The sequence below is a fragment of the Streptopelia decaocto genome (assembly GCF_964273445.1).
Source record: "Streptopelia decaocto genome assembly, chromosome: 1".
In the NCBI taxonomy this organism is placed as follows: Eukaryota; Metazoa; Chordata; class Aves; order Columbiformes; family Columbidae; genus Streptopelia; species Streptopelia decaocto.
Genome location: NC_138663.1, coordinates 75049522 through 75266264, shown reverse-complemented (window position 1 = coordinate 75266264; position 216743 = coordinate 75049522). Strand labels below are relative to the sequence as shown.

General features: G+C 39.6%; 7 protein-coding genes across 11 annotated transcripts; 2 read left to right on the top strand and 5 right to left on the bottom strand.

Annotated features, from left to right (window-relative positions):
* Positions 1–9907: 9907 nt before the first annotated feature.
* ARFGAP3 (ARF GTPase activating protein 3) lies at positions 9908–45253 on the bottom strand. The gene is made up of 16 exons (XM_082069759.1): positions 45069–45253; positions 39325–39443; positions 38048–38120; positions 34340–34471; positions 32061–32144; positions 29980–30067; positions 29517–29573; positions 27745–27791; positions 25410–25555; positions 21740–21865; positions 21078–21200; positions 18033–18170; positions 16653–16776; positions 15543–15633; positions 11722–11843; positions 9908–11021 (listed from the first exon to the last, which is right to left on the bottom strand). Exons 1-16 carry the CDS (start codon positions 45135–45137, stop codon positions 11004–11006), a joined length of 1557 nt encoding a protein of 518 aa, XP_081925885.1. The 5' UTR covers positions 45138–45253; the 3' UTR covers positions 9908–11003.
* An 8977-nt stretch (positions 45254–54230) lies between these two features.
* PACSIN2 (protein kinase C and casein kinase substrate in neurons 2) lies at positions 54231–116112 on the bottom strand. 3 transcript variants are annotated; one of them, XM_082050782.1, is made up of 11 exons: positions 115962–116112; positions 82035–82146; positions 69590–69746; positions 68636–68871; positions 67971–68126; positions 66692–66867; positions 63824–63944; positions 61593–61717; positions 60812–60928; positions 59761–59957; positions 54231–55421 (listed from the first exon to the last, which is right to left on the bottom strand). In XM_082050782.1, exons 2-11 carry the CDS (start codon positions 82092–82094, stop codon positions 55309–55311), a joined length of 1458 nt encoding a protein of 485 aa, XP_081906908.1. In that variant the 5' UTR covers positions 82095–82146; positions 115962–116112; the 3' UTR covers positions 54231–55308. The 3 variants fall into 3 exon arrangements, with proteins under 3 accessions (XP_081906908.1, XP_081906910.1, XP_081906909.1); XM_082050784.1 differs by having other exon boundaries at positions 60812–60925; XM_082050783.1 differs by lacking the exon at positions 115962–116112 and adding an exon at positions 100965–100984.
* Positions 116113–124895: 8783 nt separating this feature from the next.
* On the bottom strand, positions 124896–148830 carry TTLL1 (TTL family tubulin polyglutamylase complex subunit L1). Of its 2 annotated transcripts, XM_082065567.1 has the most exons (11): positions 148698–148796; positions 140639–140692; positions 139981–140113; positions 137990–138198; positions 136335–136515; positions 135153–135287; positions 134881–134989; positions 131485–131628; positions 129623–129709; positions 127660–127823; positions 124896–126114 (listed from the first exon to the last, which is right to left on the bottom strand). In XM_082065567.1, exons 3-11 carry the CDS (start codon positions 140091–140093, stop codon positions 125985–125987), a joined length of 1272 nt encoding a protein of 423 aa, XP_081921693.1. In that variant the 5' UTR covers positions 140094–140113; positions 140639–140692; positions 148698–148796; the 3' UTR covers positions 124896–125984. The 2 variants fall into 2 exon arrangements, with proteins under 2 accessions (XP_081921693.1, XP_081921692.1); XM_082065566.1 differs by lacking the exon at positions 140639–140692 and having other exon boundaries at positions 148698–148830.
* A 3590-nt stretch (positions 148831–152420) lies between these two features.
* Positions 152421–165226, top strand: LOC309449039 (uncharacterized protein). 2 transcript variants are annotated; one of them, XM_082070949.1, is made up of 6 exons: positions 152421–152431; positions 152523–152568; positions 161679–161815; positions 162997–163098; positions 164015–164126; positions 164679–165226. In XM_082070949.1, exons 3-6 carry the CDS (start codon positions 161685–161687, stop codon positions 164778–164780), a joined length of 447 nt encoding a protein of 148 aa, XP_081927075.1. In that variant the 5' UTR covers positions 152421–152431; positions 152523–152568; positions 161679–161684; the 3' UTR covers positions 164781–165226. The 2 variants fall into 2 exon arrangements, with proteins under 2 accessions (XP_081927075.1, XP_081927076.1); XM_082070950.1 differs by lacking the exon at positions 152421–152431 and having other exon boundaries at positions 161654–161815.
* Positions 165227–170157: 4931 nt separating this feature from the next.
* On the bottom strand, positions 170158–173028 carry MCAT (malonyl-CoA-acyl carrier protein transacylase). The gene is made up of 4 exons (XM_082075938.1): positions 172447–173028; positions 172192–172279; positions 171492–171709; positions 170158–171220 (listed from the first exon to the last, which is right to left on the bottom strand). The coding sequence occupies exons 1-4, from the start codon at positions 172888–172890 to the stop codon at positions 170798–170800; spliced, it is 1173 nt and encodes a 390-aa protein (XP_081932064.1). The 5' UTR covers positions 172891–173028; the 3' UTR covers positions 170158–170797.
* On the top strand, positions 173028–185252 carry TSPO (translocator protein). Its single transcript, XM_082075939.1, has 4 exons — positions 173028–173204; positions 180400–180600; positions 183507–183645; positions 184520–185252. Exons 2-4 carry the CDS (start codon positions 180413–180415, stop codon positions 184694–184696), a joined length of 504 nt encoding a protein of 167 aa, XP_081932065.1. The 5' UTR covers positions 173028–173204; positions 180400–180412; the 3' UTR covers positions 184697–185252.
* A 1773-nt stretch (positions 185253–187025) lies between these two features.
* TTLL12 (tubulin tyrosine ligase like 12) lies at positions 187026–215057 on the bottom strand. The gene is made up of 14 exons (XM_082075937.1): positions 214910–215057; positions 208173–208348; positions 205997–206195; positions 204469–204628; positions 203650–203783; positions 200418–200494; positions 195482–195598; positions 195180–195374; positions 193497–193608; positions 192427–192578; positions 192260–192341; positions 191732–191800; positions 189561–189699; positions 187026–187550 (listed from the first exon to the last, which is right to left on the bottom strand). Exons 1-14 carry the CDS (start codon positions 215027–215029, stop codon positions 187399–187401), a joined length of 1884 nt encoding a protein of 627 aa, XP_081932063.1. The 5' UTR covers positions 215030–215057; the 3' UTR covers positions 187026–187398.
* Between the last annotated feature and the right edge of the window lie 1686 nt (positions 215058–216743).

The following is a 216743-nucleotide window of genomic DNA, read 5'->3' as shown; positions in this document are numbered from 1 at the left end:
CATTTTGCTTAAAATTCTGTAAGGTTTCAGAAAACTTCTCATCCCTTCCCCCAGTATTTCTGGTATTAAGTCTGCCCTAGGAAAGGCTGCAGCTGGACTTAAACCACCTTTATGTGTCTTCTCACAGGAGAGGGGCTTCTCCTATAGACCGGGACCTCGTTTTGTGCTGCTCATCTGCCGCCGGTGGGGCAATGGGGGCTGCAGCTCTTCTCCCACGTAAGATGCTCACAGCATCTCATCGACGCTCTGAAATCAGTGAGGCAGCTTCTCCCCTCTCATTGGTGTCAATAGGTCACTGTGGCCAGGGGATGAGTCAGAGGAGATGTCAGTTTTTTTCACTTCCCAAGGTGTCTGGACTTGTTTTACCTTCCTTTGAGGGGAACAGAAAGTGCATTAATCTAGAGCGGTGCAGGAGGCAAGACTGAAGAAAACCAGGGTGCAACACAGGCCTGCTCGCTCTGCCTGGCGAAGACGAGCAGCTCCCCAGTCCTGCACGCTTGGTGCCTTCACTGCTGCTCGAACCCACCTCCCAGGCTGCAGAAACCCACCGCAACCTGGGGGGATGTTCACAGATCCAGCTTGTTGTGGGATTCTGCAAAAGGTGGAGCACTGCAGCTTTCACTGAGGGGAAAAAAGAGAAGAAACTATTAAAATATATTTCCATAGATGCTTAGAAAACTCAAAAAAAGAGAGAGAAAGAGGCCAGACTGATGTTTGAAATGAGGCAAAAAGCTACTCTCAATACTTGCTATTGATTTGCTGTGTCAGCTCTCTTCTTAGCCACATTTGATCAGAACAGCAGTTACATCAGAGTTATGCAGCTATATATCAGTTATATACTTAAATAATGCCTTACTGAACATTTCTGCCCATTCCCCATTTTCTCAAGCCTTGGGTGCTCTCCCAGCTCTCTGGCCTGTCATGTTGACCCATGTCATTTTATTTGCATTTGAAGCCTGCAGACTGGGTGTGTAAATAGCTTCCAGAAACAACCATTGTTTTCCATCAAAGCCGAGGGAACACGATCCCGAGGCAGAGCGGCTTCTTCCCTGCCGGGCTCGGCCAAGAAAGCTTTCACACCTAATGCCGTGGCTCCATTCCTGCATATTGCAGCGGCCATAAAACAAAGCTCGGATCGCCTTAGACAGACACGAGCGCCAGTGTACATATTGCAAAAGCAATTACCAGTGAGGTAGAAGAAATACGGACAGGAAGAAGCCAGGAGCAGCAGGGATGGGCTGATTTGGGGAGATGGGGTGCAGCAAGCAGCAGTTTGGGGAGATGCAGGATGTCCCAGCCATGCCCATACTTTATCATGCCATGGCTAAATAAATCTCAGTGCCAGGCACCCTGTATGATTCTACTATTAATTCCTCATGGAAACATTTACTGTTCAAAGCAGTACAAGTTAATGGCCATGCAGGAAGAAACTAAGGGGTTTGAGGAAAGGGGATTGGGGCAGCAGTGTCCTGGCTCCCTCTCCAGCCAGAGGAGACGCAGGCAACACCAACCAAATGCAAAAGCCCCATGGCTCGCTGGCCGGCCGCTGCTGTGGGGCCAGCACCTGGGTCTCTGCCAGCTGCAAGGGGAACTCAGACACCAACCTGAGGCACCAATCTCAAACCAAATCCCAACAGTGATGCCCAGTCCATGGGGCACGTAAGTGTGAATGATGCCCACAGTCACAGTGTCCAAGAGCTCAGCTCTTTATCCATCCCTAGCGCATGGAGGAGGTCACCTATGAGAATAAATTTCAATTAGCATTGTAACATCAAAATAACCATCAAAAGGCATAGGTGAGGGAGCAGCAGGTGTTTTGTATCAGGTATCACCTGCATCTGCACCACCAGACAAAGGACCAGCCTCAGCCAGAATCTCAGCCCGTAGTGGCCACATGGATGACAGGAATACATGTCCATAAGTCCAGGAACAGGGAGGGGAATCACTATGACTAATATGTGCTGGAAGCCTCCTGCTGCCGCTGTGGAAATAGCCCTGGTATTTCTGAGAACTTGTAAACAACAATCTTCATGAAGAAATTTTGCACTCATCTGTTAGGTCTCAGAAAATGAAGACAAATTGAGCACAGGACTGAAATTGCTATTAGTAAGTGGCATTAATGTCATTAAAGAATGTAAGAAATCAAACCACTGTAAATACATAAGGTGCGTTAAAGGGTTGGCTTCCAAATATTAGAAATAGCTGCAAGGCAAATCACTTGAGGGGAAACAAACAAAGTAGAAAAGGGTGAGCGACAGAAGTGCTGAGAACACAAGGTCAGAGGCTACAAAGCCAGCGTTGCCGGAACGGAAAAAATGATTGCTGAGAGCTGAGCACAGATAGCTCTAGACAGAAAACAGACATGGGGGGAGAGGAGGAGAAGGCGATGTGAGCAAACATGACAAAGAAAGTGAAATTTCTAAGAGTTACAGGACATAGTTAATCCTGTCCCGTTAGGAAGGATAAAGATGTTGTAAAGTGAAGAGGATGACCACAGAATTATGTGGAAGCTGTTTTTAGCCTGTGGTGCTGTTTCTGGACCTTCTGCTTTTGGAGATAAAGGTTCAGGTTTGGTGGGTTGATGTTCACCACTTGTTTCTGCCTGTCCTCATACTCCCTGGGTTTCTGCTCAGTCACCCCTCCAGCAACTTCTGGCAGAAACCAACTCAAGCCTGGAGGCTCTCAGGCCCTTTTTTTCCTGTGTTTCCCAGGCCAGGATGGTGAGTCCTTCCCTGACGTGACGCCCTGTTGTGGTTTCCAGTCATGGTCTGTCTTCTTGCTGTGACAGAAAGCCCGAGGCAGGGAGGCAGGAGGACACAAGCCCAGGGTGGCAGGGCAAGAGCTGCCAGAAAAGCTGCACATGATTGCCAGGGCACAAAGTCTTTTGTCCTTACCTCCAGGGTCCTCCCCTAACTTGGCACCAAACAAAAAGTTCCTCTGGGGAGCTCCCATGACAGACACCCCCATTATCACCCCAGCCAGGTGCAGGGAGGACAAGGTACCTCCTTCTAGGAGCGGTTTTCTTCCCTCCAGTCCTGGCAGCCCAGAACAACCCCAAAGACCTTCTGCAGCACAGCCCACTCCGGCCACAGCCATCACTTCCCAGCACTTGCATTTAGAAAACAAGCAGCTGTCAAAACCCCAACCAAAACAAGAGAGGCTTCATAAAACCCGCACCGCTCCAAGGGAAGGAAAGCGAAGCGGGCGCTGGCAATGCCATGTGGTGACAGAGAAGCCCCTCGGGCAGGAAAATCATTGCGCAAGGGGGTGAGACGTTCACCAAGCAAAAAATGGGATGCCAGGGTCAGGACAAGCTACCACACACACCTTCTAATCAACTATTGCCCCATTTTGGCCAGCTGACTGCTCGGCCCTCATTTGATAGAAATGCCAGTAGCATCAAAGACACAAATAAGGTGCACATTTTTTGGTGGAAAAAAAAATAAAATCAAATAACATTTGTTTTTATGTATTTTCAATCAATTTTCCCCACTTTTATCAATAATGTTTCACAAGTCATAAAGCAAGAGAAAGATCCTAGTTATTTGCATGCTGTTGATGTATTTTGTTTCCTTTGTTTTTCAATTTGTTCATCAGAGCAGACTGGTTTCATTTTGTGGTTTTCATGAATTAGCATAGTTAACATTTTAAACAAATTTTTAACCTCAAATACTGCTGAAGTAAGAAGAAATAGTACTCGACCGATTTCCCAGACTTGGGGCAAACAACTTTGTAAGGCTTTAACATCTTTATACCACACAGTGCATTACAGAAAATAACCACTGAACGACTTTGTAATAGAAAACTTCCTTTAATTTTTTGATGTGGTTGGACACAGGTAGGTAATAATGCCATGACTTAAATAATTATTTTGGCAATTGACTTAGCACTTAAAACTACCACAGCAGTTTGTAGCTCTAAGCTACAACACAGGCAAACACAGGCACAATTATCTAAACTGGAAATTTCCTAAAAATCTTTTAATAAACTTCTTAGCTGTAAGAATACAAACAAGCACCACATCACCACCACAAACCACGCAAAGCAGAAAACACCTTGTGCATGGTGGCCCTTCACCCCCCTGAATGAGCACCCCCCACCTCCAGCAGTAGGTGACACACACCTCTGCTTCCACTTGAGAACTGCCAAGATGGGTCTGAAGGATTTAAGGCCTTCTACTCAATAAAAAGAAATAATTTCAACATTATTCTACCCAGATGTACCCAAACTCCCTTTTCTTCCCCTACATTTTTTCTTTCAGAGATGAGTTATTTTGCAGAAAAGCGGCATTTTCAAAATAAACTCATAGGCACACATTTTTTTTTCCCCAAGAGCAGGATGTTTGGGTTCACTTTATCATTGTTATGTGCCTTAATCCATAATCACAGCTTTCCTTCACATTTCAAGGACAGCTGAAAGTATTTAAGGGTTTGGGAATGCTACAAAGTCCTATAGAAGTTCTTCATTTGGCCTTCCCAAACCAGATAATGGTGGTGGTGGTGGTTACTTCAGCACTGGTCCTTGGGGATGAACTGGAGCTCTCATCACATCTCAGAAGAGACTTCTCTCCCCACAGAGAAATCAGATTTTCAGTTGGATTTATAGAAGCAGGACAACAATGTGCAAGTTTCCTCAGATCCACTGGACAACTGGATGTTGCAGCTTGAGTACACACACGTTAGTCAGGCCTAATAAAGAGAAGACCTGGCAGGCTGGGGCATCAGAAAACTTCCTCAGACACTTGGTCTCCATGTCTGTAATAGCTGCCAGGTAGGTCTGTGGAGGATCTTTAAAATACAGCTGTCCTGAATTTGTAAACCTAAAATAACTGGGGGTGGCAGAGGTGGTGTCAGTAGTCTCATTTTCTCCTCAGTGAATTTAGCAAAGGGTTTCAGACAGCAAAGAATTGTGGAGACAAACATCGGCTTATTTTTGAAACTGAGACAACCTTGTGCTAATCAGAATAGAAGGAAATTGTTTATGCCTCAATTCAGCGAAACTGGGGAAGAGAGGAAGAGATCTTTCCTCTGAGAAAAACCCAGCCGTGGGGCGCATTCCCCTGGGGCTGAAGCCAGGTTGCTGCAATCACCCTTCAAGGGCCAAGTCCCAGACTTTTGGACAAACTCTCACTGAACACAGCCATGAGTTCATTTTACCTGGCTGTGAAAGCCCACTCCAGCAGATGGCCCGTCAGTCCATCACCCTCCACTGCAGCTACCTGGTTCTGAAAATGTGGTTCACTCAAATGATCAAAGCACCTGAACCAAACCCATCCCTGACGCTGTTTTGCCTCTCAGTTTTTCTTACCCAGCTTGTTCTGACTTTGAACAGGAGGGCAGGGAAAGAGGGTGATGAAGTGTAGCCCACGTGCAGGAAAGGAGCACATACCAATAAAAACCACCATTAAATCCATCATTAGATTGCTATCACACAAACAGCAGCATCTGCCTTATCGTAGCAAGGCTCTCAGCTCCATGCCAGTTATTGCTTGTCATAATCAGGTATTAAAAAATGCATTCCTCTTTGGTGGATGATCTCTGTTAATTAAGATGCTAGCTAGAAAATTCACCTATAGCTTTGCATTTCCTTTATTTTCTGATGTTCTTGAATCCGAGACAGAAAAGCATGCTGTTCAGTATTATAGAATATAAAGTCATCTTCATATATTGAAAACAAGGAGCTGCAAGTGTGGACTGGAAAATACACGCAGCCCAGCCCATTACAAACGCAATACAGCTCATTCACTTCAAACTGGTCAAGCTTCTCATGAACTGTGCATCTCCAAAGCATCCTACTAATGCTTCTGGATCATCCAGCATTGCACGCATTTATAATTGCATTAATCATAAATTATTACTGCATCAAGTAATTTTGATATAAACAGGAAAGGACTGTCAGGCAAACAGAAGACATTATGAGCACATTATGTATTACCAGAAAGGAATGAAGAAATTCATACCAATATGAGAAAAGTGAAAAAGAAAGTGAGTGCTTCTTCAATGGCTGGCTGCTCTACTTCAGAAATCCAGCTCTACATCAGCTTTTAAAAGGGATTCCTGTGCAGAGTTGAAAGAGCTATCTCATGCCTGAGCACTGTGAGCTTCACAGGCTGCCTTCCGATGGAGCAGAGAGCGGGGGGAGTATGATGTTTGGATAACAAATGAAATCTCCCTCTGAGGAAACACGAGCAATCTCCATTTCCTTACCCCTTAATCATTTTCAGTAATAGGTCCTAGGTCTTTTCCTGCTACAGGCACACGTTTTGTCACACAGCTGGTCTTTACAGAGCATGACAAAGGAGCTTCTCCAAGCAATGTTACTGTGTCAGTGCCTTCCCTCTCTATACACCAAACCTCTGGAGCACTGGGGGGAGGCAAGTAATAGAATGGCAACACATTCATCAGTGGAATTCAGGAATATACATACATATATATATATATATATTTATATGATTTCTGATCAAGCTTTTCTGCTAGCCTTCCTCACATCCACAAAGCACTGTGGCATGTTCACCTCCTTAAGGGTCTTGTCCCCTTGACCACTACAGCAACAGAAACCAAGAGAGAAATCACATCAATTTATAAATACAGATATAAAAGCTCTTTTACACCGATGGGCTCAAGAGTTGATGAACCAATAAAGCACTTGACTTAAACTTCAGACTGCGGAATCCTCTGTTCTCATGCTATAGGATCCTGCTGTTTTAAGATGGGAACATCTCCATGTCCCCATCACCAAGCCTGCCTCTTGCATACCCAGATCTTCTGCACTGTGTCTCATGGACACTTCTGTATGCCTTCTCAAACCAGTGTGTCAACAACATAGCTATTTTCTCCACCCTTCAGCAAGGAAAGCCACAGCTCTTGCATTCCAGTCTCCCAGTTAAAAGAAAATGTAGGAGTCCTGCTGTAAACATACAGAGCATCAGTACAGTGGAGAGTGGATATCCATATTGCTCCATGTAAAGCAGCTGCACAGGGTCCAAAAGAGATGCCCACTTATAGATACCTTAAATGCCCTTGTGTTCAGGATTGACAGGTGCAAGGCCATAGGTGACTCACACCTTCTGGTGTCTCAGCCAGCGATCGGGCAAGGTATGCGAAGACTTCTAATGGCAACACATGTCCGTAAGCAGGCAACTGATTTGAATTCTTACTAGCTAGGGTACAGAAATAGTTACCTTTAAGATCAGAACCTGCTCTCAGAGAGAACTGAAGAGAACAGGAAGTTCAAACTAACCACACAAAATCCAAAGCTACAAATGAAGAAGCAGGTGTTGCAGAGCTTCAGCATGGAGCTGCAAGCCAAGCTGAAGGTGGAAAGGAGTTCCACGTCCTCTATTGCTCCTTTTCTCTCTAAAAACGGGGAGGTTGTTGAAGAAAGTGCACACTTACAGGCTTGCAAACTGGAGGCCAAACTGTTCTTACATAGTTTGCAAACAGGATGAACACAACTCTCTAATTACCCACCAAGCATCACAAGACTCTATGGACTGCTGCAACAGAGCTATACTTCTCTATTTTTGCATCTTTGCGGGAAGAAAGTAACATTGCCCACCATAAAAAGGGAAGGAAAAGTCTCACAAAAATTTAAGTTGAAAATGAACCATGAGATCATATTGCCTTGTGTAGGAGGCCATGTAGCTTTACTCCCCTTGAAGGTTTCAAAAAGTAAACACCAAGAGCAAATTTAAACTGAAAGCACTAAAATTAGAAGTAACATATTCTGATAGTTGCAGCTCATCTTGCAAGAAGACAAAGGCAGTGCTGCTGTTTGTCTTTGAAACTATGAGCAGCTGGACAAAAGACTGCAATTTTTCTGCTTTGTAGTCTGTAGGACCCACTGGTTTGGCCATTGCTGATCAAAGAGACTTCAGTCTCATATGTGTGAATTACATATGCCAAAACCCGCTGATTTACACAGAATCCCCCCAAAACCAAAGCAAGCATGTGGTCTTCAGCTTCACCATTGATTTCCAAGGACAGATAGACTTCTTTTCACTCAAGTGCAGGACAAGAGCAGTGTTCACAGACTCCTATGCTGTGGAGTCACTCAGCCCACCCTTGCACTACGAAATCCTTCTAAAACAAAAGCTTAAATAAGCACCAAAACATCTCTGGCATTGTTTCTCCCAGCAATGGAACACACTGATGTGAAGCAGATCAGAACAACAGCATTGAATACATCCTATTTTACAAAAAGCAAGAGAAACAGACAGTAACAAGTATTAAATAATCCCCTTTCCCCTCTGCTCGTATGCAGTGTCCTTACAGGATTGTAAGAGGAAAGTTTAACTCGAACAGTTCAGAGTTAACTGCTGCCATCTTTCAGCTCCAGCTTTGAAAAAGCAAGATGTACAATGGTACTAAGAGAGGACTAAGGGAAGAAGAACTGCATCAAAGCACAACTGATGACCAGTGCCAACTTCCACCTTGTGCGTGAACTTTCGCTAAGTGGGAACTTGTTGGAAAACCAGATCCGATACATGGTTTTCTCATGTACTCTAAAACCTGTGAAGCTTGTAGCAGCGCCATTCATTTGCCCCTCTTATCAGAGGCTGACAAGTGCATTTGAAGCCAAAAGATGATAAAAAGGACAAGAATACACAAAAAAAGCAGGAATGCAAACCTCATTTTAGGTTTAGACTTCTTCTCCCTTTGATCCAGTCCAAGCAAATCCTGCAGGATCTGAGGTGCCGTGGTATCCTGAAGCCCCAGAAGACAAAAAAGCTGGCTTTTTTTAACTAAACTTCAACTAGAAGTTAAAGCTGGCTCTTCCAGTCTACATGGCAACCACTCCTCACCTCTATTTGACGAAACAGAGTGACACCTCATGGGTTTATCAAAAACACAGGTGTATTCGGGGTCAAGAGCTATTCATCCAGACATTACGTCAAAAGAACATCTCACTGGCACACAGGTTGCCATAGAGAACCTGCAACAACAAACACCATTTATGTTGAACTGCACAATATTCCCAAAAATACTAAATTGTTTTTCACCTGTAGGAGACCTTTGTGGTGTAATCTTCAGACTGCAGCAAAGAGGAAAAAGTTTATACATCTCTTAGAGAGTTTCACATGTTTTATAGCCTTTTAGATAAGCCCAAGATGTTTCATCCTAGAATTTCTTCTTATTTTGTACTGAAGATTTTTTTTTTTTTGGTATTTTTCCATCTGGGAGTGGCTCATTGTATTGCTACGATGCATAAAAAACACAGGCAATTATTTCAGTGTAGGTGATTCACGTATATCGTTATATACTTCACTGCCTTAATTTAAGCAACTGCATCCACACACACACGGCTAAATACACAGCCTAGTTATCCCACAAGTCATTGGATGCTGTTGGTACATCGCAACTCTGAAAATCAGACCACTTACTGCTTGTAATAAATTTACTACTGTATGTAGACTGAACCAAAAGAGCAGTTTGAAAACTGAGAATTGCTACTTGCAATTAGAGAAAACCAAAGCAAGCCCTGACCAGGGCTTGTTATATTAGCAAAATCATCTCTATAGGCTGGGAAAAGAGAAAACAAAGCAAGTTGTTGGTTTTTTTTCTACTGTAAAGCTCTACCGTTAAGCAGAACAAATACTCACCTTGTACTACTCTCAAAAAAAGAAAGATCATTTTTGCATTAATGAATCTAAATGCAACAGAATTACCAAAGTTACCAGAACTAAGATTTAAATGTAAGAGGCAGCTATAAAAATGCAGCTATACTGTGAACTGTATTGCAACACAGTAGCTTATTTTCTATGCCAGCCTTAGTGTTTTGATTTCTAAATCACTATAGCAATTTAATAAGAAAGCTAGTTTCACTAATTGAAATGAAAGGCTAATTTTACCACACCATTGTATAGACAGAACACAGATGGCAGTATTTAGAAAGCTGGAGACCGGTGTCTGCACACAGAAATTTAATTAAAAAATGAGTTTATATCAATTGTTTTTATTAGATATCAGCAGTTTACAAATTTGAATTAAGAAATAAAGTTACAGAACAGAATTAGCTTGAGCTCATTCTTGGTTGAGAGGTTTTTTTCTTTAAGGTCATACTCGTTTTTATACAGGATGTCCTCAACAGTAAATTCTAGACTGTCTAAAACACAGCCCCACTATTTCTTCATTCAATATTTCATAATTTATCAAAAAACTAAGATTGTTCTAAACATTTTTAACAAGTACTTAATTAACTACTCTGTTAGGCCCTTTATTTTTTTTTTTCAATTTGTACACAATACAGATTTTTAAAAAGCACTTAAGGATTCTATATTGCAATTTTTTGTAACTTTCAAACTAGGAATAAATAGATTGTTTCCATGACAAGATGAAATCCACTATTCAATATACCACATCTTGTCTTCTTCATATCTCACATCTAAGCACACAACTTTCTATCAGGAATATTGTTTTAAAACACTAATTCCTCACCATTTTAACGCACATCAATTCATACCTGCAAGAGCTTCTATTTTCCCATAAGCACAGGTTTAACTTTAATTCTTTATTTTGCTACAGCCCACTAAATACCACCTCAGCATATGCTTAATTTACATTTTCTTCTCCACAGCTCCTAAGACAGACAAGTTATGCCTGGCAAGTCAGGAGGCAACTGCACTGAGGTTTCTATTAGGAAGCCTCATTTCCATGTATGCGTTCAACTTTTCTTTCCTGCCTCACAGCCAAAACCAGTAATAAAATAAAGCTTCCAACATCTAACATTAAGGTCACTAAGAAATACAAGACCATAAAGGAGGGAAAAGAAAAAAAAAAAGCATACGGAATGTAGCAAGTTGCACAAGATTTCTACTCTGCAAAAATGAAATAGCAGTAAGAAGAGGCTGAGCCAGAAAGCTGTACAAAGAAAGAAATATGTTGGAACAAGTAAAAACATCAACAGTCTTAAGGCAACCTTCACTGGAATCAGCAGTGTGATTATTTGTATATCTGAAGAGAAATCCTTCTTCAGCGTACTTAATTGTGTTGATACAAAAGATGTTATGAACCATATCGATCCTAGAAAAGTACAACAAAAAAGACAGACGTGAGTAAGTTTTCTGTTGAAATAAATTAGTTTTACTTGCATTTGTGAAATAAATCATAATTTAATTCTTAAAGACTAAAAGAAAGTTGACCAGTGCTTCCAAGAACTAGAGTTTGCAGTTCAACTCCAGAACAATTAGCCTGATTTTCAAACACCCGAGAGCTCCCACTGAACTCATGTAGGAAATGCAAACTAACAGGAGCACAAAGCACACTTTACGCTAGTGAGACCAGGTTCTCTTAATCTTGTGCACAGACATGGATCAAAGGTATTACTGTCAAGTTACTTAAAGAGCTAATACAACAGCTGGGCTAGATGATTGCTATAGGTCCCTTCCAATTAAACGATTTTGTTCTGACTTACGAACTATTATTACTTTAAAAATACAGTGACAGCAAATAACTTCCATGATGGAATTTTTGTTTCAATTGTAAGAAAAGACATCAACTATATAAGGGAAAAGGCAAAATAATATTCTAAGGAAGGTGAACTATCAGCTACAGGTTTATTTTTAAAAAGACAAAGGTCTACTTTCTACCATGAGAGGCTACAAAGCTCAAAACCAAATTCATTCTTTTCTCCCTAAAGATGACGCTCCAGCAGGATCCATGATACTAAAGCCCTATAAAAAGACTTCAACTGATGGTTAATATACTGCAATTTTCTACTAACCTGTATAGATGTCATGACCCCATTAGCAAGCACGGAAAGTTTTCCAGCCACTGATTTCACTCCTTGTTTAAACTGAGCTATATCAGGAGCTGAAGGCAAGACATTTGTAATATTGTAGCTTCCTAAAAGGAGAACACACACACACAAGAAGAAAACAGAATTTTATATTAAAAGCAGCCTTTTCCCCCCCCTCAAAGTATAATATACTACTAGTAAAACTAAATACCAATGTCTGATTGACACTAAAAAGCACTAGACAAAGACCTCAAATGTCTTAAATGTATCTTCCTTTTAATTTTTTTCAGTCGTTCATAATCCCACCTGTCACCTTCTACACTTTGTATTCCCAGATAAGCAATTAATGTTTGGATAAGACATGATTTATTCTGCACTTTCAATCTGCTGCAATGTTATTTGTGTTTGTATCCCGAGCAGCTGTTACTACCTTGCAATTAAAAATGAACGCACTGCAGTGATGACCCTTATTTGTGTGCATGTATAGGCATGCTTTGCATGCTGTATATACACACATATTTTGCATTACTACACCTGAGACTTGGAAAATTCTACAGAAACTATAGTAAAAGCAAGTATGTTTTAAAACTCTAAAACAAAGCTGGCAAGTAGCCTTCCTTAAAGCCAATATAGTTTGGCCAGGGTTTGCTCTACTGCTACTATGAAAAGTATAGGCCTAAAGGTAACAGAAATCAAAGCTGTTTCAAAACTAACAGCATGGTAAGTATTAACATGCTAGCAATTGCAATCACCCACTCATTTGCAAAAAGAATTACTGGCATGTCTTAATATTAAATACCTGATACTGTGAAAGGCACAAATAGCAGTAAACCAGCATCACAGAGCTACGTATGAGCTCAGGAATAAACGGGGCTCCTGAGAAGAAGCATTCCAAAACAGAATGTTTTCAAAATCGGGACTGCAATCTGTAGCCTTAATTTAGACACATCATCAACTGATAGTCATGACTGGTCAGGTAACTTGTGAGCAGCTACCGAGCCTCAGGGAAGCAATTCCAGCCGCAGACTCCACAACCTGCAGCCCTGTACCTCATGTTGACAGCGGCACCGTACAGAACCTCACACTAGCAGCTGTTTCTTCTCTTTTTCTCCCTTGGAACAGGGGTGGAGGAGGAAGGGAGAGAGAACTTGCAGCCCCTCTTTTCATGGGTAATTAAAGGCCTTGTTAGGAGGCCAAAGCAGACAGTACCATAGATCATTTGATCTACCAAATCTAAGAGGCTGGTTTGTGGCGGCAGATGCACGGTCACACTCAGAGAGCCCCCACGCCATTATTTAAAGCGGCTAGTAGCTGTTTCTACAATGCATGGGGCACACTTGTTTATAAATTATTTTCAAAAATTCGCTGTCATTGAGACAGCCCTATTTCTGAATTGTAGTTTTGACTTCCTTACCATCTGTTCCGCTTATCAAATGCTTCAGCATTTTTGTTATTAAAGTGAGAGTCACGGAAATAAAATTTGCAGATATAAATAAACCAAGAAAAGCTCTAACCACTTTGCAGCCACATGCACTTTCTCATGTTTTCTCTGATTATGCATGATTGTCTGCAAAACTTCTTGTACGTGAGACAGGAAAGCAACTCCTTTTCTTGTGATTTCCTTCAAAATCAGCATCTACAAGTCAGTCATCTGACATGCCATCTTTCTTAACCAATAGGTCTGACATAACACAAAGTACAAGCATTTTCTTGCAGCCACCTCTTTTTCGGTAAATAGCTCCTACGGCATTCAGTACAAAAGCAAGCATCCCAAAATTGTTCTACCCTAAAATCTCAGCAGTGCTCATAAAAACAACTTTTGATTCAAAGAACATTGTATTCTGGCAAGGACCCTAGAATTGCAGCAGCGTTTTTGTTGCCAGTCTCCGCTCTCCTGATTACCTTTAATTTATGAAACTAATGATGGCCTTGGCATTAATTCAACACCAGACAAGCTAAAGAAAAACATGCAGGAAAGGAACATTCTGTAGACTGAATATAGCGCAAATTTGTAATATACAAACTAATAATTCCTGGTGCATTTCTTTCCTCACTATTATTTTAGAGCAGTTGACAAACCACAACCTTTAGCAGAAGTTTAGTCTTTGTAATATAACTTTAAATTTACTGTTGCGTTAGATGCCCCTCAAGACAGAACTAACCTTGAGTCACAGACATGCATTTTTATCCCATTATTAGGAATCTCTGCATTCCTCCAACAAGCCCCAAAAACCTTTCCAAGTGGTAAGTGATGAACAGTTGTCTGTGCACAACTCATGTACACATAGTAAACACAGAATTGCCTGTAAGTACTCTTATTTAGAATACAGGGAGAATTTTATCACATATATATATGTATGCATACACAGAAAGGTGCATTCATATATATATATATATGCACACGCAGATATATATCTACCACATCGCACAAATTGACCCATCTTTAACTTATATTTACCTTTTCTTAGTTCATTCTCCAATTCATTACTGTGTAAAAGCCCCACACATATTACACACGTTACAGGAAAAATTAATTCTATATAAAATAATTTATATGCAATAAAATTCAAAGAAAAAGGACAAAGAAAGTTCTAGTCAAAACCAGATACATAACGAAATAATGTTTGTTATCATGATCCCGTGTATTATTGAAAACATTGTTTACAGATTCAGAAAGAAACACGACTTCTTTGCTTTTGTTCCCCACATCTTTTTAAGCACAAGTATGACACCATGTTGAAAATATTCTTTCAAGTGGCTAAATTAAATTACTAGAGTTTCTGCTTTATGCCTCCTCCCTTCCTTTTTTTTTTTTTTCCATTTCAATTAATGGAAGTCCAGTTTAAGTAACTGGTAACAGGAGTTATTTCTCTACTAGCCAGTGTATTCAAAACCTGCTTTCTGGGGATCGACACTGAACAGTCGCATGTTGGTTGTTTTCCTCCAACTTTTCCAAAGTAAAATCAGATGCTGCATTCTGTTTGCTTTTCCAGACTGTTTATATAATTACTCACAGATTTCAAGTTCTTCAAGAATTCTTTTTTTTCTATTTCTTCACAAGTTAAGGAATGAAGCCCAACTGACCAAGTCAACAAAATGTTCCAGTATTCCCTACATTATTGCACTATCCAAAAAGGGTGTTGGAAAGGAAACAGGAGAGATTTTTGATAGCCTAAGTGGCTACTTTTCAGTCAATCTTCTTTTCTAATTTGATGAACTATACTCTCCAGTGTAAGGTGTTCCAACAAATCTTTTAAATATACAAACCAATTGAAAAATTTCCTTAATTTGGCAAGATCAGTCTTAGAAGCAGATATCCTGATGAATGGATATGCCATGCAATAGATTACATGGGAATTTCATGGCCACTAACATTTTATTAAAGATTCTTCACATATATGAATATATAAGTTACTCATGGTAACTTATCAAAGAAGCCACCTGATATAGGTAGGTGTTATCACATTTGTTTTTATAACAAAGTATATATAATGGTTATAACAGTTTTTCTCGGATAAAAGTTATTTACAATATAGTTAGCCTATTATTTGTAAAAAGTCACATAAAAATGCAGTATAAAATACTGAACTTACTAAACTGAAAATACAGAACCTGAAATGTAGGAAATTATTTTTTAAAAGTAATTACTACACCTGTTCTGTTTGACCTGTTAGCAACAGTAACACAATACTGCACTTTGCACTTCTTGCAGAGTACAGCGACAGTCACTTGACCGTGGAACTAGAAGTAGCATATGGGAGCGCATTCACTGCATGACACAGTTTCCCACTCCGTGCAATATATACCTGTTGGTTGTTTTTTCTGATCATCAAACAAGTCAGCTGAACTTATAGATGAGCTTCCAGAAAGTCTTTCTAGTCGGGCCCTTGCTTCATACTAGAAAGGAATTGAGAAGAAACAGCACTGTAACACTATGTTGTCATCTTTCGAGGTCGTGTCAGGTAATTAATGAGATTATAGATACAGTTTTAGAACACACAAACCCACTCAAAGCTGATCGCTCTGAAAGCTGTTCCCATTTTGTAGTTTTCACACGACTTAGACGGTGTGAGTTGGTCATCATCTCAACTCATTTCTGAGTTGATCAAAGAGCGACCTTTACCATTGCACCACCAAGAGGCCTACTCACTGTTAGGCACCCTAAAAAGGGGGGTTGCTGAGAAGGCAGAGGAGAATTAACTACACAAGAATTAAAAACAACTGAAATATGCGAAATGCAGTGGCTGGGTACGATAAAGAAAAAGCACTGCAGTTAGCATCACGTTAACAGTTCTAATCATATGATGCTTTTCATTCAACTTTTTCCGAGTTCCTTGGGAATGGTAATACATCTATTATTTTTTTTACATTACTGTCTCCATTGTTAATATTTCATTAAAAACAGATTTTTTAAATATGATGCCTTGCCTCCAAAACGCAACATAATTTTATTCTTGGGCTGATTGAAATACATGGCGTTTGTTGAACCACTTACCTGCTTGCTTAGCCTGACAATAACAATGTTTCCATGTAACAAATACAAAGGGGACAGCTCCTTTAACAATGGTTTGTTAGCATCAGTTTGGGTGTTCAGAACAAAAAAAGTAAGCCTTCATCCAACATCAGGCTGATTCTTTTAAAAATAAAGAATGCTGTCTACCACTTCTTCCAGAAAGGGATAATATTGGGAAGTGAGGTCCTACTTGCAGCTGCAACTCCTTAGAAAACAGTAAACTACAAGCATTATCAGACTTGTACACTTCTATCAAACAAATATTCAAGTGGACATAATTCTATAAGCTTACTAATTCTACCAATCTTAACTATTTCTTGCCTTCTCTTTACAGAAGAACACTATGCTTATAGTCAAAGAATATTTTAGCGTTAAAAAATATTTAGCACTGCTTTCTACTTACATCAGCGTGATCTTGCCTTCCAAAATACATGTCTGATGATATTGCTTTTACATTGCCAAATTTTTTTTGTGCCTCATCTGTGTTTAAAGATGGTTCGTATTCAGGCTTACGACGAGATGTAGGTCTAAAAGAAAAATAAACTGCATTAGTGGACATAACTTTTATTTCTGTCATGGCAGGATGCAGTAAATCAAACAAGAAGCACTATCATCTTAGTTTTGTGAAGCCTAAAAGTATAATTGTGATTTTTTTTTTAATAAAAATTAAATCAGTATGAATCCAGGATAAAGAAATTCAGATAACTAAGTTGATACAGCAGCAAACAAAATTCCAGTGACAGTTTTACAAGATGGTGAATATACAGTATTTCAAATTCATTAATCCTGTATATTTATTCTCAGAGTTAATTTAAAAAGCAAGCCAAAATTATGTCAACAAGAACTGAATATTTTTACAAAACCTCAAAAAAAACCAAAACACAATGTCAGTGAAACTCAGATTTAAACATACCAGTACAAAAAAGTACATCTTTTGCATTGTCACTGCCTTCCACCTCAAACATACATATTCAACACATTCAACTTGCCTCTTTTTCTCTTTTTCTTTTTTTTTTTTTTTTTTTTAAGTAAATATACTCAAATAAGGAAGTAATAGCATTATGGACATGAACCCCCATTTTGTGTAATATGCATCACTGCTTCAGTCTTTAGGGAACAAGAGAACATGCTTGTGTTTAAAAAACAATTGTAATTAAGTGCGTAAACCACATTGTGCAGGTAAGGGAAAATACAGGTAATAAGAACAGAAGCAGAAATACCAAGCAAGCACACAAAACTGCACATTCTTATGTTTGCTACTTGATTACAAAGATAAAAACACAGCTGTCAGAAAAGAAATGTATTCGTTTTTTATTATCACAACAATCAGACCTGTTGTTTGTGAGTATCTTCAACACCTTCACCCTGAAAGCTGAGTACACTAAAGTTTCAGTCACTTGGTAACTGGGTTCTGCTTGCTTCATTAGGCAATAAACAAAGCAAGTAAAGCAAGCAGGCTCTCAGAACAGTGTAAATATTTGAATTTCTCTCCACATCTTTTGTCTAATACTTGTTTTGCTGAAACACTTGGGAAATTACCTCCAGTATGTATACTGTACAGCACTGAGCAAATTAGTGCTTAAAATATAAATAACTAAACAGGAAATTCAGCTTACAAAAGAAATTCAGCCAGGAAGTCCCTTGACTGCTGATGAAAGCTATGGCCAAATTTTCTGAAAAAATTTTAGACTGAAAAAAAATCCAAGTATTACGACCATGACTAAAATCATATTAACAACCTTGCGCTTGCTGCACAAAAATCAGTTAGGTTTTCTTTGCATACCTGTCTGAAAATCCTGTACTTTTTGAAGTTAACATTACATCAACATCTCTACTGTTATTTTCTTTCTTCCAAAAAGAATCTGTATTGTCATCCCATTTAGAGAAAGTGCTGCTCCTCAAATCTGAAGAATCATAGTACCTAAAATAAGAGAAAAAGAGTATTGAAAAAGCAGGAACTTTATGTTGTTAAATCAATACTGCTTTAATAAGTGTTCACTAGCAAATAAGTTTTCAGTGGTAGTTGTCAGTGAACCATTTGGATTTCATCATATTGGCTAGCAGCCTTGTGCAGTTGAAGCTCACAGATGCTGGGGGTATTTTTGCACACGTATTTAAGCGAATGAAAAGTCTGCCGTTTCTTTAGGCCGGATTTGGTCACGGATATGCAGTGGACTACCTGAAAGATCTGGTCCCATCAAAAAGAGCAAAGTACTCATTACTTCAAAGTATTATTTCTTCTTTAGTGTCAGACAAAGCACTGGGAAGAAGATTGTCAAGATACCTGGCTGGTTTAAGAGCTTCAGAAGCTAAGAAAACTGCAGGATGGACCCTGTGAGCAAGGCATCACGATGATCCTACAAGGTAAAGTAGCCTGCTCATAAAGACGTGGTGCTCTTGAGACCTAGTACAAAGAAACCAGCTATGAAAAAAGCCACCACAACTTTCAAGGCCTTTGAACACTTCAGAGATCCAAGGGCACCCAGCTAGTGTCCAGCTGTGCTGTGGTTCCACACAAGACAAAGATTTCTACCCAAGGGGCTGACCATGGCTCATCTCACAGTTCCATACGAGTCAATCTATAAGCTACACAAGCAGGGAATCTGCTCCCATTTTGAAACATAGTTCAGAGCAGTAAGGAATGCCCCCGTCTCTGGTTCTGTATATATACATTTTTTAATAAAAGATATTAGTATTAAATACTTCTGACCTTTGTAATGTTTTTATTAAAACACTGCTAAATAACATCTTTCTTAAATGTGAGTTAATAAGACAATCTACTCTTACCTATCAAAACTGCCGGGCAAACACAAACAGAAAGAAAAGGAAAAAAAAAAGCAACATGTTTGTCAGTTCCAGTGGTAACTTATCTTGACCTTTTTTCCCCTTGGATTATCTACACGTATCTAAACTTTAACAGATTGAGTTTTGAAGTATTTTCCATATAAGTGCCAAAGATTAAGAATTTCCCATTGTGGTTAAATATTCTTAAAAGTTTGGATCCAACTAGGATAGGGCCTAAGATGATCAAAACAACAGGAGGCCAGCAGAATGGAATCATTCAATAGAACACGCACAGGATATTAAAGTCTGCATCTGTATTATGTGAAAAGCACTTTTAAAAACGAATATTCTCCACGTCTGTGTTAATGAACAGTTGGGACATTGTTTTTGCAATTTATGAGAAATGGGACAAGGGCTACAAGAACTTATTTGAGTAAGATGAGTTATTTACACCATCCTTCCCTTTCAGATTTTCATAACTTTGCAAAATACTTCTTCAGCATTTGGGCTGGGCATAAGGAGAAAGAAAAACTGCATTCAATAGAAAATAAAATTTTAAATTGTAGCAAAAAGAAAAATTAAAATCAAAGGATTTTGGGAGGTTTCAATTATGTATCTAAACATTGAGACATTTAGCTTGCTTAGTTTACAGATACTTATCAGTACTCTAATAACCAGCAAGATTATTTTGCTCTTGGGCATGTACTAAGATGATATTAAACTTACCTCTATTTCAAAGTCACAGCCTGGAATAAAGGACAATAACCACCTTACAAACCTTAACGAGTCCAAAAAACTGATTTCATACTTTTTTTAAAGAGAATGGATATGTATTCCAACTCCAATTAGATTCTACTATTGCTATAACTAGAACAAGAGCTGGGAACAGCTAGGTTACAATTTATCTTCTAATTATTATACTAAAACACATTAAAATGCCTCTTCCATAATTTATGCTTTGCCTGCTAGTAGGCTTATGAATAATTTGAGAGCAGTAACAGTGCTTTCCAAAGAACAAATAGGGAAGCACTGAAATGATACATTTTATTTTACAAGACTGCTGCTGCTAGTTTACTTGGTACCACACTTGCATTTCTGCCACTAGTAATTACACTACAAAGTAATGACACAAAACCTTTGTGTTTTTATTTGCTTGTCTACAAGTAATTAGGTACAATTTTTCCTGTTTCTGTGGCACCAATCCAAGAAAGGCAGTTTATAAAAGCAACACCTGTTTCTACCTGTCAGTCCAGAAACAGCTGTTTCATTGCAGTTAGTGCCTGTAGAACTCATTAATTTTCCTCTCCCTTCCAACAGCAGTATTTTATAATTTGCATTGCATTCATTCTCTGATCAAAAATCCATCAATTATTTTTTACTTACATTTTATGTTCAAATACATTAAAGTCTGTCAAATAAGACTGCAAACATCTACACAATACATCCAACACAAAATACTTCAAAAAGATTTATGTTTTTGCATTTTGTATACATCCAGTTAAAAGACTGATGCAACTGTAGTATATCTAGTATCAGACTTCCATACTTATTTAAAGTGAAATCTGAAGACAGTACCAGAACATGGGGAGAAAACAAAACAAAACAAACAGCCAAGCAAACAAACCACCACACCAAACCAACCAATCAAAAGCAAACACAGGACACAAGTCATTCTGACAAAAAAAAAAAAAAAAAAAAAAAAAAAAAAAAATCACTGGATTTAGTATACAGCAAACAAAAGCTTACCTGGCAACTATCTGTGCAAGTAGAGACTTGAACTTGAACAAGACGAAACCTGTGAACGCATAATTCTGACTTCCTTCTCAGGAAGGAGTATTTCTTCTCAGGAAGATGTATTTCTTTAGAAATACATCTGTCATCAAGGTAAGGTCAACTATTTCACTATTTTCAATGATGCCTGACAATACGCTACGTGTATAGACAAGTCCAATTGTCTTCTAAGTTTCAAATGTATTGTGTATATTTGAACACGTGACTTGCAGATATTTCTACACTCACTCAAAATAAAAAGCTTATACATTACCTTGAACTAGAAGAGAAATATGAGTCTTCTGCATCATCGGTGTATTTCTTCTTTGACTTTGCAATTGTAGGTGTTTCTTGCTCTATCGTTTGCATGTCTGAGATGACTGAGTGAGAAACACCACTGGGGACAGGAAGTAAATATGTATGTAAAGAGATGACAAAGCTCATAGCCTAAAAAACCAAGAAATGAAAGACCAACTCTAGTTTCTGAAACTTGCTGATAAAGCCTAGGCTATGGAAACTTCTAAGGAAAAAGTAGGAATGAAAAACTCAACTGTAGTTCTCTGAAGTAGTGACAGAACTTCTGAACACACAGACCATTCCAGCAGCTGGAAAACACAGCAATTTGACTTTTTTAGTCTTGGCTTGTAAAAGACAGACTATACTTAGGTTGGTATACCTGACTGCCTTCCTCACAGTCAGCTAATGGAGGCAAACACCCAACAGACATCCTACAATTTAAGTTAACAACTGTCTGGCAGGTTAGAACTTAAATCTATCAGAAGCAATCTTGCCCCTGACAAATACTAGATTATTTGATGACAATGTTTAAGTTTACATAACACACTTAAGTATATTTTTTCATTTCCTACTTAAAACAAAGGATAACTGCATAAAAACACGGAGTATTTTAAATACAGCTCACAGAATTTCACATACCTTCTGTTGCTGCCAAGACCCATGCCAAGTCTCTCCAATTCACTTTTCTTCTTACCAGATAGATTTAACTTTTCTTCTTTTGTTTTAATATCAAGATCTCTGTAGGCCAGCCGTAAGGATGATACGCTACAACAAAACATACAGTTAACATATAGCTGTAAAATGCCACACTGAACATCCAACCCAACAATACCGGTATAAAATTAACAATAGCATAGTATTGTGTAGTGTATTGTGTATGTTCTGTGCTTACTGAAAATATTCAGTACTAATTGGATTAAATTCCAACCACAAGGATGGGAGAAAGCCAGTAAGAAGACTGTCTGAACAGTCTTTTTCAAAATGAATGTGAAGCATGCTCCTTCTAAAGTTCAGGACATGGTTTTGCACCACCATTAACTGAACCTGAAAAAGTCTCTTTTCCACCGTCTTTATTCTATGTCAGGAGTAGTTACATTTATACAGTCCTAAATTACATTCAGCCTTTTGAAAGCAACCACGAGGCTGAGTTTCACACCCCTGGTCTATGTAATACCAAACAGTTATCAAAATTATCCAACTCTCACAATACTACAGTACTGTGGAATTTGTGATATAACACTAGTGATGTTCTCCCCTAATGGGCAGCTTGGCCCTGGTACATCTCCTGCCCTTCACTCCCTTCATGCTCCTAGTGGATTTACCAGCTGCTATACACACACTCAAAGCAAGTGCTAGAGGTAGGCCACATGTCTCCTTTATTGCTGCTGCCTTTCCCTGTCCCAAAATGGAATATATTCTGTATTATGGATACTATGAAGCACCCAAAACTTATTTTCTGCACAGCTGGCAACACATTTTGTCATCGAAAACATCCTCCCAGTTCAGATATACTAAGCTGTCTTTCTGAGATGCCATGAGCATTCCTATACCTCAAAACTATTTTCCAGTAATACCAATGTAGCACAGACAGAGGGTTTTACTCTTGATTACAGAACTGTAGAAACACTACTTACATTTAATTTGTTAGGTTAAAATGGCTGTAAACAGTAATTTTAATGAGCAATGCAGCAATATTTTAATTCATAAAGTACCCAAAGTATAAATGAACCCTATGAAAAGAAGGGTTAATGGGATTTAGGATGCTGCTGGTAGACATCCTGCTGCAAATAGAAAGGAAGTGCTCAAGTCTGAAAACCCTCATAACTTTCCATGCATTTTGTGCAGAAGCAGGAATGAAAAGAAAACAAATTTTTGACCAAGGAGTATTTTCTTCCAGTGTCTCTCCTAACTATTCGATTACTGAAACAAGTTCTTCCTAGCTTGATTTTTTCTGGTCCCATGCATACTTTACTTTAACCAAGAGTACAACACGTCTCTACCAAAGTTCACACTCTGCTGCTTAGTGCACCTCCAGCAAGACACGAGCTGTGTGCCTGCAAGTGCTGGAATGAAAAGGGCACAACATCTGGTCTCCTTCCTTCACAGACAAGGGATGGTGGTACCAGCCTGCTATAAGGAACGGGAGACCACTCCTCCACTGATGAGGCATTTCAAAAAGGAGGAGAGCCGTCTCAGTTTGGTGATTAGGCATCCTTTGATTGAGGCTTTCAGAGGACCTGGAGCCAGAACTAAAAAAAAAAAATCACTACGTCTTATGTTCAGATGCTCGTAACAATAAAAGTCAGGTACAAACCAGGATGCATCTGTGGAATGGCTTCTGAACCCAATAAAATCAGAAAAATATATCTTCAAAGCACAGAGTATGATCAGGCATGTTTTAAATCAATCCTTGACATTCAGGATCAATGGTTACACAGAAAATGGAAAATGTTCTCCAAAATTCAACTTAAGACTGCTACTGATAAAATCTGTCCAGCATTTTAATTAGAAAGATTAGCAGCCAATCTTATGAAATCTGTTTTACAAACATCAAAGATCTTATTTGCTGTTGACTAAAACAAATAGGGATACTGTTTTTTTTAAAAAAAGGAACTCCAGTTATCTATTCTCTTGTCAGTGCCCAGCATAAAACAAAGAAACTGTGTACCAATTATAAAATCACATTTTAAGTTTCAAGCCTCAGGACTCTTTCTCCTTCTGAGTACTAGACCATAAAAGCATCGCTTCCAGTCCTGTCACATAACAAAGCCATATTGAATTAATTTACTAAAGCTCATGACTCAAGCTTTTAAAATTAAAACCATCAGACAAATTAGTTGGAAGCAAATGCAATTTTAAAAGTATTCACCCTTATTTGATTTTGGTATATGCTGCCATCTACAGTTAAAAATCTAAAAAGCTAATCGTAAGGGAAATAGCTATCTCACCTCTACTGGGATTGGATCCATAAACTGAAGTGAATGTTCACCTCTTATGTTTGCAGCGATTTTTAGAAGGTTCTAGCCACTGCTCAAAGGTTACAATGAATTTATACTAAAGGTTGCCTTGAATCTATATAGGTTGATACATTTCTGATTTCTGATACAAAAACTGAATGATTACAGTTTCTTCCAATCTGAATTATATCATTGAAGATACTATCATTAAAGAATAACAATGAACAATTGTTTTTTCTTGTTATTTAGTAGTCTGTTCCTCTGGGTCACTCTACTGGTAGTTTTTGGCAATCACTGGGAAGCAGGACTTTGTGGTAAAAATACTTCAGAAAAATGAATTATCCCCTTGTGATTACTATTTTTGATGCACACAAAACATCTATTTCTGCAGAGGTTACATAAAAGTGAGCAAAAGGAGTAGGGAGGATATTAATAATCCAAAGAGCTTGGTAGTATGACCTCTGTGAAATCCTGTAACAATGTAATAATTCAGAAGAATTCTGAATAGGTTATAAAAACTATGCATATTAGCATGTTAAGCTTTACAACAGTAAAAGTGTACAATAACCAACTCTTCAATAGTCTAATAGTCTAATTTTGATTACAGCTATCAGAAAAACATGTAGCAAAGGAATGTAGTGGAAGGAACCAGGAACAGCACCCTCTGAGCTTCAGGGCTTAGTGTTTCTTAATTAAGATGGACTAAGAGATTTGAGGCCTCAGACAAAAATATTCAAAGGGTTTTAGTGAAAATACAGGCAGTTCCAATATAAAATAGCTGAAATTTTAGGAGGCAATTCTAGCCATACCTTAACTACCTCCTGCCTTCAGCATAGAAACCCTTACCCAATGAGTACAAATAAAGCTGAATATTTGTATGTTCCCTTTGCTCTTAGAAAAACTGTTTTAAACACTATTCAGTTCACTACACCAAACCAAAATAAACTAGGTAACTAATATGGGGTAAAGGAAATTCAAGAGGCTAGAGTCTTCAGTGGTAATACTTAAATTTAACATAATTTAGATTTATTTCACATTTTATTCATACGTATCAGTAGAATGTCTCCATATTTTCTGTGTTAAATAACACTAAGGTTGTTTTTAAATATAGCATTGGGCTATTTCTACAGTAAATTATCAACTGTAGGAACATACACTTAACAGCAAAAAAAGGGCAATGGGGGAATTACTGTTTGGCTCACTTCATCCGCATTTTGGGATTTCTTTAAAGCAAGAATCGAAGTTTTATTTGCATGAGCCAATCTGTGGTAGCATTTAAAATGTTGACAGTTACTTCATTAGCATGAAATTAGGCTTCATGTTTTACCATTGTATATACAATTCATACTCACAGTGGTTCTTCCTTCTCAGTTTTCTTATTGCCATGAAGATCCTCTTGTTCCTTCATTTTATCTACAGCTTGTGCTTGTTTTTCAATCTCATTAAAGCTTTGGCTGCTCACTTTTTGTGCCCCCAAACCACCTTTTTTGGCACCGAGCTTGATTTATTGAAAAACAAAAAACAAAAGCCCCAACATTATAACTGAGACAATCACCTCAACTGACTTAACAGTCAACTTTGAAAGGAATGGCAATCCCTATACTCTGCTCAGGAGCACACGCAAACAGCAATGCAACTTCAGAGCAGAGATTATATTTTTTCATGTTTTGACTCTCCACGTGCTGCTTCTACTAACTCTTCCAAATTTAGTTGGCTCTGCAGTCAAGTACCACAGGGCAATGGAACTATTATAGTTTAAATTGTTCCGAGGTCAGCATGTCAAATAAATATAATATACAGCACAACTTGAATTTCTTAATAATTATTTTGTTGCATAGGAATAACATAATAAAATTTGTTGCAATGGAACCACTTGGTACTCATTCACTTAATTCACAGTTCACATTCAGAAGTAGCAAAGATTCTTGAATTCGTTCTCCCTGGCCAGTGCTAGAGTGTTATCTTAAGTATTTATTTATTCATATTTTTAACTAACATGTACACAGGTAACACAAGTATTTACTGACTTATGGTAGAAGAGCAATATATATGTTTTCTACATACGTGTATGCATGATTAGCATTCACATGTGATAAAGCATTGTAAACTTCTTTTAGATAAACACATCAGCTGAGAGGTTCCAGTTTTGCACTCATTCTTTTAAAATAATTCTATTCCAAGCTCATATTACTTCAATACAGGAATACATACTCTTTCATTTTGATTATCAAAGATTTAAAAACCACTTTATATTACAAATACTAAGAGATACAATGATGATGATTCAGATAGTGGTGCAGCACTCAAACTACTGTTCTCAGTCTCCTATGTGTTTAATTCCCTATCTGCAACACTGCAGCTGTATTAATTTTCACAATATATTTATCTTAAACTTTTAATGCTTTAAAGTCTTCACATAAAAGCTCTGCCCTATGTACATACAGCTTTAGGCTCTAACACTACAGTTCACCAACTATAAGTGCACTTGTGAACCCAGTTATATTCTTCTTAATGTAAGGGAACATACCTGCACATACCACTTAGAACAAGAAACTCCTCTTGCATATTAGGGCCCTCTAGCGGGAGCAAAAATAATAGGTTTCAATCTAAATTAATCTGCCCCAATAAATCTTCAAAATCTTTTGCCAGAAAACAGCCCAGAGTTAAAAGAAGTGATTCCCTGTAACATATTGTCACCCTGATAGTCTAATATTAGGGCTATTTTCTTGGACCTCAAGTGCCATACATTCAAAATGTGTTTTTTTTCCTAGCTAACTTAACTTAAGCTGTCTTACTTAGTTTTCAGGTTCCTTGAACTATCGCTTTGAGATACTCAACTCTCCTCATGCCTTCTTTACAGAAGCCAGATGCCTAAGAAAATGCTACGACCCCATCCAGAAACAAGTCTCTAAACCATGTTGAAACTACCTTGAACTGAATGCAGCTGCAACTTAACTATAAATGCAACCAAATACCATACTGCTGTGTGGTATGAGATGAGGACTGCTCCAGAAATACATGTCTCAAACTCACCTTATATTGTCAGATTATGCCACACATACATACTTAGCGACTCAGAAGTGTTACTGGAACTCCCTCTGTTTTCAGGATTTGCTACAAAAAGATCTCACTGCCAACTAACTATGGTGAAAGTCTGAATAAGCCCTGCAACCCAGTATCAGCAAGTGAGAATAAAGGTTACAGGGCATCAGTGGAGTTGCAGGGACACTAGCTGTGAAAAGAACTGAAGTGGGACACAGACCTTGACATCAATATATGCTTTGACATTTTTATTTTACTCATATTTTTAAAGGCATCACCTGCTGTTCAGGCCCAGACAGCAAAAAAGAAAATGACACTCAGATATGCATGTGCAACTCTAGACGGTTCGGTGAGCTACACACATGTAAAACAGCCTTAGAATTTATCTGATTTCAGAAAACAACCCACAGATCTGAAGCACTCTACTACGTAAAAGCAGTGACCTGTTAGACAAATTCATCTTAACAAGAATCCATTTTCAATCAGACTGTTGGCTGTTTTCAATTCCATTTTAATTTCATAAATTGTTACCAATATAAGCACTGTTTAGTGCTAACTTACATGATGCATTTCCATATTGCAATGTAGGTATTTCCAGAAATCTATAGTACAGATAAAAATATGTATATATACATATACACTTACCCCCTTCTTAGCTTGATTTGGCTTCTTTTTTATGAAGGTGGTGTTCTCTGCAAGAATGAAAGGTATGTTACTTGACAAACAATTTAATTCATTCCAGAGCTGCAGAGATAACTACCACAATATCAGCCTCAAAATAGTTTTTGGAATTTATTTTAATGCTTTGAAGTATTAAAGCTACTACACTAAGAGAGTTACAGGGAATGGAGCTGTGAATATCTCCAAGAAGATGCGGGAAACCGCCTCTGATTGAGGATATGGTATCTCTTGCAAATGCACAACGAAACGAAATTACAGCTCAGTTTTCAGTTGTGGATACCTGCTAGTAAACAGAACAAGAATGCAGGACTTGCTATTCTGAATCAGGCTAGAGATCCACCTGATCCCATTCGATTTCCAAGATCAATTGTTTCCTGGATAGAAAGGTATTGGCTATGTTTAAACCCACCAATGATACAGATGAAACATATCTGTATTATCACTTTAAAAAATCACAAGTGTTATCAGACATCACAAGATACTTACTAGACTGAAGAGCTTTATTCTATTGCCTAAGTACAGCATGGGGATTCTAGCTCTATACATAAAGTTTGAAGCTCCAGCCTTAATGCTTTGTATTAAATCTTGAAACATCAAAATGAATGTACATTGTTCTGCATGAAGTCTGACACAACCCCTAATCTTGATACTTTTAATGACACCCTAATAAGACTCATTACATTCTGCCAGGTGCTATATTGTGCTTTCTTGACAGCTACCCTGAGCCAGGGTAAATCTTCCACAATCAAATGTCAACAACTCCTACTGGATGCTTGTAAATCCAGAAAAAAAACGGTTTGAGACAAAATTTAGCTGGAAACAGGCATACACAGAACAGAGATTGTTCACATAAGATAGAACTTGTGATGTCCAAAACAAACAAGAAAGAATTTTTTATGTTTTATGAGATGTTTTATGAGAATGTATGTAAAAAGACACAAATGATAAAACCAGGAAGTGTATTCAGTTAACTATTCTTCCTAGTCTCCAGCTCCAAAAAAAGAAAAAATTCTAAACCCCAACTAAGTGAATATAAAAACAGTGAAGTACTGAGTTAGTCCCAGACACCACTTCTTTACTACTCCTGTGCTGCTGAAAATCAATAGTCTCCATTCTCAGAAACCTGCTCCTGCAGGATGACCCTCAAAATGATAAATTCCTGATCTATTTTATTCTATTTTCCTCAACTTCTATTTACTTATAGTAAAACACTCTGCAGTGCTAAGTAAATTAAGACTCTGGACATTGAAGATACTGTACTACAAATACAAGATTTTTCTAGTCTTAATTTTTATGTTCAGTTTTCTAAAAGGAGAGCAAAAACTGTATCTAGATAGAAAGACTGACCTATTAGTACAAGACAGCTGGCCATTAATCAGAGCACAATGCTCTATTCCACCTGTGTGCTTTACATGCAGAACTTAAAGCAGCCTAACAGGAGATGTAAAACGTTAACAGTGACCTTTATTAGGTGTGATTCCTGTGGCACTTAAATTCATCAGGTTGGCTAAGGTATGATAGATAAAATCAGAACAACATGGACTAAAATTAATTTCTTAGATGGAGTACACTGAGTAACAGAAGTTGTAATATGAATTCTGATATTTCAACTTATTCATGCACACTGATATTAAGAGTAAGCATTCCACATCTCTTCTCAGTTATACATTCTCTGTACAAATGAATACTTAAGTATACTATACTGACTGCTACTTTCTTCTGCTTTCACTCATTACCTAATGCAGCTTTTGGTGATGTACTAAGGCAATCAACACTTGGTCCTTGTTCTGGTCCTAAAACATAATGAATAACAAGGGTAAGAATAACAGAAGGCTCTTTAGGAATGCTAAATATACCAAAACGCAACTTACCCTACTCAGGGTACTGGCTGATACATACAGCAAAATGTGTTATTTGTAACACACCTTTACCAGTTACTAAAAGAGCAGCAAACACCCAAAGATTCATCTGAAGTCTTTAGAATCAAATATTCATTTGGATTTCTATTTAATGTTATTAAAGGAACATGCCATGCAGCCCCATACATTCTATCATAACCTTTCTAAAAAGTCCTTCCCCTCCAAAGTTCTTGTGTTATTATCATTATTCAGTTATTTAACTACTAACGTAGGGTAAAAAGAGCCTAAACAAGGAGATGACAAGAAAAATGCAGCTTATTTTTGACAAAGAATGTCATACCTTCATAGCATTCTGGCATATTTTCTGAAGTTTTCTGCTGTAGAGAAATTGGCTCTGGCTCTGATAACACCCACTCTGTATTCTTTGCCTTGAAAAAAAATCACAAAATCAAAAGTGTGCACAAAGTAGTGTACAACAAATAAATACGAGCACTGAGCTCAAAGACTGCCTTAAGCACCACTGATGAGTTAATATTGGATTCTTATGATCACAGCTTCTAGGTTTAAACCCTGTTCTCAGAAGGGCAGTTTAATTAATGTTACAAAGAATGCTTACCTTCATTAAAAGTGAGCTGACTTTAAACCAGTCCTAAGTACCTGTATTTCCCTCTCAGGAATTTCAATATGTTTACCATCCAAAAATTAATATGCTTGGTGACCTGATCTCAACAATATCGGCTTAGTATTATCTTTCCCACCAGTGCTGTGCCACTGCCAGTTCATGCTGCTTCTTCCCTAAAACTTCAATCTCAAAACTTCCTGCCACATCTCTTAAAAATCCATATCCAAATAATCTCTTGCCCTGAGGTACATAACACAGTCTATAACCTCCTGCCTTTTCAGCTACCCAAAAAGTTTCCTGTGAAAATTCACTTTATCTTACACATACGTTCTCTTAAGAGGGTTTGTATCATGTTCCTACTTCTTGTCCTCAACCACAAAAATATTTACAACAGCTTGCTGCTTAAACTTCTTTCTGTTTAGCTTGCCTCAGTTTATGCCTTCCCCATTCAACTGCAAGCATTCTTCCAAGCTGCCTTTAGCAAACAGAAATACTCAACTTATTTTTCTACTATCAGGGCAGATGATCTTCTGGCGAAGACACTAGACTAGAATTCACAACAACTGATTTTTCTGGTCTTTGCAATGAGCATTTCTGAGTAATACAGAAACCTTCACAGTCCATAAAATGTAAATATCTTTAGCTGTTTCAAAAATGTTGAAATTTATTTTTATAAGACATTCAAATGCTGGCTTCAGTAGAAGTTCCTAAAATAAAATAAAATAAATAAATAGCAAAAAGGTTGAATTTCCCTTTAAAATGCACCATTTCTGAAACCTCACAAATACAACTAAAAAGTTAAATTTTTAAATGTCACGAATAACCAAAAGGAAAAAAAATCATTTAAATTACATATTTTTTCCTCCTTAAGCATGGCATATACACTAGAAAGTCACTAAAAAGACATGTCATTTTTACTATGTTCTTTACCCAGGTGCAGATACGAGCAACTTGCAGAAGTTTTTATGACTTGCTGCTAATGCACATGGCACAGCCAGAACATCATGACATAGGAACAAACATGCACATGAACTGGTGAAAAGTTTTCACAACAAGGGCTAATCGGATATACCCAAAGCTCTTCGAATTCTTCTCTACTTCAAAACATGCCTTACGATTATACTTCTGTTTTAGAGGTTCAGAGACTGCAACTACACCAGAAAGCAATTATACTAGAACACTTAATATTGTTGCAATATTTATAAATACTAGGTGTGGTAATAACGTAATTGCTCTAAGATCACAATTGCTGAAGTTGTTTTCACTGGTATTTTTCAAATAACAGACTCAAGAAAGTCTCTGAAATAAATACAGTACCTACCACCTTAAGGAAGCAGGATCAAATAAACAAAAACCAACAGTAGCAAAAGCCTTCAGAAAGTTACTTTAACATTTTCAAAGAGGATGTAAGAATTTTGGAGGAAGAAAAAAACCTTATGCTTAGCAAATGTTTTAAGAACTCTTAAGCTTTACTGATGAAAACCCAAAGCTATTACGTAGTATATTTAAATCAGAGCACTCCCAAGCAAGGAACAAATCCGAGTGGAATTGCATGCCTACAAAAAATAGAGTTTCATTCCACATTTAGCTACTATTTGGGTCATTCTAAATTATCACCTTAGAAAGTGGTTCACACCCAGGAAGAATTTTGAGACCCACAGAAGGCAAAGCAGATAAATGTTAACTTCCTGACCAACCCTTTACAAGGTTTTCTTTCAGGGTTTAATCTTCGCCACAGAGCACACAGTTAACCTAAGTGTTTAGAAAGCTAACAAGAATTAAATATGGGTAATCTATACCTTGGGAGAAACATGGGATGCAAAAAAATCTTCCTCTTTGGTTTGAGGTGACAAAGGTGGCATTCCACATCCATCTGTCCACAGCTAGAATTAAAAAAGAGAATTTTAGAGGACAATTGCATGAATATATTTTTTTCAAATGTGCCAATATTAAAACTACTTCTTTTTTTCAGGTTAAAAATTTATTGATTTTTTTATCCTTGTACATAATCTTTCCTTACAAATTTATTCAAGCTTCAACATATGACATTCCTTTTTTATTTTATACATCTTTGATGTGTTCCTTTGCATTATTCATTTCCTTCCTAAAAAAAAATGCTCAGTATAAGCTCTGCTGCAGTAATACTGTCAATATTTAGTACCACTAGAGCTCTATAATAAGGTTTTTTCATATAATATAATATAATATATTAATATTATAATAAGGTTTATTCTCATATAAGGTATTTTCTTTCAAATAGTCTTATTTTGTCCAAAGCAAAAATAAAATTAAAAATAATATATATATATATGAAGGGAGAGGAACAAAACTAGCAGTCACTGGAAATAGTTTTCAGAATTTTATCAGTGTGGTCTGATACTCTGATGGATTTCCCCACCTAGCCTCAAAGTTTCCAAAGCTTTGCTACAGTTAAAGCTTGGTTTTGCAAATGGCGAGAGCTTTGAGCAATGCCTGATCTCAGGGTGGGCTGGACAGCCCATGGTGCAACAGGTCATGCTGAGCATCGTGCAGGATGGGACTGTAACTTGTGATCTGCTCTCCAAGGCTACTCATAGGCAAATAATTTCTCATGGTTCTTTCTACTATGTGCAAAAGATACACAAGCAAAAATAATTACTTCTGTCAAAAAAGGTTACTGAATGTGCAACAAGCTTACCTCATCATTCACCAATCAACTCTATCACTAAGGTAGAGAATAATTTTTTTTAATGAGATGAGGAGGGGCTGGTTGGTACTAAATCTAATTACCTGAATAACTTACTTCAGGAATTTAGATATACATATATAATTAATATTAAACAACTGGATGGAATCTGTAATTGAAGCAAGATAATGACAATTCTTCAAAGTGTCATTTGGGGAACCTAACATCAACTTAAATTTAAATTGTATTTACTTGAACATGTTTTACATTGAAAGCTGTTAAGTCAAAAGAAATTCTCTGAAGTGAGTGAACTATATTGTCTATAACATTTATAATACAGAATTATTATAATCCATTCACTTTCATGCTATTTGATGCATAGATTAGAAAACCCCACCAAACAAGCTTTCATGCTTTTTCTTTAATTCCCACTCATCTGATTAACATCAAATGAATCAGTCACCGACTTTAACAAGCTGAATTAAACAATCAACACACGCTTTCTGTATATGCAGAAAAGAACTGCTGTCAAACTTATTTAACACCTCAGCAAACTAATTCTGCATACTCTGCTAATAACTTCTTCCTGTCAACAACCTAACAATGTTTTGACAGCATGCATGAACAGTTTCAGAATAGCAAGATCTGGATATATATAACTTGCTAATTTTTCAAATATTATTTTTGTAGTGAAAAAAGCAAATACACACATTTGCCTGTTTAAATCAAATTCCACTTAAATCGGAAATATTTTGTAGCTAATTCTATTAGCACTTTTACATTTTTAAATGCTGTACTTCTCAATAATAATTCAGTTCCAGATAAGCAAAAATAAAAACACTATATAGTTCACCAAGAAGTGCTGACATTTTTGTTGTGCAATACCACAAATACAATTTTGGAGCACACCTGCAAACAAAGAAGTTTCCATTTTGAAGAATAGTTGAAGTTTCTGCCTAGAACTCCTACAAGTTACTGAAAATGTTAGAGTTATTGTTTTGAATAACACAGAAATGGTCCTGAAATACCCAGTCAAGCTGCATCTCGAAATTTTTTCCCAAACAAAAAAGTTCAGCTACAGTTTACTCCCCAGCTGGCCCATTCACTGCAATGTGTATCAGTACCTCCTAAAGACAGATAATGTCTTGCACTACTGATTAGAAACTTAAAATTACTCTAGGACGGGGTGTCAAACTCATGTTCGCCAGGGGGCGCATCAGCCTCGCGGTTGCTTCAAAGGGCCAAATGTAACTACTCCTACATTTATACAGTCCTAAAATTACATTTGGCCCTTTGAAGGCAAACGCGAGGCTGATGCGGTCCCCGACAAACATGAGTTTGATGCCCCGTTCTATGAGGAAAGAACATAATGTTTTTCAGAAATCATAAAGACACAGGGCATACGCTACTCACATCAGTACCGTGCTTTCTTGTTGCCTGTGTTGCGAGAGATTTAATCTTCTCCTTGTAAAGCTGAGCGGCCCGACTGTTGTACTTTGCATTGGTATCATTTGTTGTGCATCCATGTTGATGGAAAAAAGCAGACTACGAAGTAGAACACAGAAAATGCTATGAGAAACAGGTTTAAAAACTAATTACATTAAACATAAAAATATATTGCAATGCAGCAAAATACTCTGCTCCTCTACCTAAATCTAATATTTTAAACTACGGAGGCTACATAGATCTCCAAACAAAAAGAAAACTCCATACTGGCAACCTCTTTATGTATAAATAAAACCACAGAAAAAACAAATACATTAGTGAGATGTTTTAAAAGCATGTACAAATGCAAGCTTGCCATCATATACAAAGAAACCTAGTCCTGAAATTAAGTGTAGAAAGGAAGAGGCAAAATTGATTGCCAGTACCTGTGCTTCAGAGGACATTCCTGATATTCTAAAAGGCAATTCTTGGCTTCATCTCTAGCAGGCTAGAGAGAAAAATGTATCTTCAATAGCATCCAAATGACTGTATAAAAATGGTCTTCCTTTAGAAGAAAAGTGTGCGTATGCATATATATGTACCCATATGTATTTATATTATTGGGTATTTATATAAAAATATAAATATATAAAAGAAAAATTTTCTTCTGATTTAGGTTTTCAACCAAAAGCAAATCAATACATTTATATCAAAGTTCCACAAGTTGTTTGAAAGATAGGAAAAAAACCCAATTGTTTTCTCATTACCTAGAACTGACTAGCAAATCATAACATACATTCTTGCATGGAGGAACACGTCAGAGTATTCCCTAAAACATAATAAACAAGTTTCTGACAGGATCAGCACATCTGGATAACCTAAGGTTATGACCTCATATGCTGCAATTGCAAAGCATAAATCCAGTATGTAAGTGCCAGGTTTCGTATAAAAATTAAGCAACAACGATGCAGGAGAGAGATAACGAAAGTCAACTTCTGTGATTACAACAGAAACAGTTGTAAACATCACAGATGCCAAAAAGGTGCGTTTTTGCATTTAAATATATACACCCATTAACCTCATATTCAGAGCTTTTTTTTGTAAACCCTAATTGCAGTTATCATTGTGATTTATTCTGAAAAAAAAAAAAAGGAAGTAAGGACAGTTCAGATTTTTTAGCAATCTGATACATAACTACAAAGCTCAGGACAGCTGTTATCCAAGATACAGAATCATCAAGTAATTATAGAACACAAAAGATTAATATTAATCTGATAGCGCTTCTAAACAGTAGTTAGTAAAAACAGGATGTGGCATTTAATTGGAATAAAAAGGGAATATTTTTAAAATGCAATTAGAAGAAAGTGTTAATTTTACTTTTAAAAATCTTCAGATAGTTTGCTAAAATGGTCTTTTAAGTTTCAGGTATCTTCCTAGGTAATCCAAAATGGGTCATTGTGAATTTGAGGGCTGGCTGTGGGTATATTACACCTCTTGGTACAATGTATGACAGGAAAAAGTGATATCCAAGCAGAAAGACAAAAACTCATAAAATTAAATTATAAAGGCCTACTGTTATTCTTCTGCCTAAGATTAACTGAAGAACTTTTCAAATTTTGACATCTCTTCTTTCCATCTTCCTTAAACCTTTGTATTGCGAAGTTTTATATAGTTTAACAAAAGTTTGTAAACCTTTGGTTAAAAGGAAAATATTTCTCATGCAAAATCTCCCTATTGCGATAAATCAAAATTGTGATTTTTATGTACTAAGTGGCATAACCGAAATTCAATGAGTAAATTCCTATAACAGTAGTATTAATACAGAAAGGTGTAACTTAGAAAGGACAGGCAAAAAAATAAAGACAGAAAAAAAAAAAGACAGAAAAAGAGGGAGAAGACACCATGCACCTGCTCAGATCTGCAAGCCAGAGACAGTGACCTGCTGTCCTGGTTTTGTTAAAAAACAAGTTTCTCTTTTAGTGAATTTGCCTGTCAGCTAAAGCTTTCATATTAGCTGCATTTTCCTGGAGAACCAGATACATGTTTTGGTAAACATAGCAATGGAATGCAAAGTTATTGATAAGCATGGATGGACATCTCGCGAGAGGGGCAACGAGAAACAGGTGACCAAGAAACTGACCAACTGTGTATAACATTCCATTCACGTGAATACTTCATATAAAAGTGGGGGATCACGAGGATCTCGTCCTCCTTTGCCCTTCTTCATCCCTTTTGCTTATGGCCAACATTAGGAGAGGACCTTACTAGTCGTCCCTGTGAACCGGGGCCTAGTGAGAGACTGAATCCAGCTCCAGTTGGCTGCAGAGTCCAGTCCAGGACTTTGGGTGCCAGCTCTGCAGTTGCTGAGACTTTCAAGATTGGTTTTGTATATTTTGTATTATTTTCTCTATTCTTATTAGTAGCATTAGTAAAACATTTTTAATTTTTCCAACTCTCTTCTCTCTGTCCTTCTTTTCCTCCCGATTGCCTGTCCTTAGTGGGAAGGGGGGGAGAGGGAGGGGCAAAAGGGGGAAGGCAGGGGGAGAGGAGGTTAACAATACATCTGCCAGGGTTTTATTGTCACCCCGCTATCTAAACCCTCAACACCTGCTGAATGCTAAATTCAAAGAAAAATGTTTGATTGGAAAATGTAGAAGTAGAAGATAAATAATAATGATACTGAATTAATAATTTTTGTATGGAAATAGTTCCTAAAAAAGGAAAAAAACATCAGAATATTAAGTGTTAGACTTAAGGAAACAGATTGTTAAGAAAATTGTGAAGAAAGCGCCTACGGAAAGAAAGTTTGGGTGAAGTTTCTTAAAGAAACAACATTAAGGACAAAGCACAAATGAAGAAAGATAAGGGGTAAGCATTCAGGGAATTACAAGAAAAGTAGAAATTGCTTAGGGAAGTTGCATGTTTCCACACTGGGTGGGTCAACTTAGGGAAGCCATCTCTGTTACTGGTGGTCAATCTTCAAAAAAACAAGGTACAACGGGCAAGATTCTAAAAAAGCTGACAAAAGAAATAATCCTGTTTTAAAAAGGAGATTGACAACTATACAGCTGTCAACATAACTCCAATTTAAAAAAACATCGTGTAAGAAACTTATTTTTAAGTACATAAAAAAATCAAGTTGAAAGTAACAGCTAATTTGAATCGGCCCTAACCAAAACACTGCTATTTCCTCTCTGACAGTGTAGCACGTCTTACCTTGACCTCAGTTGTACCTGAGCTGGAAGTCAGATCTTGACTTCAGTGTCACTTTTGACAGTGACATGATTTTTGGCAGGATATTGTCATAAACCATGTAAGGAAACACAGTCACAGGAAAATGCCCATTAAGTAGGTTTACAAGCTGTTGGAAAGCTATTTTTCAGCACCTGGCAATGTTTCCCTGTTAAATTAGACACTTATTGACAAGGAACCTGACCTGGCCCTTTCAGCGATTTTTGTTACCGACTTGTAAGAAAAAAATAAAACATTTGCAGATAATACCAAGACGGAAAAGTTGCAAGAAGCATAGAGGATGCAATCAGCATTCAAAGGAATTCTTAAAAACAAGAGAAAAATAAAAAGAGAAATGGAGTGGAAAAATAAAAATATCCCCAAGATGTGATCCAAGAAGGACTGACAACAGCTTCCAAGCCTTCCAAGCTTCAATGTGTAAAGCAAATACTCAGGAGTACATACAGCATTGGCATTTCCTCCAACTTGCATGCATCTCAGCTGAAACCAAGACCAATTGGAATCCAGTTCTGTCGATCTAAGCAGAAGAAAACATTTTTAAAGTTATCTCCAATGCTACTTAAAATGTCTCTTCCTTTTTTGTTTCGTAAAATGTTTCTCTCCCACCCTTTTTTTGTAAAGTGAAAAACATGCACCTATAGAAAAAAAAATCTGCAACAATACACAACATGCAAAGCAAATTAATAAGGCCATGTAGAACTGCCACAGTTTTTCAAACTGTAAAAGCTTGAAAAAAATGCACCCTCTGGCTGACAGGTTTTCCCTTTTAAAAAGCACCAATTTGACACATTTTCAGGAATCGCATTTGAACTCCATCAACAGCAAATAACAATCAGATGCGATGGACAAAGTGACCATCCGGATGTCATACCACAACAAAAGCTCAGTGAGTATGAGGAGAATTAATACTGTGATCATTAGGAACGGATTCCTGAGAAGCCTCTTGTAATACTCTTGTATACAGTGAAAAGGCGACTGAAGAAAAATTTTAGTTGACAAAAACCAGTTGCTTTTATCTGCAATCCATTCGTGCATGCATTGTTCTCACTTGCTTCAAGCAGAACCTTACATTTCAAATATGTAACTATTTATCAGACCAAAAAGGCCCAGAGGCCATCAGCTGCGATACTCACCTAAATGCGACAAGCTCAGGGTGCAGATCTATGGCATCAACTGTTTGAGTTAAACAGCTGCCAAAAGGAGTAGGTAGCTCTTTACACTACTCCAGTACTAACCCTTAGGTGACACCATAAAGAACTACTTTGGGAAGCAAAGCTGGCAAAATGCTATTTAGCTGTCCAAACTGGCTTGCTGGGGGTCAGATTATCTTTATGAGAAAAACACTGTAACACTGTTGAAGATAATAAAGTAATAGTTGCCTCAGTCTTTATTTGGAAAAGTGATAAAACACTTTAGCATGCTTACTCTGTTCTTTATTTTCATCATGTTCTATGTAGAAACAAATCTGCCAACAAATGTGCACCAGAAACACAAGAAGCAGGTGACAGGAACAGGTGCCGGGAACAAATTCTACTGAACCCTTCTTATTTACCTAGTTCTCAAGCAGCTATCAGACACATCAAAGCCAATACAAGTATTAAAAAGGTCTGAATCAGTAGCTGAGAGAATAATGGGTTTTCCTCTCTAAGCAGGTATCTGGACAAACAAACAAAAACGTTAAAAGATGCAATTTTTATTATAAAAACATACAAACTACTTACCGAATGAAACTCAAATGAACACCAAGAGATCGATGGGTCCCTGAACAATCAATACAGAGAAAAACTCCATATGTTATGCTTGCCCAGCTAGGGTTCTTCGCTCCACAGTCAAAACATACCTTAAAGAAAATAAAGATCAGTAACAGGACTTCTTCTAAGTTGTGTTGCAGGTCATGCTAACACCCTTGCAGCAATCAAACTTACTTAACTCATCCCTAGTGCATCTGCTGATCTGATAACTTCACATTATTCTAATTTTATAAATATAAAGAGGAGCTACACAATCTGCCCATGCTTCTGTGTCTTTGCCCTAACTAGACAGGACTACGTGTCTTCTCAGTTTCTGTCTATAACCTGTGTACACATGGACCACAGGCTGAGAAGCCATGGGACGGAGAACCCCCATCAGTCTAGTTCAAACCCATATTTAACACAGAACATGGAGCACTACTGAAACATGAAAGCGTTCAAGAAACATCTTCCCAAGGGCAGGATCTCTTCATGACGTACCAGAGCCTACTCTTTCCTCAGAATGTACTTGTGTCTGCAGTTACCGGCACTAGTAATGAGATCTTTATGTACTTTCCTATATAGAATGCTTGGCCCTGAGAGTAAACCTCTGAAATGCACCTGTGTGAATAAAGCCTCCATGCTGTGTATTGCCCAGCCTAGCACTCTCTGCCAGACATGACTATTTGTATGATGTAGCTCACATGTATTGCTGTATCAACCTTTTAATTGTCCATAACTTGGGTAAATAAACAAATATGCCTATAATTACTGCATAGACAAAAACCAAGAACTTCTTATCCTCTGCTACCTCATTAGACTCCTAACATTCAGCCAAAAATACATGAGGTATCTGTGTCTACATCTCATATACCCTGCAGGTCTGCAGATCACAACTTCCAAGTCCTGTCTCAGTTATTCTAAATTTTGTACTTCTTTAGTCCAGGAAAGCAAGAACAAAAAATTTATCTGATACAAATCAATTTTCAAATGCAAGGAACACCTATCCTAGTTCATGCCATGTGCACACGTCTATTCTTGTATTCTTGCACTTTATTATCTGAAAAATGTTTTTTCAGTGGTATTTATAAAGGCTTCAATGAAGTACTTCTACAGTAAAAGCACCCATCTATAGGTACAGTAAGAGGCATCTGTTAAGAAATAATTCCACGGAGAAACAAGCTTTTATACACAAATTGATGAAGTTCCAATCTGCAATTTTATCCATTAGCATGCTCCTAGAAATATAATGCATCCTCAGATAGTGAGTGGAGTTCTAGCTATATGCAGAAAGAATAAAAACAAGTTTCTTCCCAATCAGCTGGGGACATATGGTATACCCTACACACAGGGCACAATGCTTCCAGCACCTCCTCATCAGACTGGAAACGTGAAAAGTTAAGAAGTCCCCTTGCTCGAAACTCCGTTCGTACAACTAAGTAGAGATTTTTGTCTCTACTTTTTGTACAAACCCAGTCAAACAAGACCTGAGTTCACACTCAACTCAGCTCTGCTGTCATTCACCCAAATTAATTTAAAGTACACTCCCAGGAACTAAACTCCTTGTTTTAGTGTGGGTCTGGTTTAGCTTGTACAGTCCGAATTTATCAGGCACAAGCAAAGTTCACCAGCGGATACAGCATTAGCTCTTCCAAAACATGAACATTTTATGTCTGAGCTTCAATTAGGCTAATGAGCAGTAACACAAACAGAAATCATAGAGGTCACAGTTTCTGCATGCGCGAATCCTCTTTTTCTCTGTCAACAGAGACTTAACATTTATTAATGTTGTCATTTATGCATCCCACTAGTGTATGTGGAAATGGGGTCATTCACTGGCATCTAGCAGAACGAAGAAACAAGATCAAAGCTACAGAGGATGAGCAACAAAAGGAGGGGGTTAGAGAAAGTCCCTGAAACAAGCACAGATGGAAGAACTATGTACAGGGAGTTGGGGAAATTAGTCAGTCTTCATTGATGCCATATTCTAAGAAAACACATAGCCTTAGTAGTCAGCACAGATTATCTTTTTCCCAATTTTCTCCAGTCTTTGAAGTCGCTCCTTAAGAAAACAACATGAGCCTCATCTTCATTTTAAATTGGCTGTTTTCCTTACAAGGCCAAAAGGAGGATGAGGACAACAAAACAGGAGAAGATTCTGATTGAAACCAAAGCTAACAGAACAGCCCTGGTCTTGCTCCCCTAACACAGAAGAGCAAAGCAGACTTACAGACGTAAGTCTTGTGCAGCTTCTCTGGAGTACAAATGGGAAACAAGAATCTCTACTATCAGTAGGTGGTTAAAATAAAAATCCCATGTTTGGAAAGGTTCATTTATAAACATCCCTAAAGATTCTCCTCCCCAGTACAATTATAAGCACTTCGTAATTTCAACATCTTAAAAGGCAGTTGCATCACCTTGGAAGCTAGCTGCCACAAAGCAGTACAGCTCAATATCTCCACTCATGCAGGACTCTCTATCAGCTATTTACCAGACACTTGTAAAAACTATTCATCTGCATTAAAACTATAGCTTTCAGGATTGCAATGCAAGTAGGAACATCTAATTTTCTTGTGGAAGTAGTGTAAGAACTGCCATTTCTATCATGTTATGCAACAGAAATAGAAGCATGTTTCGTTAATATTTACACTAATTCTGCTAAAATATCTAAATAATTATAAAAAATCAAATTGAAGGATATGCTTAAGCTATTGCATTATTTTTCCTTATTTTATGCTAAAGCATTTCAGGACAGCCTCACTTCAGTAACAGTTACTTTCAAAAAAAAAATTAAAAAAATAGCAGAAGTCCTGTTTGTGTCAGAACAAACACAAAGATTTGGGTATAATCCACAGCAAGCAGTCAGTAAAGCATACAACACCCACCTTGCACAAGAAACCTATGTTAATAAATACATACACAATATATATTTTTATTGGATATGGAAATTATGTTAGTTGTGGCACTAGAGAAGAGGTGTGCAGGTTCAGCAAGCTGACCTACCCCTGAGGTCACCGTTACAGACACTTCCAACCTTCCATGTAATGGGGCCACCACCACAGGGCAGCTCCGCCTCTCCTTGTTCTTGTCATTCCTACCGTGGCAAGTCTACGTACAGCTGCACCAACACTAAACCAGCTGAAACCAAGGAGGCAAGTTTTACACTTGGTCAGTGATCTAAATCCAAGCAGCTGCTCCCTTAGAGACCAGCCACCATGACCCGTATCAGCAATAACAATCACATTTGTTGATCCTACAGGAAGCCAGCTTTGACTCAGAGCAAAGGTAGGTCCAACTCATGTCACAGCCACATGACCTGTAATGCCAATACAAGGGAGGGAACTGAACAGCTGATAAACCACCACCACAACACACATACTTAGTTTTCAGGTGGTTCAGATCTTTGATCGAGGTCTCCAAGCAGAGACATGGATAACATAATCAACAAAAAAAAGAAAAAAACGGAGAGAAGAGAATCAAAAACTAACAGTGTCAAAGAAATATATATGCCAGGTTAAAAAAAAAAGACTATCCAGCACAGCCTCAGGGTACAAGTTTTCACTTTTAAAGGTGAGCTTTACAAACACACAAGTTAACAACACCAGGTAGCTTAAGGACTAGGAACATTATTATACATACAAAATACATCCTATTTAATAATTGTAACATGTCTGTTAAGTGTCATCAGGCAGCTCTATATTATGTAATACCCAAAGACACACAACAAGAACTCAAAAAAGCCATTTCTCATGCTAAACAAAGTAAAGTAAACTAAGATCAAATTGTAGATATGTAAATTTCATTACAACTATTCAAATATCAGTTTCAACACACTCTAATCCACAAATTAAACCGCACATTTAAACAAGCATTATTTTACTAAGCTCATGTGCACTCAGAACTACTGCAGAGCACCTCGCATGGTGTAAATGTACATGCCTGCCTATAGTAGGCACTCAGTAAGCCCAGATGATGCACAGAAGAGACACGAGTTCTTCCCAAACCATACATAACACAATTATAGCACATTACTAAGCTTTTAACACAGAACTCTTCCCACATTTGCACATTCCCAAGTCTTCGTTTCCAAGCAGAAACACCCTACAAATAAAAGGGGCAAGAACACAAGAGAAAGGAGACAAAACAAGATGTAATCAAAGATGAGAGGATAAACTGATGGCAGCAACAACTTTTACTTAAGAAGACTGGTCAGATACATAGGCATTGGAGAGTTGGGAGATTTAAGATGTTGATGTTTCCACTCTCTCCTGCCTGTCTTTACAGGTCAATAAGACTGGGTGTCATTGCAGTGTTAATGTGACTTTTCTGCACCTGAGCTACTTTTTTCAAACTGACCTAGTCTGAATGGCAGCACACACTGTGCCAGTATTTCTTTGCCAACATCAGCTCTGAATTTCTGTGTAGCACCTGACATGACTGCAAGGAGAGACAGACATGCCTGAGCTACCAGATGCACCTCAACCACCTTACTAAGGCTAGTACAGTAAGGACAAGTTCGGAACTGTTCGAGGCACTCCATCCTCAGGTTTTCTGTCCTCACCAGCCATGGGCAGTACCTTCTGATTCTCTCATGATCCCAGTAGAGACAAAGCATCACAACAGCATTAAAGAATTACTCAATCTCCTAGACACAGTGCCGGTGTATTTCAGGAGCCTGTAAAAAAACCTTCTCTCTGACTCTCCCTGTTGGGATTAGGACCTTTCCTTGATGAACTTTTCACCTCATTGCAAAGGCAAGTTTTAGTAATGTTTGCATTAGAAACTTGTTGGCGAGCATTCACATTTGAGGTACACTTTCTGAGAAACCAGACATGGGTCCATCAAATACAAATCATTAAGACTTTATGGAGCAAAGTGTGGAAGTCAGTTCTGGACCAAAGACAGACCTCCAGGTTCATATCCCAGAATACAAAACCAAGGTGTTTCTTCATTACACTAATTCAAAATTTCCTAGTGTATTTTTCAGACATGTTCACAGTCCATATCATAATACCAATACAATGGAGTAGGTGGCACTAAACAGCAGCACAGAAGCACGTATCTCCTGAAGGTAGTTCCGCCACCCAACACTTCTGCCATGTCACCTCGCAGTCTGAGGGGCACCTGTCCCAGTTCCCACCCAGCCACCACACACCTTCGTAGGTAATGAACACTAAATAAAAACAACAGGGCTTTACAACATTGAGAAACTAAAGTCGCCACTGGACGAGCTCCAACGTGATAAGAAAAGATCGAACTTGTATCACCACAGAAGCAGCTGTGCCACAACAGGCTTTGCTTCTTTAAAGAAAAAAAAAAAAAGGAGAAAAAAAAATAAACTATTTTCAACACTCTAGGTTGTTACTGTTTGGGAACCTGCTTTTTATTTTTAGCTGAGCTGACCCTCCTCCTAGCAATCCTCAGATACCAGGTACCCGAGAGGAGCGGCGCTTCCCTAATGAAAGGCCGAAGGCAGAACGCCCGGCGGAACACCGCCTGCGGGTCGCCCCACAGGCCGGCAAACCTGCCCCCGCTTGCGGGCCGGCCGCGGCCGGGGAGCTGCCCGGCCCTTCCCTCCTCTCACAGGCCCCCCGGCAGCAGGCAGCCGGGCCGGGGCGATCGGCGGGGCGTGCCGGGCCGCGGGCACTCCCCCTCCCTGCCGCGCCGGCAGTGCGACGTGTCACAACGGCGGGGCGCAGCCCTCGCCTCCCCCCAGCCCGGCCCGGCGCCCTTACCTTGTTGGTGGGGACGGAGCGGAGGCGCTTGAAGATGGCGGCAATGTCCTGCTTGCTGGGCTCGCACATGGCGCCGGGCGGCAAGTGGGGGCGAGGCGGGAGAGCTGCGAACGGGAGCTGCCGCCGCTACCGGCCGCTCGCACCGCCGGGACGCCCCACGCCGCCTCGGGACGCTCCGCCCCGCCCCGCCCGGGAGGCGGTCACGCAGCGGGGCGGGGCGCGGCCTGCGGTCGCCGGCGTGGCGAGAGGGGGCGACCCTCCCTCCGCCTCCCGGTTGCCGTGGAGACGGGCGGCTCTGCTGCGTCAGCGCCTTCCGTTGGGCGCTCCAACCGCCGCGGGGCGGGAGGAGGGAGAGTGGGGGAGCGGGTGAGGGGCGTGAGGTGGCTGGCTTGGGGCGGTGGGCGTTTCGCCGTGAGAGGGCTCAGGCACGGGACGTGGCGGGGTGGGGACGCCCCGCCGGCCTCGCTTCCTCGGGGCACCTGAGGAGAACAGCACCACCTGCTCCATTAACCGGGTTTGGGAAAAAAAATGATGAAGCAGCCACGTTCGCCTCAGGACAGGTGATAAAGTACATTATTATGGCTGTGGAGAGGCTTGTTTCTGCTCTTGGACTCAACAGGTAGGTTTCAAGCGTCCTGTAAAAATTTTACTTCAAAGCAGCGTTCCCTCTCTTCACTAGCATTAAAGCACATGGCTGGGGACAAGTGAGTCAGTGCCAAACCAGAACTAAAAGACAGGTTTTAATTGCTTTCAAAAGCAGCGTGTTCAGAGCATAAATCTGAAATCATAAAGCCTCTCGGCACAGGAAACAGAATAATGGAAATATAATCAGGAATTGTGTAACTGACTGGCATCCCTACTTCAAAAAACCTGGAGTGCCTGAACCACACTGCACTGAATGCAGTTCCAAGCAGAGACCTTCTGTCACAGCTCTCCACCTTACAGGAGGATTGTCACTTGGATCATGAAGCTCAGCAAAGCAGAGATGCCAGACTAATGAAGCATTTTGCTGGAACACCAGCCAGGATGCTGCAGAGGACCTGCAGGAGCCACTCCAGGTCCCTCATGGCCAGCACTGAACTAAAAGTATGAAATCCTTAAGGGTGGCCCTCGCAAAACAGTGCCAAGACAACTTTGTGGCTTTGCAGAACTGAGCAGCAGTAAGATGATCCATAACAGGATCTTCAGAGCATGGCATCTTGGCACTGTTCTTCATCAGAGACCATCAGGGCTCACAAGGCAGCATCACCTTCTCACTTACTCTTCTGACATAGGTAAGACTGCATAGTTATCCATATCCAGAGTTAGGGCAAATTTTCTATAATTCTGTCATTTTCTTTCAGAAAAGTCCAGTTTGGAAAGGCCTTCAGGAGGTTGCCTGCTCTAACCTTCTGTTAAGAACAGGGCCACAGATTGAGTTACCTAAGGTCCAAAATAGACACATTCAAGGCTTTGCATTACAATCTAGCTTGAGCCCCTCAGCCTCAACCCCACGTCACCTTCAGTGCCTTAAGTACGAGGTTCACCATCTCCCAGAGAAGCTAACAACCCCCAGTTCCTACCAGTCAGTGGGGAAGTCATTCCAGGTGACGAGACCTGTCACTGCCTCGGTTCTGGCCACGCTGCGTGCAGCAGTCACACGGTGAGCAGAGCCATGACCACTGGTTCAGGGATTTCTGCTGGAGCATGTGCTGCATGCTGTCCCCATGCTGGGCCCTCAGCACTGCAACTGAGGCACACCGTGGGGCCATAGGGCCTTTCTGATCACTAGGAGTCAGTCACTAGTTATCTGAAGAGTCAGCTAAATGCATTAACACTTTTCTTTTCAGAGCGTGGACATTTGCTGGCAGCGGGCCAGCAGCCTCTTTATTCCCGATTAATTTTGTTCGGCCTGGTACTATTGCAAGTAGGGGGCCTGATCAAAGTACAGTCCAAAAATCCATCTGTATGCATACAGCCAAGTAACGGGGACTAGACACAAAACATCTGAGCTTGTAGAGGCAAAATTGTTGCCTGTTTCATACCATCAAGTATCACCCTCCTTCACAATCACTTGGGATCAAGAATGCCTAGCAAGAGACCTCCCCTTACAAGTGAAGTTTACATGTCAGGAAGACATTGTTCGTGTGGTTGTAGGTGCTCCCTACAGCACACTCCCCCCCACAGATGCTCACCAAATCTCATCTGACTGCACAAGGATTGGCATCCTAGCCTGCAGACACTGGCCTCACAGGGAGAAAGAGTTGCCATATTTCCACAAAGGAGAGTCCATTATGTCACCTTTATCAGTACCATTTTAAAAATAAATAAATAAATAAATAAATGGGGTGCTGCAGTCTTGCTGGTTAACTGGAGCAATTAACATCAGAAAAACAAGGTCATCCTGAAGATGGATCTTTCTGGCATGAAACGGATGATCTTATTTATCATCCCATACTTTCCCCAGCTGCACCAGTGCACACTCTGCACCATCCCTTCCTGGCCTCACACAGCACCTCTACCCTAAGGCTGTACTTTGCAATTCAACTATGTGGATGTGCATGCTAAACAGATTCCTGTTGCAGACTGCAAGCTCAGCTGATTGCTAGGAGATGAGTTGTAGACAAGATGGAAGAAAAGCATTTAGCACATGCTTAATGAACACGATGGAGGTAAGCAGGTCCTGGAGGCAATCTTAGACCACACTCTAGATTGTGGAAGAAAGGTAATATAGTGAATGGAGGTAAGAGCAGAAGGAAGGGTTGAACTGGTCCATCTCTGCCAGGAAAAAAGGCAGTGTTGATAATTCACTGGGTGCTCTGCACATGGAGCAAATAAAAAAATGCAGGTCCCTACTCAGACCAGCACTGTGAGCACAACTGACTTCCTGGGTCTGACATTGCTTATGTCCTCAATCCTCAGCAAATTTTATTGTTGACAAAAAACTGTCCAAGGAGCACAGATTGCTTCCCTGGCGCCATTATTCACAGCATCTTGTGCTGCCACTTTCTTTGTTCATGAGAAAGGATGGCAATTCGTTGAAGTTATTTTGGAAACAGCCTGTGTGTCCTATTCTTCCCTTAATGGTGACCTAGCCCAGTCCCAGGGCAGAAGCAAACTGGACTCTCAATAATGGAAACCATCAGAATAGGCCCCAGAAGGCAATGTTTCCAGAAGATAGGTGGGCATTTAGTTCTTCAGCAAGTCTGTGGTTTGAGTAGATGGCAGAAAGAGGGAACGCACAAAGAGAATAGCAGCAGTAGTGGGAAAGCAGACCACAACTTCTGCTTTGTCAGTTTTGCCTCAGTGTAGTAATGTCATGTCTCACGAGGGGTTTCCAAGAATGCCCCAAATACACATTTCTATTCCTAGTGCACACAGAACCATTTAAAAATTGCTTCCATGCCAGCTAGCCTGACAAAGGTATACATGGAGGAAGACTGCTAAATGTGTACGCTCAGAAGCAAATGTCAGCCAAGTACAGTTCTCTAGAAGGGTTGTACTACAAGCCCTCTAATTTGGTGCAAATGCAGAGCAAGTCACTGCCAGCATGCTGGAGTATGACACTGGGTGTTGCCGTTCCACAAATCAAAACCCAAGGGCTCTTGTTCTTACTAATAACCCAGAATACACTTCTAATTTGATATGAAGAAAAGATTTCATGATGAGGAGAATCAAACATTGGGAACAGTTTTCCCGGAGCAACTGAAATCTCTGTCCTTGCAAGTTTTCAGGACCCAAACAGACAAAGCCCTCAGCAACCTGCTTCTAGTTGAGTGTTGACTTCACTTTCAGCAGGAGGCCGATCTGGAGATGTCTTGAGGCCCCCTCCTCCCCAAATGATTCTGTGATAATACCCCCTTCTCTGCATGCCCAGTCTAGACCTGAAGTGGATGGGGTCTCCCTGTAATACTTTGTTGACACCCAGGTTTTGGGTGCCAGAGCTACTCTGTGAGCTGATGCAGCATCGGCAAAGCAACCTGTTCCAATGCTTTCTCCTACACTCACCTATCCAAATGCCACAACAAAAGTCTCAGGCTCCTGAATCTTGCTGAACAGTCTCACCAGAACAATTGAATACCAAGAATGATAACCATTCAGGATGATCTCTCGAGGCCTGTGTTCTAGATCTTTGGCTGATTTGATAAATGGAGGTAAGCACTTGCATCTACATGGAGTTATATGGAATTAAAAGTTCAGCAGCCACCTACTGTCTCACAGCTCTAAAATATTTGGTGCCATTCCCAACTTTCAAAGCTTGTAGTTCTGTAAAATTTTATTAGTGCTGTCCTCCAGTTATTATCAAGCCTCCCATTACTTGCTTTCTCCTCACATTGCTGCTGAGAAATTATGGAACATAGGTATAGTCCCAGGTCATGCTAGCTAGATCTACATTACCCTCCCAGTGCCAAAGGTTCCCTTACAGCCAAAGGATATGCATCAATTGTGCTTGATGTCCTTCGGAAAACTTGGTCACACTGCAAAAAATTTGTCACTGCTCACAGCTATATTGTTGATAATGAAAATGTTGCCTCCTGAAAGTTGTAGCTCAAGAATTTTTAGGCCAGCCTCCCTCTCCACTTGATATCCCCAAAGACAATAAAATCTTTGACATGTATCATTCCAGTACAAATAATCAATAGAGAAATCTCTTCTCTAGAACAGAAAGATCAAGCATCCAAATGCCTACTCCCACACCATGGAAATGAAGTTTACTAACTAGATTAAAAACCAGTTGAAAACAATTCAACACATTAGTAATACATTTTTATTTAGTACTAATGCATTGCTTGTACTGATAACATCAAGAAGCAATAACCACTTCAAACAGGTGAGGTTTCTTGGAACTTTCCACTCTAGTAAGTGGTCTACATCTCAACACAATGGCCCAGTACAAAGCCAATAAGTTACTATACTGTCATTTACAGACAAACCCTCTGCAGACTCAATCAGCTGTGCTTAGTTAAGCTTGTTTGTATTAGCAATGCAAGGACCTTGGAAAGATACAGCTAGAAGTAACATCTCATTGCAAAACCCACCTATGTTTGTCACATGATAGCATTCCAACTATGCCAGGGCAATCAATTTTTAGTGTTTTCTGCATAAGGATTCTAGGAATATCTATCATAGTACTTCACAATTGATATGGTTGTTTACCTCACAGGGCTGGAGAGTTCATGGGTCACGCTATTAATAGCTGAAGTAATAGGTGACTTTGATTTTCAAAAAGTTCTTGCTAATGTCCCTCATAAAAGCCAAAGTAAACAGCCATGAAATAATAGAAAGCGATCATTTAATAAATCAGTTACTGACTACAGTAATAAGAAGTGGGAGGTTACCCGTGTGTCCCCCAAGAGGGATTCATGCTTGGACTCTAGATTTGAGTACTTATCTACAAGAAGGATAAGTGGAAAGGTGGCAGTTTATTGACATTAAATTACTTATGATCACAGAAGTGGAAAACAATTGCAAAAGGATCTTGTACAGGACTGAGCAGATAAAGGAACAAGGGAATTTCAAAGTCAAAAGCAAAATAAAAATATGGTCTGATCCTCTCTAATGGGGTCAGAACTAGCAACTGCTAAGAAAAAGCATTACTGGCTCTCTTTCTGGAACTGACTACAGGTTGCCTTTTCTGAACTACTTTATTTAGATCTGTATGAACAATAGTGTTGTGTTCAGTTGTTGCCAAAGCAGTGAACTGAATTTTTAAAATTATAAAGAATGCATTTTCTTATTTCATAGAACCAGACGCAAAACTGAAAATAATACATCCGAAGTATCACTATATCCCAGCCTGTTCCTACACTCTTCAGAAGGCACCGGCTACGCACCACTGGCACAGGCCTTGCCTGACTGACTACAGTTGTTCTTAGAGAAGAGGTTACACCTTCTGAAATGTGGACAGATGCACAGTAAAACTTTCAGATGTATGTAGGTACTCTCCCCTGACTGGAAGGTTCAAGCAGCACCTAAAGTATTTTTTAAATTTTGTGCTACAGGATAAATACAGTATCACACAAGGATGTGAATTTCTAACAGAAGAACGCAACTAAAGCAGGTTGATAATGATAAATACTGAGCATTAGCAGGTAAACTGCTAGGTGTCAAACATGCTGAAGGGATTGTCCATTGCAGTAATTGCCACAGGACCCTTGTTAGGTTCTGAAATTGCTCTTTATGTTTTAGTCCAAACCAAATAAGAAAGTGAAAGTATTCCAGCAAAACTGGGATTATCTTGCATTCTCTCACATCAGGAACACAACCTGCCGCTCATCACATTGACCACTAGGTATGCTTTCAGCCACAATTAGCAAGCTCCCTGTTGGTTTGAGGTGAATGAACAACTTTCTGCCAAAGCAGAAAGGTTAGAGAAAGATTATGTAATCTTAAAGTTATTTTTTAAACCTGATGCAACTCTTGGAAAACAGGAGGTACTGCTGCTGGATATCCAGCCTTCAGTATACCATTCTCTGTTCCATCCCTTCTCTTATTTGTTTTAAAAGAATATACAGCTACCAAACGTTATTAAAAAAAAAAAAATCACCCAAATCATACCAGATTAGTACAAAACCATCTAATTTATTGTCTCTGATTTCCTACTATAAGCGTATTTCTATTTATCTCCAACTGTGAAGTCTGCCTTAATTTTTGCTTTGCAAATGCTATGAATAAAGACAAAATTGGAAGAAAACAAATAAAAAGTAAAAAATAAAAATTAAAAAAAAAAAAGCTCAGCTATGGTGAGAACGGTAGTATTACATCAGAAAAACAGACATCTCAACAAGAGATAATAGCAATGGGTTGGTTTATTACACTGAGAGTATAGCTTTATATTTGACATCTAGTAGGTTTATAGCAAATATATATATATATATGTTCATATGATAGCCTACAAGTAAAATAAGAGCCAGTCTAGGGAAAGTGTGTTCAAAATTTTGGTGTCAAGCTACCTAATGGAAAAGTGTAGAGAAGATGGTGCCAGACTCTTAGAGGTGCACAAAGTACAAGAGGAAACATGAGAAATTCTGATGCGTATAAGGAAAAAAAAAAACAAAACCAAACCCAACAACTACTCATGGTGAAAGTGATAAATCACTAAGAGATGTTGCTCAGAGGGGTGGTTGGATCTTCATCCTTGGAGATGTTCAAGACTCAGCTGAACAAGCCCTGAAAAACCTGCTCTAACTGGACCTGCTCTGAGGTCCATGGCTGGGCAAGGTAGCCTCCAGAAGTCCCTTGCATTCTCATTCTAAATTTGGCTATGATGAGTATATGCAAACTCTGTATACTAGATAATGAGACAAGATCCATGTTCTTAAAGCAAAACTTTCAATTGAATTCATCTGTGCAATGTAAACAGCTGCTCATTCAAAATGAGGATGAAGTTAGTCACTTTCACTTGACCAAATCCAAGTCTGTTTCCCAAAGTTCTAAATGAAATTAAGTATAATAAGAGTTTCAAGCACTTTAAATTACCTATTGTTTGTATTTGTTTGTTAGCAGTTGAGTAAAAATATATTTTTTTTTAGTGTTTTATAAGTTTGCCATTAGCTTCTGCTACTCAGTATTATAGAAGACTTTGTACAGTTTTGGACACAGACACCCCACCCCCACCCCCGCTCAGTACAAGATCCTGATAAACTTGAGCAAGTGCAGTGGAGGGACATTGGGGGATGGAGCACTTGGCCTGTGAGAAGAGGCTTGTTCTACCTGGATAACAGGTTAGTCTGGGGATCCCAACAGCAGCCTTCCAGCACCTACAAAGAGGCTACCAAAACAACAGAGCCAGGCTCCATCCAAGCACAGCAGAATGACACGCAAAGGTCATAAATTGCAATAGGACAGGGTCTAACTGCAAATAAAATGGGGAAAAAAATATAATTAAGCATTGTAAGAGACTGAACAGAGAGGTTATAAAATCAGTCTTTGGAAGTTTTCCAGACAAGCTCAAAGGCCTGAGCAACCTGGTCTGAATGCAGAGCTGACTGTGCTTTGAATAGGGCACTGGACTAGAAGCATCTCTTGGTCCCTTCCCTCTTGGATTCTATAGTGCCTTCACCGAACTGGACATCCAGCATAAAGAACTAGTACTTTATTTAGATTAAAAGATGCAGTATGGATGGCAGAGAAGAGATAAAACTTTCAGCTAGCCAAACACTACTACATTAATCACTGCCAGTCAGCAAGAAAACTCAGAAAAGTAGAAGTTTCAGATACTCTAAAAAAACAGCTTAGCTGCTCACCCAAGCTGTATCAGGCTTGACTATATCACAGAAAGCAGCAGCATCAGTAGATTCTGCATACCCATAAAAGACATGGTCTCCTTCCATAAAGATTTTGCTGCAATGTCTTGCCAAGAGCCCCTGTGCACAGCACCCCCCCTTTTTTGTTAACAGCCCAATGCAATTATGTCATCCTCCACTTTATGGCTCTTTTAGGCAATGCAGATTTTGTCACCTTGAATTGCAATGAAATGCACAGATTATTTACTTCATAAGACTATTTTCACATCATTGAAATAGTAAAAGTACATTCCGTATATTTAAGAGATTAACGGATTTTATTGTTTTCTAAAATATTTTACAATACAGAGACCCAAACCAGTAATTCCTGACAACTTTAGTAACCGTCTTGTGGATGAACAATTATGTTGGTAAGTTTTCCTTGACAGACATATACATACATCCACTTTCTAAGCTTGCACATTTTGATTTATTGAAAATGATGACTAAATATAAGCTCAAAAAGCAAACGATAAAGTCCAAAACTACCAACAGTGTTTTATAGTTACCTCAAAATAGATTTGTTAGCTTCATTACAGTGTAGCTTACTAACATAGCATATTTACTTACCTGATACTTAGTTTTTTAAAACATAATCTGCTATAGTTTTACAACCCAGTTTTAAATGTCACAAATGCATATACTATTTGACACAATTACAGGTGACTGAGTTGTAACTGCAAACAAATGTAGATTTTACAGTGTTCTGCTACAATAATCCATGTAAGGACTAAAGCTAGTTTATATTTTGACCCACAAATTTATCCATAAATACTGATTTTGAGTATGCTAGTGTATTTACTGTACTTCTGCAAATCTAATCACAGAATACTTTGTCTATGGTACAGTAATGAATATGGCAGGAAAGCAGATTTAAATATGCCTATAATTTAAACTCTTAAAACAGTCTAAATCTTATTGACATCAAAAGGCTTGATAACTAATAGCCATGCTCTTTATATTTCGGAATATCAAATTATATGTACATATACACAACATAGACTCTTAATAAAAAGCATTTAGTCTATTTTACAGTCTTCTCTGTCCAAAAAAAGTGAGCCTTCACAGATTTGACATTTCAAATCACCCGAAAATATTTAGCAGTTTAAAGGAGATTATTTTTTTTTCCCTGCAAACATGTGCTGGAAATAGCTACTATTCTGGGACTTACGCATAATTTATCTGTCTTTTGAGTGCCATTTATGATCTAGATGGAAAACTCTTAGTTTAAGTGTCAAACCACATAAACAACATTCATAATAGAATTCCCACCCATGACACCTGCAGATCTCTCTGCTACAAATAACCTTCTGTAACAGATATTTATTAAATACAGTATTTGTTTTACAACTTCAAGCCATGCTGACAACATAGAAAGATTACTACAACATGGAAAAAGTTTTCGTTCAGTCAACTGGTGACTAAATCTATGTCATAATTTAAGTATTAATTGATAAATCCAAGCATACAAAAGGTGTTTAACTACATAGCATTTAAATAAAAAAATACTGCATCTTTCAGACCTCGCTAAGAACAAATAAAAAATTAACTATAATAATCTTTAAAATTCAAGTTGCAAGTTACTGAAGGTCACTTAAAATAACTGATTAAACAAAAGTGAGTATAAGCCACATACCTAGGGTAGGATGAGGCACAAGCATAGAAAATGCAAAAATGTTTAGGATTCACAATAACAGACCACATGGGAAGAAAAAGCTTAAGAAGTATTTTTCCTATCATACTATTTTTTCAACCTAACCCCCTTTCCTTTGCATTGTGCATAAGTTTTGAAAACAATGTCAAATTATTAGTTCAAACTTCTGTCTTTAAATCACCGTGATCTCAGTATCAAGCTCTCGCCTTTTCATTAAAATATATACACTCTATATATCACTCAGCTTCCTCTCACTTTAAATATATACTGTACAGGCCTACAGAGCTTCTGTAACACTTCTTTATTAACTTTGTCTCCTTTGTCACTGGATTGGTTCTACATAGTTCGCTGGATATAAACCAACTTGTCCATTGTCCAGACGTCCTTTGCACCAACCCTGCTCATCTTCATTCTCCATTTTAGTTAACTCATCCCCTGAAAGAAAGAAGGAACAGTGTTAACAAACAATAACCTTTAAAGTAACAACAGGAAGATAATATGACAGTTATCTACATGTCTACTTTTTTTCCCCTGTCCACCCCAGGCCCTGGTAGAAACCCCCCCTTCTTTGCTCATCATGCTTTTGATATTGAGACTACCGCTTGCAGATTTGCATATAGGATGAAAGGTCCCCAATTTCAAGAAAATACGAAGAAGCAAGCTACTTTGAAACTAAAACACTACATTGATGGTATTTTGAAAAGGTCATAACGTTTTTTAAAGCGCAATAAAAAATGCAGACTTTTGAAGTTATATACAAGTGCTATTTTGCTGTAAGATCAAAGACTCCCTTACACCTAAAGGGTATGAACAGTCAAAGATAATTGTGGGTAATACAACCACCCCTAAACAAGCAGAATAATCCTACATTTATGACCTTCAACAAAATGTCAGTGCAAGTGAAATAAATGTTTCATTAGGCTTACTGTTAATATGTATGTCTATGGAACATGAGGAAAAATGCTACAAAAATTAAGACATGGCAGAGAAATTCTCTTGAATTGCACTTGCAGCTTTTCAGTATACCACTATTAGGTTGTGATGCAGAAAGGTTTAAAGGAATCTTCTACCTTACACTTCATTACAGCTGTCTCTCTCCTTTCCTCGCTTTTTTATGATAAGAAATAAGGATTGAGATATAACTTCCCCTTCTAGTGCTCTAGCTTTATATTGTTGGAAACCAATGTACAGTTGTAGCTCCAGAAAAAGTAACTCAGTATTTGCTTCCTAACTTACACAGCAAAAGATGACACTGATTATCCATTCATACACACATTAACTATAACGTAACATCCTCTTGACAGTGATAGACATCTAATCTTCAACATTCTCAGGAAATACTTTGGCATTAGAGAGTCTGCAAATTCCAAGATGCTGGATATGAGCAAATGAATGTCCACCTCAGCCAGGCAAAAAGGGCCACATGGAATAACAATTTCCTCATGTACAACTTACTTGTGTCAAATTATCTCCCTAGATAAAACTGATTTGTATTTCATCTTAGTTAGCAATAGGAAATAACGTTCTTAAGGTATTAACCACTGAATACACTCCCCAATGGCTACAAATACACAGAGTCTTGATATCATTTAGGAGAACATGAACGAGCCAAGGGACTATAAATTCTTTGGTAAAAATGAACAAGCTTCATGATCTTCAAGATATTAATCTCCTGTAGTTCCTTTCTTAGATAAAAAAGGTTACAGCCTCATCTCTTCTAGTTCGTAAATTTACCACATAACTAATAAGAGAACATTATGAACAAATGTCTGGCACTGCAGACTGTACTCAGCTTATGGAGAAATTTTACAATTTTTCCCAGCATTTCTAGTGCTGCAGAATGAGGGTACAATTCTAAGCTGTCTCACCGCTTCTATGAAGTGGATGTTAATAAAGAATTAAAACAATGACTATCAAAAAGCCACACTGCATTAACAGTGAGCCCCAATGCAGGTGCACCAGTATTAACAGCTAGCACTTGGAATCTCAGTGATCTTGGAGGTCTATGAAAATATTACCACTTTTAGTCTCATCTGCACAACAGTTAAAACAAAAAAGTCTAACAATTGCAATAAAGACAGCATATACAATAACACCTTTTGACAACATTGCGTGGTCTACATTTACTGTAGCTATTTCTTCTCAGCCATGGCAGAGACATATTAGGGTGAGATATACACATGGTAGATGGTTTGTCCCATCCTGTTACACGATTATAAAACCTCTCATAAGATATGAATAAACAAAGTTGTTATTCCTCTTTGGAAGCTTCCCACAGTTGTTTGCAAAGAAAAAAACCCACAAGATATATAAAGTATTCCACTAATAAAAAGAATTTAATCTATTTCAAGCACATTTAGCGGACACTATGCAGAGCATATATTCTCCAGCATGTACCCAGAAGTAGTCATTAAAGATTTGTAGGCAAATTCTTTGAATACTCTTGGAAATCCCATATGAGAATATCTGTGTACCTTTAAACCAACTCGCCAAATGCATTAATCTTCTGTTGACAGCTGCTTAGGAGTCTAAGCATAGTCTACATAGAGCATGGGAGTGAGTACAATTTAAATTGGCTCCTGCTTGACCTGGTGAATTTTTATCCTTAGTGTTTGTATGTTCAGTGTAAACCTAGTCAAACTAATACTTCTGCCTAAAAAATGAGTATGTTTGACTCTTGTTATTCTACGATTCAGCTTCTGTAAGGGGATTCATAGTCTAGCATGTCATCCCTTTCCTACAATTGATATAATCGTACTTCGGTGTTATAAGATACTTTAATGCTCTTCCTTCAAAGGTATTAAGCTATTTTTAAGTTAAGCCTACGTACATCTCACAGTTCATACTTCCTGTACCTTATTTCTACAGTCCTCACACTAAGAACCACTTGGTTCAAGTAGTTTAATGCAAGTCACACTGCTGGTACTAAAGCACAGAATACCTAACTTTGTATGGAACCATTACATATGCATATAAACATTGCATACTTTGGCCACTGAAATGCTCGTTACGATAAGCCCTTGGAATGCCACCCTGTTGCTTCACAGGCAGAATACATATATTTCAAGAGGATTAGCATACTTCCATCCCCTGCTGAGAAAAAAGGAGCAGCTGAAGTCTACAGAATGAAGAATATTTTTATTGCTGTGCATTCCAGAGGAAGTTCCAGATGTTTTGTTACTACTGTCCTTCTGTCAGGGCACAATTCAGCAAAGTTAATGGACAGACCAACCCATTCCTCCACTCTGGAAGCCTACAATTCTTGCCTACTAAGAAAAGTAGTCAGGTATATAGAGTTTCACTACAAAAAAGGAGAGAGGTGAGTGAAACACAGGAGGACCATCGCCTGAGTTGTGGGAGTTTTGGTTTAAAAAACACAAACTGCATTTAGAATGTGACCTGGAAATACACTGTTCTGAGCAGCACTTTTCTCCATAAGCAGGGTGGTTCACTGATTAGCTACATCATTGACTTGTTTGCTGCATTAACTTTCAGCTTTAATGGCCATCTAAGGCCCATAGCAGGCGGTGCAGAACTACCATACTTCGTACAAACCCCAGCTGAAAGGGAAGGAGAACCACAAGTTCTCTCAAACAACTGAATCCTGTTGTTACTCTACAACCAAGTTAATCATTACAGGAGAAGGGAGTAAACTACAAGCAAACAGGAAAAGAGACAAAAACAATGAGCATGCCTACCTCCTTTTCACACAAACTGAAGTTCTGTTTGCTTTTGCTAAACTACTTCTGCAATTTTGTTCTGTAATTCCTGGTTAGTAAACTTTTCATGTGCAATTCAGGGCAAGACAGTAGTAAAGCGTGAACAGACTGTAGATTTCACCTTTCATCACCAGAGGGTGCTACCTCCAGGCTGGCCAGTTTACGAGACTCTAAATCTCCTACTTCAGGGGCTGAGTAGGATGCCCAGGCACTCTCTCAGTGCACAACAGCTGGTGGAACCAGCCCAGACAAACTGGAGGCAGCAGCATCCATGGCACGCAGCCACCATACCCTTGTGCTAACTTCATATGTGTGGAAACATACTGTGGCATGGGGCTCTCCTGTCAGTTGCCTCTCTTCTGTTCTCTGAAATCCCATAGCAGTGAGGTAAAATGTAAAAAAAACCAGAAAAAAATAGCTCAAGGAAAATACATCATCCTAAGAAGGGAGATGTATAGTTAGTGTACCATAATACCATGTAAGATGAAAAACCAAGTGAAGACACTTACTATGCGTAACATACACTGCAGGGGAATGGAAAGAGAGTAAGAAATTACCTGCCCATGACTAAGCTTTCAACCTTAAAAACTTTGCACTGTAGGAAACTGGAGGCCAAAAAAGGGATATTCCAGTTTAAACAGAAAAAACATCAGTTGATTAGATACTGGTTTGAGATAGCTGCTGTAGTCTTTCCCTTTCATAAAATAAACTTTGCAGAGTTGGCATTTCTAGACAACTAAAAGCAGCAGCTGTTACTGTCACCAGCTAAAAAAAGGAGATCAGATTATCAATCCTGCAGCTCATTTTGTTTAATACAAGATGAAAGAAAAGAATATCCCAGACAGACACATCCCAACACATTCCAAACAGATTAGAAGTCAGTGCTTCCAAACAGTGGATACTAAGAAGTTCGACTGGGGGTGTGTGTGTGTGTGTAAGATAGAATCCTGTAAGCAGAGTTGTATTTCGAGACAAACAGGTGACTTCAGAAAATAAAATATTTGTCAAAAGGGGAAAGGAAGGGAGGAGCTTTTAAGTGAATGCTGTAAACTTACCAGCTTTAAAGCTGAGCTCATCTTGCTCTTGGCCCTCATAGTCATAGAGTGCCCGTACTCTCACCTCCATTGCAGGAGAGGTATCTTCATCAAATGGATTGGTGTCTCCATTTGCATCAGTGGAAGAGAAAGGATTGTTCGACTCTTCATCAGACCAATCTGTAGGGTAGCTTTGGTTTTTTTCATAGCTGCTAACACTGAAAACAATTTTTAAATTATTCTTTTATGCTCTTAAAATAGGAGACTAATTGACAATACCTTATTAAAAAACAAAACACCACACATTCTTGCAGTACATTTACAAAGTCAGAAAAAGGCAAAAGAAAAAGGTAACAAAGACAACCTATCCGCAAAGTCCAGAAACTTCTCTATCAATAAACATATATAACCCATGGGATTATTTACTCTAGAAAGGTAAAAGGTGTGCAGGTAGTAGATGAGAGGAATTATCTGGTTTAGGATAAGACATTTAAATTGCTTTGCAGAACTTTCTATACACCTCTACAACAGCTTTCAATACTTTTTGTATGTTGCAATCCAGCAAAGAAACTTCATGATACTGCAACAACTTGATCATTTAAAGGAAAGTTCACTGTTGAGCATGCACATGCCATTTAAGAGAGTGGTATGACATCCCTAGGTGTGCATACTGAAGCAACAGGCAGCTGTTTGAGAAGGTCCTAAATAAAAAGAAAGCATTCGTAAAAGCAGATTTATTCAGCGAGAACACAGAGAGCAGTAAAGCTCCAGAAGCCGTTTCACCAGAAAAACGCGTCAGTTTTAACATTTTATAGGGCTGGTAAAGGAAGGAAAAAAGCAACAGCAGTTCTGTTAGCAACTGCAAATAACCCCAGTACTTTCAAACCAAAGATCAAGGCAACAGATATGGCATCTGTTAGGAAAAACAAGTTAAGTTACAGTGTTGCTTACATAACCGCTCAAAAGGGCGTCATGCACTGACCAGCACAGTGTTATAGAAACCAAAAACAGAAAACCCTGGACAGAGAAAGTGTAAGTGTGGAAACAGTTAAAAAAACAACATTTCACCAACTTTTTGATCTTATTGTCCTCCTTTTCACTGACAGTACTCCCAGTATCTTCTTCATCTTCAAATGGATTGTAACTTGATTGTACTGACTGCACTGTGTTACTCTGGACACTAAGACTGCTAATTTGGAAAAGAAAGAGCATTATGGTGACCCTATCTGTTTAAGAGTGAAACACTGTCACTGGTGTCCCACTATGTATTTTCTTAGCAGACCCCTTCTCCAGCCAAAAAAAACCCCAACCAAACAAAAAACCAAACACCTACTAATGGAGCATAAGACCCAAGAAAGTTTGGGAAGTCTCACATACAATACATTCCTCCAGAATAAGAATATCCTTCATGGACAATAATGTCTTTTTCTTACCGCCTGCAATATAAGGCAGTACAGTCTTCCTAGTCAGTTTCTAAAGCAGCTGATGTTAACAGTTTTGTATTAAACACATGAGGAATTCTGAAGTGACTAAACATTTTACAAGCCATGATTTCAAAGTATCATTGTCATTTACAGAAATGGTAAAATAGCAACAGATTAACTAACAGATTAGCTACAGGAAGTTCAGTTTCTCATGAAGTCTGGTTTCTTTTAATTCCCCATGGAAAGAGAACTGGAAAATGGAGAATAATTTCTAAAGTATTTTGTAAGTTGCAGAACCACATCACTAAAAAAGCTCACAGGTAACTAACATTTGGTTGGACAGTGACTTTTTTATTCTGTAGAGCTTAGTGTACTTGAAGATAACAATCCTTTACAATCAGTCTTTTTAGGCATGAAAAAAAAAAATACCTGCTATGTTTGTTAGGCTGTGAAACTTGATCTCCTGTCTGATTAATACCAGTCAGAGTCACTCCATCAGAAGCCTTCTTCTTTTCTCTTCTACTGAGAGTGCGATTCAGATCTGCAGACCATTCCTACAAATGAATGCAAAATGCGATTAAGAAAATTAACTGAACAAGTCAGTATCACACTTAATTTTCAGATTGAGTTATGGAACATATATTTATACATACAGCAGTACAATTATTTTTTAGAAAGATAAGTTACTCTAAATGTTTCAGTTCTAGTTCTCATCTAGTTACTACCCTAGCAATGCAAATAGATATCTGTGCTACTCACAAAATCCCCAGGTTATCTGTACTTCTAAACACCATGAAAAGACGTAGAATACCAGATATCTGGCAGACAATTGGAGAAATCAAAGGAGCTGGCCAGTGCAGCTTTTTACAAGTTGTACTCGGAGGGCTCACTGTTTCAAATAATGCCAACACATGTGGCTTTAAAAGGTAAACCTTACATTTAATTTAAAAAGATATTATAATCCAATATAAGACATGGCTTGCTTCTCAAGAAGTGCTCCAAGAATGACCTATGAAGAAGCTCATTGTATAACACTTCACCCCCTTTGAGCCCTTAAGGTACTTCGCTCTAGGTTTAGTGAAATTTACTGTCCTAAAAAGCCATGCATAAAAGTTAAGGCTCAAATCAACACAACTGTTGACAAGACTCATGACGCCATTTGTAAAGTATCTCCTCCTTGATGTTTTGAACCATTCAGATGTTTCAGAAGGCAGGCAGACAGGCATGTAAGTCACAAACACAACTTCTACCTATGAAATCGAACTAAGCTGCATACTAACACAAACCAGAGAACAACCTGCACGCAAGCAAACATCCTATGCTGGGACATGTTTCATCTCAGAAGACTTAAAAGTAAAAAAATGTCAGGACATAGTTTGCTATACAGAAGATAGCATTTGAGATAAATATTTTTAATAGGAAATGAAGATTTTGTGAGTTGCTATTCCTGCTGGTTTATACATGTAGCACAGTCAGTCAGTCAAGTCATTTCTGGCCAACTTTTCAGAGATACCTCATTATTTTTAACTTTGTACACACATATATTGGATTTCTGAGTTACCATAGTTTAAAGACCACTGACCTATGCATATGAGCAGTTTATAATGCAATTTCATATTCATTTGATTGTGATTTTTTTGGTACTTACGTCATCCTTGTAGCATGTAAATGAGAAAACACTTGATTAGAAAAATAGTAACAACAGTATTTAATCTGTTACTTATAATGTTTAGTAAAGTGATGGTAATTTCCCCACACAGAAGTAACTGTATTTCAGTGTTTCAGGCAAAGAAATTCTGCAGTATTATTATTAGTTTTCTTCCTCAAACCTTCTAATCTGAAGTTACTCATATTTTAAAGACAAGTGGTATTTTCCATTATGGTTAATAAGGGAGTAGTGAACACTCCAGAGCTGATGCTTCCACTCCATTAATTTAATTAATTTAAAGTTATTTTAACTAGACCCATGATTCTGGTCAGACAAACTCAGTTCCTGCCATTTGATACTCTGATAGTATGATCTTCACTGATACATTTTGGTACTTGTTTCTTATAAGCTATGCTGAAAAAAAAACACAACACACTTTCTTTTGAAGATGGCTTTCAACAATCAAATTACTAGCTGGTTAAAGACGAACCTTTTTCATGTAACACTATTGAAAACACTTGTTGGGTTTTATAAATACCAATTTTTTAGGGCTGATTGAAGTATTTAGTTCAAACTTTTTCAGAGTCTTTGCTGCCTACACTATAATTAGCTGCTTATAGCAAGGAAATTCAGATTGAAGTCTGACACCAAAGGGGAGAAGTAAAACCTACAGGATAACATATACAGGTGTCAGAAGTTTATCAACTAAACTATGGCTTAAAAATGACTTCAGTAATGCCTTTAGCTTAAAAAAACCCACCAAACCCACAACAGAGCTTTTGTTTTACCCCTTTTCTGGTTAAATAAATGCCTGATATAATCACCCCCAAAAGTTGGGGGATGAGGAGAACCCAATGAAAATCAAGGGAAGAAAACTACTATAACTCGTAAAAACAAAAAAAGTCCCAGCTAGAAGCCTGAATTTAAAAGTTACTCCAGAAAGGTATATGACCAAAAAAGAAAAAGAAAAAATAAACAAAACAAATCTGGGTTTTAAGTACTGTGACCTTACCTCGAACTGAGGCCAATTCATTGACATGCCTGGACCTTGATTTGCTCTAAACCACCGCAAGTCTTCAACAGCATCTGCTGTTTTGATATTCTGTTCCAGCTCACGGTAGATATTTTTGTAACTGCAAAACAAATTTGTCTTCAAATTTAATTTAACATTTAGAAACATGGCAAATCACCTAGTTAGATTAAAAACAAAAAATATCAAAGTTTACAACAGTATTGAAAATCTTACAGCAAGACAGACTTTTTAAAACTCTGGCAGACCTATTAAATGCCTGTAAAAAAAGGAAGAGCAGTCCAACACATAAGTGTGCTAAAAGTTCACAAAAACATTAAATCCTTATTTGTCAGTTTTTAAAATTATGACTCTTGTGTAAAGTAACTTAATTGGCTGTCATTAAATACAGAATTTACATAGGAATGTATTTAGATTACTGAATGCCAATCTTGAAGTTTCCTGAATTTAAAAGCTTGCCTACAAGACAGTAGAAACTGTTTTTGTGAGAAGTCCATAGTATTCTGTGAAATCTCCTGTCTTAATCCAATGAGAATTAAGTCATTATAAAAGTAAAAATCTCAAACCTGAAGCAGAATTAAATGGGTTAAACATTTCCCTATGCAGATGTAATATCTGCTAACTGCTTTTATTGTTTTAGGTACTCCATGATTTTACTAACTGCACTGTTTATACAAAATATCAAATACTACAAAAAAGAACTTCACTACTTATCTCGAATTCTTTTTCATTGAGTTTTCACAAATGTAAACGAAGTCATGTTGCAGATATAACTTTGATTCCCTGATCCTAGACCATGCACATGATGTATTCGCTCTGTAGCCTGTGACTACAAATAAAATTGTTTTACACAAAAAAACCTCAATATGATAGAACATGGAACTTGGAGTACAAAGAGATCTTAACACACCAGCCACAAAGCTTCAAATAAGACACAGAACTGCTAGTCTCTCTCCAAGCTAGAGTGAATTTGGAAGAACCCTGCCAGACCAAGTCACACAAAGTTTAGAACTAGAATTCATTGGTGCTACATTGTCAAGGACTCCAGTTACAAGGACTTCAAATTTCTCAATTTCTGTATGTTACTTGACTGCTTTAAAATGTATGTGGTATGGATATTTTTTTTCCACATCAGTGGTTCTTTGAATGTATTTAAGCAATAGAAAGGCATGTCTTTTGAGAAAGGGAATAATTTTGGATCACTCACTAGCCATCAGTTAAATCAACAATAAACTGGAGGTCTACATCTGTAGAAAACAGGGCAGGGCTATTTTCTGGACTGTCTTCTTCAGCATGATTAGTCTCAAGTTAGAAATCACTCTTTCTTATAGGCATTTTTTCTACACTTCATCTCTGTGTATTCAAAGAGGCAGAGATAAGCAAATAGATAAACAGTTACAGTTGCTTTATCCCTAGAGCTTTTTCCTAACAGTTATTTGTTTGTTTCTTATTAATATACCATAAGACACCAATCCTGAACCTCCTAAGTATCTTAAAAGCAATTTGTCATCTTCTGTAGTCTTCCCCCAACCTTGCCCTTTAAGTCAACTACTTATCTTTTTTTCCTCTTCTGTAGTTTCTTTCAAGCTGATTAAATGGAATTCAAATTGGCAGCAATTTTAACTATCTACTCTGATAGTAGAAAGAACCTGTCTTCCACAGTGGTTCCATAAGAACTTTGAAGCAGCCCAAAATTATAATGATGCTACAATAAGTGATCTTGCCCTTACCTATTGCTTCCTCTGTATTTGTTCTTGCCCCTGTGTCACCCGTTTCACTTATGCTAGCACTAACATTGGTGTGACTGCATAGCAAGTCAATTTGAAACACTGATCAGGGTTCAAACCAAAGCAGATTCTTCTTGCCCTAGGTTACCTTGATCACCTCCTTAATTGCACTTGTTTTATTACCATTAGAGTTTTGTCACTAGCAGAAGAGAGAACAGAAATGAGCTGCCAGGCAGGAGTACACTTTTCTCCTCTTAACTGAAGCACCAGAGTGCACATGAATCTCTGCTGTTACAAGTGGCATGCAAAGTTCCACTTATGGTACAGTATTTGCTGCAAGTATTCCAGTCTTCCCAAATGCAAGAGAAAACAAAAACTCTGTAAACATTGTTTTGCTGACATACTGAAGTAGCTTAGTATCAAAACAGCCTGTAGTAGTTGATGACGTGCCACATGGACTGACAAAATCAGCTGAATGAGCTTCGAGTTCCCTAGCAGAAGTTTAGATTTCTTGGAATATAGTGAGGAAGGTCATGCAGAAAGAATTGCAAGACATGCTTTCTATATACTTTGTAAAGTATAAAAAGCAGACTTTAAAATTAAGGTGGGCAACAGTTCAGCATCAGTCACAACCAATCATCTTTAACATTTATCCCCTAGTTAAGGTAATTCCTTTAGACTGAGCTCTCATATTTTAACTATAGATGTTTATGCTATGAAGTTCATGCTGCCTCACACTAATAAATTCTAGCTTGTTCTCCAAACATTCAAGACACATAATACACTAAAACCCTCCTTTTCTAGCCTTTGACCCAGCATTTTGTTGACTGCAAGCTCTGAATCCTTTCTAACTGGGACACATTTGACTATAAAAATACAAAAAGAATGAGGGTTTCTTGGTTCATTTAACCCCATGTTAAAAAAAAAAAATCTAGCAAATGTTAGGGATAGATGCTGATACGATCTTAGACAAAACAAAGAATGATTTTCTTTCAGTTACACTTTAAACAAATTGAAGAAATACAATAGAAACAAATCAGATTCCAAACTCTGATCTACTTGAAGTATGGATTACTTTTCACTAAAAGTATTAAGCATTAAGTTTGAAGGCTTACAGTTTTACCTTGCAACATTAGACAAGTCAAGGTGCTTTTGAACTTCCAGTAACACTTCTCGAAAGAAACGTAAGCGTTTTTCCTCAAACTGTTGACACTGTTCAAACACCTGCTCCATGTTTTCCATATATTGAGGAGTGGCATTATCTAATTCTTTCAGTGATTTTTCATACTTTTCTTTTGTCTGGGGATGGAAAACAAAAAATTAGCAATGTATTTTATTACTACCCTACATAACAGACTTATCAATGTAGTTATGGCCAGGATTCAGACCAGAAATTCCCAAATTGCAGTCTTTTTTCATGAGCACTGTACCTGTGTTAGGTTACGATGAGAGTTATCTAATAAAATTACAGAACAGTTACAATAAAGTTCTAAGCCTCTCCTCTGGCTTTTTAACATAAACCATGACAAACATTAATATTAATATTAAAGATAAAAATCAAAGAAACCACAGAGTAAATCAGAGCAGGCAGTCTTAAGTTACAGGTTCCTTATTTAATGATCTCCAAATAATTTTAAAGTGTTGTCTTTTCCCCTTCAGCAATTTACATAGTCAACTTCGAGTTATGACCAAAAAACAAACATTGTATACATGCCCATAAACATAAATTGCATACCCTCTCAGGTCAGTTAACAGATAGAACCTCAGACTCTAACACTCAATTACAGAAGTAGTCCAGAGACAGGAACTGAAATATCCCACTCAGTGTAACATCAGTCTTCCAGATCACAGAACAGCATCCTCAGAGGGAAAAGATGTCTTTGAAGAAAGTCACACTAGGAAAGCCTTTTGAGAGCAGCCCACTAAAGAGATAAACCAAACTAGGCAACAGTACGGCATTTCCACAATTGTATTTATTTTTATTTAAATGGATTATGTCAGTTTACTTTCTTAAAAAATACATTCTGCAGTCAAGAATGACTACGAGTTTAGATGTTGTCAGCAAGCTTTAAGCACCTATCTCACAGCCTCTCAAGAGACATAACTCAGTCCTCACAGCTGAACAAGTAGAACTCGGTCCTACAAGTTCGCTGTCTTATTCTGCTTCCTTCACTGGTGAAAGTACTGACATGAAAGAGAGGGAACGCATTATCTGTTCTTCACTGAAGAATAACTTGGCAATAACATGCTTTGGAGAAAACTCTACATTTTGTTATAGGACTGTAACTGAAAGTGAGCTGCACTGCAGCCCACAGCGCATTAAGGAAGAAAAAAAGCTTAAATATGCACGAGCTGTAGGTTAAAAACCCTGCATATTAACAGTATCTTAGCATAGAGCATACCTTTAGTACATCTTGTTTGCTCCTCTCCACTTTGTCTTGTAATTTCTTAAGTTGTTCAGGATTTAGTGCTGGATCAGCTTTGCTGTTTGTTTCTCTGGATACAGCCAGTTTCTCCTCCTTGCAGGCTGCATGGTATGCTTTCTTTGCAGCTTCCACCTACAAAGTAGGAAATTATTGTAGTACTTACAAATCAGCATTCTCTCACCATACAAGAAATGACACTCATACAGCTTAGAGAAGCGTGGAACAGACTCAAGAAAGGTTTACAGGAAGTCCCCAAGAGAACACTTTTTCCTCATGCCCATGTTCTCCTGCTCCCCTTCTTCTACAAACCTGTTATTTAAGAATAATGTTACATGAGAGGGAAAAAAACCATGTTTTCTCCCTGCTCATTTCTTTGAGCAATTCTTAACTTTCAAATGCACAAAATCAGACATTGTTAAAATGATAGCTTAAATTCCAGTTTTTGCAGATTTTCACTCAAGTCATCAAGATTAGTAGAGACCAAGAGAAAAATACTTATTTTCAGAAGAGGACAGAAAGCAAGAGATCTTTTTGAGAAAGGAGGGTCCAGCAGAGAGAATAGGGAGTTTACTCCCTTATAGAGATTCAAGACATTAATATATTGTAACACAGGATATCTAATACATAATCTACTGCTGTACCTCTTTCAGCTTTTTTGCCCAGGGTTTCTGAGCTTTCCTAAATCCATCTTCTGCTTCTTTGGTTTCCTTAAATCCTCCCATCATTTGCTTATGAAAGGCTTCCTTCTGCCAGTTCTTGATTTTTTCAAAGTCTTCATTCATCAGTGAACCTTTTACTTCTAGATGTAGTTCACTCACTTTTTCAGCTTCTGACATAAAAGCACACCAAGCCCTTTCTACTGTTCCATACTGTGGGCCTAAACACAACAGAAAGTGTCATTCTCAGTAACCATTACCCACATGGAACTTATATTTCCAAGAAACTACCTGAAGCTATTTACTTATATTCACTTGTAAACAGCAATATTGACGCAAACCTAGAAAAGGGAACAGTTTATTTTCAGATAAACTTAAAATATTAAAGTTTTTTTACACCAGAAGAAATAATAATCATTTATTCTGGCCTCTTTCTCCCTGTACCATGATTCTCAGTATTCCACCTGTTAGCTCCTCTTTGAACTGCCTTCAATTTCTCAACATACTTATTTTTCAAGCGTGGATAACCAGGAAAGGACAAACTATTTCAGAATATATTAAAATAATATCAGATTAGCTTTCCATTAGAGCAATGTCTAGGTCTTTTATTACTAGTCTTTCTCCCATAACCACTGCCCCCTTATTCAGATACACTTGTCTAACAGTCTTTTCTCTAGAACTGAATCTATTTGGATACCTCAACACTGGAGGCAAGATTCATCTGCTTCAGTAACAAGCAAACTAGCAAAGGAGCAGGGTTTTGTTTGTTTTTCATTAAGAAAAGCTTGATCATTTCTTAAATTATTGAGTCTTTTGCAAAGGCTCCATTGTAGGCAAAAAAGTACAAAATTTCTACTTTGTACTTACCAAAACAAAGATATATAGAAACATTTCTTCAATTTGAGAAAGTTTTCAGAGTTCAAAATCAGAGTGTATTACCTTTTTCCACAAGCTGTTTCCACCTTTTTGCCCATTCTGTAAGCTGCTGAGCATAGACCTTCTCTATTCGTGCCCGTTCGTGAATACAGTTCATAAGGTCATTGCAAAGTCTGTGACCATCATCAATTCGTTTTACTGTCCGCTTGTAATTTCCAACCTATAAAGAGACAAATACTTAACAACACTTGCTTGAAAGCTCTGAAGACAAGATAAATCTCTAACACAAACAGTGTTACGTAGGAGCAAGGTAATCTACTAGCAAGAATTAATCAATCGTAGCATAAGGCATTTCCCAATTAATCTTGAAACCAAATTGCAACAACTCCACAAAGGCCATGAGTTCTCCCGTAAAAAGTTATTAAATTTAAAAGTGAAAGCTTTGTTACATTGTATTAGTCCTGCAGTGTAATTGTGGGCAGTCATCACAATTGTTCTGCATTATTATTGCTTGGTAATGTTTCAGATAAGCAAGATTTTTAACACAAATACAGTATTTCCCTCTGCCATGCTTATTATTAAGTACCTAATGTCTTAATTTTATGTTGTGTTTAATCTTTCAGGATTAATAAAACTGCAAAGACATGCAAAGGAGTATTACAACAAGCATAATATAGTTTAAGAATACAGTATGGACAAACCATAACCTTTATATATACAACAGAGACAAGATGTGCCCTTTGTTACAGCTGTGCTTCACTGCTGCCAAACTCAATAGCAACTATTTCAAAAGTATATTGTAGAATTTAATGTAGAAAGATGCGGACAATGACATGGAGTTCCCATACCTAGAATTAACTTGTGAATTCTAAAGAAAAACAAACACGGTTGCTGAATGTGCAAGATACAAAAGGATGAGGATATGGAGAAAAGTGTTCACTATATAATGAAAATCCATTATATAATTACCCTCCACCCCCTTTCACTTTGTGTACACACCAACATGGAATCACCAATCAGATGACTGAAGGGGGAAAAAAAAGAAGCCTGATACTGCTCCTAGAGTAATATTTCCACTGATTTCAAGGTCACCCAGGTTGGCTTTTGTAAACATTAAACAAGACGTAAGAACTTGGTTAAAAGAATTTGCACAGCCTATTAAATATCACAGTCGACTTCTTATCTGCCCGAAGCACCTGACTGAAGAAAAAAGATTAGCAATAAAGCAGTAGATTAAACATTTGAATACTTAAAGCTTGTTTGTAATTTTTACATTTGAATCATATCCGATTCATATCTTAAATACAGGGAACCACCCAACATTTAGGTTCTCATTTATTCAGAATTTTGTCAGCAGATGTACATGCAAGCCATCTGCTTGAGGAAAAACTCCTTGAAGTATACAGGGAAATACTCTTAAGTGCTGGAAAAATAAGTGACTATGCTGATAAATACAGACATATGTAAGGACTCCTCATCAAAGCTAGATGGGGGGGAAATCGAAACCATCAATAAAGGGACAAAAAACAATTCCTTTAGACAGCGGCCTCAAAGCATTCATTTGGGCTTGGTTTTGGTTTTGGATTAGATCCATTTCAACAGATGAAAGAAATTTAGGTAGCATCTAAGAAAAGCATTAGTTAGCAGCCACTGATTTGTCTAAATAATGTAAAAAAAGTGCACACACATTCTGTGCCTTTAAGAATAAGTCACAAGATAATTGAAGATAAAAAGCATCACAAAGAAGCTGACACCAAAAATCAAGAGAGTCAATGCATCCACACCAAAACAGATTTCATCTATTAGCAAGAAAGTATGAAAAATAACCTCTCATCTTCAGGAGAAATAGAAATTGAGAAGTACGCAGTTTCAAACTAACAAGGTACTCAAACAAATATAATACAAATAAGTAATCAGAGAATTAAGGAAATTAAGTACCTCAAAGAATATTTTCTACGGCTTTTGTAATGGAAGGGCAAATCATTCATTTGCTCAAAATCACTCCACCTGTAGGTTCACAGCCAGGCAGATGGTTAAAACAGGTTATGCTTGCTTGGCACAACTACTGAAGCCTTATATTAGCATCAATTTGTGTCTCCACTTATGCGCCCAGGGATTTATGTCTCTAGCACAAACATTTCCTTTCATAAAGTTTCACTATTAAATTAGCATTTTAAATGCTACTATTGAATGGGAGCTGGCTGCCTCATGGTATTCTTAATGCTTTCATTTTGTGTTGTCTGAGCAAATTCTAACTTCATGGTAATAACTAGCAGTTGCCAAATCTCAGGCTAGGTATTCAGAGAACTGCATTCAGCTTACCTATGATGGTTCACTCACTAGTATCACATAAGGCCACCTTGAAAGGCCTGTGTGCAGACCACAGATAATTCACCCATGCTACCTCCTTCTCCACAGGAGGACTGAAGGAATTAGCATCACAGTTTAGAAGGTAGAAAGAACCAGACCTCCAATACTAGAAAATAACAACCTTGTATTCCAAAGAAAGCCTTTTACACTAATATTTTCAAGGGGGAAAAAACAAAACAAACAAAAAACAAACACAAAAAACCAAAACCAAACAAACCAACCAACCCATCACCAACAACAAAAACCAACACATTAACTTGATTTATGAAACAGTAGTTTAAGGTATTTTAGACATCATACTAAAATTTCATGCCTTAAGGGAAATGCTACCATTTTGGAAATACAGCATTTTTCTGTGATCCATGATAAAAAACATAAGTGATATACTTGGCATTTAATAAACATAGTGGTTTATTAAAAAATATGCATTTTAAGTTATGGACACTACAGTGACAAATTTTTTTGAGAAGTGGAATGTGCAGCCTCCACTGTAGAAGGCAGACTCAGAGGAATGACAGCACAAGGTATTTAGACCACAAAGCCAAGTAAAGGGAACTCTAGTGTTAAAGTAGCTAATGAACTACTACCGACTGTAGATAAGCTAGAACGATTAAAAACCTACAAACACAGTAAAGACACTCTGAATTCTGGAGAAGAAAAATATGACTTAATACATTCTTTTATTCAAGACTATTTTCTCCAGTTTCCTGAGGTAGACTGCAAACGTTCTGCATGACTTCCCCCTTCCCCTTCACAAGAAGTATTTGAGCTAAAACAAAAATGACAAATTCTTTTATTTGTAGCAACCCACCAGAAAAAAAAAAAAAAAGAATATCTGGTTTTGTTTCAGTCAGAGTCATGTTTACGTAATACCTTGCGATTTTCAGATTTCTCAATTAGCTCTGCTCAGCACAAACATATGATTTTGCTAGTTAGAATAACCTTCTGATCATTCTCAGCACTGGGCTATTACTTGTTAGAGAGCAGACACCTAAGACATGAAGTTATTAGTTTCCTTGTTCTACAAATGAAACATTTGTTTCAGTAAGGTAAACTGTAAGATTATAAACTTTCTTACAGCTTCAAGAAGGATGAGAGATATTTTAAAACTGTATCCTGCTTTCGTTTTAGCATCAACACTTTACCTGAGACATTTTATTGCATAAATTCAGTTGCTGTTTACCCTTAGTTGCCAGAAACACTTCAAAAGAAAATAAGCCAAGGAGTTTATTTCTTCAAAATACCACTATAATAGTCACTTTCTTGATGCAATCAGTGAATTCTATGAAAATTGTGATTCAGTTTTGCCCCCTCCCCACCTTTTATAAGTTAACCACCAGTTTCCCCTTTTCCACTGCAAAAAACTGAACTTTGCTACTAAGTCTCGGTTGATCCAATTTTGCCCCATTTATATCTCCTGTAGGCATTATAGATGCCTTCAGATCTCCATTGTGCTTAGTCAAGAAAACATTCCTTCTCATTTTGATATTTCCTCTTGTGCACAAACACAGCAATGTCACCTCAAATCCTTTTCCAAATATGTAATAACCAGAGAAAAGCACACAAGCACACCGTGATGAGGCATTTAGTATGGTATAATCAGCAGTCCAGTCAGTCTCCTTTGTGACCACCGCTGTACTAAAGTAGCCATGCACTGCCACTGATGTGATCTTTAATGGGAATATTTAAGAGCTTACAACCTCATTATTTTACAATTTCACAACACTATACACAAGGGGAGAGTCAAATTATCTAGCCTCCCTTACCTCAACTAATAAACTTTTTTTTAACTTATTCACAGAGGAGGACAAAAGTCTATAAAGGGTTAAACACACTTAGCAGGTTTTTCTGGTACATTGAATGGTTTAAGGGTATTTTAATTTGTTAGCAGCCTAGAAGGTGGCCACATTCAGCTATTGCTAAACTCCAGCCAGTTAATTCTGGTGTATCATGATAATTGCTATAACCACAAATATTTCAGGAGTTTCAAATGCCTGAAGTAAGATTTGATGTCAACTCTTTTTCCAGGCTTGCCTAGCTTATTCATAGCCAGTCAGCCTTCATGAACTGGAAATATTTGAAAGAAAGTCAGTCAGCGTAGCATACAATAAGGCTCTTTTTTATGGGCAAATATTCCTAGGCAGGAAACACAATAACGCACTTTGAAGGCTCATCATCAAACCTACGCATACTGATGGCCAATATGAGGACACACTATTTCCAGCATTCCATTTAACCATGACTACAATTTCTTTCCAGCTATGTCAAACAGGAAGTTTCCAAACATTTCAACCAGCATTAACATGTGTAATGTTGTGGGGGTTTTGTAAATAAAAGTAATTATCTTGGTACCTACTTGACACATACACAGTTCAAGTACCTATGAGTACTAGCTCCGTGTAAGTTTAAGTTTAGCTGTATAAATGCACCACTGGTTGCAAGAAAAATCTCAAGGAAGCTCTTAAACTGACAAAATCTGAAGCCAAACATACCTGTGAGCAAACACCTGGCAATATTAATGGAGAACATGATGTTGCTCCATGTTGGAAGGAAAAAAAAAAAAGAGCATATAGGAGATATGACAGAAATCTACTATTGCAGAGTCCAAATATTTTTAAAATGAAAAAGCAAAACAGAACAGTCTGTTTCATCAGCAAAAAGCATTTGTTGACAAGTAACTGAAATCCCTCAACATAGGAACACTTTTTCAACATTCAAGAGTGAGTTTGGAGAGCTTCTCCCTCTTAAGTTCCCTGCATCCCACACACACCCCCTCAATAGATCTCTCATGCAGATGTTGGCTGTCAGCAGTAGGCATGAAGCACAGATATCAGGAATACCAAAGGGACAGGAATAGGACCATCTGAGCAGACAGCTTATAATGCAGTTTGTGGGAGGCATGTCCCATACCAGCTGCCTGTGCTATCCAGAGTGGTGGGTTTGGGCCTTGCTCTGGGGAGAATAGGCATGCATATGGTGGCCAAATTTGATTCACCCATAGTACATAGGGGACCAGCTTCCCCTTTCTGAATAAACTGAAATTCTCTTGCTAGTGGATATCTCAGCAAATACTTCAGAATGCAATGAAAGCCATGTGCTCAGCACCTCAAAATGCATGCCAGGTCCTGTTCTCCATAGGAATCAGTCACAGGCCTAAATTCATAGAGCTAATGCCACTTGCTGTTACAGCAGCTGTTCAGAATGGCTATGTTGTGTGGATGAGTAGGTGTTTTCACAGGGCAGTTAAACACCCCTGCAATAAATGGAGAGAGCTCCATATTTGCTGATGCTAGCAGAAAGTAAGGGGGAGTAAGAACACACGTGTACAAGTGGCACACAGCCTGTGAAGGGCCTATGGCTCATTAAAAACAAATGCCTCCACAGGCAGGGTAGCTTTCTTTTGATGTGTTATCTTGCAAGAGATGCACACACTTCTACTTTGATCTCTGGAAATGCTTACTCATCACCTTTCTTACCTTCACAGGTATCTAAGTGAACAATAGCATTGGTCTCAACTTGCTCAAGGCATTTTTCTTTTAATATGACCATAATAGTGATTAGCAAGCATAATGCTAGAGCTTAATTAACAAAATGCATCACAAAATTGGCCTTCCATTTGTTATTAATATACCAAATTCTTCAATGTGCATTTCAAAACTACTTTAGTAGAACAAGGCCAACAGGGTTTCCATTTCTTGCATTTTACTAAAGCAGTACAATGATGGAACCAACCAGTTTTGCCACAGCCTGTTTTGGGATGCAAGAAAGTGGTATGAATGATTATGACAAACTGAGATATATTTACAGCAGCCATGCAAATGCTTAGAGTCCATATGACAGATAAGAAATAAATACAAAGGGTTTCAAATTGTACATCAGGTTCCAAGTCTTCTGTTTTCCCTTGGAAAAGTTACTGCCATCGTGCTCCAGGCTATCAGCAATAACCTTTGGTTACCCAAAGCATGCCACCCTTGTCAGCAAAGTAACACAGGTGAAGGAATTACTTCTTGGAGCACATTAACAAGATTCCTTGGTCTTAAAAAAATTTCTGCACTCAGCACCATGAACTTAACCAGACGTATCAAGTTACACTGAGGCTTGTTAGAAAAATGAAGAAAGAAAAAGAAGCTTCCATTTCTTAACTAAATTAATGCACTACTACAACTGAAGCTTTGATGAAATCCTCCACTGTTTTGTAGCAATTATCTTTCAGAATGTCCTTTCTTATGTCTTTATTATTTTGCAATTCCTTGCTTTCTATGCAAGCTTCCATAAAAACATGTATGAAATTCTCTGTCTCCTAACATACTTTTATTTGGTAAACACCTAAACAAATTAGAAGAAAGTAAAAGATCTGTTCTCCTGAAAAGGATTTGTCATCCTGCTCAAAGATGAAAAACTTCTAGTAGTGGCTTGGGTTAACTAAATACAGAAAAATACCCTCAATTGTGAAAGCTGCTGCTATTTCTATTTTCTGCTAAAGAAAGATGCATGTTTCTGAAAGCTTAATTTTTTTTTCAGTTAGAATCATAGAATTGTTTCGGTTGGAAGAGACCCTCAGGATCGAGTCCAACCATAACCTAACTCTAGCACTAAACTATGTCCCTAAGAACCTCATCTAAATGCCTTTGTATCAGCTGTTCTGATACAAGATACTACCTATGCCTAAGCCTCATCCTACCCACATTTTTTGACTGATAGATGTGCAGTAAGTCGACACCAAGAACACAAGTCCAAACAGCAACTTCTCCAATTACCTTTCAACGAGACAACTACTTCCCAACCACAAATCTGAACTTTATAACACTATCTATACAGTAATAAAAATTACTAGTCTTTAGAAGAAACAAATAACTATTTGTCTTGGGTTTCAAGCATTGAGCTTGATTCTCAATGCCAGAACTGGAAGTTTCCATGAACAGTATTGAAATAGCAACCTAATAAAAAAAAGCTTCAAAGATTAAGGAACCTGCATTGAACTGCTTTGTGGACAGTCTGCACATACGCAGCCGAAGTTAGAACAGTAAGTTTAGTACCATGCAACCATATGCTATAGATTCACGTTTTTAAACGTCATCAAACTGCTAATAACTTTCTTTGTAATAAGGAACCCTAGCAAAGGCAGTGACAACTCCAAAAGAAAGCAAACACCTTTACAGCCAGAAAAACTACTAAGAAGCAAGTACTTTATTTCCTGACAACAACATTGCATGGAATTTCTATCAACAGCAATGGCAAAAACTTTGAAGTTGGTTTATCAACACTAAATACAGTTCTTATCAGCTCAACAGAACATCAACATTCAAGAAAGAAAAGTGATTTAGTTTCAAAGATAAGCAGTGAGCAAAAAAGCAGTTTTCACAGTAAGTTCTTCAGATAGGTCCCACACCCAACCACCTCACTCTTTCCTACATGTTTTTCAAGAAAAAAAAAAGGGCTTTGCAGCACACTCCAAAGGTAAATACATTTGAGCTATTTTGGAGTGTGAGGAAATAAAGTCAAAATTTCACTCTGCCAGACTGTCTCTTCTGTGCCATGGCCGAATTTAAGTACATTCTCTGCTTTCAGCTGTGGTGCTAAAGCATAGCAAGGTGGCTTTTAACAAACTGCAGGCTGCCTTTAAAAACAAAGAAAAAAATTATCATGTAAAATATCTTAAAATCCTCTAAGAAAAGGGTGCAAATGTCAAATTCTGCAGTAATGACACAACTTCCAAATTGATGAAGAGTTCTTTACTTCATATTACCCGAGGCATTAAGTACTGAGACTGGCATTCCAGAGACACAGCATCTTTTCTAATCAAGTCAGACAAAACATGTTGATCAAAGCAGTTCAGTTATCCTTTTTGTGAAGTATTAAGGCTAGAATTCAAAGTTGCAGTCTTCAGAGAACATACAGAAAAAAGACACATTTTAGACTAAAATTTAGTTTGGAAAAATTGCTCTAAACCAGAAGTACTTAAACAAGATTTTGCTAATTACATTTGACAGACCTGCAGTTAGTTTCTGCATGTCAATTAACACCGATGAGTTATTCTTAAGTTAAATTTATTAAGACTTGCACAGGACTTCCTTTAAGTTCATATTCTACCAACAGTAGAAGCCTGGCAAACCACCTCCTGCATCTTAACTCTTGATCTGAAGCATAATTCCTGTCTTATTGTTTTGTTAGGCTTCTCTGTAGAAAGGCAAGGTTTTAAGTTAAATGGGACATTCTGCCAAGGCATTACTTGGCCTAAGCAAGCTACTGGATACCTTAATTATTCACTCAAATAATCAGAAGTACATATAACCCAAAATGCATTCCAATCTAGTATCAGGCATGCATGTCAAAATGCAGTTACCCTCACAGAAACACAGAAAAATAGAGTGCAGAGATCACAAGAAAGCTATTTTTTGACAAAAGCAATTACTTAATATTCTATAGCAAGGCTACACTGCATTGGACAGCACAGCTTTAGTTACTTTACCACCTTCCTTTATGTCATCCTTTAGTCCAAGCATTTTGTTCAGTGTCAGGATTAAAAACGAAACAAAGCAAAACAACCCTCACTTCCCTGCCACATAATGCAACATGCACCTAAATTCTGTCAACCAAAACATAAGTTCCACATTATTCACATTTCTCACTGTAACAGGGTATTGCCAAGACTACCATTTTTTTGAATAGTTTTATACGCAGTAATAAGGAGTCATCCTATAAGTATCAGAGTACAACGAAACAGCCATTTCTTTACTTAATATACTGTCTTGGCTATTTCCATTGAGAGAAAAGTTTATATATGTTTTTTTCTTAAGTCAGCTTTGTAAGCATGTTTATTCTCTCAAACTACATGGCCTCTGTAAATTTACCAAGTACAGCATGCATGAAGGTTAAAATTTGCTACTGTGTCACCACTTCCTGTTAATAGTTCAGTATTACTCTAAAATCGCTTATATCAGAGTACTCTTTTTCATGCTTAGTTCAAAGTATCTTAGTGTATCCATAAAAGTTCCATCTCTGAAGAATGCCAGGGACGTCATACCACACATTTTCAACTCTCCGTGCAGTCATGTAAACATTTAGGTATACCTACTACAGTCTTTCAGCTATACATACAAGGCTTCATGATAATCTGCTCTAGCTTTCAAACCATCTAACCTATTCTTTGTTGGGTTTCGTTTTTCTTTTTCTTTTTTTAACCACAATACAAATGTCAGTGGTGATATTTTAAGCACCAATCAACTACAAAACTTTTACAGCCTCCCCTCTGTTTCACTCAAATACCACCTAGTTTCAACATGCTGAAATTTCAAGTCTTTAGTCACTTTGCTAAAATAATGACAAAGCCTTTGTCAGACACTGGAACAGGCTGCCTGTGGAAGTGGCTGAGTCACCAACCCTGGAGATATTTAAAAACATCCATAGATGTGGTGCTTATTAGAGCTGGACTTGGCAGTGCTAGGTTAAGGGTTGGACTCTATGATCTTAAAGGTCTTTTCCAACCAAAACAATTCTATGATTCTATACTAAGAACACAACTGCCTCTATTAATGTTTTTTTAAAGAATCAATGTTTGTTCCCACAAAAATCCCCAAACTTCTATTTGTCCTAAGAATCAAAGAGTACAAAGCAGAGGAACTGCAAAACAAGTAGTGTTTCCTACATAATACAATGCTCAAAACTCTAAAGTTCAGTGAAATATTCCATTTTATATTGCTAAACTGCCAAAAGCTTAGTAAATTTAGGAAATTTACTTAGGAAATTCAGTGTTTAGTTTTTCAATATGGCCATCAATTGCATGCAAAGTCCAATTCTGCTTTCAGAAAAACTTCTAATACTTTGAACACCCTTAAAGTCCCTTCAGAAAAAAAGCCATTAACATATCATTTGAATTAATTTTTTACTGCAGCCAAAACTTGTTTTACTCCCTGAAGAGCGAGTGTGAAGATGGTCTCTAGAATTTTTAATGAACTGAAACTATTCCATAAGAATATAATTGCATCTTCAAGTTTGGAGATTATTTTAAACTGATTTTAGCATATAACTAGCTAATATGATCTAAACAATGCTAGTTTTCCTCTTTGAGCAACTTGCACACCTATTCTAGAGAGCATTAGTCAACTCACAGAATATATTACTATTCCAGCCTGATGTACTCTGAGTTTCAGAAAAAGGCAAACCAACAAAACACACACACAAAAAACCAAAACCTAATTATTCCATCCAAAAATTTTTGTCTTGACCATTTTAATGTAACAAACTTTGTGGTTATACATTAAAAAAGAGAAAGAGTAGAGAAAATAATTGAACCTATAAAGAAGAAACTGATCCCAATACTGAAGACTTTTTTTTTTTACTCAAGGGTGAATAAAAATATACTCATGTGTTACACATTAGCCTACTGACATTGCTTATGAAACAGACTGCAGCTCTGTTCTTTTGGAAGCAATACACAGAAGAGTTCAAAGAAACAGATTTAGAAGTAGTGTTTACCATATTATATGTCACCAATAGCACAAACACAAAGAACACTTTTAACCCACCTATAATAAGCATGAAATACATTTAAGCTATGCTTTGTAAAGGTCCTAGTTTAGCCTAATTTCTATTTCTGATCATTTATCATCCTTTAATATTAAATACTTGAGTTCACATTTATCCAAACAATCATACTAGTCTACAAAATTCTCATTCATCTTTTATGCTTCCAGACACAATTACTTGGTTGAAGACAATGGCTTGGTATAGAATAGCCAGAAATCAAGTTCTTCTGACAAGTATAAAATGTCAAACACACCAAAAAAACCCCTTTGGTTCAGGATTCTTTTTTCCTGACTGCCTCCTTATTTTATTTTGAAACACTTCTATCAAGGAAGGCTCCCCAGAAAGTTGCCTTAAAATAAAATCTAAAAGAAAAGACTAATTGAGGTTGGAAGGAACCTCTGGATATCATCTAGTCCAAGCCTCTGCTCAGAGCAGGTCTGACAGATCAGGTTGCTCAGAGCCATGTCCAGTTGAGTCTTAGACACCTCCAAGAGTAGAGCTCCCACATCCTCTCTGCAGATGTACTACAGAATACCCCAACAACAAAAGAGGTTAAAACTTAGCACCCAGTAATTTCAAAACAACATCTTAATAAATTGGATAGACATTTACCATAATAAACATGTCTCCTCAAAAAATGATAGCTGTCTACTAAACAAGAATCTCACTGGCATTATGTCTTTTAGATAAGGTATCGGAAAATAAGGGGAAATCTGCATCAAAATGTAATATGCCCTCACTACCGCCACCAACACAGGTTAGTGGTCCAGAAAAGCTTTCATTTAAAAAGATGCACAATTGGCTCACCAAAACCAAGCTGTCTTACATAGTCTCAGACGTTTTCCCCTAGCCATTTTCATGTTTGCTATAGTTCAAACTCAAAAGAGCTTCAAGTCACATGGTAGAAATCTACCCCACTGAATACAGTTCATGTGGACAGCATACTCACCTACAATTAATGTCAGTACTGACACTGTGAAACATTTCCTTTTCTTGCAATAAATTTTTTTTTAAATGCTTTCTGCTTGAAAAAGTTTGCTCTCTTTAAAGCTTAATCAAATTATCAGAACATCTGAAAGCCTTCTTCAGATTTGGGCAGCACAAATTACTGATATTATAATGGGCTTTGTATTATCTTTCTGCATGTATAATCTCACATTGAGATAAGCACAAGGCAACTTCTCTCAAAAAAGTTTATACTTGCATCTAGACACAAAAAGAAAACATGCAATACATTCACACACTATCTTACATTTGTAATTTCTGTACACTTACAGTAGCCTTTAACCACTTTAGATTTAACATTGATCACTTTGGTAATTTTAAAAGTTACCCACCCACACCCCTTTTCAGCAATAAAAACTGACAAAGGTTCAATTCTGAATTGCATCTCTGACCCAAATGGATGATCCTCAAGTTTGTGCCAGGTAAAAACCCTTGACAGAACTAGGACAAAACCTAAATGTTCATTTCCATTCTGAAGGCTATTTCTGCAAATCACAATAACCAAAGGCATCTTGTATTGCAGTTCTCTACACAGTTCACAATATACAAAAATCAGATTTTCTATAGTAAGAGTAAAAAATAAAATCAAAATATTGATCCAAGTTACCTCCCAGAAGCTGTCACTAGAAACTTCTACTCCAACGGAATCATCATATGAGCCAGACATTTCTCTGTATGAAGAACTTTTAAGTATTCAGAGCTCAAACAACTTCAGAAATCTGCGAAAAGACAGACAAAATATTTATGAGCATTATAAATGGAAAACAGTTATCAAAAGAGAAACTAAGTAACATCCTTAAGTTATTTGATATCTGGGGATGCCAAAGAAAAACAAGAGCTAACCACACAGTACATGTGAATAAGTACATTTTGCAACTGAACACTATTCTACCACACAAAGTTCTTGGCTCTCTTAATGACATTTGTTGTCCAGAAAATGTTCAATCCATCTGCTTATACTAAATTTCAAACTCTTGAATTTATTTTATCATAAAATTTCCTATTACAACTGAAAGAAATGACTGAGCAGCGTGATGCTTATTTAGTAAGTATTCCACTTCAGTGCATGCCATAAGATACAATCAACTGACCTTTGCCACTGATAAAATAACCTCCATTGATTCCTATTCCTTTTTCACTGAAAATCTATATTATGTAACTAAACCCACTAGAGATACATAAGGCCAAAGCCACTCGCTGATTTAAAGAAAAATAAGTAAAATCTTTTCAGAATGAGTATTATTTCTGTAAGAATTTTGGGTTTAAGTCATCTACTTGAAAGCTTAAGGCATCCACAAATGCAAAACAGAGCTTCCTCAGCAACAATGTAAAGCAAAAACAACATGAAGAGTATTGCAGCTGCGTAAGTCCAATGCAGGAGGCAAGACCAGCCTCCTTTCCAAAAGTCTTAGTACAGTTTATGACACGCAGACAGTCACTTGTCACTACATCTCTTACTGGGCTAGTAACTACCTGGGCTTTCTTGCCACCACTCTTCTGCATTTTAAAGTATAGAATAGATTTCAATTGTTGGTACATGTACCAAGTCAAAGGTTATAGGCTCCAGAACAGAAGTTCTCCTTTAAAGGAATAGTTATTTCCCTAGAAGCTGAAATTTGCACACCTCATTTTATTACTGCATTTTATTTGTGACATGTTACTATGCAAATTTGTTGTCTTCTTTTAGCAAAACAAAGAAACAAAAAAACAATTCCAAATTCTGGCCTTTATGAAAAGCCATTGTTCTAACATTTCAGGCATTTTCACTTATATAGACACACATGCATGAAGACAAAAATGACCTATCCTCATCAAAGGAGATAACTGTATAAAAAATATGCAACGTCATCCTAAGCTACCATTTAAGGAAAGTATTGAAAACAGTTCTGAGACAAAAATTCAGACACATCCATAAATGCTGTTTGCGGGGTGGAGAACAGGAGGCAGGAGAGGAAGGAAACAGCTCCCTCCCACAACACAGACATGCAAATCCCTGCCTAATCTCTACAGTTCTCCTGTTTAGATTTCTCCTATTAAGTTTGCCTATAACTACTTCCAGGGCTACATACGGGTTACAGATTCTAATTCCCCTTCTAGGATGAATACCTTTATTGGTAGACTGACTATAAGGTGAAGCTTCCTCTCTCTTTTGCCCTATGAATTTTGCTTTCTTTAATGCAATGGGGCCATTTCAAAAAGAAGCGTAGAGAACACCTACAAACCTGGCCTACCCTGCAACTGAGGGGCTATGGCACACTGCCAAGACAAACAGAATTGAAAGCTGCCAAGGAGAATTCAACACTAAATCCGCATTTCTTGGATACTCTGAAAATAACTGTGCCATAAGGGTAAGCGTACACCACCTGAATGTAACAAGAACTAGCTACTGAAAAAAAACAGTTGTTCAGACAGTTACAGCACAACCAGAACAAAGAAATGCTCTGGCTGGGAAGACAAGCTATTCCTCTTAAACAGTATTTCAGACAATTAATTTCCATAATCTAATTCACACTAAGCTTAAAACAACCTTAACACCTTACATCACTGAAAACTACAAGAAAAACATCAATTGTTACATTTTTATTTTGAAAAGATAGCCAAAAATACAGTAAGCGTTTTGCAAAACAGCAGCAATTAGAAAGGAAAATGATATATTAGTGTAACAACCCTCAACTTGTTATGGTATTAGTATTTTTTTTAAAAAAAGGCTTTTCCACCTGTGCTTTTCTAGAACTGAGTGAAAAGTGCATTAAAAGACTATTGAATTGTCAGCTTCTTAGCAGCATACCTTTACATGGAATGTGTTCTTTCCTGATAAATTTTGGCCCTTGCAATTCTTACAATACATCAAGGTAAACAAAGATTACATTTGTAAGCATTTTTTATTCCCTGATAGCCCTTCTGAGGTAGCCATAAGCAGCACAAGGAGGAAAGAGAAGTGCAATATACTTGCGACTATTTAACGAACTCAAAAGCATAGTTTGACAATAAACAGCTATTTTGAGAGTTTGTTTTAAAATTTTCACAAAAACATAAGGTTGCACGTTGGTATCTTTAACCATAAGTTATAATATTATTTTATCTGATCAAAGGGAGATCTAGAGTTTAAAAGACAACTTGTTAGGTCAACAAACATTCCGGGTTATATTCTGTTAACTGTGTCCTTTTGCACTAACGTCACTCTGAAACCAAGTAAGCGACTGAAGCAAGCGTGTTACCCAGACACATCATGCAGAACAAGGGAAGAAGCAACAAGATTCCAGAGGTTCTCAGGCAAGGTTGTAGTTGTTCTGCTGCAGTACACCAAGATCTTTCAACCAAAGTGTTCAGTGTGATTTAGAAGAGATGAGGCACGCAACCGTAGAGTTAAGCAACCTTGGAAAAATAAACCCTTATGCAAAAGTGTAAATCTAAAGGAAAGTTTCAACATGTCACCCATCCCACTCCCCCAAGCCACACAAGAAATGTTTTTTTCCCGTCCAATTACAAAAAGAAAAGACAGTGAAAGTGTTCTGAAATAATAATACAGCATCCACTTACCTTTAACAAAATATCCTAAACTACACTAGTGCTGGAAATTTAATCTGAAAAGATAAATTGGAAAAGCTGAAACAGATGAACATTTTCTTGAATGAGGAAACAGGTTGTGTGGACTTTTTTAAAAAAAAAAAAAAAAAAAAAGAATTTCTATTCCTCCTCAACTAAAACTACATAATACACAGAGCTATCCTTTTTTCCATAAAAGCATTAAAATGATCAGCACTCAGGAAATTCTGATGGATTTAAGGTTTTTATATGCCAAATACTATTCTGTGAGAAAGTATGAGCAAGCGTATTTAGGGAAATATTATGGAGTCATAGCAACAACTGGCACAGAAAAACACTATTTGTACTGCACTACTTAAAAATAAACTGAATACTGAGATAGGAACATTAAGCGGTATGAGTCATGCTACCCTCATGAAATAGAACTATTACAGCAGCCAGTCCTTTAGCACATTTTTTGTTAGGGTTTGGTTCTCGCATCCTTCAAGTGAATTTGCAGAGGTTTCACAGTGAAAGTTCATTGCACTTAGATTTCTAGGGTCTTCTATTTCACTATAAAAGTACACCTATGAACAACTAAAACTGTCAGTATAAAATATGGGAAATTTAGATCAAGATGACAAAAGAGGTAAGCTCTGCACTGATTTTCCACAAATGATCACCTGTACCTCACAAAACTGGGGGTGCTTTGGTCAGCTAGATTGCAGCAGAACTGGTAACTCCATAGGAAAGCACAGTGTATGCACCCAGTTCCTATATTCCCACAGGTTTGGCTTCATCCACACTCCAGCCTTTATCTTCTCATTCCATGACTCCAGGTCCAACTCTTTAGGAGTACCTACAATGCCTTTTTCTTGTCTGTCAACTACTTGCTGAGCAAGCAGTAGCACAGTGCTCTAGCAGTTTCCACCCAACTTCACACTGGCTGGTAAACCAGCTCACTAAATAGGACAGATTATTACAAAGCTCACATTAAGATTTCCTTCAGCGGTTAAATCAGTTTAGGTTTCTCCCATATAGCTGCCAATTTTCATGAAACTGATTTTTAAAAAAATCTGTGTCTTCTATAAGGTGTTCTTCCTTAACATTTGTCTGAAACTGACCAATTGATTCAAAAATTATGGAAGCAGGAAGTTAGAGAAGGCAAAGGTGTCCTATTCTGCTAGAAGGCAGATTCAAGATCTTCAGTGAATAGAAACCTCCTCTGGATCATGCTTTGTGCCTTCCCCTCAGCATGCTCTTGGCCAACGCAAATGAAATCTCATAACTTTCACACTTCTCATGGTATTTTCTTCCCCTGTGTCAAATAACTTGGGAAATTCCACTGAAAACCAAAATCTCAATATATTATTAATCATCAAGTTCAAAGGTCTTCAAACAAGTTTTTACCTGTGTCACCACAAGCACATAAAACACCAAACATGACGCAGCAGAGAGAAAGCCTTAGTAGTTCAGAGCCCTTGATGCCTTTTCTCACAAGAAATCCTAGCACACATTAGCTAACAGAAATTACACAGGCTAAAAATAAACCACAAAGTCCGACTGAAAAAAGTAACTATATATGAAATAGTTCATACTGTAAGAGCTACAGAAGTGGTACAGACAAGCAAGGCTCAAGTTTCTTGACTTAGTGATTTTTAAGCAATCCTTGCAAATTAGGATACATTAATCTTAGATACAACAAACCTGACCAATAAATGAGACTTTTTAAAACCTCCTCTTAGAACATTCTAACAGTGCTATAGGCTAAAGACCTTGAATTTCTTCTCTACTGCTAGTGTCCCACGATGTGAAAGCAATTGCTATAAATATCCTGAAGGCTTAACACATGAGGATTTTAGAACATATTAACTAATAATGAGCAAGCAGACCTTCAGATACTGCATACAAACATCTGAACAGAATATGCTGCCTCTGCTCTCAATAAGTTCATTTTTGTGCTGTTATCTTGAAAGAAATTTACAAAAATTCTTGCTTCATTCATGTTGAAATACTTTTTTACTCCCTTTTTCTTCATGTGTCAGGTGGTAGAGATTAGCACAATACATATCTTGCAAAAATCTGTGCAACAGACTTTTAAGATGCTAAAACAATCCAGTGAATCCCAAAGATTCTTTCAAGGTGTTTTCCAACAGGAAGATGGGAAAAAAAACATTTAAAGAAACCCTTCAGTTTGTCCACTTCAGCCTCAGTAACAGATGAATTTGTTTCTTACTGAGAATTTGTTTCTTACTCTTACTGAGAAACAGGTAGGGCTGCCTGTTGAAAGACAGATTTTAACATTCTCAACCCCCTTGGAATATGCTCTTTATTTTTATTAGATACTTCACTATAGTTAAAAAAAGATGGTATTAAAAAGAAAAAAAAATCTAATTAAGGTCTTAATGCTGCTTACTAAATCCTCTAAATAGAGAGAATAGATTCAGAGTCTGATATCCCAACACAAAGAATGCCTGCAGACAAAACACAATTTCCAATACTTGAAACCTGAAGACAATACCACGCAGCACGATCAACATTTCCAAATACGTACAAGCCAGATGACAAACAGGAGGCATGACTCCTCCAGCCTTGATTCCAGAACTCCACAGTTTCTAGAACAGAAGGAACTGACAGAAGTTCTCAGTGCCAACGTGACGTAATAATTATCTCTTCCAATTATTCCGTCATGTACAACAGGTTGCCTTAAAGCAAGGCAATCACTAATACTGTGGCTCTAGGTGACAAACTGGTCCAAAACAGAGCAAAATCTCAGAATCATACAATGACAGAATGATTCAAGCAGAGTCAGCCCAGGTTGCTCAGGACTTGATACAGTCAGGTCTTGAAAACCTCCAGAGACAGACTACACAACCTTTCTGTGCATCCTATTTCAATGTTCAACTGTATTCAAGATGAGAAACAGAAGAAAATAATCAATATTTAGAAAACCAAATGGTCTCTTCAGCTATTAATATTATCCTTGTATTGTCTCCAAGGACTTTACATAAGCAAGCTCAGACAAAGATAGTCTACCAGCCTCTAGAAGAGAAAAGCACCTGGTCACATTACTTTTTAAACTTATTTTTGGAACAGCAGGACTTGTCACTATGGATCTGACTCAGCAGGATTCCAAGTTTCATGACTGAAATACTTATATATAAGGACATCACTCAACTTGGACTAGCTGCTCATAAAAAACTTTCAACTATAATATTTTTCCTTATTACTCACTGAAGTCTCAGGTTTTGTTCCACACAGAAGAGCAAGGAAATAGGACTTCATTGTACAGAATCAAACATATCCTATGCTTTAAGTACAAACTATTGTAGTTTGCTACTAAGTGTAGCTGTAACTACCATGCTTATGCTGTATTTCATATTCCCTGGCTAAATAAAGCTGTTTAGACATTGCTTCCTTTTTTATTGTGTCCAAACAACTTGCTCTATAAGAATTCCCAGTTTCTTCAGTGTTGCAATTTGTTTATTGTTTACACAGAGATAAAGAAGTGACATCACTTCTTTAGCAATACTGTGAAATCATGTACCAAAACCTGTTAATAATCACAATTAGCCACACTGAAAAGACCATACATTAATAAGACAAGTAACTACAGCAAAAAAAGGTTTACACATTCAAGTGACACCAACGAATTCTAGCAATTGGTAGACATGAGTGCATGTTATTGATAGAAGTCAGGCCTGAGACTTTCAAAGGGAGGGTCCTCAAATCAATTACTTTGGCCTAATTCTTATTCTTCAATCTATAAATAAGAAGAATAGCACCCTCTTTCACAGAGATTTAAGAAAAACCCTGAATCTCTGCCAATAAAACAACTACAGCAACAAATACCAGAGAAAAGTCTGTAAAAGGAAATGGAATCCCTACTTCCTGGCAAATTCAGTCTGTCGAAGTCAGCAGAGACACACCAAACAATTTTTTTGAAAGAAGCTGACAGCAATCCATTTGGTGAACCCTATATCCTGAGCAATAAAGGAAGGACTCTAGGAAATGCACAAGGTTACAAACTGTGGAAGCATACTTCCTATTATACATGTTCCTCTGAGCCTGGTAGCAACATTTATTCTTATATTTTCTAATTTGGATACCTCAGTATTAATATTTTGCACTTATATTTTTCAGTTAGCAAATAACACAAAATGACATGAAATAGTAAGAAGCTACTAATAATTCATAACTGTAAGTAAGAGTAGCAAGAGATTCCCTGCACTTACGTGGCCTGCAGGCGGCACAAAAAGGAGTGAGAAGTGGCCAGAAGCTGGTAGTAACCAGGAGGAAGGGCATAGGAGCCACCAGGGCAAGGACAGTGTGGGGAGGGGGGGATCCACCTGGCTTCAGCCCAGACAGAGGAGAGCAGAGAGAAGGGGGTTCCACAGGTGTGCAACTGCTCCTGGGTCGTGCCCCCTCCCTGTGCTCCCATCAGCAATCAGAAGCTGGTGTTAAATGCCAAATAAGTAAACCACCTGAGTCGAGGATGCTGGGTTCCCAACAACTTCCTCGCTACTGGATTATATTCACCCATGTTTGTTAAATGCTCTATGTGTAACATGCTATAGAAAGCCACTGAAACACTGCCTAAATATGCAAGCATGCATAATTGCAGAGCAATGCAACCCATACTTCTAGCACACATCAGAAGATCACTAAAGCAGTTAAAATTTCCTTGGTATTCACCACATGTAAAAAAACCCACACAACTACAGCAAGAAGACAGTATCTCAAATTAAACTCTCCAGGCACAGCAACACTATGTGACTGAAATTTTACAACATATAAATTTCACAACACATAAGGAGTAAGAACAGTTATTTCAGTCATTACATTTTTTAAGCACAGTTTGAATATTTTATTAAATAAATGAAACTTAAAATTCATGATTAAGCCTTATCATCTTTGCATGGCACACACAGCACAGAAATGCATCTGAAATGCGAGATAATGACGCAAATATTGTCAAACAGACTCTTGGCCTGCACATTATATTTCATATATATACAAGTGTTATCCCACTCTTAGAGCCTAGAGAAGATAGGCTCAAGTTACGAGCCGCTGTTTCCATCTGTTTTTACATTCAAAGACAATATAACTGAGAACGCTTCAAGTTTCTTGGGGAATTCTTTCTTGGAATCTCATGCCTTGAACGCAGTCATGAGCAGCAATGGCAGAGCAAGGTAGCTGTCAGAACTAGCTCTCATCTTCTATCCTCCTCCCCCTTAATTTGCTGTTAGACATGCTGGTTTTTTGCAGATTCAGGACCCAGCCATCCTTACGAGCTCCTACATGCTGCCAGCATAATGTTCCTTTGCATTTTTCCAACTAACCAGGAGATGCCTTAACTAGCAAAATAACTTACTTCAGGGGAACATCATTTTTTATTCTCTGCCTGACAAGCCACTCTGCGTAGGTGTATTCTTTTAATTGTGCATTTGTTTGTTTTAACCAGTAACGTTAATTAATAACCTTCAGAAGCTTTGCAGAGGTTTCTCATTTTAAGTTAAACGAACACTGACCACAGGAAATTATCAGCGCTGCAAACTACAAGCTTCCATGTCACAGCTATACCAGCTAACGACATAAAGTTGATACACAGCTGCCTGGGGAGCTTTAAAGTATTTGGGTATACTGAAAACAAACTTTAACCTACTCAGATTACACTTTTTGCTTAGCTGGAGGCATGAGGGATGATGCAGTAACCAGAACAAATCATGCAAGGAAAGGAAAAATACCCAGTTCTGCAGATAAAACCTGCACTTGGATTTATAACACTCCGCTCAAAGCTGGATAAGCTGGATAACATTGTTAAAATGCTCCTGCTGTACGCCAATCCTAGGGCATGTCAACACTGAGTGTTCACTTTGAATCCCTAGTATCAATCTGCATGGAAATTATCTCATCACTAGGTTTTAGATTTAAAATATCCAAAGCTGATGAAATATTTCATTGCTTAATGTGCTTCTGTTGTATTTAATCAAGAAAGTTCGACTTTTTTTTTTAAATGACCACCACTACACAACGTTTAGTGGTTAAATTTGAAGATGATGCCCATGTAACTGTTCTGATACAATTTCTTCTGTCTTGAAAGTCAAAGGAAAACTCAATTACAGAGCAACTTGAGCAAATAGGATTCATACCAAGAAAAATAAAAAAATGCTATCTCCAGCTTTATTCAGCGACTTGAAGATTAAGTTCAGAGCTCTTAAAATTATTTTAGTGACAAAAAACATGTGCACTACTTTCTATTTTCCATTAAAACCAGTTTTCAACTCCAGCAGCCTACCACTGCATAAAACATCCAGCTTCGCAAGTTTAGTTCCAGTCTGCTAGATACTGCAGAAGAGATTTCAAACTACAGGCACAACAGTATGAGCATTTAATAGTAGTAAAGACTTAAATTTCCCTAAACTAAAATTTTACCATGCCACGATTTCTGAAGTACTGTTTTGTTTGGGGTTTTAGTGTTGGTGGTGGTGGGTTTTGTAGGTTTGGTTTGGTTGCTTGTTGGTTTGTTGTTTTTGTTTTATTCCCCCCCCCATATCCCCTCTTCTCTGTAAGAGCCAATGAACTTTAGGTTATGGAATTATTAAATAACACCCAAGTTACAAAAAAATGCCTGTAGAGATTTCAAGGAGTGCTAGGCAGAGACAAGAAGTTTTGCCTTTTCAACTGGGTACTGAAGTCATGCTTGTTGCTAAAGAATAGCTCCATGAATTTAAGTGTCATAAAAAGGAAAGCATGTTACTACTGAAAGCATTTCAAATATGGACTTTTGTATGTATTCTTCACTAAAAATTGTGCATTTTCTTTTACTTTTTGGAAGACAGGGCTCTTAACTTCAAATACAAGATACCATCTGAATACAAAGTTTTACCTACTGCGTCCTTAGGTGGGGAACACATCTCTTAAATTACTGATTACACTTCAAGGTACTTCTTCTTACATCCCTTTGTTATGTCCGTGCCAAAGGCCAAAACAGGGCTTTCAACCCAGCTTAAGATAGAAAAGAGGTGTATTAAGCAGTTCTCTAATAAAAGAGCACTGTTGAATTTCATTGCAAGTTTTAAATAACAGGGAGGTGAAATACAAGAAATTTCATCCATGCTATTTTATACTCTTCAAAAATTAAGCCTATGACATTTTTGAACACCACCCTGTATTAAGAAAGGAAATGTAAACAAGGAGCCCTACTACTTCATGAAGAGAAGGGGCATGATAAACTGAGGACAACCATTTGAGGATATCTAACTTCGTCCAATATGCTTCTGAATACAGAGATGTCAGGACTGGGGGCTGTCAGAGCAAGAAATTTAATTAGAAAAGAAGTTAAATAGACTACCTACAATATCTGGAAGTCTCTCTCAAACACCTTCTTAGATCATTTCCTGTCCTTCAGAGTATACTGTAAAATCCAATTGCCACATTTTTAGAACACCTTTAAAACAAGCAGTTTCAGAGAGCATTCCAGCTTTTACAGACTTGAAAATCATGTTGCAAACTCAAATGTGCACACAGTGTTGGAAAAATACAACAAAATTATCATTGTGTGCATACAGTTGCCATAACTTCTGTCAAAAGTATGATCATAATATATAATACAAAATGAAGGTTCTATGAACTGTATGGTATTCCCAGTACTTCCAATAACTTCAGATATTAATTTAAGATGAACTTTGATGATCTTGTCTAATATTTGTATTTTGAAATGATAATGCTTAAGTGTTTCTTCTCACAGAAAGCAACTGGAGTTTTAAAACTGGATAGCATCAGTATTTACATCCAGAAAAAGAGACCAAAAGACCACCATAGTTAATGATTCAAAAACACGTCTGCTGAAAAGTATTGAAATGTACCTTTTTAAAAAACACTCAGGTTCTCAAAGGATAGAGATACTATTTTAAAAATATTTTTCTGTTGTAGAGGTCAGGTCTGTGTTTAAAAAACGAACACACACACACACACACACACACACACACACACACACACACACACACACCAATGCCAAGCTATGACATGCATTTAAATTAACATGCAAAACAGATTATTAGGGTCTATGATATCCCTCAATAGTGCATGTGATGCATACCCAGCATAAAAGGAACTGTGCAATTAATATGTATTAAATGGACATTATAATTTATTTGATAAAGGATCTCACTTAACCCTTATATAGCACTTGTTTATTAGGCTAATGTATTCAATCCAGGCTTCTAAACTCTTGCATAACCATTAAAATTTTAAAAATTTCTTAAGAGTAGGCGAAATCTGAACTGACTACAGGAATTAGCTGGAGCCAAAGGCTGAGCTTTTTCATTTAATCCCACTGGAGGATAAAACACCTCAACTGTTTGTACACTATGCTCTAAAAATTAGTATCTTCAATTTAGAGTAATTTTGAAATACTCCGCAGAGTTGTATCTTGTTTCCTGGATCAACAGCACTTCTTGGCAAGTCAGTTCTCCCTATTGAAATAATTATTAGCAACACTTCCTTCAGGATTCTTCTGTACAAGAAAAAGGAAAATAAGTAACACATCTGAAGCTGAAATCAAGGTGACCTTGATACAAGAAAAAAAAGTAGTTTCTAAATCATATTAAAAGCCCCAAACCACAAGCATTATGTCTCTACTTCTATAAGTTGTAGAATAGGTATCTTAAAACAAACTCATTGTAACTATAACTATTGGAGGCAACTGTTGCCCAAATTCTCTCTCCAAATTTTCAGACTGATTTCTATATTGACTGTTCTTAGAAACATAAAAAGAGACCGTAAGAAAAGAATTTAAGTGAAATACTGTAAATAGGCTAAAAAAATATTTAAAAAGCATCTCACGAGACTTTTATTATGAATAAGATGAAGATTTTATTAAATTGTTTTGCACACAAACTGATCCTGGCTTTAATCAATACTTAATTTTTGAAACAAACTTCAGAGGTGTGGTGTCCTGTTGAGTACTGAATACTACCTGCAGGTTCTTCAGGTGACAAGGAAAAATACAGGACAAAATACATTTGTATAGTATCCTTCATTGGCATTAGATACAGAATGTAACCATAAAACCTTAAAACAAGTAAAACACCCTCCTACTTCTGTTGAGAGCATAAAAGAGAAGCAACATAAGAGAACAATTTCACAGTAGACTTTTTGGTCACAAAACACTTGTGGTTTAGATTTTAAAGCCTGAAACACTTTTTTATTATAGAAGAAATTTCCCATCCTAAAGACATGCTGCTTGAGTTTTAGATCCAGGAAAGGACTGTAAGTAGCCAGAGCCATAAGACCTATGTATTATGCTATCTAGTATAATATTAAGCAGTCATCCTCTAAATAAAGAATATTTAAAACTTGGTTCTTTAAGAGCTTTGGGTCTTTCTGATCAAGAAAAAAAATCCACATTAACATTTTCTTCACTGCAGAAAAAAAACTACATTGAAATTGTCTTTGAGTAAATTTTGCCAAGAACACACCTGAAGAACTGTTTGGAGATTAAAATAACTTGAAACATCAAATAGCTTTGTTTGTGGTTTTGTTTTGTTGTTGTTTAATCAGAGGTTTCCATTTTTTAGGTTGGAGTGATTAAAATGTTAAAGTGAAGGAAAAACTTCAATTTAATTAGAAGTGTTCACTTTTTTCTGCTGTTCACTTTTGTACCATCTGTGACATCACCCGCTAATTCACATCCTGTCAAAGTCTCCTAAAATGAAATTATCCTTAATATTTTAGCATCTTCTCCAAATAAATAAAATTGAGCTAAATATGCCTTTCACAAGACGGGGGCACAAGACTAGATGCCTTCAAGATGCAAACTGCACTTCATAACCATTTAGTTAGCACGAAATCTTCAAAGTGCCAAGATACCTTAAAAATAAATAAATAAATAAATAGCCCTTTAGTTAGTGGAATTAGATGACTAGTTACACACACTCACAATGAAAACTTATTTTAGCAAAATCTTAAGGGAAATACCTAAAGTACGCATGCTTAATATTTAGTTTAAGTAGAATTTTATGATGCTGCAAAAAGAAGGGTAGTGCAGAGGAATAGTACTGATGTATTCTCCAGCCGAGAAAACATGAAACAGCATTTACAACTGCACTAACAAAATAGCTGCAGACAAGTGACATGTATAAACTGTTCTAAAATGACATTTAATTAAGAAGCAAAATAGAACATTACAAGAAGCACTGACTCAGATATCTAAACTTTCTGACAATAAACGGTGTCATGGTACTTATCTGACCATACAAGTACCACAAAACATGAACACTGCTGTACTTGAAAACAGAAAACCCCACAGAAGTACATAAATATACAATAACCATTCTAGAAAGAGATGTGTGTTTTAGACAGTAGGCTGAGCCCAGAACCATTATCTCAAACATTGATCAAACATACTCTCATGTTCAAACATTGCAAAAATGCCACATTCACTTGGCCAAAACTACTTTCAGCTATGACACAACAAATTTTTGGTAGGAAAAAAGCAACTATGAGAGTTGTTTGGCAAGTCATTCGATATACTGTTTGCAAAATGCCTTAAAAAACATGCCTTAATTCACTTCCATTTTTTCCAAATATGGAGTTCAGCAACATAACTGCACAGATAGCTGTAGTACCTGCACAGCTTTGCCTGACCTCCATTTCCACAAACAGAATTCTCTCATCAGAGTGCACGTCATCATTTCCTGTGGGCTGACAAAAACCTTGTAGCTCAAGCTAAGGTCATTTTTTTTTTCCCCCGACACTGCAGCACTCAAACCAACACTACGTTTTCAGTCACACACATTTCTGATGGTTCCATGTAGCCAGAAAATTGAACATTCAGGTTTATTATAATCTTTAGGAAAGATCAGAGGTACCCTTCTGGAAGGTATTTTTACTCATACAACTAGCTTCGGTAGAGAAGAGTGTTTTTAAATACCTCCATGAAACATAGGCACATTTTGCAGATGTGTTGCTTAGGAAACAGCTGTGTTGTTTCAATGCTTCACGGTCAAAAGCTGTATTTTTCCATCTCAGGAAATATGGGGCTGTAATGTTAATTAATGAAATACTGACGTGCATTGAATAGAAGCATATCTAAACCCTTAATTTAAGGTGATACAAGCTAGTCTTCCTGAATCTAAAGGTTACATTAAGGAGCCACGGTTCTTTACTTCTGGAGAGAACCAATTCAGAGACCCCATTTGAACCAAATCTAGTCCTGAGACTGTCTCTAAGAGATATTTGTTTCCAAAGAATAAAGCACTGTTAGAAACTCTAAATAGGTGCATTAACAATATGACAGCATACTCGACCTTCTGTTATTCTTAGATATAGATGACTATGCTTGCCAGAAACCAGCAAAACTGATTGAAGCAGGGAAAGCGAGTTGCACATGTGGACCCAAATGAATGTGTGTACTCTTGAAATATTAGTTAATTCTTCTGTCACTTTGAGAGGTATATAAAATCAAGAAAAAAGGAAAATGGGAAGCGATGGTTTTCTTACCACAGAGAAAGTAAGAGATAGCACAAACAATAATAGGTATTCCTATATAGTATCTCAGAAGGACCTTACTGAAGCTGATAGAGGAAAAGACTCCAAAATATAGTAAAGTAACTCAGTTCCTCAGACCACAATGTGCTCATATTATACTTAATTCAAAACAGTGCAGAGGCATCACATTTCCACGCAGAACTCCTTAGGGCCGAACAGATTATTCTCTACTAGACAAAACCACCAGCTTTCTAGGATAGCTACTGAACACACATACAGAACAGAAATATCCTGTAACAGCAGAAATGTTTTGCTAGTATAGCTTTTGTTCAAGGGACCAGTGCAAGCTAGTACAGAACTGTAGCCTGGGACTCTTGCTAAAGAAGAAATCAAATAATCACTCCATAATTTTGGAGTTAGTTCAGAGCTGTGAAACAGCTCTAAACAGTAGTTTAAATAATTACCAATTCTTCCTGCAGGCATTATCCCCTCTCTGTCATAGCCCTACTGACAAAACACAAGTCAAATCATCACACAACTTTCCTCAGTCCTCAAAACACATTCAAGAGTAGTTTAGTATTTTGGAAAAACACTAACAAAGTAAAAACTCCTAACGAAGATAGCCTTACAACTTAAAAGCAACCTTTTCAGCTGTTATCACTGTCAGATAAACTTTATACATCATCTCAGCAGTTTCATTTCTGGAACTGATACAGAATTTATCGACTCCTGTAGAATTCAATTTACAAATTTAGAAAGAAAACAACAAGTACACTTAGCTTCAACTATTCTTCTTTCCAGTAAGTTAAATAACCAATTATTATTTTAGCAACAATAAAAGATCTGTTCAAGTGTTTCAAACTCAATGCTATACTGTAACAGTACAAAAGACCATGTGACCGTATTTCATATTTCAGATTAAATAAGATTAATTCAGATTTTAAAGCAAACTGAATCTAGCTTCTAAAGAACAGTTAAGAAGAGTTAGGAGCATTTGAATTGTTTGCTTGTGTTAAGGAGGGGGAGAGGGTTGCTTAATACTTAATTTCATTAACATGGCCACTGAAAAAAAAAAAACCCTCTTGAATTCTGTTAAACAGATTTTCAGCTCAGTGAATCTGAGATAAACTTTAGCCAGGACTACTCATGTTTCTAGGCAATTTAATTTTCTGGTCTTGAAATGATAATTTACTATAAGGACATAAGACCTCTACTTACCATTTAGTAATCTACACAACATGGGCTGCTGATCTAATAGAATGAAATACTCCCTAAAAAACACTTTTAAAAAATATAAATATAACAAACTGATTCCTTACCATACTAAACTCATTGGTCTAAGCTCCCTAGAAGTATCACGCTTAAGTATTAAGGTCACAGATCTGATTTTATAGGCTTCCTTGTATACATAATTTGACAAGCTAAGCTATAAGTTCATTTTTTGGTGCATTTTTTTAAACCTACTTTAACCATAACACAATTGAAAAGCTAGAGTTTTCAGTGTGCGAAACAAGGTGCTACTTTAAAACAGGCATACAAGATCAACATTAGGCAAAAATGAAAGTGGAAGGGGGTTTTTTTTTGGTTCTCAAGGTTTCGCTAATCTTATTAAGGGTTTAGAAGTAAAACACACAGAGTAGCCAGTCTTCCTTATGATTTTCAGAAATCTGGATACACATTACCTTATACAGTTCTCAAACACACAAATCACTTAAATGTAGAATCCCTAAATGTTACAAGGTGAAATGAATGCTTAATTTGGTCAACTAATCTGAGAAAGACTAGTTGAAAAGACTAGTCTTTTCTACCCTTCTCCCACTTTTCAGGAAAAGGAAAGCTTTTTATGCCATTTTCAATAAACGCTTGACTGAAGTACAAGTAGGTCAGTGACCTACCCTACAATCTAAATTGGACTGAAATTCAAGGAAACTGGGACAGAGGCCTCATTAGCTACCAGGTTCTTGCACTCGCAATTACCATTGTGTTTTTTCACTTAATAACGCTGTGCCATCACTGACTATGGAGCATTTAAACAGCAGCCTTTAATATGCATCTCAGCAAAAATTAAAGGACAGAAAGAACAGAGGTAAATAACAAACTTCAGCCTAGTGCTCTCCCAAGATTAGAGTTTGAGAAACACTACTGTTGAAAATTCAAGTATGCAAGACTACTTTTAAAATATATATGGCCGAGAGCCAAGGTGGACCAAAGTGTTGAAGCAAAGTGTTAGTAATACAGTAAGCACATAATACACAACATCCCTTTGTTCGTCACGTGTGCTGCTGCATAACTGCAGCATTTTAAATGGTTCCAAAATGATTCTTAAAAACAGAACCAACTGCTACTAAAGGTAGAATTATCCACCTCTTTTGCTTTGTGAACTAAATCTAAATTCATATGTCAGTAACCTCTACAGTCACAAACCAGTGGTGTGATAGTCATAGCAGCTGAGAAAAGCAGGCACAAATAGCTCCAGAATAAAGTGATCAAATTTCATAAGCTATTTAGTTTACTGCAAATCATTCTGCACATTGTAATCAAACTGAAAAACTGCATAACATTAGACTCCAGAGAGTCTGGAGTCATTACATTCAAATGCAACAACCTGTTTTAAATGAAAATAGAATTCAATTGGTATTTTCACATGATGCATAGTAACATGAAGTAATCAGAACAGAAAAGGTTAGTATCATGGAATTAAAATAATTCTGGAATTAAAATATCAAACTTAGACACACTCAAAAGAAATGGCTTAAGCCAGATTTCTAAAACGTACTTTGTGCATAAGCTGTATATATATGGTTTATATGCACTCACACACACATAAAAACAGCCGGGAATGGAAAAATAATTCTCCTCAGTAGTGCAGAGTTTTTGTGCCATTGGCCTGAAGTTATGTTTAACACATTGGGAATTTTCAGCAATCTTACCAAAGGTGCTACCAGGGCCCACCTCCAAGACTTTACGAACTAGTTAGTGATCCTGTGCTCATGAATTCAACTTGAATGTCTGAACAGATTACACGCCATATTTCCCTGTGGACTGAATTTGTCCTCCAAGATTTAAACATACTGCATTTGAGCTGACAGCCAGGATGGTATCACTGTGCTCACTTCCAAGCAGTGGGGTGGGGCAGACAATTACATAGAAGACAGAACTACACTATGACACTATCAAGGCCAGGCTCTGTGTCACTGGTCACACTAATATCCCCAATGTTCTAGAATAGCTTGTGGTTACTGAAGTGAGTCACCTGTCTACATATGACTACAGTTACAAAGCTGTATCTCCATATGGCTCATCAGATAAGAGGCTGAGCAGGAAAGTAAGCAAAACAGATCGAATGGTTCAACAGCTGAAACAGCTGCAAGTTGGAAGCTTCAATTACGCAGAAATGTCTTTAAAAGTGACACTGAAAATAAGATTTCTATTTGATAAAATATTCCTCAAGAATAAGAAAACCAAGCCATGTCCTTACTCAATGACTAATAAACTTCACATTTAACTATTTTTTACCATATGGTAGTGGGAAGAAAAAAAGTAGTATATAAGATTTTAAAATAATGCAGAAAAAAGTGTAGACAAATAAAGACAAAAAAAACTGTGATTAAAAACTATATACAAAATATATTATTTAGAATATTTACAGGCAACATATCATTTTCATAATCATACTCTTCAATGTCACAGGTCAAGTCAAGAACATTTCAGCTGAGAACACTTGTGAAACTTAAGTACTGGTATTTTCCACTTCTTGTTCTGAAGGTTTAAAGCTTTAATGTATATCATCTGATATAAACTGCATTACAAGACGTAAGACTGCATCCAGAAAAATCTCAAAACCATTTTTCTGCACACCATTTTTCAGTTTTCATGACTTCAAAACACAATGGCTTTACTGGAGGGACAGGCATTCATCCTTTAGTTCCTAGCATAAATCAGAGGCAAACTGTGATCTACCCAAATAGGAGAGCATACCAAATCCAGAACGCTTTAAATTGACAAAATCCCAACTAGACCCATGAAGCTAACATCAGCTCCAGTAACATTACACATAGTACCTCCTTAGTCCTTCAGCCTTCTTAGGAAAGCCAGAAGTTTCTCTAACCCACTAAAAGAATGCCTCCAGTAGCTACAGCTATGATCTCAGGGATGTTTGTTTTTAATAACTGAAGAGTCATCTTCACAAGTAACCGTCACACAATCAATCCACGTCTCAGATCACTGTTCTTTTAAAGAGCACTCAACTGTCCTTAATTCTAAGGCTTAAGGGTACAAAGCACTCAACAGAACAAAATAATTTCATATATATTTTTAAAATATACTTTAAGGGATGTATATTTTGATCTACTAAGTTTATTTCACAACACGCAAAAAAGTGTTTCAAACACACGTATAATTAAAAAAAATCACACACACAAAAACAAACAAACAAACAACAAAAAAACAAGAACACTACAAGCATGAAAGAGATCCAAGTTTAACTGCAGGGTTTTTCTTGCCATTGAGTATTACTAACCTTTGGTACAACTACTTGAAGGCTCCACACACACATACTCCTGTAGCAAAGTTTCTTTCTTATCCTTTGTAACAAGGTGGCTATCCTCACAACAGAAGTAGGAATACCAGTATTTCTGTTTAGCTTAAAATTTCAGTTTATACCAAAAGAACTTGTACAACTGTCCATATCTGAAAGACAAAATAATAGCTGCTTCACTGAGGCAAAATATCCGTATATTTGATGCATTAGACCTACAAAAAAAAACCTCAAAAAACCCCACAGGTATTCCACTTAAAACATCATTGTATTTTACCACATCTAAAAAATTAGCATTAGTAAAGAATGTGCTATGTATTCAAGAGCTTAATAACCTCTATTCCTTAGACAATGTCCATTTATTCTGTATCTGACAATTTATGAGACTGCAAATGAAATTTTGTCCAGCTCTAACAGCTTCCAAAAAATTGCCTACCTTTTCCCCATGTTATGCTACAAGGAATTTGAATATTCAGTTTGTTTCATAGGAAGAAAAACAGTTTTATTACCTAGTTTACATTTGGCACACTACTGTAAAAAGCCTGTTGACATAATTCCAACCCAAAATGCTGATTTGAAAACAAAGGCAGCTAATGTTTCTTGATCCCTTCACCGACTGGTAGCACTTTAGCATTGGAAACACTTTGTTCCATTTGACTCAGATAAGCAATGAGCTAGTTAACTGTGACAGAGAACAATCTATCAGACTTTGTTTTCAACGGGAAAGAAATCCCTTTACTTTCATCTTCTCAGAAAATAAAGGTAAGATCTATTCACATTTTTAACACTAGATTTTATGGGAAGTCAATGCAATAGCTGAAGAGATTGGCAAAATAATATGGATTATAGTGAGGGTTGCAGGAATCCTGAAAATAAGATCAGGTCTTTTGAGCTGTTGAGGCTGGACTACCCAATGTGTTGAGCAGGTCTTCAAAGAGTGTTCAATAGCCACACTTCAGTACAACAATAAGATATATTTCAGCTGAATATTTGTCAATGATCACAGAATCACACAACAGCTCAGGTTGGAAGGGACCTTGAAAGATCATCTAGTCCAACCTTTCATGGGAATGGGAGCCTGGATGAGATTATCTAGCACCCTATCCAGTTGAATCTTGAAAACCTCCAGTGATGCGGACTCTACAGTTGGTATCTATCAATTCACAAGATGTCTTCAATCATTCAGCTTCCAAAAGATAAGAACTAGATCACAATCACAAGAGCACCATTCTCGCAGCCAGTTACCGTTTCAGTTGCTGGTTTACCTCCTGCACACACACAGACACAATTGTACTCCATTTTTCCTTTTTTCTTTGGCTAAAGTAGAAGGCTACACAGTTGAATCTTGCAACCAAAGCCATTAACTCATCCTTTAACTACAAAGTCTAATACCTGAAGAAGAATTTCCTGGTAACAACATTTTTCTGGTACACAGAAAATCTAAGCTATAACACATTCATGCAATGATTTGGGTTTTATGTTACTGTTCATTTTGCGTAATGCAAATTGAAAATAAACAAGTAACTAAGAGCTTCAAAGAACACTTATTTGGTGCACATGTACTCCACAAAATAGTTTTTCTCCTGGGCTTGTTACGTGTGGGTATAACTGTTTTTTACTATATTAATATATTTTATTGTAACATCCATTGGCATGAGGTTTGTTCTCTTTACTAACCCCCCTTCAGTATTTGCATTGTTATTTCATATTACTTTCACACAGTTATTAAATATTGGATTATTTTATCTTGCCTAAATGTTGCTCTGAAAGAATAGGCAATCCAATATTACAATTCACAACGCAACTCACAAGAATGTGAAAAGAGCAAGTAATGATCGATGCCCAACTACATTCCCCCCCAAAAAAGATAAAGCTCTAAACCCACAATATTTCAGTCTCGCATTTCTACCACTAGCACCCAAAAATCCTTTGAAAGGAAGGCAACTACTATTTCAGAAGTGCTTATGTGTTTATTATTTTTACACAAATTGAAGAATTCTAATTACACCAAACCAGTCTAAGTCTACCCAACATTCTGTTAGAATATAGTACCCACCTCTAAGTCCAGCTTTGAGAGCTTTTTGTAAGAGAAACTACAGTAGTTGACACAAAAAAAACCAACTTCTTCATTCTGAGGCTCCGAATAACAAAGGCTGGGACTAACTGGAACAACTTAGAGTAGCAACATCAGCGAAGAGCTCTAAGGGTTTTTCTGAGTTCTCCCTGGTTACTTGTATGAGAACATAGAAACTATATCCCTACAGTATTCATCAAATAAAGAAATTTCTGAAGATAGCCTTTTCAACCTAAAAATAGAGCAAGGGTGGCTATTTGAATGGGTTTAGTGCTGACTCACAGCTTTGACTAGGTCCTAGCAAAATCAACATTGAAATTAGTTTTACTAAATCCACATGGTTCCAATTGACAGACCTAAAATGCAAAATCACTGTCCATTTTCAAGTATCTAGGAAAAATAAAAGTCAACAGAAGCTAGCATCAAGTAATATAAGTAGGATAGGTAGAAGGAAAGAAAAAAAAGTCATACTAATATGACTGACACAAATACAATGCTATATAAAGAGTTCTTTTAACTATGCAGAAAACCTCTGGCTTGAGGTTCAAGATACGCAAGTACAAATCCAGTGCCTTTATCCTATAGGCAAAAGTACTGAAAACTTATTCAAATTCTGAAAAATCTCTAATCTCATCTTTCACAGTCCTCTAGTTATGGTCTTTCCATAGTAATATTGCAATAATTTATTCACCACTTTCAGAATCTTGATGCAAGTTACCACCTGAATTCATTCACCTTAACACAGATAACCAGTAATTCTATATCAAGTTTTAAATTCTATACAAAACCAAAAGAAATCCAATAACAAATTCTTAAGTGGATTTTCAAGTAGGTAAATTCTCACTTGCTTCAATATTTAAGTTTTAGTAGGCTAGCTTTAGACAAAACTTTAAAGTTGTTGTTTGTTTTTTTTTTTTTTTTTAATGCATTTGACATATGTATGCCAAATCCATACTTGTCTTTCACCCAATATTTCTTTTTTTCCTTGAAGCAGAAAAGCACATTCATAAAGCAAGTTAGCCAACTGGGAAGCAAGATTTTTAAATGTCTTGTTAAATTTATATAGTTAGATTAGCATCGCTTTTAGTATTCACAGCTACATAAAGCAGTTAAGTACTTAAAAGTGGGCGATGGTGAAATACACAGAAGACATGACTTGCATTCCTTCCTCTTTTAGGGCAGATACTATAGCCAGATTGAGATTTTTCACAGTATTCCAAATTTAAACATGCATGCCGACTTTGATGTAAAAGGCTAGGTGTAATATGCCATCTTTTGCACACTCCAATAATTCTCATGGGCCAGCATAGCTACATAACTGGAGAAAGTAGCTCAAATTTTATTCAAAGATTCAAGTGATACATTTTTCCTTGACAAATTCAAAACACATTTTTAGAAAAGCATCATTATAAAATCTTCAGCTTTAAAGAGCCAATTTGTACAGCAGCTTTTTACGGTATTTTTTTCCTACATAATAAATCGCATTTCAGTTAGTATTCTAGCCTTATTAGATACTTTACACTCCCCTGAATATTAATGATCTTATAAAAACTTTATAAACCTCACAGTTGAACTACTAACATCACTCACAACTCAGACAAATAATCTTGAAAGATATGATACTAGTATTAGCACTATTCATTCAAAAAAAAGTAGCATTTTTATATATGAAATGTGAAATAAACACTGCAAATGAAAGAAGAAAAAAACCTTTAAATGTACTTGAAAACATCAAAACCTGTTCAACTCTTTCTATATTTCCTTGCTATGCAGTATGATCTCCTGGAAATAGCATTAAGACTGGTAAAATTGTTACTATAAAACTAGTAATTTTGTTCCGTAAAAACTGGTGGGCATTACATACTTAATTTAGCACAGTTTGTTCTTAATTACATAAAGGAAAGTGTTTCTGCAACACTTAACATGTAGAAGCAATGATGCTTCCTAACTACCCTGTTGTGCAAGAAAGGAAAGGAGGGCAAAAGCGGCAGAAATAAAGATACTCAACTGCAGTATTGCAGTTTCAGTTTCTCTATAGGGCTAGTAAAAAATTATTAGACTGATCAAAGTCTAAAGCAAATACGTTGTCTTGCATAACCCCAAAATCAATCCAGAATTCATGTAAATTTGTTTTATCTATTTCCATGTATCAACTACTGAACTGCTACCAACTGACAATGACTGAAACCGCACAGCACAGATTTTACTCATGATACCCATACAACTCACAGGACTTACATTCTACCAGAGACTATTTAATAACCCAATATAAACCAAGTACTAAAAATACAGTGATTAGAATCCAACTAGACACACGTATTGTTGTCTGATACAGGGATACTACAAGGCAAAGCAGAAGCAGCTGCTTCTATGCTACTTTGAACAAGGGATTTCTTGGCCAAATTCAAACCAATTTTAAAGTTCACCTACAGATCCTTTAAAACTATATGGATTGCCATTTAATCTGCTCAAATTTGTATTTAGAAATATAAATAATGGATTTCATCCTACCTTAATGAACAGACACGTCATTCACAACATTTAGTGAATGAACTTTCACCTTTTGTAGTGCAGTGAACAATGAAAGAAAAGCAAAAAGGGTTCTGCAATACTTGGAAAGATGTTCTCTGATAGCCAGTCTGGGCACCTGCTTCAAAAAAACATTAGGTGGAAGATCGCTTTGCTGACAATAACTAAGAAAGCAGACTGGGCAGTATCACAGAAAAAAGGTAACAGGAGGACCCAACTTATTTGATTTGATTATTTTTGAGGAAGGAAGAAAAAAAAAAAAAATCACAGCACACGTTACAATAGGAAATAAGAGAGCTGGCATGGGTTTTGTGTATACCTAGGGGAAAGGAAAAAAAAAAAAAAAAAAAAAAAAAGAGAGCCATACACACCACCCCAAACCCACATACTTGATTCTTTCCATAAGATTAAGTCAATTTTGGAAATTAAATATTGAGTTGGAATTCAAATCTAGTTCTTCAAAGCCTGGTTTAACAATAAAGCATTAATTTAAATTTAATTAATTTAAATCTACTGCTAGGAGGTTTTAAAATTATTCAACATTCACTTTTTAAATAAATATAGCGTTTCATTACACAAGAATCAGTGTTACACATAAGAAACATTTCAGTTATTTACAACCAAGTATTTTAGAAGTTAAAAGGCAAAGACTTTTAGCTCATTTCTACGTAGAACCTGTTCAATTTTCAAAGGTATTTCAATTCTGTCTTCTAGTCCTTCCACACTAAAATATTTTAAGGAAAAATTGAAATAAAAAACACCCAGCAAGTTTACCTTTAAATTTATGAATTCAAGATCATTTGAAACTTCTTACCTATTCAGCCATGCATTCAAAATTAGGGAAAAAAAAAAAAAAATCAAGAAAAATAAGTGAATCTTCAACTCCCTTAACTATAAATAAAGTGTACAGTGTCCAGGCAGGAAGTGTTAAATCTTACACAGTTGTATTTCAGCAGCTCATGTAACATAGCTTCAGCTGCTAGGATGATCAACACTGTTCCATTTCTACACACTACATTTTTCTTATTTTATTACATCCTGACCATCTTTGCCATATATGACATTATAAAAGCACTTACGCAAAAAACTTGTTTACACGCAACATTCACTTTACATCTTAACTTCATAGAAATTATTCACTGTACTGCTCATCTCAATACCTAGCCTGCTCTACTTTATTATGGTATAAATTTGTTTCACTGACAAAGATTGATCTGGTCTTCTCCCATGTCCCCAGTCACTCCTCCTGACCCATCCATCCCTATGCCATCCATTATATTCAGGAAGCCAGGTGCTAAGCTTTTACCAGCTGAAAATTACTCTGCCAAAAATAAAGGGAAACCAAGTCCGATCACAGCACAACCATATAAATAGTGCCAACATAGAGCACATAGCAAGAACAAATAGCTGGGCACCAGGGAAAGAATCTGATTTCCCATATTAGTAGCAATACAGACTGCCACTGGTTTTGATGTTACTTGCCTTATCACTGTGAGCAGAAGTGGCAACAAGCTTCTGAGCTAGTTTAACAAGTTACAAGATGTGCTAACAAAAGGAATGAGCAAGTACACCTACAACATGAAAGATACTCTTCAGAAAGTCTGAGACCCTGAAAGATAGGCAAAAAGATACTTCCACTGTTTATGTGCAAGTGGTAGACACACAAGTCAAAAAAATTTTATTTTTGCCTTTGAGAACATAAATCAAGACCACTCACATCACTGAAACCTCACTGTACAAGTCACATGGCTGAACAGTTTGTTAGTGGTTATAACATAGGTAGAGAGGATTAAGTGGTCAAGAAAGAAGTGGTGACACTACTGCAATAATATTCATTAATTTTGAATTATTAACAACTTTAAAGGACAACAACATCTTCCAGTAGCTTGTGCACCACATGGGCACTAATTACTGTCTACTTAAGACCACTCAAGCACAGTAAACAAAGAGCAGTCAGCTCCTTCTGACACAGAACTGCTGTGTTAAGAATGCCACATTACTGTGAGGCCCTTTGGTCCCACTGACATATATTCCACATTCACTTTCCCAATTCTAAAATTTGCAAGGAATTTAACATGCATTATAGGTGACAATGCCCTAACTCAAAGAGCACACTGCATCCAATGCAAAGGAAGTCCATGCATATGGTACCTCAAAAGAGAATGGATGACAGAACTAAAAGAAGTCACTACCTGCATACCAGTCCTGAGTTGACTCAGACTATTTCCAGTTTCAACGGAGAAGACTCAGGTTTTGCTATCTAATCAAATGATTAGTTTATCACACAAGAATCACATGGAATCACACTAGATTTTTTTTTTATTATTATTATATGGTTCCCAAAGCCACATTAGAAGAAGAAAACAAAGTAGCAAGAGAAATAGCTATAGGTGAAGTGGGAAAGCAGGGAAGTTCATGGTAACAAACGTAACAAAATGGATGGAAAATTACAGAAGACAGCAGAGAGAACCAAGACAGAAATAGTTGTAGTGGTAGACCTCAAATATTTTTAAAGCTCCTTTTTTGTCCTTATTATAACAACCTTGGCAACAATGTTATCATTCATAAGGTATCACCTTAATGTAGTAACAGAGGCAGAAGGTCTATGAATGCTGACAAATAATCATAAGTGAGTTATATGATTATTACCCCTCAAATTAGAAATCGAAATGGCTTAGTGTGCCAGGTCAACCAAGACAGGGTTAAGTTCTACTCTGCCAGGACAGCTGACCCAGACTAGCCAAAGTGGGTATTCCATACCACCTAAGTTCATGCTCAGTTACACAGGGGGTGGGCCAGGGGGGCAGGCTCACTGGGGTCCCATTGCTTCATAGCTTCTTTCATTATTGTTGTTGTTATTGTTAGTTCGTTTTTCTTTGCTGTTCTATTAAACTGTTCTTATCCCAACCCATGAGTTTTTGCATTTGTCTTTTGATTCTTCTCCTCATTCCACAGGGGGCAAGGGAGGGGTGAGTGAGTGGAACATGGTTTTAGCTGCTAAGTGTGGGACCTGGGGCTAAACTACAGACACTTAGGAGTCCAAAACAAGCATGTCCAAATTAGCTTTTGTTCAAGAATTTGAAAAAATCATTTGAGTGTCTTTAAGTCAACAAACTTTTAAGAAGTTCTGAAAAATGGGGAAAACTGATATTACGTAAGCATTTAAAAGGGACGCGGTTATAGCTTACTAAATACAAGTAAATTGAAATGGAACCAATAAGATCCCACTTGAGCATAACTAGTTGATAGTTGTTATTACATAAGTAAAAAGAAAAATCAATACGAAAAATTTCTTATATTACATTTACTTTCAGCTCTCAAAATAGAATAAAGAAATTATATGAAGCAGGATGTGTCTACTGAGCTACCACTAAGCTATTTACCATTATCACTGGTGACCTCAGAATGGATCAGGACCCATGACTGATCTACTGCACAGCTGATATAAGAAAAAGCATAAGGAAATTCTAAATAACAGAGAATCCAGTGCTGATAAACATATTTGGATTGTTTGCTGAAATGAAGACAAGCTAAAGACCCTACTTCAGAATTCACATTGGGTTGTACCAAGACAAAGTTTAATTTTCCTATCTGTCATGGTTTAACCTCAGATGGCAACTAAGCACCACGCAGCCACTTGCTCGCTCCTCCATGGTGGGATGGGGTAAAGAATTAGGAAGGTGAAAGTAAGAAAATTCCTGGGCTGAGATAAAGATGGTTTAACAGGTAAAGCAAAAGCTGTGTGCATAAGCAAAGCAAAACAAAGAATTCATTCACCACTTCCCACGGGCAGGCAGGTGTTCAGCCATCTCCAGGAAGGCAGGACTCCATCACACATAACATTTACTTGTGAAGACAATTGCCATCACTCCAAATGTGCTCCCTTCCTTCTTTCCCCAGGTTTATATACTGAGCGTGATGTCATACGGTGTTGAATATTGCTTTGCGCAGTTTGGGTCAGCTGTCCTGGCTGTGCCCCCTCCCAAATTCTTATGCACCTGGCACCCTTGGTGAGGCCAGCTGTCCCCCTGCAGCCCATGGAGGTCCATAGTGGAGCAGATACCCACCTGTAGCCCATGGAGAGCCCACACTGGAGCAGGCTCCTGGCACAACCTGTGACCCCATGAAGAAAGGAGCTCAGGATGGAGCAGGTTTGCTGGCAGGACTTGTGACTTGGGAGATCCACATTGGAGCAGTCTGCTCCTGAAGGGCTGCACCCCATGGAAGGGACCCACGTTGGAGCAGTTCATGAAGAACTGCAGCTCATGGGAAGGACTCATGTTGGATAAGTTCATGGACGATCGTCTGCCATGGGACGGACCCCATCCTGGAGCAGGTAAAGAGTGTGAGGAGGAAGGAGCAGCAGAGACAACATGTGATGAACTGACCACAACCCCCATTTCCTGTTCCCTTGCAACACTTGGGGGGAGGAGGCAGAGAAATCAGGAGTCAACTTGAGCCCCAGAAGAAGAAAGGGGCGAGGGGAAGGTATTTTAAGATTTTGCTTTATTTCTCATTATCCTACACTGATTTGATTGACAATAGATTAAATTACTGTCCCTGAGTTGAGTCTGTTCTGTCTATGACAGTAATTGGTGAGTGATCTCTCCCTGTCCTTATCTCAACCCACAAGTCTTTCATTATATATTGTCTCACCTGTCCAGTTGAGGAAGGGAGTGATAAAGCAGCTTGGTGGGCACCTGACATCCAGTCAAGGTCAACCCACCACAGGCCAATGACACAGTAGCCATATACAAGTTGTTTCGCTTCTCTCCCCGTTGAGGACTCAGTTCACTAAGACAGCATAGAAGTTTGCTTTGGGAAGTAGCACTATTAATTGCAGGTTCATAGTTCATACTTTATCCATATGTGCTGGTTGTTCCTACTCTTAATTAAACCAGCTTTCAAAAAAGACAAAAACTTCGAAGGAAGAATGACACATAGCCCTAAAAGTTCCCCGTGTCATAAAAACTACTAGTACAAAGCAGAACAGCAGTAAAACATACTCAAGTTGGTATAAACCAGTGGAAACACTACTGGCCTACCAAAATAGTGGACCAATATAAATAATCAATGAGACACCAATACTCCAGCTGTGGGCATAAGAGTTTCTAAGAAATTTCATTGCTCAATTCTCACTGTATTTGAATGACACAAGACTGATAGCATTCTTTATATGAAGCTCTCTCCTAACAAAAAAATTAAAGAAAATGTGTTTAAAGGAAATGGTTATCCAGTTTCAGTTCTTACATGTAAAATGGAGTGCTCACATTTTGGAATGGAAACATCACCTCAGTCCAGCAAGAACTTGGGAACAATTCCCTTCAGTTAAGTTCACCCTAAAGCTTAACCAAGCAGGTCAATGGCTCCTTCAAGTTAAGCACAATTGAATATTACCCAGATATTAGACTAGTTAGTTGGTTAGCTTGTTTCAGGTAAATGACAAGAAAAAAAAAAAAAGTGTTTAAGCTTTTATCTGTAACTATTAAGAGACAGAAAGAACTTGAACACTTTGGAAAAAAATGCTTTTAAAAATGTTATTCAAGGACTGTGGAATCAAGCATGCCTGCAAGTTGATGTTGTACACACACAGGTCCATTAAATACAAAGAGTTGCTTTAACATAACTAGACCTGTTTATTATAGATTTATCATTTCTCCTGACAAGAAAGCAGCAAAAGCAGCATTGTTCCACTCAGTAGTGATCCAGGTATCTGCCAGTTTGCTACGTAAGCCTCTATTAAGGGTCAGGATTGGAGGCATAAGCCAAACTTAAAAGATGTCCCATTTGTCCTGTGACTTATGGAAGATCATTGACTGAAATCTGTACTTCGCACTACCCTTTTAAGGACACATTAAGCATATTCACCCCGCACCCTTTATTTGACCTTTTAAGTCAGAAATAAAACAAAAAACTACATAAGCTTAAAAGAATAGTTAAGTATGGCTATGCATCTACTATTGATAACTAAGAAAATTCTTATTTCAACATTTACCTACCATTACTATGCTAAGTAAGAAGCTCTGTACAATTGGTTTTGGAACCCCAAACCCTTGGTTATGCTCAGAAAATTTGAGATGGCAGGTATGAGAACTATGCTAGTCCTTTCAGAGCTCAATCAATACATACCTTTTGCTGTTAGAATCACCAGCTGGCAGTGCATCAGCCTGATATGTGGGGGAGATTAACTTATTACCATACATAAAAATCAGATTTATGAGTCCTGTTTGTGCTACTCGTGTACAAAGATACAATAATAATAAGACAGAAAGAATATCACATTCCTGCAAAAAGACACTTCACAGACATCCAGTTTTAATATTAGGAAACAGCCAACTACATTATAGTCAAAAGCTAAGAGTTTGCAAGTACATCATAATTCTGTGATCCATAAATCACAACCGGCATGAGAAGATATTTAGAACACATACTTGTGAACTCTTCTGAGTTCACAGTGTCACTTAAAATCTGCATGGCACCCATTCTCAGAGTGTCACGTCTATACGTTTATGTCAAAAGATGACATAAAAGCTAGCCTTCTTGGTTCCAATAAAACTGTTTGAAACAAGTATTTAATAATATGATTTGACAGGCTGTTCTTGTCCTCACCATTTTTGCTGCTATGTTGTAGTCTGGTTTGTTATTCACCAGTCTAGAGTATATGATGAAAGACAAAGAAGGTTGTTTAAAATTTTTGGTCTGTATATGTCTTGGAATTAAGTCTTAACTTTAAGTGGAGTCTTACACAAGCAAAAAGGGTTAATAACATGCATTTGCCCAAAAACAAACACTGCAAGATACAGGTTTCCAACACTGTCAAAATATTTACAACATGTTGTATAAGCCAGAACAGTTTTTAAACATTTGCATATTGTGAAGAGTTGAACCAAATCACGTCACTTAAAGCCTTAGTGACATTTTCTTATTGCTTCTAAGCTCATTACTGTGCAGTGTTACAATACCTGTGCTAGCTCTATCCCTATTTACTAACTGGGGCTGTGTGCCTCCTCAAATATTGACACATCCTGTCCACCAAGATTTACAGGACTCTACCAATGCACAGCAGTTCACAATGGCTCAAGCAGAATCACTCACACTCTAAGGAGCACACATCAAGGCAGATTCTAGACCAACATCATTAGAGAAATTTTGACTATTCCCTCGCCTCAAGCAATGTACCTTGCAGAAGAGCACACAAAGGAACGACATTCAAGTCTCGTGATAAATTCAACTATGACTGTAGACTGGGAACCAACCCCAGGATACAACAGCCTTTTTACTGTCAACTTCAGGTTATTCTTCCCAACCCCTGTGTGCCAACTAGCCAGGTAACATTCATATTAAGTATACCATTCTACTCAACCACAGACTTAGAATACTTAGCTCAGTTTGTCTCAGTACAGTTACATCACTGTTATTTCCTGCTTTCTTCCTTTTCATGTGCTGAGAACAATTGATCGTTACATTAAGTCAAGCCAAAAATCTGTAACTACGTTTAGTTGAAAGGAACAATACACTTCTTGAAGTTTTATGGATTAAGACAGAATTTGAATTAAATTCTATGTTAAAAAAACGTTGTTTATCTGACAGACTAGTCTTCAATTAAAGCATTAGAGACTTCATTCCAGATCTCAGGCAATGAGTAAGTCATTAAAACTTATAACTTCTTTTAAAAAGCAGAGATCCCAAGGACAAACAAAACACTATTCCAATGTATTAGTTTACATGCATGTTTAAACAAATCTATTAAAAATACTTCAATCTGCATTTACTGTTCTCCTGGCTTATTGTAGGAGAAGATGCAACTTTTTCCACAACCTGCTACTACCACATTGAGAAAACCATGCACCATCTCAGAGGCAGAAAGCTACCTTTTAGCTAATGTCCATTACTCCCACAGATTCATACAAGCACAGGCAATTCTTGACTAGCTGGACCACTAAGCATTTTATCTTTTGCCATTGCTGTGACAGGCTGACAAGCACAGAAGTCTCTTGTCCTGCATTTACAGGCTACCAATTCAAGTCAACATACCCTCTTCAAAATGAGAGAAAAGACATTCAATTAAAAAAAAGAAGTTTCAAAACAGTTTTGTCTAACAACCATTAAACTATTTCACTGCTAACTACAATTGTGCTATGTATCTTCCTTTTAACATTGATATTGTTGCTTGATGTGTGGCATGCAGTTTAGCCCCCAGGGCAGGTGTTAATATCTTTTCCAAAATGGCACTGCACAACACAAACTCTGAGCCAAAGAAAGCGACTCTAGAACTGTAAGCTACGCACTGAGGGGAGTCTGGAGCACTCCAACACTGAACAGGATGCCAAGGTTAACACTACAGAGGACAAGGTAGCACCTGCACTCCTCTCCTGCTTACCATACCTAAGCTGTGGTATAGTATGATCAGAGGTCTCTAACATGATGTTGCATTGTGCTAATTAGACATACCTCATGTACTAATACATGCTACTGTTTAAGCTGATTCAGTCCTAACTGGTAGAACTCTACTATCTTTGAAGGAAGGTTGCAAGATTGACAAAATATAATTTCATACAGAAAGCACATTAGCCCTCAGTGCCAATAACCTTAATAGTTAAAAAACACAATTAAGGAGTTTTGCCCGTCTGAAATACAGTTGGCAAACTGTTTTAGTTACCTCTCTCCTTTAAGCAGAAATACAAGTTCCTCCTCCTCCTCCTCCTCCTCCCCCTCAAGAAAGCAATGAAGCAATGTTTTTATATTAGTGTCATCACAGACATATGAGAATGATCTTTCTGTTGCACTAAAACCAGAATGAAAACTCAGTTGCTTACATAACACAGTCTTCACTATGACTATTACAATAATGCACTGTTCATGTTTTTACCTTTTCAAAGCAGTGAAAACGTTCTGTCTTCAGAGAAGGGCTGAACACACTCTAGAATTCAATTCAAACTAGCAGAAGGCAAAAATCGCCCCCGTGGCAAGAGAAAACAGTCTTATGGCAACCTTTCAAGTAGTCTGTTGTGAGGTTGTGGAGTGCAACAGAAGAAAACAAAAGTGTCTAGCACATCTCAAGGCTCATTTTCTACCCCAGTCTGGGTCACATACAAACGATCAAACTTATTGAAATAGGCACAGAAAATGTGAGCAGTGGTGTACTTGTTTTAAATGATCCTAACTAACCTATGCTTTTAATCAAGAACGGCTATGAAGAAAACAGAACATTTAAAATTGCAAGACTGCATTTAGTTTTAAAACATTCCATTTACAAAGGACATCATATGTCACTTGCACCTTTCTGGCTTCCCTTGCTGCTATGGCGAAAGGATGAAGCCTCATAAGACTGAATCTATCAGCTTCTGAGTCACTCCAACCAGAGACAGCCAAACAGCTGTGGAAGATGGATATAGCAAGCCAGACAGACACTATAGATACCCAGTCCTTCTCTAACCAGGTAGTCTCAATGCACATAAAGAGACTTCTGTCTCTCACACAGGCATTTTTCACTTTGCAAGATGAGGAGATTCTTTCCGCAAGCCAAAAAAGGGAAAGTCAAGAGAGAAGGCGGCAATGGCAAGCCCAAGAAGTCTGACTTGGCTGGGTCATTACCAGTACTCAGGAGACTGTGAGCTGTTTAAAACCTCACTCTCCCCTATAGAAACACTTCCTCCCACCAAACCAGCATCATTACTTGCCATCATCCAGGACGCCGGGATTTCAAAGCCGGGAGGAAAAATCCAGTCGGTCAATTTTAGGTCTCCCTCTACACCCTCTTTTCCTCCCCTCCCAAAACCAAAGCCGTCGTCACCACCACCACCACCGAGTGGGTCACTAAACTTCCCCGAGCTCTTTCCCTCCTACAGGAACCGAGCCTCCCCACAGCCACTGTCGTCATTCCTCGCAAGCCCCAGCCCTGCCCTGCCCCGCCAGGAGCCGTGCAAGGAGAGCTTCACCTTCCCCACGCCCGCCGGAGAGAGGACGGCTCGACACCCCCGCGGGACCCGCGGGCCCGCATCCCCCAGCGCCCCCCCCCGCCCGCCGCCTCTCCACGCCGCCGTCGCGCCTCAGCACTGTCACTCCCGTCCGTGCCCCCAGACCCTCTTTCCCGCCACCGTCTCACCGCGGTCCCTCAGCACCCAACGGGGCCTCCACGGCACGCCGCCCGCCCCGCCCCGCGCGGCCTGACCCCGCCACGGGGCAACAGCAGCGCCGGCCGCCGCCGGCTCACAAGCGACGAGCTGAACCAAACGCCCTCCCCGCGTCCGCCGGTGCGAATGCGCTGCCCGCCATTCCGCGCTCCCCCGCAAAAGCCCCGACGAGGTTCTAAACCCCGGCCTCTGCCTCGAGTCTCTCTCTGAGGCCAGGGCCCAAGACGACGGCACCGCCCTCACCTGAAGTGCCGGGAAGCGCCCGTCTCCTGTGCCCGCGGGCGGCGAGGAGGGTGGGGGCTGGCGAGACTGAGAGAGAGAGCGCGGCGGAACGCGAGAGACACCCCAGCGCTCCGCTCCCCGCCGCACCGACTGCCGCCCCCCGCGCCCGCCACCCCCGCCCCTCCGATTGGCGGACGCCCAGCCGCCCTCCGATTGGGCGAGAGCGACGAGCAGGCTCCCGCCCCGACGCCGACTATTGGCTCTCCCAGACTGCCAATTAACGCTGCTTCCTAGTCGAAGGCTGGAAGGGGTGGTGGGGGCAAAGGTAGCTGGTGGTGCGCGCGCCCGCGGCCGGCTTGGGCTTCCCCAACGGCTGTCGGGGGCCGTTAGCGCCGGGTACGCCTCGGAGTGGCCCGGTTGGCGGGCCAAGCCCCCGGCTGGGGGCCACCTCATGAGGGGGCTGTGGCCGCTTCGGGGTACGCGTCTGCGGCTGGCAGCGCCAGCGGCTGCCACCCCGCGCCTACCGGGCAGCCTGCCCGCCCCGACCGGCTCGCCGAGAGGGCAGCCACTGTGTGCGTATAACACAGGTGTATACGTGGTCGGAAACCGCTGACAGTAACGCTGCAGAACATGTCAGGGCACAACGTGAATAAAAACATTGCGCCTATGTCCCGTTTCCGCTGCGGAGGACCGTGAACGAGCAGAAGATTTCGTTTCCCGAAGCGGAATTTGAGCGAACCGAAAGATCCTGAAAAGTGACAGGGACTTTTAGAGGCCCGAAAGTGGTGAAGGTTTTAATTTCCCTCCCGATCCCGCGGCAGTCCCGCCGTGTAACGCAGTGCCCTCTAACACCACAATGCGGCAATGACGGTGCTGCATTTATTCCGCTTCTCCTCCGGCTCCCGTCTGTCAGCTGCAGCCGCGTCTCGCTGCGGGGGACGGCACAGGACTTCGCGGGCTTGTCTGACAGCTGCATTCGAGACGGAGGTGGCTCAAGGACAGAGCCACCTTTAAAATAGCATTGCTGATTTGTTTAAACCTCGGTGCACGGAGGTACGTAATACCTGAATAGTACCACAGGCAGAACTGTTATTCCAGCCCTTGCCTATCTTTCAGACTTATTTGCTCTAGAGAGAGGATTATTTCAAGTTCCAAGCAGCAGTCATCACGGTAACCTTATTTTGTCCCTTCAGCCTTTACCTTCTCCTCCACCAGCTTCAGCATTTCCTTCCCATCTGCCCTTCTCATCGCTAATCTGCCTCCAGCGTTGTCCCAGAGGACAGCCTAGTTTGAGGACAGCAAGAGCTCTTGATCATTTGTTAGGGCTGCAAAACAGTCGTAAGAGTACTTTCCTCTTGGCCATGTTTCTTATGCAAGTCTGCATATAATCAGCATAGACGCCAAGTCTTCCTGTACTCTTTCACTAAGTGTGTGACTCATGAACTCAAGGAGTTTTAAGTTCACTGGGAATTTAGATTAGTTCAGGACTGTGAGACCACAGCAATGAGGTAAATTTTACCTTCTGAAGAAATGTCCTTAAAAATTTGAGTTGAATTAATTGCAGTTAATATTACTGCAAAATTTGGTCAGATTGGTAATCGTTCTAAGATTTAACGTTATTTCTCCCTTCCCTAATCTCCTTTTCATCTCTCTTGAAATTAAGAATTTTACAGTTTAGGGGAGGAATCTTGAAATTTGTTGCTATTTCTTCTCTCAGTTCTGACCACAAATGTGCTTTAGTTTTCCACACAGTGGCTCTCATTAAATATGAGATCAAGCTTTGCATAAACCAGCTCTCTTTACAGGAGATTACAAGTGATGTATATAATCACAAATACAGCTCTTTCTGTATGGACACGAATCAAGCTTCCGTTTTGCCTAAAGCATTGTCAAAGCTGGAAATCCTCCCTGCCAGAACACTTAGACTTTCTTCAACCTCAACATCAAAACAGTCATTCATCTCTTTGTATGGTCAAATAAGGCTCAAACTTGTTCAAAGATTGAAGAAACAGAACAGGAATTCAGTGTAAATCATAGTGCTCCCTGGTAGAACTAAGTTCATATTGTGATGAAATGGAATTCCATTTCAGCAGAGGACAGAAGTTCAACTGCAGTTGGTGGTGGACTGACACAAAAAAAAGCGCAACTATTCCACACAGAGTTGGTTAAATACCACCTTTTGCCCCAAAAATCACTTCACTGTGCACAAAAGCAGTGCAAATAATATACATGCCACTGCATGTGAAAGCCAGCGCTCACATTTTTACATGAGGCCAGTATGAGGACAATGACTGTCAATGGAGCAGGAGAGCCCTGAGTCTGGTTGCAAAAACTATCGGTCTTTCAACAATGAGGAAAATAGTGCCTTATTCTTCAAATCAGCTATTCCCATGCATGGACTTTGCTAGGCCTCTGTACTGCTTATACCTTTTATATATATTATATATATTACTTATTACTATATTACATCATGTGTGTATATATACATTGTGTTTATTTTATTACTATATTTACATATATATTTACTGTATTTACATATATATATTGACTAGATTAAAAAAAAATATGTACATGTAGGTACCGTAAGTTCAGTCATTGTATCACAGTGCAAAGGCAGTCGTGCAGTCTTGGGAGTCCTTGTCATATAGAACTTGAACTGCTTCTGCCTTCCAAGGGAACAGAGGATGATCAGAAATGAGTAATTTACACAACATTTTTGTACCAACAACTGGATTCAGATTTTAACACAACTTGAGATATAACAACTGTGTTTTCCAGCTTTTCACTTAAATATCTTTATAAATGCTATGAAAGGCAGGACTATTAATTGGAAAAAAAGAAAGCTAACCAGAAGACAATTTATATGAACATTTTAATTTAATATTTGGAGGTGTCTCAAGGCACCACTTTGGGGAACAGCATTTTCAAGCTGCTGAATATTCTCTTCTGGTTGCAAGATGTTTCCTATGCTTTTTACATTTAGATGAAAAACACTTAGACACCTTTGGAAGTCAATAAGACAAGAGCAGCCATCAGAATTTTTAAAATACATTTTCAGTTGTAAAATTTTTTGCCCCTTTCCAAGTGTACTATTTGAAACAATTCAGAAGCAACATTAGAATCATCTTAGTCTACTTTTTGGATCAACACTATCGATCTTCCCACTAATTACCTCTAGACGCAAAAGCAGAATTTGTCTGCATTGGGGTTAATACTCATGCTGGTGCAGTAATTTGACTTCATTATCTATAGTAATACAGTTTAAGGTATGTATAAATATATGTAGGCTTGAGGCTACATGCATTAGATAAATACATATACGCACTTGAAAAACTGCTTGGGTAAATATACCACAGAGGTTAATAAAGTACTATTTTTTTTCGATTTATAAAATGTAAATTATCTTTATGCATATTCAAATGCTAAGTTTTTCTTGTAGTGAATTAAATGAGATTAGTGGTCTAATTATATCTATCATCAGTCATGCAACCTCCCAGCGTGATGACACTGTTATGATGCCATAAATAAGTTACTGATCTAGTGAATCATACTTTAACATGTTAATCATTTGGGGTTTAGGATTTTGATATTTTTTCCTAAATATTAAAATTCATTTGTTCTCTGACCATTTTCAGTTATATTCAGAATATGACAGACTGGCAAAGATTATCCCAATCTTTCTTCTTAAAAGAAAGACTAACTGTCTATGCATCCCCCCTGGTAAGCATTTGATTTAGACTGTTAGGAACAGGAAAGGAAGTTTCTGAAAAAAAAAAAAAAATCATCTCTCTCATTTTAGATAAGTATCCCGTGGTTATTTTTACTTTTAACACAATCTATTTTTAAATATGCTTCTTGTGTCTTCTGCTGTCCTCAGAAATTCCATGTGTCCTTTTAAGCACTAATACTTCATCTGTAAAGAAATTTTGTCTCTTGGCTGCACTCCATGCAAATTTTGTTAGTGTTTCTTGACTCTTGCAATAACGTTTCAGCATTCTCTTCAGAACCTTCCTCTCTAGACAAGAAAGCCCACGTTACGCATGTATTTATTTACTTACACTTTAAATTTAATTCCTGAACCATGTTTTGATTGCAAATGTAATGCCATTAGTGAATATATATGCCAACCAATGACACAGAATTTCAGAATACGAAATATAATTCCGCTCCAATCAATTTGCACTGTTTCACTGCCCAACTTTCACTGGGAAAGAACTTTTCACATTAAGATGTGTTCTTGTCTGAAATATTCTTTATTATCTCCTTGTTTTTCACATTAATGTTTTAAATTAGTGTTTCATACTGTCCAAACTTCAATTTCACAACAATTGTCTATGATTGGCTCAGATGTGGCTGATATGCTTTTAATAGGTATAAAAATTGAGAATAATGAAGGCATACAAGGTTCTCTGTCAATGGTAAAGATATCTCTATGTTATTATAAAAACTGTGAAAGTTCTGGCTATGGACTGCTCTGACTATAGAGAGTTTCTCTGAGCTTGCCTAAGCTTTGATGGCAACCTAAAAAAAATGGAAAAAAAAATACAGCCTAGCACAAACAACTTCCTCCTATTCAGTAAAAACAATCAGTTTTTCCAAGATACTCATTTATGTTCCTATTTCCTCTTAATAATCGAACATTTAACAAAATTGTGGCTAAAGTCAGCTTTTCCCAGCTATACGTATTTATTTTCTGCAGCGAATACAAGAATAAAGTTTTTGTTAAGGAACCCCACATGTTAGCGTAACCAGCCATGGACACCAGTGTTACATTTTGATACCTACGCACCAGATGGCATGGAGTCCTTCCAACTGCCCTGAAGGCTTGAGTGAGCTATTTTAATAAAGAAGGCACAAAATATAAGTTGCCTTCTGTTTTTTTTTTTTCACCTAAGTAAACTGAACAGTAACTACTTCAGAAACAGCACTAGTTTGTCATGACAGAGTAAAGCCCTTCCTTTACTACAGATAAATGAGCTCTGCCTGACATGTTCTGCTGCCGAAATGCAGGACTATCTATCTTCCGTGAAACGTCTATTGTTTTGCTAAGTTTATAGCAGGAAGTGAATCAGGAGATGGGGACATTTTAGGCAGAAGTTCTATTGTAAAGCCAACAGCAACAAAGTAGCTTTAGGGATAATACTGTTTCTTTTATTCCAATTAAGTTCCTAAAGCCATATAAAGAAGCTATTCTGTGGGAATCTTATTAATTCCTTCCATGTCAAAGAATTAATAGGGAGAAAGGTTAGTGCCCAGGAAGCAAGCCCCACTATTCAACTCTAGCAATAAGCTCCTTCTACACTGATGTCATTATAACAATTCCCATCGCTGTTTAGAGCTTGTCTATTTAATTCTTCATACAATACTGTCGTTATGCCAGTGATCACTTGAGCATATGAAGAACCGTATTTTAGGACCAAGACGCATATTTATTTTAGCTCTGCCTGGCAAATTATTACACTAGCCAGGGTCAGAACTTTTGGGAACTGTTATTTGTGATTTATTTTGCTGCACTAAAAGCCAAAACAGTTTCTTTATCCTACAATTAGATACATTTGGATGATGATTGGCCTAGGGCCACGGTTAGTTACTCAGAACGAAGAGTTTGTCTGTTTGCAGCCACTCAGATTTAAGCTCACTTAAGCCCTCTCAGTCAGAGGTAAAACAGTCTTCAATCTTTTGGAGAATTAGGCTCTGGCAAAACAAGCTACTTTACCTTTGAATGAGAGCCACACAAGGTTTGACATCTTTTATTATACATTTTCTCATCACAACTTCATGCAATTCCACCTAACTCCTATAGTAGAGGCAAGCCCTGAGTGGTGTACACATCTCTCTAATCACCTCAGTCGCAGCTGATAGCAGAGCATGCCCCAGGCTGTTATCAGTACGTGCACCACTTCGTACCATTAGTTCTGTTCTACCACAGCAACAGATGTAGTTAAGGACGCAAGAGTGAAAAGTTTAATTGCCTGCTCAGGGATATAATCTTAAAGTTTTCACTTCCAGTTTCTCTTCCCCCTTAGCAGATTTTCACCTTTACTTTTCAAGGCCATGTACAAACAGGCACCTCACAGGGCAATATCCACATACTACCCCTTCCCCCCCTTCAGAACTATTAGCTATGACTGCTTTTGTTTCTTTGTCATCCTCCTGCTTCTGAGTCTACAGACATGCTGCTTCATGCACAGAGCCAACTCTCATTCCAGCTAATGCGGAACATGACCCTTATTCAAGTTCCTTCAAAGCATTGTATTTTTCAACAGGTCTTATGTGGAAAAAAAGATATAGCAATGGATGTTCCTCATTTTTCAGTTTCTCTAGAACATTTAATTACATTCATGCAGCTTCAAGTTCTTCATCAGAAAAGGAAGACTTCCTGATGGCTTACAGGTTTTTGGGGGTTTGTTTGTTACTGATAATCAGAAAGGCAATCTTAGTCATCTAGAATTTAATGTTATTTCAGTTTTGTTCTTTAAAACTCCATTTACATATGTAAGTTTTTCATGTATTAGAAGTGAAAATACAGTTATGCTTTCAAACTTCAACCTCTGCAAAAAGCCTGTGGGAAAAGAAAATAAGGAGAAAGCAGTCTGATGTACCTAATCACTAGTCTACTGTTTTTAAAAAGAAAGTGGAATGGGGTCAGGAAGAGAGGGTCACTGTATCTGCAGTCTCTTTGACTTCTTGCTTTTTAAAGAACATTGCACTTCTGGATTCATGTTTGGGTCAGCAGGATAAATTACTAGCAATACATCAGTTGGAAATTTAACTGTCTAAAATGTAACATCAACATTTGAAATCTAAATTCTAGTTCTGAGATTAAGTACTACATAGCCAAAGATTCCTGTAAAAGCTTTTATTATTTTTTTTTCCCCAATTAGTAATACTTTAGTGTTTTGATTCTGAGGTAGTAATGATAATTCACTAGTTATTTTACAGATATATTTCATCCTCAAGTGTTCAAAATATATTTTCCCAATACTACAGTGGCCAAAGAGAAGTATCTGTTTCTTCCAAATTGACAGCTCTGCTACAAAAATATTTTCCGTATAAAATACAGCTCTCTAAATACTATATATGATTGAAATACATCTGCTACACACTGGGACAGAAATCCTTATTCTTTGAAGTCTGTACAACTTCCACTGATTTAACATGATGACAATTTTTCAGAAGTCAGGACTGGAAGAGATGCATTATTATACTGAGTAATACAAGTGCAAGCTCAAATGAGTTGAACCTTTCTCAGCCATTAGAAGACCTCCAAGCAAACAAATAAGAATATTCAATATTACAGGTAGTGCCATTCCTACTCTGTCTTGTCAATGCCTGTGTTCTGGAGGCCCTGATACAACTGCCTAGCTGTAAAGACACCATTGCCAACACAGGATACCATCTACAAACAAGTTTGGAAGAACAAGATTATTTAGATGCTACCATCAGGCTTGGTTCATTGTGAAATTACAGCTAAAAAGTATCACCTGCATTAATCTTCCAAGGCCTTCTATAGCAATGAATCCTAATATCCCAGAGATGCTTTTGGTTTCGCATTAAGCCTTCCCAATAAGGGGACCGAAAGTCACTGCAGCTCAGTTAGTATGTTCTGACTTCTACATACTCAAAAAGTAACAGTGTGAAGTTGACTTTTTAATGAGAATCTGCATTTTTCGATATACCTCTTCCATATTAAGTCCCATCAGTGTATGCTGCATGAACAGGGAAGGATAAATCATATTATTGTGGCTGTCCTTGCTAGTGCTACTGTTACAATGGAATAAGACCACAACATCCTTTGTCCAAGCTATTAAAGAAATTAATTACAAGCAGTGGAAAGTGAGAGAAAGCTCCAGTTTCCTTCCATCAGAGGATCCTTATTATATTCCCTGTCTGTAAGAAATATGACCATATGACAAAATACTATTTACTACAGTCTCATAGCTCCTAGGTTGTCACATACTTCCTACTAACAGGCAGCTGGGGGTAAAGCCGGAAACATCTGCCCACTAAATATCACATCATTAAAACAGCACTTAGTATCTGATCACACATATAATTAAGAGTAGCTTACCCATCAGGGTTCAAATATACAAGCAAGAATCACACTTAGGAACTAAAAAAACCCAACAAACCAATCACAAAACCCCAAACGCAAAAACTATGAGACCTGCAATTTAGATGAGCTTTACTATCCTGCAGTGATCATGTTTTCTTAGCCTTACTTCAAGAGCCAAATTGAATATGCTTTTGTGGAGGTCAGTGAGAAGATTCAAGTTGAATGACCAGAGAATCATTTGGGTTTTGGTCTTTATTTTAATGGAATACACAAGATTTATTAAGATGAGGATTACGGTTGGAGTGACTCATTCAGTCTACATATTTCACTCTTTATCGCAAGGATGAATCCCAGATCGTAAGGATATTCATCAGCCCAGCCCACATCTCCCCTTCCTCCCCAGCCCAAGCTGCTCTTGCTGGATTGTTTTCAGACTGAGAGTCAGCAGCACCAACTGTCCCAAAGACCACAGTTTGCGAGCACCTGCCCTCTTCTAGGAGGACCTTCAAAAGCAGAAAAAGGACTGACATTTTCTGTGGTGCAGTTGGTCTGTTTTACATGTTCAGGAAAGCCATAACTTTTCAGGGAGATTAAGTTTACCTTGCATGTACTTCAGTGGCTCGCCACACAGGAGGGCAAAGCCTGTAGCCTGCTGTGGCAGGCAGGCTGACTACCACTGCACTAGTGCCACCCGGGTTAGAGGGTGTTATGGTTACATGGACATTTGCAACTTTGAACCTCCTTTATCTTTCTCTCTACAATATTCCACCATCAAAAAAAAAAAAAAAAAAAAAAAAAGGAGGAGGGGTAAGGAGAATAAAGACAACTAGAACTGCATATTGACATTTATAAATAACCACCCAATAACTGGTGGAAATGTAAGTGGAAGCAACAGCCAATCCCAGACCCAACTAGTTTATTTATATGCTATGTTGTTAGAAGACTGAAACACCTATTTTTAACTTTTGTTCTATACATTTTAATAGCTAATCACAACTTTTGTCATCAGAGCTACGAGAAATAGCTTACCACATGCAACAATATTTTTGTTACGGTACACACAAAATATACCAAAAATTCAGATATTGTACTTATATACATGCATAAATAAACAAAGAAATTCTGGTGCAAATAAAGCTTTATCATCAGCTTCACGCATTGAGATTTATTACAGTATATAGTTATTCTGTCTGTTTTCCTACAGACATGCATTATCTTGAAATAAAAATTCATGGCTAGTGAAATAATGCATCAAATAATGCATCATTTGCAACACTCCTTCAGTTCATGAAGCTTTATACATTTAAAGAGTTAGCAGCTCAAAACACTTCAAGGAAATTTAAAACAAAACAAACCAACTAAAACCAACAAAAACCCCAAACCAATCAAGCATAAAACCCCCAAACCCTCAGCATATAAAAAGTCACTTTTCTATTTCTTAATACTGGTTACAAATCATTAGCTGCATTAACTGACAATAGCCTCAAGATCATGTATTGCTATTTTTTCTAGTTGCTCTTCTTTAAGTAGCAAGACTCTGAACCATCATTGTGACAATATTAACACCACTAACACCCTCTCACAGAATCCATAGCTCATTTATTATAGGGAGTTAGGGATAGGCTACTACAGGATATAAATTATCTCCAGAACAGCAAGGGGTTTCTTTCAGAATGCATATTTTGAGTTCTTTATAAAGAAAGTTCTTAATCATTACTGTCAGAATATTAGTTATACAAAGTATATATATGTATATATATATACACATATACATATATACTATATATATGTATTTTTTATTAATCAAGTCAGTGTATGTCTACTACAGTTACTGGTTTTACAGTGCTTGTTTCACTTCTTTTCAAAGGCTGTATTGTCCTCTTTCAATATTTCCCACATGCAATACAGCAAAATAGAGGAATCTGTTAAAAAACTGCATTTTTGTTCATGATGTCTTCCTACCAAGACTGCAGTTGTTTTTTCTGTTATCACTTCCAGGTGGTTAGTACGGGCTTTCCCGAATCTCTTGCACGATTTCCTTTTACTCCAGTGGACTGTCCAGAACGACTTCGCAAGTCACGATCAGGCCCGTCACTTTGCGCCATCTCTTCATCATATCTAAAAATGAGATAACCCATTTAATGCCTTGTCCTGCTATTTTCTACACAAACAAGAATGGGTTCTCTATATTCTATTTTGCTTAGTATCTAGCAGTGAAATTTAATACAAACTGTCCTACACACAGGTTTACATATGCATAGTTTGATATGCAGCCATTATTCAAGGAAATATACTACTATGTGATGCTACAATATAGAGCAACTGAAATATCTTCAGCTACTTTTTGAAAGAAACAAATAATCTGGCAGCTTTGCTTGAACTCCCAAGTTTGTGAAATTTTATGCTTGTGAAATTTCCCATGTACTTCTGTATTTCTCCTCACTACGTAGGTCTGTGGTTAAGCAGGAACAGACTGCTGGCAGCTTAATAAAGTCTTAAGCTATTGCTTCAAACAGAGGATTGTTAGCTGCAGTGTTAAAAAAACTCCAATGTTGCATCAGAGACCGAGTAGGGAAAGAATAAGGTGAACAAACAACAGCGTGCTTAAATTAAATGCGTTTGATGACATGTATTTTGTAACACTTAACCACAGTGACAAGTAGTTCTTTAAATATTTAAGCCCACTATGGCCTCAGATAACCTCAGTATATACTTACCTCTCAGCTGCTATGCAAATCCCAAGCAGAAATTTGTTATAAATGCATAATTATAATTATCAAAAGTAATACTACAACAGTTTGTAGAACAGTCACAATATATACTTAGTTACACTATTGTATAGGTATTCGCAGCTACCATGTATATAACATTCAACAACATTTAAATCATTCAGCGAGCACATACACATTTAACTGCCTTTACTAGTACATAGAAAGAGTATTTAGGATCAGTATGAACTAGTGGGTCAGCTATGTACATAACTGCATTACTGACATTCTGAACAATTGTACCACTAGAGCTAGAGAACCTATGTGAACATTTTCTCTAAAACCATGAGAAACTGTATCATCAATATAATATTTAAATCAGTGTTCCTCTACATAAGACCAATCAATCCTAGATAAATCCTTCAGACACTCCAGTGTAAAGATCTTGGTGTCCTTCATTTCTCCCTTTGTAATACAGATTGGGGAATTTAAAAAATATCTGACAACTCGTTATTAATACATTCATGAAACACAGGAGTCAAGTGGCATCATTTCTATGAATGGAGAGAAAATTTGTATTAAATAGCTAATATAGATATTTAACTACCATCTATATACTACACTGAATACAATTCAAGTTCTACACATGTAGAAGACAAACACACTCTTTGCCTCTGTCCCTCAAATCTAGCTGCTGGAAGTTCAGGAGGTACAGGTAGGAGCTTATCAGACAAGTATTAATAACATTCCCTCTGGAGATGAGGTGAGGCAACTCTGCTTTAATGCACTCCCACCTCCAACGTTGCTATTGTAGCTCCAAAAAAAAGAACTTAAGTAGTACCTTTGTGCCCATTTTTTACATCAGAATGAAGTTCACATTATCTGTTTGGTCTACATTAAAAAATGAGGTGACAGCAAAACATTTGCATTTATATAGAACACTGATACAACTTACAAGACTTCATAATTGCCAAGAACCTCTTTTGGTGGAGACTTATTCCATTTACAGTCTGGAATTTCCCCATTAGGCACAGCAATGTTAAGTGTGTCATTAATAAGATTATACTTCAAGATGCGATCATTAGCAGTACTGGAAGTAAGAGAAGGGGAAGCATTAACCTACAAAAGGAAAACAAAATGTCAGCATCAATTTTTTGAGTGGTATATAGTTCTCCAAACAGCATGTGTGATGACTATATGTACTATTTGGGAAATTAAGACTCAGCATCTCAAAGCACATCTTTCAGTTCCTCAGACATAGGAAGGAATCCCCCATTGGATGTTTTTCTTAGTGGTGTGGTGCTTTTTTGAAGTACAAAGTGTCTGCAGTGTCAGCCTGAAGATTTTTGTTGAGATCAGATTCACCAGAGTTAATCAGACAAACACAGATTTTTGTTTGATTTTCTAAGCTTACTTGGATAGCAAAACCATAAACTTCAGTGCTTACAATTCGCCTGATTCACTACAACAACTGTTATATAGAGGAATCTGTGTTTCTTCTATGTAAATAGCTTTTATTTATGTTCATAATCTGAGTTCTCCCCTGTTAAACTGTGAACTGGAGAAACACATATGTGCTCTCTATTCAAAGCACTACATTGTATCTTGTTTTAACTAAAACCGGGGTTTGTTTAACATGTATCTTGTGTTCCACAATTATCATGGAGTATCAGAAAAATAAACAGATTTAAAAAAAAAAAAAAAAGTTCATTTACCGTTGATCTTTCACTTTCAATTAGCCTGAGAAAGAAGAGGGCTGGATAAAATTTACATTGAACATACAGATCCAAAGTTAATACACTAAAGAGAAATATAGGTGAAAAAAAAAAAGCGCCTTCCAAATATCCCAATTATCCTATGTGTACTCCTTTTTTTTTTTCCTCTGAACCTGCAACATTAAGGCCAGGACAGCATTTAAAACTGAAGTTCGATGTTATGCTCCATCAAGCCAATGCAATTTTTCCAGCTACTGATACAGTATCTAATAGGGCTCCTAACACTCAGCCTGCCTCTGAAGTCCAATTGTATAGATGCACCGGATTTAAAAGACAAAACACAAAGCCACAAACAAATAGAAATATCAAACAAGAAAGGAGCACATGATAGCTTGTCATCACGTGGCCTATTTTACTTCTCAACATTTTTTTAAATCCACTTACCCAGGGAACAAAAGATTGTTTTAAAAGAGGAAAGAGTACGGTGCTGGTTTTGCTGGGAAAGAGTTGATTTTTTTTTTTTTTTACTTTCCAGTAGCTGGGCTGTGTCTTGGAGTTGGTATAGAAGGAATGTGAGGGCTCACAACTCAGGTTGCCAGGGAGACCAGGGACTTTTTCAGCTTTCCAGCTGTGGGTGCACATGAGGGCTGGGGGAGGACGTAACAGAACAGCACCTCAGTTGACATCCAGACTGGCCAGTGAGATATTCCCTACCATTGGTGTCACACTCCATACATAGCTGGAACAGGTTTTACTGTCTGGAGATCATTCCAGAACCAGCTGTTCGATGTGATCACATTTGAGCACCAAGTGCTGTCTGAGTCTCTGCTCTTCTGGGATTGGCTGTATGGGATCACTGCTCAGGGGATCACTCCTCAGGAGCAGGCTGGGCCTCAGTTTTCTGGGTTGGTGAGCAATTGCACTGTATATTCTATATTGCTCTGTATATTCTTTTATTGTTACCATTGTTGTTGTTTACCTCTTACTTTGCTGGTCTGTTAAACTGTTTTTATCCCAACCCAGGAGTTTTACCTTCTCTTTCCTGATTCTCCTCCCCATCCCACTGTGAAGGAGAGTGAGCGAGCAGCCAGATGGTCCTAGTTGCTGGCTGGGGCTCAACCATGACACTACATTGAAATCTACTTAGTTTTATTCTGTGAAATGAGAAGGAAGTTTTTTTTCCTCTGTTTTATGTAACTTTACCTCAATTAGCCATGGTTTAAGCTTGTCATCAATGATAATGTCGTATCCATAACACTCAAAGCAGTGTTTATCATTATTCATTACAGGCTAAAAAAAAAAAAAAAAAAAAGACAACAATATGTATTAAAACAAACAATTTAGTAAGTAACCTGATTACACACACTTTGTTTGCTATAAATCACATGCTATTACATTATGAATCTTCTACAACAGTGTTCAGTGTTGCAATTCTAACATAATCTTGCTAACTAGTAAGTTCAGGATTGCCTCTTTTTTCCAACCTGTAAGTAAATATCTCAAGATTAATGACTGCATTAATACCAAGTACTAAGTCACATTAATTTTCCATTATGTTTCCAGTTTGAAAATAAAGTGTTTTCATATTTTGCAAAAGTAATAACAATATTTAAAGACTGAATGCATCAAGAGAAATCAGGAAGTTTTAAAATTTATGTAACACAGCTTCACATAATCATAAATTCTTTAAACTTCGGAAAAAGAAGACTTATTCCAAGACATTTATTTTATTATGCTGCTGTAACTATGCAGAAATTTGAGGTCAAACAATTACTAGATACACTTTAGAATTATAATTAGCTCAAGTCAACTATGATTCTGAAAGTCAAGAGAGACTGAGGACCAAGTTCTACTTAGATGCACATTCTCTAGAGAATCAGTAGTTTTCCAGCATCTGCTAAACATTTGCAGTATGCATGGAAAAACTTTTATTCTATGCAAATCTCATTAGATCTTTAAAAGAAATCTTTGTAACAGGTTAGTGAGATGTTTTCCCCTAGACTAATAATGAAAGCTTTTCAATTCTTCAGGGAGTGAAAGGGGGAAGGAGGAACAGGCATATCTCAATACCTTTGCTATTATAAGAAAGACGGAGGACCAAAACCTTCCATGCTCAATAATTCTCAAAATTTTTTCTCTCCTCTTTTAAGGTTCTGCTGACATTTGGAGTAAACCCCTTTTCTTCTCACATCTGGTTTTAAATATGATTGCACAGCAGCGGCTGAGTTGAGCCATGCTTCCCCACCTCCCACTGCTCCTAGCTTCATGCCCTTGTCTCTCTTTCTTGTGCTGATTCTGGTGTTCATCTGGCCCTTCAGTGAGGTGATTCAGCTTATTACACTGGCAGAATACTAACCCATCAATAAAGCAAGTAATTGTCAGTAGGGTGAGTGAGCTGATTCAGCTCACAATGGTGCCAGGACCAACCCAAAAGAGATTACAGGACCGTGCACTTGGGAACAGGAGAGTCCTTGGCACCAGTGAGATCTTCAGTTACCCCAGCTGACCCATGGAGTGATACCTGCTCTCTAATGTAAATACAGGATATTACCCAAACACTATAAAGTCATGCAAGTAGAGGACTGATCGCTATTTTTTTTTTAATGAGAGTCATGATAACTACATGACTCTTGTATAAAAGAGCTGAAAGTAAGTTATGTAACTCTGCTGAACTGATACCCTTATGTTTTCTTTGATAAATTGTCCTCCAGAGCTATTTTTTCTTTGACACATTTGTTATTGCTGAAATGACGTCATGCGCCTTGGCAGAGCTTAATACTATTCACAAGGGCAGTATCAAGCCATAATAAATAGTTCACAGAGCCCTCAAGGGAAGAGATTCATTCACTTCTTCAGTATGCACAGATAGCTCACCCACCCACCCAAGACTCAAGTTCACTCAGAGTAGTCAAGAGAGAACAGAATTGCAGAAATCAGCATCAACACCATCACTCAAATAGCAGTAAATGGATTGTAGGGGTTTTGATGGCAAACTCACTTTCACAGTTATGAGAAGTCTGCAACTGTAACACTATCGCTGGCAGTATTCCAGGAACAGCACTCACCGCAACAGCCTTCAGTGACTGCACAATTATCCAGTGAATTTCATCAAATAATTTGTTTGTGACTTCCTTTCCACGGGTACTCTCCAGATAAAGGCGTAAGTTACTCACTGTCCACTTGCCTCCATGGATATGATTGTAATCATCCTAAAGAGTTAAGCAGTTAATACAGTCTAAGAATTTGAGATTGTTCAGCGGTTTTGTTTCATTCACACAAAAAGGCCACTAATACTTATATACAAGTATTGCTCTTAAAAAAAACTCAGCAAATTGCTTTTACTCTATTTTACAGCTTTATGAAGACTTCAGCTTTACTTTGAACTGTCACCTATATAAACAACTGTTTTTATTATATTTGTATATGTATATCTCACACATTGCAAATCAAGTAATAAACCTTTCCTAGAAGAAAAAAAACAACTATACTTTGACAGTTTCATAGTAAAACGTAAGTTATCATTGGGAAATACTAGTTCTAAAATGTGGAAGGAAAGAATTGAACTTTTCCCTCCTCTGGGAGTAAGGAAGAAATAACTAGGTGAGCAATAGCTAAATTTCACTGAAGTTAGCTGTTCTACAATGCCACACTGGAAAGTGCTTGTCTGTGTTTATTCATTTAAAATGCGACTCGTCTGTTTCCCAAAAGGCAAACACAATATCTTCATAATGGTGCTACTGACAGCAGTTATTCTCAAGAAGACAGTGAAATGACACCTGAATTATTTTTAAAGGTTAATTTTTTAAGTAATTCAGTATTTTTATATAGAGAAAACACTAAGTGCTACTGAAACAGAACAACAGAAAAAAATGAGTTACCTTATATTTGTCTTTTCAGAGGCTATCAAGGCTCTGCACTAGGTTCTCCTAGCAAACTGAGGCTTTTCTTACTGATGGAAAGACACAGCTTCAGCCCTTGGGGAACTCTCAGGACAAATACGTTGTCTCTTTATAAAGGTTCTCCTCAGAGCATTTCTAAGAAATAATGACTATGCCTACTACATTATAAAACATAGGATGAATAGAGCAGAAAAAAGTTCTCAGAGGAACGAAGTCTGTCATCCTCTAAGACAAGGTCAGAGAAGCCTCTATCTATTTTTAGGCTTTTTTCTGCAGCTTCCCCTTAGTAAATTTGGAAAACTGGACTGTACAAATAAAAATCTGAAACATGGTTCTCAGGACTTGCTGCATGGAAAAATGTCTTGAGACCACATTCCAGCAAGAGAACAGAGATCAAAGTTCCAGCCCTCTTTGCATTTCAGAACAAGTACCCAAATCAAAATAGATTGCAATAGGATAGAGCTTTACACAGCTGTTTAATTAAAATTTTTAAAGTAGAATATTGCAGGCTACATAGAAAATCACTAACTGAAAATAATTAAGGAGAAGAATTACTGTTGTTTTGTTTGTATTACACATGCACTGAATAATGACTCAGAACTGTATTTTCCAGCACAAACATTATGATGAGTATACTGATGTACTCTCCTTCCTTCATTTTAGCCTTTCCCTCTCCCTGATACTGAATTGTGCACTTTTCAAACTGGGGATGTTTTCCTATGAGCTTGTAGGGTACAAACACACTGGAACTCTACAGTTCACATAGGGCTTAAAGTAGAGACTGATAGCTAGAATTAAAGAGTTTTTCCCGACCTCAGTGTAATTTTGATAAAGCACTTGACAGTTCAAATTAGATTCTTCTAAAACCATACAGCCTAACTGCTTCTGAAGTTACAAACATGTTTAAACCGGAAGAAAAAATAAGATGTATAGAGTGGCTATACATCAAACTTTTCTCACTTCTTTCTGCAAAACTCAACAGATATTAGTGGTTCAGAATTTCTGAAAAGTTTTTCAAATGCTCTGGTAATGACTGCAAGTTTTTAAGCTGTTAATTTTATACCCATTTTTGTTGTTCTTTCTTCTCGCAAAGTGACCTCACCAGTACTTTCACTTCTACTTATATTTGGGATAAATTTTGAAGGCCATACTTTAACTGGTAGACAAGATGAAAGGGAGCATAGAAACGGGATAGGCAACATATCACACGCCTCACTTGTTCACTGCCACTCGCAACAGCACCATGATTTATGCTCTAAGTTGTATGGGCTATGCTTTCACCACAACGCATTCTCAGTGTGCTCTGTCAAACCATGTGTTTGAAGCACTTCACAAATCAGCACCTGAGCAAGAAAATGGTTGTAGCATTGAAAAATGCCATATTTTCACATTTACTCTGGTTTATACCTACCACCACAAGTAACATTTATAATTCACATTGTTGTTACAGGAATATTCAGATAAAAACAGTTCTGCTATGCCACACATCTTACAGAACAATAACAGACAAGGCACATTTAGCGAGGTTGCAATTAAAGATACATTATATGTATCTTGTGTGTGAGTGTATGTGTATACACATGTGAAATGTATATGCATGAGTGTATGTGTGCGTGTATGCACACATACATTTATTTTCCATAACCTGAAAACAAAACCTATGAAATTAGGAAGTGCGACAATAGAGTTTTAATTACTACAACAGAGGCATGTTTTATAAATCACAGACATCCGCTAAAAACACAAAAGGGACAGTCATCATCATCAAGTGGATTCCCTGAAGAAACAAGGCTTGGGCAGCGATACTGTATGCCCATCTGTTCATGTCACCCCTGACCCACTAGCTTTTCCTCCCACTGGTGAATTTTGGCCTGTTTTGACATGGGGAAGTGCTGTCAAAGCTACCAGGTTTCCACATGTTTTATGAATATCAATGGGAAATTACAGGACAGAACTGTTCTGCAGGCAGAACTCCATCTTTGTCCACTCAAGAGGAAGCCACCAGCTGGCCAGGCAGCAAACACTTATCTCCAAGCTCACGACTACATGTTCCCTTTCTTACCCAGAGAAGAAAGGGGAGAGTGGGGGGAACACAGGAAGAAGGTGGAAAGTACTGTGATGATTAAGGGCTGGAAATAGGAAAGCTGAATTAACTGCATGGGAGAGAGAGAGGGAAGAGGAGATCTGGAACGTGATATTAAAGTGCTATTATAAAATACAAATCCACAGGAACCAGGCTTCATTAATTCCACTGCTCTCGGAATCAATTGCTAAGTGAGCATATTAGCATTTAAATGACAGGAGACTTGAAAAAAAACCCTGCTTTCAACTACTGGAAGTCAATACTGAAGATATCATTATCACAAAGCTGCAGCTCATTATCTTGCATACTTACGATCTGCAGTCTTCTGAAATTTATTTATTTGCAAGTTCAATTGAAGTATTTTAATTGCAAGATGACAAAGAACATGACAAATAAAACCTTTTTATTCCAAGTTTTTGGGACAATTTGAGAAAATCGGTCTTGCTACAAAAGAGCACCTAAGAGCTCAGTACACTTACCCCATGTTTCTGAATGGCAACATTTGTAAGATGTACAAACATGTTATCCAATTCACTTGTACTTGGTGTATACTTTACTGTGCAAAACCGGCAAAATCCAAGTTTATACCTTAAATGCAAAAAGTCATTAAAATGTGTTAAACCCCAAAAAGAAATAAGGAAAGGAGCATCCTAGGAGACTACATACATGTAAAACTTCTCTGAACAACAAGCATAACGTGATTTTTACTACATTAAACATTCTCTCAAAACGCAAATATATACAATCTTACATGTAACATCTCAGTGGACGATATGTAGATACTAAAACATATAGACGAAGATCAAATTTCTTTCCACCAATAAGTAATGGATTGTTGATATAGAGTGAAATCACATAGGCTTCTTTGGAAGACTGAGATACAAACCTGAAAAAGACAGATCATGTTTCAGAACGTGACAACTGCAAAGATTATAATCTGCTAAGTCTTTTTCTTCTTTTGAAGCAGTCTGTAAATTTTTGATTGACTGGAATCTTGCATCTTTTGCCAAGATAATGTATAAAGTTGAAATGGTTAACAATACACACTTGGCACCAGGCACTATATATTAAAAAAAAAGTTTAAAATACTAAACAGATGACCAAGATCAATTAACCATTTAAACTCATTTTTGAAGTAAACAAGGGAGCTGACTGAGCCATTCAGAACACAGCTCTACAAGCCAGTCTTTTCCTTAAGAGAATTTAGGGCTTGGCATGGTTCAGACAAGTAAAGAGTGTATATTACATTATCTTCATTAGTCAAGGCCTTATAATGCCAGAATGTTTATGCTTGGTGTGCAATTGCAAACCACTGTGAAAAGCTAGGATAACTTTCAGACTGTTACATTCTTCAGATTCCAAGTCAAATAGAAAAAAAAAAAACAAGACTCAAGTGATATTCAGCCAGTCACTTTACAACAGTAAAAAAAATGATATTAGTTGTGTGATCAAAACATTTACTAGACAGCAAAAAAATATAACTGCTAACCTGTTCCATTCATTTGAGGTCTATTATTTTGTGTTCCAAATGGATACTGTATTTATTTAATATAAATGCAGTCTTCCTTTGTACTAATTTAAAAAGTGAATTAATACATATTAAATAAAATAATTATTGAAATTGCTGTTATTTAATAATACGAAGCAGAAAAATTTATTTTTGTGCAATTTTTTCCCAGCAACACTGAAAGCATTTTTATAAAGAATAGCTAATTGAACAGTGCTTTGTACCTCCTCATACCAAAACAAATCATATTAAAACCTGTTTGAAGGAGGAAGTCAGATAACAACTGAGATTAAATGCAAAACTAACTATATAATGATAAAGCAATAATAATGGAATACTTTTCCCATGCATCAGACAATTAATATGTTGACGTGGTTCACCTGATTATAAAAAGTACAAAAAAAGGTTTGGGTTTTAAGAACTTACGAAGATGTTTTACTATCTCGAGACCACTTTTTAATTTGAGAGAGTTTATTGATTAGAAATATTCCTTTTCCTTGAGCTTTGCCACAAGGTTTCATAATCCAAGTGCTGGAGGGATTTTTTCTGAATTCTTCAACAAAGAGATTATAATCAGCAGGAAGCATAAAAGTAACAGGAACAAAATCTGAGTTAAGGAGAAAAAAAAGTACACAATTAAGCACACTATCTGATCAGGCTATTGATACATATATATTAAAAAAAATATATATATGTCTTTTCAGTTTTCCAGTTTGGCATGATCCACCTTCATCAAGACTCATGATGCTTTTTATCTCATTTACATTTTAGTTTGTAGTTTTTACTTAAACAAACAATTGCAAATTATTGCATGTTGCTAACCTCAGATTAAAAGATTTTAATTCACATGAATCAATTTTTTTCTTCCGTTTATATGCTGTGAAATTAGAGTATTATATACCATTCCAACTTCACCTTATAAAATTTTCTCAGTTTCCCGTGTCAGGTTTTACCATGCTACTAACCACCTTATCATCCTCTGTGCATACAAAAATGTGAGTGTCGATGTTGCTTCCCCTTTGGATGTGGTAGTTTTTATTTCCATGTAACTCCCACTAGTCATTCTTATTTGCTTACTATGCTCACTGAAATCTAAAGAAAAGCATCTCTCGCTCTTTGCTGTCAGATTATCCTCACTTGCTTCCATACTGAACTGCTTCTTACGCAGATGAGGAGTGCTGTCATTTCACTTTCCCAAGATGTAAATCAACTCAACATATTCACACCTCTGTTTCACTCTGATGCTTTCTGACCTCCAACACAACTTTAGTCTCCTTATTCCTGATCTATTGCTGGTTTGGTTTGAGGGTTTGGGGTATTTTTCTGTCTGCTTTTCTGTTTTAGTTTTATTTTCTAGCAGTCATTACTTGTTCTTCAACTTCCCCCAAATTTCTCCTCTGAAGCGTTTGTTCATTCAGCTCTGTCTCGAGTGTTTCTACAGAAGTTTATTTGTTTTTGCTCCAGTATAAGATTTTCAGACAATGTTTTTGAAGGACCTTATTACTTACAAAATGAAGTCTAAATACAACTTGCCTGTGTACAAACTGGATTTGTGCTCCTCCTTGAATATTGGTAAATATTAGCAAGTACACAGTGAAAGAATTGGGCCTTAGCGCTGAGGTAATATGACAGGGAAAGATAAATATTCAATCTTGTATTCCTGCTTTGTCTCTAACTTCAACAAAGATCCAAAATGAGTGCCATCCCCTCTATTCCTCTCAAATTGTAAAATATTAGCCATTACACTTCAAAGCAAGGTTTGTGAAAAGCTTTGAAAATCTAGTATTTGATATGAAATGCTCACGTTTTTATCAGTTTCCTTATTCTTGTGCTTCCTTATGCTCTAATGGCAGATTTGAGGGGAGGAAAATGGAAAAGACAGAGAAAAATACAAAATGCAAAATACAGTAAACAATTTCAGGATAAAGTGCACTTTATTTAATTGACAGGGACAGATTTCAAGTCACTTTAACGTCCTAACACTTCAGAGGTTCAGTGCACTTTATGCACAGAAAAGCCTCAATTCCAGTTTACTGACCACAGAGGAAAAGAGCTTAATGCTGATAATGAGAACCACATACCTAAATAAATATATTTCCCATTTTCATCCTTTTCGGCAAGAGGACTTCCTTCTTTCTCAAGCTCCTTCCTATATCGCTTGATATTCTTTACCATTAAATCTTTTCTGGTTAGTTCATAGTGGTTTGGGAAATGATTGACAATTTGGTCGTCAGAGAGGCGGTAACCAGTCTCCACACTGAAAACATTTCTGATTGTTTGTACGCTCATCCTGAAAGCAAAGACAGATACCAAATGATTTCTCCCAAGAAACACAACCCAGGAGGACAAAGTTAGGGTTTTTTTGTTTGTTACATTCACTTCATCTTTGCTCTCCCATTTCTGTTTATAATATAACATTTTGCAGCAGTGACAATCCAACATATCCTGAACCTCTATTAGCAAAACCAATGAAATCCTGCCAGAGGTTTTATCCCTTTACTACTACTGAAATAGGGGCAGACAGTGAGGAAAGATGACAGCTTGACCTTACTGAACTCTGGCTTATTGATAGGCAGGTCAACCCGTCACAGGGCCTAAAAATAACTGATATGCACCCAAAAGTGACAGAAGCATCTTTCTAAATCTATTAGTTCACTCCGTGGAAAATCAGTTTTCCTCTTAAAAAAAAGCCACAAAATCAACCTCTTACTGACTACCTTGCTATTCTGACTATAAAGGACTTCAAGCATTGAAGCACTTTAAGAATTGAAAACAGTGATTCAGAGATCTTGCTAAAAACATCTGTAAGTGTCAGATCATAGGGCTGCAGTGACAAAGTCATGAAACCACTTATCTACTTCATTTTTCACAAAAGATAAGAGCACGGCCATAGATAATAAACATTTTCTGTATTAGATATGTCTCACATTGGAAATTTAAGAATATTTCCTGAATGCCATCAGTCTGCTACATTATAACTTCCAGAAGAATAGAAAAGAAAGGCAAAAACCAAAACAAAGCTACCAGGCACACAACAGTTTCCATGACTTCTCTGTTTCACCACCGCTGCCCCCAATCACATTCCAAAGCCGTGAGCAGATTACTAGATTCCTACCCATTGAAATAAGTGGTTCACAAAGGGTACATTTGGCAGCATAAACCACCATTTTGTCGTATTTGAAAGGGACAATACAAATTATTTGGTTTACTTAAAGAGTATTGTTTCTGCCAATTAATAGATTACTGCATTCTAGGACAGCATTTCACAGTCTTATATTAGACAAATGCCAAATAAGCAGCTAGATTATTTATTCTCCTCCTTTCACCTTTATCGTGATTTAATTTCACATTCACTCTCAGTATTGAAATGTTGAATAATTAGTCTGCATATAAATCATTACCATGAACAACAAGGTAAGTACAGTTCTCAAGGCCTTTATTACAGGAGCCTGGACTCTGCTAACAGGGCAAGCCTCCACTACATTGACAAAAGAGTATTTTATCCTATATTGGAACTGTGTATTCTTGGATTGCTTTGCTTACATTATATTATCAGAAATTGTGGAAAAAGACACATTCAAAGATTCCCCTCAGGCCACAAATCCCCTCTAGCAGTGAAGTATCACATTTCAAAACAAAAACCACTGAGCATAGCCTTTCCCTTGGGCTTTTTACAATTGATATTCCCAGAAGTGATTGGTATCTTGCTAGGTCAGTGACTTTCCACTCCCTGACAAAACCTTTGGCAAAACGCAAAGATACATGAGATCAGTACCATGGGAATGGATTAATGCAGATGGGACCTTCTGCCTGGAGAAACACAAATTATTTTAGCAGGCCTGCACAGATACAGGAATCTACCAATGCAAATCTGCACAGAAGACCAGCAACAGCACAAGCAATTACAGAAGCAATGAAATAATGTTTCACTCTTAGCAGCACTGCAGCAAATTAATGCTAATTTCTGCATCTTTTATTTTTAAACATGCATTTTGTTATATTACTAATGGTATTAAGATAAGATATAAAAATACTTCACAAATTTACAGATTGGTACTTTTAATGTACTCACCAATAAAAATTCCAGTCTTCATTTTCTGCCACCTGAATCCAGCCTCTTTTTTCAAAGTTGTTTATTAGAACAGATTTTTCTATGTCAGTTACCCACTTTACTTTTCCTGCCATTATCCTAAAGCAGAATCAACCTGTTAGGAAATAAAAGTTTAAAGATGAGTAGTTGAAAATGGAGAAGAACAAAAACCAGGAAAGTCAAAGGGGAAAAAAAGGGACATCCGGAAAGCACGTTAACTTCAGTAAGCCAGAAGCAGTACATTAATTTAAAAAACAAGGAAAAAAACATCTTGGGTTCAGTCTGAAACCCTACATTTGCCAACTGGTCAACTACAAAGAAGAAAACTAGCTACAAGGATCTTTCATGCTCCCCACCTTTTATGAATGGGCACACAACTCATGCCTCCCTTTAAATACACTAATGACAGAAATCGCTATCGTACACTTATGGGGTGATGTTTACAGAACCAAGCACAGAGCACAAACATGTTATTATTTATCACTTCCAAGACTTATATGCATGTATCTTTTTTGAAGTTAGAGAGTTCATATGGATCACTTAGTGACTGTAGGCAAAAAATTCCAAGGGAAATCCCTTACATGCTCTATCAAGAAGCACAATTTGCTATATTGCAATTAAGGAACCAAAGTAACATTACCAGTCTTGTGTTGTCTTCTCTGTATTTCATGCAGCCATGATTTTGCCTTCTGCTCTAGGGGGAGAGTAGGATAAACTGATATCATTAAACCCTTGACAGTGGAATTTCCCCAAACATTAGGCTGGTAAAACAGTCCTTATAAGCTGCATTTCAGTTCATGACACCTAGGTGTCACTTTCTACATTAGATATCTCACTTGTCTACATGAGCCTTTTCTGCTAGGATCACACACCATTCCTGTTGGAAGGGACCTCAGGAGGTCTCCTGTCCAGCCTCCTGCTCAACACAGGGTTAGCTATGAGGTTAGACGAGGTTGCTCAGAGCTTTATCCAGCCATGTTTTGAAAACCTCCAAAGATGCACAGCTTCTCTGGGCATCCTGTCTCACTGCTTGACTTGCCTCATGAGGGAAAGTTTGGGGTTTTTTCTAATATTTATTTTTTCCATATATTCTGAAGTTCTCTTGTTTGAGTTTATGCCTGTTATCTCTCATCTTCCCCCCATTCACCACACTAAAGAGCCTGGGTCCATCTTCTTGATAACCTCTCATAAGTACAGGCAGGCTGCTATTAAGTCACCCCAGAGCCACCTCTTCCCCAGACTCAAGAAATACAGTTGACCCAGCTTCTCCTCACCAGACAAGTGGTCCAGCTTCCTGACCGTCTCGGTAACCCTCCACTCAACTCGCTCCAGCTTATCAATGTCTGTAGTGTTCTGGGGGGTTCAAGTTACTTTTGCCCATCCCCTGATATATTGTGTTACATCCCTGTCCTTTTTGTTTGAGAAAGACAGCTGTCCTGGTTTAACCCGAGCTAGCAATATAACCACCATAGCCACTTGTTCACTCTCCCCCATCCCACTCTGAATAGGGGAGAAAATCAAAAGGGAGAAACTCATGGATTGAGATAAGCACAGTTTAATAAAATAACACAAATATACTACTACTAATAGTAACATGGAAATAAGAGTATAAAATAAAAAATACTCAGTGCAATTCCTCACAAACTCCGTCCACACTGAGCAGCCAGTCCAAGGAAGCAGCAACTGTTCCAGAACAGCCAATCCCCAAGAGAAAAGAGGAGAAAGGCCCAGAGGCCTCTGCAAACAGCAGGATGGCAAAAAAGCTGAACTAAACTCCCAAACAGAACTCCCCCCAACAGGTCTCTGCCCTGACTCCGAAAGAACCTAGCTGGAAGATGGCGGCTCTCCTTAAATATGAAGCATGACGCTAATGGGATGGAACAATCTTATTGATTTGTCTGGCTGTCAGTCATGCTCTGCCCCATCCATGCCCCCCTTCCTCAATGCCTCACACCTGTGGGTAGAGCTCTGAGGCCTTGGAACTCAGACCACAGCAATTAAAAACATTGACTCTGTCCCGCTGTGTTATCTTCTTCTTCTCAAACTAAATTCAAATGATGACTGTCTTAGCTACAAACCAGAAAGGCTTCTAACTGCATGAAGAAAATTAACTTGTTTTCAGTTAAACCAGCACAACAGCCAAGCCTAGCGAGGTGGGGGTGCACAACAAATGCACCACAGAAGGAGTGAGGACAAGCCCAGCACCCACAAGTGCTGCTTCTCTGAAGGGCAGGCTGAACCTTTTCTGACACCAGCAGGAACTCACCTGCTTGTACTCCCCTTTACAAGGGCTGTTTGGCAAGATCCCCTTCACATGGTGTCTCATATGTTAATGTAATATCAGTGAAGATGGAGGCAAATAAAAACAATTTGAAGCATGTTGTCCTTTGTGCATACATAGTCTAGAGCTTACAATCCAGTTGATGTGGACAGAACATGATGTGGACAGTATTTTATCCAAATAACATATTTACCCAGTCTCTAAGTAAGCAGTGAAGCCCATCCTTCCAGGATAGAGGCCTGATTAACATACAACCATTTAGCACGCTATCAAAACATATATTAATGAGCAAATAATACTAACTGATAAGGTCAAGGGCAGACAGCTCCCATAAGCAGTTTCAATGTTGCTGTTTAGTCCTTCTGTAGTTTGTTCTACAAATGAGTTTTAAAATCGCAGCCTAGTGAATTTTCACAGTCATGTTTCACAGAAATGAACTGCAGAGAAGTTCTGATTCAGAGAAAACCTCTTTGACTCAAAAGCCCATTGTTTGTAACACTCCTCTCCCAAGAACAAAAAAGCCACGCAAGGAAGTGGGACAGAATTACACAGACACATGTAACATCAGCTACTGCTCCCTCTACATATAATTTTCAACTGAAAAGTCAATTTAAACTCAATATCACCTTCACTGATGTGTTAATGTAATTAATGCAAGTAAATAATTAACGTCATTAATAAAACCATTGCAACTAAGTTATTGGACTGGAATGTAAGGGATCTTCAGTTTCCAGGACTAGAAATGGAGTTGTACATCTCCTAGCCAGGTAACGCCCCTATGGTTTCTCTCCTCCTGAGAGGCATAGTACATTATATAGTGCTCCCACTTTTTCCTTCCAAGTCTATTTAGACTGTCAGACTCCGCAAGGCAGAAATGTTTACTATTAAACTTCAATTTTACAGAGTTTTAGGCACACTTATTTTTATTCACGTTGGTAGAACAAGTTGAAATCAAACTTAAAGCCAGATAGAAAAGAGCATATGCAGACTCAGGATCTTTTTGTGTGTGCTTATGCAACATCTAGTTCTACAAGGTCATGGTCTTTCTCTGAGCCTTCCAGATGCTACCAAAACAAAAATAAATGAATCAAAGGAATTCATTTATTTGCACTGAAGTATGTGTGATTCACAATCGGTGACTCACAAGTACCACACACCGTCTTGTTGTGGTTTTAAAAGTTCAAGGATTAGTCAGCTTAGAATAGAATTGTCCCTTCAAAACAAAATGTGTTAAATGCTAGTCCTGCTTGTCACAGTTTGCTTTCACTTGGATGGCCATCCAGTACACCTGGAATTGACTGCCCCTGGGATGAAAACAGCCCTACCATTTGCCATGGACTGTTCCAGACTGCACCGGAACAAGGTGAAGCTCTAGAACACCTGCAATACATTGATGACATCATTGTGTGGGGCAACAGAGCAAAAGTTTTTGAGAAAGGGAAGAAAATAGTTCAAATCCTTCTGAAACCTTTTTTGCCATAAAACAACACAAGGTCAAGGGACCTGCACAGGAGATGCAGTTTTTAGGAATAAAATGGCAAGACAGACATTGTTAGACCCCAATGGATGTGATCAACAAAAAAACAGCTATGTCTCCACCAACTAGCAAAATGCAAACACAAGTTTTAGGCATTGTGGGTTTTTGGAGAATGCACATTCCAAATTACAGTCTGGTTGTAAGCCCTCTCTATCAAGTGACCTGGAAAAAGAATGACTTCAAATGGGGTGCTGAGCGGTGACAAGATTTTGAACAAATTAAGCGGGAGATAGGCCATGCAGTAGCTCTTAGGCCAGTCCGGTCAGGACAAGGTGTTAAAAATGTGCTCTACACCACAGCCAAGGAGAATGGGCCTACCTTGAGCCTCTGGCAGAAAACACCAGGGGGGACTCATGGTTGACCCCTGGGGTTTTGGAGCTGGGGATACAGAGGATCTGAGTCCTGCTACACTCCAACTGAAAAGGAGATATTGGCAGCATATGAAGGGGTTTGAGCTGCTTCTGAAGTGGCTGGTACTGAAGCACAGCTCCTCCTGGCACCGAGCTAGATGCAACTGATGCCACGTGGAGTAAGTGGGTCACACTGATCACACAACAGGCTTGAAGAGAAAACCACAATTGCCCAGGGATTTTGGAAGTGATTGTGGACTGGGCAAAAGGCAAAGATTTTGGAATACCGCCAGAAAAGGAGGTGACATGTGCTGAAGAGGCCCCACTGTATATCAAACTACCAGAAAATGAGAAGCGATATGCCCTGTTCACTGATGGGTCCTGTTGTATTGTGGGAAAGCAATGGAAGTGGAAGGCTGCTGTATAGAATCCTATATAACAGCTTGCTAAAAACATTGAAGGGTAAGGTAAATCAAGTCAGTCTGCAGAGATGAAAGCCAGCCGGCTGGCTTTAGACATCACCGAACAAGAAAAACGACCAGTGCTCTATTTCTATATCGACTCATGGATGGTGGCAAATGCCCTGTGGGGGTGGCTACAGCAATGGAAGCTGAGAAACTGGCAGTGCAGAGGCAAGCCCATTTTTTTCTTGCCCCACTGTGGCAAGATATTGCTGCCCAGCTAGAGAACCTGGTTGCAAAAGTATGTCACTTAGATGTTCATGTACCCAAGAGCTGGGCCACTGAAGAGCATCAAAACAGTGAGCCCATGACATCTCAGGCCATGAAGGAAAAGATGCAACATACAGATGGGTTCAGGATGAAGGGGTGGACTTGACCATGGATGCTATCACACAGGTTATCTGCAAATGTGAAACGTGCTGTGATCAAACAAGCCAAGCAGTTAAAACCTCTGTGGTATGGAGGATGATGGCCAAAATATAAATATTGGCGAGGCCTGGCAGATTGCTATATCACACTCCCACCAACAATCACAGCAAGTGCTATGTGCTTACAATGTAGGAAGCAACCATCAGACAGCCAGAAACATATATCGTGCCTCATGCCACTGCTTGGAAGACTATCCTGGGCCTTGAGAAGCAAGTCCTATGGTGACATGGCACCCCATAGAGCTAAGTCAGATAACAGGACTAATTTCTGAAACAACCTCATAGACACTTGGGCCAAAGAGCATGGCACTTAATGTGTACATCACATCCCCTATCATGCACCAGCCTCTGGTAAAACTGAATGGTACAATGGACTGTTAAAGACTACACTGAGAGCAGTGGGCATTGGGACATTCAAACAATGGGATACACATTTAGAGAAAGCCACCTGGTCAACACTAGGGTATTTGTCAGTCAAACTGTCTCTGCCCAATCAAATACTTTTTTTAATGTACTGTAGAAGGGGATAAAGCCCCTGTAGAGCACAAAAAATATGCTGGGGAAGACAGGCCAGTTATTCCTGCCTCAGGCAAAGGTAAACCCATCCGTGGAATTGCTTTTGCTCAAGGACCTGGGTGTACTTGGTGGTTGATGTGGAACGAAGTGGAAGTCTGATGTGTACCTTAACAGGATTTGATTTGGGGTGAGAATAGCCAATTATTTGAATTGTATTATGTTAATTGCTATCTAATACAGTACGTCATCACTACTATGGTTGCTATATGCCATATCAATACTATTGCAGTAAGAATCACTCAGATTAATGAAGAATTGATTTTGATGAAATTGAGCAAAGTGCAGCGATGATAGAACCAGACAAGCACAGTGGTGATGGAAACAAAACCGGCTTCAGCATGCAACAATCCACCACCACACACCATCTCTCCTTCCTTGAAGGACTGTTGAGACAGATGGAGCCCAAAATCATGGACTAAATGAACTCAACATACATTTTAGAGGGATGGCCTGTTGCCTAAGAGAATGATATCTGTGTGTCTATATAAAAAGACAGGAAAGGTGGTTGTGATTAAATGTAATGTATTGGAAATATGGGACCTGGACATTATGTAGATGGTATGGAATAAGGGGTGGCTATTGTCCTGGTTTCAGCTGGGATAGAATTAATTTTCTTCCTAATATCTGGTATGATGCTGTGATTTGGATTTAGTATAACAATAACACACTGATGATTTAGTTGTTGCTAAGCGGTGCTCACAATAAATCAAAAGACTTTTCAGGTTCTCATGCCCTGCCAGTGAGAAGGCTGGGACTGGACAAGAAGCTGGGAGGGGACACACCCAGGACAGCTAAACCCAATTGACCAAAAGGATATTCTATAACCTACAATGTCAAGGGCAGCATATAAACTAGGCAGAAAGTTAGCCAGGGGTCCGCTGCTCAGGAGCTGGCTGGCCATCAGTCAGCAGGTGATGAGAAACTGCATTGTGCATCTTCTTCTTGTATATTCTATTATTATTATTTTTTCCATTCTGTTCTGTTAAACTGTCTTTATCTTAACCCATGGGGTTTGCCTTTTTTATTTTTTAATTATTCTCTCCACCATCCTACTGGGGGGGAGTGAGCAAATGGCTGTGTGGTGTTTAGCTGCCTGCTGAGTTAAACCACAGCAATGCTACAATAGCATTAACCAAGCACACTATAAAATTTTTCACAAGGCTTTAAGCCTGTCTTCCACATCTCCAAGCTACCCAATTAGATTTACCAACATCCAACCCCAATGCTATACCTGTTTCTCTGTCACCCAAGTGATTTTGGCCCCTACTTCCCAAGCTTGTCTCATTCCAGTATCCTTGGCACAAAAGCTACATCTGCCCTCAGGGCTTGTTCTTCCAGAAACATTGCATCAGACAAATGCAGTTGTCTGCACCTGTCTTTACAAAAGCACGTAGCTGCTGCCTGGCAAAGATTAAGAGACGCAGGGCTACTTTGCCAACACTTCTAATGCTGCAACCTTATTCCTACCCTGGGATGCAACAGCTGTCACAGCATCTTTTCTATAAGATACTTTACAAAGATATTTCAATGCAAGCTACACATCCTATGGCAAGGAACCCTGAAAGACTGCATGCACTGATCCAGCAAGTGGCTTTTGTAGTAGCAAGGGGACTGCTCCATAATTAATTATGTTCTCTGTCTCCCAGAGACTGCACTGTTAGATTTCAGAAGCCAGGGACAATTCAACAGAAGACTCACCCACAGGAAGGTGAGTTAAAACTAAACCAAAGCTAAAAATTGGAGGTAACTTCTACCATAAGTAAAAATTACATGAGTGTCATTTTTTTCCTGTTTTGGGAACTTCAGTCCTTTCAGATCCATCCTGCTACAGGAGGATTGAAAAGATAGCAATACAACAGCAGACTGAAAATTAGTCCTTAGTTTATGTGACCTGTAAATAAACTCTTCTAATTTTGTGTAATTTGTTTACTGAAACCAACAAACAAGGAGTCATTAAAAACCCTTCCTATTAAGTTGTACCAAAAACTTGCTTATTTTCAATAATATAATTTAAATACAACATAATTTTCTATAGGAATCCTCTGATCTGTGATTAGGTATTCTAGATAACCTGATAAGACTGCGTGAGATAACCACACATTCAAACTTCTGGTCAGCTGAGACCCGTAACTTCAGTAAACATCAAAGAAGAGCTGTATAACACAGCCCTAGCCTGCATATGGTAGGGTAATGGTACAGTACGTCAAATCCTTCTCAGAGCACCAGACCTCCTACTCAGTAGAGAAGAAGTACATAATATAGGCGCAGCAGGCCTGACGCTTCCCCCAAACACTGCCTTTACTGGTTGCAGCAACAGCAGGTAAAGGTAAGGAAGCCTGGCAGCAACCTAATCCAAGGCAAGGGCCTCTTGCCCAGGAACAAATTTATGAGGTGGTGGTAAAACCCAAAAGCATCCCAGCTGTCATTCTTCCTGGGATTTACTGCCACTCACGTGGATTGCAGACCACTCATGCTGCAAAATATAACCGTAAGTAAGTGGTGCCTGTGCCTACGTGCAAATGAGGATTCCTGATCTAGGGCGCTCTACTGGCTCCTAACATTTGCAAACATAACTGTTGATTGTAGGTATCAGTTCACTGATGCGTTTGTGCCACCAGAGGGGCCCGGGAGGGCCCGCCAGAGGGATTCCCAAAACGTGAGGGATGAAGATGAGCCGGAGCCCCGAGCAGCCGCACGGCTGAGCCGTCGGAAACGGGGAGCCCGGGGGAGCGGCGGATCCCCCAAAGCCCAGGCGGCCGGCGCGTCGGTAGCCGGGTTCGCGCCCCCATCAACGCCCCACCGCGACGCAAGGCGACGCGCCATGTCGCGACAGGACAGCCGCCACGAAGAGGCACACCCCGGGCTGGCTTCGCCCCGTCCCTCTCAAGCACCCTCCAAGAGCGGGCCCGCAAGGGGAACCTGGGTGAGGCGGTGACGTCCCTCTCCGTCTCCCAGGAAGGGTCGCGATAGCCTTGAGCGGGAGAGAGGCCGAGAGCCTCCCCTGATGGTGGGTGGCTGCAGCCCTCACCGTGTGTGTGACGACACAACCCGCGCCCCCATGCTCACCTGCCGGCGGGAGGGGCGGCCGCGGCTCGCCCTCACGCCCAGCCGTCCCCGCCGGCCGCTCCCATCGCCCCCGCCGGCGGCTCCGGCTCCGCTGCGCGGCCGCGGCCTAGCCCTCCGCCCCGCCCCTTCCGGCACCGCTTCCTAGCAACCGCGACGCGCCGGGGGCGGGACTTCCGGAGGAGGCTGTGGCGGGCGGGGAGCTCGGTTGCCAGGGAGACGCACAGCGGCCGCGCCCCGCGAGGGCGGGGCGCTGCGCAGCCCGGCGCGGCTGGCGGCCATCTTGTCTGCGTAACGGGGAAAGGGGAGCCGGGTCCTGGTTGTGGCTGGCAGCCACGTTAGACCAGACCGTCCGTAGCCGAGTTACGAGGGAGGGGAGCTGTGGAGGGTGTCTGGCGAGGCTGGGGCCCGGGGCAGGCCACGAAGGGGAGGGGCTCATTCCCTTTGGGGCCTGTGCCAGGCTCCGGCCTCGCCCGCACTTTCCGTCAACCTCCGTGTGCTGCGAGCCTGGCAGGAGGGCCCTGAAACCTGCCCAGCCCTCTCATGCGTGGTGCCTGGGGCCGTTTTGATCCTAAGCGACTGTGGCTTGGGCTTGTCTCATCATCAGAAAAAATGTCCCTGAGAGACATCTGATAGGGAGTAAATGGAGGTTTGTGGAAGGTCATAGTGTGACAAAACATGCCTAGGTGCTCCCAGAATACCTGAGTGAAATGAGGCCACTCAAACGCCAAAGCTCAGCTCCCTGTTTGAGCACACCACATGCTAAGAGGCTCATCACCCTCTGGCTCTGGGAATACCTTTTTTTTTTGTATTGATACTGTTCCAAGTCAGTGTGCAAATTTTCCCCAAAGTGATCAACTATAATTCACAGTGAAAACCAGGTGAGAGAAATAGTACTTCAGAAGTTATGGTGTTAGAGCCTGTGTAGAGAAGCCTGATTTATGCATACAAAATTCCTTCCAAAATGAGAGAGTATGTTAAGACACCTGACATATGTTTACTGACATTCAGTGATAGGCTCAATATGAAACAATTAGGTATTTCATAATGAACTCTAGAGCTGTGAAGAGTCTATGAGGAAAAAAATAAAGGTAAAATAAATTATTCATTCGGTAAGACAAATTACTTATTAAGAAATAGATTGATCAAGACAGTAGCTGAAATAAGCTGTCTGCATTGTGTTGGTGTACAGCAAATAACTCTCATACGAATCTATATTCCCTAAGAGCTTCAGTTCCCCAAATAATCTGAATATAATAAATATGATTTACCAGATCATCCTATGGTGATAGGCTTAGTTTCAAGGATGCAACTACAAAGAATCAGTTAAATTTAATTATTAATAAAACTGGAGCTATTAAATATTCCCTAGTTTAACTACGAAAGCAGCCACAAATGCAGTGTATCTTCCTTTGGTCATGTGCAGTGGAAATTTCCTGGCACCACAACACCTCTGGCAACAGAAAAGAGCGTGGGGCAGCCGCCACAGCCGTCTTTCAACCAAGAAGGTTTGTCTGCTATGACAGCTGGCAGCAAGACAAGTGAACCTGAATCTTCTCCTTGCTATCAAACCCTTTTTGTCCCTGCATCCATCACACCTCAGGGGGAAGCTGAAAAAGTACCACTTTTAAAATGTATTAAATAATGCATTAAGGATGGAAACAGTTGTTTGGGTTTTTTTATGTAAGAGTCATTTAGCTTAATTCAGCAGTCCTCAATAGAAGTTGTAGTTCCATGGTAGAGAAACCTGTTGTTTTGCTGTCCGTTTGAAAATTACATTGGCAGTTTTACATCATAGCTAATAATAGATACTCTAGTTTTCAATATTTCCTCCACTTTGTAACATTGTTCCAACAAGGGAAGTTGGGGAGAATTTGAGAACATCTCAGTAGTGCTTACTATTACTGTATCAGGAAATGCTGTAGCAGCATTGGCATGCTATCTTTGTGACAGAAATCACTCCTACGATGACATTTGCGTATTTTGTTTCAAGTTTGAGTCAACTCACTGAATTAAGCAAGATCACCTGTATGTGCAAAATTAAGCCTGGTTTCAGGAGGGGAGCTAGTGTTGATTTGGAGCAAAGTAAATATGAATATTGAAATATCAGAACTGGTAAATAAGACAAAGTCTTGGCAAGAAGTGGTATCACTGAGGTTAATTTCCCTTTTATTACATTGTACTTTCGAGGCAATTTTCATCTGGCATATTGCATGTGTAAACACCATCCTCTCCACACGGTCATTGGCACAAGTTGGAAGATAAGCATTGTCATGTTCATTTTACAGTTGAGTAACCTTCATGTATGGAGCAGGAGAGATGAGAGAAAAACATCCATGTTACAAGGAGGATTATTACACATAGCTCAAAAAGCAGTGGTTTGCATAAGTATATATATACATGCACACGTGCACTTTTCTGCATTTAAAAACTTAGCGGTGAAAGTCTGTGGACATCCCAGCATCAGCTGGAGAGCTGTATCTGTGCCACTGTTGTGCTTCTCCTGGTGTTTACCTTCACTCACAGAGAGATGAAATCATACTATAAACAGAGGACAAAGTCCACTCTCGGGCATTACCCGATAAAGTCTCCTGTTTGACATGACAATAGAGAGTGGAGCAATAGCAGGGTTTGGCTCTTTAAAGCTCTTCTGCATTAAACTGTGCTCTCTAGAGATGGGTGATACTGACTGCATCAGTCACCACACTTATCAACAGCACAAAAGAAAAACACCAGCAGTCCCGTGACCTCACTAAACCTTATGGGCAAGAGGTCAGGAGCGTTTCACTGGATGTCTCTCTCTTTAACCCCTCAGTAACTCTGCACTTGCTGACCAAGAAGGCTGGATGGGCTGCCAGGGCTTTTCCTGGGGGCAGGTCCTGCACCTTCAGGGACCCAGGGGACAGTTTGGGATGCACATGTACCTCAGTTGCTTCTGCTAAGCAGAACAGGCTAAGAGGTCTTCAGAGGAAAGGCTACTTCTTCACCCAGAGGGTGGTGGAGCACTGGAACAGGCTCCCCAGGGAGGTGTCACAGCCCCAAGCCTGACAGTGTTCAAGAATGAGACTGGACAACACCCTCAGACAAATGGTGTGAATTTTGGGGTTGTCCTGTGCAGGGACAGGAGTTGGACTTGATGATCCTTGTGCGTCCCTTCCAACTCAGGACATTCTATGATTCTATGATTCCACTCCTCGCTGTTCAAAAGCGAACACTACCACAACATTTCCAATGTTTTAAAGACATTGGAAAGCCAATTTGGATACGGGGTGAAGCCATTTGGATAAGGGGTCTTTTGGCAAAGGGACCACAGGGCCTGATCCTGTCACCGGTGTGAGCACAAAGCTCATGCCGTGGTGGGCAGTGTCCCCTCACGTCCCATCACAGAGGCAGGGGGACATCCCACCACGGTGGCTGATATCCCACCGCGGTGGCTGGTGTCCCACCGCGGGGCCGTCTATTCACGGGGCCATCCCGGCCTCGCTGGCTCCAACTCGGCGCGGACGGCGCCCCCAACCCGCCGACACAGCCGCGCCCGGCGGCGCCAGCGCCAGCCCGGCCCATAGGGGCGGCACGGTCCCGCTCCCCCCGCGGCGCTTATCCTCCCGCCCGCGGGAGCCCGGGCCACCGAGCCCGACCCAGCAGGGGCGGCGGGTGTCCCCGGCGGGGCGGTGCGGTGCGCGGAGCGGGGCGGGGCGGCGGGCGGACAATAGGGGCAGTCTGCGAGTGACGCCGCGGTGAGTGGCCGGCGCCGTGGCGCGGTGGGGCCGGGGCGGGACGGGGGGCCCGGGGACCCCCCTCTCCTGACGCCTGTCTGTATGCTCGCAGGGCGGCGGGGGCTTCCAGCGCGGGGCGCCGAGCGGAGCCGAGCGAGGTGAGCAGCGGGGGCCCGGCAAGAAAGGGACGGGACGGCGGCGCCTTTCCTTGAAAGTGGCGGGGAGGAGCGAGGGGAAACCGGCCGGGTTCTCCCGGGCAGACCCCGAACGCAGTCCCGGGGGGCTGCGGGAGGTCGGCTGTGCCGGGACCCGCCGCCTCACCTGCGCGCCTGGCCCCGGGGGAAAGATAACTCGGCCCCCCGGGGGAGGTCCCGGCAGGTTTCCGCAGGCAGCCCCCGTGCACCCCCGGCGGGTCTGGCGCTGCAGTATCTTTGCGCTCGCGAAGGGGTTTCGATGTGTTTTAAAAAAACACGCCGGAGGGGGCCGAACACCGGGAGCCGCCGGTTTCAGGCAGCGCCGTGCCCGCGGGCGGGGGGCACGGCCGGTGCTCGGGGCGGGGGGCGCGTCGGCAAGGAGCGACCTGTCCCGGCTGCTCACCCTGCGGGAGGGACGTCTTATGCCCTTCCACATGATGCTGTGGCGACCTGGGTGCTTTGTACTCAACTGCTATCTTCTAAGCAAATGAGGAGCGGAGTACGTGTACTTTCACTCTTAGCAAAGCAGGAAATAAGCCCTCAAAATAAGTCTAAGGTGTATAGTGCAGCGTGCCACTGATAAACATTTTAAAATATTCCCGAATAACCCTTTTTCTGTATCTGTATACGTTTACAACAATGCTACTGATAACAGGAATGATGTGCAACAGCAGAGATAGATAAAGAGTTCCGTACAGCAGTACATATGTGTATATATATATTCAGTAATGTTTAAGTCACTTCACGAGGAATGACTGCAGGAGTGTAGCAAGTTCTGTGATTTTGCAGGTTTCTAGGTGTTTGAATTGTGAAGTTAATATTAGCCTGAGTCTCCTCTAGGCCATGGCAAAAACATATTTATAATGAGAAGACAGAATGGCCTCCATTATAATTTTCTCTTACAGGTACACACACAAAGTTAGTTAGAGTTAATGTATTGTTGAATGGGAATTAGAACTCAGTATAATGAAGAACAAAACCAATGTTTGCTCAAGGTGTTTGGTTTCTTCTGATCTCAAAATGTAACAACTGTAGAGACCCTGTCTCTCGGAAAGGAGTAATTTAAGAAAATTGCCTGTTTTGCCTGGTCGGTAGGTGTCTGTGGTAGCTCTTTTTAAGGATTTTTGTATCAATAGGCCATTAACTGTAAGACCTTTTAGAGAGGACTAAGAAAAGTTGAATGCACTCAGCTTCTGCAGGTTAACAGGCTGATAGCCAAAGCAAAAGCTGGAGGGGGCAGGATACTGTGAGCTTGATCCTGCAGTTCCCAAAGGAAGTAGTAAGTAGGTAGTATGGCTCTGAAATCAAACTAGGAAGCTGAATACTTAAATCAATATTTATATGAGTAAGGGATACAAATCTACAAAAAGAAATGAGTGAAGAACACACTGCATTTGAGGAAATATCGTGCTGTACTGGGGCAAGATGACCCTGGCGCATAAAACCTTCTTCATTTGCTCTATGGTCAGTTTTATACATTTGATCGATTTCATAAGACATCCTGTTTTTATTTCTGGTTACACTGTCTGCAATATGTGTGGAATATACCTTACAAGTGGTAACTTGGTGATTTTATTTTGTGAAAATACTACTAAAACATTATTGGTGAACTAGGATTGTAAATCATAGTCACTTCATTGCAGTTTGTAACACTGTTACTATCAGCATTTTACCAATACAGGGAAGCCTAAGTAAAACTTGGAACAGCGTGGCATTTTAATTCTTTATAGTGACATGCAAAACAAGAAAGACAGCATAAATAGTGAGTTAAGTTTGAGTTCTTAGACTTACAGTTACACTGTACCTGCAAATGGACAGTTTCTCTCATCTTCCCAATCTGGCAGCAGTAAGTGGGATCTGAGGCACCTGCAGGAGAAGAGCACCAAAGGTCATAGAAGATGCTGAGTTTTCTGACTGTAAGTCCAATCAAATGTCCCTGTTAAGTGGGACAGGATGCAGGTGTGAGGTGTCAATATGTGACAGCACGGGTACCTTGCTGTGCAGCGCTGAGGGGGACCAGGTGAGGGAAAATGCCAGCCCATAGCTATCCGAAATGTGCCAGCTTTTTGAGAATATGAATGATCATGTTTAAATTAACAGTATTATTTGGTCTGTTGAAGCTAAGCGTCTGCCTAAGGATTTTTATAGATTATGACCTAGGTGATCAGCATCCTTTAATCCTGAATTTAATATCAAGGCATGAATTCCATAATCTGCTTGCTGAGGATGCCAGCAGGCTCGTTGCAGGTACTTTACCCTTCAAGTATGGGATGGTGGAACAAGGCCTCTTAAGTACATCATTTTTTTTTTTCCCAATTTGATTGAAGGTAATGTTAAAGTATTCCAATATTATTATGTAACTGTATTAATAATTAAGACCATTGAGTGAACGTTTCTGACTATTAAACTTTTCTATCTGCATCACTTATTTTAGGAGCTTTCAAAAATAACTCTTAAGATACATACACAATTTTAGAATAAATGTGAGCAAAGAAACATTTTCCACAGCATTATGGTTCCTTCATGGATCATTGAACTATATACGTTGTCATACTTACCTCCTACAACTTGGCCATGCAATTCAAGTAACAATTTTAAACAAATTCTTATTTATTAAAAAAGAATCTTGACCTTTTGGTGAGACTGAGAAGTGCAAAGGGCAGAAGATGTTTTGGAAAGGAAATGTAAATGTTAGAGCAGAAGCTTTCTGACTTAATCTAAACCTTAACTCTTTGTGAACAAGTAGAACAAAGGCAACATCCCTGAGATACATGGCGCTGCCACAAAAGAAAAAACTGTGTGTGGCAGAAAAAGTGTTGTGTTTTTTAAAAATAGAAATAGTTAATTTCAGTTTGGTATTGATATATCTTTTGCCTCAATATTCCTAGTTCTTCCCGTAAAACTTACTGGGAATTTAATGTTTTCCTTTTTATAAAAGCAGAAGCCCCTTGTTTCTCTGAGTATTTAGAAGCCATTGAAACAGGCTTGTGAGCACTGAAGGAATTTGTAGGCTCTTCAAGGAAAATGGTACTTTGTAGGCTTATCAAATCATGGCTTTTTAATTCCACTTTTAAGGTGGAAACCTCTTGTTGTTCTCTACAGTCATATATTAAATGTCACAGAAAAGACTAGTGTGCTCTGAGTGCTTTAACAGACAACATGCTAATGCTGATGATGCGTAAAAATCGTGAGAGATTCTCGAGGTTTGGACTCAGAATTTCAATCAGGGCCTCTTAAGTATTTTCAACAGAGACTGAAATAGAAAATACCTGTGCGAGCTCTTTAATTCAAAAGGTTTCCTTCATTTAAAGTCTGCTGTGTTCGTTTCTTTCACTACCCAGGCCACAAGACTTGCTTAAGGAATACATTTTTTATTTTTAAATATAATCAAACACTTCATTCCTACCCTGTTTTGAGGTAAGAGAGCCTGTATTAAATTCCCAATGAAGGCATATTCTATTATTGACTTACTGAGGATAAAAACATAAATGAAATAAAATGTAAGAAGGAGAGCATGTATTTTTTAAATTTACAGAAGTGTGCCTTTAATAGCTGGTTGAGGCAATATTAAGAAGTGTTTACAGGTAAACAGTCTCCAAGGTCATTGACGTTAAGCTGACTAGGAACAGAGTAAGAGACAAAGAATTAATTTATCTGTGCTCCTTAACCTGGTCCTGATTTGAGACTTAATCCAGCAACCTGGGTTCAAAAAATGAGTAACAATGTCTGAAAACCTTTCATCTTTTTAAGAGAAACTGAGGTTGCCGATGGCTAACTTGTGACGTTCTGCCACAAGCTGTGGTGGTTGAGGAGCCAAGCCTGTGGAAGCCCTGGTATCCCTGCAAGGATAGAGGCAGATTGATCCTGTAGCAACAGCGGCAGTTCCCGCCGCCCGTGGGCTGCCCCTGGCTTATATGGCTTCTGACCTGCACGGCAGGAAGGTCAACAGCCGAGGGCAACCGCTGCTAATCTGACAGGGGTCATAGGAGAGCCCAGAATTTAAAGAAAACAAACCAAAACACCACCTGGAGTTGTAAAGAGTATATTCTTCCCTGCTACGGCGCGCTGGGTATCCAATATTCCTGTTTCTCTGTAACCTTAACTAGCTCTTAATCTTGGGTCATCTTATCAAAGACTTGTCCTTGTAAAGTGGCATAGAGATTTGTGTTTGCAACAGTGAGGATGATGTCATGTTTTGAAAGAGTTGGCTATGGATTGGAGGTATATATGCAAACAACCAAGCCTCTATTTGTTTTTCATTTAAATTTAGTTTGCATGGGCAGCTGGTAGACTCTGAAACAGTTTGAGATGTACTTTGGTACCTCAGGGGTAAAGGACAAGGGTCCTGTCTGGGAATCCATATTTATGGAGGTAGGTGCTGGGAATTTTGAGCCCAAACATTGGAATTAGATTATCAGTAGTAATTTTCTACTTTCTTAACCAGCTTTAAAGCATACTAAATGATATATTGTAATTATTAGTAGCTTTACAGTGTCATGTCTGCACAAAATACATAAGATTGATTGTCTACGTAAGACATAAAGTGCACATAAATTATATTATAGATAAGTCATAAAATACATAAAGATAATACATAAACTATAATTAATGTATTCAGTGCATTATACCAAAGTATCATAATTACTTCCTTCTGAAAAAATATTACCATATCAAATCTAATTGAACTGACTACAAGTACATTTCAGGACCATTTGTTTTCCCCCAACTCACCTGCTGACATACTTGGTGTAGCAACACGTTCCTTTTTCAAGAAGCTTTTCTGTTCTCTTTTGCTGGGTAAAAAAAAGACACAAATAGAAAAAACTGACTATGCAAAGTAAGAACAATGTCAACATACTTTCTGCTGGAGATGCTTCATTATTCAGTCTTAATTGTGTTCAAAAAACGCCATAATTTCCATCATAAAACTAGGCATTTAGAGTTGTGGGGTTTTTTTGTTTGGTTGGATTGGTTGGTTTGGTTTGGTTTTTTTGATCTAGGCTTCTGTTCAGCAAAATGTTAAGTATGTATTTAACTTGAAATACATTATTTATTCTACTGAAGGCATTTCACCATTGAAAGTAAGCTTTTAGCCTGCTTGGTCAAAGCCTTACAGAGAAGCATGAGTTTTTTGATCTGGTCACTATTTTGGAAACGATCCCTGTGGCTGGCATAGGATCCTGCTGCCACCTCCTCAGAGGTGCTGTGAGGGCCCGGTTGTTGTCACTTGCCCTCTACATGACAAGCCATTACTCATGCACATGTATGACCTCTTGGTTTCCGTAAACCAAAATCAGTTTGTCTTGTCTTTCTGTATAAATGAGAGAAGGAAGGAAAGCGGGAGATGGGTGGTAGAAGATCAGCGCAACCTGCTTTAGAGAACCAGGAGGGCCTGTGGAGTGTGATAAACACTCCTCTTGCCCAGCTCTGTACAGATCCAAACTTGAGGAAAGAAATAGGTCTTTATTAATGCAGTTTTTATATGTGTCTATATATACCCGCACACCTAGATTGCAAAAAAAAAAGGAGAGAAATCAGTATATGATCTCAATTTGTTCCCTCCTTGCCAAGAAGGCAATTGCTAAGCTTTGCTTTCAAACTAAATTCGACGTGTCTTGTGCATCCTCAGGACAGTAGCCCTGCCAGACTGCCCCAGTGCTGTCTGCCCTGTAAAATACATTATAAATTGGCTCTTTGTTGGATTGCCCTTACTTGAACATTGAGACAAACTGGTGGGCAAAGCCGGCATACCAGCCTGCAGCTGAATTGTGGAGAGCATGACCCAACAGCCACGACAGTTTATTTTTTAGCCTGTGGGAGGAAGGTATTATCATAACAGGTGTGAGGTAGCATATGTTGCGCTTTGGGCTTTTGTCGTGGTATTGTATGGTTTGTTTACATGTCTGAGCTCTGCAGTGCATTGACTTATTATAGGTCTTTTTCAGAATACAGTTTTCGTCTCTCACAGATATAAAGGTTTCCATTATACGGCCCCAGGAATGTGAAACTAGCATCTAGTCTAGAAATGAAAAGGAAAAAATAAAAGAGAGAGAAAAAGAAAATACCTTTTTTTAGATTTTTTTTTTTTTTTTCACAACCCACGGTTGTGAAGTCTAAGAATAGTTAGTATACATGTGCAATAGACAGCTGATTTTTTATTCTGGGTTTAAATACACTTTATCCGCTATAGTACTTGTTTTACTAGAAACATTTAATGACTATAAGGAGCAAAGAAACACAATGAACACATTTCCATTTGTTTCAATCTCCCTGTGGTACCCACAGGCTGCAGATACACGTCACTGGATACCTAGATGCTTACTTTGTATGTCTGAGTGTACAGTTGGATTATTTAACCCCCAAAAGCCCAAAAGCACCTGTGTGCTTTGTCTGTGTGTCTGTGCGGTCCACTGAGACTAACTGCATCCAAAGAACTGACCCTTTGGATGTCCAAGTGAGTACTTCAGTGCCCGTGGGATCTTCCAGACCTTGCTCAGCCATTCCCAATTTCTCATTCATGGACCTTCAGGACCCCTTAGAGCTCCTGTCTGAGCTCCGGTGGAGTTCTTAAACCAGGAGCTGCCCTGGGTCATGCAGTCCATGCTGTGATAGTGTACGTGTCACATCAGACCTTGCACAAAAAATGGACAGGGTTGCACTTGTGTGAATGTGATCAGGTGTTGACCACCAGTAACCCTTGGTCTAGATGTTTCCCTGGGAAACGGAAGAGTCAGTTCAAGTACCTGCTCCAGGGAATATGGATTTTTAAAGTGAAACAGCTTCACTGTGGGGTACTTATGGAGCCTTGGCACCTGATTCAGAGCTACAGAGTCCTCAGGGTGATTTGGTGTCTAGAAATCAGGTATGGTGTTGGAATGCCCAAAGTTCCTCTATGGACATTACGATTTTTTAAATTATTTTTGTTTGGACTAGGGAGAGAGACGGAGAGCAATGTGTAAAGAAAGAGTTTAAAAGAGGACAAGGCATCTCTCCAAGCAAATAGAGCACCTGAAACTGCTCGCTCTCTCTCTTTTTAAAAATAAGATCTTATTTAATTAAGCCTTTTAACTCACCTGTGAAATATGTTCAGATTCTGCCACTCTGAAATACAAACCCGTAGGTGCCCCTTTGGAAGAAAGGACTGTGGTATTTCCCCTTGGGAACAGAGTTGGGTCACTGAACTCCCTCATAGTGGTCGCCATAAAATTCAGAAGGTGGGACCCCAGCTCCTCTTTGTCATCGCTAAACTTCACAGCTCTTCAGAAATCTCGATATATTTAAAATCCTAGATTATAACCATCTATATGAGTAAAGCAGAAAAGCTACAAATAGAAGGGAAAAAGACCAGATTGTTAAACTACAAACTATATGACACATGATAATGTCCACCAACCAGAAACCAGGCCATAGCATGCTTTTCCCCAGCCACGTTAAACATAATTATGAGGAGCCTTCACTTCTGTAGAACCGAGTATATTTTTAGTTATTTAGTATCACATTTCTGTGTGTTTGCTTATGCAATAATGCATACACATTAATTATTAATAATTTTGCTTTGTGTAAAATGTAAATTTCATCTAAATATTGAAAGAAGATCAAGGCTCCTTTGAGGCACAAATGCCCCGACCTCATCCTGAGTGTAAAACTTAGAGAGTTTACAGGACTGCAGAAACGTGGCAAAAGAAATCCCCACCAAGCAGCAGCATGACAGGTACCTTTTGCTTGGCTTAGCTTCATCTCTAAGAATACTTTATGTGAGTTTTATTTATTTGACCCTCAGAGAACATGCTTAAAAGGAGAAAGGAATCCAGCTGGGGGGAAATCCCCTTTGTTGCTGTTGATGATCGCTCCATCGACGAAGAGAGCCAGTTCTGTAACGGTGGAGCTGGAAAGCGAAAAGATCATAAAAGAGCTGCCCAGCACCATGCCAAATAAAAATAAATGATAATAAAAAAAAGCATCTCCAGAAGACTATCATTAAAGTCAGCACCAGGCACCCTCAAGACAAGGAGCAGAGCTTCCCGCCACAGCAAACATCCAAGGGGCAGGAGGAGTGTTACCTGCCCAAGGGCGCGCGTGTTGTTTGAAATAATCCCCGTCCGCAGGTCTGATGTCATTTCTTTTGATAAGCCAAATAAAACAATCGTCACAACAATAAAAACATCAGCTCCGCTCCAAGCTCTGCGGCTGGTGAACTGAACTTCTTTAGTGCTTTCAGGAAAACATTATCAAAAGACCAGAAATATTAGAAGACGCTCCACTTACACTGAAATGCATTGAGTTTCTCCATTTTTTTCAGTGAGCAGAGGATGATCTCCTATGAGGTGTTTATGTGCCAGGGCCTGGCTCCTGGTTGTGAGTAGGGACATGGTTTAGTGCCAGAGTTAGGTTATGGTTGGACTCAATGATCTTGAGGGCTTCTTCTAACTGGAATGATTCTGTGATTCCATAATAATTTTCCCGTTGTACAAGCAGGCAGCTCCATTGATTTTAGAGGTTCCCACTGTCCACTCTTCCATTTGGAAAGCTATTAATCCATTTAAATCTTTGCTATACTCTATTTCTATGGTGAGCTGTTTGTAACTTCCATGGTAGCGGCCTTGAGCTTAAGAAGATACATAAACTCTGACCTAAATTAGAGACCTGGGAAAACCTGTTGAAGTTGTATGTTTTAGGAACTTTACTGCCTAGGGATCTCCACCAGCTGGAGTGATTTAATGCCAGGCAGGTTGTTGCAAAAAGCGCAGGAAAGCATTTTGTACTAAATGAAACTACTGAGAAGCTATACTTATCAGCACTAGCTATATTTGTCTAGATTTTCCAATTTCTAGGCTGTTTTGAGGCAATATGAAGCAGCAGCCCTCTAAATGCTGCGTGTTTGAATTGCTGTACATCTGTTGGGTCACTGAGACTTTCCTTTGACTACCCTCAAAATAGTTACCTTTGCAATGCTCGCGTTCTGACTGGAGGAGTAAAAAAGGGTAACTTTAACAGTGCTTTAAACAATTTCCATCTAAACTGAAAGGATGTGTGTTACAAGAAGCCACAGGGCTGTCTTTCATGACTTGTTGCAGAATAAGATGTCTCAAAGAAGAAGAATCCCCCGGCACTTTGTCTTCTCCGGCTACCCCAATGGAGCACCAGAAGAGGGAACCTACAGTAACCTCCAAACAATTCCAGACACCACAGAGCAAATGGAGTTTAATATCAGGTATCACGCCACATTAATACTCCTTCTGTCCTCCACCCCCACCAAATACAAACCCCCAGACTTTCAAGAAGACTTTGCTAAGCCAAGTAATCAGAGTGGATACTCTTGGAAATGGAATAGATGCAAGTGTAGATAACCTGTAGTGCTTAACACTGACCACGCAAGATTATGCTGCATCAAATGTCTGTAACTTTCTATCCTGCACAGGGACACAGATGTGGCTCTTCATTAGAAACCCACCTGTTATAGCAAGCAGCTGAGGCAGCCATTTTTACATAATTCTCTAGGCGCCTCTCACAACAAACTGATAGTGCCGCTTTGAGTTTTTCTTAATCCCATACATACATTTTTTCCAGTTCAAGAGTCAGGGGCTGCCTTTCCCCTGTCTGTGAAAATTCCTTTCTGTGTGTGTGGTTTGTGCTGTTTTATGTTGGACTGACCAAACCAAGCCCAAGTTTTTTTAAGCAGATATCTAGAATTAAGCTCTTAAGCCCACTTACTATTCAGCAGATCTCACAAGCAGATCTCAGCAGACATACAAGTTAAAATGGAAATGTATAGTCAAATCTCACTGGAAATTTTCATCAGGAATGCATAACCAGTTTTTGGTATCAACACATGCCACAGACATCATAGTTCAAGGATCTGCACGCCCCAGGACCTCCCTCACAGCCTTTAGGGTTTGGCCAGTTCATACCTGGGCACCACCCATTAGCTGGGAACCCGCACTGCATCCTGGAAATCACTGGAGCAAACCTGGTAGATGTCAAAGCTGTCGGTCATGTAATGTGTAATATTTTGAAAGGTCTGACATGAAGGCTGTTTCAGTATTTTGACTTCAGGGAAAAATCAAGCAAACAAAACCAGCAACAACAGAATTCCATTGCCTTGTATAAAGAATTTTGACACCTGAAAAAAACCCAATATGTCTTTTCAAAAGTGCCAAATATGCAGCTTTTTATGAAAACATCAAAGCACTTCTGTATTTATGTAAACACGAGCTTATGATGCCTCATAAATAAAAGCATAAGTAACAGGAAAAAAAAAACCTTTAACCTTTTATATTGCCAACTTAGTCCAGCTGTTAGGGGAATAATTGTGCCTGACATTTGCAGAGTGTTTATTAGAGAATTGTTGTTGCAGTATTTTCCTCTGACATGCACATCCCAAATGCCTTGCAGCTCAGCTACCCAGGTGGGCCATCAGCTGGCCCTGATTGGGGATGAGTTTAACAGGATGTACCACAGGAAGCTTGAAGATACACTGCTTCACCTGGCACACGGGTAAGTTGCCTGTCTGGCACTGCCAGTCTTCAGATCCTCTTAAAGTCCATGATAGATAGGTAAACGGTAATGTTTTGTTAGATAAACCATATTGTTTCTGTACACAGAGTAAAAGTTTTATTGCTGCTTCATACAGAACCTAAAAACCCAACCCAAATACTGCAGCTTGTTTTACAAGGAGGAGCTTTATAATGTAAATTGTTTCCACAGACTACAGTAATTTACAGTCAAAAGACTCAAATAGTTCCTTGGTGTTTAAAATTTCACAGTAGCACAGTAATTTCCTAACTTAGACAGTGTCTTTAGGTGCAACTGAGCGACGAGAGGTCTGTAATGTAGCAAGTGTGATGCTTCAGGGATGAACACGTTACTGCATGTCAAATAACCCACTCATGCACATACAATAAAACGTGGCTAGACTCGTTCGAATTGCCTTTTATCTGCTCAGAGCTGAGGGTTGTCATGGATAGTTATTAACTGCAGATTAACTGATATGCAGCAATGTCCTAACCTGAGACACACGATCTGAGCCTGAAGCCCCAGGTACTCACGTGAGGTTCTGCCTCTTCTCTCCTTGCTGCAGGGTTGCGCTGTTCTAACTTTGAAACAAGAGCGAAGGCACAAGATTGTTGTTCAGGAGCTCTGCTGCATGTTCCCTTGTGTGATATTAGCGATTAATTAATTCTGGAACCAAATGATCTTTAGCTTTCAAAGCCCTCCCAAGTTGCCAGGTCTTCTTCCTAAATATTTAGAGAAATATATACATACACACAGGCTATCAGGAAGGAATGTGCTGGAGTTTTGGGTTTCTTTTTGTAGTTTTCTAAACCTTGTTATTTGTCAATTTTTAGAATAAATTTTCCACCCCCCTTCCTTTTCCCCCACCCCCTTTTTTTTTCTTTGTTTAAATCATCAGGGTTGCTATCAGTGTTTTCCAGACATGGAATATTATTAAAAGTGTTATAAGAAGCTTTGGAAATATTTTGAACAATAACTGGACAAAGAGGATCTTTGGTTATGGAAGCTGGGTACGTTCTGTCCTTTTTCTCCCACCTTTTTGTTGACAAGTAGGTAACAGCAACACCTAAACCCCCATTTAAGTGTCAATGAGTAAATTAGTAAGTGCAGTTCTAGGTTTGGGTTTGTTCCTTAGTTTGTTTGTGTCCCTCCATTCCCCCGTTTTTAATTTTTAGGCTGAAATTTCTCATTTACAGACAGAGTGCGCCCAGTGTCTGCGAACAGCTGCCCAAGTCCCACACAACTCACGGTGGGGGGTGGTCCATGCAGAAGGAAAGTGTCTCCCGCTGTAAGAGGCTGTAAAGGGAGATGAGTGGGGATGGCGTTTTACCCTGTGTTTACCCTGGAGAAGAGAGGAGGATTCTTTAGAGGCTGGATATGACCCCACCACCGCAGCAGTTGCTGTAGCCACCAGCAGAACCAGACCCCGAAGTGCGTTAATGCAGCAGAACTGGGCTGATCTCTCCGCTCCTCGCTCCCCTCGCGCCCAGGCATTATTGGCTTTTCCGAACCGTCTTTTTGCTGCTGGTTGTTTCTGACGACCTTCCCTTTTCTTCCCGCAGATTTGCAGGCTTCCTTTCAGGTGCGTCTGCCAGAAGCTGGTGCCTGCGGCTTTGCTCGTTGTGGCCTTTTGGTGGGCCGTGAATTATGGACTGCAGAATTAGCAGAGAGAATTACAATAGGAGGTCACTGCTGGACTCTGACCAATATCATTAACACCCAGGTGGTGGCAGTTGGTTTGTTTTTCAAATTTACACTGATAAAAATCTCTTTTATATTTAAAACCTAGGCTAGTGCTGGGTCACTGCTGTTTCATACCTTTTTTTTTTTTAAATAAAAATGTTTAAAATAAGGAGGTTGTTGCTGGATAACTGCCTGACTTGCTAGTTTTGAAATGTGACTCCAGGCGATGAGAAAGTCTGTCTCTTTTGTGTTTGTTTTAATGCAATATAAAGTGTCTATTTCATATAAACAAGTTTCTTGAAGAGATTCTGGATCTGAGGGAGACTGAAGGCATGCTGGACATCCTTTAATTTTAACACTGTAAAAGCAATAGTAAAGGTTAAAACCGTGATACTTTTTTTAAAAATTAAATTGTTGCTTCAAATGTGTACAGTGTTATCTACTTTATTTTCCAAGATTGTGTTGTCACACATTACTAACAATACCTTCTCTCATACATTTTGTTATCTAAAGCTACGGGACAGGCCTTATTTGATTTTTATGGAGTAAAATTATAATATGAATTTATAGTTTATTGGAAAAAGAGAGGTTCAGATGAGCTAGCAAGTAAGTTCGTACTTGAGGGCCACTCAAGCCCATCTATTTTCCAGAATTTTTCAGAAATCTAGTATCAGATTTTATATTCTTCCGCCTCTTTCCAAAGTAAAACTTTGAGTTGCCCAGAAAGAAATCCCAATTTGATAGAATTTGAAAGATTGTGGTTTCTTTTATGACAGGCGTCTTTTGCAAGGCATGTGGTTAGGGGGAAATGAATGACAAAGGGGGACTTGAGCGCAGCTTACAGGACAGAGATGGTGGAGGTGTCACACTTGCACACCCCACAGGCAGCAATTGGGACACCGCTGGTGTCTTCTCTCTTGATGACACACCCCAAAGGTACCAGGTTATTCTCTCTATCTGGGTGCATCTTCCCAGCTCTTCGCTGTTGAAGCTGTTTTTCACTGCATACAGTCACAGAGTCTGCGAGAGAAAAGGAAAGTGCATCTCTGTGGTTTGGGCATTCCCCTCAGCACAGGGGATGCCTGTTCCCTGCCTAGTCAACGACTACTACCATTAGTGCACTTTTGAAACAAAACCACAATAGTTAATGCCGTCATCTGAGAGGCTGGAGTTTCAAGTCCTTGCTTTAAATCGGACAAGGAATTTGAGCCACCCCCCAGTGAAGTTTAAGCGCCGATCTCGAAAAATTCTTCTGGGAAAAAAACAGAGGAAAAAAGGTTCAACTAAAATATTTCAGTCAACCATTTAATGTTAACGGACTTTGAAATGTCTTTGATTGACGTGAAGTGCAGAGCAAAAAGAAGGTTTATGCAAAGAAAGTATGTAGCAGGTGAGGGCTCCGGCATGCCCCAAAAGTTCAAGCAGCAGCAGCAGATATTCTAGTGTCACCTTTTTTTTCAAAATGCCCTCAAGCCAACTTGCAGCAGATAGGCAAGTTTTTCCTAGAAAAGCACAATTAGCACCTCTGAAACCTTAGTCTCACCCTGGCCAGAAGCTGGCCTGCTGAATTGCCCATAGAACCACAAACCACAGAATCACAGAGTGTTAGGGACTGGAAGGGACCTTGAAAGATCATCCAGTCCAATCCCCCTGCCGGAGCAGGAACACCCAGATGAGGTTGCACAGGAATGTGTCCAGGCGAGTTTTGAATGTCTCCAGAGAAGGAGACTCCACAACCCCCCTGGGCAGCCTGTTCCAGTGCTCTGGCACCCTCACTGAGAAGAAGTTTCTTCTCAAATTTAAGTGGAACCTTTTGTGTTCCAGTTTATACCCATTGCCCTTTGTCCTACCATTGGTTGTCACCGAGAAGAGCCTGGCTCCATCCTCGTGACACTCACCCTTTATATATTTATAAACATTAATGAGGTCACCCCTCAGTCTCCTCCAAGCTAAAGAGCCCCAGCTCCTTCAGCCTTTCCTCATAAGGGAGATGCTCCACTCCCTTAATCATCTTCGTTGACCAAAGTTTCATCAGTGAATTGACTGCCCCTATTTAACTCCATAGCAGCAGTGTGACAGAAAAAATGTTGAAGTTAGTTATTATTATACTTAGTGAAGGCTAAAAATTCCCATCAGGAATCTAATAAACAATCTATGCACGTGTAATGAAAGTACCAGCTGCCAAAAATTTAATTCTTCCCGGCTGAATCACTTTTAACACTGCAGAGTAATTTCAGTTATTTCTGGATAAGTAATCTTTATGCACAGGGGAGCAATGATAAATGGGAAACTGCTGCCTCTTCCATCTGAGAGCTGCGTGGGACGACTCCGCTTTTTCACACTCTTGCGAGCAATAACGCAACATTTTGAATCACAAGAGGGGAACTTCAGCATCCAGTATGTATGGAACAAAACACAGTCTCAAGGAGTATAAAATGCAGTCACACCAACAAAATGAAACACAAAGTGAATAGAATCCGCAACAAGAATTAGCACAAACTGGGTCGTGAGCAGTAATTACCAGGCTCCCCTCATCCCTGGAGCTCAGCAAAGAGCCTTTTAGTTAAGGCTCCACGCTGTGACTCAGGAGACCCAAATTTAATTCTTATTTATTTTTATTTTTACTTCACACTTCCTCATGTGACAGAGTTTACGGCACTTGATTTTTTTCCACATCTTGTTTCTGCTTGTTCCTAGGTGAAGAAGCAGCGCACCGACTTTTCACATCTTAAACATTGTTTCCAGAAGCAGAAGGGATAGATGAGTAAGCGCATAAAAGAAATGTAGACAACAGTACTAAGATCCAGGATCCTTAATTACTCACCATGCTGCCGTCCAGCAACAAGTTTTACAGCACACAAGATGCCCTCCCGCTCATTTACAGCCACGCACCAAAATTGTTCTGCAAGGCACCACACGAGAGAAAGCCCTGAATGCTCTCAATTCAGAGAAGACGCCCATCACGCTTTTTTAGCTGATACAAACTGCGGCATCAGCACAAGAGTACAGTACCACTTGGCACTTGGTCTTCAAGACGCGAGGCTCGGTGAGGAGCAGCCTCAGCAACACCTGACCTGCTGCCTCGGCTCAGGCTCAACCGCTGCGCAGAAGCAAAGCGAACACCCCGCGGCGGCTGCAGCTCCTTCTTCCCGCTAATTAAACGGGGCCCGCAAGAGCGGGATGCTCTTAGGGTACAGGCATCGCTCCAGCGCTCTGCAGCCGCTGTCTACAAATCCCTGAAGGGAGGTTGTAGCATGGAGAGTGTTGGTCTCTTCTCCCAAGTAGCAAGTGATAGGACAAGAGGAAATGGCCTCAAGTTGTGCCAGGAGAGGTTCAGATTGGATATTAGGAAACATTTCTTCATGGAAAGAGTTGTCAGGCACTGGAACAGGCTGCCCAGGGAAGTGGTGGAGTCACCATCCCTGAAGGTGTTTAAAAGACATGTAGATGAGGTTCTTAGGGACATGGTTTAGTGCCAGAGGTAGGTCACAGTTGGACTCCGTAAGCCTGAGGGTCTCTTCCGACCAGCATGATTCTATGGTTCTAAGGTGCACAGGTTTCCTGATGCTCTGCACTTGCAAGCAGAGATTTTTTTAGCATGATTCTCCCAAAGATCCCAGGCAAAGTGTGCAACAAAGGGAAATGAGGAAATAAAAATATATATTTCTAGTAAAAACAATCCAAATAGAAAACAGGTCTCCAAAGTTTCCACAAAAAAAGTTAAATAATTTTTTTAAAAGTACATAAACTATAAAGCACTAGACTGAACCCAAAATGAGTGCCACCAACACTTCATGCTCAGTTCCAACTATCATAAAAACTGGTTTCAAAGTCACTAACATTGTGTTTGGTCTTACAAGACCTAAGACTTCAAACACATCTTACAAGATGAAACTTTGAACACAGCACATAATTCAGCGTTTAACAATATGAACGTGATTTGTCTGAGATATTCTATCCACCTGGTGATGACTTTGGTTTGCTTTACAGAATAATTAACACCTTACCTGTAATGCAGGAGCCTTCACTGAAATTATTTTCTTTCCAATAAACCCAACCCTTAACTGGCAGCCTGTAATAGTCCAGTGGTTGATGACAAATTCTTCTGTATTTTACTAATCGCTAATGTTTGCACATGTCAAAAGTGGAATTTTACTGTAAAGGTAGGGTCAGCTGCCAATTTCAGCTCACAAAAGAACCTTTTCATGATACACTCCACTCAGCAACCATAATTGAGGCCAGTACTTTTAATTCATTTTCCCCTTCGGAAATGTGAAATTACAAAATGATTAATACTGTAATTGGAAATTATTCTCCAATTCATAATAAACTATTGAAGATGTGTATGGTCATTTAAGTAATATACCCTAAGCTTTTCCTGTAGATCTGTTAAATAGACCATTAAAATACCAAAAATAAAATGAAGAAAAAAGCTAGAGTCCAGTTGAAGCTTATGGTCACGCTATAATATACACAATATAACATCTTCCTGCTTGTTTGTACATGATCCCCCAGCAAATACTGTTCTCTCCGATTTCCTAAAGCTTCCAGTACCCCCTACAGACAAAGAGCAAATAAAGCCAGCACACGGTTTCTGCACACCCTGCGGGTATCTTGCACGGGCGGCACCATGTTCTAACATGACTGAACCTATTTTAATAAGCCGAGGGTGGGTTATCGAATCCAAATGCACAGAGTTGGTGCTAAAGCCGTTCCGAGCGCCACTTTGAACCCTGTCGGGAGTGAAGGAAGGTGCTGAATATAAAATGCATTCACACCAACGAAATGAAACACAAAGTGAATAGAATCCACAATAAGAATTAGCACAAACTGCCCCCACCGCCAGCCAGCCCGGGGACCTGCCACCCATCCAACCAGAGCCGGTGCTGACAAGGGAACTGAGAAGCTCCTCACAGGAGGGCTCAGGACAACCTGCTCCTCTCCAGCTCATCTGCTTTTGGGAGATGTACAAGCTGGCAGAACAGTGAAAAATACAGAGACAACTGAGATACCAGCGTTCAAATCCTTCTCCCCAGCACTCTGCTGCCACAGGGTTCACCCTGTCCAAAGGTGCCCCCAAAAAGGTCTTTCTGCAAAGTTTCCAGCGCTGCTGTTTTCTTCTCTGTCAAGAAAAGCCATCCAAAGGGCTGGTTCAGCCTACGCAGCCTCAGAGGTCGGTGAAAGCCCCGCACCTCTGGGGAGGCTGGGAATTTTGGTCAACTTCATTCAGTGAAACATTTCTTCTCCCTTTGGTAACTTAGCACAACCATCACAACACCAGACAGGTGGAGGGAAAGTTCCTTCCATCTACTTGTGGACTACAAGCCAGAAATGATGCACTCCACAGCATTAAAAATATCAAGAAAAGCTTTATACTTTATTTATAGGTTAACCTTAAGAAAATTATGTTCCTAGTAACAACTTCTGCCTTACGCTGCTGCTGCCTGGCAATGTGGACAGAGAAAAATTTTGCACAGATGAACATCCCACAAGTCAGGCGAGTTAGGAAACAGGATCACCAACATACTGACAGCCGCATCAACCAGACGGCTTCTCTAAACGCACCCTCAGACCCAGCCCAGAGCCCCCATAATTCGGAGCCAACAGTCTGGTTCTGCCGCTGTATCCATGTGGAAGATCCCAGCACCAGACAGCTGAAGCTACTGACTTTAACTTGAATCCACACCCCTCCAAATTTTTTAAAAAGGGAAAAAAAAATAAGAGAGTGGAAGTTGCTTGCAGGATTGAGGCCAAACAGGCTATTTGGCATGTTTATTGGCAGTTTTACAGTCCTGACACAAATGGAAGAGCCAGACTGTGCTCTCCCCTTCCACACCTGAGGCACACGGGGAAGGAAAATGTTCGTTGTGATTAGCACGGTGCTCTTTTCATCGTGAGAAGCCATGAATGTTTTAAACCTTCTTCTTTGGAAGCACAAAGTTATTTTTAAATTAGGCAGAAAGAAACCAAGTTGCGTGGATTCTTCTCAACAGGCTACTTAGGTCTCTGTTGCTTCCTCATCTTCCAGAACATCTACATGCTTATATTGTTTCCAGGCCTTTAAATTACAATTTTTGAGAATGGTTCCTAGTTGCTTCCCGGGCCCCACTTCGTACGTGTAAGGAAATTCTGTTCCTTGCTTTCGTTCGTATACAGAATGCATGGTCTGTTCCCACATAACAGGTGACACCACCTGCTTCACTAACAGCTTCTGAATATGCTTTGAGTGCATGTACTTTTTACCATCAACATTGGAATAGACACAGACCAGTGGTTTCTGAATCTCAATCGATTTTAGGACTTCAGCCAGTGGCTCTACTGCTGGTTCCATAAGTCTGGTATGAAAAGCCCCACTGACCGGAAGCATTTTTGCACGTGTAAAATAATATTTTCGGGCATTGTCCTGCAAAAACTCCAAAGCCTATAAAAGAGAGAGAGAAGTGAGAGCCCTGTACAACAAATGTTTACTCAGTCACCCCACAAGAACCACCTTACCAGACTTATTGTGATCAAGGGATCCCTTTCCCTACCCAACCACTGAGCACATGCTGGAAAAAAACCCCACAGATCAAATACTTTTGTTTGGACAAACTAAGGCCGCACATAATTTACACACACGAGGACAAAGTACAAGGTTAAAAACAAAGGAAATGTTAAATTGAACCAAACGGGTAGTTATTCTGAAGCAATACCTGCAAGTGTCCTGCAATGACTCTGCTGTTGGGAAACAAATAATTTGAGATTTCGCATACGGGGTTTTCTATACCCAGTGATTCACAGTGTTTACGGGCTTCCAAGCAGGCAAATTTATAATTTGCCTCCCGCCGACCGATAACCGATAGCATTCCGCTGGGGACAGCTTCCGACGCCTTTTGCATGGCTTCGGCGCGCACTTTCACCGCATACAGCGCTAAGGAGAAAAACAGAGATGCTCAGTAAATATAAGCCTGGAGAAAACACCGTCGAAGGCGCCTTGCACCTGCGCACAAGAAAGGGTGGCTGTTTACTCTCATGCAACGTCAATGCTTTTAATGCCGTGTTACACATATTAAAGTGAACAGTGGAAATAGGAAGTAAAATTTATCCTCTTTTGAAAACAAACAGCAAAACAGGAGGGAAACAGTGGTAACAGGCGATGCTTTAGGAAAAGGTGGGAGATTTTACTAGAGCAGGGGTGTCCAGCTCATTTTCACCGAGGGCCACATCAAGCTCGCCGTCGCTTGCAAAGGGCCGAGTGTAATTTGAGGACTGGGTAAATGTAACTACTCCTACATTTATACAGTCCTGAAATTACACCCGGCCCCTTGAAGGCAACGGCGAGGCTGATGTGGCCCCCGGTGACAATGAGCTGGACAGCCCTGGACTAAGGGGTTCAGCACGTTCCCCGGGCACCTTCGGCGAAGTCCAGGGCTCCAGCGAAGACCAGCGCCGCGAACTCCCCCACGCTGTATCCCGCCGCCGCCACGCAGCTCTCCACCACCTGCACGGACACACACCCGAGCCCAAGTATCAGCCACCTCCCGCGGGCAGAGGGACGCCCGGGGAGTCGCCCGGCACCCCGTCCTCTCGTCCCGCCGGGCGCCCAGGCCACGCGGAGCCGCCTCGCAGCCGCCCGGCCGGGCCCGGCGCGGCCTCCCCGCCCCTCACTTTAGGCTGCTGGTGGTTGAGCTTCTCCACGGCGGCCAGGGAGGCGACGAACACGGCGGGCTGGCAGTGCCGGGTGCGGTCCAGCTCGCCCTGCGGCCCCTCCAGGCAGAGGGAGAGCAGGTCGTAGCCCAGCACCTTCTCGGCCAGGCGGTACATGTCCCGCACGCCGGGGAACTGCAGCAGCCCGCGGCCCATCCCCACGAACTGGCTGCCCTGCCCGGGGAAGAGCAGCACCGTGCCCTCCCGGGGGGACCGCGGCTCCCGCCTCGCCGCCTCCGCGCCCGGCTCCTCGGCCTCCACCGAGCTCTGCAGCAGGTCGCTCAGGATCGCCGCCCGGTCCCCACCGCCGGGCCGGGAACTGCCCCGCCGCCGCGGTACGGCGCGGAGGCCGCCGCGCACGCTGGAGCCACCAAGCCGCCATGTCGCCGCGGCCCAGCTGCCCATGGCCGCCGCCCGGCCGCCTGCGCCGCCGCGCCCCGCGTTGCCACGGGAACCGGGCGGCCCCCGCGGACAACCGCTCCCCCGCCGGGCGCCGGGGGGGGGAAAGGGAGGGAGATCGGCCGGCCGGCCCCCGCCGCTCTCAGCCGCGCCCGCTGCCCTGCGCCCGGCCCGCGCCGCGCCGCTCCTCCCGCCCCGGGCCGCCGCTTCCCTCCTCGGGGCGGGCCCGGCGGCAGGAGGGGCCCGGGCGGTCCTGGGGGCGGGCACGGCCGCCTCCCGGCAGAGCAGGCGCGACGGGCGGCGGCAGCGCGGGAGCGGAGGTAATGCCGGGGCTGCCCTGTGCCCCCCGCGGGACGGGACGCGACGGGAGAGCCCGCCGGGCGGTGCAGCCCCGGGTGGGTCCCGTAGAGAGACCCTGCGGTCGTGTCCGGGGCCCGCCCGTCCTGCCGGGGCCGCCTCACCCCGGGCTGTCCCAGTGTGGGTCCCGGTGGCTCTTGGAGCAGTGCCGTCGCCGGGACCCCGCCGCGACCAACGCGGGTGGCCCTCGCCTCCCCCGGCGCCGGGCGGGGCGGAACGCGGCTGGCGGAGGAGTGTGAGCGGGGCGTCCGGTGGCGAGCGCGGAGCAGCCGGCGAGAGCCCTGTGTGCCCTGGCTGCGGAATCTTATTATTAGTTTTGGGTTTGCATCTGAGTTTTCCAGTGGTTCACAGCTGCCCAGCTGTGCGCGCAGGCGGCTCGGCGGCTCTCAGGCAGTCAGGGCGACTGACGAGCAGATCCCACACTTCTCACTCCTCCGGTCCCACGGGGACCTGCAGTTCTGCCTTCCCACACAATGCCTGTTTACACTGTGCACTCGGGTGAAGATTATTTCAGGCTGCTATTTAACTAAAGGTATTTTCTTTCAGTATCGCTGTAATTTGCTCTGAATTGGATATTTCTTTAAGGGCGAAAGAAAGGACTTGTGTGTTGTTTTGTTTTGTTGTTTTTTTCCCCCTTCTGAATTTCCAAGTAATGCTTATAAATCAGTACAAAATACACTTTACTAATTGGAGCATTCAATGGCAGGATCATTTAAAAAAAAAAATAAAAGTGAATGTTGCCCTGCCAAAGTTGTAGTTGTGTAACGACTTTGCATCACTTAAGGTTGTGAAATGGTATCAAGCAGCAAGTCAGACCTCACGGAGCAGTTTAATAAATGAGATTGTATGAGGTTAACTCAGGAGAAGGAAAATGGATCAGAATAGCAAGAAATTCTGTTGACTTTCTATTCAAACCGATACAAAAGGATCACTGTGAGCAGATTCTGCTCACTTTTCTAATATGTGTCCCGTGCTGCTCTGTGATAGGATTTCCTCCATTTTTGTCAGCCTCCAAGTAAAATACCTGGAAAAGTCAGTGAGCTTCTCAAGTTAGCTGAAATATATAGGCAGTAATATGTTATATATGACTACACGTCACTCCATGGTGGCCTCTACCTGCTTGTGCTAAGCCAAGAGGATATGCTGGGTGACAAGTTACCAGCTGGGCCGGCTGAGGTATAATGGTACCTTAGTGAAATCTTGTACTAACTGCTGCTCTCGTAGCATTCAGCTCATGCACTAGAGCCTTCAGGCACCCCTGCTACCACCTGCCCCACCAGCCCCCTCAGCAAAGGGCGACCATTTGGCGCTCCACCTGGAGAAGAGAAGGCTCTGGAGACCTTATTGTGGCTTTTCAGTACTTAAAAGGGCCTTGTAAGAAAGATGGGGACAGACTTTTTAGCAGGGCCTGTTGTGACAGAACAAGGGGTGATGGTTTTAAACTATGAGAGGGGAGATTCAGGCCAGACATGAGGAAGAAATTTTTTACACTGAGGGTGCTGAAACCCTGGCCCAGGTTGCCCAGAGAGGTGGTAGATGCCCCATCCCTGGAGACGTTCCAGGCCAGGCTGGATGGGGCTCTGAGCAACCTGATCTAGTTGAAGATGTCCCTGCTCATTGCAGGGGGATTGGACTAGATGACCTTCGAAGGTCCCTTCCAACCCAAACTACTCTGTCATTCTGTGATTACAGTTCACCCTACTGCATGCCAGTCAAGCCCTGGCAAGAGTCACAGTTGTGACCTTCACGTTTGAGGCAAAGCCCTGTTCCCGCAAACCAGTAGTAATGCTGTGGCTGCGAGTGCACCTCAGCGCTACCATTTTATCTTTGGTTTGCTGTAAAGGGTGCAGACTGTTTGTAAGCACTTGTGACTTACCAGTGTTGAAGCCAATGAATGTCCTGCTGCTATTAAAGCATCTCTCAGATGTGGCACTTGTTGCACTTTACCCTGTTAAAAGAATATCTGGCAAGCTGAAAAGAGTCAGGCCTAGGCAGCACTTAAACTAGAAATATCCAAGAGAAACTTAGTTGTTTTAAGAATGGATACAGATTACACTTTCTAGGTGGGTGGACAAAGAAGAAGAAACACCTACAGCAGGAGGGCAGGTACCTGCTTGGAAGAAAGGTAGTCTAAGGGATATTTGGCCTTTAAAGTACACTGTGTGCAGAGGATTTTATACAAATATACACAGGAAAAATTAGAACAGATTGAGTGGTGAATGACAAGTTGTCACCTGGGAAGAATTTGTTCTAGCATACATGTCAATTCCCAGTATGTGAATCTTCAGTAAATCATGGATTTATTTGCACAACTTGTGCTCTGCCAGTAATCTGAGCAGCGAGATTTGTTGTCTTTAAACCTGATGAGTACACCTCACATTATATCCTTAAAATTTGTACCATATTTTCTATTTTTAGTTATAAATACATATTATAAACATATAACATACACTTGTTATTTATCTTGTATTTCTGCTATACAATATATATATTGCTTTAAACGTCTCTATTACTTGAGGCTAGATAACAAAGATAAGACTGCTTTTTTATGGTAGCTGTATCCTGTATCACAGACAGCGATACACCTTTGTTTTTAGTGTTGTGGTTTCCCAGGATTTAAACCCACAACAGAGGTAAATAGTTTATCAATATAAATTAAGTATGCACACTTTAATTCTTCAGCGGGCTATCTCAGGAAGGAGCCTATTCCCCAGGAAAAAAATTTGCATGCTGCCTCTCAGACCCAGGTAGAACCTTATCTGCCCTCAAAAAAATATACTGCAGAAGATCAGAGCGAGAATGTAAATCCTGGGGGACCCCCCTGACCTCCAGAACTTTCACAGCTTTGTCAATCTACCTCAAAACATCCAGGACTAGGAACCCCAGAACCACATGGGTGATGCTGCTCTGCTGAGAGATCTTTGTGTTTATAATGTGATAGCTGTAATTGAAGTCCTATGTGACTGGGTAGCCAGCACTAAGCTGCACAAGAGGGAAAATAATCAGAGATTTATCAAGACAGGGATATAAGAAAGTGTAATGAAAGCCGTTGTCCTGTCCTTCCTTCTCCTTCCCACTGACTGAACTCGCCCTGCTTGGAGAAGGGGAAAGGACCACCTGCCTTTCAGAGACCTGCTTGAAGCAGCAAGTGTTTCAGTTCATCAGGCTGAAGCAAACCAGTTCTTATGTCATGGTACATCTAGTCTTCCCTGCCCCAGCACCCCATCCCTTTTTTTGGGTGTGCTTTGTCTTTTCCAGAAAGAGAGGACACAGAAAAAGCTCTGTTTCATTTTCCGCATGACACACCACCACAGAGAAACAACCTGCAAAAAGAGTGGAGCCCATTAGGCAGCAAGTTGCAGTACTGGATTTTTTTTCCCCTATATTTCTCCTGTTACTTTATGTAGCTGGAGCCAGCTTTGGGCAAGTCTGCTATTTTGAATACCCAGAAAAATTATTTTAACAAGTTTGTAAAAAAAAACCCTGGCCTGCTGCAGCCCTCACTGCACTGCTGTCAGACTAGGGCTAAACAGAAAATGGGCAGGATGATGAAGTCAGTGTTGCAGGGCAGAGATAAGAGGTGGAAACAGAACTAAACAAGTTAAGTGTGTGTGTGGAGAAAAGATTTCCAACTGTGGTGGTTCTTAGAGGCAGATATCTGCTGGGCACACTGCAGATATCATCCACAGACATAGGGGTTTCTTCAGTATGAAAATCAGGGTGAAAGGATGTTGTGCAACCAGATCTCACCCTGAAGTGGAGCTGGGATATGATTGGGAAAGTAGTAATTATTTCTAGGTTGTGTCATACAGATGCAGGCAGAAGGGCTGTGTTAGCAAGCCTGTTGCCATCTAAGTTATCACCAAGTAATTTCAGGATTATCAGCTCTACCCCACAAGGAAATCGAGGCTGATAATCCTTTATATTCTCTGTGTTTACATGGCTTCCAAAAATGCACTAGGCGCTCGATAAATGTTGCACAGATCTTGTGCTACACGAACTAACCAAATGAACGCTACAGCACTAACCAAACACACCAGCTCTCTAGCACATCCCTGCCTTTCACCCACTCTCACCAGAGATCTACACCAAGTAACCAGAGGAAGATGGACGTGACTTCTTCCAAAAATCAGCTAGTGCTGCTCCCTGAGTTAGCTACTGTTTTTTATGGGAAATCAATACTAGTATTTCATTTTGTGGGAATTAAAATAGAGGAACTCCGATTGCTGACGGGCATCTGTGGTCTACTTGGCTGAGCCTACCAGCACATTCTGATCTTGCTGAATTGCTTTGTTCCCCGTTCTCCTTGGTACTATGCAAGAGAGTATTTTGCCATGCTTCCTGAGAAATACAACTGGAAAATATAGTACACAATTAGTAGTAATAGTAGTCAAAAGACTGGGACACCAACATTCAATTCAAACCAGTATGTTCAATCTCTTGACTTCCATTTCTTCACCCTTCCTGTGCACGCATGGCTTCGGTTTCCCTGTTTCTTTCCTTTGTGCCTTTCTCATTTGTTTTCCTGCCTGATTTTCTTTCTCTTGTCCCTTAAGAATTACTTCAGCATTCTTCCTCCAACACAGAGAGGGACAGACGTGTAGCTACATCATTTATTCACTAATGACTGCAGCAGAGCAGTACTTTTCTGATTTGATAGCATTTAGCACTTTCAGCTTGCAGAACACTTTCAGACTTTATTCCCCGGTGAGAAGTTGACAGAACCCCTGACGAACTCCAGTTGCTGAATACCTGCAGGAAACCACCCTGATATTGTCACATCCAAATAGAGTATGAACTCCTTTGGGTCCTTGCTTATCACTTTTAAAACAAATATTAGCATTTGACAGCCACACTGGAGCTACAGAGATGGCCAACACTTTACAGCACGTGTAGAGAACTAAGCCTGGTGTTCTCTCTGAAGGCAAAGCAAGAGGGACAGGGTTAAGAATTAGTGAGATATTATAAGAGTAACTTTAAATTTCTAATTAAAGCTTTGGGCATTACTTATCTGAAGGCAAGCAAAGAGAAGCATTGTGCTTGGAGCTCTTGTTCCCACTATACCTTGCTGCTTCTGCACATTGTGATTTGTTCCTATCCCAGTAAAAGCAGAGCCTTTCATGCTGGGCTGGCAGCACGGGTGACAAGTAGTATACAGTGCAGCTGGCAGCCTGCTCCCTCCAAGAAGCAGCGATACAGATCTGGGCATGGGAGCGCCTGTCAACTCCTCCGCTCCATTTAAGATGCTCCCTGGTAAACAGCAAGTAGAATCCATTCAGCAGGAAGCGTGGCAGCAGTGACTACAGCAATGAACTATGCATATTTTTTCTTCCCTTCCTTGTCCATCCTCCACCCAAGACCTAATTGATACTGCTCCAGCAGACTAGCACGTGGTTCTCCCACTTCTCCTCAGCCTTAGTTCTGAATTCTTCCCTGCTTATTTTTTCTTTCGCTCACTCATTGTTTTGTTCTGGTTTTGACTTTGTTGTACTGCTTTGTCTGCTGCTTTTTTTGTGTGCATTCCTACTCATCCCTCCCACGACTCTCCCCTGAGGCATGCCCACAGCCCAGCTGCCTACATGCCCTTTCTTGTTTACTCCTTGCAACCTTCTAATCCTCTATGCTTTACCAGTTCTTCCACGCTGTTTTGCCTTCAAAATTCTGCTCTATCACCAGGATTTTTCTTGATCCCATGCAATCTGGCTTGTGGTTGCAACCCCTGAAATATCTTCATTAAACCTGCATAACTGTATGGGCAGACCCCTGAGTACAGGGACACGAGCCATAATGAGGGAAAACTCCTGTGCTGGCCAAGCTTATACCTGTTCTCCAAACAGAAATCCACTCTACCAGAACCACGACAGTGCAACGTCATCCGTGCGTCATTTCCTATCAGTTTAAGCACATCTGGTACAAGTGGGATTTCCTTTTCCCCACTCCCTGCCTCCTCATCCCAGCAATCATAACTACAGCAGTAAAAACTTTTAAACATAGGCTAAGACAACAGCCAAGTCAATAGGGCATTTTTCTTTGATAAGCCTCAGAAATGCTGGTTGCTCTAAAACTTTACTTTAACTCCTGGGGCTTCCACAGTTGCTTTCCCTGCTGCTTTATGAGCCCACTGCAGCCTCTCTGATGATTCCTTCATGCTGTCTTCCCCTCCTGTACAACAGATGAACAGGAATTAGGCGTATTTGCCTACTGTAGATTTGAAAAAAAAAAATGACGCATTTTGGCGGTTCTGCCCTTTTTTATCATACCTCTGATCTGTTCACATTTTAGCAAGCTAAACACAGCTCTTCTGTAGCATTTGGCTTTTGGCCAGAAATCTGTAATGAAGCTTTTTCCCCACTTACTTGTGTCCCTTTTTTACTGCTGCCTGTACTCTTAACTAAAGCAGTGTGGCCTACCATCACTTAGTGTTACTTCTGTAGGCAATTTAATCTAGTACACTTCATGGGCTTGGCAGCTACGATTGCTGCAACTGATTGAAGGCTTGATGAAGAAGCCACAGGTGTACTCCCCATTTATCCATCAAGATCTCCTCCCTCATTTAGCAAAACATCATTTAAGTGCTTATCTTCTCATTGTCTTCCCTGGTGATTTTCCAAGGTAGCTTCTCAAGTGTCTGCTACTAATTGAGATCACTCTTACTAACCATTGAGCATCTGTGTTTTTGGTTTCTTTTTGCTTGGGCACAGGAAAGCACACACTGTTTTCTTACTTCTGACTACACCATTCCATTGAGTGAACGGACCTCCTGGTCACTACAGAAATACACACCTAGAGCTTCCCATCACCTCCCACGCCCGGTGGAGTTCATATAATATCAAACTGCTTTATTCCTCTGGCATACTTACGGGTGAGAATTATCTCTGTAGGTAGGATTGCGTAATCTTACTGCACAGAGCTGAGAGAGAAGTAAAGACCTCAGCAACCAACCCCACCAAATGTAAATGACAAGTTTCTTTATGGGGGTGGGTATTGTCCAGTGAACCTCGTACCAGATCCATTCATTTCAGCTGCAGTCTTTCTGGACTAGGCCGCAGATCAGATCCTACACCTGGATATATTTATCAAATCAGCTAATAATGGAATATTTTTGTAGTTGCATTTAAAAAATCGCTCTGCCAATCACTGTGTTTGGGTTTGTTTCAGATTCACTGTCTCAATGGAAGTGGTATCAGCCTGGGCCCCAGCAGTGGGTTTCACACTCCTGCCCCATGCGGGAGGAATTTTAGGAAGCAAGATAACCAAAAAGGAAATCCCAGTGTGGTACCAATCTCTACAGAAGCCATCCTGGTGTCCACCTAACTGGGTGTTTGCTCCCGTTTGGGGAACTCTCTATACATCTATGGGGTATGTTTTTCACATTGTATTACGGCACTTATCTTACCTCAAAGTTGCTTATTGTATAATGCTGGACCAGAGAACTATTGTTGTGTTCCTGGCTGTATGTTAATAAGAAACTGTGTCAAGCTGCTTGTTTAACAGGTAAAAACATGTTTTGGGAGTTGTGTGTGGGTTTGATAGGACATTTTGTATGCACAAGTATTCACATCAAAAGCAAGGGTTTGAAAAGCTACCATTGATGTGCTTTTCTCATTCATTCTGAGGGGAAGACCTGCCAAGCTGGCAGTGATGAAGCAAGGCAGCACCGGGATTTCTTGTGTGGATGTGCTGCAGTAGTTCTAGGAAAACAGGGAAAGAGAGGAGGGGGATTGGGACAAAACTCTTCTAACAGAGCTCAATTAAAAGAAACCAACATTGAAATATACATGTCCTTTCAAATAAAACTGCCAGGCTGTTAAACTGTCAATGTTTGAAGCATCCACTGCCTCCTTATTTAACTAGTTTAAACTACTTGACAGCACAGAAATTACTGCCAAATGAACAAGGAATCACAAGGCCAAACACCATTCCCACAGGAACCTTACAAGTTTAATAATACTGTATTTTGGCAGCTGTTAATTTTAATAAGATGTAGCAAAAATACTTATAGAGGCAGGTTGTCTCAAGAGGTTGTTTGGGCAGTTTTGATACTCCTCCCAGACTGCTCTGAAAGCCGTCCACCCAACAAGACGTGCTTTTATGTTAACTCTGGTGAGCTTTGCTGCTTCTAGAGCCGCAGAGGTCAGCACAGCCCTCAGGCACGAAGTGATGCTTTGTGTCCCTTCTGCACTTGGTCATTCAGAACTAGCTACATACCAAGATTCAGCATGCTTTTCCTTGCTATCAAATACCCATTGTTGCTAATCCAATAGTGATAGTTTTTAGGCTGCAGTATGCCTTTTATGGCTTACACCTCCCATTTCTTCCATCATCACAGTACATCTTAAAGTGATGTGTAACTGGTATATAGCACTGGCTTAACCATGTAGTTTCAGAGAGACCAAATATTTCCCAAGTTAACATTACACAGTTATTCTGCAGGTTATCTTAAATACCACACCACCTATTGCAAAGTATGGGAATGATACAATATCTGAAACTGTATCTGAATGCTAAACTGGCTCTTGCGCATTCTCTCATTTTGGTTTTATTTTCTTTCCAGAAAAAGCCTTGTGGTTTTTAGCCTTATGCATTGTCCCTCCTTTCCTGCCAGTATTTTGTTTTCTTTCTCCTCTTACAGAGTACACTTTTAAAAACTGCTCTCTACTCTTGTATATTGCAAGAGTTAGCATTTGAATCAGATCATTGCTGTCCTGTGAATAAAAAAAAATGCTTTTATCAGAGAGACAAGAGCAGAGTGGCTTTCCTGGGAAGGGCTTCCTTCAAGTTGACTGCACAATTTGTAATCCTGTTTCTGGATTCCTCATCATAAACCTGAATAGCAAGTTAAATATTTTTAAAATCCAAACTTTGACAGCTTATTACTTCGATAATATCAGAATATTCTGAGGTGGATGGTCCCACTTATGTACTATACATCTAGCTCAGTGAAAAGATCATATTTATTATCAGGCCTTTTCTTCTGTAATCCATTAAAATAAGTAACTGTAAGCAAGATTTAATAAGCTTACATGTCTTTCTTGACACTTCGCTTCCTAGCAGATTTGTACATCATGATCCTGGAGTAAAAGTTAGATGTGCGAACAACTGTAAGTCCACAGTGTGGCTCTGTAAATCACTTAGGAACAGATTTGGGTCCTGATGCCTTTTACAAAGACAAACACCCCACCCCAACCTCCACCTTTTTAAAAATAATCTCCGTAATCAAACTGCCAAGATACCTGTTGTGGTTTGACCCAAACTAGCAATCAAAACCACAATAGCTGCTCACTCACTGCACCATCCCCCCGCCCCCACAGGGGAGAGAATCAAAAGGGAAGGGGGAAATTTGTGGATTGAGATAAGCACAATTTAATAAAATAACAAAATAACACTAATATACCACTAGTACTACTAATATATATAAAGTGAGGATAAAATGTAAAATAAATGATGCTCAACGCAATTCCTAGCAAACTTTGGCCATGCTGATAAGCCAGTTCCAGGAAAAGAGCATCCTGGTCCCAAACAGCCGATCTTGAGGGAAGTAAGAGGAAAAGCCAAAAAGGCAGAAAGGCCCAGAGGCCACTGCGAAATGGTAGAACAGCAAAAGGCCAAACTAAAGGAACTCCCCAAACCAAACTCAATTGAAATGGAGCAGGACTGGAACAAATTTCTCCAGCTGGAAAACTGGACTCTCCCTAAATATGAAGCATGACACTAAGGCTTGCATGGAATGTTCTCATTGCTCAGTCTGGATGTCAGTCAAGGTCTGTCCCACCCATGCCCCCCTTCCTCACTGCCTCACATTTGTAGACAGCGCCCAGAGAGACCCTGGAAAGTTATCTGAAAAAAACCAAGGTGTTTGTTATTGTGGTGGTTTGGTGGTTTTTTAGATTTATTTTTGAAGCACCATCTCCCAGTACCAAAATTAATAGTTTCCTCACTATTTTGAGATTTATCTTTTACCCTTGCATCTTAGACTTGCTTCCATTTCAACACAACTTTCTCTTTTAAGACTGAAATGCAGTAGGTCATCTGCTCTTCTGCACCCAGAAGTGAGAACTCTGGCAAGATAGGGAACTTTTCTCTCTCCCTATTGATCTCCACAGCAGGTGATCAACCCTGGGCAGTTACTGTGCCAAGCAGTACCTGGATATCTACTTCTCCAAATGAATTTAGACCCTATCACTGAAGTAATTTCATTTGATCAAGAACGTATCGTTGCTTCCTAACCAGTATACTGAATTACACCTTACATTTGCTTTCTCCAGATATGGCTCCTACCTGGTGTGGAAAGAACTGGGGGGCTTCAACGAAAAATCAGTAGTTCCTCTGGGTCTGTATGCAGGGCAGCTGGCATTAAACTGGGCCTGGACTCCAGTATTTTTTGGAGCTCACAAAATGGGATGGGTAAGTGGAAAAGTAAATTTTGTAATCATAGGTTACTGCTGTCACTTGCAAGGTGCTAAGACATTAGTTTTGTGTCACCTTTTCTCCCAGAAAATGAGCCTAAGTAGAGAAAATGGCTTGCAGTAGTTTTCTAAAATTCTCTTTAACGCATGCCAGCAGCCACCTGGGAGAATTTAGATATCTACAACATCCTTAAATGTTTAGATTTCAAGCAGCTCTTTCTGCTACCCTTTGATAAGAGCTTTGTGTGACTAGGAAACATAAGCATTTATGCCTTACTAAAATTCCTATGTATCTCTGGCAAACAGTAGTGATAAGAAGCTTATAATAACATTACTCTGTTAATCAGCACCTATTTTAGAGAAGACTAATTTTCTGCAGTCTGAAAAGAAACAGCTTGCCTGAAAAATAAAATATGTGCCTGATTCTCTAAATATACATGCAATGCTGTAACAATGGAAGACTTTGCAATCCATCACTGATCCATTCACACCGCACCTCTTCAGGCAACGTCTATGACATGAAAAGGCTGGATAGGTTTATTTAGCTAAGTGACTTGCTCAAAGTCACACTGGGTTTGTAGTCAATGCAACACTTCCCACTGACAAAAAAGAGGATATGGGTGAGAGGGATTTTATTCTTCTTCTCCAGCTCACAGCTGCAGTGACCTTTCTTGTGACTGTTGTATTAAGAGTCAAATTGACTCATAACCCAGCAGAAATATTTTTTTTTTCTGTCTGGTTTTCTGAGAAATAATTAACCCACAGAGGGATCCAACAAGTACCAGAGTTAAGTGAAAAGAGCCACACAAAGACTATCTAGTCAGGAAAAAGCAACAAGTAAAACCAGCACTAACCACCTTCCTGTCTTTCAGGGGTTGGTGACTCTCCTGCTTACGACTGGTACGGCAACAGCTACAGCTGCTTCCTGGTATAACATCAACAAAATGGCAGCTTATATGATGGTTCCTTATTTAGCTTGGCTAACCATGGCTTCTGCACTCAATTACCGTATCTGGAAGGACAATCGCAACAAGAAACAATCTGAATAAACAGTTTTCAGCCAAAAAGATTTTTTTTTCCCCACAAGAATTTTCTAAAGTTATGGCCTTATTACATTTTTAGCTGAACTACTTCTAACATTAGTTTACTAATTACAAGTTGACAAAGGAGTACTTGTTTAAAACAAATATGCCTTCACTAGGCAAGTCACAAAGGGGTGTACGCCTGATTGAAAAGTACTAGTTTTCTATATTACAGTATTATATTTTATATGACAACAGCATTTTAACTATTACCAGAAGTAAGCATAGACTCCAACTTCATTATGTTCAGAGGGAGAAATCCAGCCATATATTAACACAACTTCCAGAAAGCTGGTCCTAACAGTGACAGGCATGATCAAGGCCTGAATCTTTCACGTTTACCACAAGACACTGTGCTTTAGTGCTATGATGTGTCCCCACCACAACCGCCAGATATTTATCTTCTGGTCACGGAACTCTGGAAATGTTTAAGACTAGATATTTTTCTTAATTTGTGCCTTACCACTTTGAAGCACTGTACAATCTAGTGTCAGCTAAATGCATTAAACTACATGTAAACTTACTAACCTTGTTCCTCTAATTGTTTTTAAAATGGTTTTGAGCAGAAAAATACTGAAGGCAACAGGATGCTATAGCCTCAAAGACAGGCCCTTCATCTCTCCTCCTGAACACTGCAATGAGCAAGAGAAAACAAGAAACTCAGAACACCTGGACACACACAGGGAGGACCCAAACATTCAAGAGCCTCTTGCACACACCTCTGAGGCATCACCAGCAGCACTGGCCAAACAGCATCAACGTTCTCCACCTGGACCCCCAGTGTGATGCCAGTTCACCACTAGGCCTTGATGATGGAGCCAGCAGACAGGCCACTGATGGGCCTCTTGCCCAGCAGGGCAGTATATACACTGTAGCTACCACCATCTCCTACCTGCACCTTCTCACTTTAGCTGCTTCGAAACAGAAACAAGGCTTTCTCTTCAGGGTTATGGTAGCTGATTGCAAGATCTGGGATGCTTAGTTCAACTAGTTGCTTCCTATGAGATAAAACCATCCCTTTTGTCTAAGAGCACAACAACATACTATTTTTGCCCACAGCTTGTGGTCCCACCTCACACATCTTACTGCTTTTAAAGTCAGTCTTCTGGTTTGCTAAGCATGACATCACTTTTCCCCGTGTGATGACAGAAACCTTCCCCTTTACTCTAGGTCCACAGGCACTTTGTTACATGTTTTCAGGTACTCTGAAGGCAAAAAGTGCCTTTTGCTCTCCTACAAGCGACAAATACATCTACTGAGCAGTGCTGCATGTCCCCTTATGTACAGTCTCAAACACCTGTTATTATATTCTGTAACACAGGCAACCTTTTTACCTGCATCGGAAGTAGTCACACAATCTATGTTAAGCACTTCACCACGTTTCTTCAATCACACTTAAGGAGTCCAAAAACGTTCTACTCATGAGCAGGAGGCTGACAAGTCTGACAGCACCACTTCTGGCTGTGCAATCCAGCTCTGCCTTCTGCACCACCTGTGCAGTGACTGAATTTTCTTAAGACACAGATGGTTTATTTCTCCAGCCTATGTTCCAGTCAGTTAAAAGAAGTAGATTTCTGCAGACCAGCCTGAACTAACCTAAAATATCCCTTTCCCTTCCTGATCAGGAGGGATAACATGCTGTGTTTTTTCAAAGCTTAAAGCAAAGTTTAGAACGTTTATACAATTTCATACCTGTACTTCACTCTCAAGCAGATACCGATTGCTGCAACTGACTTTAAAAAAAATACTAACCACATAATATAAACTTCCATCATGGACAGCAGAATTTCTACAACTTGTACAAACATACAAAGCAACATAAATACAGCCTAAATTTGCTAAATTTCAGACAGTTACCCTGATTTGAGAAGGAAGATTAAGAATGATTAATTTCAAACTGACACCCCCCCCACTCCCAAATACCTCTATCTTACATCCTAAACTTTGAAGTCCAAAGACTGCTTGGGCTTCTAGCAGAGTTTCCCAGATCCCCTTCATTCCTTTGGGCTTTTGCATTCCTGTGCTGCCCTGGACACTGCATCCTTTTTACTTCCTGCCTGACCACTTCTCACAAAGAGCTTCTTTAAGCGGAAGGCTGAGGATGACAGCCAGCAGTACAGGGTTCCTAAATGTTGCGGGGATTGTTTACCTTTTTTTAAAATAAGAAAAATGGGAAGAGCCACCAGATCTCATTACCCTAGTAGTTCACTGCACTGAAATATCATTTTCCCATCAGAACATTTTACATCTTTGTATAACAGAAGGATAGATAAGAAAGATCTATGAACTCCAATGATTCAGTAAATTATAGTTTTAATGTTGACATAGGAACTTGTGCAGTGTTTCCCCAGCAAGCAAGCAATCAGGCTACCTGAGAAACAAGTCAATTGCTCCAGTTACTGTCTTATTTTTGAGGTCTCCTATATTCAATAAACAAGATATTTGGTCAACACAAACCGGTGATTCATAGAACTAAGCAAGACAAGGAAAACGCAGACAAAATATTATCAATAGAGTATACGGTATATGCATATTCTTCTGATATGACTTCTTTTTCCTAGCTTACCAGTACAGGAAAATAGTTGCATCAGCAGCTCATAGAACTGAAATATAAATCTTGCTGTGAAGCATATCTGTGAAGGAAATTAATACAGTCAAGCCTCCTCTGGCTAAACAATGCAAGTCACATGGCAGCTGTCTGTTTCATCCAGAAATAGGGTGCTGAAGACATCATTAAAAAAGGTAGGGTGGTACTTGCAGGCTCTGTCACAGTCAGGATTGAAATTCACCTCCAGGATCTGAGGCTGCATAATTCTTTTCCCTGTAAAAAGGAACACAAACATTGCCTCTTAATATAAGCTCTATAGAGAACCTGAATCACAAGCTGTCTTTAAGTCAGAGATTATAGAAAATAACTGGAAAAAGCCATCTCTTTTATGACCTAAGCTAGGTGCTTTTATTTCAGTGGGTTTGAGATTTTTTTGAGGGACATCTGTTGTACCATCATTATCCAGAGGACAATTATTCAACAAATTCTGCAATCACTGTGCTAATCTAACACCTCATTTAGAATGAGAATTTGCAGGAATTTAATAGGATTGCGCCGATACAGCTGTCTTCTTGACAGTCTGAAGCATCTTCCAAAAAACTCTTGCTTCTTCTTTCACATTTCTTCTTTCACATTTCGGTACAAATCTTTGTGTCTTAAAGCTCTTTAGGTATCTACCTTTCTAGTTCTAGCAGTCCTGTTCCTTTACATTTCAGCCACTCCCACCTGCTGCTTCATCCCACTCCTAGAAGGAAGTCAAGAGGTTTAGTTTTCTTTTGAAACTTCATCAGTACAGTTCAGAATCAAATACATTCTGTGCAAAGAGAAACAAAGTATTTTGTTTCCTGTCTGGTGTTAAGATCGTGAGGATACAAGCTTCTGATGTGTAATAAATCATACTCTGCTCTGCACAGAAACAACTAACCTATTTGTCCATAGGCTGCCTATAGCATCACAGCCATGACTTTCACACCCATGCCCCCATCTTCAAAAGCCAAGGGACCTGCACAGCTCATGTTCAGCCAGGGCTGTAATGTCAGGTTGGTCCTTCTACTACAACAGTTTTCTTTGAGCAAGCAGTATTACCAAGTTGCTTTGCTTCTCCCATTTAAGATAACTCTGGGACAGGTGAAAAAGCATTCAAAGTGGATGTAGCAGAGCCAAATTCAACTGCTTGCTCCACTTAATCTGAACAGGACTCAATTCTACACCTCCTGTTTCTCAATCGTCACTCTCCCTGAAAGTGATTCAATATGTGCAGAATCACCCAATGCAGGAGTGGGCTAGAGGCACCTACCCAACATACAACACTTAATCACTCCTCTGTAAAACCTGGGAACAAGCTGCTAATTTCTCCTGTGTCTTGGGGACGACAACATCTCAAGTAAAGAGTACGCTCAGGTCTGTTGAATATGCCCTAGCAGTCCTCTTTGTGTTGATGCCTCTACCTCTTTTCCACCTACAAGATACATTCTCTAAGTGTACCCAACCCAGACACATTTTTGAGCCCTCCTGGTGAGATAATAAAGAATTCACCCTGTTTAGCAAGCTTTGCTACCAGTCCACCACAAATGACTGGAAGCCAGTCTCCAGGTAGTTAGGCGTGCTGGGGCACTAACATGAAGCAGCCTCACATACGTGTTCTTGCAGAGACTTGGCAACAACTGAGTGATGGTCCTGAGGACACCAACAGCACTGAAATGGTGAATGTGGTCACTTCCCTGCTTTTATAAATAAATGTGCATTGAAGACACTGGTCCAAGCTCTGAAGCCACAGACACTAGGATGTCTCTTTGAGGTCTTCATAAAGAGACAAGTATTTCAGAAATTCTCTCACCATAAATGGGAAAGAAAACTTAGTGTTGTCAGAGTGATTAGATTGCTGTACAGAAGTGGTGGTTTTTTTTTTTTGTGTGTGTGTGTGCGTGCGTGTGCGTGCGTGTGCGTGTTGTGTTTTGGGTTTTTTTTGGGGGGTGTGTGTGTGGTTTTGTTTTGTTTTTGTTTGTTTGTTTTTAAACACAGAGAATGGCAGTAGCAGCAGCACAGGGGAAGTAAGGACTCAGTCAAGCACAGTTAACAGCTCCCCCAACATCCACGTTAACCAGCATGGCAGATGCTAAACCCACAGATCTGCAACTCCAGATAGGCTTGATGTCAGCGTGAGGCATGGAGCACACAGCTCACACTGCTTGAAAAACAGCAAGAGTTCAGACAGAATAAATAAATTTCTGGAAAGGTCCAACATTATAAATAAATCAACATTCAAAGAAAGCAGGTTCTCACCATCTCTGCTGGTGTCCCATTTAAGCATCAAGTCAATGGCATATATTGCTCTTGATGATGGATAATCACAGATGCCAAGAGGTGCAGGTTTAGCTGAAGCAACTTGGAACAATTCAGCAAATGCCTTAAAAATATTTGCCTAATAACACAAAAAGGTCTCTGAATGAGAAGTGAGGTTCTGCAGAAGCAAGACACATGTTTTAAATAACTTCTTTCATACAGCTTTTCAAAGAGTATGCATAAATTAATATTAGAATTAACCCCCTTCTCAGGCATTATGTATGGTACTATACTTGTGTAGAAGAGGGGAAAAAGAAAACCCAGGAGAGTTCTGTGAACATCAGCAGTACAGTTGTGAAGTTCTGACTTTTTGCTGCCTATTAAGTTGACTTCTAGCTTCATTGTGTTTTGTTCTGCAATGAAAAAAAAAAAGTCTACCCACTTACACCCCTCTAAAAAGGGTGGTGGGGACATGGAGATTTAAAGAACATACTACATTCATGTTTTGAGAAACAATCACATCCAATGTGGAAGTGAAATAAAACAGAGAGTACAGGTGTGAATTTGAGTACTGAGTTTATACTGCAGTGAATGATTCATTCTGCAAAGGAAAAGATGGTGTAACGCTTCCTGTTCTGATTCTGCATGCAGTAGTACTTTGGGTAACATACAGTATGTATTTTAACATCTCTCTTTTTACCTCTTGTAGTCTCTTCCAGACTATTTTAAACCTAATCCTGCAAAACTTGTCATACTCTGAGTATCACTGATTGGATATGAGGTTCTAGTTATAGCGAATATAAATTAATTTATTCACTTTTGAAAGTATATGTACATATAAATGCTCAGCTACTGTTCATTCTGCATCTTCTAGCTCCTGATAAATATGGAAGAATGAAACAATTCAGTTTCGTGCATGTTTTTGAACCATCTCTTCATATTCAGCTTTTTCCCTCAAGCATGAAATACAGGGGAAAAAAGAGAAGGCCCTCATCTGCCTGTCTGCATGTTTTATGGAACTACAGTATTGGGAACTTCCTCTTTGCAGATAAAAGATGCCCTAGCCTTAGGGCATCAGTGCAATGACCAGGGACAGGGCTCTTGCCAGCTTGCTAACACAGAGAAGCTGTGGCAGCAGCTGGAAGTTCTGCATTGCAGTCTAAAAAGAAAGATTTAGTTTAACAAACAGGGGGTCTAACTCACTAGCTCAGAGATAGTACTCTGGTGGTGGAGGGGTCTTTAAGAAGAGAGAAGATGAGCCTAACTTGTTTTCTTTTAAACATGCGACAGTATAACAACGCAGCCTTTGCACCATCCAATCTGGTAGCATAACCCTTAAAGCACAGCAACCCCAGAGCAGGGGCAGTGCTTGTTTCTAGCAGCCACTTGGGCACAGCTGGGCACATCCTTATCTCGTGAGTGAGCCCCAGTGCACTGCAGAACAAGCTAACCTGGAAGTGCACAGGGAGATCTATAGACAGCTCTGCTTAAAACAAATAAAGCAAAACCTATGATGCTATTTCACTAAGATTGCTATATTCTGTAATTTCCTGTTGACTGCAGTCTCCTCCTTGTTCTGAGAGCTCCTTATCTTGTGAAGCTGTTTGGAACAAAGGAAGCAAACGTCTGAATGCCTCACTGGTTCAACTTCTCAGAATCAGAGTCAAAATTCTACTGAAAATAAAGTAGTAAAGGCTTTGAAAACAACTTTTCCAGAGTAACGTGAGCAACACGTGTAGTGATTAGCACACTTATATTGTAGACTTCCCTGTCTTTTTGCATGAAATACTTAATCTTCACAAACAGATTTTGATTATCGGCAACCTTCTCCAAAAAAGATGGAACTTGCAAGAAAAAAATATCCTGTTCCCAGGATCTTAAGGGCAGTCAGGACTGGCCTTATTACTAAGCCAAATATAAAGAATTCTCAGTGTAATCATGAGATAAAATTCTCAAATGCTAACAACAAAATGTTTGAGAGGGAATTATGTTAAGTTCACAAATGCTTCTAAAGTAAGGATTAACATCTATTGTCCATTGTGGAACTTACACGCATGAAGTATGTCATATGAGAAAAACAAAACAAAAAACCACAACACTTTTGGAAAAGCTAGCTTGCTGAGGAAAAAAAGATCCATGAACATTTACATGGAGATGAATTGCTGACTTACTTGTACTGTTGTCCAAGGATATTCAGGATATTGTTTTTCAAACAGAGGAATAAATTCTTCACAATGTACCTACAAGAGTTTGGCAACATCAAAGACTGTTTTGGTTCAGAACAACCAAGCAATCAGATGACAAGAGAACGGAACATCAAATATCTTTTGCCATTCATACAAGTCCAGGTAGGGAAGGGGAATTAGACAGGTCCTGAATACCTTCCTTGTTCCAGTGTTTCTTTTTATAGAAGATCACACTGAAGACTTTGACAACGATTAGCTGCCATTTTAATAATTCTTTTACCAATCTCTATCAATGTGGGTTATATTCAGGATGTAGGTTTGTATTACCTTACATAATCACAGATTATTAGGTGTCCAGAGGAGGAAGAACCTAGGAAAATATTTGCTTAGGGCACATTCAACACACTGACTGCTTGTTTAAGTGGATGTGAAATAGCCAACTGTCACAAAGGAGGCACCGGAAGATTTTCTAACAAGGGAAAGGCAAGGGAATGTTTTTGACTGTTTTCTTACCTGTTTTAATGTTACACCAGGAGCATAATTCATGACTGTGAAATGCTTCTCGTAGTCATCCAAGTCATCAAGTGAAAATGCCCTAAGGAATAAAACAATTCCTTCAGTTTTCAAGCTATCAGATTTAATTCTAAGCTCCTCCACACTAATGAGGAGAATGTAATTACCGATTTGAAAAGCGCAGCCAGAATACATCATAGACATACAGCTTGAGTGGTTTTATGGACCGCAGCAACACAACATAACGGATGTCAAACTTAACCATCCCCACATCTTCTCGCTGAAACAAGACTGGATTCTCAATATATTTGCATACCACCTACAACAAAGCAAAAAAACAGTAAATATAATTCAACTGAAATGAAAACGAAGTGTCATTTGATCTTGATGATGAGTTAAGGTATTCTCGTCTGCAATTCAGTTTTTCTTTAGAAAGGTGCGTGAATACACAACATTGTTATGCAAATAAGTACCTTTTATCAAACTCTGACATCAGGGTGGGGGAAGTGAAAAGCCAAAATGTACTCATTAAAAAAAAAAAACACAACAAAACAAACAAACAAACCAACACCCACTAAACAAAAAATAAAACAACCAAACCAAACCAAACACAAAGCCCAAACCACTAAAACATAATATTTCATGTATAGTTGCGGTGGCCTTGTTCTTTTGAACTAGAAATGTGAAGCAATTCTTTGTGCATTTCTGCATTCCAGAAAATACATGCAGTCCACACACTAACAGAAATAAAGCTGAAGTGACACTCTGATGTATGACCGCATGCTGCAGACTCCCTATAAAAAGCTCCACAATTCATCTATTGCTGGCAAAGATGGTACTTTGTGCCACTGAGCAGAGCTGTGGATCAGCAATAGCGATCAACCAGGGAACCGAAGCAATAATGTTACAGAATATATGACCAACACTAACTATAGCTAATGTGTGTTCATCTGCCAGTCTGAGATTTAGCATTAAAGCAGCACTACACTGGAGTATTTGTCACTGTCAGGGGTAGTTTTATTTTTTAAATGAGAAAACACCAGGCTCTTTATCACTTCAGCAAATGGAGGTGACCAATTTAAATCCAAATCAATTCTGAATTGACTGAAACTGTATGCTCATGCATATGAATTTTGAAGGAAATAATTTTCCTTATTTGAATTTTTAGACCTCCTTCTATGAAGCAGTTTTTTCAGCTCTTTCCTTTCAAATCACATTCAAAACCACACTTGCTAACCTTTGGGGTGCTTTCCCTATGCCTGATGATATTGTTCAGGCTGTTGGTGATGTGGGTATCCAGGCTCCTGGCCAAGTTCCATGGTTTGCATATCCAGTGATTGTCTTCTCCTCTGAGAGAGAGAGAAAGAGAGAAAAGCCAACACACATAAGTATCCACCTCATTCATTTTTCTGAACATCCACTTGAACTGATCTAAGTACTCCCCTGAATAAACATGTTATTATACAAAGCTGTGAACTACAGTGCAAGGACTAAGGACTGACAGCTGGGAGCAGTAAGCCTTAGGTGTAAAGGGGAGAAAAGTCAGTGGTAGTTTTCACTCATCTTTTCAGTTAGGGCCTAGCATGCTCTTACTCTTTATTTCTTTCTTCTGCATCCAACTCTTTCAAAATGGGAAAAATCACCCATCAACGGAGCAGTATCATCATGAACACACACAGGTCACGGTGCAGAAATCATTCTGCCAGGAGTCCAAGAACATTCTGGCAGGGTATTGTGAAATTTTCTAAGTAGATTCCCTAATAACACCTCCAAATGACTCATATTAAAAGACACCGTAACATACGTGTTTGAGAAGAAATCACACAATATCTCAGCACAACATATTGCAAGAAATTGAAAGCACGCCACCATCTTCTCACTTTCTAGTAACTAGTCACGTCAAAGGGCAAAATTCTTTGAAATATCCTTGTGGAAAATAGGGAACATGCTGGTCTTTCAATGCATCTTTCTGAGTAAGGTCAGGGTGACACTTGATGTCTCCCTTTCCTCAGTCTGAGAAACTTCTTCAGATTCAGGAAAAACAGCACAAACAGAGCTGATGTTATTTGTGTTACCTTAAGAGGGTCTGTTTTGTTTATTTATTTGAAAGTTCCTATCCTCTGCTTCCCATCCTCTGCATACACATTGCATTTATGTCAGTCCTTGGCATTAAAAACCCAAACGCTAAGGATACATTGAAGGAGCGCTCTCTCCTGGCCATGCCAGTCAATAACAGGCTACATAGAGGGCAGAACAGCCAAATGAAATGCCTGGCAGGTGGCACCATAAGCAAGCATCACTAAAGAAGCAACATTTAAACCAGAAAACTCCATGCCAGGCCTAAGAGGTTATTCTACTAGCAGTACCTAATGGTCCCTTTCTCTTATCAAAAGAAAATATTTGTTTCCATCCACTCCAAGGCAGTTGCACCAGCAGGAGTTTGGATTTAAAACCTTAAATTTCCACAACTGCTTTAAGCTAGCACTAAAACTCATTTTACTTTCACAACCCTACAGAATCCAAGTACTTCAAATATTTTCTGCTCTGGCTTAAGTGCAAGAACAACTGCTACCGGTCCCCTGGGAAACAAACCCAACAATTTATTGCAAATGCATTTTGATTCTTTGTATATCTTAAATATTAGAGGCAAGATCCTGACTAGACAAAAAGCAACAGCTTCAAATCCATATTCAAATCATGGCAAAGCGTCTGTGTTTCAAAATGCATTGCTTAACTACTCTTACATTAAAGAAAACATCTAAAAAACTCACACTCCTGGGTAAAATTCACTTGAGCATAAACACTGCAAGAACAAACCCATGGTGGTAACAGCTGCCAGCCCCAAAATGTGGGCTACTGATCTTTGAGGAAAGTGGGATGAAGAAAGCTTAAAATGTAAGGAAGTGGAAACACAAGGTACCTTCTGTCACGCTGCTGAAAGTAGCTGATGAACTGAGGCAATTCTGTTTGGAGGTTAAAAGTACGAGGCAACCATCTTGGCCCATCTGGTCCTCCAGCTCGTCTAGAGATGGATGCCAGGCAGTCTTTGACAGTCAGGAGAGCCTCACAAGGGAACTGATTCAGCATTACCTCAGGTCTTTCCTCACTTAGCTTCCTAAAAAACAGAGAAATAGTTGGGTGAAGGAGGAAGGTCAGGGAGGCCTTTGGGAAACACAGTTTTTACAGCAACAAAAGAATTTGTATTATCAGAGGAATTGCAACCTATAATCTTTGAAGTGTGAGAAGTTATAGAGGATGTCTGCTTCTCCCTCGTTGTCCGTGAATACAAAACGGGGATGTGTCAAGTTGTTGAGGACTTGCTGAATGTCTGTGAAAACCCTAGGGAAGGAAAAAAAAAGGCATATGAAGAAAAATGTGAGTTCGGTTTCGGAAACTGATCAGCTCTTGCTTAAACAGAAAGAAGTTTTAAGCTTGGTTTCCTACAATACCAATACACACTATCTGCAACAGTCTCTTCTTAACCCACAAAAAAGTTTTAAATTGAAGTGGGGCAGATTAAAATGATCGCATTTTGAGACACAAATCTCGAAGACAGTTTAACTCCTACAACTTTCACAAAAATAGCAATTCAGAAGACAGTGGCTAAGTCCTCAACAGAAGCACTGAAATGAATTCACTGTCCTACATGAAAAGTCCCTGAGACAGACCTTGTAAAGGCCTCTGTTGCTGGAAGAGCCCTAAAGATTTTGTCATTCACAAGAAAGAAATTCATAGGAAATCTTGTCAGTTTAACTCAGTAACTTCAGGAGACTATTTTGAGAACTTTATACAAATAGACATTTTCAAACAATCAAAACATATGAAAGTAAGCACATTACCTTTGTGCAGGAAGCACACACAACTTTGAGGTTTAATATAAACCCCCTCCCAACCCTTTTGAAAAAAAAAAAAAAAAAAACCAACAAAAAACCCCCACCACTCTAGCCCAACAAAAACCTGATACACATTGCAGAACATAACCAAGAATGAGGGAAGATCTTGCAGATCTTTGGAAATTCCTTTTTAAGTAAAACCAGTACCTTGGCTATCTGACATGCTAAAAATAAGCAATATAGGTTATTTTGATGATTTTACAGCTTAAAGTGATGTCACTTAATTCAGAATTCAGCACGATGACTCAAAACCCAAGACTGACATAGAAAACAGTTCTTATGGTAAGGGAACATTTAAACAGACTAAGTGACTGCTAATTTTTTCCATGAGAAACCACTATATTCTTCTTCCTCTCCAGACCTATTCTTATCAGTTGTGTAACTTTCACCTCTGCTCCTAACCAGTTGGAAGATATATTCCCCTGAGACAGACTTCTCTGAAACAATGTACTGTAAAAACAGCCCATCACAGGGAGAAATATATTCTATAAAAAGAACAGAATGTAAAATGTTTTGCATAGCTCCATGTGTGACATACTACAATGGTTAGACTATTTATGCTGGAGCCCAAGACTAAGAGACCTGACTTCACTGTAGATGAAGAGACTCAGCCAATCTTTCCCCACTGTTGCAACAGAGCAAAGTTATTATGTTCATACAGCCCCACCAGCATTTCTTTCTGCAATACATGGCTTGGCTTCTTCTTGCAAGTATGCACGCTAGGGGAAAGTACGATGCCAAATTTGATGCAGGACCCAGTAAAAGTTCCACCAAACCCATTTGATACTAAATTTATCCAAATATCCACTCGTTTGGAGCAACTTTTAGTCCTTGCTGAAGCAAAAGGGAATCAAAGTGGTGAACTGAAGATAAGAGGCCTTATAATGCTGTATCAAAGTCTCAAAGCATCCAACATCCTCACACAAATACACACAAGAACAAACACGGCACAAGAAATACCAGAATTTAAGTTGCTCATACAGTCCCAGATCAGCCCCTTACAAACACACCCTACAATACACGTTTTCATCCCACAGTCACTCATCCTGTGTAGCTGCACACCTAGCTAATAGATCTTAGCAGAAAGAGGATCATCTGATCTACACAATGGACACTTACTGTTTGTTAAATCCACTCAATAAATGGGAATAGCAATAGGAGTTTGAGGGTTTTTCTCCCCTTCTTGTGATAAAGCCCGTTTAGCATAGTATGGAAATATTTTTCCAACATATTGCACCTTTTTGTTGTGACAGAGTGCTGGTATGCTGGCCTTCAGGACTCCCAGCTTCCACTCCAGGCTATGTCAGCAGTGTCTGGTTTCCAGCTCAGTAAAAAACGGTAAAAATAACACAGGCAAGTATAGAGTCTGGTACACTCATTCTGAAAAGCCATGTGGTTGGATAAAACTTGTATAATGTTATGTATTTGGAGTACGGCCATGATTAGAGTTGGGCTAAGGCTGTAAAATTATTTGGTGAGTTAACCGCAAAACCAGCCTGATTACAGTTGCCTTCTCCAGGACAGAAGTGATACCTTGTTTCAAAATCAGTGTTACACTGGAGCTATGAAGAGTCACAGATAGGACTCCTTTGCATATAAACTACCAGAGACCTGGAATGCACTTACAGGTGAAGTTTAAAAAAAGGGTTTTACTGAAATTAGTGGAAGTAACTCCACAGGGAATCTTTGGAAGCCAGAAGAGTGAGGCTTCCCTCCCCTCCAGTTGCAGCTACAGCAAACACCTTTGAGACCTGTTTCATCAACTGATGGTTCTCACAATTCTTTCAGCCAACAGTGGAGCTGAACTCTAACCTAAGGTATTGAAATGGATTAATCAGTGCTTAAGGCCAAGCAAAAACATAATCCCTGTGGCAAACTCCCTTACTCCAGCCAGAAAGAGGCAACTGTACGAAAAATGCTGCTGTAACAAAGGCCTGAGGCCAAGGCATTTGGCCCTACACAGCATGGAAGGACACCTGGAGAGCCTTGGCAACATCTAATAACTCCCAAAAAGTCTTACTCCACATCATTTCCTAGACATCATTTAATCAGTCAGAGGTTCCCTTCCCCCTTGTTATTCCATATTTCCAAATACATCATTTAGTAATAAACTCTCACTGCCGGCTGGACACCAGCTACTTTTCTCAGATGAACAGCTAGGTGTTTTTTAAACAAATTGGGGATTCAGCTTAGAGGTGGGTCACCTCCTCTTGCATGTCCAAAAATCAATTCCTGCCCAGTGTTAATCAACTTAAATGCTCTACATCAGCTCTACATCACAGAGAAATACAAGTAGCGACCTGCATTCAGTCACCCCAAATAGGAGGCTTAAAGAATGATTCTGGTACTCTTTTTCCACCAGTTAAGTATTAAATAAACACAGTTCCTAACAAACTAACTTCTCTTTCAAAAATTTCACACTAGAACACTGAGTTGCCTTTATAAACGCACAGAAGACAGTGGTATCTTCTAGAATATATAGTTATCAGAGACTATTAGAAACACCTTTGGTTTTTAGTAGCTTACAGCTACACATGATTTCACAGAGGTGCTACTCTAACAATGAAAAGCCTGCTTTCTTAATCTTGAAGTCTTGCTAGGAAATTCACACGCCGGAGCCTTCTGGATTATGTGTATTAAGACTTGCTTATAGAACACAAAAAGAAGAAACAGAAGAAACAGGGGAGCTCAATCTACCTTTGCTAAGTGCAGGAAGGCCACTGAAATACGCTGACTGAGGTTAAGTCTAGAAGGAAAATAAGGCCATTTCACTCATTGCAAGTTTTTAAGTTGCTCAATCCATTCTATATGCAATACTCTTACCATGAAAGTCTTGGGACAGTGAAAAGGTCTGGAAGGCAGACGATTTAATTTCAAGAATGAAGATTTCATAGAAACAATATGTAAAATTAATATTTTTCACAGCCAACACCTATCACTGAGTTTACTGGTCGGATTTCCTTAGGTACTTGAGTATATCCAGTAATAATGCATACATTTGAAAATTCAGACCTCTGCACTGAAGGACACAGACTATAAGGGCAGGCATGTGACACCTACTGGGTGATTAAGGGTATCCCCTTATTTTTAGTTTACTAAGTTGGTACACATTCCAGTGTCTACTCTGATTATACACATCCACATATATACATAAAAATACAGACAGATAAGGAATGCATCAAGTCCCATTCTAAGTTTGATGGATGACAGAGCCTCCACACTGCAAAACTGTGGTATTAGCCAATCTATTCTGGACCTTTCATTCCGATATCAATGACACACTGAACTAACAAAGCCAGCTAACCATGCTTCCGGAATGATTTTTTTTTTTCCCCTTGTTATACAGAAGTCCTAATAGGAATGCTATAAAGTCCAGAATTGAAGAAGGTACCATTCAGTGGAACTGTGCAAGTAAGGTAGTACATGTTACTTAACTTACTCAAAGCATTTGAAGTCAAGCAGTTATGAGAATCAACTCCCAAAGCACAGAGCTGACAAGACCAATCAAGAGTTGTCATCTCATAACAGCTTTTTGGGCATCTTTACATAATGACCGATATATCTGAAGAGAATCATGAAAGATGATCAAGCCCAAAAAGCTGGAAATTGTGTCTTTGAAACATTCAGCTCTTTTATCCACTTTTTTTTTTTCTTTCCAAGCCAGCAATCAGCACAGCTGGATAGAAAAAAAAAAAATCTCCCTAGGGCAGCAGTTACTATTAATGCTACCAGACCTACTTGAACCTATAATTTAGCTATATCAAACTACATGTGCTTGCTCCCCTGCTTTTCAGGATACAGGTTAAACATCTATCTTCCCACTCTTAGCTCTACTTGGAAACAAGATGACTAAGAATTCATCCCAGGTTCTAAATTTTGAAACAGTCGGTTACATTCACACAGTGCAGAGAAGCACATGTACCCCTATGGACATACATGCTATAATGCAGAAGTCATTATCCTCTCTTACACATTTTAGTTATATTCCTTAGTGAAAAGTGTGACATTATGCAACTTCTCTTTCACCCAGAGGGTGGCAATTAAATAAATAAATCTAAATTTAGTTTTAGAAATTCCGTAAGTGACAATCCATCTACTCTGAAGGACCCAACAGGAACAACCAGTAAGTCGGAATCTTAAGCAAATGGCAACCTATAAACACACCTTCAACTTGACTCTGTTGTTTAAAGCTGGAAAAGGCTGTTCAGCCTCAGCACACTGCAATTATTACACTTGGTAACAAAACATTGTTAGCAGATACTTACTTGAAAACTTTGTCTTTATCATAAACTGGTGGGTTTATTGCTATAGGCAGTTTCTCCTTGTTTTCTGCTAAAATAGCCTAAAAACCAAAACAGAAGCCACAAAAAATTACGATTACACAGAATAAATGGGCAGCCTTATGTCAAACTCCACAATATTCAGCAGCTTAGACCAAAACGAATTTTTAAAGTGTGCATAATCAAGCTGATAAAATAAGTGATTGAAAAGAAACAATCTTGAAGGAGAACTTACAGGTAAAATATTCTGTATGACTCAATGTTCATCCAAGGGTTTTAGTAGCAAGACCTTGCTGCAATTTAGCCTGCTGAAGTTTTCTCAAATTGCAAACCTTTGCAGATGATTTTCTGCAACTCCTTATCTCCACGTGAGTATTTAAATACACATGCACAGGTACATTTGTAGTCACCATAAAAATGACAGACCATTTGCCTGTCTCATTGGTCCGCTGTCTTTCATGCAAGTGAATTCCACCAAAGCTGCATTTTGAGCAATATGTTGTATAACATGCTGCTCAGGAAAAAAAGATCAGTACAAGAGCAGAGGCAGAAGGGAATCAGAGGTAAGAGGCTATTAGTAAAAAAAGAACAAGAAATATGGCTTCAAGACCAGGGCTTATCAGCACTGCCAAAGCATCCTAAGAAATTCCTGTTTCTCCTATGCATTAAACAAAATATCAAATCAGAGATGATCATAGGCAGTAAAGGCAAGGCAAAGATACTGTCTTTCCAACAAAATGGAAGACTGACTATTTAACCATAATATTTTATTACAGATAACACAAAAAAAAAAAAAAAAAAAAAGATGAAACCTAATTCTGCTCCTGTAAAAATGAGCAAAAGGCTTTTTGCAGTCTTCAGCAGTAAACACGCTTGAAAAATATCACTCCATATCACCGCCTCTGACTGGTAAAAGGAAATGTAAATTTGGATCACTGCTGATACCCTGCCAAAGGAAGTAGCTCACAGAAACTCTGGGATGGGAGAAATGCATCTTGAGAAACTAAAGTAGCTGCTGTTCTGCAACAGCTGAGTTCCAGCTGTTGCCAGCTGTCCTCATAAGTTGCAGTGGTGAAATGTCTGCCCAGCCATAGACACACCTCTTTACTTTTAAAGCTGTTAGAGGGAGTACAATCACATATAACTGGAAAGCATAAACAAAACCACAATTGTAATCAAAGATCTTAGACATCATCTTCTAAAATAGATTGGACAGTACAAATAAAAAATAATTCTTGCAGTCACCTAAGAAATAGGAGGGGAGCCTGTATTTTTAAGAGGAGAAACTACAATTTTCAGAACAGTACCAGAGGATTTATTACTATCTTTTGTGCAACTTGAACACAGGGAGCTGCTGCAGAACAGCAACTACTTCAGTCCCTCCAGGAGATACTTCTTTCATCCCAGACACTTCATTAGAAGCTGCCTCCCCCGACACTGGTTTCTGCAATCATTGCCCCATCACTACCCATAGTACCACTTAAGTTACAGCCTTTGTGGTCTGTATTGGAGACCAGAATTAGGTAACAGAAGAAAAAACAGGTAAAAGTCAAGTTGCAATGTTGCTGTAACAACTCTGTGATTTTTTAAAATAGAACATTGAAGCCTTCGGGTTTATTTAAAATAAAATTACAATAAGAAATACAATATCCTTAAACCAACAACACAGCTCATTTAACAACAAATTATTATTTGCACATAGTATTAAAGCAGTTGCAGAAATTGTACAGTGATAGCAGCAAATTATTTTTAAATTGTATGACTTGCATAAACATTTAGAAATATTTTCACACAATTTTGTTTTCCTGCAGAACTGCTGGCTCACACATTAATGCTGTAGAAGTTTTCTGCACTTTTTTGCACATGCAGTTCTGCTTATGTGAAAATAGGGGAATTGGAAGTATCAGCAACAGTGCATGTCTCCCTAGCCATCTCAGTTTTGGTGTTTAAGGATGTGCTATGCCCTAAGCTATTCTTCACTGGTCTGTCACCAGTTAAGACTTTTACTCTAGAATGTTTAGCTGCAGATTAAACATAGCTCTGTTTGTTGGTTCTGGCATCAATGTGTTGCTGTCATATCTTCTCAACAGCTGACTGGCAGAGACACAGTAAAGAAAAAAAGGATGTTTTGAGAAGATGTTTTTAAGGTAGGGTAGTAAAGGAGGACACTGTTTGCCCATTTGCCACACGCAGTTCTTCAACTTGACCTGACCATCCCAAAAGAGAATTAAAACCCATGCAAAAAAATTGCCTTATCTGAGATCCAGGCACTTTTGCCAAGAGAACACCTGTAAGACATGAGCTTCAGTGCATTACTGTTCCTCATCTATAAATGCAAAATATATCTATCCCTCTTCCAAAAACGCAAAATCCCCATCAACCAATCTGACTTGGGTTACAAGACAGCCTAACTATTTTGAATGTATACCTTTCTTTGACAGAAACTTCATTTCTGACTATATATTGTTAATAACAAGCTGGATCCAGCACTTTTTGCCTATCCTCTATCATAAGAAATGTATAGCTGGGGTATAGATTAATCTTTAGAAGCCACACTTTGAATGTTGTTAGTGGCCAGTACAGTGTCCTCATAGGTGTCAGGTTCCTCTTTTTTAAAAATTAAATAAATAAATAAATAAAGAACCTCATGTAGATCTGGTTCATGAAAAGGAGATTATAAATGAAAATAATTTCACATCCTTAAAATACCACAAACCTTTAGCAGAATGGAGAGCTCAAAACAAAACAGATTAGTACTTTATAACAGTGCCATCAAATTGAAGACATCTCTGCTCTAACACTTAATGGTTCTAAACCATGACATTAAATGAGTGGTCAGGTTGAAAAATATAACCACTCCTAGAATACTAAAATAAATCTTTCTCTAATGCAAGACTGACCAAAAGTGCTACAATCATAATTCCAATTAGTAATCCTATCAGACAAGGTCTCAAATACCTAACTGGAAGGTGGGTACCTCACATGAAGTACTTTGTAGCATGCTTATAAAATGAGTTATACAATACTGCACTAACGTATTAGAAATAGTTTGTGTTGCTTCAGTTTTTAAACAGTTAAATATTATGTGTAAGCCATTTCTTAGCTCAAAATGCTTGCTTTTAAGCCTAAAAAGGAAGAAAACTGGAATTCTTGCAATGTTTTTACACATCACCTCTCTTTAAAAGGAGATAAAATAAGAGATTTGTTAAAATTATACCTGGTAATGCTCATCTGATGGTTCTGGCGTAAAACAGCTGACATCCAACACTTCATTAGGTACCCATGGTAATAAAACACACTTCCTGATCAAGCGATCTGTCTCCCCATGTGCATAATCACGAGTCACTTCATCTGCAGCAAAACAAGGAGAACCTTCTAGGAACTGCCTTTCATTGTCTACTGAAAACCTTCCTCATGCCACATCACACCAATGACAGCTGAAGAGTTAATAATACCACACCTTTTTAAATAAATGCAAATTTAGAGATAGTTAAAGAACTACGTTAAAAAGGATATTATTTAGGATGGAAAAATTAGCCCCAAACCATCTCATTTATGTCACTTTAGTCAGACAGCTGGGCACTTGTCTCCTCTGCATGACAGAGGCATAAGTTAGCCCCCAAACCAGGATTAAAGGAGTAAATGGCTGGCCTGGTATTTTCCAACTTCAAGTACTTGACTTTGTTACTCAAAACTACAAACACAGACTTGTAAGGATTTTTTTAAAAAAACCTCTCAGATAACCAAAGCACTAGTTTCACAAAGACAGTGATGCAAGATTGAAGTTCTCCATCAAAAAAACATTAATAACATGTTTTGACAGATGAGGGCGTCTATCTCACATAAATTATGGCACTAGAAATATCAGGCAGAGAACTTTAAAATTTGATAGCACTGCAAATATGTAGTCATTTTGGTCTTGAAATACCTGTTCTGTTGAGAAATGTTCAGCAATTTGTAAGAATATGGTGCATCTTCTGTTATGGGCATAAAAAAACCCCAAACTAACTCTACAACTTTACAGACACATACTTACCACCAGTTTCAAGGTCTCTCAAAGGCCAGAGAACAGTATAAGCAATTTGTTGAGGCATATAAAACAGAGGTGCTGTTGCAAAGCTAGGCTGATCTGAATGCTGAATGCGTGATCCAAATTCATCCATAATGTACCAGACAGGAACCTTCTCCTCGGCAGTCTGTACAATTAAAGAGTGAGACATCCTGCACATATCAATCGCTGGAAAAGCACCACAAGACAGAAGGCACTGGCAGCACCCCCTACACCATTTCTCTATTTCCTGCACCAGCCAAGATTGCAAGCAGGTGCTAAGTACAGAGTAACACTCCCACCCCTACAACTCTGAGGCTAAGGCTGCCTAGCATCCAGCCACTGCTGGCAACAGCCTGTTCCCATCTCAACTGCACAGGCCCATCCTCTTCCTTATGCTAGCGCTATTGCTTAAAAGACCCACTTCCCCTCTACCAAACTAGCCAGTTCAGGGAGCTAAACCAGCAGAAGGCTTGTTTGGTTTTGGTTAGTTTTCCTGCATCTATCAGAACAAGTTCACTACAAGGTTGGGTTGAAAGTTCACAGCTTAATAATGAATGAGAGTGAAACTTCCCCCCTGCAACAACAACTGGCTGTAAGAATGTTGAGCCTGCAACATGCCTTCCTCTGCAACATGTCATGAGAGAATCCTAAATGAATGAGTAAAACTTCAACTGCTTGCTAGCACTACTCTTGCCCTTTTACAGATGAGGAAATAGAGAGAGAAAAAAAAGGGGGAAAAAAAAAGAGGAAAAAGCATCACAATAACATAGGAAGTACATTGCAGTCCCTACAAAAAGATTTTAACTGAACTCTGAGGGTTGTATTCTCTCAGAAATGGCATGTATGCACTTGAGGGTGTTCGAAGGCTGAAGACCTGCAGAGTGTTGAAGGACTGTGTAGGGCAGAGGGACCAAACCTGGTACAGTCTTATCCGCACAATCTAAAAGTAGCAGCCCTTGGGGTGAGCTATGTTCAGAAACACTAAGGCTCTACTTTGAAACTAGTTGTTTCTCACCTGAGGGTGAGCTAATATGTACACAGTACAATTAGTTGCCCAATACAAACCAGGAAGTTATTTGACAGTATCAATATATCCCTGGTATGTATATATTTTCCCAGGTGAGACGCACACTTCAATGTGAGACAGTTGATTCATGACAGATTCTCTCCTTCACTATGAGAAAGCTTGAGTAGGAAACCCTCACAGAACATACAGGCAGATCTCTCCATTCCAGCCCCCTTCTTTTGCAGTATCTGCTGCTTTTGCAGCTTCCCCTCTCTACAGAAACCCCCTCAAAGTTCTCATCAGAAAGCTGGTAGCAAGCCGTTCTCCATTTTAGCCCTACATGGCATTTTGCTCTCCTTCCAAGCAGAAGTTTATTCTGAAATGTCTGCAAAGGATATCATTTGTATTGAAAATGTATCTTTTGTTAATAGCCATGTATTGGAATGTCTTCTTTACTCAGGATTGCACAGAACTTTTTAGCATCCTAATTAGGCTTTAGAGACATACCCCTTGAGAAAGCTGGTAGGTTTGATTGTATTTCCACATTTCCCGCAACACTTGCTCAATACTGCCCTCATCTGGGATCTCTCCATGAAAGTCGATTCCCATGAGATTGGCCATTCTGTGCAACAAACCAGGTACGTGAAGCAGTTGCTGGCGGGCATGTTCAACACGGTATGTCCAGGCATGGTCAATGAGGAAAATGCTTAAAGAGAATTTTGGCAACATTACAACAGTATATTTTTACACATATATAGCCAAATATCCTGTGAAGAAAAGCTACATTTCTTCTTCTCTTACTCCAAAGTCACTCCCAGAGTACACACTGTGACAGGCTAGGAACAACTTCCCAGCAGTAACAGTCTGTTTTGGTTTGAGAAAGCTTATTGTGTGTTAGTTAGTATTTCCATGAAAATGAGGAGCAAACACAGAACAGGGCACTCAGTTTGTAAGCCCAATTCACTTTAAAGGCCAGGAACACAGGAGTTTCTTCCCTTGTAATCACTATTAACTCTACAGCATTAACTTGATATTTTTGCCTGAAGAAGCAAAACAATACATTATTTTGCAAAACTATTTGAGGATCTTGTTAGCTATGAGCTCTGTGACATCTACCATCATCTGTAAAACCTGGTGGAGAGATCTAATCATCAAAAGCTTGTATCATTCGCAATTAAAAAAAAAATAGTGTTTTTTTGATCGTTTCTCCTTAGGATTTTTGGGGTGTGGTGTTATTCTCCCCTCCCACCCCCTCAGTTTTTTTTAGAAAAAAAAGTGCATTGTTTTACAAGAATTACCAATCTAACCCAAAACAAAATCATACACAACTGGCACAGCTTTCCTGGACAAGTTTAACCCTTGTTTAGGCTAAATGATTTTTATAAAAAAAACAGTTATTCAAACAAAAGGGTTGTCCACATTTTGGATATATCTTCTTACTGAATCAAGTCAGAGAGGAAACTGAATTCTACCTGCTAAAAACCCCAACAAAACAATGAACAAACAACCCTACCACAATCAATATTTCAGCAAGTTAAAAACGTGTTAGCTACAATACACTGAGTAGCCTTAAAAAAATTATTGTATCTCAGATTCCACATACAGAAGAAATCTCATTTAATATTAAAATTAAAGACTCCAGAGAATGCTAAGGTCAAGCTCTTTGGAAATGCGTTAGCAAACAGGTATGCTGGTGTTCTGCTCCTACATTCCCACACATCTAGATGCTGTAAAGAAGCTCCAGGATTATCACTGGAGCTGTTCTGAACTTAAAAGTATGTTCTCAGATTTAGAAAGGCAATGACTTAGGTTAAAGCAGGCATGTAAAGGCAGATACCTGTGCTCTATTTTGTTTTTACTCATGAAGGCCAAATTTAGATTGTTAAGCTTTGTATGCTTACCTAAGACCCAAAAAGTATTAAAGTTCTGGCAAAAGAAGTTTTACAGAACTGAGCAAAATTGCGTTTATATCTCCAGCAGAACTGACTTCATCTCACCGCCATTTGTTAACGTATGACAAATAGTCTGTTCTATGTTTAAAATCAATAAAACCACAAAAAGCTGTGCTGTAACATTAATTTGTTTCTTATGCAACTTTCTCCTAGTTTTATAGCTACGTAGTAGTGTCACATTCACAACAGATAAGCTGATTCTGAAGAAAGCCAACAGCAACTTAATGTATTCAACTATATATGCATGCACAGCATGCAATCACACGATCGCACTCTTGAATTATATTTTAGCCAAGTGGAGGAAGTTTAATATTCCATGGATAATCACTCTGAAGCTGCTTAGCATCTCCCTTAGCCTGAGATTTGTGTAAGTCACTGTAATTTCTTCAGTCATTTCCATCCCCAAGGGCAGAGAGTCTTGCAGATACAGTTGTTTTTGTTTTCTTGCTGCAGATTTCAAGCCTGCCTTTTCCTTATTTTCTTCCTCAATTTACTGAAACTGATTTCTAAGCATCTTCCTGCATGATTTTAAGAAGAACAATGTTAAGATACTTGCACTCCCAGCACCCTTTGAAAGATGTGACTCATAGCATGCACCTTTCACTCAGACAGATATATCTTACAGCAGAAAAGATGATTTCTGAATAGGATCAAACAAGTTTTAAAGCAAACTGTCTGTATCATTTTAGGGTTTAAGACTACTGGACATTAGTTCCAAAATCACTACTCACCTGTTGGGATTGGAGGCTTGAAGCCCGTTCTCATTTGTTACAATAACTTTGAAACAAGGTTCATTTCCAGGATTTGGTTTCTTTTTAAATTCTTCTTCCATTTCTTCATCACCTTCTTCATCCTCATCCACCTCTTCTACTTGCATGATACCAAAGTAGTCCCCAGCATCAAACACCTGAGATTGAAAGTGCACAGAATATCAAGCAGTTGTTTGAGGGAATACCCTGATATGCATAACGCAACACCAAAAGGCATCTGTAGACAATTCTGGCCCACAATCTGATAAAAACTGGCATTTTCAACTTAAGAGATACACAAACAACAGTATTTATTCTTTTACATTTTAACAGAGCTGTTTACGAAGTTTCTTTAGTTAATATTGGCAGGAAACTTTGCTGGTTTCTTTGGTACCAATCGGTCTACTGATGATTGTCTATGAGTTTAACTCCTCATAAATAACTCTAGAAGCTGAAAACATAATTTTTGCTCAACTTTGTTAAAATCAACAATTTAAGATCTGCAAAACCAGGTATTAACCAGACATCACCCAGGCTCCAGAACCATACTAAAATACAATTAAGGCCTCTGAACAAAAAGAGCTTTTATGACTCCCGTTCTGAAACGGTTAAGAAATCTCAGCATATTTCCCCCGTTTCTTTACCTACACAAGGAAACATCTGCGCTCACTCACCTTTGGATAAACTGAGAAATTCCTTAAACTGCTCCAAGTTAAGGTGTGTACACTTACCTCTAACAATATGCTGAAAGTGGTTTGTTTGCATTCTTGCCTACTATGAACATAACATCTTGATCTAGAACCTACATAAATTAAGCAAGTCACTACACAAGTTTCCATTCTGCCGAAATCTTGTCAAATTGTAGGCTTGCATATCTTCTGCAGAACCAAGATGCTATGGACAACTTTTGTGATTTTGCAGTAAACATGCTTTTAAGAAGAAAAAAACGTGTGAAGTCTCAGACGTGTTTTCAAATGGTTTCATAAGGAGTTATTTTACCAAGTCATTCACACACCACATAACAAACCAGGCAGGAGCAGACAAATAATTTGTCTCAATCTAGTCTCACTAGAAAGCAACAGGGAAGGAGAACAACCTAGAAGTGTGACCTCTAGAGTAAATGGTTTAACATGCCAAGATACACCTAGCATCTGACACCACATTATTAGAAGTCTTACTTCTAGACATTGCCAACTTATTAGCTGCAAAATCCCAGTGACAAGCTGCTATTTGTTCAAGTGACAGTTCCTTCTGGATAAATATTTCTGCTAAGCCCCAACAGGAGGATGAGGAAATCATCTCCATATTTGTAAAGCAAGGTCACCTAGGCAAAGCAGATAGCTGCCTAAAGACAGCTAGCGAGGGAGGAAGGCAGCAGGGAAATACACCTACTTCAGATCTTAAGCCACAGCATGGTATCATAAACCAGATCCAAGTGAAGAAGTGCCTGAAATTCCCTTCTGAGGAGCAGAGGATAGTATTTTCCTTTGGGCTGGGGAATGGAAAAAGAAGATGCCTACAATATGTTTGCTAACTTCACATATATATATATTTTTTTTTTTAGGATAGAGAAAATTCCTTTGCAAACAGACTCACTAGAGATTAAAAATATATCTATTTAAAAAAAAAAAAAAAAAGAGAAACTGACTTAGTATCTTACAGTTCAGCAGGCATCCAAATCGCTAGCAGCTCTGATTTATCTCTAGTTTGACAGTTTTGCTAGAAGAGGATAATATTACTCAATAGTAAGCAATATCACAACCTCTTGCTGTTGTAACAGTAGCCACCAACATTTCTTAAGTCTCTGCTCAGTTGCCTTTAAAATTCATACTCATCCATATAACTGCAGGCAGGTCCCAGCAAAAGGAAGAGTCCTTCCTGTGTGGTCATAAGTGGTGCTCACAATTCATTTTTATCAGGTCAGCTTCTCGATATGGCTCACCAGACAAGTGCTCATCTTGGTCCACAGCAGACAGCAAAGAAGTGCACCACGGCATACACACATTCCACTCCTCCCTGAAGTGACACTTGGCTGCTCCTGTTGCTGGATTAAGAGCTGTCCTCATCAAGCTCACTAGATAGAAGCAGCAGCAGCTAAGTGACTGGCAGTCATTAGAACATTAAAACAGCAAGTGAGATTCACTGGAGTTCGCTTGACACCTGCTACAGTATGGCACTTTGTATGCTGTCTATACTTGACATTCTGTCTTAATGAGTTTGTGAAAGTGAGGACATGAGGTGATTCAGCTGCTGATGTGGACATTAGTCTTCACTCAGCACATGCTCCACCCACTCGCCAAACACCCATGGCAAATGTTAATATCATGTTCTTCTACAGATAAGGCTTTATATTTTATTAAATGTAAACTCAAGACTTAGAAGTTAAGGGGCTCCAAATCGCCTAAGCCAAAATTTTGATCTCTCCCTCCAACAGAGCATCGGTTGCATGAGACTGTAGGTTTTCTTGCATTTAGCAAAAAATCTCCACTTTCAATATCTTTTCAGTAGAATTATGCTTTTAAAAAAACCCCACAAAACTTCCTAGAGAACTTATAACCTTAAAAAAAAATAGAATTCGCTATATTCCTCATCTGAAGCAATTCATGCTTCTCAGAGCAGCAGCTCCAGACCATCTTAATCAGTGGCTTTTTGTGAGGTTTTCATTGATGTGGTGTGTTTTTGTTTTTTAAAATCATATTTGATAATGCAAACAGTTCAGTAGTGAACTGACCAGTTCTGCAGAAGTGCCTGGTTGGCAGTGTGGACACAGCCTGTTGAGCGGGTGGACAACACTGCTGTCCCATCTCTCTTCCCTCCTCCCTTTGAGAGAGCCTGTCACACTGTGAACCTACCAGTGCAGCAACTCCATTAAAGGAATCTTAAGCAAAAAACAGTTGAATAAGATCATGCCACCAAACTGAAAAGTATAACCTTTTGCTTGAAGCAGAACAGGGACAACTCACATGAAGTACTCCACCAGAGTATAAGTAATAATCTCTAGAAGACAGCAAAGGGGTAGCAACAGGGTGTCACAACTATTTGCAAGCAAAACATGCCTGGGCAAAATCACTTCCTCTTCATATGCAGGTGCAGTTCCAGCCTAACAAACCTAATGAACCAGGGAACATGATAAAGCGGGCACGTGTCATAACAATTAGCACACAGGCATCTTCAGCAAATTCCTTTCAGGCACTCTGCAAACTGCTTGGAAGGCCACAGGTATTCTCTGAGCAACAGCCTGCTCTGGAAAAGGAAGTCTGGTAAGTACTGAACATGCTGCATTCCTTCTAGTAATGAATCAAAAGCCTCCATTTCTAACTGGGATGAAACTCTAAGCAGTCCTTTGTCAGTGACATCTCAGGGCCACAAAAATCTTGCTTCAACACACAGAAGCCTGTGACATAACTTAGCATATGGCTGGGAAAAAAAAAACCCAACATAGATGCAGGCACTATATTTACCAGGTTTGTAAACAGACTATACACTTTTTCTTCAGTAACATAAGAAACAACCACTGTATCAGAAATACAATTTTCGGGTTTATAGTAAATAACTACACATGCTTTTTTTTTTACCAAGTTTCTCCCAGAAACACAGAAAAGTTTGCTTCCCAACAAACAGTGAACGCTAAATGCAAAATAAGTAAATGCAGGTATATCTAGCAGATACGCCATGTTTTAAATGAGCAATCCAATTAACGACAACATGAAGGAAACCCACTCCAGCAGATCTTAAGGTAAAAAAAAAAACAAAACCAAACCAAACAAAAACAAACAAAACCCCCTCCACTTCTCTGGCAGGCTTTAAGGTATACACAAGAGGGAGGGTATATTCCATCTGTATTTTGAATCATGTGTGTGTTTTGGAAAACAGCTGCCTGGGTTGGGTTCTAGAGGTACTGATGCAAGAGAGATTTTTATCTGTATTATGGATGCAAATTTTCCAAGTTCAATGCTAGAAAGTTTTAATCTTCGCAACAGGTTAGGACAAATGAAAAATTCCTCCCACCTTCACACATGAAACAAAGGAACATACTATGTTCCTTGTTGCACTGAATGTATTTTTCCCCTCCAATTTTCTTTATTACTTAGACCCCCAAAACATTTTCAACCTTTCCTTTCATGTCTTTTTCTTTCTTTACTGCTGCTCCTCCAGCCACTCCACACGGTCCAGTAAGGTATTGCAGTTCTGTCTCTGCCCCATCATGAGCTAATCTCCCCTGGACATCCCAGTCTTCTCCATATCCTTTTGCCTTTCCTTCTAGATAAAACTCAGAAGCTGCAACAGTAGAGACAAGTACCATCAGCAGCCTAGTTTGTCCTCCTAAGCACACTGAAATAATTAAATCTTTCTCTCCACATGTACTGGAACATTTAGTACAAAACAAGATGGTCAGCCACCACTGCAAGCAAAATGAAACGGGAGGAGCAGCCTGACACCTGGGGGCATATGCTTTCTTCATCCTGTCTTTCTCCACCCCAGCCTCTGCAAAAGCATCAGGATTATGGGTCTCTTCACTCTGTTCTCTTACCTTCTACATTTCACACCCCCCAAAAGCTGGTAACATGCAAGGATTTCAGCCACAGGACATAAATCTGAAGCATGTGTAACGTCACAGGAGAATTCTGAAGTTTGATAGCTACCTCGAGCTTCACAATACTGGCGTATGGCGACGCAACAGCTTGCAGCTTTGGGTTGCCTCGCCAGGTTTATACTGCCTTCTATTTCATACCATTCCAATACATCCCTTCTCCACCTTCATATTTCAGCAAAACGGTAGATATTCGCTTGCTCCAAGTCACTTGCACGTATGCTTGTTGAGAGAGGTATAATACAACAGGAAGTTTGTGACTGGGCATATGGTTGAGTTAATGTAGATTCATTTTCTCTGTAATACACATGTATTTCTGTTATTTGCAGTACCAGACACGCAACAGCTATAAAGCAGCAGGAAGATATTCAGACCTTTCGTGACTGTATGTGCTATGAACACTCAGATTATATGACTTTATACGCTTCCCTCCTGTCCCAGCTTTGAAGCTGAGATGGGGAAAACTGTTCAAGTAATTAGAAATTAGTTTACTTGTACATGTGTGTTAAACTACAGTCCCCCTCCCTCCTCACTGTCCTATACCTCCTGTTCAAACTTCTCACTCTATCTCACTTGTTCCTCCACTGCTCATCATGCCCACCTGCACCCCACCACTAGCTCCCTTGTCTTCCACTCCCTGAGGTTCCCATCAGATCTCTCTCTCTCTCCCTAGGACTGAAAGTTCACCTCATTCTTATTTAACTCTCTAGATAGACTCCTCCAGACTCCCTGGAGAGCTCTCAAGTCTCCAGACAACTAATTTTGAGTTGTGTCTGTTTCCTGCCTCAGTTCCTTGTTCCTTCACTCCAACAAATCCAAGACAGCTTTCCTTGCCACTGAGGCTTGCTGCCTACGCGCAAAACAAAATTTCTCATTTCAACTTCTGACTTTAAGAGCTCTTTATCCAAAATTACTCCTTTAACTTTGTTCCTCTTCCATTTCTCATCACAAATCTCCAGGCAGCAAGCAGGTGGTTGCTAAAAACACAGGTGAAAAGGGATTCTCTAGCCTAGAGTGTACCTGAGGAAGCCTCATGCTTCCTTCAGTTCAGGGCCAGGTCCAGAGACTCCTGGTGTCAGCTTCAGCTGAAACATACCCAGCCCCTGCAAGGTATGGTCTGAATGCCACCTGGGCACAGCTACAACAGAGGAACTCAGAAAGGCCCACAAAGGGCAATGTCCCTAAATTTATGTCATTAGATCTGAGTGGTTATTTTACAAAGGCTTAATACTTGCCCACAATTTGGCCTGATAAAAAGTCACACAGCACCACTAGTCTGACATGCTCTACAAAGCAGCCCTTGCATTGTTATTGTTTTAACCATTGCCAGAACATTCTCCTACCAACATCCCTATTCTCTGCAAGAGCTGAATGGCTTTTACTCAGATCAGGACTAAACGAATAAACCAACTTGCCAAAAGCACTCTAGAAAACAGTCTTAGAGAGGTAACTTGGGAATACGCAAGATGAGCTGAGTTAGCTCTGCACAGTTATAAATGATTGAGCACAGGGTAGACCAGCATGGAAGCAAAGAGAGCTGAGCAAAAAAATACCAGATAAAAGCCAACGCGAACTATAATGCATTAGCATGTAACAACGTCCTGACTTTACTACTACCACTGCTGCTTTTCTAAACTCCTCTTTTGGCAAAAAGGTCTGAAGGCTTTGGGACGTACTCATCACCTCTCCCTAGTACTGGATCTTCAGCTACCAGGATGCCCAAACGCTTTCAAGCTTTACGCTGACAACAATAAGATGAAATGAGATATGCAAAACACACCTCATCTCTTCTACAGCTCCAAGCTGCAGCCTCGGCCACACAGCCAGCACGAAGCTTTCCCCACACTCCCCCGCAGAACAACCTGTTCGCTCTCTTCTTCACCCCGGCTGGGAGAGGCGGACCCGCTCCCCACCGCGGCTTCCGTGAGGAGAGCCTGCACCCCACGCTCCCCTCACCACCGCGGCCGGGGGCTGCTTCACACCCAGCTGGGGAAGCGAGGAGAGTGGACCCCACGCCCCACCGTCTCCTCGCTGAGGGAAACACCGTGCGGGGCCCCTCGCTCCCGGCTGGACGGGCTTCTCTCAGCGCCGTTCCCGCTCCCCCCCGCAACAGCCCGCGGCCTCTCACCTCGCCACGCAGTTTGCGGCACAGGCTCTCCCAGTAGCGCCCGGGGACCCCCGAGGCGCGGAGCGCGGCCCCGTGCAAGGCCACGAAGGCCGCCAGATCCTCCTCACCGTCCCCCGACATGGCCGCACGCCGCCGCTACCTGGGAGGGAGCTGCGCGCGCGTGGCGGGGGCGGGGTGGGGCCGGGGGCGGGGCTTCTCCGCGCCGAGAGGCGGTTGCGGCCGTTAGCGGCGGCCGTTAGGCAGTGTCTCGCCTCGGGGCGGGGCGCAATTAGTTTCCAAGCAGCCGCTGGGAGAAGGGGTCTGAGTGGCATTTAGTCTGTGGAGCCCGTGTGGGTTCTGCTTGTCATAGAATCGTGCAATCATGGAATCATACAATCATTTCAGTTGGAAGAGACCCTCGGGATCATCGCGACCCACTCCGGGGACAGCGGCAGGTGGGGAGTTTGACTGGGGCGGTACACCTGTCGAAGCGTAACTCTAGTGTCCTAAGGCAAGCTCAGGGAGGACAGAAACCTCCCGCGGAGCAGAAGGGCAAAAGCTCACTTGATCTTGACCTAACACTGGCAGTAAACCATGTCCCCGAGAACCTCATCTAAACGCCTTTTAAACACCTCCAGGGATGGTGACTCCACCACTTCCCTGGGCAGCCTGTTCCAGTGCCTGACAACCCTTTCTGTGAAGAATTTTTCCCTAATATCCAATCTAAACCTCCCCTGATGCAACTTGAGGCCATTTCCTCTTGTCCTGTCACTTGCTACTTGGGAGAAGAGACCAACATCCTCCATGCTACAACCTCCTTTCAGGTTGTTCTGTCCTTAAGCTTTAGTAAAAACACAGCATTCGTTGTGCAGTGCTGGCCGCAAGACTTTGAGTTTCCCAGTGTTTTGTGATGGTGGGGCAGTTTCGGGAAGGCCCCAGCTATAACCCCTGAAGTGGGTTACAGGTGACATGTGAGGGGGGCATAAATACTGGCCACAGCCATGGGCAAAGCTTCTTTTGAGTTGTGTGCGAAGAGGTAAAACATCACATATGGTGCCAAACAGTCATTCTCTAAATTGAAGTTGTGTGGTTGTGGTGGTGTGTGGGATTTTTTTGTTGTTGGTTTTGTTTTGTTTGTTTTGTGTGGGTTTTTTTGTTTGTTTGTTTGTTTAACTTTGACAAGTGAATTTTAACATATAGGCCACTCTTAAATATCTCTCGGTGTAAGAGGAAGGTGTGTTCTTTGCAAGCACCTGTAGCAGGGTAGTGGCTTCCCAGTATTTTTTCTTGTGTTTATTCACAGAAGACATTTGTAAGAAAACCCATTCCTTCTCAGATTTTGTAGGGAATAGAGTCTAAACCAGTTTAAGATGTGGCTCCCTAAACGTTATTAGTAGCTTTGGTCTTAACTCAGGCATGGTAATAAGCTACAAGAGCAAAGCAAGGTGTCTGACCCTGGTGGCTGCTGGGAGCACAGGCCAGGGCTTTGCTGTGCCCGCTGTTGTGGCTGGCCAAGGGCTGCTGCTGGGAGCATCCACATTGCTCCCTCTGTGGACTGTCTGCTACAGGGACTGCGGAAACTGCTTTTCCTGCCAGCCTGTCCTCAAATCAAGCCAGGATCGGACTTCAGCACCGCTCCTGCTGGCAGCACGGCACTGTGCTCCCAGGCGTGTCCTACAGCCCTGGAAATAGAAGGCAGGTTCTAGAAATGGGAATTTAGGGTCAGTAGCTGGTCAAGAAATCCCCAAATTCATGGAGAGCAGTCAATGGAGAATGCTGAAGAAATACTTCTTTGTTCACTGCCCTGTCTTCTGTTGCTGCTCCGGTGTCCCAGAGCAATTGGTTTCTCCATATA

Excerpts from the sequence above, each read along its gene's own strand:
- ARFGAP3 (XM_082069759.1), bottom strand. The coding sequence starts at position 45,137 with ATGTGCGAGCCCAGCAAGCAGGACATTGCCGCCATCTTCAAGCGCCTC. Across the intron at positions 38,121-39,324 it reads GTTCATTTGAGTTTCATTCG|ATCGACAGAACTGGATTCCA; the intron begins GTAAGTAGTTTG and ends TCTTCTGCTTAG. Across the intron at positions 16,777-18,032 it reads AGTACAGGATTTTCAGACAG|ACCTACATCTCGTCGTAAGC; the intron begins GTATGCAAAGAA and ends TTTTTCTTTTAG.
- PACSIN2 (XM_082050782.1), bottom strand. The coding sequence starts at position 82,094 with ATGTCTGGCTCATATGATGATTCCGTTGGAGTAGAAGTTTCTAGTGAC. Across the intron at positions 69,747-82,034 it reads CTAGTGACAGCTTCTGGGAG|GTTGGAAATTACAAGCGGAC; the intron begins GTAACTTGGATC and ends GTCTCTTTATAG. Across the intron at positions 66,868-67,970 it reads GCAAACAAGATGTACTAAAG|ACAAAAGAAAAGTATGAAAA; the intron begins GTATGCTCTATG and ends TTCCATCCCCAG.
- TTLL1 (XM_082065566.1), bottom strand. The coding sequence starts at position 140,093 with ATGGCAGGAAAAGTAAAGTGGGTAACTGACATAGAAAAATCTGTTCTA. Across the intron at positions 138,199-139,980 it reads GAAGACTGGAATTTTTATTG|GATGAGCGTACAAACAATCA; the intron begins GTGAGTACATTA and ends CTTTGCTTTCAG. Across the intron at positions 131,629-134,880 it reads TTGCCATTCAGAAACATGGG|GATGATTACAATCATATCCA; the intron begins GTAAGTGTACTG and ends TTAACTCTTTAG.
- LOC309449039 (XM_082070949.1), top strand. The coding sequence starts at position 161,685 with ATGTCTCAAAGAAGAAGAATCCCCCGGCACTTTGTCTTCTCCGGCTAC. Across the intron at positions 161,816-162,996 it reads CAAATGGAGTTTAATATCAG|CTCAGCTACCCAGGTGGGCC; the intron begins GTATCACGCCAC and ends AATGCCTTGCAG. Across the intron at positions 164,127-164,678 it reads TCTTTGGTTATGGAAGCTGG|ATTTGCAGGCTTCCTTTCAG; the intron begins GTACGTTCTGTC and ends TTCTTCCCGCAG.
- MCAT (XM_082075938.1), bottom strand. The coding sequence starts at position 172,890 with ATGGGCAGCTGGGCCGCGGCGACATGGCGGCTTGGTGGCTCCAGCGTG. Across the intron at positions 172,280-172,446 it reads TCAACCACCAGCAGCCTAAA|GTGGTGGAGAGCTGCGTGGC; the intron begins GTGAGGGGCGGG and ends GTGTCCGTGCAG. Across the intron at positions 171,710-172,191 it reads AGCCCTGGACTTCGCCGAAG|CGCTGTATGCGGTGAAAGTG; the intron begins GTGCCCGGGGAA and ends TTTTCTCCTTAG.
- TSPO (XM_082075939.1), top strand. The coding sequence starts at position 180,413 with ATGGAAGTGGTATCAGCCTGGGCCCCAGCAGTGGGTTTCACACTCCTG. Across the intron at positions 180,601-183,506 it reads ACTCTCTATACATCTATGGG|ATATGGCTCCTACCTGGTGT; the intron begins GTATGTTTTTCA and ends TGCTTTCTCCAG. Across the intron at positions 183,646-184,519 it reads GAGCTCACAAAATGGGATGG|GGGTTGGTGACTCTCCTGCT; the intron begins GTAAGTGGAAAA and ends CCTGTCTTTCAG.
- TTLL12 (XM_082075937.1), bottom strand. The coding sequence starts at position 215,029 with ATGTCGGGGGACGGTGAGGAGGATCTGGCGGCCTTCGTGGCCTTGCAC. Across the intron at positions 203,784-204,468 it reads GAGAGACCTTGAAACTGGTG|ATGAAGTGACTCGTGATTAT; the intron begins GTAAGTATGTGT and ends GTTTTGCTGCAG. Across the intron at positions 189,700-191,731 it reads ATCCTTGGACAACAGTACAA|GCAAATATTTTTAAGGCATT; the intron begins GTAAGTCAGCAA and ends TTGTGTTATTAG.